General features: G+C 42.5%; 4 protein-coding genes across 14 annotated transcripts in view; 3 read left to right on the forward strand and 1 right to left on the reverse strand.

The window, feature by feature from the left end:
• Positions 1-14,982: 14,982 nt before the first annotated feature.
• Positions 14,983-47,297, forward strand: mns1 (meiosis-specific nuclear structural 1). The gene is made up of 10 exons (XM_078241025.1): positions 14,983-15,104; positions 20,827-21,048; positions 27,359-27,486; positions 33,434-33,536; positions 35,108-35,337; positions 36,418-36,634; positions 36,739-36,846; positions 39,286-39,543; positions 40,960-41,085; positions 47,026-47,297. Exons 1-10 carry the CDS (start codon positions 15,102-15,104, stop codon positions 47,131-47,133), a joined length of 1,503 nt encoding a protein of 500 aa, XP_078097151.1. The 5' UTR covers positions 14,983-15,101; the 3' UTR covers positions 47,134-47,297.
• A 2,626-nt stretch (positions 47,298-49,923) lies between these two features.
• tex9 (testis expressed 9) lies at positions 49,924-158,629 on the reverse strand. Of its 9 annotated transcripts, none has more exons than XM_078241451.1 (13): positions 158,410-158,629; positions 154,956-155,002; positions 113,175-113,275; positions 112,222-112,285; positions 105,157-105,233; positions 100,097-100,145; positions 90,824-90,900; positions 87,062-87,237; positions 74,063-74,145; positions 64,529-64,702; positions 53,603-53,737; positions 50,359-50,493; positions 49,924-50,165 (listed from the first exon to the last, which is right to left on the reverse strand). In XM_078241451.1, exons 3-13 carry the CDS (start codon positions 113,261-113,263, stop codon positions 50,091-50,093), a joined length of 1,134 nt encoding a protein of 377 aa, XP_078097577.1. In that variant the 5' UTR covers positions 113,264-113,275; positions 154,956-155,002; positions 158,410-158,629; the 3' UTR covers positions 49,924-50,090. The 9 variants fall into 9 exon arrangements, with proteins under 9 accessions (XP_078097577.1, XP_078097576.1, XP_078097579.1 ...); XM_078241450.1 differs by having other exon boundaries at positions 154,910-155,002; positions 158,410-158,536; XM_078241453.1 differs by lacking the exon at positions 154,956-155,002 and adding an exon at positions 125,960-126,118 and having other exon boundaries at positions 158,410-158,504.
• Positions 158,225-235,567, forward strand: LOC144511278 (DNA-binding protein RFX7-like). Of its 2 annotated transcripts, none has more exons than XM_078241446.1 (9): positions 158,225-158,942; positions 186,202-186,235; positions 197,615-197,697; positions 203,415-203,537; positions 209,950-210,066; positions 216,536-216,620; positions 219,564-219,771; positions 224,916-225,229; positions 230,840-235,567. In XM_078241446.1, exons 1-9 carry the CDS (start codon positions 158,809-158,811, stop codon positions 234,191-234,193), a joined length of 4,452 nt encoding a protein of 1,483 aa, XP_078097572.1. In that variant the 5' UTR covers positions 158,225-158,808; the 3' UTR covers positions 234,194-235,567. The 2 variants fall into 2 exon arrangements, with proteins under 2 accessions (XP_078097572.1, XP_078097571.1); XM_078241445.1 differs by having other exon boundaries at positions 158,676-158,942; positions 209,950-210,078; positions 216,548-216,620.
• Positions 235,568-262,509: 26,942 nt separating this feature from the next.
• Positions 262,510-263,178, forward strand: part of nedd4a (NEDD4 E3 ubiquitin protein ligase a) — a 144,438-nt gene continuing 143,769 nt past the window's right edge. The window contains exons 1-2 of one of the 2 annotated variants that reach the window (XM_078241458.1): positions 262,510-262,624; positions 263,032-263,105. In XM_078241458.1, coding sequence (XP_078097584.1) covers positions 262,583-262,624; positions 263,032-263,105 — 116 coding nt within the window. In that variant the 5' untranslated portion in view covers positions 262,510-262,582. The remainder of the gene's footprint in view (positions 262,625-263,031; positions 263,106-263,178) is intronic. The other variant, XM_078241459.1, reaches the window with a different exon arrangement.

The following is a 263,178-nucleotide window of genomic DNA, read 5'->3' on the forward strand; positions in this document are numbered from 1 at the left end:
TCTCTCCTTACAGATGCTGCCAGACCTGCTGAGATTTTCCAGCATTTTCTCTTTTGGAGGCAGGAACAGCCCAGGTTTCTGGCACTCGGAGGGCTGCTGGACATCAGTCACCTCCTCCGTCCCAGGCAGATGATGAGCCTCAGAAGCAGGTGCCAGCTCACTGCAGGAGATGCAAAGAGAGGCAACGGAACATCGTACAGAACAGTCAGTCGTCAGAGTAGAGCGATGTTGGAGGAGTCCCTCCATGTTCTGTCTGATGTTGTGGATCGGAGCGGCTTGAAGCCACCATGGAAAAGTTGGCCATTACCATGGAAACCTTGGTCAAGCGCAGTGATGGGCAACCTAGGCTAGTGAGTGGGCCGCATGAGTGGCCCTCCTTCATTCATCTTAGTGGGCCACAAGATTGAAATCAGGCATGTTCACTAACCATGGCCCCATGAAGATTAGATCCGTTTAACACATGCTAAAAATTTCATAATGTGTTCTAGAAAATGTTTAATCCTTTGTATATTAATGGAACTGTCATCAACTTCAAATGGGAAAACATTAAGATTAAAGCTTTGATTGGACACAGGAGGGAGCAGAAGGCTCTCACAGTTAATGTTGTGTACAATCAGCACGCACCGCACTTAATTTGCCTTTGTGTTGCAGCGTATCACTTTGGTCATGACGGTAGGGAAAAAAAATGTGGGTGAAAACCAGTGGGATATGGCAATGCTACGTCTGGTCAAAGGTCAACAAAACGCTGCACTCAGTACTCTGATGGGCCGCAAGTGGCCCACGGGTCACACGTTGCCCACCACTGGTCTAACAGGTCCTTCTTGGTCATTCACTCCATTGCCACACACTCTGATAGGCAGCATCAGGATGTAGATCACATGGGGACCAGACACTCTGACCTCCCTTCAGGTGTCCCATCACTTCCAGGAGTCATGCTGGGGCCCACTGGCACCCACAGAGAAGGTGAACGTCAGCTGGACACCCTGGGGGCTTCCACTCAAGCCCTCTGCTTGTGCCCGCATCCACTTCAGCAGCACAAGCTGTAAAGTCTGTTTCTGCCCCCTAAGCAGCAGACCCTTATGAGGCCGGGTCCTTCAGGGCTCAGGCCACCAGAGCACATCCTCCAAAGTCATCACAGGCATCAGGTTGTAGCAGTCAGAAGGATGTCTCTGCCCCGCTGCAGCTGTCTGGGCTGCACAATGGCGTAGTGGTAGAGTTAGGAAAGTTCTGATGTCACCTGAGGATTCCAGGTGATCGATCACTGTGAATAAAATGGACTCTTGGAAAACTCTTCTATGGGTAAATTGGATAGTCTTCTCCACAGTCTGGATTTTTAATCCCCAGCCTTCTGTTGATGCTCACGCTCCCTTGGCCTTGTCCCACATGAAGTGCCTGCTGTTGGAGCTGCGCAGAGACGCCTTCCCCTCCATCGCCTACTGCTTTGTCTGAGGATTCACAGAAAAGTTCCCTGGACCACTGAATCCATTCTCACTTTTGGCTCCTCTCTGAGAAGAGATATTGAAGATCAGAATGGGTAAAGGGTGCTGAGTACAATGGTATGAACAATAGAGCTATGGGAGAAATTGGGCAGCTAAGCCTTGACACCTTAGATCGCATATTTCTTCATGCTACCTTGTCCCTGGGGTTCCAGTACACATATATAGGAGTGCATTCCATTCCATAGATGTTACAGGTAAAGCCCTGTAGTGGGGTAGGGTGGGGTGGAATTACCTCATTGAACTAATGTGACTCTGAAATCCACTCATTGACTTGGATAACTATGAGCATTCGATTGCTCATGGTGAATGAATGAAATCCATTTGGCCACTGATGAATAGCATTAATTGTCAACCCGTGACTCCCCTTCACTGATGGGATGGCAGAATTGATGCAGATGTGCCCCCTTCAGGGCTGAATTACTGTCTTCCACTCTGTAACTTTTCAAAAGTTGACATGAACTCATTGAGTTGTGTCAATGCCTTTCAAAGTGCAAAATTAGATATCTGGCTTTCTCTTGCTTCCTGGGCAACGGGCTCAGAGTCCTGTGTAATTGACCTGGACGCTGTCCGCTGTTGCAGCACGAACAAGTGAGTATGCATTGCAAGAAGGAGCCCCATAGGCCAGTTTTGATTTCCCCCCACACTTCATCATACCCCTCCCAGAACTGATCTTACTTTTGATTTTGGAAGACTCCATTTTACGTGAGCATTGAGATGGTGGTGCTGCACCTTCAATACAGGATGGAGTTCATTCCTTCCGCCCTCATACCGAGTGCAGGGAGGTCCTGTACACCGAGCTGTGCATTTCTCCTTTGAAGCACACAGCACTTGCCCCTTCCTGCAGCTGGGTACACTGTGCTTCCAATGATTGCTCCTTTTGCATAGCTGCTGCTCTTCTGCACTGTCCTTTCTCTGACTTCAGACTGAGGTCCATGCCTATCATCTATAACTCCTTTCCATTTCGTAGCAGGGATGTCTGCACTCTGTGAGTCCAGTCTGCCAGCCCCTGAACTTAAACAGGAGCCTTGACCGAGTTCTCATTTTCAAAGAGGACTATGGACAACAATAACCTTCACAAAGCACTGCAGCACCGACATGTTTAGTGTTCATGCGAACCATCCCTAATGTGTCACACTAGAATGCACTCCCCTATAATCTGCTGTCTGTGTACATCCTTTCCAGTAATACATGTGCTCGCCCTTAGATTCCCTTGTCCGTCTGCATCTCATGCAACCTTGTCCGGGTCCAGATTCCCTCCCCTTGTCCCCTTGTTCTTCCCTCTGATTTCCATTATTCATCCTCTTCATCCATCTCCTTGCCCCTCTGTCTGCCATTGTGAACCCTTAGCCTTCCCCCACACTATTCCTTGCACACTCCTCTTTCCACATAGCCCCATGGTGTTTGCCCTTCTCCCTCCCCAGTTCTTGCACAGCCCCCTTTCCACATAACTCCTGTATATGACCTTCCTCACCCCACTCCTTACACAGCCTTCCTTCCACATTGCCCCTTTTGTCTTCATCTGCCCACCCCCACCTTCACCTCGCAACCTTCCCCCGGTTGAGTCTCAGACCTTTGTTGCGGTGGCTGTATGAGTCCCTCAGTAAGAGTTTTAACAACACCAGGTTAAAGTCCAACAGGTTTATTTGGTAGCAAATACCATTAGCTTTCGGAGCGCTGCTCCTTCATCAGATGGAGTGGAAATCTGCTCTCAAACAGGGCATACAAAGACACAAAATCAAGTTACAGAATACTGATTAGAATGCGAATCCCTACAACCAACCAGATCTTAAAGATACAGACAATGTGGGTGGAGGGAACATTAAGCACAGGTTAAAGAGATGTGTATTGTCTCCAGACAGGACAGCCCGCAAGTCCAGGAGGCAAGCTGTGGGGGTTACTGATAATGTGACATAAATCCAACATCCCGGTTTAGGCCGTCCTCATGAGTGCGGAACTTGGCTATCAGTTTCTGCTCAGCGACTCTGCGCTGTCGTGTGTCGTGAAGGCCGCCTTGGAGAACGCTTACCTGAAGGTCAGAGGCTGAATGCCCGTGACTGCTGAAGTGCTCCCCCACAGGAGTCCCTCAGCACAGTCCTGTCCAGATAGACACTGGTGTATGGCACTGGGACAGAAAGAGACCCCTATCCTCCCCTAACCCAGGCACTGTACTGATCTGACTCAGTGACACAGGAGGGTCCATGGCTCCAGCAGCATGGTGCTGTCCGTGAAGACCAGCTTGTCATAGAGATGGAGGCAGGAACCAGTCTACCCAGCAGAGTGATGAAGGAAGCATTAGGAGCAGTGCAGCACTATGGGCAGGTAGGCTTTGCATGCTGCACTCACCTCAAAGTCTCTGGCGAACTGAGGGTTGTCTTGTGCACACCAGCCTTAATCAATCTGGTTTGATGCTGATGTGATTTCTCACTGGTATGATGCAAGATTGAAAGGCTTGATGGGGTGCCACAGGCAGCTGTTTTAATGAGCATTCATGAGATGCAAATACATGCAAATATGTTTGCATCACCTGCCAGCGGAAAGAGCAACCAGCCATTTCCCTGCCATTGGGAGAATTGCAATGGGATTTTATACCAGGTAGGTTTCCGACTTTGTGGTTCCTGCCAGATTCACTGCACCCGTCCTGTCACCAAAACCGCCATGGGCAGGTTGGGAGAATTCTGCCCAAAATTTGTCACGTGACAAATGATTGTACTGTTGTTCCCACTTTCTGTGATAACATATTACAAGAATGAGCCTTTCTTTGTATAAACACACCAGTTTAGTACATGAAATATTGTGAATAAAATCAAATAAGACCAGGATGAATGGCACAGGCACAATGAGCTAAATGGCCACTTCCTGTGCTGTAACCATTCTGTGATTCTAAGAAACGGAGAAACTACACAAACCGCAAAACTCCATTATATGTAAACAGTTTTGGTCTTCTTATCTAAGGAGAGATATACTGGCATCGGAGGCAGTCCATAGAAGGTTCACTCAGTTGATCCCGGGTATAGAGGGATTTTCTTATGAGAGGTTGAGTAGGTTGGGAGTTTAGAAGAATGAGAGGCAACTTTATTGCGATATATAAGATTCTCAGAGGGCTTGACAAGGTGTATGCTGAGAGATTGTTTCCCCTTGTGTAAGAGCCTAGGACCAGAGGGCATAATCTCAGAGTAAGGGGTTGTCCATTTAAGACAGAGATGAGGAGGAATTTCTTCTCAGAGGGTAGTGAATCTGTGGAATTCTTTACCACAATGGATGTGGAGGCTGGATCATCTTCAAGGCTGAGATAGACAGATTTTTAATCAACAAATGAATTGTGGGTTATGGAGATAAGGCGAGAAAGTGGAGTTAAGGATTATCATTTCAGATCAGTCATGAGCTTGTTGAATGGCAGATTCAATGGGCCGAATAGCTTACTTCTGCTCCTATGTCTTATGGTCTTTTGTTGCTCCAAGATTTTATCCTAGAAAAATATACTGGCTCAGATTTTGTGGTAATGGCTTGGTGTGACTGTCAGTTCTCCCAAATATTATGGAGTGAATTGCCCAATAACTTCTGACATCTGCACATGTGCAGCAAAAAGCAGAAATCTGGAAGCTACTATCCAATTTATCCTGCTCCACTACAAGCTTTGCTACACAGGTACTTCGCTGATATAGTGGACATTGAAATACATAGAAATCATAGAAATCATAGAAACCCTACAGTGCAGAGGAGGCCATTCGGCCCATCGAGTCTGCACCGACCACAACTCCATGGGTTGCATGGAGTTGCTGTATGTACACTCTAGTTACTCATTAAACATGCTAGAAAGGTTTAAGGCATGTAGATTCAAGTGAATATTTAATGGCACGCTAAGTCTTAAGTACTGCCAAACAACCTCACTGGCACTGAAAATTAACATTTACAACTGTGGAGTCTCATTTTATATCAGTGGCCTAAACTGTGGTGTTCAGAGAATGATTTCAAAATTTGCAGATGTTATGAAGATTGCAAACGTTGTCAATTGTGATGAAGATAGTCTTGAAACTCAAAAGGACATAGACATGTTGTTGGATTGAGTAGACAAGTGGCAGATGAGGTTCAATGCAGAGAAGTGTGAGATGATTCATTTTGGCAGGAAGAATATGGAGAAACAGTATAAAATAAAGGAAGAAATTCTTAAGGAGGTGCTGGAACAGAGGGACCTTAATATATTCACACAAGTCATTGAAGGTGGGAGGGCATGTTGAGAGCAGTTAATAAAGCATATAGTATCTTAGGCTTTATTAATAGGGGCATTGAGTACAAGAATAAGGAGGTCATGTTGAACTTGCAAAAAGACCCAAGTTAGGCCTCATCTGGAGTACTGTGTCCAGTTCTGGGTGTCATACTCAAGGAAGGATGTGCAGGCATTGGAGAGAGTGCAGAGCAGATTCACAAGAATGATTCCAGGGATAAACAACTGTAGCTTTGAGGATAGATTGGAAAGGCTGGGACTGTTTTCTTTGGAGAGAAAGGAGAGGAGACTTGATAGAGGTTTTCAAGATCCTGAGGGGTATGGACAGTGTAAATAGTGAGAAACGGTTCCCTTTCAAGAGTACATCAAGAACTAGAGGGCACAGATTCAAAATAATTGGCTAAAGCTAAAAAAGTGATGTGAGGAAAAATGTTTTCACCCAGAGGGTGGTTGGGGTCTGGAACAAACTTCCTGAGAGGGTGGTGGAGACATGTTACATCGAGGTATTCAAGACTATTGGATTGCTATCTGAAAAGAAAGAATGTGCAAAGTTACAGGGGAGTGGGATGAGGTGGAATGCTCTTTCAGAGAGCCAGTACAGTCTTGATGGGCCAAATGGCCTCCTTTTGCATTGTAAAGATTCTATGATTCTTCAAATTTTAATTATTGTTGGAGATTTTAAAAAATAATTAATCTCTTTCTATCCATATTCCCCTTTCTTTGTTTCATTTTCTGTACATGATTTTATATTGAACTAAATATTCAAACTTATATTTCCTGATTTAGATTCTGACTTTGTAAGGGTTACTCAATCCGATTGGTTGAGGAGACACACTGTTACTTGCCCTAAATCCCCTGGAGAGGGCACTATGCTGTAATGGAAACCCAATGACTGTAGGTTGCCACTCAAAAGCCCATGATAGTTTGCTGGCAGCTGTAAGCATAATTAATGTTAAGCATCATTTATTTGCTGCTGAACAGAAAATTGGGACTTTGGTTCCTTCCTGGCAAAATGATATAATTATCATTATATCATTGGCATCCAGCCAACACTGATGGGATGTAGAGACAGTAAGCGTTTTAACAACACCAGGCTAAAGTCCAACAGGTTTATTTGGTAGCAAATACCATTAACTTTCGGAGCGCTGCTCCTTCGTCAGATGGAGTGGAAATCTGCTCTCAAACAGGGCACAGAGACACTGTCTCTGTCCCCTATCATTGGCTGGATGCCAATGATATAATGAGAGACAGAGAGACAGACACACCTAGGTGTCTCTGTGCCCTGTTTGAGAGCAGATTTCCACTCCATCTGACGAAGGAGCAGCGCTCCGAAAGCTAATGGTATTTGCTACCAAATAAACCTGTTGGACTTTAACCTGGTGTTGTTAAAACTCTTACTGTGTTTACCCCTGTCCAACGCCGGCATCTCCACATCGGGATGTAGAGAGACAGTTCTGTGGTGAAGATCAAGCCCAAGATCATTGCAATGCCTTTTCTTGTCAGCTTGGATCGTGTATGTCTCTCTTGTGGAGACTATGGGGTTTTAGTGCAAACAAGGTGATGGATTAAGGGTTTGCCCCATCCACTCTGCGCATTAGCTTTGTAACTCTAAGAATGGAGTAATTTTTAAAAAAATGACCATTCAAATTTGGTCAAGGTGTACTTAGCACCTCCCTACATGGATGCGGTTAGGAAGTTAGTGGCTGAAGGGATCAAAAATGCATCACACCGCATCATTACTGCACCTTGGAACTCTAATATGCTTTGCAATTATGCAAGAAGAATGTGCATTTTTATGCTGATAATGCAACTGTTGGATCCCATGTAGTGTAGTTCCAAGGGATTATAATGATGGCTTGAAGCCTGAAACTGTCGAGATTCATTTCATTTTTGTTTACATAGAATTAACCTTATATCGCAAAATAGATTAAAGAAAAACTATGGTATGATACTATTCGGTTAAAAAATATAATTTGATGATCCAGCCTTGTTACTGTAAGCAAAAGGTCACTTTTAAATGGTAGAAGATTATGAATCTTAGAGTATTTTATTGCACAAAGTGTTTTATGAAAATCTAATGTAAGCCACTGTCCATTTCACAAGTTACAATTCAGCACTATGGGCATAAACTAATAAGATTAATTGACTTTACTTTAATTTGTTGAGTGTTGTTTTGTGATAATAATGCTCCTTTAAGCATCAATTAGTTTAAATCAAAAGAATGATGTAGTGTGATCATTCATTCGCGAGAAACATTAAGACATATTAGCATAACTGTGCCCCTTGGGATTCAATGTAACAGAAGTGAAAAATTGCCATTATTAATGTTAAAAAAGAGAAGTTCATTCTAATAACCCAACTTATTCTGTAAGCTTCATTGTACACTGGCCTGTTTTACTATCTAGAAAACAATGTGACTAACTGTAATTGCTTTGTGAGCAGTACATGTTCTCTACATTGCACACAGCTATTTAAACAATACAGAAGAGAGGTCTGCCCACAGTGCTTATCACTTTGTATATACTTAAACCATTATTGTGTGACTGAGTAAAAGTCTCTTGGAGACTCGAAAGCAAATCGCTTTCAGATTATTACATGGAGATAATTCATCACTTCAGTAGAATATATATTTAGTTCCCAAAATACATAATATTATAAAAGATTAAGTAAATAAAATTAATGAATTATTAGCTGTTATACATGCATTAATGATGATTAATTTCCCAAATCCTCAAAGCATCAACTGAACTTCAAAAGCAGAAGTTTACACTGACTTTTTAAAGGAATTACTTTTCACTCTCTTTTAAGTGAATTTCTCCTCCTTTATCCTCCATGTATTATGCAGTGTACTCCATCTGAGGCAGCAACCACTAAACCGGCTCCTGACTATTTTTAGAAAGTGATTAAGACTGATTGGAGAGGGCTTACTTGCAATTTTATTTTCTCCACTAGTCCTGACTATTTGGGCAACTTAGGCAACTTGGCATGGGGAGAATTGTGGACAAGGATCAGCCTCCTGAGCTTTGTACGCTTGTCCAGCTGGGAAATGGAAATTCTAAATGCTGCTTTACACTTCTATTTAAATTGAGAAACAAAGAAGAAGGTCAATGCCCACAGTGCAGGATACCACCAAGATAAAAAGAAAAGTACAGTGGTAATGGGGTGATGGCAAGTTTGATTGTAGAAACAATAGACAGCAGGAAAAATGAAGGGAACAATAAGCACAACAGTTCACTTTGTTGGTAATGAGTTGGAGTAGTGGACTAGCAAAGAATTCACAGGCTAATTACAATGCAGAAGGAGGACATTTGGCCCTTTGTATCTGTGCCAGCTCTTCATGGGAACAATTTGCTTAATTGTCGCTCCTTCATCTTCTTCCCGCAGCCCTGCACATTCTTCCTTGCCAGATAAAAAGTCAGTTCTGGCCTCGCTCGCTCCAAAACCAGAAAATCCCACTGGAAGTCAACGGATCTTTCCATGGTCCGCCCCTTGCCTGCTCTGATTCCCGTGGTGGGCGGGACAGTAAAATTCGCCCCAGTGCCTTCATTTGAGAACGATGTTGGACTGAGAAGCACAGGCTGCAGGCAACAGATTGGAAAAAGAAACAGAAAAAGTTAAGGGTTGTTTGAAAGCGAAACAAAAGTTTGACACAAAAGATAAAATCAAGATTATTGGAAACAGTTTTAGGAACGGAAGAGTTGCACTGAGGCCAGAGGACACAGTATTGGCAGAAATGTTGATAGATGAAGAAAGACTAAAGATGAAGTCAGCTAGGGTAAAAATAAGAGAGGTGGTTGTAAGCACTGAGGGTGTGGAATCTGAAGGAACTAGTAGAAATTAATATTGAAATTGAGTTGAAAATATTACAGCTCAAAAACAGTGTGAACAACTGATGCCAGGAAGTTTTATTAGATTATGATTAAGATCAGAGCAAAGCAACTGTTGAGTCAGTAAATTTAAATACTAATTTAGCATTCTTCTGTGGTGTTACTATACTATGAATTGGATGATATGGTAGAATTAATTTTGTACTTCTATACTTCCAACAAGGAAGCTTCATTCAGAGTATTCCATTTCCCCCAAAAACATTCTGCAATCTGCACTCACGGTGATCATGTCATGTAATCATAGAATCCTACAGTGCAGAAGAAGGCCATTCAGCCCATCGAGTCTGCACCAACCACAATCCCAACCAGGCCCTATCCCAATAACCCTAGGCATTTACTCTAGCTGGTCTCCCTGACACTAAAGAGCAGTTTAGCATGGCCAATCCACCTAACCCACACATCTTTGGACTGTGGGAGGAAACCCACGCAGACACAGGGAGAATATGCAAACTCTGCACAGACAGTGACCCGAGGCCGGGAATCGAACCCAGGTCCCTAGCACTGTAAGGCAGCAGTGCTAACCACTGTGCCACCATGCCACCCCAAAGAATAAACTTTCAAAATGATTGTAATCCATCATCCCAATGTCTTCAACTTCCACAAAATAACTCAAAATTAATGCATAAAGCTTTAAAGATGAAATTATCTTCCTTTAAGGCCACAAAGTCTAACTGGTATCAAGTGAATATGGATGAGATTAACATTTAAGGGGATTTTCACAGTACCTTCATTGCAGTGTGAATGTAAGCCTACTTGTGACTAATAAATAAACTTTAAAAATACAGGTTGGAATGTGAAAGTTTTAGTGTGACACTTTAAAAAAACTGTGATAATGGTGTCCAAGATCTTGGGGGTGTAATTAATCACCAGTAGTAGCAGATAACATACTGGTAGCAAATTGGCAAACTGTTTTATACCATGCCAAATTTCACATCCTTCACCGAAACAGAAAACCAGGCACATTGTAAAATGTCTTGCCAATTCGCTACCAGTCCACTTTGTGCTATTGGTAGTGAGCAATTTCAACCCTAAAAGTGTGATGTCTGGAGTATGATGGCTGAATATTAAGCACAAGATTTTTACATATATTTACCAGCAGATCTCTGGTTTTACATAAGAAAATTATAGTGTTGATGAGATATGGAAGTGGGCAAGGGGTACATAATTATACACAAAGAATTTCAAATTAATATTATAAGAGATCCAGAAAATGCAGTCCATCACCTTCGGAAGAGGGAAGAAAAGAGACAAGTAGAAAACATGGAAAGATCCAAAAAAAATTAAACCCCACAAACATTCAATTTTACAGGACGTTTGTTGGCACGGTGGCACAGTGGTTAGCACTACTGCCTCACAGCACCAGGGACCCAGGCTCGATTCCCGGCTTGGGTCACTGTCTGTGTGGAGTTTGCACATTCTCCCTGTGTGATTTTCCTCCAGGTGCTCTGGTTTCCTGTCACAATCCAAAGATATGCAGGTTAGGTGGATTGGCCATGCTAAAATTGCCCCTTAATGTCAGGGAGACTAGCTAGGGTAAATGCATGGGGTTATGGGGATAGGGCCTGCGTAGGATTGTGATTGGTGCAGACTCGATGGGCCGAATGGTCTACTTCTGCACTGTAGGATTCTATGGATTCTATGAACCTTATCTCAATGACATGGTTTTGTCCTCTAAGTCAATAAGTCATGGATTGAATCTGCATTCCTGGGCTTGAACACATATTCTAGGCTGATTTGTCAATACAAACTAATGTTGCATTATTGCAGATGTGGTAGTTTTCCCCAGGTATGGCTCAGTTGGTAGCCTTCTTATCTTTGAATCACATGACACTAAGTTCAAGTCTGACTCCAGGGCTTGAACACAAAATTAAAGGTTGACACTCCAGAACAGTACTGAGGAAGTTCTGGACTGTCAGAGGTGCTGTCTTTCAGATGAGACATTAAGCTGAGGCCCCATCTGCCTCCTGGGTTGGTTGTAAAATATCCCATGGCACTATTTTGAAGGAGAGTTATCCCTAGTTCTGGCTAATATTTATCTCTCAGTTAACATCACATAAATAGATGATCTGGTCATTATCACACTGCTTTTTTTTAGCAGTTTATTGTGTATTGGCTGTTACGTTTCCTACAATAGTGATATGTCAAAAATACTTAATATGTTTGACAATCCTACTGAGGCTTTGGCCTTTCTAAACGCTGCAGAAGGCAGTGATTTGGTAACATAATCTGTAATTCATCATTAATCCTTGACTGTACCCCTTGTCATTACATTTCCTTACTGATCCTGTGTTGTTACTTATCATATTGATAGGGGTGATCTAATAAATGAGCACTGAGGCAAATTTCATCTTTTATCCTTTTGAAACCAGGGACGTCCACTTATCTTTAATGGAATGTATCCCTCAGTGTACTCCTTTTGTTTGAGGAGTGTGCTGTGCAGGTTGTATGGCACTAAGGCTGTGCAATACTTATCCATCTTCTCTTATAATCTTTGCCTTTATAATGGTGGAATATATTATATAGTATTCTTACTCTAATTGTGGTTAATATGAGTAGCGCCGCTGCAGGGAGGTCGGCAAGTGGCTTAGTATAGAGGTTGTGGGTATGGCCCTACGAGTTCTCACATTTGGTGCACTAAGCCCCTTTAGAACTAATCTTGTGCTATATTTTTTGTATTTCTGTTATTTTGGTACAGGCATATCACATATCCTGGGAAAAGACATTGTTTTGTATCAATGAAGCCTCTGGTGCAGTTGGAGATGGAGAAAGTATGTTCTGGTGCACACTCAAACGTGGTGCGAGAATCTCTGGTTGACCAGCCTTTCTTATGCCTGTGTCAATATCCTGTATTCTCTTTGGCTGAATTAGCAATGCCAGTATCTACTTTAAAAGTGTAGCTCTGTCTCTGTTATCCTGTAAGCGAGGGTGTGTATCGCGATGACATATGCTCATGGCTTTTTCCTGTTATCTTCCATTCTCTGAAATATCCTTTCATTGTTTATATAGTGGGAAGCACTGGCTACAATAAATAATCCAAACTATGTTGGGGTTTTCCTGTCTTTTTCTGCGTATATATGTGTAAAAATGATTTGTGCTGTACTGTTCCAATTTTTGAAGATTTGTTGTGTTATTTTTTTAAAATGGGAAAAATCTTCAATAAAAATGCATCTAAAAACAAAAGTACTTCATTAGCTATAAGATGTTCTGAGATGTCCTGTGGTCGTAAAAAGTGATCTGTAAATGCAATGGAGGCAGTGGCATAGTGGTATTGTCACTGGACTAAAAATGCAGAGACCCAGGATAATGCTCTGAGGACCTGGGTTCAAATCCCACCATGGCAGATGGTGAAATTTGAATTCAATAAAAATCTGGAATTAAAAGTCTAATGATGACTATGAAACCATTGTTGACTGTCATAAAAACCCATCTGGTTCACTAATGCCCTTTAGGGAAGGAAATCTACTGTCTTCACCTGCTGTGACCTACACATGACTCCAGATCCACATCCCATGAACAAATATAAAAAATCTTCCACTTTTTGTGAAACTAGAGACCTATAACTCTGATGTTTTTGTTGCAATACCAAAGATATGGGCAGCACAGTGATTAGCACTGCTGCCTCACAGTGCCAGGGACCCGTGTTCGATTAACAGCTCAGGTCACTCTCTGTGCAGAGTCTGCACATTCTCCCCCCCGTCTCTGCATGGATTTCCTTCAGGTGGTCCGGTTTCCTCCCATGGTCCGAAAGACGTGCTGGTTAGATGCATTGGCTATGCTAAAAATTCTCCCTCAGTAAGCCCAAACAGGCGCCGGAGTGTGGTGACTAGGGGATTTTCATAGTACCTTCCTTGCAGTGTTAATGTAAGTCTGCTTGCGACACTAATAAATAAACAAACTTAAACTATGCTGGAAGACTCATATCACAGGAAAATGCCCTTGTGAGTATATCTCCTCGAGCCTCCCCTATTTTCTTGTAAGCCTATTTGTGACACTAATAAATAAACTTCAAACTTTCAGGAGTCTGTCTGGATGTTATCTGCTTATTGTGGAATCCCCCAATGAAGACTGTTTTTAAAGATGAATGGTTCATGTCACACGATCTGTAACCCCCACGGTTTGTCCTGGGCTTGCAAAATCTCACTAACTGTCCTGTCTGGAGACAATACACATCTTTTTAACCTGTGCTTAACGCTCTCTCCACTCACATTGTCTGTACCTTTAAGACTTGATTACCTGTAAAGACTCGCATTCCAACCATTATTTTTGTATATTGAGTTTGTGTCTTTATATGCCCTGTTTGTGAACAGAACTCCCACTTACCAGACAAAGAAGCAGCAAGCGCTCCAAAGGCTAGTGGCTTTTGCTACCAAATAAACCTGTTGGACTTTAACCTGGTGTTGTGAGACTTCTTACTGTGTTTCAAGATGAAACAGCAACCGCTGCAAGACGTGCCGGATCATCGACACGGATGTCATCATCTCACGTGAGAACATCATCCACCAGGTACACGGTACATAGTCTTGCAACTCAGCCAACATTGTCTACCTGATACGCTGCAGGAAAGGATGTCCCGAGGCATGGTACATTGGGGAAACCATGCAGACGCTACGACAACGGATGAATGAACACTGCTCGACAATCACCAGGCAAGACTGTTCTCTTCCTGTTGGGGAGCACTTCAGCGGTCACGGGCATTCGGCCTCTGATCTTCGGGTAAGCGTTCTCCAAGGCGGCCTTCACAACACACGACAGCGCAGAGTCGCTGAGCAGAGACTGATAGCCAAGTTCCGCACACATGAGGACGGCCTCAACCGGGATCTTGGGTTCATGTCACACTATCTGTAACCCCCACAACTTGCCTGGACTTGCAAAATCTCACTGGCTGTCCTGTCTGGAGACAATACGCATCTCTTTAACCTGTGCTTAACTCTCTCTCCACTCACATTGTCTGTACCTTTAAGACTTGATTACCTGTAAAGACTCGCATTCCAACCATTATTTTGTAAATTGAGTTTGTGTCGTTATATGCCCTGTTTGTGAACAGAAATCCCACTGACCTGATGAAGGGGCAGCGCTCCGAAAGCTTATGGTATTTGCTACCAAATAAACCTGTTGGACTTTAACCTGGTGTTGTGAGACTACTTACTGTGTTTAAAGATGAAACCCCAGGTAAAAAGGTGGTGTATTTGTATCAGTAACGGGAAAGTGTGTTTAATACTGAAATGTACACATTTAGATGGTGCGATTTGGCTTCAGATGGTTTAAGTTTCCGCCACTGAGCTGTTTATTAAGACTTACCACAGAGGCGTTGCAGAGGAGCCTTAACAACAAGAATGTGGGTCTCAGCCAATCAGAGCGGCTGTTGTTGAGGTGTGGGCAAGGCGCCGGGCGGCGTTTCCAGGGCAACGGCCGTTGCTTAAGGCGGGCTGGCCGCTCGGGCTGTGGAAATTATCATTTATTTTAAACACACGGTTCATAATATCGCTGTAAAAGATGGTAAGTGTGGCGGGGTATTTCCCGAGTGTGTGTGTGCGCGCTTTCCCAGTTCATGGATCCGCCTTCGCTGAGTGTTGGCTGGGGTGACTTTAATTTTCACCAGAGACCCAAATCTGCCTGATTAACGTCAGTGCCTTCAGCCTTGGTGAATATACTTTAAATATCTGCCCCACTCGGCAGCCAGTGCAGAGTGAGAAGACTCGGGCTGTTGCTCCACAAGCCTGGCCCCGACATCTTTAATTGAAGCACCTGTCCCAACTCTCCAGCCTTGCCAAACAAGGGATTGTACCAGGGTTCTGTAAAACTCATTGGGTAAGCCTTTCCCTTGAGGGAGCTAGTGTTGAGGAGCACTAAAAGCATGGAGGAGGTACACGATTAGACTGCTGCCTCACAGGGACCCGGGATCGATTCCCGGCTTACATCAGAGTCTGCACGTTCTCCCCGTGTCTGCGTGGGTTTCCTCCCAGAACTCCAGTTTCCCCCCGCAGTCTGAAAGCATTGGCTATGCTAAATTCTCCCTCGATGTACTCAAACAGGCACCAGAGTGTGGCGACTAGGGCATTTTCACAGCAACTTGATTGCAATGTTAATGCAAGCCTACTTGTGACACTAATAAATCAACTTAAATTTAACTTGCGTTGCATTGCAGTTAAATCCTACTCTCAAAGTCATTTTTGTGTTTGCCATGGCATTTAATTTTTAAAAAGGGGATGCTGTAAAGGAAAGAGATATTTTAGGAAGGGAGTGACCAACAGGTCGGTCACAAAGGTGGGTTTTAAGGAGGAGGAGGAGGAGATGTGAGGATTTCGCGAGGAAATTCCAGAATGTAGCCTCAAGATGTATGAAAGGTCAAATTCAAGGAACAAAGTTTGGAGGCAAGGGATAGGTGTGAGAGTGGGAGGGATTTCAACCTGAGGGTGAAATATTAAATTTGAGATATTTGTGGTCTGGAAGCCAGTGTCGATCAGTGATGTCTTGGTGACACTGTGCTATCCAGTACCACCCTTTTCAGTTCAAATACAATATCCTCAATTCGGATACTTTAGCATTTCACAACCCCAGTGTTTCGTTATCAAGTGATTCCAGTCTGGGGCCTATCATAGGCACCAATAATTAATTTTGAATTTATCAGTTTAACAAGAGATTCAACTGTTGTTGATGTATTAACATAACTTAATTACTTTAAAATTAGATTTTCTTTAAACAACAGGTTGTGGGCAAGTGAGAATTGATGTATGATAGGGGAAAGGCAACAGAATTGTGGATGAATCACAAGTCTTTACAGTGCAGAAGGAGGCCCATCGAGTCTGCAATGACTGTCTGAAAGAGCATTCTGCCCAATCCCACTCTCCTGCCTTATCCCTGTAACCATGCGCATTCTTTCTTTTCAGGTAGCAGTCCAATTCCATTTTGAAATTAAGGTTGGGAGACCAGTTTACAATGTGTTGGAATAGATCTGAAGTTGATAAAGACACAGATGAAGATTTCAGCAGCAATGGGGACACATGCATCAAATCACAATTTACACAAAGATCCCTCTTTAAGCAATCCAAATTTCTCAATCACCCCTCCGTGTGAGGCATTCTATTTTTCAGCAGCTATGTAAGGCGATTTCTCTTCACTCACCTCACTTTTTTTCTTGCCAACATCAGGAGGTTTAATACGTGCAGACACAGGAAGACACTTGAGCTGTGTTGGTCTTGATGTTCCATAAGTAATCCTCATGGGTTTTGCAGAGGTAGATATTTACCACATTTGTGTGATGGCTCCTGAGCTGGGTTGAGCAGCAGTACGCTGGTGTTGAGTAGACCAGGGTCAATGAAGCTGTGTCTAGGCCAGTGGTTCCCAAACTTTTTTCACTGGGCCCCACTTTCGGAATAAAAATTTGCTCGCGCCACACTGAATTTTTTTATTGATAAGAAATACATTCAAAAACAAAAAAAAACAACTTCTAGCAGTGCTTGATTCATAACATAGAACACAACTACTTTATAATATGATCATGGGACATCCAGAAAGTATAAAACAATACAGCTGCATAAAAACATGATTCATTCCCAAAATATACTTATAGACGAGCCTCTTACATATGTATCCTTAAGTAAGTATACAAACTCAATGAGAGGTGTGAGCTTGTTTTTGTCGGGTAATCTCATTTATATTAGGTCTAATTTGAGACAAACAAACTCTCATCTCCTCATCAACACAAAGAAGCCTTTCTCTTTTCGGGTCTTTGACATTTGTCAGAGCTGAAAATCCCTGTTCACAACAATATGTCATGGAGAACTGTAGAAGAATAGCTAATGCTCTTGAAGAGATGCGTGGATACTGTTTCTGGTTCTATATCCAAAAAGAGTCCAGTGGCATACTCCCGTGTTTCATTTTCAAGGTGCGATCACTGGAAATGCAGGCCATTTCCTCCTCCTCATCCAATGTCAGACCTGAACAGCTGGAATTCGCAAAGGGGTCTCTAACCCAGTCAAATTTTTCTGTAGACAACAATGGGAAGTAATGATCAATCTTTTCTACCAGTGTTGCAAGATGTTCCTGTATGAGGCCGTACAATTCATTGCTCGGTTTAAAACTTTTTACCAGTGGGAACATTTCGAGGTTATGTTGCATCGCTCTTCCGAGCCAGAGCTGAAGCTTTTTTTTAATTCAGTTCGTTCGTCTGTAGTTGTGAGGATATTGTCATCGCGGCCTTGCATACTGGCATTGAGCACATTCAACCGGGAAAAGATATTGACCAAATATGCCAGCTTTGCACACCAGTCATTGTCATCCAGTTGGTGGTACAATGGGTTCCCTTCTTGTTCCAAAAATTCTCTTAATTTGTTCTTCAGTTCCAACACCCGATTCACAACTTTTCCGCAGGACATCCAGCGAACCTCCGAGTGCAGAATTAGGCATTGATGTTTTGATTCCATGTCTTTGCAGAGTTGAGCAAATAACCACGCCTTTAGTGGTTTTGCTTTGATGAAGTTCACAATGTGCACAGTCTGATCTAGAACCAACTTCAAATCAGCGACAAGGGTCTTGGTGATTAATTCCTCTCAGTGTAAAAAAACAGAGTTAATATTACATCTGGATTTTTCTGTTTGATGAGTGCCGCCAAGCCTCTAACATTCCCTATCATACATGGCGCTCCATCCGTACAAATTCCAATACAAGAATCCCATGAAATCTCAACTTTTTCCAAATACTCAGACAAGGTTTGGAAAATATCTTGTCCTCTGGTATGTTTTTCAAGTTCCTTGCAAACTAGAAACTGTGTGATTATTTTGTCATTGTGAATGAATCTGATATAGACAAGCAACTGTGCTTTTCCACTAATGTCGGTCGATTCATCAATTTGAATGGCAAATTTAGAATTCTTCATACTTTCGGAAACATGCTTCTCAATATTAGCTGACATATCAACTATTCTTCTGCGAATTGCATTATCAGACAAAGGAATTTCCATAACTTCTCGCTCAGCATCATCACCAAACAAAGTTTTCACAGTCAAGCTGCAGGCAGGCTGAATCAATTTTTCAGCTATTGTATGTGGTTTTGTTTGTTGAGCAATCAATTCAGCCACTTGGTAAGATACAATCTGCATCTTATCTGAGACTGTCATTCGTTTTTCGAAATATGATCGTTGGCATTTCTGCTGTTCCAAAAGCCTTTCAAAATATTGAACATCCTTGTTTGCCAGATTTCCATGTTTTGACAACAGATGTCTTTTCATCTTGCTTGGGACCATATTGGAATTGGAAAGCTTCTCACCACAGATCAAACACATAGGCCAAGGTACGTTTTCATCTCCAGTCCATGTGAAACCGAGACTCAGATAGCTATCCATATATTGTCGACAAACATTCTTTTTTGGAGGTTTGCTTGGGCCTGCTACTGGTGTAGAATTAAACGACTCTTCAGCACTCTGTTCAAACAGCGATTCTGGATCACAACGTGGACTCGGATCGTCCTCAGCATCACTTGTTGCTCTTGCTCTCACTTTGGAAAAATATCTATCCATGTTTAAATGTTTCTTTGATTGTCCTTGAATCTTCCCGCCACACTTGCCATCCTCTCTCGCTGCACCAGTGTGGTGCGCCACACCCTTTGGGAACCACTGGTCTAGGCTGTGCTGCTCCAGGTGGTATCTGCCAGTTTTGTATGAGAATCACTCATGTCTTGACCTTGGTTCCAGTTTTCTGGAGTTGTTACTGATAAGTTAATGTATGGTCAAGAGTGATGCCAAGGTTTTTTGGCATTGGATCATTGGTCACAGAACTGGGCATTAAATCTTTCCGTGTTCCTTGATGGGAAGTTCCCTTCCTCCTCAAAGAAAACCATCGGCTGACAGCTAAGGAAGCACTCCCATTGACACAGAATCTCAAAAAGAACCCCATGCACTTGTCGGAAATCCCATAGTCTCTAGTGGAACTCACTACACACCCAACAAACTGACAACAGCACCACCTCTTACTGGGGCTGGTTAACCTCCTGGTTAACCGCAGACACCACCAACCACAACCTAGGAACTGACCTGAGTGGCGATGCTCCAGATTTCAACCTTCCACAGAAAATCTGTACAACCCTCAACCACTTGAGGTCCGGCCACAAGTGGAACATGAGGAACAGCTCAAATTGTGACTATGGCCATCCATGTCAGACCATTGCCCACATACTGAACTTCTGTCCTGGGAAACCTATTCCTGGTGGCATCATGACTGTACCTGCATCAGCGGAAACTGTTGAATGGATTCTTAACCTCAACATCAAACTGTAATTATGCCCAGCCACACAAATTAAAAAGAACTCTTATTCTTGGCGACAGTTTCACAGTGATGACTTCTCATCACTGATTTCCCTAACCAAGGCAGGGTTTTTGAGTCAGGATCCTGAAGTTGGGGTTATGCTTGCATTGAATGGGAAACAGTAGCACCAGGGGCATTCCTTGCAAACACCTGGCGTAGCAACGTCCTTTACTTCAGCTATCAAACTACTCGCCTGTAGACTAACCTTGCTTCAAAGATTTCCTTTCCTTTAATTTTAATTGCTTTTTAATCTGCTTCAGCCTTGGAAAAACCTGCAAATAGACTAGATGGTTTTTGAGACTATTTGTATTCGTCCCCTAATTTTGAAACTCTTCTTTATTGATTTTTGAAACTTTCAAGAATTTACATTCTTGAGTAACCCACACTTCCCTAATATGCGTATTTGGTCCATTTAAATTTCACTTCATGTGATTTTCCACTACCAGCACTGATGTGCTTTGTGAATTCCTGCAAGTCAGTTCTTGTGGACTTGTGATTATGAAAATGGCCGAATGCCAGAAAATTATGTGCTTTTAGCACTTTCCCATTCTAGTGGGAATTGCACCAGTTCTTGGCTATTATGAATCAGCCTGTAGACAAAGTAACAAAATGACTTGTAGACTATTTTAGCTTGTGTGCAATGTTTACTTTGGGGATGCAGAATCATTTATTTCTTATTTCTGTATGCAGCTAGGTTGATGTACGTACAAATCATCTTTATGTCAAGAACTTTATACCCTCTTGTAAACAATTCAATTCTCATTCGCCTCGCGAACTGTTGGAATTGCAGATACCAGTTAAATTAATTTTGAAATCTGAAGTTTATATGTCGCTCAGGCTGAATTTTGGAAGAGGGAATTATTTTTGCTAAACACGTGCCAATGTTTTAAAATGCCCATTTTCTTCTTTATAATTAACAGGCTACTTACTGCCCAACTACATTTGAGAAAAAACAACAGAGTTCACTGGTGGACGATGAAATGGACGATGAGACAGTGTTTGCACAGTTTCTTAAAAAATTGGACAAAGAAAAGTCTGTACTTGCCAGAGTAAGATCTGATGAATTGGCAGCAGGGAAACGCTTTCAAAGGATTGTATGGGATATAGAACATGAAAAAATGATGGAAGAAGCAATTATAAAGGTAAATAAATTACTAGAGTTCTTACTGAAGTATTTCATTATATATTGGTTATTCTTTAATTGCTTTTGATTTGTAGGCATCACATGTATCATCTCAAGTAGGATCTCCTCGTGTTTCCTAAGTTCTATAAATGTGGAATATTTGACTTTTTAAGTATTTGGATACTTACCATTATTGTTTTGGCTTTAACATAGCAGAAATTGGACTGGTACATTTAAACTCATTTACCTTCTTGAATAACTTGCACTTCCCAAATACACGTAAGCAAAAGGAATACTAAGGCTGAGGAGGTCCACTTTAGGAGAGTGATTGAGATGGCTCTTGCTGTTTTGAGAGTTGGTTGAGCGAAGAGATTTTGGAAAGGAATTTCAGACAGTGGGACCAAATAATCTAAGCTTTGCCACCAAAACGGCAAAAGGAAGAATGAAAGGAACAGGATATTCTGGAGGGCAAATTGTCTTGGAGGCAATTGCAAAAATAGATGGGTCAATGCTGCGAAGGGATTTATGAAGGTGACGCAGATTCTAAATGTAAAGTGTCGGGGACGGAGCCTTGTAAGTCAGCAAAAATGGGGCTAACAGATGAATGAGACTTGGTGCAGGGCATGATACATGCAGCCATCTTTTGTGCAATCTTAGATGGCAGTGGATGGGTGGCAGAAATAAGTGGTCTTTGTCATGGACCAGTTTGTGGTCAAGCATGGCACAAATATTGCATATATTTGCTCACTCTAGGTCAATCAGTCTGATGCTTGAACTTCTGCATCTGTCAATAATGAGCAGCTTGATGGCTGAACTATTAAAATCTAGGACTTAGGGTAAATGCTTCTTGTTATTCGCAAGAAATTGAAAAACTTTTGTCTCCATGTCTTAAAGCTATCCTGCTGTCATTAGCCTACCCATTTTCAGCTGCTTCATCAATGACCTTCTTCCATTATAAGATCAGAAGCAAGGATGTTCACTGATGATTGCAGAGTGCTCCATATCATTCATGACTCCACGGATATTGAAGCAGTCTATGCAACAAGACTTGGACAGGCCCTGGCTGATAAGTGATAAAGTAACATATGTGCCATTCAAGTGCCAGGAAATGACCATCTCCAACAAGACTGAATTTAACCATCTCCCAATTTTGCCTCTGGAACTCCAGCAACTGAGGCATGCCCGACTCCAGAGGCACATCATCCGACTGGGTCTCAGCAGATTCCAGCAATTCTCAGAGTACTGGAACAGTGGGGCATCCCTGCCTCCACCTGCTGTGGGTCGGAAAGAATGAGGTGTTCATCAATTTGTGACCACGAGGCCTCTCCAAAACTAAGTCCCACCGAGGTATGTGTCTCTGCCCTGGTGGAGGGTTGGGTGAAGGCTGACAGTACTTCAATCTCAACATCTGAGAAACCATCCGCCCTGGTGATGGTTGACATTTGATGGTATTACAATCACTGAATCCCCACCACCAATATCCTGGGGGGTTACCATTGACCAGAAACTTAACTGCACTCGTCATATAAATACTGTGGCTATAAGAGCAGATCAAAGACTGGGAATTCTGAGGCAAGTAACTCACCTCCTGACTCTCCAAAGCCTGTCCACAATCTACAAGTCGAGAGTGTAATTGAGTAGACTCCACTTTCCTGAAAAAAAGGCTCAAGAAGGTCAACACTATCTATCTAGGAAAAAGCAGTTTACCTAATAGGCACTCCATCATCACTGATGCACAATGGCAGCATTGTGTACCATCTACAAGATGTATAGTAGCAACTCACCAAGGTCCCTTCAATAGCACCTTTTAAATCCATAACTGCTATCTTGTTTTTATTCTTTCACAGGATGTGGGCATCGCTGGCTGGGCCAGCATTTATTGCCCATCCCTAACGGCCCTCCATTTCCGAGGGCATTTGAGAGTCAACCACATTTCTGTGGGTCTGGAGTCACATATAGGCCAGACGGAGTTAGGATGGCAGATTTCCTTCCCTAAAGGACATTACTGAAGCAGATGGGTTTTTACGACAACAATGGTTTCATGGTCATGATTTGACTTTTAATTCCAGATTTTTATTGGATTCAAATTTCACCATCTGCCATGGTGGGATTTGAACCCAGGGCCCCAGAGCATTACCATGGGTCTCTGGATTATTAGTCCAGTGACAATACCAGTAGGCCACTGCTTCCCCTATTACCCGCAGGACAAGGACAGCAGATGCATGGAAACACCATCATCTTCAAATTCCCCTCCAAGCCCCATACACCATCCTGACTTGAAACTATGGGTGGAATTTTCCCAAAAAATTTCCAAATCTCAAAACGCCGGTCTCTCAGGCACGCTCGGCATCACAATCTTTCGACACCTAGTGCACTGAAAGAACCTCTGTGTGGAACATGTCGTCATGGAGGCCCCAGACATGTGACTCACCTCAAGTGGCCGCAGCTGTGTGCCGTTAAGTAGGCGGAGCTGCATTTAAACACTAACGATGCGCTTACAATCAGTTATGCCAGAAAGATGGCACCGTGCAGAGCAGCTGCATGGTTTAGGGTGGGTGAGTTAGGACGACTAGTGGATACAGTGGAGGTGAGGTGGGCCATCTTGTTCCCCCAAGAGGAGATGACCCAGGAGTTGGGACAGCAATGCAGCCTGGGATGCAGTGGCAGCGGAAGTCAGTGCCTGTGCCTTGACATGGAGGACTAGCGGCCAGTGCTGCAAGAAAATGAATGACCTCGTTCGGCATCTTGTCCTGTTTCCTCCCCTGAACCCTGTGATCATCCAGCTCTCCCCCTGCCCCCCCCCCCCCCCAACAAACCTCCTCAAACCCCGCTACCACAATCCCGCCATACCCTATCTCTTGTAGTCATCACCCCAATTGGTCTCTGCAGGAGAAGATGGCACATAATCAAAGGGAGAGGTAGGAAACCAGCGATCGAGTCCTCGAGCTGCATCTCCTGACTCCCTTCAAAGCGCGAGCGATGCAGCTCTCAGCGGATGCAGCTGAGAGAGCCGTGACTGACAGTCATGGTCGTGGTGCGCCACAGAAGTGAGGGACCACAAAACCTTCATCTCTATGATCTTTCTCAAGTAAGTTGCAAGCTGCCCAGATTCTTGTCCCTCCCTTTCACTGAATCATTGCAGGAACAGAACGTGATGAGGCTGGGCCCTCAGAAGTCAGTGCCCCCATTGCAACCACCCTCAACACCTTGGAGGAAAACTCTGAGGAAAGCACCGATCAGTTGGCACAGTCAACACCTGCACCATCCACCAGCACTGATACAGTCACCTCGGTGGGACATGTTAGCGGTCAGGCATCTGGTGATTTTCTGTTGGGCACCACACAGTTGTTGATGGAGGTGGGAAAGTCCGAGGGATCAGACAATCAGAGGTCTGCTGGAGCCAAGGAGACATCTGACCCCCCAGCTAGGTGCTGGGCAGCTGGAAACGGATCTCCAGAAGCTCCTGGAGATGTAGAAACAGAGCCGGGGATTGAAGGAGGGGTCAGCAACATTCCAATAACTGCTGTTTGGTGGAGTTGCACAGTCTTCAGTCACAGGAGATGGTGTCAGCATTGCGTGGCACCCAGGCCAACACCACTATGGCTGAGAACCTCAGGAGGATGCTGAAGATACCAAGGGTCATGGTTGAGGGCTTTGAGAGCATAGCCCAGCCAGAGCAGGCAATGTAGAGGGGCTTCAGAGCTTGGTGCAGACTCAGAAGGTTATCGTTGAGAGCTCGCATACCCTGGTGCAGACAATGTTGGGCCTCCAGGACTGGCAGAGGCTTCTGGTGTGCAGACTAGCTGCCCCTCTGTCCCAAGGAATATCCAAGGGGCCCAGGGGCACCTTGAAGGAGGAGGTACTGGAGCGCTTGCTGGGGCCTTCCATCCAGGATACTCTGGCAGTCTCCAGCCTTTCTGATTTCCCCCCTTTCTGACACTGGTACATCTTGCAGGCAGCGAGCTGAACAGGGTGCCACGGTTGCATCTGTGACATTCTAAAGTTGGTCAGGGCCCCCCAGAGGATACCTGCCAGGGCATCACAGGCCACAGGGCGTGGAACACAGCTGACCATCTCCACGTCAGATGTGCATTCTGGGGGGGGGGGTTACCTCGACATAGCAGTAGGCTATGTCTAAGATTAAAAGGTTATAGGGTCACCAAGAGAGCACAAGTGAAGGCAGGCACTCTAGTTAGTGAGAGGTCTATTGACTCTGCAGATGATCACTCTTAAATGTTTTTAATCGCACAGCTGTGACTCATCAGAGTGTCTGTGACCTGCCTCCCACAGGGAATTCCACACCCCGACCGTACCCAGAGTGTCGTTCTGTGTGATAGAGGCCCTTCGACTCACCAAGTATGCATTAACGATACCTATCAACAAGGTCAAGCGATCCCTAGTCCCAGCACCTGGGATCCCTGACTGCTTGTGGTATTCCAAGCACTCATCGAAAATGCCATTAGGGTCGCGAGGTCATCAGCCCGACCGCTGATGTGTGACTCACTGACTTGAGCTCCTGAGGGCCATCCACCTAGTGGTTCTGCTCCTTCTCCAGGATGTCGTCCCGCTGCTGCTGTGCGAGATTGTGGCGTGCACAGCAGACCACCAAGATGCAGAGATCCTTTGGGGGCTGTATTGGAGGGCACTGCCAGAGCGGTCCAGGCAGTGGAACTGCATCTTCAGCAGGCTGATGCACCGCTCGATGACGGGTCAGGTGGCAATGTGGACCTCATTATAGTGGACCCACCTTGATCTCGGGCCTACACACAGGTGTCATCAGCCATGACCTCAGAGGGTAGGCCTTGTCCCCCAGAAACCAGCCCGACAGCCTGGGGTGGTCCTCAAAGACCCCGGAGATATCCAAGCTATGCAAGTTGTAGCTGTCGTGCAGGCTTCCTGGGTGGTGTGCAGGCTTCCTGGGTGGTGTGCACGCACCTGCATGATGTTAAGCCAGTGGTTGCACACAATCTGAGACGTTAAGGGAGTGGAACCCCTTGTGATTAATAAAGGGCACTCCCTGATTCCGTGGGGCCTGCAGGGCGACGTGCGTGCTGTCTAGGGTAGTGATTAGCCTAGGGGGTGATCGGGGAGTGGGGGCGATATCCAGGGGGTGCGATCGGGGGTGGGGTGGGTGGTTGAGAGTGACAGATATACTTGTACAGAGTGCGCTGGGAGATCAGGGTGCCTGTGCGATGGCACCACTACAGCTCCGCAGCTGGCATCCTGGCAAGTATAGACTCCGCCCATTCTACCTATTGGTAAGAATCACATTTGAGATCATGTTTTTTCTATATGCCATGTGATAGTGTCTGGGAGCTCAGCCAAAAATTGAGCATGATTCTCTCTCATTTTCATGCTTGTTCAGCACTTAGAATTTTATTGGTAAGATCGCCCCCCCCATGACTGTATCTCTCAAGTGGCTGTCATTAACCTTTTACAGTGTAGTTGCTGGAAAGAATTCTTAAGATGGAGGAGCTGATGTAGCTACAGCATTAGTTACCTTTGCAAAAAGGGAAAAACTGATTTGTTTCATTTGCCACTTTTAAATTTATTGGTTAAGTATTGAATTATTGCACTTCCACAATAATTGAATTATTAAGGCTGCTGTGAAAACTTTCCAGCATCTTGTGAAGAGGTAGGAAACAACCTTTTTGACTGTGTATTCATTGTACATCAAATATACTGCTTCTTCCTCATACCCTGACAGTGATTTGCTAAATTCTACCCACCCTTTGGTTTAGCATAAGATGAGAGAGGCTCATGTGGATTTATTGGGTGAACAGTCTGATTTTGTGCTGTAAACGCTTTATAATACTTCAAGGCAAGGTTACATAAACTTGACTTTTTTAAGCCACTTTTTTAAAACAAAAGATAAGCGCTTCAATATCCTCACAATGGTGGACTTTAGAAATGGGCAGATAATTGAAAGCACCCAAATGTTGGTCATGCCTGTATGGTACAGCAATTCCTAGACATGGGGAGGAAGATAATTACAATAGAAATAATAAAAATAAAAATTTAGTTTTGAAGTTGCTTTAGTTCTGATAGGAGGAGATTGGTGCTATGCAATATGATGTTACCTTGCTGTGTACTGGGAAAATTCTGGCTGATAATTAGGAAGATGAATAATGGGAAGGCTGATAAAAAGCTCCACCATAAAACATGTTTCAATTTAACTTCAATAAAACGAAATGTAGTTTAAGTGCATACATGTATAAAATGAAATTGCTTAGGTCATTGGGAACGTACTTCTGAAGAGCCTATTTACATTGGTTAACATCCGTGATTCCCAGGCTTTATTATGCCTGACTGTTTGTCTGTAATAATAGGCAGAAAAAAGAAAATTACTGAAGGCAAAACAACTGGAACAAGAGGAGAGAATTGCCAAGGAACTGGAAAGAATAAAGTATGAAAAATTAAAAGATGAAAAAATGAGACAGCAAGTCAGAGAAAACAGGTAAAGTAAATAAACATGTCAAACTTATAAGAACATAAGAAATAGGAGCAGGAGTAGGCCATCTGGCCCTTCGAGCCTGCCCCGCCATTCAACAAGATCATGGCTGATCTGAAGCGAATCAGTTCTACTTACCCGCCTGCTCCCCATATCCCCTAATTCCCTTATCGATCAGAAAACTATCTACCCGTGATTTAAACATATTCAACGAGGAAGCCTCCACCACTTCAGTGGGCAGAGAATTCCAGAGATTCACTACCCTCTGAGAGAAGAAGTTCCCCCTCAACTCTGTTCTGAACCGGCCCCCCCTTATTTTGAGGCTGTGCCCTCTAGTTCTGGTTTCCCTTCTAAGTGGAAAGAATCTCTCCACCTCTACCCTATCCAGCCCCTTCATTATCTTATATGTCTCTATAAGATCACCCCTCATCCTTCAAAACTCCAACGAGTACAGACCCATTCTGTTCAATCTCTCTTCATAAGCCACACCCCTCATCTCCGGTATCAACCTGGTGAACCTTCTCTGCACTCCCTCCAAGGCCAATATATCCTTTCGCAAATAAGGGGACCAAAACTGCACACAGTACTCCAGTTGCAGCCTCACCAGTGCCCTGTACAGTTGCAGCAAGACCTCCCTGCTTTTATATTCTAACCCCCTCGCGATAAAGGCCAACATTCCATTCGCCTTCTTGATCACCTGCTGCACCTGCAGACTGAGTTTTTGCGATTCGTGCACAAGGACCCCCAGGTCCCTCTGCGCAGTCGCACGATGTAATTTTTCTCCATTTAAATAATATTCCAATTTACTATTATTTCTTCCAAAGTGGATAACCTCACATTTGCTAACGTTATATTCCATCTGCCAGATCCTCGCCCACTCGCTCAGCCTATCCAAATCTCTCTGCAGACTTTCCGCGTCCTCCACGCAATTCACTTTCCCACTCACCTTCGTGTCATCAGCAAACTTGAATACCCTAGATTCAGTCCCCTCCTCCAGATCATCTATGTAAATGGTAAACAATTGAGGCCCCAGCACCGATCCCTGCGGCATGCCACTGGTCACCAACTGCCAACCAGAAAAGCACCCATTTATCCCAACTCTCTGCTTCCTGTTAGATAGCCAATCCCCAATCCACGCCAACACCTTACCCCTAACTCCGTGTACCCCAATCTTCTGCAGCAACCTTTTGTGAGGCACCTTATCGAACGCCTTCTGGAAATCTAAAAACATCACATCCACCGGTTCCCCTCTGTCAACCGCACTAGTGACATCTTCATAAAAGTCCAGTAGATTCGTCAAACACGACTTTCCCTTCATGAATCCATGCTGCGTCTGCTTGATCGAACCATTCTTATTCAGGTGCTCTGTTATTTCCTCTTTAATAATGGACTCTAGCATCTTCCCAACTACGGACGTTAAGCTAACCGGCCTGTAGTTACCCGCCTTTTGTCTACTTCCTTTTTTAAACAGCGGCGTAAGAGTAGCTGTTTTCCAGTCAGCCGGCACTACCCCAGAGTCCAGCGAATTTTGATAAATTACTACTAACGTATCTGCTATTACCTCAGCCATTTCTTTCAGTACCCTGGGATGCATTCCATCCGGGCCCGGGGACTTGTCTACCTTCAGTCCTATTTGTCTACCAAGCACCATCTCCTTAGTAACAGTAATTGTATTAAGGACCTCCCCTCCCACCAACTCTCGATCTCTAATATTCGGCAAACTATTTGTGTCTTCCACCGTGAAGACCGACACAAAGAACTTATTTAAAGTCTCAGCCATTTCCTCGTTTTCCACTATTAAATCCCCCCTCTCATCTTCCAAGGGTCCAACATTCACTCTAGCCACTCTATTCCTTTTTATATACTTGTAAAAACTTTTACTATCATTTTTTATATTTTGAGCTAGTTTAGTTTCGTAATCTATCTTTCCTTTCTTAATCGCTTTCTTAGTCGTTCTTTGTTTTTCTTTAAAGCTCTCCCAATCCACTAATTCTCCACTATTTTTGGCCACTCTGTACGCATCTGATTTTATTTAATACTCTCCTTTATTTCCTTCGTTATCCACGTCCGGTTATCCTTTTTCTTACAGTCCTTCTTTATCACTGGAATATATTTTTGCTGAGTACTTAAAAAAATCTCCTTAAAAATCCTCCACTGTTCCTCAGCTGTCCTACCTACCAGTCTGCTCGCCCAGTCTACATTAGCCAATTCCACCCTCATCCTATCGTACTCCCCTCTGTTCAAGCAGAGGACACTGGTTTGGGACCCTACTTTCTCACCCTCCATCTGTATCAGAAATTCCACCATATTATGATCACTCATCCCAAGAGGATCCTTCACAAGAAGATCCTTAATCCTACCTGTCTCATTGCACAGAACCAGATCCAAGATGGCTCGCTCTCTCGTAGGTTCTGTAACATACTGTTCAATGAAACAATCCCGACAGCATTCCAAGAACTCTTCCTCAAGCCCTCCACATCCAATTTGAGTCGACCAATCAATATGTAGGTTAAAATCCCCCATGATTATTGCCGTTCCACTTTTGCACGCATCCATTATTTGCTTGTTTATAGCCCTCCCTACCTCCAAGTTATTATTTGGGGGCCTATAGACCACGCCTACCAGTGTCTTTCTCCCCCTACTATTCCTTATCTCCACCCACAACGATTCCACGTTTTGCTCCTTAGAGCCTATGTCGTCTCTCACTACCGTCCTGATATTATCCTTTATTAACAAAGCTACCCCACCTCCTTTTTCTACCTGTCTATCCTTCCTAAATGCCTGATAACCCTGTATATTCAGTTCCCAGTCCTGGTCACCCTGCAACCACGTTTCTGTGATGGACACTAGATCATATTCATTTGTATGGATTTGTGCCATCAACTCATTTACTTTGTTTCGAATGCTTCGTGCATTCAGGCAAAGTGTCTTTATGCCAGCCTTTATCTGGACCCGGTTTGTTGAAGCGCTACTAACATCTCCCAAGCCCTCTCCTCCTTTAGCTAGTTGTTTATTCACTATACTCCTGGCATTAGAGTAGACACCTCTCAATCCTATGGTCTGACCTCTCTCCTTCTCTGTACCCAGTCCACCTGCCCTCTTGCACTGCCTATAACCCTTCTCTGTTTGCGAGCTACCTTCCTCACTCTGTCACGTTGCTTTGATCCCCTCCCCCCAACCTATCTAGTTTAAACTGTCCCCAGTAGCCTTAGCCAACCTTCCTGCCAGGATATTGGTCCCCCTGGGATTCAAGTGCCACCCGTTTTTAGTATACAGGTCACACCTGCCCCTAAAGAGGTCCCAATGGTCCAGGAACCTGAATCCCTGCCCCCTGCACCATTCCCTCAGCCACACATTCATCCTCCACCTCACTCCATTCCTTTCCTCACCTTCCCGTGGCACAGGCAGCAATCCCGAGATTACTACCTTTGCTTTCCTCCTTCTCAGCTGTCTCCCTAATTCCCTATACTCTTTTTTCATGTTCCCTTCCCCCTTCTTACCCACATCAGCGGTACCAATATGTACCGCTACCTCCGGCTCCTCTCCCTCCCACCTCAGGATTTCTGGGACTCGCCCAGCGACATCCTGGATCCCAGCCCCAGGGAGGCAGACCACCATGCGAGACTCCTGCCTGCCTCCGCAAAATCGCCTGTCCGTCCCCCTGACTGTCGAGTCCCCGATTAATACCGCTTTCCTCCTCCTTTCCTTAGCCCTCTGAGTTACAGGGCCGGACTCCACCCCGGAGACACGGCCACTGCTGCTTCCCCCAGATGGGCTGTCCCCCCCAACAGTACTCAGACAGGAGTACTTGTTATGTAGGGGCACTTCCACCGGGGTGCTCTCAATCACCTGTGTTTTACCCTTCCTGGCTGTCACCCACTTGGCCTCCTCCCGTGGCCCTGGTGTGACCACCTGATGATAGCTTTTGTCTATCACCTCCTCATTCTCCCTCACCTGCCTAAGATCGTCAAGCTGCAGTTCCAGCTCCCTAACACGGGCCCTCAGGAACCGCAGCTCGACACACCCCTCACAGATGTGGATGTCCGGGAGGCCAGGTGCCTCCAGGACCTCCCACATACTGCACTGCGAGCACCACACTGGCTTTACACTCATATTTCACCCTTTCTTCCAAGGTACACAGAGAAAAGTAAATTATAAATAAATAAAAAAAATAAGAAACTCACCCCTGCTCGCCCTTTCTGCCTAAGCCCTAAGCTGTCTCATCTAATTCTAGAAATAGTTCACAGCGAATTAATTATCTTTGAAGGGTCCTTCACCGCTACAAAGACTGAGGTAATCCTGAAGGAGGGAATGGATGTTTTTTCAGAAAATGACAGACCAGAAACATTTTACAATTAATGATATTGAAAAGAGATTGAAGCTTCAGTTTTTTTTCTTTTCCCAGATGAGCCATGATCACATATTGGGCAAACTAGGTTGTAGATTGATTCATGAATAAATATTTAATGTCAATTTTCGGACAGCAGTGGTTTCTCTCCCTGCAGAGGCTGATTGCATTTCAGATTCCAGCACCTGTAGTATTTTACTGTTGACTAATGTAAAGCTGGTAATGGAACTGCTGTTGGCATTTACAGCTCAGTTTTACATCCATTATCACCTGTTTTGTGTTGCACTATCATCCCTTTTGTCATTTAATCAACCCTATTATATGTCTGTGTGGGTTTCCTCCGGGTGCTCAGGTTTCCTACCACATTCCAAATATGTGCGGGTTAGGTTGATTGGCCATGCTTAATTGCCCCTTAGTGTCAGGAAGATGAGCTGGGTAAATACGTGGGTAATGGAGTAACGGGATCGGGCCTGAGTGAGATTGTTGTTGGTGCAGACTCGATAGGCCAAATGGCCTCTTTCTGCACTGTAGGAATTCTATGATTACCCAGGTTCCTACTATCCAACCTAGTTCAGACCTTTTCTTTCCTCCCCACGTCTTTCTTTCTCCCTTCTCCTTGTGTCTGTATTTAAAAACTGTTCCCTAGTATTTAAGTAGTATTTACAAATATGTTACATATACAATAAGGTTAGTTTATATCTTTCTATCTTTTTTTGGTGTTTACCATGTTAATTTTCTAGTTGAGTTTGTTATGTGTACCCTTTATTAGTCCCATCCCAATTCTGATTTTTTTTTCTTTTGTTATGTATGTTTGTAGAATATTTATTTTTTTATACTCCTGGGTAATTTAGTTTGTATTTTCTTTTTGACGTTTTTATATTTCCTTTTGTCAGGTGTTCTCATGAAAGGTTGTTGACTCTATAGATGTTGCTAGACCTGAGTATTTCCATCATTTTCTGTTTTTATTTCAGATTTCTAACATCTGCGGCAGTTTATTTTTCATGAAATGCACAGATGTAGTTTAATCATTTGGCAGTATAATTTTATTGTACCAAAATCCTGTGAAGTTGCTTCATCCTCTATATGCATACATATGTTGCTGTATTCCATCCACCTCAACCCCACTCGCCAAAGAAGCGACAAAGTTATTTTACAACATCTAGCTTATTGAATCAAATAACTACAATTACACCCAATTTCAAGGTATTTTTGCTGCTGGTATTTTGTTTTTCTTGAATAGCATGTGGTCGTGGTATGCACACCTCCTTGAAATTCTAGTCTTTAACTTCCCTCCCTTTTCCAGAGCATTCACTGTGAAGACTTGTTGGCCATGACTATATTGGTTTATGTTGTGGTTTGGGACCAAAGCATTTTCGGTGAAAGACGAGCAAAATTCAGCTCAAAGTTTATTTATTAGTGTCACAAGTTGGCTTACACTAACACTGCAATGAAGTTACTGTGAAAATCCCATAGTCGCCACACTCCGGCGCCTGTTCGGTATACCATTTCAATCTGATACAGATAGTGTTACAATGCTACTTGGTCTACTTTTCATGTGCTTATTTATTATGTTGTTATTTTTGTGTTTCTGCATATGTAAATTAGTATTGAGCTTCGCGAGTTGGAAGCCAAGTTGAAGGCTGCTTATGTGAACCAAGAAAGAGCTGCCCAGATAGCCGAAAAAGAAGCAAATCGTTTAGAGAAGATTGTAAGTACTGTGTATAAAAGATGTGATTCTCAAAAGTTGAGTACTAAAAATAGTTGAGAAATAGGGTACCGCATGCCAAAAGGTTTTGTGTTACAAGGTCAGAAATCACGTATTTGGTTCCCTTCTTGACTGACTCCAGTTTATGCATATATAGAGTCATAGAGGTTTACAGTATGGAAACAGGCCTTTTGGCCCAACTTCCATGCTGTCCTTTTTTTACCACTAAGCTGGTCCAAATTGCCCGAGTTTGGCCCATCTCCCTCTATACTATCTTACCCATGTAATTGTCTAAATGCTTTTTAAAAGACAAAATTGTACCTGCCTCTTCTATTACCTCTGGCAGCTCGTTCTGGACACTCACCACCCTCTGTGTGAAAAAATGCCCCTTCTGTATCTCTCCCCTCTCACCTTAAACCTATGCCTTCTAGTTTTAGAATCCCCTATCTTTGGGAAAAGATGCCCCTCATTATTTTATGGACCTCTGTAAGATCATCCCTAAGCCTCCTACGCTCCAGGGAAAAAAGTCCCAGTCTATCCAGCCTCTCCTTATAACTCAAACCATCAAGTCCCGGTAGCATCCTAGTAAATCCTTTCTGCACTCTTTCTAGTTTAATAATATCCTTTCTATAATAGGGTGACCAGAGCTATACACAGTATTCCAAGTGTGGCCTTATCAATGTCTTGTACAACTTCAACAAGACGTCCTAATTCCTGTATTCAGTGTTCTGACCAATGAAACCAAGTATGCCGAATGCCTTCTTCACCGCCCTGTCCACCTGTGACTCCAGTTTCAAGGAGTTATGAACCTGTACCCCTAGATCCTTTTGTTCTATAACTCTCCCCAACACCCTACCGTTATGTTGCTTGCTTTTAATTAACCTTTCATGCTGCTGGTAGCTCCAGGGAATTATTTATAATTAGCCAGTGAATTATTTTAAAAGGTTTTGGATCATTGTGGAACATATTAATCTTATACATTGCTAAAATAAATGCTAATTCTTAAATAATTCTAATCATCCTTCACTTCTTTTTTCCATCTTAATATTTTTTTTACTTCAATCTTACTTGGAATTTATTTCTAACCAAAGCTTTCCACTTCTAAACTTTTTAAAATACAAAAATATTTACCGACTGGCGAACAGAACCCACTGGGGTCAGTGCTGGGGGCACTGCCAGGGGTCAATCCCTGGGAGGGGGAGGGCCCCATCTCCATTGGGGGCTTCCCTGGAGTGTTTCTGCTTTCATTTTATTTTTATTTCTGCTTTTACGTTTTTCTTTTCAGATTGGGGTGCCCTTCAGAGGCTGCTGTCAATGAGCCCACCCCGCCAGCATGATGTCGTGCCCCTTCCACTTTTCTTTCCAAAGTCTCTGAAAATATGGCGGCAAATGTTATGTTCTTAAAAGCTGGCAAGGCAGTTGGCGGGGCTGCCCTCTGCCCGAGACAACACTTAGAAAAGAAATTGTAAAATTCAGCCCTTAATGTTTCTCAAGAACTAAAGTGTGCTCTGGATGAGGAGGTGGGAAAATCTATAGCCTCTGGAGTAACAAGCATGGTTATCTTTTTAAACTAGAAACGAGAGGCTGAGGTTGCTAGATTGATTAAGAAAGAGCATGAAAAAGCCACAGCAGAGGAGATTAAGGAAGAACAAAAACGCCATGAACAAGCCATAAAATATCAGAGGCAGTTGGAGCAGCAACTTGATCAAAATGAACAAAGGAGACAAGAAGCATATGATGAATTCCTAAAAGATAAATTAAGGATTGATGAAATTGTGAGAAAGATCTATGATGAAGATCAGAGGTAAACTTTCTTCAAACTAGTATTTCTTGAATTTTATCCAGAGGACTGTTTTACCAAAATGAGGGTGTATTTTTATGTTGGACTAATCTTTTTCCCATTTGAATGTAATTGCCTGTAAGCCTTTATTCTTGTAAAGCCTGTGGCACGGTTAGATTGCCTCTGGATGTCACGTTATGTTTAAAGAGTGCAATCAGTGCATTGTGTGGGAGCAACTGGATATGATCACCCTTGGAAAGAGCCATGAATTCAGGTCAACATTTAGACATTTCTTTCCAATATCATCTCTCAAATATATTTATTGTAAGCTTCTCATTGGAGGGCCGAAGGGCCTGTTTCCTGTGCTGTACTGACCAATGCATCATCCTAGCTAAGTAACTGATATCAGTTTGGGCAGCATTTGAAGTGCCCCAGGTAAACTCAGCAATTATTAGCTAAGAAGGTGGGAAAAAAGATCCAAAATCGTTACTCCTGATTGCCATTGACGTTTTGAAATGTGTGTGTGATCATAGGGTGAGAACGAGTTCAGGGTTGGCACATGAAGAATAGCTGAGTGGTCAGATTGGCTCGTATCTTCAATGATTTGGTGAAAAAAGTGAATTACATTCTCATAATGTGTAATGAAAAGGGGAGATTGCACGACCTCTCCCATTCTCTTTATTGAACTTAGATTTAGACTCTGGGAAAAGCATTTTTAATTAAGGTTCCTAAACTCTCATTGTCAGCAAGTGAGCAGTCACTTGGAATGCCATGGTATAGTGGTCAGTCCAACAGAAAGCAAAGTTACAGTTGTTTTCCCCCTGACCCAGCCCCACTCCCAACTCCTGCACTATCTTAAAAGTAATGCATTAAAAGATCAAAACAACTCCACAGAAAGGTATCTAGCAAGATAGCTGATCATGTTATCTCTTTATAAACAAAGCTCTACATTTCTCAAATTTGTGCCACAGTAGTGACAGTATTCTAAACTTTTAATAAATTAACATCTCTACTCCTTAATTTTTGCTTGTGATATTGGAAATATGCCTCTTGATAAGACTATTCACCATCACCACTGTGTTTTAATTCATTTTTGCTGCATAGGGACAGAGAACTGAAGGTGGAGAAGATGAAGGAAACTCAGAGGTACATTGAGGAGTTCCAGAAGCAACGGGCTGAATGGAAGAGAATGGAACGTGAAAGAATGGAAGCAGAGAACAGACAATTAATGGCATTTGCTAATGCGCAACAAACCAGAGAAGATGACCGGATGGCCAAAATTCGAGAACGAGATACACAGAAAAATGTGTTGTACAAAAAAGTAACATAAATATATTTCCTTAATCTATCATGACATGTACATTATGACACTCTAACTGTTAAAATCCAATTTCTATCAAATAACTGACTTGTTTTTCGTTATAGCTTGCTGAGGAAATTGAAAAGGAACGGCATGATCGTGAAGAATTGGAGAATATCCGACAAGAACTGTACCTTGAAAAAGCAGAAGAGGCTCGCAGACAGCAAGAAATGGTTAGTATCGAAAAGACTTCTAAGCCCCGCTTGTTTTTAAATGAAAAGTTAATTTGTTTCTGACAGTACATATATTGAGACACAGCACATTGAAAACATGCAATAATTATCTTGTATTAAAATATAGATGTTAAATTGAGCCTGATATATTTGTAGCTAAGTTTGGCTATCCTTGATATTGTCATCTCTGGGCAAGCAATTGATTTGTTGAACTCATTTCAATTTCATCAAGCTAAGAGTTTGAAAATATATCCATGTGTCTTCATTGATTTTTTTATTTCCATGCCCGGGACGTGGGTCTAAATACCATATGTAATTTAGAAAACTTCAATTCAGAAAATAATTGTCATAAACATTATTAGCAAGCAAGATTTTGGTGAATGTCACAAATGGAGTGAAGAGATTTCCCATTTTTTAAGAAATCTTCATTCTATAATAAAATAAGAATACTAATTGTAGTGTGAAGACTGTAGGATAGGACTGTAGAGGCGGCTAGATATAGCATTTGGGGCGGACGGGATCAAAGTTTATGGGGAGAAAGCAGGATTAGATTATTGAGTTAGATAATCAGTCATGATCGTGATGAATGGCGGAACAGGTTCGAAGGGCCGAATGGCCTCCTCCTGCTTCTATCTTCTATGTTTAGAATAGAATAGAATCCCTACAGTGCAGAAAGAGGCCATTCGGCCCATCGAGTCTGCACCGACCACAATTCATGCTAAATTGCCCCTTTGTGTCAGGGGGACTAGCTAGAGTAAATGCATGGGGTTATGGGAATAGGGCCTGAGTGGGTTCCATGTAAATAACCTGGGTTTTGCTGCCAGAAGAAATGGCACTTGCCATTCACCTCACTGACAGCTGTCCATAGATTCCACAGGTTTCTCAGCATAGAATTCTTCAAATCTGGTGTCACTTCAAATGCAGGGTCCTCTGTAGGGGATATGTGGTGGCCCATGATCAAGGGATGAAATCATTTGACTCTTCAATCAGTTGGATTGAAGAATTCTCTCGCTGTCTAAAGCAGAAAATAAAATTTTAATTTAAATGATGTACACAAAGTAAAATACAGATAGGATTAAGAGAAAGAGATAATAATCAGATAGAAAAAAAATCTCCAGCATTAAATTTTCTTATGAGGGAATGGGGTTTTGATTTGATTTGATTTATTATTGTCACATGTATTAACATACAGTGAAAAGTATTGTTTCTTGCGTGCTATACAGACAGAGCATACCGTTCATAGAGAAGGAAACGAGAGAGTGCAGAATGTAGTGTTACAGTCATAGCTAGGGTGTAGAGAAAGATCAACTTAATGCAAGGTAAGTCCATTCAAAAGTCTGACAGCAGCAGGGAAGAAGCTGTTCTTGAGTCGGTTGGTATGTGACCTCAGACTTTTAGAAACATAGAAAACTACAGCACAAAACGGGCCCTTCGGCCCCACAAGTTGTGCCGAACATATCCCTACCTTTTAGGCCTACCTATAACCCTCCATTCTATTAAGTCCCATGTACTCACCCAGGAGTCTCTTAAAAGACCCTATTGAGTTTGCCTCCACCACCACTGACAGCAGCCAGTGTATCTTTTTCCTGAAGGAAGAAGGTGAAAGAGAGAATGTCCGGGGTGCGTGGGGTCTGTAATTATGCTGGCTGCTCTGCCGAGGCAGCGGGAAGTGTAGACAGAGTCAATGGGTGGGAGGCTGGTCTCAACAATTGTAAAAATTTCTTTTCAGAGGCAGAGAGGTTATCAAGCAGATATAAACTTATGACTGTGTAAATTACTCCTCAGTGTGTCAGCCCTATTTTTAAAGCCATTTTAGTGTGGAACTGGCGAGCAGGAGCAGCAAATTCATGCTGTTGCAGCCATTTTAATACCGGGTCTATTCGTGAGGGCACTGTACACACCTTGTGGAGTAGGGTATCTCTGACCATAACTTCTCCTGGATTGCTAATTTCAGTGTTAATGGTTTTATCACTTTAATTCCTGCAAAATATGGGCCAATGTTTCCTTCAGTTACTACACTCCTGTTATAATAACTAATCTAAATGTGAATTTTGCAGATGTATTAAATCTAAATATTGCTTCTTACAAAGGCAGGGCTGCAAAACAACCAATAATGCAGTAATTTGAATGGGCATCAGCAAGTTTGTGCCTAAAGTTAAAAGGTTGAGTATTTGTGTGTGTGCATGATGTTTTTCTTAATTGTACCACAGTAGTAGGTATCATGGTTGTATTCTGGTTTTTCATCTGAAGCAAAGGTTTATGAAAACAACTGACAAAATGACAAGCAATTCTCTCCACCATGGAAAGGTTGACATCTGATTGGAAGCCGTATTCCCAACTGTATTGGTACCACATATTATTGCTTCACCTTATTGTGCAGTTAAACTATATTCCAAGATAATGTTAAGAAGCGTTGCATTTTAACATTTACTTTTACAGGCAGACATGGAAAAGCAAATGCATCAGCGTCTCGAATTGCAACAGACCTACCAAGAGCAAATGGCTTTCAAACAGAAGCGAATGCAGGCGGAGAAGGAGGAGGAGGATGAGTTACGGAGGAAAATGATGGCTAAACTCGCAGAGGATGACCGTATTGAACAGATGAATGAACAGAAAAGACGCATGAAACAGCTTGAGCATAAGAAGGCTGTGGAGAAAATCATCAAAGATCGACGGCAACAATTTGAAGCAAACCAGGTACGTAACTTGCATTCTGTAAAATGCCTTTTGCCCATGTTTAAGTTTAAGTTTATTTATTAGTGTCACAAGTACACTTACATAAACAATGCAATGAAGTTACTGTGAAAATCTCCCAGTCGCCACACTCCGGCGCCTGTTCAGGTACACTGAGGGAAAATTTAGCACGGCCAATGCACCTAACCAGCACGTTTTTTGGACTGTGGGAGGAAACAGGAGCACCCGGAGGAAACCCACACGGACACGGGGAGAATGTGCAAACTCCGCACAGACAGTGACCCAAGCCAGGAATCGAACCTGGGTCCGTGGCGCTGCGAGGCAGCAGTGCTAACCACTGTGCCATCGTACCACCCCCTTAATGTCCTTCATATATTATAGAATCATATATTGGTTACAACACAGAAGGAGGCCATACAACCCAGCTCCCCCATAAGAGCCACTTGGTTAGTCTGACTCCTTTTCCAAACAGTCTGCAATTTCTTCTCCTGACTGTCTAATTCCTTTTTGAAGGCTCAGTTTGAATCTACTTGCACCACACTCTCTGGCAGTGCATTGCTGATCCTAAGCACTGCATTTAAAAAAAACTATTCCTCTTGTCATCTTTGGTTCATTTGCCATTCACCTTAATTTGGTGTCTCCTGATTCTTGAGCCTTTTGCCACCAAAGGAACAGTTTCTCCATTTCTACTCTGTCCAAACCCATCATGATTTTAACACCAGCATCCATTCTCCTCTCAACCTTCTCTTCTCTAAAGAGAACCACACTGTTTTTCCAGTCTATCTGCACAATTGAAGTCTCTCATCCTCAGAATCTTCTTCAATGCCTTCACATCTTTTCTAAAGTGTGGTGCACAGAATTGGACACAATACTCCAGTGAGGCTGAACCAGTGTTTTATACAGGTTCACCATAAATATCTTGGTTTTGTATTCTATGCCTCTAATTATAAAGCCTTGAATGCCTTGGTTATCGACTTTCTCAATCTGCCTTTCCACCTTCAACAATTTTCACACATGTACACTCTTTGCAGCCGCATCCCCTTTATTTTATATTGCCTCTCCTCATTCTTTCCAACAAAAGGAATCACTTATTTAACAATTTGTTACTTAATAGCTCCTTGTTTTGGCATTCTATTTTATTTCTTATCGCAAATTTACAATTTCATTTTTAGCAATAGTCCGCACGTTTTTGGCATGTAAATGAACATATTGATGTGTACAAAAGTACATGTTTTTGTATCTTCCTTTATACTTGAGCCAACATCTCAGTACTTTTTTCCATTTAAAAAAATGTAATTTGTGACTTAAGTTCAGTCAAGGCCCCAGTGCATCCTGCTTCATGCACAGAGGCTAAGAATCTTTATATTCTTCATATGTCGCTGCCAATGCATTTTGATTAATAAGTTTAATATTATATAGCAACGGGAACGTGAAAGACAACATGAAGAAGAGAGGAAGAAGGCAGCTCTTCAAAACATAATTGAAGAAGAAAGGAAGAAACTTCTCAAAGAACATGCCAGCAAACTGCTAGGCTACCTTCCAAAGGTATGGATAGTGAGAAATCTTGTGAGTTTATAAGCTGAATTATAGAATTTTAGCCATGATATGGAGATGCAGGCACACCAAGAAGTCTCACAACACCAGGTTAAGGTCCAACAGGTTTATTTGGAATCACGAGCTTTTGGAGCACTGCTCCTTCCTCAGGTGACTCATCTGATGAAGGAGCAGCACTCTGAAAGTTTGTAATTCCAAATAAACCTATTGGACTTTAACCTGGTGTTGTGAGACATCTTACTATAGAATTTTAGAGTTTTAGTATTTAGATTATATTCCGTTGGGGAGGGATTAGTAGAAGAGCAGCTCTGAAGCTTCATGTATCACTTCACTTGACTGTGAAACACTCTCCCAGACATTGAATACCTGGAACTCCAGTCACTATGGATGGGATGAAGTACGACTCTCAAAACCAGCATTGCTGGAACATGTGCAAGCTCTGGAAAGTCTGAGTGTTACTATTCCCAAACTAGCAGGGTTAATTTTGTTACAGGTATCTCCAACTACACCCTGGTGTTGTGTTGCCTTGTTATCATTTTTCCACTAATTGTGCAGTCAATAACAACAACTTGTACTTGCGTGGTGCCTTTTAAAACAATTGAACCTTCCAAAATGCTCCATAGAAACATCATTAAACGGCATATGACACTAAGCTACATATGGAGATATTAAGGCCGATGTTCAAAAATCTGGTCAAAGAGGTAGGTTTTAAGGAGTATCTTGAAGGAGGAAGGTCGCGTAAAGAGAGATGGTGGGAGGGAAGAATATTACAGAGCTTAGGGCTCAGGCAGGCAAAGCACAGCTACCAATGGTGGAGTGATTGAAATTGGGAATGCGCAAAAGGCCTGAATTACAGAAGAGCAGATATCTCTGAGGTTGTGGGGCTGAAGGAGATTATAGAGATAGGGATGAGGAAGATCATGGAACAATTTGAAAACAAGGTTGAGAAGTTTTAAAATTGAGACATTGCTTAAATGGGAACCACTATAGGTCTGTGGTCATTGGTGAATGGACTTGGTGCAAATGTGGACTGAAGCAGCAGTGTTTGGATGATCTCATGTTTATGGGAGGTAGAACAAGAGAGACAGGTCAATGTAAGTTGGAATAAGGTGTAGATGAAGGTTTCAGCAGTAAATGAGTTGAGGTAAGGCAGAGTTGGACAAGGTTATGCAGATGGAAATAGAAAATCTTGACAATAGCAAGAATATGTTGTCAGGGACACGAGGTGGTCAAATACAACATCAATGTTGCAAATTCAGAAGAATGAGGGGAGATCTAATGGAAACATATACGATTATGAAGGGAATAGATAAGATAGAAGCAGGGAAGTTGTTTCCACTGGCGGGTGGAACTAGAACAAGGGGGCATAGCCTCAAAATAAGGGGGAGCAGATTTAGGACTGAGTTGAGGAGGAACTTCTTCACACAAAGGGTTGTGAATCTGTGGAATTCCCTGCCCAGTGAAGCAGTTGAGGCTACCTCATTGAATGTTTTTAGGGCAAGGAAAGATACATTTTTGAACAGTAAAGGAATTAAGGGTTATGGTGAGCGGGCGGGTAAGTGGAGCTGAGTCCACGAAAAAATCAGCCATAATCTTATTGAATGGCAGAGCAGGCTCGAGGGGCCAGATGCCTACTCCTGCTCCTAGTTCTTATGTTCTTAAATATTCTGGTTTAACCTCCAGGGAGAAGGATGAAGTAGGCAGGCAGTTAGAGTTTTCCGCGGAGACTGAAGACAATGACTTTGGTCTTTCCTGTATTTGGAGGTAATTTCTGCTCATCCAATACTGGTAGTTGGTCAAAAAATCTGACCATTAGAGACAGTAGAGGGTTGAGAGAGGTGATGGTGAGATAGAGTTGGGTGTTGTCAGCATACATATGGAAACTGATGTGTTTTTGGATATCTTTATGAAGCAGTATGTAGATGAGAATACGAGGGCATCAAGGATTGATCCTTGGGAGGTATTTGAGGTAATGATATGCAAGTGGGATAGATTCAATAGATGAGAATGGAATCAGATGAATGCAGTCCCACCCAGTTAGATGACAGTGGAGAAGCATTGGAGAAAGATGGAATGGGCAACAGTGTCAAAGGCATGTGAAACATTAGGCAGGTAATTTATATCAAGTCAATAGATTTATTTTTTATTGAAATTGATCTGTTTGTAAAATAATGAATTATTTCTTGCCCCTTTTTTGCATATTGATTTTAAATAATTTTTAGATTTCCCCTTTTTTGAAGAACTCAACTCAGACAAAAGAATTGAAGGAAATTAATATATTTATTGATACTTGTGCACAATTAACTCAAAATCAATATTGGCTCCAAAATACTTTTATTTGTTCATGAGATATGATCATTGCTGGCCACGCCAACATCTATTGCCTATCCCTAATTGGTCTCAAGATGGTGCTGGTGAACTGCCTTCTCGAACCCATGCAGTGATTTGTGAGGGAGTTCCCAGATTTTGACTTTGCAACGGTGAAGGAATGATGATATATTTGCAAGTCAGGATGGATAGGCGTTTGATAAGTTCCCCATGGTCAGCTTATGATGAAAGTGAGGAGGTGTGGGATAGAGGGAAAGTTGGCCGATTGGATAGGTAACTGGCTGTCTGATCGAAGACAGAGGGTGGTGGTGGATGGAAAATTTTTGGATTGGAGGCAGGTTGCTAGCGGAGTGCCGCAGGGATCAGTGCCTGGTCCTCTGCTCTTTGTGATTTTTATTAATGACTTAGAGGAGGGGGCTGAAGGGTGGATCAGTAAATTTGCTGATGACACCAAGATTGGTGGAGTAGTGGATGAGGTCGAGGGCTGTTGTAGGCTGCAAAGAGACATAGATAGGATGCAAAGCTGGGCTGAAGAATGGCAAATGGAGTTTAACCCTGATAAATGTGAGGTGATTCATTTTGGTAGGACTAATTTAAATGTGGATTACAGGGTCAAAGGTAGGGTTCTGAAGACTGTGGAGGAACAGAGAGATCTTGGGGTCCATGTCCACAGATCTCTAAAGGTTGCCACTCAAGTGGATAGAGCTGTGAAGAAGGCCTATAGTGTGTTAGCTTTTATTAACAGGGGGTTGGAGTTTAAGAGCCGTGGGGTTATGCTGCAACTGTACAGGACCTTGGTGAGACCACATTTGGAATATTGTGTGCAGTTCTGGTCACCTCACTATAAGAAGGATGTGGAAGCGCTGGAAAGAGTGCAGAGGAGATTTACCAGGATGCTGCCTGGTTTGGAGGGTAGGTCTTATGAGGAAAGGTTGAGGGAGCTAGGGCTGTTCTCTCTGGAGCGGAGGAGGCTGAGGGGAGACTTAATAGAGGTTTATAAAATGATGAAGGGGATAGATAGAGTGAACGTTCAAAGACTATTTCCTCGGGTGGATGGAGCTATTACAAGGGGGCATAACTATAGGGTTCGTGGTGGGAGATACAGGAAGGATATCAGAGGTAGGTTCTTTACGCAGAGAGTGGTTGGGGTGTGGAATGGTCTACCTACAGTGATAGTGGAGTCAGACACTTTAGGAACATTTAAGCGGTTATTGGATAGGCACATGGAGCACACCAGGATGATAGGGAGTGGGATAGCTTGATCTTGGTTTCAGATAAAGCTCGGCACAACATCGTGGGCCAAGGGGCCTGTTCTGTGCTGTACTATGTTCTATGATAGTGACTTGGGGAATCCTCAGGTGATGATGTTCTTGTGTGCCTGCTGGGCAGCAGGTGTTGTGGGTTTGGAAGTTATTTTGAAGGAGCCTTGGCTAGTTGCTGTAGTGCCTCTTGTAGATGGTACACATTGTTGCTATGGTATGTCAATGGTGAAAAGAGTGAATGTTTTAAGGCAGTGGATGATCTGTCGATCAAGCCGGCTGATTTGTCCTGGATTGTGTCGAGCTTCTTGAGTGTTGTTGGAGCTCCACCCATCCAGGCAATTGCAGAGTATTTCATCACACTCCTGACATACCCTGAAGATGGTATACAGACTTTGCAGAAATGGGAGGTGAGGTTACCAGCAAGTGGCCTGGTCCTTTAGTCAGAGGATGTTGATAGTTGGAGAGGGAGATGGAAAGACGTAGGTGCTGAGTGTGGGAGTTCCAAAGGTCAGGACCACCGATTCTGTAGTGAGGAAGCAAGGAAGAAGTAGTATTTTAGTTGAACTTGAGTGTGTGCACAGTGGTATGACGAGGACGGGTCTGTCAAGGAGTTTGAAGGGCAAGAATCTTAGTTGGGTTGTAACCTACTAGATAATATTTATTTTATTAATGGTAAAAGTGGGAGTCTAGAAAGAAAAGGGTTGGCAAAATCCAGTTACAAGAGGTTAAAATTGTAGATTATGGTTTTGGCAACAGAACAATGGCTGGATGCAGCAAGTGTTGTAGATGTGAAAAATAGAAAAAAAATGAGAAAGTTAAACTTAGTTGAACAATATATCACAGTGTGTGATAACAGGTTAACATGGAAATAGTCTGGAGACATAAAAACAATCACAGGAATTTAAATACTTTGGATTTAACTACTTTGAACTGAAGAAAACCGGCGGGAAGACAAGATAAGTGATTTAAATCTATCACAAGATAAGTGATTTAAATCTATTTTAAATGTGATTATCGGGCCCAAGACTGAATTATCCGGACCCGATAGCACCTCTCATCCCGCCAGGAATATTTCACTTCGGCGGGGTTTAGAGTAGCTCCCCACTTTCGGGGAACTAGCGGTAAACCCCGCTGGAGTGAAGGGGGGGCAATCGGGGACCCCCCCAGGGGGTCAGGTGGCAGGGGGTTGGTGCCCCCTGGGCATGGGCACCCTGGCAGTGCCAGCCTATGCCCCTTGTCACTGCCCAAGGGGCAAAGTGTCCATGCCGAGGGGGCACCTTGGCACTGCCCATCAGGAGGAAGGCCAGCGATCGGGGCAGGCCATGGGTGGGGGGGGGTCTGCCTTCCGGGCGGGAAGGGGTTAGCGGGCTGGGCTGGTGATTGCAGTGCACCAGGACAAGAGGTGTCGGGGCTGGCCAGGGAATGCTTGTGTGGGGTGCGGGGATGTCGTGAGGAGCAGCAGTGCAGGGGTCCCGGGCTGGCCAGCGAGCGAGCTAGCCAGCAAAGTGCAGGCTGACAGCTCAGGGCCGCTGCGCATGCGCAGAGTTCCAGAACTGTCAGGCTCCGGCGTGAATAGGCCCCGCCCCTGAGCTTTTAATGACATTCACGATTGTGACCTCTGCATTGCACAGAGTGTGGGAGATTCGAGTCTAAACTCCCGCTGAAAAATCAATCATGATTTACACCAGTTTTCCCGCCAATTCAGCACATAGAATTTTGGGGGGAGAATCGGGCCCATTGATCGTGACTTTGTGCTGTGGAGCGTGCCTGATTTTGACAGCTTTGTACAAGGAGAAATGAGAAAGATGGGAGTGTAGTTTTTAGACCTGTGGAGTGCAGCAGACTCATAAACAAGCCTCAGTGAGAATTATGCCTTGATGTGCAGTAGGCCTGTAATTAAATTTGAGAGTTTAAATAACAATTTGTTTCAGTTCATTGTAAGCATTTTGTAGATATGACATGGTTGCCTTGTTTAATATCGAGGTACAGCTTAAGTCAGTGATGTTTCTTTTCTTCATGATATGGGAGGTCCTGCATGTTTGTGCGTGCATCATGTCCATGTGTGAGGAGTGCCTCTGACTGGCTGTGCTCAAACTTAAAGGTTCCTCAACTTAAGAATCAGCTGGGGAGTGTTGCATATGAAAGACACAAGGGCTCCTTCACACTACAGGGATAGGGAGTTAACAAAAAATACCAAAGGTCCAAAAACTGATGATGTTGAATGATTGACACTGATTGTACTTTTATTTAAATATTAGTTTATTGTATGAACTATAAATAAAGTTATGATTGTATTTTTCGCTGGTTAAGCTAATTACTTTCTCCTATGTATCTTTGAAAGGGGGTGTTTCGAGATGAGCAAGAGCTTGAACTGTTTGATGAGAGCTTCAGAGAAAATTTCAAGAAAGGAAGCGCCAATCTGTCTTCAGACGAAGGCTGGGATTGCTAGACCTGTACCCATCACCATGTTTGGCATCGAAAACATGGCCCCAGCAGACAGCACAGTTACTTCAAGTCATAAATTTATATTGTTCCCTATTTTGAATTATAGAATTGAAAATGTAACGGATGTGAATTTTGATGACGTAATATAAATAAATAATATAAATCACAATGAAATTGTTCCTCTCTATAGAGAAAATCCATTATAAAGACCAGTGGAATGTAGATTAGTGAATTTTGCTCAGATCAGGAATTTCCAAACTCTAAGTTTTTCCATTTAACAAATGTTCTGCAATTCTGTTTAGCGTTATATTAATACTTACCTTTGTTTCTCTGGAAAATTGGTAGTTTACCGCGTACCATGGGGAAAAAAATGAATGAGTAGCTCAACAAAGGAATAATAAATGGAGGGTCATTAAATGGGGTTTCCTACCATGTGGACCCTCCTATTTCAATGTTTGCATATTTTGGGAGTAAAGCTTTGCATAATTGGCTTCATATGTAGAAATGTTGAGGTAACAGAAGAACACTGCCTTCTGTGGTCTCCTAGTCCTATATCACACACAGACCAAGAAATCATAGAATCCCTACAGTACAGGAGGAGGCAATTCGGCCCATCGAGCCTGCACCGACAACAATCCCAGCCAATCTCTGTAGCCCCACATGATTACCCTGCTAATCCCCCCGAAACCAGGATCAATTTACCATGGCCAAACAACCTAACCTGCTCATCTTTGGACTGTGGCAGCAAACCGGAGCACCCGGAGGAAACCCACGCAGACACGGGGAAAATGTGCAAACTCCACACAGACAAAAACCCAAGCCAGGAATCGAACAAGGGTACCAGGCGCTGTGAGACAACAGTGCTAACCACTGTGCCACCATTCGATCACAACAGTTCATTTTGATCTGAAGGAAACAAACTAATTTTTACCCACAAAACCCTATTCACCCCCAAGGCCTGTGGATGGAGAGGTATGTGACAGACCCATATTATCATTTTAAGGAATAACAGAAACTGCATAAGACAGTTGATCTATATTAAACATCCTCCAGCCACTTTAACAAAGCAGTGCAACATAGAAACAGGGTCAGTTCTACAAGCTGCATGAATAGTTCTTCCCAAAAATTACTCTATAATTACTGATGGGTCTGATCATATAGACTCAGTGTGTGATTTGGAACTGTTGTCCAGCCAGTGTTGAGTGTACCTGTGCATGAACATGCTAAATTTGCCTCAGTAACTCAGGTTCCTGGTGCTTCGAGTGCTATGCTCATGATTGGCTTACCTCAGAGCAATCTTCTCCTTGCATTGCTGTGCCAGAAATAGACTTTATATTTTTCTCATGCTATTTAAAGTATTTATGTTTTTTTTTAGCTTTACAATTAGCATTTTGTAGAAAGGTGTCCGAAAATCTGACGGGAAGATTATTCACAATGTGTTTATGAACTAGCTGTTCTAGTAAATCAATTCAGCTCCTATGTCAGAAGCATCAATGTGCTCTGCAATATCAGATGTAAAACTGGGTCTATTACATGCAAGTGAAATGAGTTCTAGTACGAATATGTCTTTCCCTCTTACTTAACTTAAATGTTTGCCTCCAAATGGTTTTCCAGGATGGGAGTGTAAGAAACTAGGATTGTTAGTTTGAAACAGGCTTCCTAAATGTCATCTGTACTTTAAAATTACTAACCAGCATCTTCAACATGGACAATGAATGGCACTTAATAATTGTTGCCTCTGAAAATTAAGGGGCAAAGACCCAGTCCTTTCTCAAGTTTGCTGTAATAGTCACCATTGTGGAAAGGAGTAAATCCAGGCAGATTTCCAAAGAAGGCATCTGACTGAGTTGACCCTTTCATCAGGGTTTTCTTGCAGATTAACGTTCAGAAGTATAATTTCCCAAGCAAATTGCAAAGTTAAACTTGAGGTTTTGCAGTAACCAGATAATTGGTTCAGAGCATATCAACTAATACTGACCAATTCCCTTCTAATTTCAGATAGATTGGTTGAGGGCAACACAGCTAATACCGGTATGACAAACCTAGAGTAGATTCAAATAGCTAAATTTATGAAAATAAGTCCCTCCAGCAGTGGCAATTACTTCACGTCAGTCCACAAAATCTATGTTAATTCTATTAGCTAATGCCAGGTTCTTTCCTCTTAAGAATGAGAGTGCAAGTATATATACCAACACTATTTAGGGGAGAGAGGGAGTTGTACACAATAATTAAGTATTAGTCATACTGAAGTCCTGGACATAATAGTTAAACTGAAAAAAATGGAATGGAGATAATCTCACTATGTTTCACAGACCTATTTTCAAGTGTTCATTGTGCTTGTTTGTAAAGCGAAGCTGAATGGGACCAGGCTGATGTTTCTTATTGCTGGATACTCAAGTTTTCTTTATTAATTTGTGGCTGACTCTATTTGGGCTTGCTGCTTACACACACTTTAAAACCATTGCTTCGAAACCAGATTGAACTGAGCATGGAGAAATACCAACACTGTTATGTTCTGAAGGAAAATATATTGAATAAAAATTAAAACTAATCAAACAGAAGCAACCTTACATAGCAGAAATTCACATAACAGAATTCTTTGTGTAGCAGTATTTCTGCTAAGTAGCTTCAGGATGTGGGCCATACAAGAAGCTGGTAATGAAAACAAATGTAGCATCTCAGCTGGGGTCTGTAGCTTAAATAGGAAGGAGAAAACGCAATCATTGGGTAAAAACTAACAAACACCCCTCAATTAATTGACTACCAGTAGAATGAATTAAATAACAAAAAAGGGTGTAAATAATTTTATATTTATTCCTTTAAAATAGTTTTTGTAAAATTGGCAAGAGTAGGATGGATGTAAATACTGAACTCCATAAGAAAAAAATTCATACACAAGTGCAACAAAAGCTTATGTTTTACAACATTGAGTTGAATGTAACTCCCAAATTTCTATTCTGATCAGTTTCCCCATTCCAATGCTTTAATAAATTCCTCTTCAGTGAAGGAGAGCATTTTAGCAGCTTCCATGTGCATCTGAAAAGAAAACGGACAAGTTTGTAAACTTCTACTGCAATTATACATATTATTTCAATTCCTGGATTATTTGGGTGCCATTTAAAAAGAAAACATTATTCCTCTTAGTTTTTAAACTTGGTGTTAGTAATAGCTGCCATAATTTTAAAAATACTTTTACTGATAGTAAATTTGCATTTTTGTCCCATCTTACCTTTTGCCTTTTAAGGATGTCGATCAGCTTCATCTGCTTCTTAAAGCCAGCCATGAGCTCCATTTTCTGCTTTTCTAACTTTTTGTTTTCACTCCTCAGCTGTTCAATCGTTAGTTTTTCTTGATTAGTTGTGTCCTAATGATAAATAATTAGCATATTTACAAAAGTACTTGTTTGTATCGCACCAGATTTTGATTTTGGCCATCCTCTGTCAAGTACCATTTTGATGGGCCGGCACAGGGTGCCTTTAGGCAGCCATAAAACCCACGGCGGCTGGGGAAACCTGACTGCAGGACTACTCAAGTCAATGCCATGTGAGATATTAGAAAGAGTAGTTTAATGAAAGATTGATATCAAAACACAGCAGCTCTCAAAGCTTACAAGTAGAAATGACAGGTAATGATCAAGATGTACGAGAGCAAAATGAACATGAGTTACTAAAATGTGAGGATATGGGATGAAGCACAACCAAAAGGACAGCAAATAAATAGAAAAAATAATGGAAGCTGCAATGACTTAACATAAGTGTTTTTTTCTGGTTAACTTATTAACTCCTTTCTGCATGGGGGTTTGAGAGGGTTTCTCACTGACTGGATCTGATTTTCCCCTTATGTCAAGTCACAAGTGTAATCATAGGTTCCTGATTTGAGATTATCAATAAAACACTCGGCTGATGCACATGATTGATCAATTTTAATGTACAAATGAGTACAGTGCACATTTAAATGGTGTTGTATCAAGTTCTGATCGCAGGATAGATGATGTCACCCCCACATCACTGCAAATCCAAAACCAGATTCTAACTCTTCACAAAAAACAGTTGCTAGGTGTGTAAAATTTATACAGATTATTAATCGGAATCAAACTTTTAAAGGAAAACTATTTTGTGGAATTAACTGTTAAGGAAGAGGTTTATGTTCAGCAATGCTAACCTTTAAAGGATTTTGGAACAGGGAAGTCAGAGCTTGTTGTAATTCAAATAAACAATCCTAAAACAATGGTAATGATGACTGTCCATCTTTGATTCTTGTGATTTAAGGAGGAACGATCAGGCTTCAGGATCATTGCTTCTGATTGTCCAGAGCCAGAGCAGTGGTTCTTAAACTGTTTTGGTTAAGGAATTTCTTTCAGATGGATTAGTAATCACAGATCGCCATCTAAATTACAATGCTATATAATAATAACATGAAGGTCCTGCATGTAAAATGCAACATTTACTAATATCAGTAAGATGGGTGTGCCTGCATTTTGCTGCAGCAACCGTCTGCTTGATAAGGATAGTGCCCAGTGAGACTATGACACAGAGAAACACTAGGAGGGCAGGAAAATGCATGAACACTGGGGAAGTGCGCCGAGAAAGCAGGAGCCTAGAAAAAGGAGGAGGAACCTGCAGACAGCAGGAGCCCTGTGGACTAGGAACATGGAGAGTGCACTACAGGAGCAGGGGGAGAACAGAACATGTCTCCCCCATCTCATTTAGTCATTGGTGTCCTGGCCAGTTAACAATGTTGCCCATCTGTCGGCCAGCCCTGCATTGTCGACTCTGGAAAGACCTTGGTTTGGGAACCACTTGTTTAGATGGGTAAAGTGAAATGATGTTGGCAGAGTAAAAAAGTAGCAGGTTTGGTAAGTAACCCGCCAAAAAAGATGGGTAACCAGATGCTAACCTGTCTATAGCAATCTGAAACTGGCTGTTGATGAAACCAAAGAACATTCTTAGGAGATTGTGCTGTCTTTCTTATATTTTTATCCAAAATTAGAGACTGAAGTTAAGAAAAGTATGTAGAAGAGAGTATTTGTGTAACTCAGATGCTCAGAGTTGTGAAATAACAATAACCTGGTTTATACGAGCACCAAACATAACCTAATTTTCTCACTAATCTTCCCTCTCCTGTTGAGCCTTGCTATTTTATTATTGTCCATGGAGATGTGCCTGTCATTGACTAGATCAGATTTTATTGCCCATCCCTAAATATCTTTGAGAAGGCGGTGGTGAGTTTCTTGAACCACTGCAGTCCATTTATTGTAGGAATACCCATAGTACTGTTCTGCGAAGCAACATTAATATGACTTGGGGGGGGGGGGGGGGGGGAGAAATGCAGGTGATGATGTTTCCATGCATTTGCTGCTTTTGTCCTTCTCGATGGTAAAGGTCACAGGTTTGGAAGTTGCTGTTGAAGGAGCCTTGGTGAGTTGCTGCAGTGCATCTTGTAAATGGTTCATACTGCCGCCACTCTGTTGGTGGTGGAGGGAGTGGATGTTTATTGGGTGCCAATCAAGCAGGCTGGTTTATCCTAGATGGTTTTGAGCTGCTTGGATGTTGTTGGATTCCACTCACCCAGGCAAGTGGAGAGGCACACTCCTGACACGTGCCTTGTAGATGATGGACAGGCTTTGGGCTGAGTTACTCTCCACCAAATTCCCAGCCTCTGACCTACTCTTGTTGCCACAGTATTTATAAGGCTTGTCCAGTTCAGTTCTGGTCAATGGTTAGCCCCAGGATGTTGATAGCGGGGGTTCAGTAATGTAATGCCATTGAATGTCAGGAAGAGTCGGTTAGATTCCCTGTTAGTTGTTTAATTGACCACCACGATTCACACTGGATGTGGTATGACTGCAGAACTTAGATCTGATCCATTGTTTGTGGGATTGCTTAGCATTGCCCATCCTGTGCTGCTTCTGCTGTTTAGCATGCAGGTAGTCCTGGTGTGGCTTCACCAGGTTGACACCTCATTGTTAGGTAATGCATGCTACTGCTGTCATGCCCTCCTGTGCACTCTTTGTTGAACTGGGTTGATCCCCTGGCTTGATAATTGTTGAGTGGGAGAGATGCCAGGCTTTGAAATTACAGGTTGGGGGCTTCAATATTGGCAGCATCATTACTGACCGAGCCCTAAAGGACTCTAGCTGTTAGACTGGATCTTTGGCAGGCGGTGAGGGAACAAAAAAGAGGGGACAAACCAACGTGATTCGTCCTCACCAACCACATTGTTGTGGGTCTGGAGTCACATGTAGGTCAAACCAGGTAAGGGCTTCTTTCCCTAAACGACATTAGTGAACCAAATTGGTTTTTGCGACAATCAACAATGGTTTCGTAGTCACCATTAGACCAGCTTTTAATTGCAGCTTTGTTAATTGAATTTAAATTGGCATGGTGGGATTTGAATCTATGTCCCCAGAGCATTAATCTGGGCTTCTTGATTATTAGTCCATTAACCTTAATTATCTTATGTTTGTAATTCACCTTATTACTCTGCTTGACTTTATTCAGTTCTGTCTTGTATTTTTCGACCTCTTCTAGTGCCCTGTTCAGACGAACCTCTATGGCACTGTAGTTTGTGGCAGCTTGTTTCTGGGCCCTTTTCTGGCTGTCCAGTTCCTAAGATAACAATTATGTGGCAAGGAAAGGTCACTGAATATGCACTTGTAAGATGTTAAAACATATGAAAATACAGTCAATTACACAAACAGGCCTCATATTCTGCACATTAACGTTCCTCAAAAGATATCACTGATCCTATTTGCTGTCTTTCTTTTACGTTAAACAATTGCAGGTGGAAAAGTGGACATGGTGGAAATATTAATTTTAGCAATTTACTGTCAAATTGCGCTTTTTGATATGGATTTAACAGTGCTGTACACATATTAAGAGATTGAAAATATCAATTAAGCAAGTTATTAAGGGGTGGATCAAAGTCCAAAGATGTGCAAGTTAGGTGGATTGGCCATACTAAATTGCCCCTTAGTGTCCAAAGATGTGCTGGTTAGGGGGATTCGTGGGATAAATGCATGGGGTTACGGGTATAGAAACTGATAGCCAAGTTCCGCACACATGAGGACGGCCTAAACTGGGATCTTGGATTTATGTCGCACTATCAGTAACCCCCACAGCTTGCCTCCTGGACTTGCAGAATCTCACTGGCTGTCCTGTCTGGAGACAATACACATTTCTTTAACCTGTGCTTAATGCTCCCTCCACTCACATTGTCTGTATCTTTAAGACCTGGTTGGTTGTAGAGATTCGCATTCTAATCAGTATTCTGTAACTTGATTTTGTGTCTCTGTATGCCCTGTTTGAGAGCAGATATCCACTCCATCTGACGAAGGAGCAGCGCTCCGAAAGCTAATGGCATTTGCGACCAAATAAACCTGCTGGACTTTAACCTGGTGTTGTTAAAACTCTGACTGTGGTTACGGGTATAGAGCAGGAAGTGGGCCTGGGTAAAGATGCTCTGTCAGATAGTTGGTACAGACTCCATGGGCTGAATGGTCTCCTTCTGCAATGTAGGGATTCTATGAAGGCATTGTCAACATTATAAACCCATTACCCCACTTCTACAAGAGCCGGGCTTTACTTACTACTGACATTCTTACTGTTCATTTTTTTAAAAGGAACATATTATATGTATACCATGTTGGCTGTGAAATATGTTTAATAAAATGTACTTTCATTCTTTCCTTACTGCGTATACAAAAAAAAATTGAATATCAAATTTCTCAAGCCTTCTCAATTAAATCCAAATAACTTATACATCTGCAACACTTTTATTTGAAAATATGATATGCATGAAAACCAGCTCCTTAACAAACTCATGGAAAAGACAAATAATTTTCCATACAAGTGAATACCATCTCCATTTGTCTTCAGTAGTCATCACTTAAAAAGTATTAAATGCACAAACAACCCCAAATACTGTATCTTATTATTTATAATCACATTTATTTAATAATGAATCTGCTACGGTATGTTTACTCCATGTTGGACCATGTATGATATCAACCATCTTGGTTTAGTTACTCAGTCCTCTATGTTTGTCTTTGTTTCTTTCCTTCTGGTTGTCTTTTACTCCCTTTTGCCCTATCGCTCTCTCCTGCCTTACTCTTTTATTTCCTCCTGGGTGGGTGTGGTGTGATTGCATCTTGTGATGAAATATGTAGAGAAAACATCTGCTGTATCCATCCATGAGGATGGCACGGTGGCACAGTGGTTAGCACTGCTGCCTCATAGCGCCAGGGACCCGGGTTCGATTCCTGACTTGGGTCACTGTTTGTGCGGAGTCTGCACATTCTCTGTGTCTGTATGGGTTTTCTCTGGGTGCTCCGGTTTCCTTCCACAAGTCCAAAAGACATGCTGGTTAGGTGCATTGGCTATGCTAAATTCTCCCTCAGTGTACCCGAACAGGTGCCAGAGTGTGGTGGCGACGAGGGGATTTTTACAGTAACTTCATTGCAGTGTTAATGTAGTTGACACTCAGTAGTTACGGTTTTCATCCCCTGTCCTTGTCACTCTCGTTTCTTGCACACTATCCTACTGCTATTACATTCCCATCCCATTTTTCCCCTCTACATTTCTTTAGCAGCAGCTAGCTTTCCTGTACTGGTGTGCTGCATGCTTAAAGATGGGTTATTTAATACGATATTCAACCACATTAGCTGTCTACTCCTTAAACCTTTGTTTATTTCTTTCCGGTAATGTTTCATGCTTCCAAAAGTGCTGTTATTGGTAACCCTGGTCGATGTCCAGTCTGCTCCTTGCTGTTTTTTATAACACTGTATATTTCTGAAAATTTATTTTCACTGATGTGTGGTCATTTGTATTTGTTCACCCCTCATTTTCCATTCTACCGCCACTAATATAATTTGGCATATTTGCGCAAGTCAATGGCCTCTTTCCTTCAGTATTCTGAAAAAGGTTGAATAATTTCAACGAGTATCTGATTCGCTGGCTGAATTTAGTACTGGTGCTAAGTTAAGACAGCAAATCTGAAATTTAGGTTATCGGTAATTATTTGCAGAAGTGCCTTACATCTAACCGTCTGAAGAGATGAAATGAAGGTTAATACACACAAATAATACAATTACATATTAATTTATAGCAATGCGCTGGTTAGGTGCATTGACTATGCTAAATTCTCCCTCAGTGTACCCGGACAGGCGCCGGAGTGTGGTGACTAGGGGATTTTCATAGTAACTTCACTGCAGTGAAGTTGATGTAAGCCTAGTTGTGACACTAATAAACTTTATCTTTACCTTAATTTAGAAATCGCTAAATGTATTTTCTTAATTAATTTTCTAATTTTGTGACCAAGGTGATTACAGACATTTTTACTAAAAGCAATATAGCTGCATATTTAATATAACTCTTTTCCCCCAAGTGTTAACTGTTCATCTTTATTTAAAAGCACACTGCTGACCTCACAATCGCTTCAGTAAAATAATGCAGTGGGTTATTTATAAGAAGAATTCTTACAATTTAATCATTAATATTCAGTTTAATGTTTTATACTTAAATGGACATTGATTAAAATCATTGAATTTGGAATGACTAGATTTTGATGGTTTACTTGTACAAATGTAAATATACATCAACTAATGTGCAGGTATGGTGGTTATGTTGCTAGATTAGTTATCCAAAATCCTGAGTTTAATACAGAAAATGTGAGTTCATGTCCAAGATGGACACTTTGTGAATCTGAATTCAGTTTAATAATCAGATATCAATAAAAGTCCAAAAGTGTGCGGGTTAGGTGAATTGGCCATGCTAAATTGCCTCTTGGTTGGACTGTGGGCAAAGAAGTGGCAGATGGAATACAATGTGGAAAAGTGTGAGGTTATGCATTTTGGAAGGAGGAATGGAGGCATAGACTATTTTCTAAATGGGAAAATGCTTAGGAAATCAGAAACATAAAGGGAGTCCTTGTTCAAGATTCTCTTATGGCTAACGTGCAGGTTCAGTCGGCAGTTAGGAAGGCAAATGCAATGTCAGCATTCATGTCGAGAGGGCTAGAATACAAGAGCTGGGATGTATTTCTGAGGCTGCATTAGGCTCTGGTCAGACCCCATTTGGAGCATTGTGAGCACTTTTGGGCCCCATATCCAAGGAAGGATGTGCTGGCCTTGGAAAGGGTCCAGAGGAGATTCACAAGAATGACCCCTGGAATGAAGAGCTTGTCGTATGAGGAACGGTTGAGGACTCTGGGTCTGTACTCATTGGGGTTTAGAAGGGTGAGGGGGGGGATCTTATTGAAACTTACAGGATACTGCAAGGCCTGGATAGAGTGGACGTGGAGAGGATGTTTTCACTCGTAGGAAAAACTAGAACCAGAGGGTACAACCTTAGGCTAAAGGGACAATCCTTTAAAAGAGAGATGAGGAGGAATTTCTTCAGCCAGAGAGTGGTGAATCTGTGGAACTCTTTGCCACAGAAGGCTGTGGAGGCCAGGTCATTAAGTGTATTTAAGACAGAGATAGGTAGGTTCTTGATTAATAAGGGGATCGGGGTTATGGGGAAAAGGCAGGAGAATGGGGATGGGAAAAATATCAGCCATGATTGAATGGTGGAGCAGACTCGATGGGCCAAATGGCCTAATTCTGCTCCCATGTCTTATGGCCTTAGTTTCAGGGGGACTAGCTAGGGTAAATATATAGGGTCATGGGGAGAGGGCCTAGGTGGGAATGTGGACTCGATGGGCCGGATGGCCTTGTTCTGCACTGAGGGATTCTATGATTGGAAAGCAACATTAAGCTGTTGCTTTCCAACTAGTTCACTCATGTCTTTTAGGAAAGGAAATCTGCCATCCGAGACAGTAAGGCAACATCAGTCTCACATTGACATGGGTGAATTTTAATTGCCCTCTGAAGTGAAGCAGCAAGCCATTCAGTACAAACTGTGACTGAAGAAGGCAGTCAACCATCATCCTCTTGGGGCAATAATGGCAGCCTTGCCAGTGATGTTCACCTCCCAAGAATAAATTTTAAAGATCTGGTGAGGTGTGACTATTGTTTCAAATGTGAACGAAATGAAGTATTTCCAGTGATTATGTATGAGTAGTATCTGCAGTGCCACCTTTTCCTGAAATCTGGTTAAGACAGAGGAAAACATAAATAGATAGTGAACTTTACCTTTCTAACCATCAGATGGCAGCAACAAGTAATTCCTGATTTGGTGACTTTTACGCATGACTGTTGAATTGTTGAATTAGTAACTTTGTGTACCATGATTTGTCATAAATAAATTCTGTTATCCTTTTTGAACATTTATTTTTCTTTTAGATAAAGTCGTTGACTGTAATGTCTCTAAAATGACTGAAGCCCAATGGCTTTGAGAGTGAAGGCACTGTGTCATGCCATACTCTCCTCCCCCGAGTAGTTGACCAGATTTGATTCCGGGTTCGTGCTTTGTTAGCTGATCTCTGCACAGATAAGGGAACCCTAATTAGCCTCTGGGTCTGAAATTGAGAAATCTGCCAGGGGTTCTGTGCTTGACTCTTGCTGAGTGACATCATAGAAAATGGAAGGGTAGGGGGTTTTAGTTCAGTCAGGCAGTACGTTCGGTGCAGGCTTGGGGGCCGAAGGGCCTGTTCCTTTGCTGTAATTTTCTTTGTTCAGTGTTCACACTGGTTAAGAACAATAAGAAGTCTCACAACACCAGGTTAAAGTCCAACAAATTTATTTGGAATCATGAGCTTTCGGAGAATTGTGAGACTTCTTACTGTGTCCACCCCAATCCAAAGCCAGTATCTCCACCTCATGGCCAAGAACAAGCTCAGGATCAACCATGGTGCCCTTCATGGTCAAACAACCTGGGTTTATAAATGAAGAATAGTCAAACCTGTTGACACTTGAGCTTCTAAGGATTACAAACCAGCTCCGATAGACTCCTTCAAGAGAGAAATTGAGAAAAAACTGGGAAAATTCTATGAGAAAGGTGATGCTGAATTTTCTATATGTATATAAATAACATCACAGTTGGAAATATTTTTCCTTGCAAATTTGAAACACCAATAATACAGAATTGAAGCTTATAATGAATATAAATCCATCATGAAAGCACTTAATTAATTATCTATCTTGGCCCCAACCATTCTCACAGAAAACTGCTCTCAAAAGATACAATTTTGTTCAGTTTTTCAAACAGAAACAAATGGCAGAATTCCCCCATTTTGAGATTGTTTGGTGGCTGTCGGCTCTGGCAGCTCTGGCAGCATCTGTCCTCTCCAACCAGAATGGTGGCATCCCCCACCAGAGTCGCTGCTTGGAACTTCATTAATTATGCACAAGCACATTACCCTCCCAGTCACCTTGGGGGCCGGCAGCTGGTTCGTCCAACCGCTGTCAGCTGCTGGGTTCGAAGATCCTGGTGCTGTGTTTAAACACCAGTCCAGCACACTCACATCACTGTGTCCAGCCCACAGACTGTGCAGGATGTCAACAACCCAGAGGAAAAAAAGCTAGCAGCCTCAAGAAGAGGTTTGTTCCTTGATTCAATCACCCTCCCCTGAGCCCATCACATACGAGGTACCCATGGCCCATTTAGACTTCTACCCACCATATCAGGAGTGTTCATGCCTCCCCTTCCAGTAAACGACATGGTATTTCTGAGCTATTCATGCAGCCTCATCAGAGTCCAACACCCCTACCCTTGGTCTTGCCTCTGCCTTCCATTGTTTGTCACCCTCATCCATCTCCTTGCCCCTCTGTGCGCCATCATGAGCTCTCACCCTTACCCCTCCTTACATATTGCCCCCCCTCGTCTTCATGAGGCTCGGCAACCCCTCCCCACCCTCATCCATTGTTATGGTGGCTGTGTGAATCCTGCAGCACAGTGCTGTCCAGACAATGGTGTGGGGGGTGGGGGGAAGGAGCCTCCTGAACTCCCAACCCCAGGCGTCATACTGAACTGACTCGGTGACACAGGAGGGTCCATGGGTCCAGCAGCACAGTGCTGCCCAGATAGACAATGGTGTGTGGCACGGGGAATGCGGAGGAGAGGGATGGGAGGCAGGAGAGGAGCAGAGCGGAGGGGAGGAGGAAGGGGAGGAGCAGAGGGGAGGGGGGAGGAGCAGAGGGGAGGGGGGGAGGAGCAGAGGGGAGGGGGGGAGGAGCAGAGGGGAGGGGGGAGGAGCAGAGGGGAGGGGGGAGGAGCAGAGGGGAGGGGGGAGGAGCAGAGGGGAGGGGGGAGGAGCAGAGGGGAGGGGGGAGGAGCAGAGGGGAGGGGGAGGAGCAGAGGGGAGGGGGGAGGAGCAGAGGGGAGGGGGGAGGAGCAGAGGGGAGGGGGGAGGAGCAGAGGGGAGGGGGGAGGAGCAGAGGGGAGGGGGGAGGAGCAGAGGGGAGGGGGAGGAGCAGAGGGGAGGGGGGAGGAGCAGAGGGGAGGGGGGAGGAGCAGAGGGGAGGGGGGAGGAGCAGAGGGGAGGGGGGAGGAGCAGAGGGGAGGGGGAGGAGCAGAGGGGAGGGGGAGGAGCAGAGGAGAGGGGGGGAGGAGCAGAGCGGAGGGGGTGGAGGAGCAGAGCGGAGGGGGTGGAGGAGCAGAGCGGAGGGGGTGGAGGAGCAGAGCGGAGGGGGTGGAGGAGCAGAGCGGAGGGGGTGGAGGAGCAGAGCGGAGGGGGTGGAGGAGCAGAGCGGAGGGGGTGGAGGAGCAGAGCGGAGGGGGTGGAGGAGCAGAGCGGAGGGGGTGGAGGAGCAGAGCGGAGGGGGTGGAGGAGCAGAGCGGAGGGGGTGGAGGAGCAGAGCGGAGGGGGTGGAGGAGCAGAGCGGAGGGGGTGGAGGAGCAGAGCGGAGGGGGTGGAGGAGCAGAGCGGAGGGGGTGGAGGAGCAGAGCGGAGGGGGTGGAGGAGCAGAGCGGAGGGGGTGGAGGAGCAGAGCGGAGGGGGTGGAGGAGCAGAGCGGAGGGGGTGGAGGAGCAGAGCGGAGGGGGTGGAGGAGCAGAGCGGAGGGGGTGGAGGAGCAGAGCGGAGGGGGGGAGGAGCAGAGCGGAGGGGGGGAGGAGCAGAGCGGAGGGGGGGGAGGAGCAGAGCGGAGGGGGGGGAGGAGCAGAGCGGAGGGGGGGGAGGAGCAGAGCGGAGGGGGGGGAGGAGCAGAGCGGAGGGGGGGGAGGAGCAGAGCGGAGGGGGGAGGAGCAGAGCGGAGGGGGGGGAGGAGCAGAGCGGAGGGGGTGGAGGAGCAGAGCGGGGGGGTGGAGGAGCAGAGCGGGGGGGGGGTGGAGGAGCAGAGCGGGGGGGGGGGAGGAGCAGAGCGGAGGGGGGGGAGGAGCAGAGCGGAGGGGGGGAGGAACAGAGCGGAGGGGGGGGAGGAGCAGAGCGGAGGGGGGGGAGGAGCAGAGCGGAGGGGGGGGAGGAGCAGAGCGGAGGGGGGGGAGGAGCAGAGCGGAGGGGGGGGAGGAGCAGAGCGGAGGGGGGGGAGGAGCAGAGCGGAGGGGGGGGAGGAGCAGAGCGGAGGGGGGGAGGAGCGGAGGGGGGGGAGGAGCAGAACGGAGGGGGGGAGGAGCAGAGCGGAGGGGGGGGAGGAGAGCGGAGGGGGGGGGAGGAGAGCGGAGGGGGGGAGGAGAGCGGAGGGGGGGGCGGGAGGGAGGAGAGCGGAGGGGGAGTTGTGGGGGGGAGGAGAGGGGAAGGGGTGAGTTGAGTTTGGGGGGTGTGGGCAGAGTGGTTCTTCATGGACAGTGCTATCCACAAGGACCAGTTCGCACAGAGATGGAAGCTGGGACTCGTCTGCCCTGGGTGGCAGAGCAATGTTCAGCATAACATTATGGCAGAAAGCAGTGACATCACCCCAAAGTCTCTGGCGAACTGAGGTCTGCTTTGTGCACACCACTCATTAACAATTGGGTTTGACACCAATGTACTTTTCCACTGGCTTGAAGCAAGACTGGAAAGCCTGACAGGGTGCCCACAGGCAGCTGTTATAATGAGCATTCATGAGATGTCAATGGTGTTTGCACCACCTGCCAGTAGGAAGAGCAACCTCCAATTAACCCACCACGGAGAGAACTGCAACGTGATTTTGCATTGGCGGCTTTCTGCCTTTTGACAGCTTCGCCGCACCCGCCCACCATCAAACCAGCCACAGGTGGGCTGGGAGAATTCAGCCCTCTCATTCTACTTTAATGCAGCATCTACGGGTCTTGAGGCTCCAGTTTTGAAATGTTTGATCGTCTCATCGGTTCATGGAAGAGACACTCCACATTCCACAGTGGAATGATCACTTTTGCACAATCATTTTATCTTCCCACACCTAAACATATGCCCATACTGAACCATCTCAAAAATATTAATACCGTCAGAGCACACCTTGTGTGTGTAACAAACAGCATTATATCATTATATGAAAATTTGTCTTTGTCTCAAGTTGAGTGACTGTTTGAAAATTTTATACTTGGTGAGCTTAACAGCCATCCGAGGCAGAATCTTGTACCCAGTTTTCTCCCTATACAATGTTGAGCTTATAATTATATACCAGTTTTCTACTTCTACGCTCAACAGACCAATTCTTCCCATTAACTTTAATGATGGAAAATCATGAGCAAGGAAGCGCTGAAATGGAAAATTCCTGCCACTGTGTCCTAATAACATTATTTTCAAATACTCGAGATTTCATGGTTGGTTCAGTATGCATTTAACTGACAGCTCCTTTCTGAAGCAAAGGTTACAGTAACCCAATTCCGAAATATTCTGCTAACCTTTCTCTGCGATATAAAATGGATAATTCCTATCGAGTAATTAATTAGCTGGCAGTTAGAAAATTTCACGAGAAGCAGACCAGGAATCTAAAAAAAAAACCAACCAGGAAACTGAGCAACAAAACATTTGAAAGACAGGAAAAGCACTGCACTGTATGTGATTTGAATTTCCCCAATCACAGAATCTCTACAGTGCAGAAGGAGGCCATTCGGCCCATTGGGTCTGCACCGACCACAATCCTACCCAGGCCCTATTTCCATAACCCCACATATTTACCCTGCTAATCCCCTGACATCAGAGGCAATTCAGCATGGCCAATCAACCTAACCCGCCGCACATCTTTGGGCTGTGGGTGGAAACCGGAGCACCCGGAGGAAACCCATGCAGACACGGGGAGAATGTGCAAACTCCACACAGACAGTGACCCGAGGCCGGAATCGAACCCGGGTCCCTGATGCTGTGAGACAGCAGTGCTGACCACTGTGCCACCGTGCCACCCGTTAAATCAACCATGTTCTTAATGCATCAGTTATGGAAAGCAAGTGACCAGGCACTTGCAAACAATCTTGCTCCCGAGCAGATATGAGCAATGTGGAGGTCTGAAAGCATTCCACCTGCTTGCTCTTTCAAGTTATAGTTGGTATTGACCGAATGATATTCAAGAGCGTTGAAATTATCCTCCATTTAACAAAATATTTAACAAACAAAGATAACAAAGAACAATACAGCACAGGAACAGGCCCTTCGGCCCTCCAAGCCCGCGCCGCTCCCCGGTCCAGGATTGAATCCTGAATCCAGGATCCCCGCCCAATTTTCCAGCCTATCTACATACCAATATCCTATCCACCGAGCTGTCCCTCACAGCTACGATGCTTTGTTCATTACAACCTATTAACTTACCCCCACCCCCCCATTCCAGACCATGTGATCTCCAGGGAGAGGCGAAAACCCAGAGTGAAAAACCCCAGGGCCAATATGGGGAAAAAAAAAAATCTGGGAAATTCCTCTCCGACCCCCTGAGGCGATCGAAACGAGTCCAGGAGATCACAATGGCCCCGATCGGAAAATGCTTCCCAACCCTAGTCATTTCCACTTCCACGAACACCATATGAATTCCCTGCCCCCGAGACAGGTTCCCAACTATCCGCAGTCTCACTCTGTACTGGCACCAGCAAGATGATCGTAGAATGAAGCCTTGAAACGAGAAACCAGGAACAATTAGCCCGCGCCGCTCCCTGGTCCAAACTAGACCACTCTTTTGTATCCCTCCATTCCCACTCCGTTCATATAGCTGTCTAGATAAGTCTTAAACGTTCCCAGTGTGTCCGCCTCCACCACCTTGCCCGGCAACACATTCCAGGCCCCCACGACCCTCTGTGTGAAATATGTCCTTCTGATATCTGTGTTAAACCTCCCCCCCTTCACCTTGAACCTATGACCCCTCGTGAACGTCACCACCGACCCGGGGAAAAGCTTCCCACCGTTCACCCTATCTATGCCTTTCATAATTTTATACACCTCTATTAAGTCTCCCCTCATCCTCCGTCTTTCCAAGGAGAACAACCCCAGTTTCCCCAATCTCTCCTCATAACCAAGCCCCTCCATACCAGGCAACATCCTGGTAAACCTCCTCTGTACTTAGTCGGATTAAGTCGGAATGCAGCAACTGAATTGAATCAGGTATGATTTTATTCAGATCATTATAAGATAATATATACCTTTTGCAAAGAGGTCACTTGTTGTTGCAGTCCATCGCTTCTCCTGTGCGCCTCATCTGCTAGGTTCTTATACTTTTCAATGTGTGTCTGCTGGATGCTGGCTGTTTTCTGTAACTTGTTACGTTCTTCCTCTATCTCTTTTACTCGACTGTTCAAAGAATCATTTTCATCGTCCTATTATTTAATCAAACAATCAGAGATTACGCAAAATAACCATACAAATAGGTTTTGGATAAAATTAAAACCTTTTCAATTGAAATGGTCACTTCAACATTAATGCAAAGTGAACTGAAAATTATTACCAATTCAATAATTTCAAATTAGGAGAAGGTAAAGATAATGTAGCGGACTTTCAGAAGGCATCTCATAAATAAAAAACGTGAGGCAGCAGTTGAGGCAGAATATTAAAATGAATCCAGTTCCATAGGTAAAGAAGTGGCTCAGGAACAAAAAGCAAAGAGTAGGGAAAATTAATTAATCATATCTAGATAGTATAGAATCATAGAATCCCTACAATGCAGAAGGAGGCCATTCAGCCCATCGAGCCTACACCAACAACATTCTCACCCAAGTCCTCTGCTCATAACCCCACATATTTACCGTGCTAATCCCCCTGACAATAAGGGGCATTTTATCACGGCCAATTAACCTAACCCGCACATCTTTGGACTGTGGGAGGAAACCAAAGCACCCGGAGGAAAATCATGCCGACATAGGGAGAACCAGCAAGCTCCACACTGTCACACGAGGCCAGAATTGAACCCGTGTCCCTGGCACTGTGAGGCAGCAGTGCTAACCACTATACCAACCACCGTGCCACCCCAGATAGTGATCAAACTCTTTCACTTGCCAATATACAAATGATTTGGTCTACGCACAAGAGGAATGATGTTGAAGTTTGCTAGTGATATCAAAGTGAGAGTATAGTGAATAGTGGGGAAGAACATAAGAACTAGGAGCAGGAGTAGGCCATCTGGCCCCTCGATCCTGCTCCGCCATTCAATAAGATCATGGCTGATCTTTTTGTTGACTCAGCTCCACTTACCCGCCCTCTCACCATCACCCTTAATTCCTTTACTGTTCGAAAATTTATCTATCCTTGCCTTAAAAACATTCAATGAGGTAGCCTCAACTGCTTCACTGGGCAGGGAATTCCACAGATTCACAACCCTTTGTGTGAAGAAGTTCCTCCTCAACACAGCCTCAAAATAAGGGGAAGCAGATTTAGGATTATGCCCCCTAGTTCTAGTTTCACCAGCCGGTGGAAACAACTTCCCTGCTTCTATCTTATCTATTCCCTTCATAATCTTATATGTTTCTATAAGATCTCCCCTCATTCTTCTGAATTCCAATGAGTATAGCCCCAGTCTACTCAGTCTCTCCTCATAAGCCAACCCTCTCAACTCCGGAGTCAACCTCGTGAATCTCCTCTGCACCTCCTCCTGTGCCAGTATATCCTTTCTCAAGTAAGGAGACCAAAACCAAAACACCAAAACTGTCCAGGTATGGCCTCACCAGCACCTTATACAGCTGCAACATAAAGGACAAAATTCCATTTGCCTTCTTAATTACCTGCTGCACCTGCAAACCAACTCCTTGAGATTCCTGCACAAGGACACCCAGGTCCCTCTGCACAGCAGCATGCTGCAATTTTTTACCATTTAAATAATAGTCCACCTTGTTGTTATTCCTACCAAAATGGATGACTTCACATTTACCAACATTGTACTCCATCTGCCAGACCCTCGGCCATTCATTTAGACTATCTATATCCCTTTGCAGACTTTCAGCGTCCTCTGCATACTTTGCTCTGCCACCTATCTTAGTGTCATCTGCGAATTTTGACACACTACACTTGGTCCCCAGCTCCAAATCATCTATGTAAATCATAAACAATTGCGGTCCCAACACTGATCACTGAGGCACACCACTAGTCACTGATCGCCAACCAGAAAAACACCCATTTACCCCTACTCTTTGCTTTCCGTTAGTTAACCAATCCTCTATCCATGCTAATACATTACCAGTAACACCATGCACGTTTTATCTTATGTAGCAGTCTTTGGTGTGGCATCTTGTCAAATGCCTTCTGGAAATCCAGATACACCACATCCACAGGTTCCCCATTGTCCACTGCACATGTAATGTTCTCAAAGAATTCCACCAAATTAGTCAAACATGACCTGCCCTTCATGAACCCATGCTGCATCTTACCAATGGGACAATTTATATCCAGAGGTCTCGCTATTTCTTCCTTGATGATAGATTCAAGCATTTTCCCGATTACAGAAATTAAGCTAACCGGCTTATAGTTACCTGCCTTTTGTCTATCTCCTTTTTTAAACAGTGGCGTCACATTTGCTGTTTTCCAATCTGCGGGAACCACCCCAGAGTCCAGCGAATTTTGGTACATTACACTAGTGCATTTGCTATTTCTCCCACCATCTCTTTTAGTACCCTGGGATGCATTCCATCAGGACCAGAAGACTTGTCTACCTTTAGCCCCATTAACTTGCCCAACACTACCTCTTTCATGATAATGATAGTTTCTAGGTCCTCACCTGCCATAACCTTCCTGTCATCAATTTTTGGCATGTTATTTGTGTCTTCCACTGTGAAGACCGACACAAAATACCTGTTCAATGCCTCAGCCATTTTCTCATTTCCAGTTATTACAACCCCCTTCTCATCCTCTAAAGGACCAATGTTTACTTTAGCCACTCTTTTTCGTTTTATATATTTGTAGAAACCTTTGCTCTCTGTTTTTATATTCTGAGCTAGTTTACTCTCATAATCCATCTTATTTTTCTTTATAGCTTTTTTCGTGACTTTCTGTTGACCTTTAAAGATTTCCCAATCCTCTAGGTTCCCACTAATCTTTGCCACTTTGTATGCATTTTCTTTTAATTTGATACCCTCCTTTACTTCCTTAGGTATCCATGGCTGATTATCTCTTTTTCTACAGTCCTTCCTTATCACTGGTATATACTTTTGCTGAGCACTGTGGAAGATCGCTTTGAACATGGGAGGTCACTGCAAGGCTTGGATCAGTTTGTAGAGTAAACAGCTAAGTTGTCAGGTGCAATCTAACGCAGAGAAACAAAAAAAGGAAGAGGATTTGAGAAATGTAAAGTTCTTAAAATGGGGAAACATATCTGAAGTACAGGTACATACTTAAAAGCAGTGCAGATAGAATAGGCCATTTAAAAAAAAGGACAAGAAACTGATTCAATTTATACAACACATTAGCACACAGTTGGACATGTAATTCTCAGCATCCTGTTAAAGGTGGATATTACGGCAGTGGTAAGCATATAGAGAAAATTCATTGAAATTACTTAACGAAAGAGAGGTTATATTTATGAAGGAAATGCTGGAAAAATTTGAACTTTCAACTAATGTTTCAGTTGAAAGTTTCAACTAATGAAAGGTTTTGAGAGTGAAAATCATAGAATCCCTACAGTGCAGAAGGAGGCCATTTGGCCCGTTGAGTCTGCACCGACCACAATCCCACCCGGGCCCTATTCCCCTAACCTCACATATTTACCCTCCGAGTCCACCTGACACTAGGGTCAATTTAGCATCGCCAATCAACCTAACCCGCACATCTTTGGACTGTGGGAGGAAACCGGAGCACCCGGAGGAAACCCACGCAGACACAGGGAGAATGTGAAAACTCCACACAGACAGTGACCCGAGGCCGGAATTGAACCCGGGTCCCTGGTGCTGTGAGGCAGCAGTGCTAACCACTGTGCCACCGTGCCGCCCACAGTAAAGTAAAAAGTGAGAACAGTGTGTTTAAACTGGAAGAACAAAGGCAGACATGAGAAAATATATTCACAGCCACTGTGACGTTCAATGCTGTGCAATAAGTAACTATTGAGGACAACATTGTATCGTCATTTAGAAGAGAACCGCATACATATTTGAAAAAGAAAAATATAAAAGGGCAAAGGCATAATGTTACAGTCATGTCCCAGGTGTATTAAGTCAAAAGACTCCCTTCTACGGTACACTTTCTATCATGCTTCAACACCAAAATATAGGAATCTGTTATGATTCAAAGAGTTGCACTTTTTTACCATTGGCTGAAGTGGCCTAATTAAAGTTTGTAATCTTTGCTGTTAGGTTCATCTGCAAGACAAATTGTCCACATTGATAGAAGGAAGTTGATGGGCTTCAAAAGTCAGAGGGGATAAGTGAGCAGAAAAAATAAGAATTTAGGCATGACTATTCCACACAAAGACCTGTGAAATAAGTGAACACGGAAAATCACCAAAGTCAGGTTGATTTAAGATAATAACTCAATGCACTTCTGCAGAACGTGAGGTTACACTAATATGGAGATGGTAATATTGTTGGAAAAAGTTACATAATATTGAGAACCTCTATTTTCAAACATTAATACTATCTCACAGAATCACAGAACTGTTACAGCGCAGAATGAGGCCATTCAGCCCCTTGTGTCGGCACCAGCTCTCCGACATTTCATTTAGTGTCATTCTCCTGTCTTCTCCCTGTAACCCTGCAAGATTGTTTCTTTTTAAATTATAATTAATTCCCTCTTGAATGCCTCAAGTGAATTGCCTTCACCACATTCTCAGGCAGTGCATTCTAGACTCCCAACTACTTGCTGTGTGAAAAAACTTTTTCTCATATTACTTTTGCTTTTTGCATATTATTTTCAATCTTTGCCCTCTCGTTCTCAATTCTTTCCTGACTGGGAACAGTTTCTCCTTGTCCATTCTGTCCAAGCCACTCATGATTTTGAATACTTCTTTCAAATCTCCTCTCAGCCCTCTCCCATCTAAGGAAAAAAGTCCCAACTTCACCAACCTATCTTCATGTCTGAAGTTCTTCATCCCTGGAATCATTATCGCAAACCTCTTCTGCATTCTCTCCAATGCCTTCACAATCTGAAATGCAGCATCTTGAACTCTGCGTAACACTCCATTGAGAGTCAATTAGTGTCTATAAGTTTAACATAACCTCCGTGCTCTTGTACTCTATGCCTCTATTAATAAAACCTAGGATACTGTATGCTTTAACTGCTTTCTCAACCTAACCTGCCATCTTTAATGACTTATGCACACATACACCCAGGTCCCTCTGCTCCTGCACTCTCTATAGAGTAAACCCTTTAGTTTATACTGCTGCGCTATGTTCTTCCTACCATAATGTATCACCTCACATTTCTCTGCACTGAACTTCATCTGCCACCTATCCATCCATTCCATTTGCCTATGTTCTTTAGAAGTTCTACAATGTCCTCTTCACAGTTGCTACCAAGTTTCATATCAGCCACAAGTTTTGAAATTGTTCCCGGCACACCAAGGTCTAGATCATTAATATATATGTCAGGAAAAGCAAGGGTCCCAATACCGATCCCTGGGGAACTCATTCTTCCAGCCCGAGAAACTTCCATTAAACATTACTCTCTGCTTCCTGTCACTCAGCAAATTTTGTATCCATGTTGCTATCTGAACCCAGAGTCTCATTAGCTGCTTTACTATGCTTTCCACTTGCTTACGGGGGTACATTGAACTTGGAATATATCCAGCTGTCAATGCCATGTATCATTTAAGAAACAACTACAACCACAGACTGTTGAATTTTCCTCTTCATGTCTAACATTTATCCATCTCCAAATGATTGAAAGGTTATATACTGCTCTTACCCATCCTGGCACAGACCCTCACCAGTCCATCATATTTCTTCTTCCCTCCTTTCCACACCAACACCTCCATTTTGCAGCATTATCCTTATCTTTTCATGTCCAGGCTAAGGTTTGGGTTTAACTCAAGTAAAATTGGTGTACACAAAAAAGACTGGAGAAATATTGCTGTATATCTGATACGTTCGATGTACCTAATTCTTGCAAGACTCAGAAGACACATCCTACATTCAAAATGCTTTTTTCAAAAGTATGGGTAAATGACTGGGTCCACTTGAGAATGTTGATAGCATGATGATCAAATATTGTGGGGGGCACAGCAATGATATAGGTATAGGAGAAAGAGAGAGAGATAGATAGAATCTTTAGTTGTTGATATTTTTAACCAGAGTTTGCAACTTTTCTGAGGGTTCGAAGAAAGAACTTCAAGCATTGTGTGGGGGAAGGATGTCTTGGGCAAGAGAAACTGGCCCATGGAAACAAACTGACTGTTAAAAATAAAAAAGTCAGTTGGGGCAAATGTGTAAAGAATTAGCCCTGATCCAGATAATATCTAACATATGTGGAATATTTTCCATTTTCACAGATGTTTTATATCAATGTATTTACAGTGACCTGTGTTGCGGAGATCAAAATGCCACCCTCAGAAAGAATTTAATTTCAGATTTTTGTCATTTAAAGATAATTTTTATAAGGGATTGTTTGAAATCTATTAATAAAGTTAGATGTAACATTATAAAACTGTTTCTATTTACAACCATCTTCAGCATACGTCTCACTCTGGCGTTTACCCACTGCAATCCATTTTATGTGTATTGTACATTCAAAGATAAGAAATAACAACATAAGAACTAGCAGCAGGAGTAGGCCATTTGGCCCCTCGAGCCTGATCCGCAATTTAATAAGATCATGGTTGATCTTTTCGTGGACTCAGCTGCACTTACCCGCCCGCTCACCATAACCCTTAATTTGTTTACTGTTCAAAAATCTATCTCTCTTTGCATTAAAAACATTCAATGAGGTAGCCTCAACTGCTTCACTGCAGGGAATTCCACAGATTCACAACCCTTTGTGTGAAGAAGTTTCTCCTCAACTCAGTCCTAAATCTGCTCCCCCTTATTTTGAGGCCATGCCCCCTAGTTCTAGTTTCACCCGCCAGTAGAAACAACTTCCCTGCTTCTATCTTATCTATTCCCTTCATAATTTTATATGTTGCTATAAGATCCCCCTCTCATTATTCTAAATTCCCAGTATAGTCCCAGTCTACTTAATCTTTCTTCATAAGCCAACCCTCTCAGATCCGGAATCAACCTGGTGAATCTCCTCTGCATCCCCTCCAGTGCCAGTGTATCCTTTCTCAAGTAAGGAGACCAAAACTGTAGACAGTACTCCAGGTGTGGCCTCACCAGCACCTTATACAGCTGCAACATAACCTCAGCTTTGACAAGGGGTCACCTGGACTCAAAACGTCAGCTCTTTTCTCTCCTTACAGATTCTGCCAGACCTGCTGAGATTTTCCAGCATGTTCGTTTTTGGGTGCAACATAACCTCTCTGTTTTTAAACTCCATTCCTCTGGAATGAAGAACAAAATTCCATTTGCCTTCCAAATATCTGCTGCACCTGCAAACCAACTTTCTGTGATTCGTAAATGTTCTTGCTTTATTATTAACCCATTCTGGAACTTCCCAAGCTTATTTTTACGAGCAGAGATTGTGTCTAAAGGGATTTTAAAGTAAATATATACCAGTATGCACTGTCACAGGCACTTTCACAAAGTGAGAAATTATTCTCCGTATTTGTAAACCTGTTGAATGATTTGTGGAATAATAATGCTGATCACAAATTAAGGTAATAATATCATTTTATTTTATATTGTTAATAATTAAATGTTCATTTTCTAAAGAATGAAAAAAGGGCTGAGGATAAGTCAAGAAAGGTTATTTTTTTTAAATCATAGAATCCAGACAGTGCAGAAGGAGGCCATTCGGCCCATCGAGTCTGCACCAACAACAATCCCACCCAGGTCCTATCCCCGTAATCCCACTTATTTACCCCGCTAATCCCTCTAACCCTACACATCCCGGGACACTAAGGGGCAATTTAGCAGGGCGAATGCACGTACCCTGCACATCTTTGGACTGTGGGAGGAAACCGGAGCACCCGGGGGAAACCCACACAGATATGGAAAGAACATGCAAACTCCACACAGACAGTGACCCAAGCGAAGAATCGAACTCAGGTCCCTGGAGCTGTGAGACAGCAATGTTAACCACTGTGTCACCATGCCGCCTTTTCAGTTAACTGGGTGCCACTACTTATAGGTAATCATTTCACTGGCTCAGTAACCACTGATGTGGAGATGCCGGCGTTGGACTGGGATAAGCACAGTAAGAAGTCTCACAACACCAGGTTAAAGTCCAACAGCTACCAAATAAACCTGTTGGACTTTAACCTGGTGTTGTCAGTAATCTCTAGCCAAGATTGTGTCCAGCTACTCAAATATTTTAATATCTTGGACAAAATAACCTAAATTACTATCTATAAATGAAATGGAAAGTTATACATACTGCAGTTTTAAAAGAACACCACCACACAAAAACCATAACATATTTTACACTATTAAGAACTTATATAAAAGTACTGCAAGTCTCTGACATCAGTCTCAAGAGACTCTTTACATTAGATTTCTCACTGAGGTAAAACATACTTAGATTACAGATCACCAGCTGCCTTCCAGTTATGTAAGTGGGGAGCAGAATTTTTTCTGCTCCTGGCCCTGAGTACTGCAACTCAAAGACTCACAACCATCAGTTGGTTTTCAATCTATCTACTCTTCAGAATTTTCAAAGGCTGAACACCTTCTCAGAGTGGCGCTATTGGGCTGATGTTGCAAGCAGCCTAGCATCTGGCGAAGGAGCAATATTCTTCCATCTTGTGAACAGAACAAAATCCCATAGCATTATTCAAAGCAGAGCTCGGGGTTTTTCTTCCTACACTGTCCCATATTTATTCTTCAATCACCATAACTAAAAAACTAATTATTTGGTCATTAATCTTGCTGTTTGTTCAATCTATCTGTGTGCAAATTGACTGCTGCAATATTCCCCCACATGCCACCAATGTCTAGACTTCAAAAGTACTTTATTGGATGTGAAACACTTGGGGCACCTCAAGGTCATGATAGACACTGTATAAATGCAGCATGTCCATAGATCTGGAAGCAGATTATGGGTTTGTGTTCCATATTTTAACTAAAATATAAAAAGGTACAGCAGTAACGGATCCTTTCAAACAAAATAAACTACCTCTGTTGTGTCCGTCATAATTTATGCTCACCATTCTCTGATACTCAATGTTTTTATTTTCTGTTCAATCCAAATTCTGTTTATCATGAATATTTTCAGCTTTTAGTTGAAAATGATTTTTAGTTGAAAACTTTTAGCTTTGATAGCAGGAATCATTTTTGAAAGGCATTGCTATAGACAAGGCTATGATATCAAGGTGTCATTTCTACAACCTGCTTACCTCATTGGCAAGGCTTCAAGCCAGAGCCTCACTGCACAAAATAACTAATAGTTCTCCTAAATTTTTTAATGTGGTTCTTGTGACTCTTTTGCCCTCTATTTCCTGAATTGTGGGGAAAGTTTCCTATTTCGCCCCTTCTCCCAAGTTGTTTATTCTTAAATAACATCTCACAATTACTTAATAATCACCTATTCATCGTATACTTAACACTCGACAGTGATAGTATTCGTATTTGATCACGACAGTTAGAAAACATTTTCAATTTAGGTAACATCCAAACCTCTGATGGTAACTACTTCTGATACCATGTGTAATTACGTGTTTGAAGCCTCACCTTCTTGTTGTATTCATGAACTAATCTATCCAGTTCCTCCTGCATTACTCGTAGTTTTGCTTTCAGAAATCGTATCTGGGCCTCTGTGAATTGAAATAAGGAAGACATTTTCATAATTCTTCCTGTAACTAATGTAATTCAACAGAATTTTAAAAAGAGCTTTCAGAAAGGGGTTTCCTGCACGGTACGTATAGCATTAAAGGGTTATCTTTCAAAAGAATAATCAGATAATCACCATTCATTTCACACAAGTGCCAGGCAATGACCATCTCAAACAAGAGAGAATCTAACCATCGCCCCTTGACATTCAATAGCATTACCACCACTGAACCCCCACTATCAACATCCAGCAGGGATTACCATTGACCAGAAACTGACTGGACTAGCCATATAAATACTGTGGCTACAAGAGCAAGTCAGAGGCTGGGAATCCTATGGCGAGTAACTCATCTCCTGACTCCCCAAAGCCTGTCCAACACCTACAAGACACAAGTCAGGAGTGTAATGGAATACTCTCCAATTACCTGGATGAGTGCAACGTAAAAGCACACAAGAAGCTCAACCCCTTCCAGGATAAAGCAGCCTGCTTGATTCGTACGCCTTCCACAAACACTGCACAAAATTGCCAATAGTTCTCCTAAATTTTTAAATGTAGTTTTCAAATGTAGCCTCTTGGAGAGGCAATGGCCTAATGGTATTATCGCTGGATTATTAATCCAGAAACTCCAGCTAATGTTCTGGGGATCAGAGTTCGAATCCCACCATGGCAGATGGTGGAAATGGAATTTAATAAAAAATATCTGGAATTAAGAATCTACTGATCACTATGAAATCATTGTCGATTGTCAGAAAAACCCATCTGGTTCACTCATGTCCTTTAGGGAAGGAAATCTGTTGTCCTTCCCTGCTCTGGCCTACATCTGACTCCAGATCCACAGCAATGTGGTTGACTCTCAATTGCCCTCCAAGGGCAACTAGGGATGGCCAGCCAGTGACACCCATTTTCCACGAATTAATTTTTAAAAAGTGGCAGCCATGTGTACCATCTACAAGATGCACTTTAGGAACTCAGCAAGGCTCCTTGTGCAACACCCTTCAAACCGATGACTGCTATCTAGAACAACAAAGGCAGCAGATAACTGGCAACACCACCACTGGAAGTTCCCCTCCAAGTCACTCACCATCCTGACTTGGAAATATAAAGCCGTTTCTTCACTGTTGCTGGGTCAAAATCCTTGAAATCCCTCCCTAATAGCACTGTGGGTCTACCTACACCTCAGGGACTGCAGCGGTTCAAGAAGACAGCTCACCACCACCTTCTCAAGGGCAACTAGGGCTGGGCAATAAATGCTGGCCTAGCCAGCGATGGCCAAATCCAATAAATAAATTTTTAAAAACTATGAAATCCACAATATTAGAACAGCAAATGGATTTTTCCTTCATTCAGTTAAATGGGTATGAGCTTTGCAACTAGAAAAATAAAATATAACCACATATATATTGACTTCCCCTTTTACACCCTTAATACAGAAATCGTGCCATTTTCTCACCATCAGCTGTCCATCGTACATGCAAAAATATTTCAACATATTTTGAGAAACAAACACATTCACACTAGAGAAGGTGAAAACGATGCCAGAATTGGAAGGTCATGAACAATTGAACAGCTGAGGTTCTATTTTCTTGAAAACCTAAGACTGAGGAGCGACCAATTAAGAACTTCAAGATTATCAAAAGGGTTTGACAGAGTAGATGTAGAAATGACTTTTCCACTTCTGGGTGAGACTGGAAGCCATAAATATAAAATAATCATCAAAAATCCAAAAGGAAATTCAGGATAAACGTCTTTATCCAGCGAGTGGTTAGAATGTGCAACTAGTTACTGTGGGAGTTGGAACCAGCCGTCAGCAGGTAGAGGGTCTGAGTCTGTTCTGCGGCATGAGTGGGTCCTTGAGAAAACACAATGTTGCAAGTGCTGATTGTGGTTAAAGGAAATAAGGATGCTTATTGAACATTGTCTGCTAAAAATGTCAAGGATTCTGCACAACTGCGTGTATAAGTGATAATGATGCAAATGAAGGATTGAAATGACACTGAATTCTATTGATTGAAAGTACACACCAAACTGCAAGGCTATTGGTGCTTTAACTGGCATGTTCTCTCTCATTAACTAAAACGTGCTATAACTGACACTGTTTTGTGGAACTCTGTTAGAACATCATAGTGAGATTCACTGTGTTTGTTTTCCTTACGCGCATGTAATAAAGCTTAGAAGATTGTGTACTCACCGTGCCTTGTCTGGTTAATCCTCAACATTACCACAGGGCATAGTTGAGGTAAATATGTAGATGCATTCAATGGAAGCTAGGTAAGCACAAGGGGGGAGGGAATAGAAGGATATGTTGATGGTATTAAATGAAGAGGGGTCTATGAAGCAAACACCACATTAGACCTTTTGGGCTGAATGGCCTTTTTCTGTGCTGTAAATACTTTGTAATAAATTAAGGAAACAACCAGGGAGAGCTACATTGAATTATACTTACATTGGCTATCCCTACATTGACAGTGAAATGCTGGAATATAAATAAGACTGCCTGAACCCTGGGATGTACATTGAATATGTGGTTTTATTACATACTACCTCAGAAATAACTTACTAAAAGTCTAATGTCCAGAGAGTCAGCTACCGGATGTTCAACTGGGACATGATCAGAAATGCACAGAAAGAGGGGAAACCAAACAGGGCAAAGCCTAAAAAGATCACATTAAGTAAGAATATTATCGACTTAGTCCCTGCCACAACAGTGGGATCATTGTTGAGTCGGGACGGTCTGTGCTTGCCTTCTCAGAGCAAATGGGCTGCCTCCAGTTCCCCAACCAAAAAGGGAGTGGTTGGAGTGGAATAATACACCAACTAAGTAATGAAGGATCTCCGTCTATTTAAAGGGACTCTGGCAGAGGGTCCAAATACAGTAAGAAGTTTAACATCACCAGGGTAAAGTCCAACAGGTTTATTTGGTAGCAAATGCCACTAGCTTTCGGAGCGCTGCCCCTTCGTCAGGTGGAGTGGAGAAATGCTCACAAACAGGGCATACAGAGACACAAACTCAATTTACAGAATAATGATTGGAATGCAGTCTTTACAGCTAATCAAGTCTTAAAGGTACAAACAAACAATGTGAGTGGAGAGAGCATTAAGCACAGGTTAAAGAGATGTGTATTGTCTCCAGACTGGACAGCCAGTGAGAGTCTGCAAGTCCAGTCAAGCTGTGGGGGTTACAGATAGTGTGACCTGAACCCAAGATCCTGGTTGAGGCCGTCCTCATGTGTGTGGAACTTGGCTATCAGTTTCTGCTCAGCGATTCTGCGCTGTTGTGTGTCGTGAAGGCTGCCTCGGAGAACGCTTACGCGAAGATCAGAGGCCAAATGCCCGTGACCGCTGAAATGTTCCCCAACAGGAAGAGAACAGTCTTGCCTGGTGATTGTCGAGCGGTGTTCATTCATCAGTTGTCGTAGCGTCTGCATGGTTTCCCCAATGTACCATGCCTCGGGACATCCTTTCCTGCAGCGTATCAGGTAGACAACGTTAGCCGAGTTGCAAGAGTATGTACCGTGTACCTGGTGGATGGTGTTCTCACGTGAGATGATGGCATCTGTGTTGATGATCCGGCATGTCTTGCAGAGGTTGCTGTGGCAGGGTTGTATGGTGTCGTGGTCACTGTACTCCTGAAGGCTGGGTAGTTTGCTGCGGACAATGGTCTGTTTGAGGTTGTGCGGTTGTTTGAAGGCAAGAAGTGGGGGTGTGGGGATGGCCTTGGCGAGATGTTCGTCTTCATCAATGACATGTTGAAGGCTCCGGAGGAGATGCCATAGCTTCTCTGCTCCGGGGAAGTACTGGATGACGAAGGGTACTCTGTCCACCGTGTCTGTCTTCTGAGGAGGTCGGTGTGGTTTTTCGCTGTGGCGGGTCGGAACTGTCGATCGATGAGTCGAGCGCCATATCCTGTTCTTATGAGGGCATCTTTCAGTGTCTGGAGGTGTCTGTTGCGATCCTCCTCATCTGAGCAGATCCTGCGTATACGGAGGGCTTGTCCGTAGGGGATGGCTTCTTTAACGTGTTTAGGGTGGAAGCTGGAGAAGTGAAGCATCGTGAGGTTATCTGTGAGCTTGCGGTATAGTGAGGTGCTGAGGTGACCGTCCTTAATGGAGATCCGTGAGTCCAAGAATGCAACCGATTCCGGAGAGTAGTCCTTGGTGGGTCTGATGGTGGGATGGAACTTGTTGATGTCATCATGTAGTTGTTTCAGTGATTGTTCACCATGAGTCCAAAGGAAGAAAATGTCATCGATGTATCTAGTGTATAGGGTCAAAATGGCAGCCTGTTCCACAACTTTCCTAGCTAGTTTGCCCCAGCACTCGCCTTCAATGGGCTGGAAATCTCTGATTTGCCATATAGCAAGTACTTCATTTCAGCCTTGACAGAAGAGGGATAAGGGTGAGTGGTTGGGGTCCAAAGTCTAACAGGTGGTCCAACTACAAGCCGTTACTAATAGCTGCCCTAGAAGCAGGATGTGAAAACCGGCCTAAAATCTACATCTCATTTAAATCAAAGGAAGGAATATCTTAATTCCCCTCAAGCAGAACCACCCACTTTACAAAATAAGACTGCGGATACTTCAGAACACTTGCCAACATTGAAATTTCAAAGTAACCGAGGCATTCCAGAGGTGATGGGATTTTATATGCGGCAAAGGATGTAACAAACGTTGCAGCAAGAAATGCAGACCTACAAGCACAAGTTGATCAAAAAAAGGAAGCATTTCCAACTCAACTCAGATATCAGCCAGCAGAGTTCCTCTGAACAAAGAAGAACTCAAAATTCCATAGTCAAATTAAACATACAAGAAAACAGGGGAGGCTATAAGAGACATACTCAAGGGTATTTTCCTCTGATATGAGTCTTCCAGCATAGTTTGCTAGGTAACTGCAGCCAGTGGTGCATCAATGAACCAACAAAAATCGTATGGGCAGAGTTTCTCCTTTAGGCTGATTTTGGCCCTTTTGAAAAGCGATATTCCTCGTCCTGATTTTCCACTCAAACTCCGGATAAGTAGGGATACAATAGTGTTTTTTTTTAAAAAACTTTCAAAATGTGCCTAATGGTGTACTTGCACCCAAGTTTATTCCAGCTTAATTGCTGCAGTCTCGTTGAAGGTCTGGGAACCAGAGCAATTGGCAGAAATTCTCAATGTTGATTACCATTCTTCTGGCCTGCTTTCTCAAACTTGTGCAAAAGATTGGAGAAATCCAAGATGTGCTAAGTGTAATTTGCACTTAAACTTGCATTGGTTACATCAATAAAGCAAAATTATACCACAGAAACCAGTGCAATTGAGCAGGAACTCCAGACCTATCTCTTCTCTTGAACGCACTGGCTTTCACTCCTGCATGATTTCTTTTTTTATTCGTTTATGGGATGTGAGCACCACAGACAAGGCCAGCATTTACTGCCTGCCCCAATTTGAGAAAGTACTGATGATCCTTCTTCTTGATCTACTGAGTCCATGTGGTGTAGGTACACCCATAGTTCTGTTAGGAAGAAGCTCCAGGATTTTAGCTCAGTGACTGAATTAACAGTGATGCTGTTCCAGGATGGTGTGTGACTTGGAGGCGAACTTCCCAGTCAAAGAACAAAGAACAGTAGAGCACAGGAATAGGCCCTTCAGTCCATCAACCCTGCACAGATCATGTTGTCCTATCTAGACCAACCGCCTGTATCCCTCTATTCCCCACCTGTTCATGTGTCTATCCAGGTAAGTCTTAAATGTCGCTAACCACCTCACTTGGCAGTGCATTCCAGGCCCCCATCACCCTCTGTGTAAAAAAACTTTCCCCGCACATCTTTACTGAACCTTTCCCCCCTTACCCTGAACTTGTACCCCCTTGTAATCGTTATTTCTGCCCTGGGAAAAAGCTTCCAACTGTTCACCTTATCTATACCTCTCATAATTTTATAAACTTCTATCAGGTCGCCCCTCAGCCTCCTCCTTTCCAGGGAGAACAATCCCAGTTTATTCAATCTCTCCTCATAGCTAATACCCTCCATACCAGGCAACATCCTGGTAAACCCTTTCTGTCCTCCCTCCAAAGCCTCCACATCCTTCTGGTAGTGTGGCGACCAGAATTGGACACAGTATTCCAAATGTGGTCTAACCAACGTTTTATATAACTGTAACATAATTTGCCAACTTTTATACTCGATGCATCCATCTATTGCTCTTTTCTTTTCGGTCGCAGTTTTGGAAGGTGCTGTCAAAAGAGCTTTGGTGAGTAACTGCATTAATATACTTATATTTTTTAACTCATTCATGGGATGTGGGTGTTACCTATTCTTCTTAATTGCCCTTGAACGAGGCGAGAATTCTCACAACACCAGGTTCAAGTCCAACAGGTTTATTTGAAATCACGAGCTTTCGGACCGCTGCAAAATGTGGTAAAAATCCCCTAGTCGCCATACTCCGGCGCCTGTTCGGGTACACGGAGGGAGAATTCAGCATGGCCAATACACCTAACCAGTACTTCTTTTGGATTGTGGGAGGAAACAGGAGCACCCGGAGAAAACCCATGCAGACACGGGGAGAACGTGCAGACTCCACACAGACAGTCACCCAAGACAGGAATCGAACCTGGGTCTCTGGCGCTGAGACAGCAGTGCTAACCACTGTGCCACCGTGCACGTTTACCTGGATATTCCACCCTTGACTTACTACTTCTTCCCCCTTTACTACTTTCCCCCTCCACTCCTTCTTCCCCCAAAATCTCTCCGGACTCCTTCCTCTCCGGTACACCTACCTCCCCACTTGCACCATTCTTTCTGTTGCTTCTTTCTCCACCTTTACTCATTCCCCCCTCCGAGCTCCCTCCTCCACCTAGCTTCACCCCCAATTGACACCTTCATCTCCCCACCTTCCCAGCTTCACCCCCACCTTCCTGAAGATCTTCCTCGCCCATGCGCATCTAAATATTCCTCCAGTACCACCCTACCCCCTCACCCTCTGCCACATCCTTACTAGCCCTTGGCAAAGACACTGAAGTCATACTCATGAAATCATATCTTACAAACAACATCCCAGGACAGACCCAGCAGAAGTGGTGACACAGTCAGGAGGGAGTTGCACTGAGGATGGCAAGGCTGCAGAATGTACTCTGGGTGGGGGACTTCAAAGTTCATGACCAAGAATGGCTCAATAACACTATTACTGACCAAACTGGTCAAGTCCTAAAAGACGTACCTGCTAGACTGGGTCTGTGGCAGGTGGTGAGGGAAGCAACAAGAGGGGAAAAACTTACTTGACCCCCCTTTATGTAAACGAAGACCTGTACTCACATTGAGGATACCCTCGATCCTGTTGTGTGTCACTACCACCATGCTAAAATGGGGTAGATTTCAAATTGATCTTGAACTCAGGACTAGGCAGCCATAAGGCGCTGTGGGCCAAGTACAGCAACAGAATCGTACTCAACCACAATCTGTAACCTCACGGCATAGCATATCCGCCACTCCATCATTACCACCAAACCATGGTTCAATGAAGAGTGCGGGAAGGCATGCCAGGAACAACAGCAGGCATACCTAAAAATGAAGGGTCAACCTGGTGAAGCTACAACACAGGGCTACTTGCATACCAAACAGTGTAAGCAACAAGGGACACAGCTTTCACAACCAATGGATCAGATCTAAGCTCAACAGTCCTACCACATCCAACTGTGATGGTGGTGGACAATTAAACAACTCACTGGAGGCAGAGGCTCCACAAATATCCCATCCTCAATGATGGAGATGCCCAGCACATCAGTGCAAAAGATAATGCTGAAACATTTGCAATTGTCCTGAACCAGAAGTGCTGAGTGGATGATCCATCTCGGCCTCCTTCGGAGGTCCCCAGCAGCAAAAATGCTATCTTCAGCCAATTCGATTCACTCCATGTGATATCTGTAAATTGCAAAAGCTTTGAGTCCTAAGAATATTCTGGCAATAGTACGGAAGACGTGCTCCAGAACTTGCCACATCTCTAGCCAAGCTGTTCCAGTAAAGCTACAACACTGGCATCTACTCCGCAACGTGGAAAATTGCCCAGGAATGTCCTGTGGACAAGAACCAGGACAAATCCAACCTGGCCAACTACTGCTCCATCAGTCTATTCTTGATCATCAGTAAAAGTTATGGAGAGGTCATTAACAGTCCTATCAAGCGGCATTTGCTTAGCAATAATCTGTTCTCTAAAGCTCAGTTTGGTCAGAAGCTTGGAATCCTGACTTCCCAAAGCCTGTCTACAATCTACAAGGCACAGGTCAAGAGTGTGATGGAATACTCTCTCCTTGCCTGGGGCGAGTGCAGCTCTAACAGTATTCAAGAAGTTCGACGCCATCCAATACAAAGCAGCCCACTTCATTGGCACTCCTTTCACAAATATTCACTCCCTCTACCATCGACGCACAGTAGCAGTAGTGTGTACCATCTACAAGGTGCACTGCAGGAACTCACCAAGGCTCCTTAGACAGTTCCTTCCAAACCCACTACCAGTACCATTTAGAAGGACAAGAGCAGTAGGTAATGGGAACACCACTACCTGGAAGTTCTCCTCTAAACCACTCACCATCCTAACCTGGAATTAAATCAGCATTCCTTCATTGTCACTGGGTCAAAATCCTGGAACTCCCTCCCTAACAGCTCTGTGGACTGCAGCAATTCAAGAAGACAGCTCACCACCACCTTCTCAATGGCAATTGGGGTGGGCAATAAATGTTGGCCTAGCCAGTGAAGCCTGCATTCATTGAATGAATAAAAAATGGACTTATCTCCTTTGTTTATTTGAAAGTTGCACTATAGGAATTTGTTGGGCATTATTTTAATTTTAGAACTGTCAGCAGATAGATTTCAGTCAATTCACAAGTGCAAGTTGGTTGTCCAGATATGTTAATTCTGTCTCACTGTCAAGAGACTACATGTGAATCCATTCCCATTCAAACAGAGTACTCACAATTTTGAATCTGAATTTCATTACCCACAAATGTTCAAACTGCCCCCTCACTAACATTTGGAGTGGTAGCAAAAGTCTGGTTTTCACATGCATATGTTTGGAACCAGAATTGATCTTTCTATACAAACAAATGCCTTGATGTAACATGAACCCCAGATTATGCACAGATTGCAGCTTTCGTTCAAGTATTGTGTGCAGCCTGCAAGGATATACCAGCTGGCAGAACATCAAACAAAGAGCAGTAAATCTGGACCTGATGCTACGGATAGGAGATGACACTAATAATCCACTAGTCTTATCCAAAGCTATTTAGTTCCACAACTGCGCACATTGCACCTCCTGCAAGACAGCCAAGGTTTTGATCTCCTTCTAATCTTGCAGGACTAGCCATCGCCCACACGAATTGTTAAGATAAATCAGAAAGCAAATTAACAAGTGAGCACGTGGTGGAATGCAAAACCTTTCTACCTCTGCACTTTTGGCTACAGGTTATTTTTCCACAACACTGGTCTGGAACAAAGATTCCTGCTTTGTACCGGTCTCTTTTTCCACAATTTACAGATTTATTATAACCTTTATCATAATCAAAAGAGATTCATAAAGAAATAATTTTCATAATATTCTCACAATCAAGTTTTGTGTGATTTTGAAAAATAGTTTAAAATAAATTGAGCAGCTTGGGTACATCTATCACTACAAATGTGCCGTTTTAGGCGATGGCGTATCGGTATTATCGCTAGACTATTAATCCAGAAACTGAGCTAATGTTCTGGGGACCCGAACCCGGGTCCCACCATGGCAGATGGTAGAAATTGAATTCAATTTTTAAAAAAATCAGGAATTAAGAATCTACTGATAACCATGACACTATTGTCGATTGTTGGAAAAACCCATCTGGTTCACTAATGTCCTTTAGGGAAGGAAATCTGCCCTCCTTACCTGGTCTGGCCCACATGTGAATCCAGAGCAATGTGGTTGACTCTCAACTGCCCTCAGGCAACTAGGGATGGGTAATAATAAATGCTGGCCAGCTAGTGATGCCCATGCCCCACGAATGAATAAAAAAAAACTGGTTTGAGTTTACATTTCTTTATCATGTTAACCATGAGAGTTCAACCTTTTGTTAACTAGATAACTGAAGTAATATAAGAAATTTAATGATAATGGATGGTAGCTTCAATTTTAATTATGAACCAGCTATTTCCGATATCTCACCTGGCAAAGGCCTAGCAATTTGGTCACATCGGGCTTCATAACTCCATCATCCCCTTCTTCACTTGCACTTTGTTAGATTTGATTTGCTTTATTATTTATTGTTTCTTGTGCGCTATACAGACAAAGCATACCATTCATAAAGAAGGAAAGGAGACAGTGCAGAATGTAGTGTTACAGTCATAGCTAGGGTGTAGAGAAAGATCAACTTAATATATGGTAGGTCCATTCAAAATTCTGATGGCAGCAGGGAAGAAGCTGTTCTTGAGTCAGTTGGTACGTGTTCTCCGACTTTTGTATCTTTTTCCCACTGGAAGAAGGTGGAAGAGAGTATGTTCGGGTGCATGGGGTCCTTGATTATGCTGGCTGCTTTTCCGAAGTAGCGGGAAGTGTAGACAGTGTCAATGGATGGGAGGCTGGTTTGCGTGGTGGACTGGGCTTTGTTCATGACCCTTTGTGGTTTTGGACAGAACAGGAGCCATACCAAGCTGCGACACAACTAGAAAGAATGCTTTCTATGGTGCATCTGTAAAAGTTGATGAGAGTTGTGGCGGATATGCCAAATTTCCTTTGTCTTCTAAGTGGAGGTGTTGGTGGGCTTTCTTAGCTATAGTGTCGGCATGGGGGGACCAGGACAGGTTGTTGGTGATCTGGACACCTAAAAACTTGAAGCTCTCGACCATTTCTACTTCATCCCCATTGATGTAGACAGGGGCATATCCTCCACTGCACTTCCTGAAGTTGATGACTATCTCCTTTGTCATGTTGACATTGAAGGAGATCATTGTTGTTGCACCAGTTCACCAGATTCTCTATCTCTTTCCTGTACTCCATCTCATCATTGTTTGAGATCCGACCCACTATGGTGATGTTGTCAGCAAACTTGAAAATCGAGTTGGAGGGAAATTTGGCCACACAATCATAGGTTTATAAGGTGTATACCAAGGGGCTGAGAACACAGCCCTGTGGGGCACTGGTGTTGTTGCCTATCCTTTCTGATTGCCATCTGTAGATTAGGAAGTTCAGGATCCAGTCACAGAGGGAGGAGCCAAACCCCAGGCCACGGAGTTTGGAGATGAGTTTCGTGGGAATAATGGTGTTGAAGGTTGAACTGTAGTCGATAAATAGGAGTCTGACATGGGTGTCCTTGTTATCTAGGTGTTCTAGGGTTGAGTGCAGGGCCAGGGAGATGGCGCCTGCTGTGGACCTGTTGCGACGGTAGGCAAACCATAGTGGATCCAGACAATCTGGGAGGCTGGAATTGATTCGTGCCATGACTAACCTTCTGAAGCACTTCATAATGATGGACGTCAGAGCCACCGGACAATAGCCATTAAGGCACACTGCTTGGCTTCTCTTTGGCCAGGATGATGGTCGTCTTCTTGAAGCAGATAGGGACCTCAGATTGTTGTAAAGAGAGGGAGCAGACCATTACTCTGTGGCCGACAAGCTCAACGGTAATGAAGCCCGAGGACCAATAATGCACACACCATAGGACACACTGTTAAGGCACAGTGATCCCTCTCAGATTTGGGTGCACCAGAATTTCTAGGCCTGAGTGTCTAAGCTATTGACACTCAAAACATTCCTGGCCTGTGTTGAGTTGGCTGGTCTCAACAAGGCAACAGTGGGGAACTGGCGACAGAACTCAGTATTCCTGAGTTTAGTTGGGGAAAAATGGACAAATTGCATGGGCAGGATCAAGCTTCGCTTTGGTGGTCACACAGCACATCATCACTCAGGTAAAGTATCAGAGGGGTAGGCATTGCTTGTGGAATCATACCCCAGCAAATAAGTCAATGCCATTATGACAGGAGGAAGAAGAGGCAAAAAAATAAAAGGAAGTTGGTAGAAAAGGTTCTCCACTTTAGATGTTCCAATTATCAACACATGCTTGCTTTAAGAAAAAAACTCTTCTTACTGATTTTCAGTGACTTCCTGCAGAGAATAAGCAGCCTAATTCCTACTATCTGCATTTGCTCCAGTGCTTGTAAGAGAATGGTCATTGTAATGACTTTCTATTGCTTCACATGTTCCTCTTCTCGTTACATATGTAAACAGTTGCAAGGATGCTAGACCCTATAGTACCTTTCCGAAATAACGCACTAGTAATGCACATTATAACAATGGGTTGAGTTTTGTTTGGACACGCTTGCATAAGAGAGACTTCTGCACTGGCTGGTGTTCTGAAACTTTTTTTTAATAACAATTTTGGTAAACTGTCTGCTTTCATACTAAGGTTACGGAAGTGAAGGTTAGAATAAAATGAAGTTTTAGAACTTACAACATTGAACAACAAAATGGACTCATAACAGCTGTTAAACTCGTACGAAACTTAGTTCATGCTGTACATTACTCAGCTATTTAATTGACAATATTTGTTTTCAAACACTGTCCAAAATCTGTCGCTTCAGATTAACATTGGTGATGTCCAATTATAAAATGAATTAGCCCAGATCCCCAATCATCTAACTGAACCCGAGTGAATGCAGGAGAAAAGCTTCCGTGGTTTCTTAAATCCCTGAAATGTGACCCAATTTCTACAACATTCTGCGAAACCCGAAACTTAGAATGCAAATCTCGTGGTGTAATTTTATCATACTTCTTCCATTCAGTTTCAGTAACTACTTGAAATGCTTTTAATAGGTTTATTCTACTGTAAGTTTTTTCTTCACAGAATGATGCAGCTTTTAACAAGTAAATTGTTTAATCCAGAGAAATATTAATGCAATGCGTTCAGACCCACCTGTGCCCATTTCATTGCCAGTGCTGGGCATGATCTCGTTTTCCACATCAGCAGGACAGCCATCCTCCAGTTGATCTTCAATTTTGCTAATTGTCTTTTCAAGGGAGAAATTGGAAAAGTCCTCTGGAACTGCAACATCATCAGCTACATGCACTTCAATAGTTCTATGCTTAGCACTAAAATTTTAAAAAAATCAAATGTTTTAGTGTCAAATTTTCTACCCCCAGTTCAAATTTTGTTCTTCTGGAACTAACACGTTCAAACCTGGAGAGGAGAGAACTTTTACTTCTCGACATGCTGGGAGTGGTGGGCTGTAGGGAACATAAGAAACCCTTTGGATCCTCGAACCTGCTCCATCGTTCAATAAGGTCATAGCTAATCTGATTGTGGCCTTGACTTTATTTTCCTGCCTCTCTCATAACCCTCGACTCCCTTGTTTGACAAAAGTCTGTCTAACTCAGCCTTGAGGAATGACCAGTAGCACATAGGAAACCGGAAAGTCTGGAACTTCACAGCTTGCAACTTCTGGCCTCCACAAGCTCCCTGCTGAAAGTCAGCTTGATTGACTTGGCTTCCAGTCTGGCTGGGAGCACTCCAGTGAAGACCATACCAGATAAATCCAATCCCCAACCCTTCAAGGTCCAATCCCCGATCTTGGGAGGGAGGGGGTTGACCACCTCATGGTAGGGGCTGGAAGAAACAACCCTGCTTCTCCTGGCCCAAACTGAAGGCTGTGAAGGCACTTGCTTTCTCCCCAAATCTGTTCTCGGCTTGTCGCAGCTGCAAAATCCAGCTAACCAATTAAAGTTAAACTGCAAAGCAGGATAAATCTGAGGCTTTCAATCTCATTAGCGCATTTAAAATGCCACCCCATGTCCTGGGAGCCTGCTCAGCTCCCCACCCTTTTTCCTGCATCAGTAACACCTAGACGTCAGTGGGTTTCAGCCATTTTCCTGAAGTACTCTGAGTTTTCCCTACTTAATCCTAACCCACGCTCCCATATTAAAATTCCTGCTAGGACACTCCAAGATGTAAACGGTTAAGGAAAAATCAGGGACAAAAGCAATGAATAAATGTTCACCCAGCTATAATGTTAAATGTTTAGCAAATATTGCACCATAGGTCTTAATGGTTTAACTATTATAATTATATATAATAAAGTATAAAACATATATAAACCTCTCAGTCTAAGACTATAGGGCAGGATTTTCTGCCGCCCCCACCCTACCGCTGCATTTGTCGATGGTGAGAAGGGGCCGTCAATGGGATTTCTCACTGAATCCACCCCCCTGTCGCTGGGAAACCCACGGTGGGGGTGCATTGGCGGTGGGACCGGAAGATCCCGCTGGCGTGACCGGCCAGAAGAACTCACCCATAATTTGCAATCCATTGTACGTAGTGTTTCAACAGCAAATTGTAATATCCGGTTAGAATTCGTGGAGTAAAAACAAATGGAAATCAGAAATATTTTCACTTATTTCAAAAATTCATAATTTCTGTAAAACAGCTGGCTTCGCAGACATATGGATGTGTTTTGACAGATTAACCTAAATGCCAAGTAGGCATCTCAAGTTGGATACATCCTTTTGCAAGAAGGGCTGACTTTACAAGATGCCTGTTAAGGGCAGTGGGACAAATAATATTTGACATAGAGGCCAGCTACAAATTGCTACAAGTGAAAAATGCATTCAGCAATCCAGAGTTTAATGTAATGACTGTGTTGTTACAGTATACATTAAACTGTTAGTCCTGCCTTCGTATAGGTCAGTGGTATTTAACCTGTGGCCCATGGATCATTAGTATTTCACAAATCTTTTCTATTAGCCTGCAAGTCATGGTAGTATTCCTGGTTTTGCAATCTCTTGCAACCCTCTGTCCGTTCCTTTCCCTGTTTTAGTCCAGTTTTTCCTCCTATTAAATACTTCACAGCCTGAAAAGGTTGTCTGCAATGGCACTAAGTAAATTTAAAGCAAGCTCTGCTGTCTACATATGCATTGAATTATTTTTATGCCACGAGCATCACGTGCTTGCATTTAGCAGGATCGAACTGGCTCTCTTTGCTGTTTTCTCACTGATGGATTTAAGATCTATCCACCAATATAGGAGCAGGAGTGCAAGCAGACCTTTCCAAATTACCAGCTGCATTAAAGTAAAATAAGCAAAGCCAGGGACATATATTTTTTAAACCGTACAGCGTATAGGCAGCAGGCCCTAAGGCTTTCCCAGTTGCCATCTAAAAAGTAAGAGATGCTAAGTTAATCTTTAACCGTTGTTTGGCAAAATCTTGTCTTGGACTTGTGATTCTTAGCAATTCCACAAATTATTTTACCTACCACATAGCCGTGCTCACCTGACCAGAGCTGTATAAGAGTGTCCTGATGAAAGTCACATATATAATTTCATTCCTCCCTGATCGACATTGCTTAGCATCTCCCCCAGCAACCAGATGAGACTGGGAATTCACAGGAATTGGTGATCAAGCCCGTGCCCCATTACTGTGGCAGTTTGCTAAGTGATCCAATATGTCACAGTACTCTTAGCGCAACTTTTTAAAAAAAGCTATTGTGTGATCATTTCCTAAGTTAAAGTGTTTAAATGAGTGTGCTACTTGTATCCAAATTGTTATAAAAGTTAAGACATTTTTAACTTTTATCTCATGATTAGAATTGTCACAAAATTCCTCACGAAAAAGTTTTACATTTTATCGCATGCCTCCTTACTCACTGAAACTTTAATCTTATAAAATGCTGAATTTTAACTCAAAGCAGTCATAATTTAAGAACAAATCCAAAATTACTGGATAATTGGAATGCACAGGAGGGCATACAAGTGAATAAATATCACATTTAATTTTGGCCTTTACCCTGACAATATATTTCTAACTTAACCTATTGCATTTCCTTCAAAGCAAAACATTTCATATAAAGTATTAAGCTCCAAGCCCAGTGCATTAATTTACTAGCATACTCCATCACAGAGTGGCGCGATGTAGATTTATACTAAATTTCATTCTTGGTGAATTCCTGGTCTCAGTCAGGTAGCCAGCAGGGAAAAGGGTAAAGTCAGATAGAAAATGAGTCTATGCTGCTTTTGCATATTTCTTAGTGAATGGTTATCTGTATAATTGTTTGAACGGCTTCGGCACAAGTCTGTTCGCGGTTGGGCCCAAAGAAGGGAAGAAGTATAACAAGCTGAGCAATAAATAGCACAAAAGCAAAGGGTCTCTATGGGGAAAACACATCCATGCATGCTAGTCAAGATTAGCCATTGCGAGATAATGTTATTGGCATGATAATCCATATCAACAGAACAATCAGTATTGTATCAAAATAATTCAAAAAATAAGAAACGGTCAACAAAATACCCAAGACAAGACATTACTATCACTTATTTTATGGCTCCTATGATGTCAATCCCTGTATTAAAAAAACTACAGTAATGTGAGTTATATAACACATGTATAATGTGTTATATAATTCTGATTAACGTTTTTTTAAAGAAATGAAAAATTGCCTTTGGATCATAACCTTTAACCTCCACAACTTTCAGCCACTTTTTCCCTGTCCATCTTGCACTTCTGTTCAAAGCAGGTGCCACAAAACAACCCGTAAGTGAAATTTTAAAAAATTAAAGCATCATTGCATAATAAAATGTGCTCAACACACGTTAGCATTAATATGCAGCGCATAAATTATATTTTGTTTGTAGGGTTTTACTCAATAACAAATTAGATTTATGGTACAGGGATAGTGAAACTTTTACCTTGTCAATTTCTTTCCCTTATTTGCTGAACTCGGCCTGCTTCGCTGTGTGTTTTTCAATCCAACCTTATTTTTGTTCTGAAATACACAAAGAAAAAAACTACAATTAGCCTTACCAAATGGTTGTTACTTCAACGTAGATCTCACCTTGTACAAGCTAAGTTTTTTCATTTTTTTGGTTAAGTTGTTTGTACGTGGGATGTGAGAGTCTCTCAGCGTTTGTTGCCTATCGCTATTAACTGATGGTGAATCAACTTTTTGAACCACTGCCATCCATGTGTTGCAGATATACCCACATTGGTGTAAGGAAGGGAGTTCCATGATTGTATGGTGGCAGTTAAAGTGAAAATTAAAATACATTCAAAAAGTCTCAAAGGGAAGTCTCACTAGATAGAAACAGCGCAAAATAGGAAGTATAAAGGCACCTTAACCCTCACGAGACTTAGTTGACTACTTATTGACAATTGCTCTCTTTGATTACCTATAGTAAGAGGTCTGAACACCAGGTTAAAGTCCAACAGGTTTATTTGGTAGCACGAGCTTTCGGAGTGCTGCCCCTTCATCAGGTGAGTTTTGATTATCCATAGCTTTGCTTAATCATTTAAATTCAAATACGTAATTTAATCAAGGCATTCTAGAAACATTCATTGCATGAAATTGTATAGCATATCATATACTTGTTTAATACAATGAAGCCACTTTTAAACTGATCATTAGGACCTTCTTTTTCTGAGGACAAAAACTCCCTAATGAGGTGCCTGCTTCAATTCACAATAAAATTTGACTGTGTGGTGAAACCATGATCAGGCAGGTGATGAGTCTAGCCCATTGCACTTGGGGTGTGCTGACGCCTGCAACGATGGTTTGCCCATGCTAGGGTAGAGTAAAGGATCAGGGTAGCCATCTCAGCCTTTTGGCTCAGATGAAGCGTTAGATCAAGCCCAGGATGGGATGCAATGGCTCATGCTGTCAGCTTGGATCATGTTTGATCGAGCCCAAGGTGGGGTGCACTGTCTCATCTTGTCAGCTTGGATCTTGTTTGTCCCTTATGTGGGGACTATAAATTGGAATCAATTTGAATTGGGTTTTTTGGTTAGAATGAAAGTACCGAAAGGTACCCAAAAAAAAGTGATTGCGGCAATAGATTGAACCCATTAAAAATGGACAATTAAAAAAAAAATAATGGGATGTGACATCGTTAGAAAAGCAGCATTTATTGCCTATCCTTAACTGTCCTTGAGAAAGTGATGGTGAGCAGTCTGCTTGAACCACTGCAGTCTGTGGTGAAGGTCCTCCCACAGTTGTTGGAAGGTTCCAGGGTTTTGACCCAGCAACAGTAAAGGAACAGTGATATAGTTCCAAGACAGGATGGTGTGTAAATTTGGAGGGAAGCTTGGAAATGGCAGTGTTCCTATGTGCCTACTGCCTTTATCTAAGGTGATAGTGGTTGGGGGCTTGGGAGATGCTCTTGAAGAAGCTTTGGCAATGTGCTGCAGTGCATCCTGCAGGTGGCACACACTACAACTACATTGCACTGATGCTGGAGTGAATGAACATTTAAGGTTGTGGTGTGCTGATCAAGTGAACGGTTTTGATTTGCCATGGGTGAGTTCAAGCTTCTTGAGTGTTGTTGAGTATCACTGCCATCTTTTGATAAGTCTCACATACTCAGCTGTTAGAAGCAAATGTTTTCCAAAGTATATTTTATCCAGTGCGAATAAATGTTTCACAAAGCAAAGGTATTTTGATAGAGTTACAAACATGGCAAGACAAGATTGTACTGATTTTGTGTAAAAGATATTTTAAAGTCACTCTCCCTCCTCTCCCTTCAAAACACAACCTCGATCATAGCAAAACCATGCATGCTACATGGCCTCTCCCATGGCTACAAAACTCTGAAACGGGCTGATAGGAAGTGCACAAAAGTAGTTAGAATCAGTATTTCCCAACAATTCCATTCTGTGTTAAATATTTGCCTTGATGGCTCAAATTGAAAATTCAGCATGGAGAGAATTTCTAAGCAAACTGCGTTTTTAAAAAAAATATCCATAACCCTGAAAAGGGGCAGCATAGTGGCACAGTGGTTAGCGCTGCTGCCTCACAGCACCAAGGACCTGGGTTCAATTCTGGCCTCGGGTGACTGTTTGTGTGGAGTTTGCACATTCTCCCCATGTCTGCGTGGGTTTCCTCTGGGTGCCCTGGTTTCCTCCCACAGTCCAAAAATGTGCGGATTAGGTTGATTGGCCATGATAAATTGCCCCTTAATGTCAGGGGGATTAGGAGGGTAAATATGTGGGGTTACGGGGATGGGACGTGGGTGGGACTGTTGTCGGTGCAGGCTCGATGGGCCAAACAGTCTCCTTCTGCCCTACAGATTCTATGATTCTATGAAAAGGGGCGAGTCCTATTCTGACCATCTGGAAGGGTTGCTGCAGCTGTCAACTCGTAACTTGGGGGGAATCATGTAACTCATGCTTCTGTTATTTCCCCAGTGGTCTGATTACATGCAAGACTGAAGGATAACTTATTTTAACTTGCAACATACAAATTAGGAGAAGTCAAGCACGTGGCCACTCGAGTCTGCTCTGTTATGCAATAAGATTGTGGCTGATTTGACTGTAACCTCGACCCCACATTCCTGCCTATCCCAATAACCTTTCACCCCTTCCTTATCAAGAAATCATCTGACCTGCCTTTCAAAGACTCTGCTTCCACCAACTTTTGAGGAAGAAAATGCCAAAGACTCACGACTCTCTGAGAAAAGATTTCTCCAAATCTCTCTTAAATGCTATGCCTTATTTTTAAAAAGTGACTCCCTTGTTCTCGATTCTCCCACAAGAGGAAATATCTTTTCCACATCTACCCTGTCAAGACCCCTCAGGATCTTAAAGGTTTCAATTAAATTGGCCAAAGCTAAAAAACATGTTTTTCAGTAAAAAATAAAATGCCATGTTAGTTTATAAAATGGCAGTAATTCTTGGCAAAAAGATGCAAAAATGTTCTTGTTACCTTGAAAGCAGGCTATGCACACACAGCAAGATTAGAAAGTATGTCAGTTCAGTCGCCTTGGAAATCAATTTGATATTTTTTTTTAAAAATTAAGAAATCCTTGAGAGAGGGCCAGGATAACACTGTCACATAGGTGTGGAAATCCAAAAAAAATCAGGAATTTTAACCCAATTTTAACCTTCCCAAAGTAATAGGCAATTTTGAGAAAGGTGCAAGTCCTTACAGGGAAATCATATATTAGCGAATGCAGTCCTTCGCAGTGGGAAGCATAACGGCTGGGCCCACTTAATCGCAGGAGAGTTTCCCACTGGTGGCAAAACATTTCTCAATTAAGTCGGAGGGCATAAGGGGGTGACATGGGATTCCCAGCCTTTGGTGTCATTATGTCAATTAGACTCATTAATGCACCAATTGACACCCATAATCCCTGACCCCACCATAATTTATTGGTGGGGCAGGGATTAAATGGGAAACCTGGGTTTGCCAGCAGCCAACCAGCAGGAGTGGGAGGTCTCCCTTGTAGTCAGGTACTCTGTATTATTTGCTGAAATTTTATTTTAACAGTTTGTACCGGTTAGATCAGAACCAGTGTGGCCTTTTAAAAGACTGGAAAAAAGACTTGATTTGATTTTTTTTCAGGTGGTTAGCTTTACTTATAGAATCATAGAATCCTACAGTGCAGAAAGAGGCTATTCGGCCCCATCGAGTCTGCACCAACCACAATCCCACCCAGGCCCTATCCACATATCCCTACATATTTACCCACTCACCCCTCTAACCTATGCATCCTGGGACACTAAGGGGCAATTTAGAATGGTCTAACCCGCACATCTTTGGACTGTGGGAGGAAACCGGAGCACCCGGAGGAAACCCACGCAGACACAGGGAGAATGTGCAAACTCCACACAGACAGCGACCCGAGCCGGGATTTGAACCCAGGTCCCTGGAGCTGTGAAGCAGCAGTGTTAACCACTGTGCTACGGTGCCGCCCTATGTATTGTGCTTTAGCGAATGTAAAAAATAGTGAGAAAAAAAATCTTGAACCTCAATCAGCCGCAACATATCCCCCTTCTCACAGCATCTTTCCACGTAAATGCAAGAGGCGTAACATCTCACCATCCAAGGCCCCGAACACTCCTTCCAGGTGAAGCAATGATTTACTTGTGCTTCTTTAAATTTAGTCTCCTAAACTTGATGCTCACGATGCGGTCTCCTCTGCATGGGGAGGACTAAATGCAGATTGCTTTGCAGAACACTTCCGTTCAATCCGCAAGCATGACACTGAGCTTCTTGGGGGCCTGTCATTTTAATCCTCCACCTCGCTCTCAAGCTGACATCTCTATCCTTGGCCTGCTGCAGTGAAGCTCAACATAAAACTGAGGATCAGCACCTCACTTTTTGATTAGGCACTTTTACAGCCGTCTGGACTCAACTATTTGAGTTCAATAATTACAGACTGCAAATTCTGCACCAACATTTGTTTCCTTTCTTTGCATGTTTCGGTATTCTGTTAACACTGTTTTCATACAGGGGCACACCTGCTCTAGACACATTTTTGTTTCTTCATGTCTTTTCCCGCCCCATCACCATTCCCTTTGGTTCTGTCGGACTAACTCTTCTGTCATTAAATTTCAACTGCCTTCCAAACCATTACAGGCCTTCCGGTTGTCTTTGTCCCACCCACCCTTTGCTCAAAACCTTTTACATCTCTAACTTTTCCTAGCTCTGAACAAAGATCATTGACAAAAACGTTAGCTCGGTTTCTCTCGCCACAGATGCTGATTGACCAACTGAGTATTTCCTGTATTTTCTATTTTTATTTCAGAGTTAAAACAATCTGTCTGCCTTGCTACTGGAGAAATTTATTTTAAAAACTCATTCTCTGGTTGAAAGCCAGGTACAAAAATGCTAATTAAATACTTACAATTCCACATTTAATTGCAATTGTAGTTGGTGATATATATTTGCAATTGAATAAATTTAAATTTATAATTGGATATATATTTACAATAAATATATATATTTTAATGTATTAGATATATTTATATCCAAACTATATTTTATGTAATTTGAAATACTTCGGTCTTATATATAACTGCATTGCCAGGATTTTACAGCCTGCCAGGTGTGTCTTCCACTCCACCAGGTGGACATGGCAGGCCATTTAAATTGCCACTGACTTTGGGGGATTGTAATATCTTGCCAGGCGGGAGGGGTCATAAAATCCTGGCCCAGATTTTTCTATAACACATATTTAATGTATCTTTTGTTATGTGTTTCTTTACATCACCTACTGTATTCCTCTTGCAGAATGCCATACCAGAGAAAAGCTGCCTTTATTTATGTAACAGCAATGCACAAATACCCAATCTTTATTTTATCACAGGATTAGTATTTTAACAGCCATTGACAGCAGGTTGGAGTAGGAGTTTTAAATGCGTGTCTGTGTAGTCTATTCATGGAGAAACTTGAGCATCATAGGCATTGAGACAGGATTACCTGCTGATTTTGGAGCCTCAAGAATGATTGCCTATTGTCACTACAAATATTATTCTCAGATATTCATGACCACCGTTCAATCATTGAATACATTATGGAGTTGTTTTCTTACACAGTTACAAGAAGATACTGAAATGTTTAAATTATAGCAGAGTGAGTACGAAACAATACTGATTCTCTCACATTATTAATAGTACTTTTACATGGAATTTGTTTTATTTGTTCTTGTGATGTGCATGTCACTGGCAAGGCCAGCGTTTATTGCCCATCCGTAAGTGCCCTTGAGAAGTTGTTGTGAGCTGCCTTCTCGAACCACTATGGTCCATATAGCATTGGTACATCCACAATGCTTTCTGCAGCGGTTTGATGCATCTGAGGCCATTTCAGACAGCAATTAAGAGTGAAATACATGGCTGTTAGTCTGGAGTCACATGGAGGCCAGACCTGATAAGGATGACAGATTTCCTTTCCTAGGACATTAGTGAACCAGATGGGCTTTTACAACAATCGTCATCATTAGACTTTTACTTCCAATTTTTTTTTGTTTCAAATTCCACCACCTGCCATGGTGGGATTCGAACCCAGGTCCCCAGAGTATTACACTGGTCTCTGGAATACCAGTCCAGCAACAATTACCACTGGAGGGAGCTGAGCAAGGACTTACTCTGGCAGAGCAACAGGATCATTCATCCACTTCCTGCACTGCGTGGTGCCTCTGGCGCGGTTGCCAGTTGCGCTGACCTCCTAGGTAACAACCTTCCAGGCTGGAGAGGTGAGGCTTGTGCGCGTCCTGCAGCCCTCCCTTGGATAGAGGATATGCCTCTGTGTGTGGACTCCCTGAATCAAGGCCTTGGGGTCACGGTGGTCGAATAGGAGGGTGCAGACTTCTTGAGGTTGCGAGCCTTTTGCCTCTGGGTTCCAGATTTCTTACACAGTCTTGTGGGGTTAGGTGGGCTCTGGAAAGAGTGATAGGAGTGTTCTGGACTGACGTTTACATGTGATGCACAGACCTTTGAACCTGCTAGTTGATGGTGGGCAGGTGAATCAGCTCCTGACTGCCAGGTAATTTGGAGAAAGGCCTGCCTGTGCATAATTAACGAGGCTCCAAGCATGGAATCGGGCGCGAGTTCACACCATTCCAGCCAGTAGGAATATTGCCACCGGAACTGCCTGCCACCGAACTTAGAAAAAACATGGAGAATTCCACCCATTGTGTCAGAAGACAGGTTGTGTACTAGTGGTTAACATTCACCTTATCTCACTATAGGAATTTTACTATTACATTCATAGCAGTCCACATACCTTATCTTTGCTTTCAATGTTTTAACAGCTCAAAATACTGATTTGCATCAAGAAATGATTAATGATAAGATATCAACTACCATGATTTTCCCCAGTAACGCAGTATTGGACCACACAAATGAGGAAGGCACCAGGTTATAACCTCAGTCTGTATTGAATGAGTCACTCTCAGGAAGGATAACAGCGCGAGTCTTCACAATTAGTAGCACTCTGAGTCAGAAGTTTGTAGGTTGAAGTCCCACTCCAGAAACTCAAGCACAAAATCTAGGCCAGCACTGACGTAGGTGCTGTCTTTCAAATGAGATGCTAAACCTGTCTGCCCTCCCAGGTGTACCAGAAAGATTGCTTGGTGCTATTTTGAAGAATAGCAGGTGAGTCCTTGTCAGTATTTATCCATCAACCAACATCAATTAAAATGAGTTACCTGATTATTATTGCATTGGTGTTCGTGGGACTTTGCGTGATTCCAACATTACAACAATGACTTCACTTCAAAAGTACTGCATTGGCTGTAAAAATGTCCCGAGGTCATGAAAGGTGCTATATAAATACAAATCTTTCTTTGTTAATATATTTGGTCTAGAAAAGGCTAAGAAAGCAACTGAAGTTCTTTGTTGGATAATAAATCCTGCTGGGAGGTATAGAGCTACATTAGGTTAAAAACAGGACTGGATTCAGAGGAACACACCAAGTACCAGAAGGTCACTTCTTCTGTCTTAAGTGACATCTTCAGGAAAGCAATGAATAAATGCATTTGTATTTATTTAAGACCTTATCACATCACTCAGGACCTGGCAAGGTGATTTGCATACAATGAACCTATTTTGAATTGGGGGAAAAGGTGAGCAAAGTTTTAAAAAAACTTAAATCGATAAAGTCACAATATTGCAAATGTATTCAATTTAATGGCATTACCATTTTAGGCTCTTTTCAGTAAGCCTCAATGATTGTTGTATGCAATCAACTTTATTCACAAGCCAGCATAAACACAAATATGAATTTCAACATTGGGATTCTGATATTTTGTAAAATTTGGGGCAATTCAGGCCAAGCAAAATACTTAAATCTCAGATTTGAATTTTCTGTATATTTGCACTGGTTTTTCAAAATGGAAAATAGGATAATCAAATGAGTGGAGCAGTTTGCATACTGTGCTCTAAATGTATTCACATTTCTGCTATAAATACAGCAACAGAAACAGGCGCCCACTAGCAATGCTAGCACAGCTTTTTTTTACTTCCTATTTTTGTAAATTATTTTTCTCCTGCTTTGGTCAGTCAACTTTTTTTCCCCCCTTATCAGTTGTCTCCCTGGACAACCTGGTTCAAATTAAAAACTATCCATTTCGGAAACTTGAATTTATATCATCCCTTTAAGGTCAAAGCCCTTTGCCTAGGCAGGGAGAAAACGCATGCCAACCCAAAGGAGGAGAGATAGGAAAGGTGACCAAAAACTTAATCAAGGTGATATACGTTGAGGAAAGTCTTAAAGGAAGTAATGGAACTGGGCAGGTGGAAAAAGTTTAGGGAAGGAATCTGAAAGAGCACGGTCAAGATAACGGAAAAGCCAGCAATGGAACAAAAGGAGTCAGGGTAGGGGGAATAGAGGTTGTAGAACAGAAGGAGTTATGGTGGTACAGAGGGGCAAGGCCATGAAGGAATGTAAAAATAAATACAAAAATTAAAACTTGAGATATTGTTACCAGTTTATAACTTCAAACGCGCAGTACCAATGATTTCCACACCATATTATGTTACCCAACCAGAATCCTTTGGAAAGACATTTTTGGGGAACCAAATTCTTTCACTCAAATTGATGATTAATTGAGCGGTAGAAGATTCCAGTTCTGACCAGTGGCTTTATGTTCCCAGAGTCTAGTACGTTGGTAAGCAGTTTAGATGGGCAGACTACCAAACCATACCGTGGTTATGGAATTGTTGTAGCCCATTGAAAAGGGAACTTGATATGAGCGAACAGGACATCTCCAGCTGTGGAAGGTTAAGTTGTTATTTAGCTGGGATGGTGATTAGCAATAGGCTACTAAGGTCTCCTTAAGCCTTGCTTAATTGTCTTGGGAGGTTAGAAAGCATTTTGGAGTTTATTTGTGCCCCTTTCAGAAGGTTAAAGAGGGGTTAAAGAGTGGCTAACTGGTGTATATGGTTATACCGTACCTGAATGGGCTGGGTTTATTGGACTTGGATGGTGTTTCCTTTCCTTTTCTTATATCAGTATGTAAAAGAAAGGCAGAAGTAAAGGAAAATCTATTTAAAAAGTTTGTGTCTCATTTCAACACACACTTTAAGTTTTTCCAAATCTTTAACAACTCATCACATTTACTATTGAGAAGAATCATATTTACTTTAAAATACCATGCCAGCTCTCAGATTAAATTACATTTATTTCCAGACCTAATGCGTTTGATTTACAATCTCTGAAAAAGCTCAGCAAACATCTATGTCATTACCTTTGTTACTTTATTTTCAAAAGGTGCTCCATCAGAAGAAACAACTTCTCTGGAAAGTAAAAGAGTTGTGCATTAATACATATTGTTCAACTGGGTTAATGTTCTCTATTATTGTTAAATATATCAGTAAAATCTGATTCAAATACCAAGCAACCATATGTTGTGACTCATTCCTGTAGATGTCATCCTGCACAGGACGGATGATACTAAATGCAAGTCGGCATGCTAGTTGTAGTCAGTGAATCTTACTGTATTCAATTACACATCAATCTGATATCTCAAGCACTTCACTCTCAACTTTAAAATCACTGTTTATTTTTGAGTTCACGCTTCTGCGTCACTCAAATTCATTTTCCTTGGGTTGGATAACTTTAGTTAGGTCAGAATTGGACTCATGGGTTGCACATCATGTGAAAGTTAAGGTCTATATCTCAGGAGATAGAAAAGTAAACTTACCACCATCTGGTTTCTGCATTCAAATGTCACCTCTTATTAGCTGAACATAAAACAGCACCTTAACAGTGAACTCAAGTCACACAATCGAATCTAAAGGCTGGTCTATGGTGATGAGCAGTGTTCAAATACAGAAAACAGGAGAAAGCATATATTAGAAGAGGGATTGATAGCAATGCAGTGGAACGTAACTTTATAAGCGGGCTAGGATGCTGACTTTTTCAAGTTTTCTTCCTTTTTCCGGGTGCACTTGCGTATCAAATCAGTATCCACATCTGTGCCATGGAAGAAGGGTGATGGCACGCTCCAATGTTTCCAACAGTACTGTTTTGAAATCAGCCACTATAAAGTGTGCAACAGCAGATGTGATAAGTCTCTCAATATGAATAAGCACTGAGCCATTATCAGATGAGATACACTGAAGGGCACTGCTGAGATCAGTAATGCAATGTGTGGAGAATTATAAACACGCAAGTCTTTACGCCATAAACTATGTAATTTATGGCATCTGATGTATTAGCTGATGATTTTTCCAAGCACAAGATGGCACTATGACTTCCTATGGTAAATTGTTCAGAGGTTCATGGAAGCTAGACTAAACTTTAATTGTTGTTTTATTAGTTCCTCCTACGCAAGCAACTAAAAAGGTAACATATCATTGTTGTTAGACAATATTAAAACTCAAGCAGCTAACATAAATCGGCAATAAAAACTGAAAATGTCCAGCAGTTCTGACGACATGGTTGAATTTAATGCAGCCCATCACGGAAGAAGTCCTATTTCAATCTTTCTGAGGTGGCAAAACCCCTTCCAGTTAAGTCGGAGAGCGGAACGGGCTGACATGGGATTCCTGGCTGCCAATGGCATGATAGCAACCAGGACCTCTGATTGGCCAGCAGCTGTCTGCGGGCAGGACATTCGTCGCCGGGGACCTGAGTCGCAAGGAAGGCCCAATGGTGGCTACTTCAGTGCTTGAAGGGCACTTGATTCGTGGGGACCTCCTCTACACGACTGCTGGAGGTTCCCTGCTGGTTCTCCGAACGGTTGGTGAGACCCCCGGCAGCCCAACAAAATCCTGGCCCATGTGTGGAGAGAGAAACAGAGTTAACGCTTCAGGCCAATGGCCTTTCACCAGATTGCCTTTTGCTTTTGTAACATAAACCATTTCCTGGTGGAAAAAGAAATGCAAGTCTTTTTATAAGCTGAAAAAATGCAAATTCATCACCTGCCAACACTTGACAAAATCCCTGTTATTCCAAATTAAAAATAAAGCTGGTTTGTGTCTATATAATTAGTGACATGCAGTTGGAGAAATTTGGTGCAAGAAATTTGCATGTAAAAATGTATGTTGATGTAAGATAAGAAAGTGTAACCCAGACAAAGTAACAAAACCGCAAGTGAGACCATTGTTTTTATAACACTTGGTGAGTCAGAGATGAAGGAGGAAAGCTTGTGAAGGAGGGTAAGGAAATGGCAGAAATACTACACAAGTTTTTTGCCTCATTTATCAGAGTGGAAATTGAGACTATTGCTATACATGAGGTGGGTGTGGAACAGTTAGTGGGGACTATTGTTCAGAGATAGCTTGTGAGAAATGACTCAAGTCTAAGGTAGACAAATCACCAACATTTAAATGTGTACAACCTGGATCGCGAAAGAAACTGGGGAATAAACAGTTCCTAAGAACAGTCATATTTGATTCGAAACAGTGGGTGGAATTTTCCCAAAAAATAAGTGTCATAAGGGTGCAAAAATCAGAACGATCGCTACACTTAGTCATTTTTTGGGAGAGTGTGGTGAGTTGCGTGCCAGTTCTGGGAGGACACAGTAAGAGTTTTAACAACACCAGGTTAAAGTCCAACAGGTTTATTTGGTAGCAAATGCCATTAGCTTTCGGAGCGCTGCTCCTTCATCCTGGTTCTGGGAAGGACAGAGCCTTAACATGCTGGTGAGCCTGGCTGCAAAGCAATTGGGTACTGTTTTGAAAGGGCACCCTGATCTCTCAGTACGCTGAAAGACCCTCTCTCTCCCCCCTCAGAGATGGGGATCCTGCATATTTCCCCACCCCCTCCCCAATACTGTTGCCCTCCCAATGGGTTCCCCTTCATGACCCCCGAAATGCCCCACTTTATGCCCCACCCCTTCATGACCCCACTTCATAGTCCCCTATGCACGGCCCACCTTTTCATGACCTCTCCTTCATAGCATCCCCTTCCTGCCCCCCCCCCCCCCCCCGCCCCACATAATTACCACTCAGGCCCCATCCCCTTGGCACAACCCCTGGCACTGCCAAGATGGGCACAACCCAGCCATAACCACAACCACCCGGGGGTTTCAATAACCTCCGAGCCCCCCGGCGTGGCCATCACACCTGGTCCCCGCTAGTGGAGACTAGTGGCGATTCTCGCAGGCTCTCACCACGTCCGAGGTCGGAGGATCCCAGGAGCTGGGAGAATCTGGCATCAACGGGGTAAGCACATTTAAATGCTAGTTTAAATATGCTAATCAACCTTGCACCCTTTCTGGGCGCAATCCAGTTTGCGCCCGTAAAAAGGGACCGGGATGATCGCTAAGTGTTTGGTGCCGGGCACAAAACGTCTTTAGGCCTGCACACAATTTTCCAGGATTGGCACAAGCTGCGCCAAATGTGGCAAGGTCATAAAATGTGGGAGGGTCCCTTGCCACAAGCGTCAAGTAAAACCGGGTGCCCTGGAATTATCGAATCCCGACAGTGCAGAAGTAGGCCATTCGGCCCATCGAGCCTGCATCAACAACAATCCCACCCAGGCCATATCCCCATAACCCCATGTATTTGCTCTGCTAATGGCCCTGGCACTAAAGCCAATCAACCTAACCCGCAAATCTTTGGAGTGTGGGAGGAAACTGGAGCACCCAGAGGAAACCCACACAGACACAGGGTGAACGTGCAAACTCCACACAGACAGTCACCCAAGGCTGGAAGTGAACTCAGGTCCCTGGCAGCAGTTGCTAACCACTCTGCCGCCCCGTGCGCTCCTCTTTGGGCACTCTGACCCACAAAGACACCTCAGTCAGCAATGAATGTCGCTGTGGCATCAGCGCCACCTGTACCTAACGATCCCCATCTCAACCAATACCAGGGTCTGGCTGATTAGGTCTGACAATTCCCACTTCCTTGGTTTGACGGTCTAAGTCTATCTATGTGTATTCTTCCTCCAGGATGCCGCACAAAAGGCTGCTCCATAAGATAAAGGTGCACGGCATTACAGATATGGAAAGAGGATTGTTTAACAAACAGAAAGCGAAGAGTGGGGGTAAATGAGTGTTTTTCTGGCGATCAGTGGTGTGCCTCAGGGATCAGTGTTGGGACTGCAATGGTTTACAAACTACATGGATGATTTGGAGTTGGGGATTTGCTGATGATACCAAATGGGGAGCACATCTCCCTGTGACCAGGGGTGTGAAACATTCCAGAAGGACATCAATAGATAAGACGGATGGGCAATCAAGTGGCAGATGCAGTTCAATATAGAAAATGTGAAGCGCTACATAAAAAACAATATGTTCAAATGGTATGGTTTTGAATGGAGTTGAATAGCAAAGGGATCTTGCTGTGCAGATACATAGATCATTGAAGATAGTAAATTGAATCCTTGGTTTTGTACTTAGAGGCAACAAAAGCAAGAAGACAATGCTGAACATGTGAACACCCAAGTTAAGTTGCAAGTGGATATTATGTATGGTTTTTAGCAACACATTAAAGAGGAGATTTAGAAGTAATAGAAAAGACGGAGTATTATCTCATTAGAATGGTGCTGGGGCTAAAGGGCTAGATTTATGAAGAAAGATTTGAGATACCAGAATGTTCCAGATTTGATCCCTGGTTTATGACGAGTTAGCTGATCTCAGCTGGATTGGGGGTGGATAGTTTATTTAGCTTCAATATCCCTGGTTAAGGAAGGGAAAAGCTTTGTCACAGTATCTATATTACCCAGGAACCCGTGCCCGTAAGGATGTTGGAAAAGGCTTAGCTCTGCTGTAATGGATGCCTCATGGCCATAGAATCTGGTGAGATTCAGTGTTCAGTGACAGAACAATAAAGGCTGTTTTTCAAGATATCGGATTGTTGCTAACATTTGTGGAATAGTCACACCCATAGGGGTGAAGGAAGAAAACTAAAAGGGACTAGGGTGTGCTTTTTAAATGTTTAATTCAAGTGATACAGATCCATATAGAACAGAAAAGTCACACGTCAGAGTTAGATGATCTTAGCCAGGGTGCTATGGAGACTCTAAAATATGGTCCTAACAGCACTAAAAAGCATAAGCTGTGAAAACTTGTCCATCTTATTCAGAACAAGTAGGATTACTGGTATAATAAATGTGTGTGTGTGTGTGGGGGTGGATATAATAATTTGACTGGGTGTTGGGTACACTTGAGGTTAGGGTTAATGTACATTTATAGGCTTTTGCACGATAGCCTGCTGGGATATCCGTTGATCTGGATGTTAAGAGTCTGATACTATCACTTGGAGTGACAGTTGTTCACACGAAGATAACAAAATATTTAAAGTACATTATTTCTGCGTAGGAAACCCTTGAACTTTATTCAATGGGAAATTACCTTACCTTATTTTCTCATCATCCACTATGGCAATTGTTCCAATGTGTGATATTGACTGAGACAGCATTTCCTCTTGCCCCTTCTAAACACACAACCAAATAACTCTTAATAGTTAATATGCAAGAGAACATGAAGATAGTAAAATAGATAACCATGAAAATCTTATTTTAAACTTGGATGACAAAACAGCTAGAAAAAATGGGGAAAAATAATTCAAACAATATGAACCCAGTATAAATACACTTTTAAATAAAGTGGAAGGAAAACATTTGCTCAAAATACAAATTAATAGCAAAAAAAGTATCTTTTGTTTTCAAAGTACATATATTGCCAACATGGGGGCCATTGAACAGAGAGGTTTTTAAGATAGCGTACTCCTCCTTAGCTTCACTTCCCTTTTAAATGCAGCTAATCAAAACCGTAAAAAAGCTCCAATAAAGTTAAAGGGTTGCAGAATTTTCTCCTGAGGATTACAGTCATTCGAATGTGTCTGGAACGAGCTGTCAGAGGCAGTAATAGAGGCGGGTACAATTTTGTCTTTTAAAAACCATTTAGACAGTTACATGGGTAAGATGGGTATAGAGGGATATGGGCTAAATGCGGGCAATTGGGACTAGCTTAGCGGTTAAAAACTGGTTGATATGGACAAGTTAGACCGAAGGGCCTGTTTCCATGCTGTAAACCTCTATAATTCTGTTATTCAGATATTCAGGTTTTTGTAACTGACATGAATTTCAGAAACAGGGTCATTTAAGACTCTAGTTTTCCATTTGCAGCTGTGGTTTTCTGATTGCCAGAAGCAGAGTAGGACAGCGGTCAGCAATATGAAAAATAAAACACACCACAGCTGAAATAACACTGCCGTAAAAATTGGAATCGTTTCTTCACGAAAAACCTCCAGTATTTTGTCAATCCTTTTGCAAAGCCAATCAATAGGCAGCTCATAACTGCATGTGTGATTACTTGCTTTCATTTCCGAAGACCAAAGGCCTGATATTTAGAGGAGCTGGGCAGGGAAAGGTTTAAGGGGCTAGACAGGCAAAAAAGGGGAGAGACAGTCAACTGATCACAACAGAAGTTTTGCTTGGGAGCCAAGGAGCTCTGCTGCTCCTGGCGCACAAGGAATGCTGTAGAAAATACTTAAGTACTTACCTGCTTGGATTGATTGTTGCATCTGAATTTAACTGCTCGGTATCTAGAGCCGTGGGAAATCCAACGAGCTAGAACGAAATTTGGGGGTGGCACAGTGACTAGCACTGCTGCCTCACAGCATCAGGGATCTGGGTTCAATTCTAACCTTGGGTGACCGTTGGAGTTTGCACGTTCTCTCCATGCCTGTGTGGGTTTCCTCCTGGTGCTCCGGTTTCCTCCCACAGTCCAAAGATAAGTTTATTTATTTGTCACAAGTATTCTTATATTAACACTGCAATGAAGTTAATGTGAAAATCCCCTAGTTGCCACACTCCGGTGCCTGTTTGGGTACACCAAGGGAGAATTTAGCATGGCCAACCCACCTAACCAGCACGTCTTTCAGACTGTGGGAGAAAACCAGAGCACCCGGAGGAAACCCATGCAGACACAGGGAGAACGTACAAACTCCATCGACACAGACAATGACCCAAGTCGGGAATCGAACCCAGGGTCCCTGGCACTGTGAAGCAGCAGTGCTAACCACTGTGCTATCTTGCCACCCGTCAGGTTAGATTGATTGGCCATGCTAAATTGCCCCTTGGGGATTAGCAGGGTAAATATGTGGGGTCATGGGGATAGGGCCTGGGTGGGCTGAGGAAATTTGGCATGTCAGCTACAACTCTCACCAACTTTTACAGATGCACCATAGAAAGCATTTTCTCTGGTTGTATCACAGCTTGGTATGGCTCCTGCTCTGCCCAAGACCGCAAGAAACTACAAAAGGTCGTGAATGCAGCCCAATCCATCGCGCAAACCAGCCTTCCATCCATCGACTCTGTCTACAGTTCCCGCTGCCTTGGAAAAGCAGCCAGCATAATTAAGGGCCCCTCGCACCCCAGACACACTCTCTTCCACCTTCTTCCATCGGGAAAAAGATACAAAAGTCTGATGACATGTACCAACCGACTCGAGAACAGTTTCTTCCGTGCTGCCATCAGACTTTTGAATGGACCTACCTCTTACTAAGTTGATCTTTCTCTGCACCCTAGATATGACTGTAACACTATATTCTGCACTCTCTCCTTTCCTTCTCTATGTACGGTATGCTTGTCTGCACAGCACGCAAGAAACAATACTTTTCATTGTACATGAATACATGTGACAATAATAAATCAAATCAAATCAAATCAAAACATTTGGTGTAAGCTCAATGGATTGAATGGCCTCCTTCTGCACTGCAGGGATGTTATGATTCTAAATTTAAATCAGCATCCCATCTGCAATGTGGCACCTAATTGAAATATAATGAGTAGTCCTGGCTCTAAAAATGGTGTGGAGATGCCGGCGTTGGGACTGGGGTAAGCACAGTAAGAAGTCTCACAACACCAGGTTAAAGTCCAACAGGTTTATTTGGTAGCAAATACCATAAGCTTTCGGAGCGCTGCCCCTTCGTCAGATGGAGTGGTTATCTGTTTTGCACTGTTTGAGAACAGATAACCACTCCATCTGACGAAGGGGCAGCGCTCCGAAAGCTTATGGTATTTGCTACCAAATAAACCTGTTGGACTTTAACCTGGTGTTGTGAGACTTCTTACTCTAAAAATGGTGGCAGACTGGAACTGTCATGCAATTTTACACTCTTTTATTCTCCTCCAATCATAGGTGCAAGGGTCGAAATTCCACCTCCGCTCAACTCTTTTGCTTACCTTGGCTTCAACCAACGAAAGAGTGAAAATCAGTAATTCAGTGCATAGTGTTATGATACTGTGCCTTTGAGAAACATATTTTAATTCCGTTTCTCAGCAGTTCTTTTAAGAGGGCCTTTTGTGCTTGTTGCTGACCTGTCCGAGTAGTTGTCCTTTTATTGCTGCTTAAATGACTGAAGGGGTTATTGTTTATTTTTAATCTGGGCCTAATGCACTCTCTTGGAGTTCACGACCTTTGTGTAATTGTTGGGGGGGTGGTGGGGGAGAGAATGATTGACAGGTCAAGAGGGACAGTTTTTTCCTCCCAAGAATTCCTTTACTTTCAGCTTTGGTTGCTGGCTAGTTAGAAGGTGTTTGGACTCCAGGCTGGCTGCAGTGTTTTGCCTCTCGCCCTGGTATTAGAAATTCTGCTGGCTAGTTGGAAGCAGTCTTTCTTACTTTTCTGGAGTGAAAACTTTGCTGTTGGTGGTTTGCCAACGAGGGGCAAACAGTGGCACTATGTCTACCTCGGGGTGCTGGGAATTCCAGAATGGAGAAGCTAGAGTTTCAATTCTGGTGGCACAGCAGTTAACATTGCTGCCTCACAGCGCCAGGGACCCAGGTTCAATTCCGGCCTGGGTCATTGTCTGTGTGGAGTTTGCACTTTCTCCCCGTAGCTGCGTGGGTTTCTGCCGGGTGCTCCGATTTCCTCCCACAGTCCAAAGATGTGCAGGCTAGGTTGATTGGCCATGCTAAATTGACCCTAGTGTCAGGAGGATTAGCAGGGCAAATGTGCGGGGTTACGGAATAGGGCCTGGGTGGGATTGTGGTTGGTGCAGACTCGATGGGCCAAATAGCCTCCTTTTGTACTGTAGGGATTCAATGAATTTTATGATTATCCATCCAAAGGACTAATTCACAGCAGGTGTTGCAGAGCTAAAAAATCACGTGTAGTTTTGGATGTGATGTGTATAGATTGAACCCAGTAGGATCAGGTCTGAACTCTGTCGATTTGTTTGGATAGATAAGTTTTCGGTGCTAAACCGGGTATGGGTGTATGTTTGTAGGAAGGTTTGTTTGGTTGGAGCAGTACATTGAGCTTTTAAGGTTTATACAATGTCATCATTGTTGTTTTCTTTTGTTTGTAATTGGTAAAAGTTCTTGCTAATTTTCTTTCTATGTGTTAACTACATTCTTAAATAAACTTTGTTTGATAAAAGCTCCCTAGTGGGTCATTTGATTCATACCTGAAGTGAAACATCTTATTCTTACCCGTGCTGACTTCATAAAAAACCTTGGAGTTTCTGACCTGGATTATAACTATAGGGACTAAATTGATTAAATTCATTTCCTGTTACTCTATGGAACAATGTTTTGGAGTAACATGTCACTTCAAACATGTCGTAACATCGGGCATATTTGGAAGCTATTGTTGGGAAAAGTCACAGGGCGATTCTCCCATTCCAACCTGCTAATTTTTTGGCGGGTCCGACCAGGAGATTCGCGTGTGCGCCTATTCGCGGGAGTAGTGTATGCATTCCTGACGCACGGTTGGGACCACGCAGTAAACCAGCGGGACCAGCAGGTAAGTACTTTAAATCTTATTTTGTCATTTAAATGTCATTATCGGGCCCAGGACTGAATTCTCCGGGCCTAATAGCATCTCCCACCCCGCTAGTACAAATTCACTCCGGCGAGGTTTCGGGGAACTAGCGGGGGATCCCGCTGGAGTGAAGCGGGGCAATTCGGGGCCTCCAGGGGCCCAGGTGGCAGTGCCCCCTGGTCATGGGTACCTTGGCAGTGCCAGCCTGTGCCCTTTGGCACTGCCTACCCGAGTCTAGGGGGCGGGGGGTCCCATTTCCATTCTGCAGACAAGATCAGTCGTGGCTGGAAGGAGGCCAGCCTATCGAGATGGGCTGTGGAGGAGTGGGGGAGGGGGGTCTGCCGTGGGGACGGGATTGTCAATGCTGGGGTGGGGGGATCTGGAGATCGAGCCACTCCGGGATAGTACGAGGTCAGGGTGGCCGCGATCAGGCCGTGGGGCGGGGGTGCTGGAGAGGCAGTTTTGCGAGGGTCCCGGGCTGGCCAGAGATCGAGCTGGCCACCAAACTGCAGGCTGACAGCTCGGGGCCGACCATCAGACTGTCACGTGAATAGGCCCTGCCCCCTTAGCTTTTAATGATATTCACGATTGTGACCTCTGTAGTGCCGAGAGTGGGAGATTTGAATCTGAACTCCCACTGAAAAAACAATCGTGAGTTCCACCAGTTTTCCCGTGAATTCAGCACTTAAGAGCTTTTTTGAGAGAATCGCCCCTCACATCTTTCAAAATCATATTTTTATTTTAAAATATGAAATGGCATTGCATTATCTGGACACTTTGGTGCTGACCTGGAGTTTTTTTTAAAGGAAGTGTCACAAATTCACCTTTTTCCTGCCTTTTTCGAAGAAATATTCGGATCAGCATGGTACTCAAGCAGGAAGAGCTGTTGGTATGTTTTGATCTGCAATCACTTTTACTGGTGGGCAGAAATCTGGCAAAGACTTACTGAAAATCATGTGCCAGAGATGGGCTTTGGCTGTTGTTTTTGAAATCAGCGTGTTTGGGTGCATTAGCTGCGAAGAAAGGCTGCTCTAACTCACTCGTTCCTTGCCATGCCTGAAATTCCATGTGTGGTCTCAACCTGCTGCCAGAGAATCCTCATCTGAGTATGACTTGCCTGCATTTGGAAACCTGGAAAGCTGAGACAAGAAGAATTTATGCAGCTCTCTAATCTCCTTTATATGGAAGCTCCATTGGTGAGAACCTCCAGACAGCTACCGGGTCCAGCAGCCCAATCTTCACATGAGGAAGCTCCAGATCGACATCAGTGAAACCCTGTGAATTTTATCCTTCATGTTATAAAGCCTACACTCCGTCTCTGCAGGGACCCTATCTGTTTGTCCTTTGTTTAACTTTGTGTGTCTGTGGCGGGCAGAATCCTCCAATCCTGCTTGCGCCGGATTGGCTGGTGGGCGCGAGTGGAGAATCTAGCGCAAGTCAAGAAGTCAGAAATCTGCTGGCGTAAAATAACATTGCAATTCTTCCAATGGCGGGTCTGTCTTCCAGCTGGCTGATGGTATGAGGTTTATTTGCATCTCATGAACGTTCATTGAAACAGTTGCCAACCAGCATCCCGTCAGGCCTTCCAATCTTGCGTCACGCCTGTGTGAAATTATCTCAGTCTGAAACCCAATTGATAAAGAGTGACGTGCACAAGGTGCTCCTCAGCTTGCGAGAGACTCTGAGGTGAGTGCAACAAAGCCTTCTGCTAGAGTGCTGCACTGCTCCTGATGTGTTTGTACACCACACTTAAAGGGCAGACATTTTGTTTGATAATAAATCGATCATTCTGAGTTTATCAAAAGAAGCCTGATTAAAGTCTCTTTTATTCCAGGTCTAACAGCAGCAAAGGTTGTTTTGTTGAGTGAATTAAACTTTTAAACTGTGGAGTAGTGGGGCTAAAGCAACTGCCCACTCCTCCCATCCCGGTTGTAACACTAAATATAATGCAGTCGTGAAAATATTAATTCATTATTTAGCAATTCCTCTATAATGGACAGTTCAATGCTAAAAGTTCACCTTTGACAAAGGATCGTCTGGACTTGAAACGTCAGCTCTTTTCTCTCCTTACAGATGCTGCCAGACCTGCTGAGATTTTCCAGCATTTTCTCTTTTGAATTCAATGCTAAAGATTCCTAAGGCTAGGGAGTTATCCCAGTATCCAAGCCAATATTTATCTCTCAATTAGCATCATAAAAGACAGATTACCTGTCCATTATCAAATTGCTGTTTGTGGGAGTTTGATGTGCACATTTTAGCTGCCACTTTTCCCACATGTTCCTACATGTCAAAAATAATTTAGAGTTTATAAAGATGCCATATAAATGCAAGTTTTTTATTCAGTTAATTGGAGATATGAGTTTTAAACTCAATTTAATTTGTGCTTGGATTCCTGTTAGAATTCCGCATCAAACATATCATGTATTGAGTATTGGATTAGTCAAAGCTGGTCATGTTTGCATATGGTACATCATGCTTGCTTTTGAGTTGACTGAGAAGGTAGCATTGTGGCAATATCTACATAATGTAACCTCCTCTCCCAACACTCCAGAAAAGAAGACTTTTAGGGAAGAAAATAAAAAGCAAGGAATATTTCCCACAAAGATAGCATTACAATTCAAAATAGTCTCCTGCTCATTAGCCAAACTTACCATAACTTCTTCAGCTTGGCGGACCAGTTCAGCTGTTTTTGCTTCCAGTTCTGCATTTAATCTCCTAATTAAATAAGAATTTTTTTTTAAGAAATGGTGTTCAATTCTTACACAATATCTATATTGGCCGCTCATCCACAACGACAAAATATCAGATTATAAATGAATCCTTTATTGTAAGGGGATTGGAATTTAAGAATAAAGAAGTCTTGCTACAATTGAATAGAACTTTGATGAGACCACACCTGAAGCACTGCATGCAATTTTGGTCTCCATATTTAAGGAAGGATATACTTGCGTTGGGGGCAATATAGCGAAGGTCCACTAAGTTGTGGTGCCTGAGGTGAGAGGGTGAATAAATTGGATCGATACTCTCTGGAGTTTAGAAGAATGAGGGGCGATCAAATTGAAACATATTAGAATGGAATCCCTACAGTGCAGGCAGAGGCCATTCGGCCCATCGAGCCTGCACTGACAACAATCCCACCCAGGCCCTATCCCCGTAACCCCTGTATTTATCCTGCTGGTTCTGCTGATACTAAGGGACAAATTAGTATGGCCAATCCACCTGCACATCTTCGGACTGTGGGGGGAAACCCACGTAGACACAGGGAGAACGTGCAAACTCCACACAGACAGTCACCCAAGGCCGGAATCGAACCTGGGTCCCTGGAGCTGTGAGGCAGCAGTGCTAACCTCGGTGCCACCGTGCCGTCCATCTTCATATTATGAAGGGATAAACACTTTTCCATGGCTGAATATGCTTAAGGCTGAGATAGACAGGTTTTTTGTGTCCGAGGGAATGGAGATTTCTGGGGAGCAGCTGGAAAGAGGATTGAAGTTGAAGATCAGCCATGATCATACTGAAAGGTAGAGCAGGATTGATGGGCTGCATGGCATACTCTTGCTCCTATTAGTAACAATATATAGATTAATGTGGAAACATTTCATACTTGTATTCTTCTTCTTTAGCCAGTAAATCTCCTGCAGAAGCTTTTTTTGTTAAAGCTGATGATGGAAGAGAGGCAGATCTACCAGGCATAGCTTTCTTTGCCTAGATTTAAAAGGAATCCAAAATTATTGTAAGGGAATCATTTTTAAGGATATAATTTTCATTTGTATGAATAGCAAAAGAGTCATTTGATTAAACATAGAAATGTGTTTAGTTATTTCTTCTGAACTTGAAATTTTAGAATTAAAATATAATTCTATTTGGAAAGAAATTATTAGATGGCACAAAGCAAGACTTAATTTATGGCCTGTAAATAACAAATTATTGTAAGGATTTATGAAATCCATCCTGCCTACACCCATGTCATCTTTATGTCAAACATGCTTTTTCTTCTATTTTCTATATTCATTTGCATGGGGTCAATTATTAAGGATGTAATTACTGAGCATTTGGAAAGTGGGGACAGGATCTGTCCAAGTCAGCATGGATTCACTGAAGGGAAATTGTGCTCTGGAATATTTTGGGGATGTGACTAGCAGAGTGGACAAGGGTGAACCTGTGGGTGTTGTGTATCTGGACTTCCAAAAGGCTTTTGACAAGGTCCCACACAAGAGATTAATTAAATTAAAGCTTATGGTATTGCGGGTAATGTATTGACGTGGATAGAGAACTGGTTGGCAGACAGGAAGCAGAGAGTGGGAATCAACGGGTCCTTTTCAGAGTGGCAGGCAGTGACTCGTGGGGTATGGCAGGGTTCAATGCTGGGACTCCAGCTGTTCACACTTTACATTAATGATTTGGACGAAGGAATTGAATGCAATATCTCCAAATTTGCTGATGACACTAAGTTGGGTGGCAATGTGTGCTGTGAGGAGGATGCTAAAGAGGCTGCAGGGTGACTTGGACAGGCTGACTGAGTGGGCAAATGCAATACAATATGGATAAATGTGAGGTTATCCACTTTGGTGGCAAAAACAGGAAGGGAGATTATTATCTAAATGGTGACAGTTTAGGAAAAGGGGAAGTGCAACATGACCTGGGTGTCATGGTGGAACAGTTACTGAAAGTTGCCATGCAGGTACAGCAGGCTGTGAGGAAAGCTAATGGCATGCTGGCCTTCATAACAAGAGGATTTGCCTTTAGAATAAGGATGTCTTGCTGCAGTTATATAGGGCCATGGTGAGGCCCTGGAAAACTTGAGTATTCGCATGCAGTTTTGGTCTCCTAGTCTGAGGAAGAACATTCTTGCTATTGAGGGAGTCCAGCGAAGGTTCGTCAGACTGATTCCCAGAATGGCAGGACTGACATATGAAGAGAGACTGGATCGACTGGACCTGTACTCACTGAAATTTCGAAGAATGAGAGGGGATCTCATAGAAATACATAAAATCCTGATTGAACTGAACATGATAGATGCGGGAAGAATGTTCGTGATGTTGGGAAGTCCAGAACTCGAGGTCACAGTCTAGGAATAAGGGGTAAACCATTGAGGACTGAGATGAGGAAGAACTTCTTCACTCAGAGAGTTGTGAACCTGTGGAATTCTCTACCACAGAAAGCTGTTGGTGCAAGTTCGTTAGATATGTTCAAGAGGGAGCTGGATGTGGCCCTTGCAGTTAAAAGATCAAGGGGTATGGAGAGAAAGCAGGAGTGGGATACAGAAAGTGCATGATTAGCCATGATCATATTGAATGGTGGTGCAGACTTGAAGGGCTGACTGGCCTACTCCTGCACCTATTTTCCATGTTTCTATGACGTATATGAATTCATATTTTTAGGCCACTGCACATTGAGTACTTTTGATACTTGAACACACACTTCAATGGAGATTTGAGGATGTGTTGCACTTTTGTCTTCCTCCTGAAACATAAAAACAAAGGCCCCCTCTCAAGTAAAAGCAAAAGATCATCACAGAATCCCTACAGTACAGAAAGAGCCCATCAAGCCTGCACTGACAACAATCCCACCCAGGTCCTTTCCCCGCAACCCCCCGCATGTACCCTGCTAATCCCCCTGACGCTAAGGGGCAACTGAGCATGGCCAATCAACCTAACTCGAACATCTTTGGAGCATGAGAGGAAACTGGAGCACCCGGAGGAAACCCACGTAGACACCAGGAGAGAAGGTGCAAATTCCGCACAGTGATCGGAGGCCGGAATTGAATCCAGGTCCCTGGCGCTGTGAGCCGGAACTGCTAACCACTGTGCCACCATGCCACCCTCATGGTACTATTTCAAAGAAGAAAGTTCTCTCTGGTGCCAATACTTATCATAAAACCAACATCACAAAAACAGATTATCATTAGAACCATAGAAAATTACAGCTCAGAAACAAGCCTTTTGGCCCTTCTTGTCTGTGCCGAACCATTTTTTGCCCAGTCCCACTGACCTGCACTTGGACCATATCCCTCCACACCCCTCTCATCCATGAACCCATCCAAGTTTTTCTTAAATGTTAAAAGCATTTACCACTTTATCCGGCAGCTCATTCCACACTCCCACCACTCTCTGCGTGAAGGAGCCCCCCCTAATATTCCCTTTAAACTTTTCTCCTTTCACCCTTAACCCATGCCCTCTGGTTTTTTTCTCCCCGAGCCTCAGCGGAAAAAGCCTGCTTGCATTCACTCTATCTATACCCATCAAAATCTTATACACCTCTATCAAATCTCCCCTCAATCTTCTACGCTCCAGGGAATAAAGTCCCAACCTATTCAATCTCTCTCTGTAACTCAGCTTCTCAAGTCCCGGCAACATCCTTGTGAACCTTCTCTTATCACCTTGCTGTGTGTAAATTACCTGCTGCATTTTCAACATCACAACAATGACTGCAATCCAACAATACTCCATTGATTTTAAACCGTTGAGACTTCCGGAGGAGAAAGGCACGATATAAAAATGCCAATATCCCTCTCTCGTCCTTCTATTAAGTTAAGGTTCAATAATTGAAATATTTTAGATATATTTATATAGGCACTTCGTGATCCAACAATTATTGCATTATTATCAGGAAGAAAATCCATAGAATGTCAGATAGTTCTGAATGTTTTCTGGTGACTGACAGCCTGGGCCCCAAGTCCCCATATTCCTGGACTGAATGTTGCTGCTTGTTTTTACTGATTTCTGCCAACAGGCCCCCCTCTCTGGCCCGTGGTCACACACAGCTCACTGCAGGCCCCGGAAAACAGGCTGACACCCCGGGCTGGGAGCTCAGGCTGGGCTGAAGAGGCTGCCCGGTGTCTGCGGCCTCCCTCAACCCCACATTCCCCCCAACCCCGGCCTCCCTCTCACCGAGCTCTGCCGCCGCTTCTCCATCGCGTCCCGCTCGCCCGGTTTCCAGGACAACGGGCATCCGGGGAACTCTCGCGAGGAATGGAGAACATGGGAAGGGGCGGGGCTTGAGTCTGGGGAAGGGGCGGGGCTAGAGGCTGGGGAAGGGGAGGGGCTTGAGTCTGGGGGAAGGGGCGGGGCTAGAGGCTGGGGAAGGGGCGGGGCTTGAGGCTGAGCTCAGTCTGTCCACAAACTCATCATGTGTCTCTATACCCAACAGCCCATAAAGTCACAGTCTGTCCACAAGCTCTCAAACTGTCCATCTATTCAATAAGAAGTCTCACAACACCAGGTTAAAGCCCAACAGGTTTATTTGGTAGCAAAGGCCACTCGCTTTCGGAACGCTGCTCCTTCGACAGGTGAGTGGGAGTTCCGTTCACAAACAGGGCATATAACGACACAAACTCAATTTGCAAAATAATGGTTGGAATGCGAGTCTTTCAGGTAATCAAGTCTTGAAGGTACAGACAATGTGAGTGGAGAGAGCGTTAAGCACAGGTTAAAGAGATGTGTATTGTCTCCAGCCAGGACAGTTAGTGAGATTTTGCAAGCCCAGGCAAGTCGTGGGGGTTACAGATAGTGTGACATGAACCCAAGATCCTGGTTGAGGCCGTCCTCATGTGTGCGGAACTTGGCTATCAGTCTCTGCTCAGCGACTCTCCGTTGTCGTGTGTAGTGAAGGCCACCTTGGAGAACGCTTACCCGAAGATCAGAGGCCGAATGCTCGTGACCGCTGAAGTGTTCCCCAACAGGAAGAGAACACTCTTGCCTGGTGATTGTCGAGCGGTGTTCATTCATCCGTTGTTGTAGCGTCTGCATGGTCTCCCCAATGTACCATGCCTCGGGACATCCTTTCCTGCAGCATATCAGGTAGACAACGTTGGCCGGGTTGCAAGAGTATGTACCATGTACCTGGTGGATGGTGTTCTCACGTGAGATGATGGCATCCGTGTCGATGATCCGGCACGTCTTGCAGAGGTTGCTGTGGCAGGGTTGTGTGGTGTCGTGGTCACTGTTCTCCTGAGGGCTGGTAGTTTGTTGCGGACAATGGTCTGTTTGAGGTTGTGCGGTTGTTTGAAGGCAAGAAGTGGGGGTGTGGGGATGGCCTTGGCGAGATGTTCGTCTTCATCAATGACATGTTGAAGGCTCCGGAGAAAATGTTGTAACTTCTCCGCTCCAGGGAAGTACTGGACGACGAAGGGTACTCTGTCCGCCGTGTCCTGTGTTTGTCTTCTGAGGAGGTCGGTGCGGTTTTTCGCTGTGGCGCGTCGGAACTGTCGATCAATGAGTCGAGCGCCATATCCTGTTCTTATGAGGGCATCTTTCAGCGTCTGGAGGTGTCTGTTGTGATCCTCCTCATCTGAGCAGATCCTGTGTATACGGAGGGCTTGTCCGTAGGGAATGGCTTCTTTAAAGTGTTTAGGGTGGAAGCTGGAGAAGTGGAGCATCGTGAGGTTATCTGTGGGCTTGCAGTACAGTGAAGTGCTGAGGTGACTGTCCTTGATGGAGATGCATGTGTCCAAGAATGCAACCAATTCCGAAGAGTAGTCCATGGTGAGTCTAATGGTGGGGTTGAACTTGTTGATGTCATTGTATCGTTGTTTCAGTGATTGTTCACCATGAGTCCAAAGGAAGAAAATGTCATCGATATATCTAATGTATAACTTCGGTTGAAGGTCCTGTGCAGTGAAGAGGTCTTGTTCGAACCTGTGCATGAAGATGTTGGCATATTGAGGTGCGCATTGAGGATCCCATGGCTGTTCTGTGTGTCTGGATGAAGAACTGATTGTTGAAGGTGAAGACACTGTGGTCCAAGATGAAGCGGATGAGTTGTAAAATTGCATCTGGAGACTGGCAGTTGTCAGCGTTGAGTACTGAGGCAGTTGCAGCAATGCCATTGTTATGGGGGATGCTGGTGTAGAGTGCCGAGACATCCATTGTGACAAGGAGTGCTCCTGGTTCAACTGCTCCATGTGTGCTCAGTTTCTGTAGGAAGTCCGTAGTGTCACGACAAAAGCTGGGGGTTCTTTGTACAATGGGTTTCAGGATGCCCTTGACGTAACCGGAGAGGTTCTCGTACAGGGTCCCATTGCCCGATACGATGGGACAGCCAGGTGTGTTTGCCTTGTGTATCTTCGGGAGGCAGTAGAGATCTCCAACGCGGGGAGTACGTGGGATGAGAGCACGGAGGGTGCTCTGAAGGTCTGGATCAAAGGTCTTGATCAGTCTGTTGAGTTGACGGGTGTGTTCTTTGGTCGGATCTGCGGGTAACTGTCTGTAGTGTTTCTTGTTGTTCAGTTGTCAGTACACTTCTTTGCAGTAATCCGTTCTGTTCAGTATGATGATGGCTCCGCCTTTGTCTGCTGGTTTGATGACAATGTTGCGGTTGGTCTTGAGAGCGCGGATGGCGTTGCGTTTTGCTTGGGTGATGTTCGGGGCTGTCTTGTGAGTGCGGCTGATGAATCTGATGTTGACGCACCTCCTGACGGCTTGGGCATACATGTCAAGTCGAGGGCAGCGGCCTTCCGGAGGAGTCCAATTCGACTCTTTCCTCTTCGGTTGCTGCTCTGCGGATTTCTCTGTCGGCTGTTCCGGTTCATTGGCTGTCTCATTGTGTTCGCTGTTGGCCTCTTGGAGTTTGTGGAAGAACTCCCGCAGCCTCATTCGCTTGATGAATTCCTCTGTGTCTGCTGCGAGACTGATGGGGTCTATTTTGGTGGTGGGGCAGACATTGAGCCCTCGGCTGAGAACTTCGATTTCATCTGGCTGAAGTGTGTAGTCTGACAAGTTGACAATGGACTTCCCTGCAATGGTACTGTTTTCTACTGTGGTACCGGGGGAGGCTTGGTTGCTGCTGGTGGTGATGCCGAGTTTCTCAAGTTTCCTGTTCTTGGTGTGCATGTAGATGGCGTAGTTCCTTTGTCTCATCTGCTTGGCAGAGTTTCGCAGCTGGTCTGCGTCCTGAGCGCAAGTTGAGAATATGGACTCTATCTTGGTTTCCAGGTTGCAGCGTTTGCTGTAGAGCTGGTGTATGAGGTGGTTGAGGAGTGTGAGAGAGGTGCAACGGCAAAGTCTCTCAGCGTAGTCTGTGTTATAGGTTGACCTGAGTGGGTTTGTGATCTGTAGTCCTTTTGGTATCTTGTCTGTTTTCTTGCATCTTTGAGGAAACTTGATGTCTGTGTCGATATGCACAATCTTCTTGGAGATCCTCTCCACTTGGAGCCAGCAGTTTGCGGTGTCAATGGTAGTCATGATGTGGAGATGCCGGCGTTAGACTGGGGTAAACACAGTAAGAAGTCTCACAACACCAGGTTAAAGTCCAACAGGTTTATTTGGTAGCAAAAGCCACTAGCTTTCGGAGTGCTGCTCCTTCGTCAGGTAAGTGCTGCAACTGCCTCAGTACTCAACACCGACAACTGCCAGTCTCCAGATGCAATTTTACAACTCATCCGCTTCATCTTGGACCACAATGTCTTCACCTTCATCAACCAGTTCTTCATCCAGACACATGGAACAGCCATGGGGACCAAATTCGCTTCTTCAGGACTTGCCCATCAGATATGTTGAGTTTTCTGCAAGTCGCACTAGATCAGAAAGGACAGGGTGATGGTGAATTGGGCTTTATGAGGGGCCGGATGTAGAATTTTGGATGGCCCAATTTTTATGAAGGCTGTAGGCAGCCAGGGGGATGTGGAGAAGTCAAGGCTAGAATTTATTTTTTAAATTAATTCCTGGGATATGTGCTTCACTGGCAAACCTATTATTTATTGCCTGTGAAATAACTGAGTAGCTGGTTAGGCTAATTCAGCAGTCAGTTAAGAATTAACCAAATTTACGTTGGTCTGGAGCCACATATAGTCCAGACTAGGTTGGGATGAGAGATTTTCTTCCCTAAGGTGAACCAGATGGATATCAACAACAGTAGTTTCAATCTAACAATGACTGAAATTAGCTTTTTCTCCCAAATTTATAAGAACTTAAATCCCAGGATCATTAGTCCAGTAACATAACCAAAATGTTACCGTGGGATAGGGGAGGGTAGAGAGGGTAATGTTACAATAGTAGAAACAAGCAGTCTCAGTGATAGATAAAATGCAGGATTGAAGGTCAACTCTAGGTCGAACCCAAAAACCTTGGCTTAGATCTTCCCTGCTCTGCATAAATTAGCTGATGTTCTGGTCAACATGACAAAAAATTCTTACATTTTAAAAAGTAATTAATTGGCTGTGAAATATTTTGGGACACTATGAGGTTGTGAAAGGTTTTATATAAATACAAATTCTTTCTTTCTCTGTGAGCCTTTGTTACTAAAGAAAGCACAGTCGATCCTGATTGTGTTCTCACTTTGCATACATACACATAGTTTCCCACTGGACAGTAATATGGAGAAGGAACTCAAATTATTGATTTCCTCTCTGGGATCTTGAGGCTAATCGGTGTGTCATAATCACTGTATGACTTAAAATAAGTTACCTCAGCAGACCCGATTGGATTATCGTCAGTATGACGCAGGATTTTCCCAACAATTTTGTCATATTTGTTCACAACGAGAGGACATTTCTAATAGCGAAAAATCTCCCATGATCTGAAACCTTCGCTTTTATTTTTGCTAACAATGGGTTATTGTTCCCCAGTTCAATAATTAATCCCTAATCACACTATGTTTTTCATTGGAGCTCATGTGGGATGATCACCATGTTCTGTTTCTTTTGAATTGCAGAGTAAAACATCCCCTAAGGCCAATGCAAAAAGGCTAAGCTACTGGTCAGATTTATTTATGGATTAAATAATACATTGTCCAAATGAAACATCAAAATACCAAACTGTAAAATTTATGAAATTTGAATCAGCCTGTTGCAAGCTCAAAGGCTAGTGTTGCTAGTGTGGTGTCTTTATTGAACTCAAGGTAACATGGCTACCCCCAGACATTCCCTGATAACAGAGGTCACATAACTATGGAAAACCAGGTAGGGCAGCTAGTAACAATTGCATTTCAAAACCCAAACAAAGCTCACCACAAATAAAAACACACGTTTTAGAAAGTATTTCTTAAAGTTTGCCAAGCTACAGGTTTAATTGTCTCTTGGTAGACTTTGCAAATGTGATGTGGGAACTTATGACCACAAGGTAGTTGAGGTAACCATTCAGGTGGAAGTTAGATAAGTACATGAGGTAGAAACAAATTAAAGGATAGCTTGATAGCGTTAGATGAAGAAGGATGAGAGGAGGTTGATGAGGTTCATAACTTCTGAACTGGCCTATTTCCCTGCTGTAAATACTTTGTAATGCTTTGTAATATTTTGTACCTGTATTTGAAAATTGCAGATCTCAGTTTATCCCTCTTTGAACAAATGACGATATGAGAATTTCTAAGTACAGTTCCTACTGCCTATCGAGCCAGAATTCCTTATTATTTTTCAGCTCGATCATACTTAATTCCAGTTTTCCCATTGAGGGAAAAAGACCTTTGCAAACCACTTTCCAAAGATTAAAATGCTGCCAGAGTGTGTTCAACTTGGTAAACTGGACTCATAGCAGAGGCCAGGGTTCGAGAGGCCACTGATAGAGTTGGGAATGGATATTGGGAATGGGAGTTCGAACTTAAAGATAGGTAATTGTATCTTAACTGCCCAAAATAGCCAGTTCGCTGAATATTGTTTAAACAGCACTTTTGTAATCAATGCCTCTGGTAATAGGTAAATGGTATATGTTGTAAGGTGTTCAATACCATTCTGTAGGTCTTAATGTGCTCTTTAAGTAGATTAACTGTATGTATTTACTAACTACAAGAACAATGTATTTATATAATAGTAAAGGGTTCGAGCAAGAAGCTGTCTCCAGACAGCTAGGAGCGAGTAATGTGCTCTCTTACATCACTGTGTGGACGTTACTATACTCAGTCTCACATTAGCCATATATGTGCCCGACCCTCATACCACATCTCCCTCAAGTGGCATGGAGGCACAGTGGTTAGCACTGCTGCCTCACAGCTCCAGGGGCCTGGGTTCGATTCCCAGCTTGGGTCAATGTCTGTGTGGAGTTTGCACATTCTCCCCGTGTCTGCATGGGTTTCCTCCGGGTGCTCCGGTTTCCTCCCACAGTCCAAAGATGTGCGGGTTAGGTGCATTGGCCATGCTAAATTGCCCCTTAGTGTCCCAGGATGTGTAGGTTAGAGGGATTAGCGGGGTACATGTGTGGGGTTGGGGTGGGGGGGTGGGATTATTGTCAGTGCAGACTCGATGGGCTGAATGGTCTCCTTCTGTACTGTAAGGTTTCTATGATTCTAAGTCTTTATTCTATGGGCGGGAGTTTACGGCCTTGCTCGTCCCGAAACCATAAAATCCCACCCGAGGTCAACGGACATTTCCATTGTCCACCTGTTGCCCCCTCCGATTCCATGGCGGGCAGGGAGGTAAGATTCCAGCCAATGTAATACAAATTATTCCATTTACCCTTTGTATTTGCACCATTATTACTACTCATCTTCCCCTTCAAGTGTCTGCGTTCATAGTTTTGCACAGCCTGGTGGCCTTATAACTCTTCTATATCTTATTTGCATTACTGTTGGAGGAGTGGTAGGCTCTGCCGTTGCAGGTAAACTCTGTTGATTTGGAGGTTATTTAGGCATCTGGGTTTTTTAATCCTCTTTTTCCATTTCTTAGTAGTGGAGAGGGTGGTGAAGAAGGCATATGGCATGCTTGCCTTCATTGGATGGGGCATAGAATATAAAAGTTGGCATATGATGTTGCAGCTGTATAGAACGATGGTTAGGCCACATTTGGAATACTGCGTCCAGTTCTGGTCGCCACACTACCAGAAGGACGTGGAGGCTTTGGAGAGAGTACAGAGAAAGTTTACCAGGATGTTGCCTGGTATGGAGGGTCTTAGCTATGAGGAGAGATTGGGTAAACTGGGGTTGTTCTCCCTGGAAAGATGGAGGATGAGGGGTGACCTAATAGAGGTGTACAAAATTATGAAGGGCATAGATAGAGTGAACAGTGGGAAGCTTTTTCCCAGGTCAGAGGTGACGAACACAAGGGGTCACGGGTTCAAGGTGAGGGGGGCAAGGTTCAACACAGATGTCAGGGGGACGTATTTTACACAGAGGGTGGTGGGGGCCTGGAATGCACTGCCAAGCAAGGTGATTGAGGCGGACACGCTGGGATCGTTTAAGACTTATCTAGATAACCACATGAACAGACTGGGAATAGAGGGATACAAAAGAATGGTCTAGTGGGCACATGAGCGGCACAGGCTTGGAGGGCCGAAGGGCCTGTTCCTGTGCTGTATTGTTCTTTGTTCTTTGAATTGCTCTTTGCCTATTTGGCAGTTATGGCGATAGATAGTTGTTATTCCATCCCATTTCTTACAATGTGGATGTACGTTGTGCTCATCTCTCTGTCATCTTTCTCCTCCTTTCTTTGTCATATAGGTCATTGTGATATCCTCTGCTATGCAAGATGGCCATTCATGTTATGAGGATGCATTTTTTTAGCAGCTTACCCTTACCCTTAGCTGTGTGGCGTGCTGTCAGCTATGGACGGCTGCTACTTGGTTCCAGCATTGTCTGTGACGCCATCACGCTGTCTTGGAATTGTAGCATTATCTCTGTGGTCAGTGTTGACCTTATCAAAGTTATCAGAGCCGAAGGTTGAAGCTCTTCTGGTTTTTGCTTGCTCTCTTATCTATCTTCCACTGGAGGATAACCATCTGAGTGGTTGCTAGCTGAATGGTCGTGATAACCATCTGAGTGGTTGGCTGGTTGGACCAATGAGGGCTTTCTGGCACCTGTAACTAAATTGAACAAACCTGCTCTTCAAAGAGAAAAGACAGTTCAGAGCTGAAGTCCCAATCAGCTTACTCTTTCTTGTTGGAGCTCTCAGGAACTGCAGTTCCACATAATGTTTGACAGTAGTTAGCTTGATATCTTCTGCTGTTTTGAGGAGATTCAGGGTTACACGGGCATATCTGCTCCAGAGAGAAAGAGGCTGGTTACAGATGACATACATCAGCTGGAAGATTTGCTTGCCACCATATCTTAGTGGTTCCAGAATCCTACCTATGAAGCTGGATTCCTCTGGGCCTATAGGTCTGTGGATTGAAGCCAGAGGTCTTTCAGCACAGTTCTTGTCTGGCAGGTCTGCAACGCTGGCCCCCATATCCAATTTATAGTTTGTGAGACGGCCGTTAACTGCGATGTCCGCATTCCAATATGAAAATTCAGAATCTTTAACCACACTCAAGAAGCATGACTTTGTGTTCTCTTATTGGGCAGTCTCAACCTCATGAATCATCTTTGGCTCTGCTGCACATTTAGATGTTTTGGTCTTGCACAGTTTGCTGAAGCGTTCAATTCTGTTGATGAGCAGTTGTCAATGGCTAAGGCTCTGTGCAGCTGTTCAGACCTTGGTTAAGCAAAGTTTAGTCTACATTCAGAAGAAAATCCTGTAAAGTAACTTCCAGATCAATCAGTCAGCTCTGGTTTATATAGACAGCTTACAGCCTACTCTTCCCTTTGAAATGTGTATGTTTGCAGCATAGTCGAAAAGATGTGAATGCATGCAAACCGGCACAAAGGCATTATTAATAAACAATAATTTTCAGTAGCCTCATACCTTATTTTACTTATTTTATTTAAATGTACTGCTGTTGATATGAGGCCATGGAAAACAGCTGGCTTTCTTATAGTCTGCAAGCATTTTAATCTTTAAATGTGTTAGCTGACTGACAGGCAATAGAGGGGCGGCTCGGCGGCACAGTGGTTAGCACTGCTGCCTCACAACGCCAGGGACCTGGGTTTGATTCCTGGCTTGGGTCACTGTCTGTGCGGAGTCTGCACATTCTCCCCGTGTCTGCGTGGGTTTGCTCCAGTTTCCTCCCACAGTCCAAAATATGCGCTGGTTGGGTGCATCGGCCATTGCTAAATTCACCCTCCGTGTACCCGAAATAGGCGCCGGAGTGTGGCAACTAGGGGATTTTCACAGTAACTTCATTGCAGTGTTAATGTAAGTCTACTTGTGAAACTAATAAATAAACTTTAGCAGCGGGTGGCTGTTCTTTGGCCCTGGGAAATATAATGAGAATCTGGGGAGTTGGTATCGGGAATGCTACTTTTCTCGATCTAGAATAATGACCTAGACTTGGGTGAGCAGGGCACAATTTCAAAAATCTGTTGATAACAGTCGTCTCAGAAGTATTGTGAACTGTGCAGATTGAGAATAGCGACAGAATTCAAGAGAAATCGACAGGTTGGTGGATTGGGCGGACACGCAGCAGATGAAATTTAATGCAGAAAAGTGCAAGGAAGAACTAGGAAAAGAAATACAAAAGCAAGGATATCATTCTAAGGGGAGAGCAAGAGCAGAAGTATATGCACCCAAATCATTGAAAGAGGCTGGGCAGGTTGGGAATGTGGCTAAAAAGGCAGACAGGATCTTCAGCTTTATAAATGAAGACATACAGATCACTCAATGCCAAAGTTCTTTCTGTCCTCCTGGAATTCTAGTTTCTCTTCCCCTGCCCCGCCAAGTTTGGGAATAATAGGCCCAATCTGGTATGGCGCTGTCATCCCATCAACAGCTCTGCTGGAGCAACAACTGTTGTGATGTGCGTTGTGGTCCTGTAATTGAACAAAAATCGTGTCAATTTAGTCTCCATGGATGCCTTCGGTTGTTTTTTCTTAGCGTTCTTAAAGTTTGAACCCACCCATTCTGCCAGTCCATTTGACGATGGGCGACGGGGTGCATTTTGGACATGTGACATTGGAGAGCACCAAGTTCTGGAAATCACTGCGAGTAAAGGCCGTGCCATTATCGGAAACCAGGACTTCCGGTGTTCCGTGTATGCTGAAACTTTGCCGCAATTTCTCGATCGTAGCCTGAGTAGTTGTGGAGATCATACGGTGCACCTCCATCCACTCAGAGGCCAGGATTTTACAGCCTCACTCGAGTGAGACCGGAAATTCCACCCAAGGTCAACGGACATTTCCATTGCCGGCCCCTGGCCCACTCTGATTCCATGGCAGGCGAAGCGGTAGAGTTCTGGCAAGAGTGTGCATCCAGCATGATTAGAAACATAGAACCCATAAAGGGACCTGCAAAGTCCCCATGGTCTGCCAGGCCAATCTTATGGGTTTGGGGAGTTTGTAATTTTCCTGGCACATTGCTTTACCAAGTCTGTGATGTCAGAGTCAAGGCTGGGCCACCAAACATAACTCCTGGCCAACATCTTCATTCTTGATACTCCTGGGTAGCCATTATGTAGTTCCACTAATATTGGTCATCGTCCTGGGATTGGTACAATTACTCGGGACCCCCAAAGAATGGGGGAGGCAATGGCCTAGTGGTATTATTGCTAGACTATTAATCCAGAAACTCAGCTAATGTTCTGGGGACACATGTTCAAATCCTGCCACAGCAGATGGTGAAATTTGAATTCAATAAAAAATATCTGAAATTAAGAACCTACTAATAACCATGAAACCATTGTCGATTGTCGGAAAAACCCATCTGGTTTGCTCTGTCCTTTAGGGAAGGAAATCTGCCGTCCTTACTTGGTCTGGCCTATATGTGACTCCACAGCCATAGCAATGTGGTTGACGCTCAACTGCCCTTCAAGGGCAACTAGGGATGAGTGATAATGCTGGCCAGCTAATGACACCCGTGTCCCACGAATGAATGAAAAGAAAGATCCCAGCCTCAGCACTAAGTTTTAATTTCTTAATGACTCACCTGAGTAGTGCTCCGAAAGCTCGTGATTTCAAATAAACCTGTTGGACTTTAACCTGGTGTTGTGAGACTTCTTACTGAACTAATTTGAACCGATGATGATATGGTGTCACTATTGATATCAATGTACCTCGAAATGGGAAGAAATATCTGCCCATATCCCATTTAATTACCCACCACAAATTCCTGCTGCAAACTGCTCTTGGATACTAAATTAGGATTAATTGGGACTGGGAGTCCCTGGGAGTCCCAGTCGAATAATTTACCAACTATCGTTATCAGGGCTTGTATAAAGATGGGCAGCTATTGGGTGAGGTAAAAGTGGGCTACCTTCACCGATGGAGCCAGAATGAGGCACCCTCTTCTAGAGAGGAGGGACAAAAATGGGTGAAAATGAAAACATAATGTTAATACCTCAGGTGGCTCAGTGGCACAGTGGTTAGCACTGCTGCCTCACAGCGCTAGGAACCCAGGTTCGATTCCGACCTTGGGTGACTGTGTGGAGTCTGCACATTCTCCCCGTGCTTGTGTGGGTTTCCTCCGGGTGCTCTGGTTTCCTCCCACAATCAGATGTGCGGGTTAGGTGGATTGGCCATGCTAAATTGCCCCTTTGTGTCAAGGGGATTAGCAGGGTAAATGCGTGGGTTTATGGGGATAGGGCCTGGGTGGGATTGTTGTTGGTGCAGGCGCGATGGGCCAAATGGCCTCCTTCTGCACTCTAGGGATTCAACTAAGATAAAAGATCCGTGACTCTTCTTTCATTGCCCACTGAAAATAAAATGCCTGTGACTGATGAGATTTGCATTACGTCATAACATGTCTGTCTCATGAAATGTAAAGCAGATGCCTATTTGTTCTAAAACATGTTGAGTGCATATTGATAAGTACTTTTTACATTCATCCATGATAATAAAATATAATTGCATTTTCCTTCAAAATTGTACTGATTTAAAACTGAACTAAATTTCAGTGAAATTTTGAGGAGAATCTTATTTTAATGGGTATTGTTAAAATAGGAAATAAATAAATATAAAATTACTTATTAATGCTAGAATGTGCATGATATAAATTATTCCATGCTGTAGCTTAAAAGCGATTATTGTTTCTGTAATTCTATCAGTCCCTCTAGTGCTGAGACACAAACATGTCATTGCAGGGAATAAAAAGGCAGCCATTGTCTTGCTTAAGGCCTAGAACTGGTCTGAAACTCAAGAAGCGGCGCGGAGGTTGGGCAAGCTGACATTTGTGAAGAAACATAATGCAGCAGTAGCTCACAGCCTTTTATTTTCGCTCAAATAAATTAAAGCACCAAACAACATGTTTTGCCTGAATTCTGCTCAGTCTCTCTGTGGCTCTCAGAATGTGGGCGTTTTCTGAATGCTAATAGGCCATGAACTCAATTGGGGGGCCTGGGACTTCTTGGAAAGGTCATTAAAAGTGTGAAAACATTACTTCAATGTTTAAACATCGTTTTGGGGAACAATTTTTTTTGAATGTAGAGACTTAAAAGGGGAAATATAGGTAAAGTAAGTGTACACTAGAGGGATAGCTTCAGCTTCTCATTAATCCTCAATTTGTGGTCTACCCTTAAGAGGGTTCCCAATGACAGCAGTGCTTCTAAATGCCCTGACAATAATAGCAATCAAATTACAGGATGGGGCACAAAAAACATGTGCTGAATTTCCTTGCCACGTATTGGCAGATTATTTCTTTAACACCAGTGGACAACTGCTCTAAAAGCCACAAGGTGCACAGGGCACTGGGATATGCTGTATCCTAGATTTGTGTCAATATTTCCAGCATCGCCTTGTAGGGATGGAGCTTCGACCAGCGCTAAAAATGGTGGCACAGTGGTTAGTACTGCTGCCTCACAGCACCAGGGACCCGGATTCAATTCTGGCCTTGGGTGACTGTCTGTGTGGAGTCTGCCCATTCTCTTCGTGTCTGCGTGGGTTTCCTCCGGGTGCTCCGGTTTCCTCCCACAGTCCAAAGGTGTGCAGGTCACGTGGATTGGCCATGCTGAATTGCCCCTTAGTGTCAGGGGGATTAGCAGGGTAAATATGTGGGGTTATGCGGATAGGGCCGGGGTGAGATTGTTGTCGGTGCAGGCTCAATGGGCTGAATGGCCTCTTTCTGCACTATAGGGATTCTATGATTCTAAAAGTCCATCTACATAAACAGATTAAAGCTGAGGGAATGGAGGTCAGGGGATTCAGTGACCTGTCCTGCAGTCAGGGTACAAGATAGTAGCTGGGGTTTGCTGCCTCACACCAGATGTACATTCCTGCCACCTGGCTGAAGTTGCTGCCTGGACTCTTGATTGTGAGAGGGAATTTAGAAGGTACATTGCAAGCTGCCCCCTGACAAAATAGGTTGTGTTACCCTCTCTGAGGGGACCCAGCAAACACCCCTTACCACCACATGCTATACTTTTATTAGCATTTTGGGTAGATTCAGCAGGACATGTGTAAACATTAGGGTCATATCCTGGAAGAATTCCTTTAGCCTATTGTTCTATTAAATGAAGTGACCCTAAATGAGTTTCATATGCAAATTTTCTGAATGGTTTAAGAAACATTCTTTTCATATGAACTCAAATTATAGAGAACTGGAGGGTGAACTCATGGCCACCATTGTACGTGCAGCGTGTTAGTGCTGTGAGATTATGCCATTCTGTGAATAAATACCACTAAATTATAGAAAAGAAATGCTACTGTTCGTTAGTGTTGGGACCCTTACTCTTCCTGATATATATTAATCACCTAGATTGTGGTGTGCAGGGCATGATTTGCAGATAATAAGAAGATTGTCAACTGTGATGAGAATAGTCTTGAACTTCATTTGAAAGTTGGATACAGATATATTGGTGGATTGGTGGGGCAAGTGGCAGATGAAGTTCAATGCAGAGAAGTGTGAAGTGATTCATTTTGGCAAAAGGAATTTGGAGAGACCATATAAAACAAAGGTACTTAGGTACAGGAACTAAGGGAACTGAGTGTATGTACACATACATTATTGAAGGTGACAGGGCATGTGCGGTGTCTGGCCCTTTTAATGGGTCGATTTGCTGAAATGGTCACATGACCCGGGCTGACAAATCAGGAACCGAGTTGGGCTTCACTCCAACTTGTCTGGGCTTGACCCAGCAGTTAGATCCTGTAGGCATTAAATCTGCATTGCTCTGTAAATAGTTAAAGTTTATTTATTAGTCACAAGTAGACTTATATTCACACTGCAATGAAATTACTGTGAAAATCCCCTTGTTACTGTTAATAAATGTTCTTTGTTTGTTAATAAAAGGTGGAGCCATTCGAGAGAGCAGTTAATAAAGCGTTTGATATCCCAGGTTTTATTAACAGGGGCATTGAGTACAAGAGTAAGGAAGTCATGTTGAACTTGTAGAAGATACTACTTAGGTTTCATCTGGAGTACCTCATCCAGTTCTGGGCGTCATGCTTGAGAAAGGATATGAAGGCACTGGAGACTGTACAGAAGAGATTCACAAGAATGATTCCAGGAATAAAGAACTTTAGCTATGAGGATAGATTGGAGAGATTGGGACTGTTTTGCTTGGAGAAAAGAAGGCTGATAGGAGACTTGATAGAGGTTTTCAAGATCCTGAGGAGTATGGACAAGGTAAATAGTGAGAAACTGTTTCCTCTCAAGCGAACATCAAGAACTAGAGGGCACAGATTCAAAATAATTGATAAAAGGAGTAGAGTGATATGAGGAAAAGTCTTTTCACCCAGAGGATGGTTGGAGTCTGGAACAACTTCCTGAGAGAGTGGTGGAGATAGGTTTCGATCGAGATATTCAAAAGGAAATTGGATTTTTATCTGAAAAGAAAGTATGTGCAAAGTTACGGGGATAAGGCAGGGGACTGGGATTAGGTAGAATACTCTTTCTGAGGGCCAGTGCAGACTTGATGGGAAATAGCCTCCTTCTGCACGGTAAAGATTCCCTGGAAGTATTTGCATTTATGTAGGCCAGTACGCCTTTAGCAATGTTACTACCAGCCACAATCAGTTAATCAGCTGAGGTTAATTAATAAACAATCAACTGCTTTCATGAAATTTGCTTGTGTCTCACATGTTTTCAGTTTGTTCAGAGTGCCAGTTCAGAGTGTCCACACTGAAGAAAGCCAGATCAGATAACTGACCAGACTATAAAATCTGGACCGATGGAAAATTTGTTGGCCCTTTCTTTCTTTTGAAGATTATCTTGATATGTAGAACAACACTGCAGCACAGATATGAGAAGCCTTTCACATCCTTCCAACTCATGCAAAAAAGAATCACCTGCGTGAGTCTATTTCTGCAAGTAGTTCTTTTTCTCTGAAACCACAAAGCCTCGTGGAATAGCAGGTTTGAAAATAAACAGAGAGAGAGAGACGACGAGGATTTAATGATTCATAATTAACATTCACTTGAGCATCTCTGTTGCCCTTCCAACAAGAGAATCTTTAGGAGAAGTGGGTTTAGAGAGCGGGGAATAATTGAACCACTGTCGATAGATGAAATTTTCTCCCCATTTTAAAGTAATCTATTCTGTCTTTATTTTTAATATGATACTTTTATACAATTTTGTATTGTTAAGTAGCAATTTGAGAAGGAGTTAAGTAGTTAGTTGTGTCCTCAGAATGTCTTTGTACCACCAGCAGAGGATTCAGGAGGGTTCATTGCTGATGACAGGTAGTGTCTCTTATAAATGTAAGCAGAGAAATTCATAGCAGAAAACGTTGACGGGAAACTGGGTCCTCACATTGCGATTCAATGTTGACAGCCTTTCAGTTTTGGTGAAACTGCAATCCGGTCTCTGAGCTCAAGCGCGTGTTCCACCTTAGAGAGAGAGTCACGCAATTTGGACAGATTGATGTAGCAAATCATAGAATCCCTACAGTGCAGAAAGTGGCCACTCGGCCCATCGGGCCTCAACCGACAATAAGCCCACCCAGCCCTATCCCCGTCACCCTACGTTTTTACCCAGATAATCTCCCTGAACTAAGGGGCAATTGAGCATGGGCAATCAATCTAACCCGCACATCTTTGGACTGTGGGAGGAAACTGGAGCACCCGGAGGAAGCCCACGCAGACACGGGGAGAATGTGCAAACTCCACACAAACAATCATCCAAGGCTGGAATTGAATCCGGGTCCCTGGTGCTGTGAGGCAGCAGTGCTAACCGCTATACCACCGTGCTGCCACAAATGGATGAGAGGTTTGAAGGCTGCACTTTCACAAGATGATAGATGTGCTGAGCCCAATTCCATGGGATAGGCAGCGGGGCTGTGGGAAAGCCACATGTTCTCTCTGGCTGCCAACTCCTAAGGGGACTGGCACCCCCTTAACGAGTGCCAGTCAAACCAATCCCATTATTTCCTGGCAGATGGATTGGGTTAGAATTGCTCCCAGGTGCAGCCAACAAGTGAGGTGTATGAGAGCAATGAAGAGAAAAAGAAACAGGAGCAGAATACAAGCACATCGATAGAAAGAGAGACAAAGAAAGAATCGTAGAAGGGGAAAATGGAAAGATAATTACAGAATGACTTGGATTTATAAAGCACCCAGGAATGTCTCAAAGAGCTTCATACAATATAAATTACTTTTGAGGCACAATGTTATTATTTGGGAAAATGCCATGATGCATTAACAATGTTCCACAAACAGCTGTATGACGAATTACCAGTTATTTATTTTTGATTGCACTGCCCAAGGGAGGAAGGTTCATCAGAGTAATGGCAGACATCCCTTCTCTTATTCAAGTATCCCCTCAGGATCTTAGGCATCCATTTCAACAACTGAAGCAGATTCTCAGAACCTCAATTTAATATCTCATCTGAAGGGCAATGCAGCCTTATCCTCATCCTGGTGAAATTTACCAGTGCAAAGGTGCGGTAGTGGAAAACTGGCCATGTCAACCACTGTCGATATTTTCACCACTATCCACTGCCACTCCCAACCCCAGCAGGACTTACAATTCTGCCCTACAGTGCAATACTGAGGGAATGTTGCATTATTGCAAAATTTGACTAGGACACATAGGCTGCGCACTGTGTCTGGGGTAGACAAGGTGCACAGATGCGGATACACAGCAGAGGGTCAGTCATGGCTGGCCCATGGAATTAGGTGGGCTCCAGGAAGAGGAGAACGTGCAAAGGGGACTTGGCCATTGACACAATTGGATGCCATCAGACTTTTTTGTATTCATTTGTGGGACATGGGTGTCGCTAGCTGGCTAGCATTTGTTGCCCATTCCTAGTTGGCCTTGAAACTGAGTGGCTTGCTAGGTCATTTCAGAGGGCAGTTGAGAGTCAATCACATTGCTGTGGCTCTGGAGTCACATATAGGCCAGGGAAGTACAGCAGATTTCCTTCCCTAAAGGACATTAGTGAACCAGATGGGTTTTTCTGACAATCAACAATGGTTTCATGGTCATCAGTAGATTCTTAATTCCAGATTTTTTTTATTGAATTCAAATTCAACCACCTGTTGTGGTGGGATTTGAATCCGGATCCCCAAGCCATTAGCTGAGTTTCTGGATTAACTGACTAGTGATAATACCATCAGGCCATTGCCTCGCCACTTACAGGGTGATTGGTCAGTAAATGCATTGCCCGAAGTGTGTTGTCACCCTGTTGGCATTAGGGGGGCATAAGAGGAGGGGGGGGGCATCAAGGTTTCCAAACACAGTTGGGAGACTGTGTGAGCAGGAGGAAGGCAGCAGCTGGTGCTGGGAGTACAACTCTCAGATTTCAGGTGTGGTGATGGTGAACAGCAACATCTTCCACTGGAAGGAGAGAGACCGAGGCATCAGGAATGCAGAGGAGAGGAAGAAAGGGCTGGAAGGCAATGGAGGCCGTATCCTAAGCACAGGATCTACTGCTTGAAGACAGAGCTACCTTGAGATGCCCAAGGTGCTGAAGGAGACTGTTACTTTCCAAGCACATAGCCACCAAGATTTGTGCTCTTGTGAAAGATCTCACACCTCATAGCACTGATTGCCATGCCCTGCCAGTCGGCATCAAAGTACCCTGGCTTGGAATTTACTTTCCTCTGGCTCCTCCCCAAGAATCAGCTTGGTGGAATCTCGCAAACAGTTGCACAATACTGAATCTCAAAGTTCACAGATGCTGTCAAATCACAAAACATTTGCTTTATTCTCACTCCACAGATGCTGTCAGACCTGCTGAGTTTTTCCAACATTTTCTGTTTTTGATTCAGATTCCAGCATCCGCAGTATTTTGCCTTTATCCTAGCAACTAACTGTTTAGTTGTGTGGTAGGGGTCTCGACATGGGTTTTGGGGATTGTCTATTCTCCCAAGGTATGCTGTTTGAGTCTGTAATTTCTTAAAAGTATTACTCTTTGTTGTTAGAAAGTATTTACACATTTGGACCTCGACACAAAGTTGGAGTTTCTCCTCCTTCCAGATCTCTCCTCCTCTCAATCATATGACCTGACATCATTATTATATCAGCATTATGTATGCTTCTGAAATTAACCCCTTACCCTACACTGACACCCCCACTGCCCTCCCACGCCCCTCCCCGGCCCGCCCTTCCCCCCAGTCAGGGAGTGGGATAAGAACCTGGAAACAATACCAACATCCACTTCCTGCCTCTGGAAGGAAACTCCTGCCCATCGTGTCACCCCAGATTAAACATTTACGGAAGAGAGACATCATTATTTCCAGCTTTAAACAATGCTACGGGAGTAGTGTTGAAAAAATAATTTTCTTACCATTTTTCGTATCAGCAATATAATTTGACAATGAACCAATTTAATCAAATGTGAAAACATTTTAAATTATATTAAACAATTTAAGAGAGTGTTGCCACTCAACTTTAAGTGCATTAGTGAATTTATTCATTAACTTAATGGAGGAGTAAACAAACATCTGCTATTGTGCTGCAGGGCATCCAGAGGGTTTTGAGTGAATCACAACTGCAATAGTCTTGAACACTCCAATATATTCATTCAGGGATTATTCACAATTTTGGTGCTTACCATGTCCTAAGGATGTGCTGCCTGAATTCAGAGAGTCCAGGATGTGAAATTACTTCTGAGTGAGTGTTATAAACTGAGAAAGATCAGCACTGCCTTGCAGTAAGGCTCCTCTATGGCATGATAACTTGCCACTTCTCGCCTCTGAGATCAGGGTTTGGCCCACGCTTCAAGGAACAAATGTTCTCCCTCCTGTACAACTAACAAAAGACCCATTGCTCTGGTGCTCTCCATTTTGCTTTGGGAGCACACAGGAGGAACTTGGAGGGGTACACAATCTGAATTGAAACCCAAGTGGCACAGGATTTTACTTTGTTGGCTGGTCATTGCTTTTATAGACCGTAATCTGTTTTTATAAGGTTTCATAGTAAGCAAGTCATTTTCATAGTTCCTAAAATAAACGGCTTACTACTGATTTGTTCAGTACAGACAGCTGGTTAAAGGAACAGTAATAAGGGGAGACAATTGTCTAGTCATAAGACAGAGTAATTATGCTTTGTTGGATATATTTTTGCTGATTTAACAATGTGTGAAAGTCATTGGCCCATAGTTTGTTGGTTTGTGGCATCTCACCAGACTAGGCAACCTTTTCCTCACCCTTTAGCTCGAAGCATTTTGCCCAACATGTTGCTGAAAGTGCTAACTGGTACAATGTGGTGAGGACAATGGGGCATCTGGGATCTCGGCGAACAATGGAACCAGCAATCTATCTCCTACATCAATAAGGTTCAAAGATTGAGAAAGCGACAGAGGAACAATGGGGGCCAAAATATGTTGACTAGAGTCAAATCAGGTACAAAGTGAGAAGGAAAGAAAGATCCAAGAGAACGAGAAAAAAGAGACAGAAAGGAAAAACAATTTTAAAAATTAAAACATTTAGGCTGGAATTTTACCGGCACGCCCCCCCTCGATTCCGAAGGCGGGCGAGGCTCGGAGAATGGCATTCTCCATTGGCCTCGGGCGGGATCATACGAACCTCGGGCAGACATACCGGTAAAATTCCGCCCTTTAAGTTTAAATATCGAAAATCTCGGAATAATTTACTCCCTGCGGAAATGAGACACACCACCAGTCTCAGTCTCTCCCTTTCTGAGTAAGAGAGGTTGAGGAGCATTGCAGCAACATAAATCTCATATTTAAAAAGGTACTTACGCTCTTAGGAACTAGCCTTAATTTTACGCAGTGAGTCTATTTGGCCATCAACGTGCAAATGCATCAATTTCTTGAAAATCACAAGATTGAATGTGAGCCGGCATTTCTGCGAAGCGATTGGTGGAGCAGTGCAAATTGTTCCGTAACTTGAGGCGATTTGCAATTCACAAGGTATCTCTTCCTTGCCATAAGGTGCTGGGTAATTTACACATTAATAATGGCAGGTACTATTAATCTCGCCATTACTTTGTTAGCAAAATTTGGGCCAATGTATTTATATCATCCAGTATCATTTTTACTTAGAAGTGGATATATGCGATAACTTAATCTATCTTACTTCAGTAAAATGGAAATGTTTTTACACATTAGTGAAACTTTATCACAAGTCTTACCTCATTCTGATTAAAATCTTGTCAAAGAGTAAATTGAATCATATCCTAATCTGATACTCAGTGTTGCTTTTATCTACCCAAAAACCTAAATGCAATGTCATAGAAACCCTACAGTGCAGAAAGAGGCCATTCGGCCCATCGAGTCTGCACCGACCACAATCCCACCCAGGCCCTACCCCCTTATCCCTACATATTTACCCGCTAATCCCTCTAACCTACGCATCTCAGGACACTAAGGGGCAATTTTAGCATGGCCAATCAACCTAACCTGCACATCTTTGGAATGTGGGAGGAAACCGGAGCACCCGGAGGAAATCCACACAGGCACGAGGAGAATGTGCAAACTCCACACAGACAGTGACCCAAGCCGGGAATCGAACCCAGGTCCCTGGAGCTGTGAAGCAGCAGTGCTAACCACTGTGCTACCGTGCCGCCCTGATGTCATATCAACCCCATTATCAATAGTGTACACAATAACCAACGCTCAACATTTAACCGTTAAAGTTTATTTATTTATTTGTCACAAGTAAGGCTTACATTAACACTGCAATGAAATTACTGTGAAATTCCCCTACTTGCCACATTCCGGCGCCTGTCCGGGCACACTGACGGAGAATTTAGCACGGCCAATGCACCTAACCAGCACGTCTTTCAGACTGTGGGAGGAAACCGGAGCAACAGGAGGAAACCCACGCGGACACGGGGAGAACGTGCAGACTCCGCACAGACAGTGACACAGTCAGGAATCGAACCCGAGTCCCTGGTGCTGTGAGGCAGCAGTGCTAACCACTGCACCACCATGCCACCCCTAACCACTGTGCCGCCGTGCCGTCCCGACACTGTTTGACAACAGTAAAATTTCTGACATTTGCTGATAAACTTTGTCCTCATTTGCAGCTGAGATTCTCTGGTGCTGCTGAAGTGAATGGAGTTTTGACCGGAATGCCAAATTGTCTGTTCTCACTTAGAATCATAGAATCCCTACAGTGCAGAAGGCGGCCATTCGGCCCATCAAGCCTGCAGCGGCAACAACCCCACCCAGTCCCTGTCCCCATAACCCCATGTATTTACCCTGCTAGCCCTCCTGACACTAAGGGCAGGATTTTCTGACTGTGTTCGCCTCAAGGCTGGAAATTCTGACCCGAGATCTATGGACCTTTGCATGGTCCGCCCTCGCCCGCTACGATTCCCATGGTCAGCAGGATGGGAAAATTCCACCCTAAGAGTCAATTTAACATGGCCAATCAACCTAACCTGCACATCTTTGGAATGTGTGAAGAAACTGGAGCACCCGGAAGAAATCCATGCAGACACGGGGAGAACGTGCAAACTCCCCACAGTCACCCAACGCCGGAATTGAACCCAGGTCCCTAGCGCTGTGAGGTAGCAGTGTTAATCATTGTGCCAGAATGGGGGGCACAGACGAGATAGGAGAACCCCGCCCATAATTTCTATTAGTACCATGTAGCTATATGAAGATAATTAGTAAGTTAATTTCACTACCTTTCAAAATAGGCTGCATTATTTATATCAGTTCTGCTTATTTTAATGGATACCTTCTTTCTTTATGGTAATTTTCACATCATGAACTACTTCTCTGAGCCTCAGGATGAAAGACATCTTTATGTTTTCAGATGAGACATTGAACTAAGGAATCATCTGTCTTCACAGGTGAACATAAAAGATTCCATGACACTACTTCAAAGAACAAGGGTGCTCTCCTGGCGTCTTGGCCAATATTTAATCCCTCAACCAATATCACTAAGAACAGATTATCTGTCATCATCATGTTGCTGTAATTAGGACCTTGCTTTGTGCAGATTAGATGCCATTTTCATACGTGCAAACAGTGATTATACTTGAAATGTACTTTAATGGTTGTAAAGTGGTTTGGGATGTCCTGAGGTCCTGAAAGTTGTTACAGAAATGCAAGTCTTTCTTTATTCCTTCTTACAGCCCATGATGTGCATGAGATCATTCCAAAGTGACTTGACCATTACAGTTCAAGTTGTCTCTCAATTTTCTTTATTCACGTTCATTGTGAATTGCAAATTCTTTTAGTTTAGCTGAATCCCTGATTAACTGAATCTTATAACTTCAGGCATGTTGTTAACATACGTCAGGCTAACCATACTCCTCATTTGAAATATATTAGGTCTGCCCATCATAGGCCTGATTTTACCATCGCGGTGAGCCCATTTTCGAGCGCGAAAACTTGGTAAAGTCGGGCATAGGCGAGTAGCACGATCCATGCCTGCCTCTGTGCTGGTTCCCCCTTTGCCAAGGCCCAAAAATGGCTGCAATTGGGACCACCACCGCCATAAAGAAAGAAGGTCTCCACCCGAAATGGGTGCAACGGCCATTTAAATGCATTTGCATGCATTTAAATTGACTTAATGGGCTGCACGCCCAACTTTACCAGCACTTCCCCCTTTACCACCGCATTCACCCATCCGGAATCAGCGCGAAACAGACATGCTCCATATAAGTCTGATTCGGGCGCTCCATCAGTGAGAGTTAGTGAGGAGATAGGTGCTAAGCGCCTGACGGGTCTCTCCTTAAGATCGGTGGGAGGGGTGGGGGGGGGGGGGGGTGACAACAGCTCTCTGCTTGAGATCGGTGGGGGATGGGGCCGCTGCCACTCTGCCTGAGATCGGTGGGGGTGAAAGGGGGTCCGCTGCCACTCTTCCTGTGATCAGTGGGGAGGAAGGGGGGGAGGGGCCCCTGATCGGTCTGGGTGGCAGGGGTGTGGGGGGGATAAGGGGGTCAGTAATGTTGTGGGGGTGAGGCAATGTCTGTGGGGGGGCCAGGGAGAGGCATTATCCGGCCCGGGAGGGACGAGGCAGGGGAGCGGCATTCTATCATTTTTGTTTCTGCACATGCGCAGTTGGAGGCGCCGATCAGAGCTGTAGGATTTCGAGCGATTTAAACTCTGCCCACAGGCTTGTGCTGCACGATTTGGACTCGCTGATATTTTTGCAGGCAGAGTGCGTATGGGAGCGCCGCAGAACAGGTCTAAAAGTCGGATCTGAAACACTCCCAGTTTCAAGTCTGCCCAGCACTTAGCATCAAAATGATAAAATAGGGCCCCATATGTTCCCGATAGTGGAGGAGTCCAGAACTAGGGGCCATAGTTTGAGGGTAGGGGGTAAACCTTTTAGGACTGAGGTGAGGAGACATTTCTTCACCCAGAGAGTGATGAGTCTATGCAATTCACTACCACAGAAAGGAGCTGAGGCCAAAACGTTGTGTGATTTCAAGAAATAATTAAATATAGCCCTTGGGGCTAAAGGGATCAAGAGATATGAGGGGAAGGTGGGACCAGGGTATTGAATTTGGTGATCAGCCATGATCATAATGAGTGGCAGAGCAGGCTCGATGGGCTGAATGGCCTACTCCTGCTTCTATTTTCGATGTATGTTTCTATGTAAGCACAATGAGGAGAAAAGCTTCACATTCTCAGGAAATTATCTCTGAACAAAACTATAAAATAAATATCTTAACAGCCATTAAATCCATATAGAAGCAAAGTGAATATAGCAGGACAAAATAATCATTAAAGTTACAGTAATAACAGTGTTCCAAAGTCTTAGAGTCCTTTAAGAATCCGTCAGCTTAGTCTTTGAATTCATACATGTTGTGCAGCTCTACCTGAGCTGTTTCATTGCTGTTATGTGGAGTGAACTTTAGATTATGGGGGTGGGACAAAGCCTTACATTTTCACTCAGACAAGCTTTCAACACTAAAGATGAAAGGATGCCATATTCATTTGAAGAGTTCCTTTGAATAAACCCCCAATTCTTTGTCAATAAGCCACCTAGAAGGTTACATGTAGCAGCCCCATCAATGCCTGGAAAGATGTTTTCCAGGCTACATATCAGACAACATCTTTTGGAAATGTTGTCGGGCAAAACAGCCCTTAATGGAGTTGACGGTCACAAACAACAACCTCTGCTTTGTTTTACTCCACTCCATCTGACGAAGGAGCAGCGCTCCGAAAGCTTATGGTATTTGCTACCAAATAAACCTGTTGGACTTTAACCTGGTGTTGTTTGACTTCTTACTTGTTTTACACCAGCAAACCTGCGCACACAGCACAGGATGTCACAGACAGCAGTGGAGCAGCGGGGCTGGCTGTGGATCTCAAAGAAGGCTGCCCATAAAGATCTTGCAATCTCTGTATGGTGAATTTCCCTTATCCTGACATCAGATTCAATCCAGCAGCGAGTCAAGGGTGTCCAGCCACAGTGATGCCATCAAGGATAGTAAGCAGACAATCACATTGAAATGTTCTCAGAGAGCGCAAACCAGGATTTGAAACTCACTGAACTCACCTTCAATTTTAATTAATTTTACAGATAGCGAAATAAATGATTGGGTCATACACATGGGATTAATGTAGAAGCTAAAATCAAACTTTTAACTTTCTCCATCTCCATCGCATCTGTTCTGATGATGCTACTCTCCTTAACAGTGATTCCAAACATCTCTTCCTTTTTCCTCATCCAAGGATTGTCCCCCCATACTGTGGCTGACAGGGTCCTCAACTGTGACCCACTCATTTTGTGAAGTTCTGCCATCGATCCTTGCCCCCAGAACCGCTAAAGTGTTCCTCTTGTCTTCATTTTCCATCCCGCCAGCCTCCGTATTTAAAGGATTATCTGCTCCCGTTTCCACCATTTCCAGCATGATGCCACCACCAAACACATTGTCCTGTCTCTTGTCACCATTCCGACGGCACGGTTCGCTCTGTGGCACCCTGGTCCACTCCACTCACTTGATGAAGGAGCAGCGCTCCGAAAGGTCGTGAAACCAGATAAACCTGTCGGACTTTAACCTGGTGTTGTGAGACTTCTTACTGTGCCCACACCAGTCCAATACCGGCATCTCCACATAATCTATCCACACAGTTGCCATGTACATGCCCCTTTATTTCTGCATTCCTCACTGTCCAAAGCCCCAAACACTCCTTCCAGGTAAAACAGTGATTTATTTGTAGTTCTTTCAATTTAGTCTACTCGTATTCGCTGCTCAGAGTGCAGTCTCCTCTACAATGGGGAGACCAAGCACGGACTGAGTGACCGCTTTGCGGAACACCTCTGTTCAGTTTACAAGCATGATCCTGACCTTCCGATTGTTTGCCATTTTAGTTCACTATCTCACTCTCATGCTCACATTTCTGTCCTTGGCTTGCTACAATGTTTCAATGAAGCCCAATGCAAGCTGGAGGAACTGTACCTCATCTCCTGATTCAACACTTTATAGTCTTCAGGACTCAATATTGAGTTTAACATCTTTGGACATGAACTCTGTCCTCCATTTTGATTTTTTTTTGCCAGTCAGTCTGTATCTTGTTTTTGTTCTCAGGTTGAGCTGACCTTTATTCCCACCTACACTGGATATTTGCTTAGTTTCTTTACCGTAACCATTACCACTCCTTTTGCCTTTTGTTCCATGGCATCTTTGATATTTAATCTCCCCCCCCCCCACGCTCTAACCCATCACCAACCTCTCCTTTGTTTCCACCCCACCCTCCGCCCTTTCCTAATAGCATAAAACCCATCAACTTTCTAGCTTTCTTCTATTCTGAAGAAGAGTCACATTGGACTCAAAACAATAACTCTCCACAGATGCTGTCTGACGTGCCGGCTGGAATTTTACAACCTTACCCGCCCAGGAATCGGGAAGGGCGAGACTTGCAGAATGGAAACCTCCGTTGGCCTCGGGCGGGATTTTACGATCTTGCCTGAGCGAGGTCATAAAGTCCCACCCCCTGAGTTGTTTGAGCACTAACTATTTTTGTTTTGAAACTCCGCAGTTTTTGCTTTTAATTTAATTTTCTTTACTATTTCAGAAAATGTGTCTGTTTTCATGAAGGGCCAATTTGCAATTCAACAAGTATAAAGTGACTCTTTCAAACCAATGAGTTTATTTGGCAGTAATTATGAATTTAGCATGACGTTAAAAACCCAGTTACATCGCATTCAACAAGACGTAACTTTTTCAAGGGGTTTTACAGTGAAGCTAATAGATTAACTAATAGAAGTTCTCATCAGTTCAGAGCTTTCTACCTAATTGCATTCTGGTGGACCTGAAAAAATGTAAAATTACCGACAGCAATTTTTGCAATTCCACTGTCAAACTTTCTTGGACAGTTTTATCACCTTTACTGCTGCAAAACTCAGGGCCAAAGTCATTCCACAAAACTGAGGTACCAGCCAGGGAATTTATTCTGATTAGATTGTGTTTACAGACAAAGCGTTAACAGCTAACATATTGTAGAGACTAATCACTGCCTCTAGCAAATATTGTGCATTGCTTAAACTCAAATTCCAGGACAAAATGGTTCCTTTCAGACTGCGGCAGCAGAGTTCCATTTTAAAAACGTACCGCTTGTTCTTTCTTGAAATTGCAACATAATGGGGATGCTAAAAGGAAAAAGACCACTTAGGACAACATGTCTGGACATATTCAGCTCTGAAGAAGAGTCATACGGACTCAAAACGTTAACTCTGTTTCTCTCTCCACAGATGCCGCCAGACCTGCTGAGTTTATTCCAGCATTTCCTGTTTTTACAACATATTTGGAGCCTTGAAGGAAGAAAAGGAAAATTCAGAGAAGCACCAAAAATGAAATGGAAAGCGTTACGAAATGTTGGGATGGAGGGTGATTGGAGGCTAGAACCGAAGAGAGATCAGCTATCAAATCACAATTTGTTTCCTTGTGTTCTGTTTAAGAGTGTGAGGGAGTTGCTAAAAGAAACTGGCCATTAAATGGAAACTGTATTCACGGCCAGAATTCTCAGGGAGCCCCCACCATCTGAAGAGTCAGCGAGGAACACATCCCTGCCAACTCCAGCAGGTCCAATGTCATTTCATGCTGTAACGGGTGCTCTGGTTTCCTCTCACAGTCTGAAGGACGTGCTGGTTAGGTGCATTGGCCACACTAATGGGCAGATGGGCGGCACGGTAGCACAGTGGTTAGCGCTGCTGCTTCAGTGCCAGGGACCCGAGTTCGATTCCCGGCTTGGGTCACTCTGTGTGGAGTTTGCACATTCTCCCCGTGCCTGCATGGGTTTCCTTCGGGTGATCTGGCTTCCTCCCACATTCTGAAAAACGTGTTGGTTAGGTGCATTGACCCGAACAGGTGCCAGGCTGTGGCGACTAGGGGAATTTCACAGTAACTTCATTGCAGTGTTAATGTAAGCCTTACTTGTGACTAATAAATAAACTTTAAATTCTTGCTCAATGTACCCGAACAGGCGCCGGAGTGTGGCGACTCGGGGGTTTTCACAGTAACTTCATTGCAGTGTTAATGTAAGCCTACTTGTGACATGAATACATAAATAAATAAATAATGATAGGGGCTGGTGATGGCTTACTAATTACATAGACATCCTTTGAACATTTCTCTCTGCTATTGGTTAATAATTAGGGCAGATTCTTGAATCTTTGCAAGATGTATGATCCATCCATGATCATCAGGAGAATTGGAGAAACCAATTTGAAAGATAAGTTTTACTCCTATCTCTGGTCAGCTGATCATAAATTGACCACGAATCAAATCAAACCAATGACCCTGTCATTTCTTGTATCATCTTCCCTCAACCTAGTGCCATCACCTTATTTCTGAGGATGATCAAACAGATCATCTGAATGATTTCAAACCTACAAAAAGCAATTAGAACTATTGAATTCTGCAACACAAAATCATGCCATTCATCCCATTGTGCTTCTGCCAGCCCTTTCAAACATTTTTTTCATTTGGTCCCATTTCTCTTGTTCATAGAATTGAATCATAATAGTATCATAGAATCCCTACAGTGCAGAAGGAGGCCATTTGGCCTATCAAGCCTGCATCGACAACAATCCCACCCAGGCCCTATCCCCGTAACCCCATGTATTTACCCTGTTAGTGCCCCTGACACCAAGTGGCAATTTAACATGGTCAATCAACTTAACCTACACATCTTTGAACTGCGGGAGGAAACAGGAGCACCCGGAGAAATCCCACGCAGACAAGGGGAGAATGTGCAAACTCCACACAGTCACACAAGGCTAGAATTGAACCCAGGTCCCTGGCATTGTGAGGCAGCAGAGCTACCACCACTCTGCCACCATGCCGTGTTCTTTTAAAATGTTTCTTTTTAAAATAATGATGCACTTCCTTTATAAAAGCAAGTGTGGAATCTGCTTCCACCACTGTTTTGGGAAGCACATCCCACACCCTCATTATAAGAAGATTCCTCTGAAAGTCTCCATTCATCGTGATTTTGGATTTCTAGTCTCTAGTTCTAGAAAGACCTTTCAGTAATTACAATAAAACAGTTCTGCAATACAAATCAAAGAATAAGTTGGCTTTGCCTCAAATGCCAATGATTATAGGATGGGCCATATGACTTAATCAGATGGTTAAGCAATATGATCCATATGATGCAGAACAAATGATTAACCTTAAGTTTGTTCTCATAACCTATCTCAAACCATAACAGGATAAGGATATTCCCAGCTGTTTGTCTATCAAGGGATATTCCAATGTGGGGCCAAGAAAACAAGGACCTGAAGAATGTGATTCTGAAATCCCTTCTGGGGATATTAGGCTTCCTTTTTGAGGCTATTGATTCATGGAAGGAGGGTCAAACTCCAAGGACAGACAGTGTCAGTATTACAGTCAAACACGGCAACATTTTCCCCAGTGATATCAACCAGACTAAGATTAATAACTAAAAATAGCACAGTCTGATGTTTTGCTACTAAATTATTTAATCCCTTTTATGTTTCAATATGTTACAATATGTTTCACAGCCTGGCTCACATAAAGATTAATATGAGGCCAAAAACCATTTACTGGAAAGGGCGAGGAATACCATATCAATCCTGTATATTGTGGAGTACTAATAATACGGTTGGAAGAAATCTTACCAGTAGTTCTGTTAAAACTGATTAATTAATTTCTTTGGTGATAGAAGGTCGGAGTTAATAAAAGCCCAAATTTCTGATATTCCAGGTAAATAATGACTGCCATCTCGAGTTTGTGTTGCACTGAAATGTTAGTCTGTGTGATGTGTCTAATTCTAGAAAGCTCCCACTTCAATGTATATGGTTGAGTACTGAAAATTCTGCACACTACACAATATAAAACCATGCTACATTCTCACTCCTCATTGCTTAGAAAAATTGTCCAACATTCTACATGTACTTTGATGCTTTTGGGCACCTTGCCTTTGGGAACCTTCAGCCCACCAGAGTGGCTGAAGACCATAAGAAATAGGAACAGGCCCCTTGAACCTGCTCCACCATTCAATAGGATCATGGCAACGGAATGATTGCTTCACCCTCTTGATAGCATGTCCAATTTCATGTGGTTGCAAGTGTTAAGACCCAGGCCAGAAACCCCAGGTGTTTTATGAAGTTAGCCTAGACTCTAAGATTTACATTTGGTTTTGGCACTGATGAGCATAAGGTGTTTCACTCTGCGTATGATTCAATTGACCCACCAGGAAGCTTTTATCAAACAAAGTTTACTTAAGAACACAGTTGAAATAATAACAAAAAAAACATAACTTTTTACCAATTACAATACTTAAACATAACACAGGATATTCCTAACAGCTAGCTATCTCTGTTGTTCCAAGTTAAACACCATCCCCAGACATACACCCTTCTCCAGACTTGGCACAGAAAAAAGTATGCTCATGTGATGCTGGATTTGCAGCTTTTAACAGCTATGTGAACTGGTCCTTTGAATGTTGGATCAAATCTCTGAGGCTTCCCAGTCTTGGAACTTTCCAAAAAGCCCCTGGAGAGAGAGAGAGAGAGAGAGACTGCCTTCTTCCACTAGCTTCTGGCAGCAACTGAGAATTGAAACTAAAAACTTCAGAGAGAGAGAAAAAGCATTGTTGCTTCTTTCCACTCCAAGCTACTACAGAAAAGTGAAACTGAAAACTTGGAATACTCTATAAAAAATAGCTGTCCCCAGGCATATCACCTGACCTGTCAATCATCCTTGATCAAGCTCCGCTCAGCAATCCCCAAAGGACCATTAAAATCCCAGAATACTGCAATAGTCTTGATTAAAATCAACATAATATCAATTAAACTGCCTCAATAACAATACAGGACACCGGTTACAGACAACATGGCACCAATAAAATGACACAGAGAAACTTGATTAAAATACATTTCTTAAAGGCACAGTACTGTCACACAAGGCCCTCATATTTGTGCTTTATTGTTGTATAGTGTCATCAGCTATTGCTGCAATTTGACCCATCAGCCATTATGTCTCAAAGTCATCTATTTATTAACATGACATCTTCAAATAATATAAGTAAGATGAACTGCTGCACAGTAAAGCGTCAAGAACACTTCATAAATAATGGACATAACATCCGAAATTAAGTTTCTATAGATGGAAACCAGTTGAACATTTATAGAATTGTTTCTTTTCTCCTCATGTAGGCACCACTGTTGGTATGTATTCTCAATGATCATATGATTTCTTAGAAAGCCTGCTAGCTTTGCGTGATTCTCCTGTTGTATTTTTTCTTTATATGTTGTCAAGGCATTTTCTCTGGGAAAGGAGATTCACTCATTTTCTTTATCATAGAATCATAGAATCCTACAGTGCAGAAGGAGGCCATTTGGCCCATCGAGTTTGCACCGACCACAACCCCACCAAGACCCTATCCCTATAATCCCATGTATTTACCCTGGCTAGTGCACTAAGGGGCAATTTTAGCACAGCCAATCCACCTAACCCGCACATCTTTGGATTGTGGGAGGAAACCGGAGCACCTGGAGGAAACCCACGCAGATACGGAGAGAATCTGCAAACTCCCAAGCCGGGAATCGAACCTGGGTCCTTGGCACTGTGAGGCAGCAGTGCTAACCACTGTGCCACTGTGGGTAAACAGGTATATAAGCTAAAAAATAATGGGCAGGATTTTAGGGCCTTGCTCATTCCGAAACTGTAAAATCCTGCCCGAGGTCAATGGACCTTTCCATTGTCCGCCCCTCACTCGCTTTGATTCTGTGTTAGGCGGGACAGTAAAATTCCGGTCAATGTATTTGGCAATAGTGTGGCCAAGGAGTATCCTATAGGATAGAAGCTTCATGCTATTGTGACCTTCACACCCACAGGAAGAGCAAACGGCTCAAATCCATCATGGCACCTGCAGTGAGGCAGAGGTGACAAAGACATAGAGTCATAGAGGTTTACAGCATGGAAACAGGCCCTTCGGCCCAACGTGTCCATGCCGCCCTTTTATTTTTAAAACCCCTAAGCTAATCCCAATTGCCCGCATTTGGCCCATATCCCTCTGTACCCATCGTACCCATGTAAAGATTTATTTCATTCATTCATGGGACATTGGCGTTGCTGGCTGGCCAGCATTTATCGCCCATCCCTATTTGCCCGAGGGCAATTGCTGTGGCTCTGGAGTCATATGTAGGCCAGACCAGGTAAGGACAGCAGATTTCCTTCCCTAAAGGACATTAGTGAACCAGATGGATTTTTCTGACAATCGACAATGGCCATGGTCATCAGTCGATTCTTAATTCGAGATTTTTAAAATTGAATTCAAATTCCACCATCTGCCATGGCGGGATTTGAACCCGGTTCCCCAGAACATTAGCTGAGTTTCTGGATTAATAGTCTAGCGATAATACTACTAGGTCATTGTCTCCCCATGTGATATTACCTGAGGTATTTAACTTAAAGATTTTGAAGCTTGATAATGCCAGCCTTATTTAATTCTTGCAGAGCAGTGAAAGGGTATCCATCATCACAGCTATTTTATTGCAAAATAATAAGACCACAAAAAGCCTTGCCTCACAGAAAATTGGTGGAAATGTATAGAAATAACTGATACGCAGTAAGTTTAATTCATAAGGCTGAGTGTCAAAATCTTACAACTATTACAAACTCCAGTAACAGTAATCTTGCTTTGAGATAATACTGAAGTATGGAGCTGCCATGCGCCCATTATAAATGACATTGTGCAGCTGGGGTGAAGTTTGTAATATGCAACTGATGGCGTTATTGATATCAGGAGATTTACAATCGAAATGAGATTTCTGTTTTATCCTACCAGCCAATTACTCCTCATTAAATTTACCGGTGCTGTGAATTAAGTATCTGAGTTTGTGCCCAATTTCAAACCTGTATCAACCAGGTTTCACGGCCCCACAACTACCGTGGAGTGGTGATCACTGTCATATTGCCTCTCCACTCCTTTTTGCTTATCCAGGTCAGGGGTTGCACATTTCCTGCCTGACCTTCTGACCCCGGTCTGGTGAAAAATGTGCAGCGCGACAGACCTGGAGACCTTCCAGTGTAGGGCAGCAGTGTCAGGGGAAGTGAAGCCACGTCCCCTTTTTACAGCACTGGCTGCCATAAGGCGGATAGGTTTAGGGGGTCCCAGCCACTTTGAGAAATCAGAGTGCATAAGCAAATGTATAAGCTAAGTGGGTGAGAGGGTAGGGTGGTCAGGGGATCAGGTGGTCGGGATGGGTTGGCTGGACAATGGGATTGGATGGTTGGGAGTGGGTCAGGTGGCGTGGTTAGTGGTTGGGTGAGGGGTATCTTTTGGGGCATCTCCTGGATATGACGCCTTGTAGAATGAAAGTTCTGGGCCCAGTGTTAGCAGAGCCTGATAAACTCAGCAAGTTTACTGAGTTACTGACTCAGTTAAACAAGTTACTGACAGTGTTTCCTTTACTACAGTATTTTCTGTGGTGAATTGCGGTTCTCTGCAGTTTCCAATTAAATGTTTTATTTAAAAGATTGTTTTGGAAGAAAATTACTGCAGGAAACTCAATTGGAAAAAAAAATTGCTTTAAAGTTAAGTTGGGCACAGTAAAAGATGCTGAAAATGCACAGGCATGTCCCAGTTTATTACGTTGCTGACATGTTTCTCAGTAAGTTGAATCATTGTTGTGTAAGAATGGAATTGATGTACCATGAAATGCAGAATTTATTAATCCACTACAAAGGTGATTTATAAATTTATTAAAATGTGTTTTTTCCCATAACATATTTTTCCCTTATTCAAATATAAAATTACATGTCCACTCTGCCAACGTGCAGTGATCCTCAAAGGAGAGCCCTGAGTAGTGATGCAACAGACTTTCTAGATGTTTCAGCTTGACCCAAGATAAAACAATGATTTTGTGGTCAGCAGCCAAGCAAGGGCACTCCCACTGACCTTGAATAAAGCTGCCCGCAGTGGTTAGCACTGCTGCCTCACAGCTCCAGGGACCTGGGTTCGATTCCCGGCTTGGGTCACTGTCTGTGTGGAGTTTGCACATTCTCCCCGTGTCTGCACGGGTTTCCTCCGGGTGCTCTGGTTTCCTCCCACAGTCCAAAGATGAGCAGGTTAGGTTGATTGGCCGTGCTAAATTGCCCCTTAGTGTCCCAGGATGCATAGGCTAGAGGGATTAGCAGGGTAAATATGGGGGTTACAGGGATAGGGTCTGGGTGGGATTGTTGTCGGTGCAGATTCGATGGGCCGAAAGGCCTCCTTCTGCGCTGTAGGGATTCTATGGAAAGATCTAGTGATCTCTGTGGCGGAAATCTCCCCGTTCTCAAAGGCGATTTAAATCCAGCGACAAGTCAAGGGGATGGTGTGAAGCAGCTATGACACCAGCAGGCAAGCAAGGAGCCAATCATGTTGATGTACACACACACACACACACACAGCAAACCAGGAAGTTAAAAGCACTTAATATCCTTCATTTTTAATTTAAATTTTCAAATGGGTAAGTAAATGACAATGATTGAATAAGCATTAAAATCAAGATAAACCTCAAAAAAAGTAAAATGTACTTTTTTTTAAAAGGTGTGGAACTTAATCATTGTGAAGAAAATTGGCATTCCACAAATGTGAAATTCATGTCCCAGAGTCAGTTAAAAACCCAGTTACATCTCACTCACCATGGTTAGGTGGATTGGCCATGCTAAATTCTCCTTCAATGTACCCGAGCAGGTGCCGGAGTGTGGGGACCAAGGGATTTTCACAGCAACTTCATTGCAGTGTATATGTAAGCCTACTTCTGACACTAATAAAGAAAGTTTAAACTTTAAAGGTGTAACACTTTTAAGGTGCACAGCTTAAGAGTGAAAGTTTTTGTCAATTTAATGATTTCTAATTGATTAACTTCTGAGGGGGACACTAACAGTACAGCCACTGACGAAGTGTAGAATCTCTGATAGCAACCTCAGGATTTCTGCCGTTCTGCACACACATGGACACCAGAAATTACTATTAGTTTTAGTGGAGTAACGACAGTGACTACTGACAGTTTCAACATCATTAGCACCACAAAATGTGGGCTAAAGATATGTGAGGAATCAAGTTTCTTCCAGCAACAGAACCTGTTGGGTACCACTCTGACCCTGGACTCTGGAAGTCTCACAATGCTGTGGCCCACTGTTTAACTCATTCATGTCGACTAGGAAGAAGTTGCACAGTTAATAATTTAACATCTACACATCACTGAACTGCCACACTTACTGAGGATGTAATAATCCTATATGAGATCGGTGGACACATTTCACCCAGCAAGAGCATCTGAGGTGGTTCCCTGTTATCTCACCTCAAGTTTATAAGTTTGGAACACCTTCCCCTTGGTGGGCTGTAAAGAAGACTAAAGAGCCCTATCTGTCCTACACAATGGACCTAATTTTACCATCAAGTTGCGCCCGTTTTCGGGAGTGAAAACTTGGTAAAGTCGGGCGTTGAGGCAAGTAGCGCGATCTGTGCCCGCCTCTGCACCCGCCTCTGCACATTTAATGCGTTAATGCATTAAACGCATTAAATGCATGCATTTAAATTGACTTAATGGGCTGCACACCCAAACTTATGGGCACTTCCCCCTTTACCACCGTGTTCGCCCGTCCAGATTCGGCAGACATAAAACAGACATGGTCCGCAAAGGTCCGATTTGGGCGCTCCAGTTTCTGAGGAGATAAGTTCCGAGTTTCCGGTGGCTCTCTGACTCAGATTGATGGTGTGGGGAGGAGGGAAGTGGGTCAGGTGGCTTGCTGGTGGGTAGGGGAGGCGTGGGGGGACAGGGGCGGGGGGGACAGGAGGGTCCGCTGCCACTCTGTGTGTGATCGGTGGGGGCGAAGGGGGGGTCTGCTGCCACTCTGCGTGTGATCGGTGGGGGGTGGAAGGGGGGCAGGGGCTGTGATCGGTGGGGGTGGGGGATAAGGGGGTCAGTTATGTTGTGGGGGTGGGGCAATATCTGTGGGGGCCAGGGGGAGGCATTATCCGGTCTAGGAGTGACGTGGCAAGGCAGCATTTTTCTACTTTTTTTTACCACGTCTGCGCAGTTGGAGGCTCCGATCGGGGCTGCAGTGTTTTGGGCGTGATAAGCCCCGCCCACAGGCTTGTGCAGTGCGATTCAGAATCGCTGCTATTTTTTCAGGCAGAGTGCGTATGGGGGCGCCTGAGAACGGGTCTAAAAGTTGGATTTGAATCATGCACAGATTCAAGTCCGCCCAGCACTTAGAATCAAAATGGTAAAATAGGGCCTAATGAGTTTGTAACTTGTACCCATCAGGTGCAAGGATATCTGTCCAGTATTCAGAGCCAACACTTTGGTCTCAACTTGCTTGGATTGGCTTCAATGGGGCCTACGCTCAACACCTAAGACACAGTGGCAGAATTCTACTAAACCACAGCCAAACCACTGAGCCAGTGGTCACTCCATCCAGACATGAATACCTCACTGGAGGACACCCAATATTTTAAGAGTCAAAATTTAGTCTCTCCTCACTGATGCTGACTGGAGTGGGGCCTGACTCCTTGACATTGTGATTCAAATGCAGGAACCGCTATAACTAAACCAAAGGCTCAATCCAACAGGAAAATATGAACATTTTAACTCGGAGAATTCCCAAAGGAAATGTTGACATAATTTTTAATGGAGTACACACTGTATATATAATACACACACACACATATACACACACATATATACAACTATACGTGTGTGTGTGTGTGTGTGTGTTTTTTTTGGTTGATCTGTCATGGCAGATGCTGCAGCATTTCCAATGTGGGGAGGGGAAGTTCTAATTACAGCATGAGAAGTTAACATAAGCAGTTTCTATTATAAATGTGTGACATAGATAATGGCAAATGTTGGCAGGAACAGATATATGTTTTTTAATGTAGAAAAAAACCTACTTATAAAAACACTGGGGCATGCCTATTGCCTGCTGAAAAATTGTGGTTTGTCACATCTAAGAAGTGAATATCTATTCATGCCATCAAGAATTAACATGTAGTTATGTTCTGAAGGATACATCTGTGTCAATGAAGCAAAAACTCACAACCTGCCTTTTATCACAACCCACTTCTGCCACATGAAATATCAGGTTCTGAAAAGGTTACTGGTTATTGGGGCAGCACGGTGGCACAGCGGTTAGTGCTGCTGCCTCACAGTGCTAGGGACCTAGGTTCAAAACTGATTTCAGGTGACTGTTGGTGTGGAGTTTGCATGTTCTCCCTGTGTCTGTGTGGGCTTCCTTCAGATGCTCCAGTTTCCTCCCACACTCTAAAGATGTGCAGGTTCAGTGGGTTGACCATGCTAAATTGACCATTAGTGTCAGGAGGATTAGCCGGGTAAATACATGGGATTATGGGAATAGGGCCTGGGTGGGATTGTTGTCAGTGCAGGCTCGATTGGCTGAATGGCCTCCTTCTGCAGGGATTCTGTAGGGATTCTATTCTATTATCTGACTTCTCCTGTGCTTTATTTGTGCTGTGTTGTCCTGCACAAAGCCTCTCACTATCATACATCCTTTGGTATCTTGGGGTATAAATCCCTACAGGCACCAAGTGTTTCCATAGAAGTCTGCTGCAGTTACAGTTGTCTTCAATTATTTTGAAATGGAATATATTATTTGTTCAAGGCCTTACAAACAAATTAAAACTACTGAGTCACGTTGGTACACATGGATGGTGGATTGAGATGTCAAAAATCCTGGAACTCAATCATCCGGCTGTGAAAGGAATGTTGACACTTATGCCGCCAACTACACTTGTTTCGTAAAATGCTCCAGACAGTACAAATATTAACCAGATTCAGTGGAATGCAAACCTTCCTATCTCTGTGCAGTTTTAAACAGTTTGTTTAAGTAGTTTCTGCATGAGCTTATTGAAATCATGAGATGATGGCAAAAGAAAATAAAGATTTGCATTTATATTGCATCTTATCACATCTCTCAGAAAAATCTCAAAAGTTTTGTGCTCAGCATACATTAAATTAATTTGAAGTAGGATGCCTTTTATTATATAGGTGAATACCACAGCTACTTTTGCGCACTGCATGTTTCCAGAAGGAGCAAAAGAATGAGTATTTAATCCTCATTTGTTAGTGTTGGATGAGAGAAGAATGTTGGCCAGGACACCAGGAGAATATCCTGCTTTTTTTCAAATTGTGCTTTTTGCATCCTCCCAAAATAAGAGCTCGTTCCTCGAACAGGTTCCTCGAACAGGTCCCTCTGCTATAGCGGATTGTTAGCCTAGTTTAAATGTTCAGGCCTTGGAGTGGGATTAATCCTGTAACCTCCAACTCAGACGTAAGCCTACTACCCAATGTTAGATCAAACCTTCAAAAAATTGTGTTAATTCTCTTGCAGTCTTGGATACCCTTGAGTTGTGCTGGCATCCTCGTTACCTAAGCCTTAATGCCATCCGTGGTGAACATGACTTCAAAAAGCCTAAGAGCCATGGAAATCATAGAACCATGGAAGCCCTACAGTGCAGAAGGAGGCTATTTGGCCCATTGAGACTGCATCGACAACAATCCCACCTAGGCCCTCTCCCCTTAACCCCATGTGTTTAGCCTGCTAATCCCCTGACACTAAGGGGCAATTTAGCATAGCCAATACACATCCTTTGGAATGTGGGAGGAACCTGGAGTACCCTGGAGGAAACCCACACAGACACAGGGAGAACGTGCAAACTCCACACAGTCACCCAAGGCTGGAATTGAACCCGGGTCCCTGGTGCTGTGAGGCAAAATATCTCTTGCAATCTTGCATAGAAGACTCTGCGGGAAGTGTTCATTGTCAAGGACAAGATGCAGTGACAATGTGATGCCGCTGCAGTTGAGTAGTGCACTTACATTCATTAATGAGGATCCCACATGAATAAAGTCCTCTTAATTTTACCTGTGAAACTATCCCCCAGCAAAGAGAGGAGAACCATCAATCTTGACCTAAAGTAATATCAAAGTATTTATTGCATGTCACAGAATCAACATTATACTTTGCATAAAAGATAAAACAGCCAAAACCAAGATCTGACTTCAAATGCTCAAAGGACTTTCCCCATGCTAGGTATGGGGAAAGAGCATGGGGGATTGGAATGAATTGGACTGCTACTTTAAAGAGCTAGGGTTGATACGATAGGGTGGCACAGTGGTTAGCACTGCTGCCTCACAGCTCCAGGGACCTGGGTTCGATTCCCGGCTTGGGTCACTGTCTGTGTGGAGTTTGCACGTTCTCCCCGTGTCTGCGTGGGTTTCCTCCGGGTGCTCCGGTTTCCTCCCACAATCCAAAGATGTGCAGGTCAGGTTGATTGGCCATGCTAAATTGACCCTAGTGTCAGGGGATTGGCACGGTAAATATGTGGGGATAGGACCTGGGTGGGATTGTGGTCGGTGCAGACTTGATTGGCCAAATGGCCCCCTTCTGCACTGTAGGGATTCTACGAAATGGCTCCTCCTGTGATGTATGATTTTGTAACTGGAACATATGAATCCAGTGGAATACTAATCACATCAAATACGTGCAATCATCATGACTTTAATAATTAAAAAGATACACATATCAATAAAAGCTTGTGCTTTTGCACAACAACTCATACAATTTTACATCTCATCCCATTTCTTTGCAATCCGGATCTGCTACATATCCGGGGAAGGGCGGACATTGGAATTCAAGTGGTCGAGGAGGCAAATGGGAAGTGAGGGGGTCTTAGGAACTATGGTAGAAGGGGCATTAAGAGGGGTTGGGTAGGAGGGGAATTAGGACCTAGGAGGATGGGGGGTGGAGACTTTAGGACCCTGAGCGGGGGAGGGGTGAACAGACACGGACGCCAAGGAGGAGAACATTAGGACCCAGGAGTGGGGAGGACATTGGGACCCGGGAGATAAGAGGACATAAGGACCCTGGGGGAGGGATGCATTAGGACTTGGAGGGTGTCATTAGAACTCTGGGGATGGGTGCATTATGACCATAGAGAGAGGGAGCTATTTGGAGCCCTGGGAATGATACATTAAAACACTGGGGGAAAGAGGAACCATAAGGAGCTGGGGGGGGGGGGGGGCGGATTAGGGTCCGTAGGGATGGAGGAGGGCCAAATCGGGGGCACAGGGACCTGGGGGTGGGGGGGGGATCAGGGACCCAGCAGTGGGGGGGGGGGGGTGCACAGGGACCACGGAGTAGAGGGGCACAGGGACCTGGGAGTAGTGGAGGGGGCCACAGGGACCCGGGAGTGGGGAGGGGGGGGGTTGACACAGGGACCCAGGAGTGGGGGGGGAGGGGGGGGGCACAGGGAGCCAGAAGTGGGGAGGGTGTACAGGGAACTCAGAGTAGGGGGTCACAGGGACCCGGGAGTAGTGGAGGGGGCCACAGGGACCCGGGAGTGGGGGGGTGGCACAGGGACCCAGGAGTGGGGGTGGGGCACAGGGACCCGGGAGTGAGGGGGCACAGGGACCCAGGAGTGGGGGGGGGGGGGAGGCACAGGGACCTGGGGGTGGGGCACAGGGACCCGGGAGTGGGGTGGAGGAGGCACAGGGACCCAGGCAGCTCACTGGCACTGTAGTTAGCATTGCTGCATCACAGCACGAGGGACTTGGGTTCAATTACGGCCTTGGGTGACTGTCTGTATGGGTTTCCTCCGGGTGCTCTGGTTTCCTCACACAGCCCGAAGATGTGCCGATTAGGTGGATTGGCCATGCTAAATGGTTCCTTAGTGTCCAAAGATGTGCTGGGGGAATTGGGACCTGGGAATGGGGGTGTGGGGACACGGGACTGGGACCTTGGTGGGGGGGAGGGGGGCGGCGTGCAGAGACCCGGGAGTTAATTATTTAACTGACTAGAGGACAGACTATTGATATAGTATTATGTAATGAGAAAGGAATACTTAATAAGCTTGTTGCAAAATAACCTTTAGGGATGAGTGACCATAAAATGATATAATTTTACATAATGGGTGGCAAGGTCAAGTTTGCATGACTCCCAAAACCTGGCCACTATCTACAAGGCAAAAGTCTGGAGTACCATGGAATTGGGTGGCATGTGGCTAGCACTGCTCCAGGGTTCCGGGTTTGATTCCCGCTTGGGCCACTGTCTGTGCAGAGTCTGCATGTTCTCCCCGTGACTGTGTGGGTTTCCTCCGGTTGCTCTGGTTTCCTCCCACAGTTTGAATGACGTACTGGTTAGGTTCATTGATCATGCGAAAAAAAATTGTGGGCTGAATGGCCTCCTTCTGCACTGGAGGGATTTACTTTTTTATTCATTTACAGGATGTGGGCAACACTGCTTGGGGCCAGCATTTTGTTGCCCATCCCTAAACACCCTCCATTTTTTTAGTTTATTTATTAGTGTCACAAGTAGACTTACATTAACACTGCAATGAAGTTACTGAGAAAATCCCCTGATTGCCACACTCCGGGAGAATTTAGCATGGCCAATGCACCTAACCAGCATATCTTTCAGAGGGCCATGGTGCGGAGATCCCAGCGTTGGACTGGGGTGGGCACAGTAAAAAGTCTCACAACACCAAGTTGAAGTCCAACAGGTTTATTTGGTAGCATGAGCTTTTGGAGCGCTGCCCCCACATCAGGTGAGTGTGGCTCAACCACATTGCTGTGGCTCTGGAGTCACACGCAGAGTAAGAAGTCTCACAACACCAGGTTAAAGTCCAACGGGTTTATTTGGTAGCACAAGTGTTCAGAGTGTCGCTTCTTACACTCACCTGAAGAAGGAGCGACACTCCGAAAGCTTGTGCTACCAAATAAACCTGTTGGACCTTAACCTGGTGTTGTGAGATTTCTTACTGTGCTTACCCCAGTCCAATGCCGGCATCTCCACATCATCGTCACATGTAGGCCAGAGCAGGTTAGGGCAGCAGATTTCCTTTGCTGAAAGACATTAGTGAACCAGATGGGTTTTTTCTGACAATCCACAATGATTTCATGGTCATCAGACTTTTCAAATCCAGATTTTTAAAAAATTGAATTTAAATTTCAGCATCTGCCATGGTGGGATGTGAACCGAGAGCCTCCCCCCCAGATCTTGCGCTGGGGGCAAGGTATAGGTTTTGGATTACAAGTCCAGTGACAATACCACTACGCCACTGCCTGCCCCAGAGGAGTGCAATAGCAGCGGAGGGGCATTAGGACCCTGGTTTCCCCTCCTCGCGGTGTGCGGGCACGCCTGCGCGGTGCAGCAGGGTGAAGAGCCGCGGTGATGGGCGGCGAGTCCGGAATTTAACCCCCCTCCACCCGGGCCCTCACCCCCTGCCCGGCCCGCTCCCCTCACAACAACAACCACCCGGAAAACCTCCCGCTCGCCTCTCCAGCCCAAATCCCCGGTCATTCCGACACATTTCACTCACTGACTGACTGACGGAGCTGCCTTCCGGCCCGGAGCGATGCGCCAGAGGCGGGGAGAGCGGGCTGCCCGAGCCGCGGCTCTGTGCTGAATAAACCCACCCCCTCCCCACCACCGTCCTCGTCCCACCCCCGGGCCAGGGGCAGCTGGCAGCGGCCTGTGAGGCGGGGAGGGTGAGGGTGGTGGTGGCGGTGGGGGAGGCGCTGCTGGCTGGCTGACTGACTGACTGCTGGGGGGGGGGGGGGGAGCCGACAGGAGTTTGCGGCCTAGTCCGCTGTGCGTGAACCCCCCCAACAACACCCCCCCTTTACCTCCTCCCTCCTGTCGTTCTCTCCTCCCTCCCACTTGCTGAGAGCTTCACTCCCTCCCCCCTTCCTCCTCTCTCTGTCTCCGCACCATCACCATGGCAGAGGAGCAGCCGGAGCCCGAGCAACAGCTCCACAAACAAGAGGGCAGCGGGGCTCTGCCGTCCCTGGTGCCCGGCATGGCAGAGTCGGAGGCGAGTGCACTGCAGCAGAAACTGAAAAACTCGATCTGGTAAGCCAGCAGTAATCGGGGCCTGCTTCATAAACAAGTCTGTGCCTGTCTCTGAGAGCCGGATATTTTATATATATATATATATATATGTATGTGTGTGTTGGCATTGCATATTTCCTGGGCATGTTACACTTTATGCCTACTAGACTATGGTTTATTTGGAGCAAGACCTATACCTTAGTTCTTTTTTGGTTCGCTTTATATTTAGATCTGCACGTTTTTGAATCTATTTGTTGTCCATTTGGGTTGGAGGAGTGGGGGGATGGGATTATTTTTGTCTATTTTTCAAAATGTGCCATCTAAGAATGTATTAATGCCATAATAAATATGTTTGTTGTCCATTGGGTTGGAGGAGGAGGGGGATTGGGATTATTTTTGTCTATTTTTCAAGACGTGCCGTCCAAGAATTTATTAATGCCACAATGAATATGTTTGTTGTCCATTGGGTTGGAGGAAGAGGGGGATTGGGATTATTTTTGTCCATTTTTCAAGATGTGCTATCCAATAATTTATTAATGCCACCGTGAATATGTTTGTTGTCCACTGGGTTGGAGGAGGAGGGGGATTGGGATTATTTTTTGCCTATTTTTCAAGACGTGCCATCCAAGAATTTATTCATGCCACAATGGAGATCACTGACGTTTTATTTTGTTGCATTTTTTTTGTGTGAGAAAATGTCAAGACGTTACCGCTGCGGTGTCTCATCTCTTACTCCCCCCCTCGCCGTTTCGACTAGTTGAGGAGCGTGTGAACGAAAATATTGTTGCTGAATCCGTCCCGCGAACATTTATTTTGAGTAGAATTTAGTGAGGTCCAACTTGTTAACTTTTGATTTATAAAGATGTTCCAACATAGAAAAACAGGATTAAGGTGGAACTACTGCCAGATGTCTGGATTTCAAATCATAACAGATTAGTTATGTACTGACGAACTATGTTTATAGGTTTTGTACTTCATATGTTTGACATTCATACGTTTTAAAAATTCAAATATTTAATCTGCATGCTTCATATTTGTTGAAAGTATGGAGATGAATCAATATAACACTTTTCTTCATCATTGTTGTTTTAATCGCACCAAGTTCCTTGACCCTCTGCTCACTCAGTGGACTACATTGGCTCGCAGTCCAACAATGCACTGACTTAGAAATTGTCAGCCTTGTGCTCAAATACCTTCATTGCCATATCCCTCCCAATCTCTGTAACATCCAGTCATGAAACCCATTGAAAGCACTGTTATTCCAATGCGAATGTCTTCTGAGTCCTTTCTCTTACCCCCCCCTTGATGGCTGTGCCACCAGTTGTCTAAACCCTAAACTCTGAAATCCATTCCCTCAGTGTGCTTTTCTTTTAAGATGCTGTTTAAAACCTACCTCTTTGACCATGGTTTTGGTCACCTGTCCTAATATCTCCATTTGAGACTTGCTGCTCACATTGTGTCTGAATGCTCCTGTGCTGTGCTTTGGGCAATGCAGTATTTTAAAAATGTAATGTAAATGCAAGTTGTAGTGAGATTTATCAGTGTGCAGCATTTGTTTTTTAATCATATTTTATTTTAGTCAGCCATTCTAACAGCATCAAATGATGCAAGTAATTTTACAACTTTAAATGTTATGTGGTACAGTATAGTGTTTGTTGGGAGAACATATGTTGATCTTGCACATTTTGTCATATGTAAATTCCATTTAATCTCCTTGAGCAAAAAATCTGCTGTATGTTGACTTCAGCCTTTGGGCTTGATCCCAAATTCCATGTAGTTGTCTCAACCAAAACATGCTTTATAACTGATCTAATGTACTAGAATTCTTCACGTTTTTTTGAGGGAAGAAGAATCTTTTCCACTTGGCTTGTGTTGCAATTTGTTTGTAAAGGTGGCCCGTAATCAGACAGTTGACTAGTTTCTCACAGGTTAGTGTTTTAGAGCTTTCTCATTTGAACTTGAACATAAGTTTTGTCAGCTCTTGGTTGGGCTGCCAGATGGAACAGCTTGCTGAAATGAAATGGATGGTTCTTGGTCTAATCGACTCATCTTACTTTGCTGAAAATACACCTAGTGGCTGATAACAGTAGAGCATCAATAACAGTTTTTGTAGTCTTTTCCCGGTGACAGTAGCTCCTGCTTCTGAAGTGAACTGCTTTAGAAAATTACAAATTTTCCTGTTGTCGTCATTTCTTGGAGCTCCTTTTGCTCAATGAATGAAAAGAATAATTTAACATAATATTCAGGTGCATGGGATAACTGATGACGTATATTAGTCTTGATTAGCAACTGGATGGTTGGATAGACAACAGCATGCAGTGGTGCACGAGGAATTTGGGTGGCAGCTGTTTTATAGTGGCATGGATTGAGCAGCTATTGTTTATCTTTTTAGATATAGAGGATAGGATTATGTAGTGTCTGAATTTCAAGATAAGTGTGTGAAAATCCAAAGAGCTCAAAAAAAACTAGAGCCATTGGCAGAAAAGCGGTAGATGCAATTTGATATGTTTAAACTTGGGATGCAACCACTACGTAGTGAGGTAATTCTAAAATTTTATTTTGACCTTGATTAAACAAAATCTTTCTCTACACCCTAGCTATGACTGTAACACTACATTCTGCACTCTCTCGTTTCCTTCTCTATGAACGGTATGTTTTGTCTGTATAGAGCGCAAGAAACAATACTTTTCACTATACTAATACATATGACAATAATAAATCAAATCAGGAGTTCTGTGCAGAATTTGGGTCTCATGCTGGCATTGGAAAGAATGCGAAGGAAGATTGTTAATGATTCCAGAATTAAGCCGTAAGAGTTATGAGGAGAGATTAGCAGCCCTGGGACTTCTCTGTCTTATGGGAAGAAGTATGTAGGGCAGACGGTGGTGTAGTGGTAATGCCATGGGACTGATAATCCAGAGGCCCAGGCTAATGCACAGTGGGCATGGGTTTAAATCCCACCAGGCAGCTGGTGGAATTTACCTGCAATTATTACATAACTCTGTAATTGGAAGATAATCTCTGTAATGGTGACTGTGAAACTATAATTGTTGTTACAAACCCAACTGGTTCACTAATGTGAAATCTGCCATCCCTGCTTGGTCTGGTGACTTCAGATTCCACAGCAATGTGGTTGATTCTTAACTGCCCTCTGAAATGGCCTGGCAAGCCATTTGATAAGTTTGATTATCAGAAATGGACAACAAGTGCTGGCCTTAGTAGCGCTGCCCCCATAAAAAACCTTAAGGTTTGTGGAATTTAGATCCAAACACTTTTTTTAGTGTAGCAACGTCAAGTATAAAGGGGTTGTTGTTTCAAAGTGAGGGATATTAAAACAATTAGGAAGTTTGAGCAAAACACCGGTAGAAGAGTAGTGATGTATGCAATGGATACTGGCTAGAGGAGTTGAAGCAAAATTATAATATTTTAAGGATTAAGATGGGAACTAGGCAAATTCGTGTCAGCTAACCTGATCCAGGGTTATTAAACATGAAAGTTCATCAAATCTTTTGGGAGTTGATTGGGCAGAGTAGGTGGAACATGGGTAGAAAAGTCCATGATACTAGCGGCTCCATTGTGACATTGCCTATGGAAAATGAAGAAAAGAAAATATCTCTGCTGTAGGAATGGGATCAGCAGAGTTTGGAACTTGTGAAGCAAATTATATAGCTGATCTGTCAGGTTGCATATAGGGAGTCAGGATTAAGTGTCATCTTAAGGGAAGTTAGAGGTAGGGGTATAATTGGAACAGGGCATCAAGATGTAACTAATCTCTGTTTTAAAGTTATATGTTGTGTCCTTATCTTGCATTGCAATTCTAAATTCCCGTATTCACACATAGCAACTACTTTTGAAAACTTGTCATGTTGTAATTACGTACTTTAGCCATGGATACTTCAACACCTCTACTGGGGGAGAGTATAATACTGTAACAAGTTTACATGGGCAGTTCGTATTAATAATGCTGACTTAGGAAGTTACAATGCAGGAATTTGCAATGCATTACAAAGAACAAAGAACAGTACAGCACAGGAAACAGGCCCTTCGGCCCTCCAAGCCTGTGCCGCTCATTGGTCCAACTAGACCATTCGTTTGTATCCCTCCATTCCCAGACTGCTCATGTGACTATCCAGGTAAGTCTTAAACGATGTCAGCGTGTCTGCCTCCACCACCCTACTTAGAAACATAGAAAAACTACAGCCCAAACAGGCCCTTCGGCCCCACAAGTTGTGCCGAACATATCCCTACCTTTTAGGCCTACCTATAACCCTCCATCTTGGCAGCGCATTCCAGGCCCCCACCACTCTCTGTGTAAAAAACGTCCCTTAAGTTGACAAGTGTGACAATGTACATTTTAAAATATACACAGTTCACCAAAGTCCTTAGAAAATTAGTTTATGATTGTGTTTTTCCCTGCAGTCATATTTCCTGACCATTTGGATTGACAGCACCAGGGAGAAATGTTGGGTGCAAGCATTTGTTCTGCTTTCATAATTCCTTATTCGCACCTGTTTGCTGCGTAGTCATGTTTCATCCACAAAGGTATTGTAACACCTGTGCTGTGGAGCTTCAGTAGACTAATGCCTTGTGTATAAGATATTGGAATAGATAGGAGAAGTTTAACATACAATATTTAGAGTAATGCTCTCTGTTTTTATGATTGAACATGGTGAAAATTTACATTCAGAAACTTGGAGGAAAGTCTAGAAGGGAAGATTGAATGAGAGGCCAAGAAGATGGTAGGATAGAATTGTCATCTTTGTTCCTTAAGCGGAGGTTCTATCGGCACTTTCCCCATTTGAACCATAGAAGCAGTTGTACCCAAAAACACGTTTTGGTTGCAATTTGCATGCTTGTTCCATCTTGGAAGACAGCTTTTTTTAAACGCAAAACAAATAATCATTACACTTGGCTATATAAACATTTTTGCATGTATTGTATCCTGTGATGAGTGACAAAAATTCCCCCTTTGCCCATGACATCTGCCCTTGTGTCAGGTGCAAATTTTGAGTTGGCTGTTTTATTGGTGGCCTAGGTGTGATCTTTTGAGTTGGATTTTGTAGCTGCTGTGTGGATATATGATTATTCAACCCATGCCTGTCCTGTTTTCACCCAACAGTTTCCATTTTGTTGTACACCTCAAAACTCTCCTGACAGCGGTATTCCCAAAACGTTGTTCCTGTATTAGCACATGACGCAAGTTCTATTCTTTGCCACATGCAATCTCTGCAACATAACACATCTCTGTTTAAAGGGAGAAACTGAACCAATTTGCAAACAGCATGTTTGGGTCTAACACTGAAGTAGAATGCTGTGGATGTTAAAAATCTGAAATAACAGCAGAAAATGCTGGAAATATTCAGAGCTGGCAGCATCTGTGAAAGGAGAAATAGTGTTAACTTTTCAGGTTGGCGATCTTTGATCAGAACACCAATTCAGAACCTCATTCTGATGAAAAACCACCTACCTGAAATGTTAACTGTTTTTCTTGATGCTGTAAGAGTTTTAACAACACCAGGTTAAAGTGATGTCTGTGTCGATATGCGCGATCTTCTTGGAGTGATGTCTGTGTCGATGCTGCCAGACCTACTGAGTATTTTTCAGCATTTTGTGTCATTACATGTTTGGGTCTGGTAAGATAGACTTTATCTCTCATGAGTTGGCTTAAAATTTTATCCATCATAAAAAAAAACTCTGACCTGTATTATCACCATAAATACAAAACAAATGATTGCCTTGAAATGCATCCAGTGATTTTTTTTTCCTATTCTTTCTTAACCCTCATATAAAGTTTGAAAAACTTTTCATGAAAGCTCGGCAGTTCTTAACATATCTCGAAGAATGGTAAGTGGGTAATCTTGATCTGCTTCCTCCAGTCTAAGAGGATAGAATTGAAAATGCAAGAGGAGAAAATGGGGTACACAAACTTTTTGCTTGTAGGGATTAATATTGATCTGTAATGTCAGGAAAGGGATGAATAAATGTGGTGTTGCATTCAACTCAAGTGCTTTTTAATTTTGCCGGTGTTCTACAAATTGTGATTAGCATACTCTAAACAGTGTTATTTTGATTTAGCGTGTAAAGTTTTCATATGATCACTTGAACTAAATGACTTTTCAAATGTGGCCCAGAGAAAACATTTGAACTGTGACAGGCGTTTGAGGTGTTGGTGGTTTTAGACTCGATAGTGGTGAAAGCAATTTTGACATAAGCATCACACGTTAGAACAATATTAAACCTATTGGCTGGGCTATGATAAATTATTATACTCGAGGCTGCTTTTGGAGTTTTTATGCAGAGACCTGGTGCTCTGTATTGGGCTCAGTATCTGGCCCTGTTTCTGTTGGAGGTGGGAAGTTCCACTTCTTCAGATGCTTATATTTCAAAGAAAAATATTTTCATTCTCGGGTTTAAGAGAAAGCAGTGCATGCTCGTTATAGATTTTTAAAATATAAATGTGTGCAAAAGTACTTAAATGGGATCTTGGAGAGGAGAGGGAGCTACGGTTTTCATTGTGGTTTATATTGGCAAAATAAAGTCACACAAGTTATTAGCTTGGAGGAGGTTTTATGGCCTAGCATGCACACGTTAGCTTTTCAGTTGGAGCCTTCTACCTTAACCCAATTTTCATGTAACATCTCTAGAGCTGTTTATAATCTTTCTTTTCAAATAATTACCATTTTTATCAAAAATTATAATTTCTACCTCAGTAACCACTTTTGGATATCATTCCATGCAAGAGCCTTCTGTGAAAACGTTTTTTCTAAATTTCCCTATCTTATGTCAAGGATCTGTCCGCTGATGTGCAACAGCATTCCCATGTTAAAAGATGCCCTGCACATGGCATCTACCCAGAGGAAACCAACACACCCCACACACACTCAATCACTGCCCTGATTGACGGGAGGTGATGGCGGCAGGACCATGAGAACTGGAAGTCCCTAGCTTCAAACCAGCACGTAGGCAGTGGAGTTTGATTCAGTCGTTTTGCTCTTGGAATAGAAGAGGGGAGCGTTTCGGTAGTTTTCTTTACGACTGAGCAACTCTCTTCAGGATCCACTCTGCTCACCTCGCATAGCAAAGGGGTTAGAAAAGGTTCCCTAAAAATAGTCTGTCCTGTTTACAACTTTGCTGGAAACCACATCCAGCGGGCTCATCTATTTGCAGTCAGAAAACCAAGTTAAACTCAACCTTGGAACCTGAAATGCACGAATCCTCATGAATAACCTGCAGAACAATCGACTGGAATGTTGAACCATAGAAAATTACACCACAGAAGTTGCAGCCATTTGGCCCATCTTGCCTATGCCAACCCGAGGATACTCAGATGCTTTTTCTAATCCCACCTTCCTGCACCCAACCCATAGCCCTGTAGCTTACAGTACATAAGGTGTAGATCCAGGTACTTTTAAAAAGCGTTTAGGGTCTCTCCCTCCACCACCAACTTGGGCAATGAATTTCAGACACCCAACACCCTCAGCATAAAAAAGTTATTCCTCGTGTCCTCTCTACACCTACTACCAATTGTTCTAGAATTCTCCACCAAGGGAAACAATGTTATCCTGTTCGCTCTATCTCTTTCCCGCATTATTTTGTATACCTCAATCAAGTTCCAAGGAAAATAACTCCAACCGATCTAATCTCACCGCATAGCTACACTTTTCTAGCCATGGCAACATTCTTGTAAACCCCCTCTGAGCTCCAGAGCAATTACATCCTTCCTGTAACATGGTGACCAGAACTGGACACAATACTCCAGTTGTGGCCTCACCAGTGTTTTATATAATTCCAACATTGTATCCTAAATATTATATTCTGTAACTTTGCCAATGAAGGAGAACATTCTATATGCCTTCTTTACAACATTGTCTACTTGAACTTAGGGACCTGTGTACTTGTACGCCAAGATGTTTCACTTCATCTACCCCCTCTTAGTATATTCCCATTTATTTCCTATAACTGTTTGACCTCCCTAAATGCATTAGCTCACACTTATCTATGTTAAAATCCCTCCACCAACCCATCAATATCGTTTTGTAGATTATAGCTATCCTCTGCACTATCCACTACTTGGCCAGTCTTTGTGTTGTCTGCAAATTTTCCAATCGTGCCTCCATGTTCGCACCCAAATCGTTAATATATAACACGAACAGCAAGGGTCCCAACATCGAGCCCTATGGAACACCACTTGAAACAACTTTTCATTTGCAAGGGCATCCCTCGACCATTATCCTTTGTTTCCTGTTACTAAATCACCTTTTGATCCCGTTTGCTAGATTGCCCTGTATCCCGTGGGTTTTACTTTTGTGACTTATCTGCTATTTGGGACCCTGTCAAATTCCTTGCTAATATCCATGTAAACAACATCCACTACACTACTTTCATCAACCTTTCTTGTCACTTCCTCAAATATTTCAATCAGGTTTGTGAGGCAAGACCTTCTTTAAACAAATGCATGCTGACCATCCCTGACAAGTCAATGCCTTTCTACTGCCCTTGCTATTTAAAAAAAAATTATAGTTTTTAAAACTGCCCATGGTGCCCGTGAACTCCGGCACTTCAACATTGGCGTTGCTGCCCTGCAAGAGACTTGAAGTGGAGATGCCGGCGTTGGACTGGGGTGAACACGGTAAGAAGTCTCACAACACCAGGTTAAAGTCCAACAGGTTTATTTGGTAGCAAATACCATAAGCTTTCGGAGCACTGCTCCTTCGTCAGATGGAGTGGAAATGTGCTCTCAAACAGTGCAAACAGACAAAATCAAGTTACAGAATGCTGATTAGAATGCGAATCCTACAGCCAGCCAGGTCTTTTGGGACTTGAAGAGCAGGCGAAGGGCAGCTGAGGGAAGAAGTTGGGGGTTACATCATTTTCTGGAGCGAAAAACCTGAGGATCAGCCCAGGATGCATGGAATTGAATTTGTCATCAAGAACAAACTTGTCAACAGATTCTCGGATGCCTCATGACTCTCCGTTTACAATTTGCAGCCAGCTGGCAATGGTCGTGAGTGCCTCTGCCCCAACCTTTGATGCTGATGATGAGTCCAACAAAGGCTTCCGCTCCACCCTGGATGCCATACTCCAACATTACGAACAAACATAAGATCATATTCCTTGAGGACTTGAATGCCAGGGTTGGGAAGGACTTCCAACCCTGGAAAGGAAGGAGTTGGGAACTGCAACTCCAATGGGGTTCTTCTGCTCACCAAATATGCGGAACAGAAGCTTGTCATCACTAACTCATTGTTCCACCCAAAAAAAAGGCAAGTTCAAGACTTCCTAGAGACTTTCACGATTAAAGCCCTGGCATATGATGGACTAAATCATTGTTCAGTCCCGAGACCAAAAGCATGCTCTCATCACCAAAGCGATGACCTGGACAGACTGCCAGCTCATCACTCCTCTGTCCATCAACTTCCACCAGCAGCAGTGGAAGATGAAGAAACAGCTCAGAAAAAATATTAAAGTTGAATGGCGTCAGGAGTGAAGCATGCAAGCCAACGTCCATCAATGTTTTCACCAAAATCTCTAAAGCGTTCATTGTAATAGAATGGAGGAAAACTGAAAATTGGACGGCCATCATCTCAAGCTGCAAATAAATCATTGAGGTACAAGACCAGGAAACGCTAAAACTGGTTTGATGAGAATGACCACACCATGCAAGACCTCATTGACAAGGAGCGAAAAGCTTTCTGTGCCTGGCAAAGCGACAGCACCAGTAAGATAAAGAGAACTCAACAAACAGCAAATGTGGAGGTACAAAGAAGAACTAGGGAAAACAAGAACCAATGGTAGACTGAGAAAGCAAAGGAGCTGCAACTCCTTGCTGACAAGCACAACATATGGGGCTTTTTCAGTGCCACCAAGGCAATATATGGACCCAACACCCTAGTCCTCAAACTGGTATGGATGATGGCTGGAACCCTTCAGAGAGACATAGTAAGCATTATTCTTTAAGAGAGAACACTTCAAAGAACTCCTGAACTGTGATGCAATCGTAGATGAGGTAGTGTTCGAGGAGATCCCCAAAAATTCCCCATCAAAGATGAGCTCGGACACCCAGCAAGCATGTATGAAGTAGAAGCTGCCATTAAACACATGAAGAATGGAAAAGCTGCAAGAGTGGATGAGATTCCAGCGGAGATTTCCATACTTGAAGATGAGATCACCCTTCATCAGCTGTTCCTGAAAATCTGGCACAGAGAAGAAATCATTGGTGACCTCAGCTGCCATCATCGCCACCATTTTCAAGAAAGGAGACAAAGCAGACTGTGGGAACTACCAAGGAATTTCCAAACTCTCTATTGTTAGGAAGCTCATTACCTGAATCCTCGCGAGCCACCTTCTCTCAGTCTCTGAAGAAATCTTTCCGGAAAGCCAGTGTGGCTTTCTTCCAAAGCGTGGAACAAAGGACATAATTTTCACTGCTCGACATTTTGAAGGGAAATGGCATGAGCAACATCAACCACGCTACATGGCCTTCATCAATCTGACCAAGACTTTTGACTCAGTCAATCAGGAAGTGCTATGGAAGACCCTGTCGTAGGCTGGTTGTCCAGAGAAATTATCAACGTCCTCCAACTCCTCCACAATAAGATGTCAGTGAACGTCCTCACCACCAGAAATATGACAGAAACCAGGTCAACCTGAAGTCAAGCAGGGATGTGTCATCACCCTTTTCGCCATCTTCATTGCCACCATCCTACACTGTATCAAGAGCAAGCTTCCCAGTGGAATGGACATTGTCTACTGCAGTGGTTCCCAAACTTTTTTCACTGGGCCTCGCTTTCGGAATAAAAATTTGCTCACGCCACACCAAATTTTTTATTGATAAGAAACACATTCAAAAACAAAAAAAAAACAACTCCTCGCAGTGCTTGATTCATAACATAGAACACAACTACTTTTATAATATGATCATGGGACATCCAGAAAGTATAAAATGATGCTTGTTTAAACAGTGTTTAAATGTTTCTTTGATTGTCCTTGAATCTTCCCGCCACACTTGCCATCCTCTCTCGCCGCACCAGTGTGGCGCGTCACACCCTTTGGGAACCACTGGTCTACTGGATGGATGGGAAACTTTTCAACCTCAACAGGTTGCAATCCAAGAAGAAAACAACACTGACATCGCTTGTGGAACTTCAATATGTGAATGGCAATGCCACCTTTCCTCTCTTGGAAGAGAATCTCCAAGCCAGACTTGACACGTTCGCGGAAGCATACTAAAGAACCAGCCGCAGGCTCCACCTTGAAGAATCTAATCTTTTACCAACCTGCCCCAGGGCAAGATCCAGTTTCTCCCTCCACTAAGATCAATAAAGAAACCCTTCTAACTGTGGAACGTTTCCAGTACCTGGGGAACCACCTCTCATCTATACATCAACGCTGAGATCCAACATCATATTCAATATGCAAGCACTGCCTTCGGACATTTAACAATAAGAGTCTTCGGCTGTGACATCTATGCTGGTACTAAGATCCTTGTGCATAAGGCAGTCGTCCTCACAACTCTTCTATACGGCTCAGAAATCTGGGCTACGTACAGTTGCCACCACAAGCCCTGGAGAGGTACCATCAGCAGTGTCTGATATGGATTCTCAGCATCATGTCTCCGTGTCCTTAATGGATACAAGAGCACCAGCATCCGAAACCAACTCTGCTGGGCTGACCACATGCTTAGGAGGCCAGAGTCCTGACTACCAAAGCAAATCATCTTCATCCAGCTCCAGGAAGGCACCCGAACAAATCGAGGACAAAGGGAGTACTCAAAAACGCCCTAAAGGCTTACCTCAAGAAATGCAACATAGATGTCAACACCTGGGAGGCCCCTGGTCAAAAGAAACCCATCTGGAGGAACGTCCTGATTGAAGGGATACAATTTTTTTGGCAAGTGGAGGTCTGAAAAGGAACCTGAGAAAGGAATGCCAGCGATCTCGAGTCCAAGGACCAATTCCAAACTACGAAGTTTGCAGTCGGCAGTGCGGCTCTAGGATCGGGCTCATCAGCCACGCAAGGGCTCACAGAACCGATGACCAGTCACATGAAGTTTCTTAGGAGGGCAATAATACTCGTTAGTGAGTGTTCACCAAAAAAGAAGAAATCCTGAGTCCATTGCATTGACCACAAATTCACAGCAGGCCGAAATAATCTTTTGCTGCTTTTGCATTCAAAACCCTTAGTAATTTTAAAAACCTGTCTGATCCCACTTAACCACTATGGGTCCACTGAAATGGTTTGAAATCTTTCAAACCCTTTAAAGCCAGAATTTGTCATGTCTAGTATGTAAATTGTTTAATACCCTTTCTAACCCTTTAATATCCTTTCTGATTGAGCTCTCAAACTCTTGTAGACATTCAACAGCATCTCTCTATTTTTGTTTTTAGTCTCTATTAAACCCAGAATCCCATTTACTTTTTAAACAATCTGCCCTTGTTTTTTTAAAGGTCAGTATGTGTAGATCCTTCTTATTTACTTCATTTCAAGTTCATTTTTCCAAAATATAATTGACATTTTTCTGTATTGAACCTCATTTGCCAACTCTTCTAACCTGTCTTGTACCTCCTGTAGGTTTATTGTAGTTTGTCATAGTTTGCCATGTCCTGTGAATCAATTTCATCAGCAACCTTTAGTATAATTCCTCATGCCTTTGAGACATAAGGATAGATCCTTAGAGAACACTGTCATCACATTCCACAAAGCTGAAATACATCCGTTTGGCCCTACACTTTCATTACTTTCAATTTTCACTTGGGTTTCTGATATTGGTTACTTGTTGCTGATTGGATGTTTTGAGTATGAATCTGACTGTTTAGAAAATGTGCTTTTTTTAACAAAACCCAATTCTGGATTTCTCTCCACATGTTTGGCTGGTAAGATCATATACCTTACACAATTCTGTACATGATGGATTAAATCCAGATTTGTGCCCCATGTTTTTCGTGGAAACCTTCACATGAGGTTTCACTTGTTCACAGGAAGCAGATAATGCTTTCAAGGTCACATTTCTTGCCCATCCTTCATGCCTTTGAGAAAGGCGTGGTGGACCACCTTGAACTGTTGCAGTCCTTGTGGTGGAGATGCGTCAATGATGTTGTTGGATAGGGAATTCCAAGGTTTGGACCCTGTAACCATGAATGATGCACGCCCAAGTTAGTAGCATGGCTTCTTCATAGAAGTTTATTGAAAAAAAATAGCTTTTTTCGTGCTTGACAGTTGCTGGACGTGTCTGTAATTACAAAGCTAAGCACAGATTCATGAAGCTATTTGACCCATTTAGCTTGGACTTTCATAGAAACCTATAGTCCCATAAATCCAATCATCATGTGTTGTGTTATTGAACTCTTGCCTCTTGCTTTTGTTTCTGTGGTGAAGATAAAAATTCACCAACTAATGATCAATGATGTAAAGGCCCGATTTCAAGTATAAGGTAGTTTAAGTTGTGCTGGTGTTTCAGTGCTAATAGGTCATTGCAGTTGTGCAAACCGTGCAATATCTGGTTTGCTATGTAATGTACTGAAAGGTAGAAAAATTTAGTCTTTTTTCTAAATAGATTTGCTCTGCCATTTTGTTTCAATAAAAGTAAAACTTGATGCTTAAAAGAGGAGTTAATTTTTTTTGGATTAAACAATTTTGCTGTGCATCATAGTGCAATTTTAACCAATTAAGACATACTGATACATTTCATGTGGAAGAGAGAGAGAGAAACTCGAAACAAAATGAAAGTGTAGATCACACGTCTAACATAAATCACATCCAAATGAACGACAGCATAGGTTAATGTCATTTATAAACAATACATCCTCGTGCTAACTATGCATCCTGAAGAACATCACCTCATAATGGGCTTTGTGTTGAAATTTCATCCAGATGACTTGTCACTTTTGGCATTGAAACTTCTGAGTTGAGCCAGAGTTTGACTAGGGGTGAGTAGTGAGAGACTCCCACAAGAGCAGGTAATATTCTACTCCTTTGATTTATTGCCCACATGATGTATAATTTTAGTTTACAAGTGCTCAGTGGCTCATTTGGGCCTCATGGATGTTTTGTAAGCTGAAACAATTATCTGAGAACAGGGCAGTCTCTGCAGCAGTGTTAATGCCTGTAAAGTTTACTGACCAAGAACGGAGTTCTGTCTATGTGTAAGCGTGCATCTGCAAAACTGTTTCCTGGACCCAAGAGTCTGATTTGCAGCGTGGTGGCGTAAACAAGTTGCTGCTGGCTGCAAGTCAATACTGTAGATGCCATTATCATCTCCAATCAGCTGTCACTCTTGTTTCACATGAGAAAACAAAGAATTAAAATGTTTACTCATTCGCTCCTAATTGATAACCTTGTCACGTTAAGTGTTTTTTTTTGCAGTTTCTTCATTTCTATGTTTCCGTTGCTTAGTGTTGATGCTCAATTTTTAGATCGTGTTGCTTATTGAGATGAGTCAATTTAGTACCACGACTTTGACTAAAGCTTGATTCCATCCTACTTCTAATTTGTAACAGTTGCTTAAGATGCGCTTTCTGGATTTAAGTATTTTGCATCCTTTCTTTGGCATCCCATATGTATCTACCCTGTTTCAGAATTTGAGTCTGCAAGAGGGCTGGAAGGCACAAATTAATCAGAAGAGGGTTGCAAAATAATGCTATCAGCTAAACATTCAAACTAAACTGAACACTTGGAGTCTAGCTTGCATTTGAAACACAGTCAGATTTTTAAAAAACCATGTTGAAGAAATAATAATCAGTCTGAGGACTGTGTTACCTAAGAAAAATGTAATAGCCATATTCAACTCGCGAGCTGAAGGCAATGACATTAAACCATTTTATAGCCTTAATCCAGTTCTTGGATGAAGTATTTTTGCACCAATATTAGTAACCTTCTGTTGGGTGAGGACCTTGTTGTTCTGGATATCCATGTATTTTGTTGCCCTTCAATAGGTGGTTTTGGCTTGTCCTTGAGCAAGAGGAGTGCTGGTCAGCGTACTTTGCAATACTGTGCACAGACTGGCTCTTTGATACTTTCACTGATCCAGACATATGATGAAGGCTGAGCAGTCTTAGTTTGTATTCACAAAGAATTTGAGGTTTCATGTCTTGCTGTGAATGTGTATGTGCACAAACATTTTACAATTGAAGAACACTGTTTATGAAGCTCATTTGTGGGGGGACGGCCCCAATCCAGGTTATACTGTTCACGTTTTCCTACTTTAGGTAGAGCCTTTGCATTGATGAGCAAGTCAAGATGATATTGGGAGAAAATTGCAGTTGGTCTTACTCTTATCTATATAGAATCATTCTGTGGGAATGTTTCAGTGAACTGAAATTTAAAACATTACTCTTACTGAGATTAAAATTAATTGAATATAAATTTGATTACTGTTACCCAAACAGGAGGGAGGACAGAGGACAAAGTCAGCCTTTGAGAACATGAGCAGTGAGCAGCCTTCTTGAACAGCTGTTGTCTATGTGATGAAGATACTTCTCCCACAGTGGTGTTTGATTGGAATATCCAGGCTTTTAACCCGTGACAGATATGCCGATATATTTCCAAGTCTGGATATTGTGTGACTTTGAGGGAATTTTTTAAAGTTAATTTATGAGATTAGCTAGCAAGGCCAGCATTTATTCCTCACCCCTAATTGCATTTGAGAAGGTGATTAATATTCCCATTCATCTCAAGCTCTTGTCCCTCTAGATGGTAGAGGCCATAGATTGGGGAGATGTTATCAAAGAAGCCTTGGCTAGTTGTTGGAGTGCATCTTGTAGATGGTACGTACTGCTACTACGGTATGCCAAAGGTGAAGGAACTGAAAGTTGAAAAGTGGAGGGTGAGGTGGCAACAAAGTGAGCTGCTTTGACCTGGATGGTATCAAGCTTCTTTTGTGTTTTTGGCAACTACACTCATCTAGACAAATGGAGAATATCCACTTATACTGGGCTTGTGCCTTGCAGATGGTGGCATGGTTTGAGGGAACCAGGAGATGAGTTACTCACTGCAAAGTACACAACCTCTGACCTGCTGTTGTAGGCACAGCATTTGTATGCCTGGTCCAGTTAAATTTCTGGTTGGTTGTGATCTCCAGGATGCTGATGGTGGAGGATTCAGCAATGTCATTTGCTGTTGAACATCAAATGAAATGGTTTTAAAAACTATTTTCTCGGTGCTGGTCATTGCTTGGCACTGGTATGACACAAATGTTATCAGTCTAAAGTTGAATGGTTATGCATGCGGACACAGACTGCTTCATTATTTGAGGAATCATGAAGGCGCTGAATGCCCTGTAATCATCTGCAAACATCCCCCACTTCTGACCTTATGATAGAGGGATGACCATTGATAAACAACTGAATGTAAGGCTTTCCAATCATTTTCCTTTGTGCTGTGATTGCAGCCATGAGGGAGCTTCCCTCCTGATTCCCATTGGTTATAATTTTAACAGAGCTCGTTGATGATGGCTTGGTTAAATGCTGCTTTGATGTCAAGGGCAGTCGCTCTCATCTCACCTCTGTTATTCAGTCTCTTTTATATTTGGACCAAGGCTGTTATGAGGTCTGGCATTGCATGGGCTGGCAAAACCCAAACTGAGCAATGTTGAGCAGGTTACTGGTAAGTGTTACCATAAAGCACTGTTGCAACATCTTACTTTACTGATTGAAAGTAGATTGATGGGATGGTAATTGACAAGATATGGTTTGTTCTATTTTACAATTGTTACAGCACAGAAGGAGGCCATTTGGCCCATTGTGTCTGTGCCGACTTTGAGAAATTCATATTGTGCCTTGCTAATGTTGTACCTGTACTGGAACAGTTTAACTGGAAGCATGGCTAGTTATGCAGCAGAAATCATACATATATGTATGTTATAGCTGGTATATGCTATACCAGCTATAGCATACACACTATAGCTGGTATGTTTCAGCTGTTGCTGTATCCATTGTGTTCAAGCCTTTCTTGTCATCACATGGAGTGAATTGCATTGGCTGAACACTGTTTTCTCAGATGGTAGATCGTATCTGCAGTTTCAGCTGAAGATGGTTGCAATACTTCAGTCTTCTCTTTTGTATTTGGTACTGGGCTCCACCATTATTAAGACTGTGGATGTTCACAGAACCTGCTCTGCTTGTTGTTTAACTGCCTACCACCATTCAGGAAAGAATGAGAAAGGACTACAGAGCTTTGGTCAGTTGGTTGAGCAATTATTTAGATCTGTCTGCTGCACACTGCTGTTTAGCATGTATGTAGCCATGTGTTGTAGCTGCACCAGGGTTGTTCCTCATTTTTACATGCGCCTGATGTTGCTCCTGGCATGCTCTTCTAGACACTTATGGAATCAGGTTTATCTGCTGGCTTGATAATGTCAGAGTGAGGGAAATGTTGGGCCAAGAGTTTACCGATTTGTGGTGGAATATAATTCTGTTGATGGCTTTGTCTTATGGATGCACAGTATGATCTATCCTCCTTCTACCCCATTTGGCTTGATCAAGTACCCTAGTCTGGAATTACCTGTTTCTTGTAATTTTATATTGCAATTAACTTCATTTTCCATTACATTATCATTCTCTACACCAAGAAGAATGTTTCTCAAGTTGGGACTAAAGGAAGCAGTGTTGTGGTTTTGGTCTTTGCAATTTGCAAATTATGTTTAAAATAAAAATGACGTTGGTATGTCTCAGATGATCTGCAGCCGATTGCACACAATAAGCTCCCACAAACACCACTGAAATAAATACCTGATCATCTGGTTTAGGCATTGGTTGAGAGCTAAATGTTTGACAGAGAACTGGAAAAACTTTCCTGCCATTTGAATAATCTTACAGGCCCTTTAGTCCGCCTAGAGAACATTGCTTTAATGTATTGCCCAAAAAAATCACCTCTGATGTTGCAGATCATATATTCACCAAATATATTGGATTCAAGTGTCTGGAATGGGGCTTGAACCCAAACCATCTGATTCAGAGGTGAGCGCTGCCACTGAGCCAAGGCTAATTTTGTTTTGGGCAGTGTGCGCTTGGCTCAGTTGACAGCACTGTCATCTCTACGTTCAAAGACTGTAGGTTGAAATCTCATTCCAGACTGGAACATGATGCAAGACAAATGGAGTGCTACATTATTGGAGGCTCATTAGAAGCAAGGCACTGTCCTTGGCTAGACGTGGAAGATTCTGCAGCACTATTCAAAGAGGAGTTGCCAATTCTCATGGCTTTCTGAACAACATACCAGAACAACTTATTTGATCATTACTTTTGTCACCAAGGGTGGGAAGAGGTATAATGTTTTCGACCCTGTTAGCCTGTTTGTCTGTAAACAATGTATCCCAAAAGCTAATGGATGGATTTCAATGAAACTTGGTACGCAGATAGGGTCCAAGGAAGAAATGATTAGTTTTTGGTGAAAATGCAGATCTGGATCTTGGAATATTTTAAAGGATCCATTAACATTGGGACATAAGGCAAATTGACTTTTTTTAAAAAAGAATGTTGTGGGTAGTTTTATTTCGATTGGTTTGATTTAGAATGTTGTGGATTGTCTTAGTTGCTGTAGTGGAATTTGTCACAGCTGTCAAAATGTGAGCAAAGTTTTCAGAGCAGGCTATTGGATATGGTTTTGACTTGAAGCCTCTAGTGCGATGGAAGCTAGAAATTAAAAGATTTCTTTTTTCAGCTTTGTAGTTATGGAATATCAACAAGGCAGGGAAAAAAGCCTTTGAGAAAGGGTTATGTATTTGTAGCAATGCTGAGTTAACACTACAGCGGTGTATGCACTCTACTCAGTCTCTACATGCCCTCTTCAGTAGTCCATTCATTTACAGGTTTTTTTTGTGGAATCTTATCACCCATGAGTTAAATGCCATGCTTGCCTAAATAGCAACACTTGCAGAACTGCAGATGCAATCTATTAGTTGTAATGATCTGTTGAATATCTTGAGGATGTAAAAGGCACTGTATAAATGAAAACCGGTGTGTTCTTTGAAGGCCTTTATTCCATTATTAAAACAGTGCAATTCTCATTTGTGTAGCTGTTTGGTATCTTGCACAATAAGAGTTATCATCCTGCAGTAGACATTTGCATATTCGGGCTACATTTCTCATTTGGTGCATTGATTAGATTGAATATTATGTGCGACTGGAGTATGGTTCAAATCTATACTGACTGATGTGATGTGGAAGTGAAGAATTTTGTTGTCAGTAAGCCATCTTGATTATCAGCTTCAGCCTCCCCCTCCCCTCCTTTTGTCCTACTCTGCTTTACAGCCATCAATCTCTCTCCATCCTGGTCCTTTCCCTGGTATGGCCCTCATCTCTGCTCCTTTAACTCCATGAGACACAGACTTGAATGAATATGGTGGCAAGGCCAGCATTTGTTGCTCATTCCCTAATTGCTCTTGAGAAGGTAGTGGCGAGCTAACTTCATGAAATTTGGCAGTCCATCTGGTGTTGATATATTGATGATGCTGTTGAGGAGGAAGTTTGACTCGGCAGTAGTGAAGAAACAATGATGCAATTCTATGTCCAGATGGTGTGTGGCTTGGAGGGTAGCTTTCAGGTGGTGGTGTTCCATGTGTTTGCTGCCCTTGTCCTTCTAGATTCTAGAGATTGCAAGTTTGGAAGGTGCTATAGAGGGACCTTGATGCATTATTGCACTGCATCTTGCCTAAGATGATGCATCCTCCTGCGATGTGCATTTGTGGAGGAAGGAGTGAATATTGAAGATGGTGGATGAATGCCAATCAAATGAGCTACTTTGTCCTGGATAGTGTCAAGCTTCTTGAGTGTTTTTACCATCCAGGTAAGTGGAGAGTATTTCATCACACTCCTGACTTGTAACTTGTTGATGCTGGGCAGGCTTTGGGGAGCCTGGAGTGAGTTACTTGCCACAAAATTTCCAGTCTCTGACCTCCTTGTAGCATCAGCATTTGTATAGTTGATCTAGAATGTTGATGGTGGGGATTCATGAATAGTAATGCTAATGAATGTCAAGGGAGATGGTTAGATTCTTTCTTGTTGGAGATGTTGGTCATTGCCTGACACTTGGGTTGGGTAGATGCTATACGCCACTTAGCATCCCAAACCTGAATGTTGTCCAGGATTTGCTGAATATGGACTTGGACTGCTTCAGTATCTGAGGAATTGCAAATGGTATTGAATACGGTGTATAATCATTGAACATCCCCACTTCTGACCTTGTGGTAAAGGGGAGATCATTGATGCAGCAACTGAAATTGGTTGGGCCTAGCTAGGACACTATGCTGAGGAATTCCTGCACTGATGTGCTGGAGCTGAAATGATTGCCCTCCAATAATCGCAACCATCTTCCTTTGCGCCAGGTATGACACTAACCAATGGAGAGTTTTCTCCCTGATTCCCATTGACTTCAGTTTTGTTAGGGCCACTGATGCCACAACTGGTCAAATGCTGACTCGATGTCAAGGGCAGTTGCTGTCACCTCCCCTCTTGAGTTCAGCTCTGTCAGGCCCTGCTGCCATCTGGTGAACTGCTTCATATTCTGCGTTCGTTGTGGAACATAAAGATAATTCTGGCTTCTTTTCTGTACTGCAGACACTTAAATCTATTTCTTCTGCCTCCTCCGCCCTTAGCTCAACAGGTATGAGGAGCTCATGGACTGTTTTGTAATGAAGATTGAAATTATCTGTTCAGCTGCTTCCCTCGCTTTTCTTTGCCAGCTGGTTCGAACTTCCTCTAAGAGTCCCTCCCTCCCTATCCAGTCTTTGAACTTGCATCTTTCTGTAGTTTCTCTCCCATAAATTGTCAGTCAGTGTCAATTGGTCGTACACTCATTGCAGAATGGGTTCAAGTTCCATTCCAGGACATGAGCACAAGTCAAGACAGATGATACTCCAGTGTAGCACTGAGGGAGCTTTTGCATGGGATGTTAAACGTGAGGCCCTGACTGCCTGCTCAGGTGGCTGTAAAAGATCACATGGATTTAAGTGTCTGCAGTACAGAAAAGAAGCCAGAATTATCTTTATGTTCCACAAGCAGGGGGGCTATCTATTGTAAAAGAAAAAATCTGTTCATTATTGCATGGCTGCTTGTGGAAGTTTGCTATGTGCAGTTTGGCTGCTGCATTTCTGACATTACAACAGTGACTACACCTCAAAAATACTTTATTGGCTGTAAAACACTTTGGAATGTCTTCTGGTCATGAAAAGCACAATATAATTGCAAGTCTTTCTTCCTTTCTGGTTGATGCTTTCTCAGAGCTGTCTTGTCTAATAGACCCACTATCTTCTCCCTTGACTCCATTCTCACTAAAATGCTGCCCATCCAACCACCTATTCTGAATCTCAGTTTCATACTCTCTCTCTCTCTCTCTCTCTGTCTTACCCCCTCTCCACCTTTCTACAAATCTGCTGTCATTACTACATTCTCAAAACCCAGCCCTTGGCCCTTCCTTCCTTGCAAACTGTTGCCCATCTCCAGCCTGCCTTTCCTCTTCAAAAGCCTTGAACCTGAAATCATCTCTCAAATTTGTACCTGTCATTCCTGGAACTCCATGATTGAATCCCTCCAGTTGGTTTTCTGCCGCAGCCATGGTACCAAAGGCACAAATGGCATCTTGTATGACTGGATGAGCAGAAATTTCCTCCAATTAAATATTGGGATGACTAAGCCATTGTTTTCAGTGCCTGTTCCAAGTTCACCAAGCTGCTGACTCTATCCCTCTCCGTGATGAATTTTTATGACTAAACCATTCTGTTCACAATTTTGGTGTCATATTTGATCCCAAGGTGAGCTTTCATCCCCATATTTGTGCTCTCACTATGACCACTTACTTTCACCTCTTTACCATCATCCAACTTTGTCCTGTCTCTTGTCTGCTGCTGAAATGCTCATTTGTACCTTCATTACCTCTTGTCTTGACTATTCCAATGTAATCCTAGTGACCGCCCACATTTGAACTTCCTTAACTTGAGGTCACCCTAAACTCTGCTGTCTTTGTCTTAATTCGCACCAGGTCTGTCAGGTGATGCCCCAGGGCTTGCTGACCTACATTGCCTCTTGGTCAAGCAATGTCTTGATTTTAAAATTGTTATTGATGTGACAAGGGTAAACTGTCTCTCCATGTCCTTCCTGCCCTTTCTGTAGTCTTTGACGCAGTTGATCACACCATCCTCCTCCAGCTCTCTCCAATGTTTTCCAGCTAAGTGGATTATACTCCCTGGTTCCATTCTTATCTGTCCATTCGTAACCAGAAACTTACCTGCAATGGCTTCTTTCACAGTCCCACACCTTTACCTGTAGTGGCCCCCAATGATGTATCCTTGGTCCTCTCCTATTTCTCATCTGTATGCTGTCTCTCAGCAGCAACAACATCTGAAAACGCAGAGTTAGTTTTGCTGATCGGATCGCGAGTACTGGGTGAGCAGAAATTTTCTCCAACTAAACGTTGGGAGAGCCAAAGCCAATGTTTTCAGTCTTCATAACAAATTCTATTTCCCAGTCTTCAACTCAATCCCTCCCCCAGGCAACTGTCTGATGCTGAGCTAGATTGTTCTCAATCTTGGTGCCATATTTGATCTTGAGCTGAATTTTAACCACATAGCTGTGGCATTATCAACTCTGTCTATTTCCACCTCCCCAACATTGCCCCAATCTGCCCCCTGCTTTGGCTCATTTATGTTACCGTTATTACCTGTAAACGTGACCATTCCACTGGGCTCCTGATCAGCCTCCCACTTTCTACTTTGTGGAAAATTGACATTGTCCAAAACTTAGCTGCTCAATGTGTCCTGACACGCACTCAGTCCTGTTAACTCAATGCTTCAATCTGTGTTGACCTATATTGGCTCAAAGTTAAGCAGCGCATTGGCTTATATTCCTTATCTTTGTTTTCAAATCTCTCCATGGCCTTGCCCTTTCCTCTCTCTCTAATCTCTGCCAACCCAAACCCTCAGATATTTGTGCTCCTCCAAATTTAGACCCTTGAACATCACTGATTTTAATTGCTTCATTATTGACAGCCATTCCTTCAGCTGTCAAAGAGCTGACCTCTGGAATTCCCTCCCTAAACGGCTACTTCCTTCTACCTCACTTTTCTCCTTTAAGCCACTCCTTTGAACCTACCTCAGGCCAAACTTTTGGTTAGTAACCTGGAGATTGTGGGGGAGACCACTTCAAAATGGCACCAGTGCGATCATGCGGGAAGCGACAATTGTTGCAATGCTCAAAGACATTACGGGCCCCATTGACTTAGTGATGTTAAAGCAAAAGTTGTCGAAGCTTTCAGCACAGTAGGCCATTGAGCCTTACTGTGTCTCTGCCGGCTTCCCTCAAGATGTAATAGTTTTCACCAGTCATTTCCTGTGGCAAACCATTTTGTATTGCAACAATCCTTTGAGTGAAGAATTTCTTTCTTGCTCTCTGGTCAGTTTTGAACTGACAATTCCTCATCATTGACTCTGTTTCTGTTTAGTTTGTTTGTGGAGTGATAGTGACCCTGGAGAGGCTATATTTATTGTCCATCGCTACTTGTGCTGAGAAGGGGATAGTGTCCGCAGGTGAATTGAACCCATGAACTACTTGCATGATGGTGCACCCAAAGTACCCTTGTGTCAGGAGTTCCATGCCATTGGAACCTGATAAATGGCCCCATTCAGATCAAGTAGTTCATATTGGTTTGTAAATTGTTCTATAAAATGTTTATACTCTGATGCAGGGTTAGGGTTAAACTTTGACAACAGTTTGTAGCCCGGAAGCTACGCATATGATTTGTAAGTATAATTACAAAAGAGTTTTTTGTAAGTTAGAAAGGTCAACTTGAATTAGAGATTTTTCCGCCAAAAAACATTGAACATTGTCTGATGATGCAGAACGTTAATTTGCTGATCAGTTAGCTACTCCATATAGGTAAGGAGAAAAACAAGTTGTGGGGGTGTGTGGGGGGGAAATAAGGGAGTCAACTAGAAATGCTATCACCCATAGCCTGCTGGTCTGTCAGTGCTCCAGTGAAGCAGCTGAGGACTAGGTCTCACTAGTACGTGAAAATTTACCTTTAATTTAAAGAAATCGCTCATGAGATGGGTATTTCACTGGTGATGCCAGTGTTTATTGGCCATCCCTAATTCCCTTGATATTTTGTCACTGTTCATTTGTCTTGAAATTGTGATAATTCTCATGTCCTGTCAGACTGATACGTGCATCTTCTTATAATCACCTGCTTTCATTATAAACATTAGCCAGCGATGAAAACCAGACAATTTGATATCACCACCTGTAGTGTTTCAGTGTAACGTGTTTTTACCATGTCTGACTCCTTATCTTAACACCCTTATGATAACCTTCTCTAATTGTAACATTGCCACTGTTAATCAATTTGGACCTTGACTTCCAACTTTTTCATGCTATGTCAAGGGATATTTACAAGAACAGACCTCCTGTTCCAATATGTAAAAATACTTGGTATCCAGGCACTAAGCTGTAATAGTAAAATGCCCTGTACAAGTTTTGCAGCTGTTCCAGGGAACAGTATCTCCCCAGTCCATTTTCTTTGCTCATCCCTTCTTTCTGACACAATGATTATCATTGGGTTATAGTCCCACTAAAAATGATAAGTCCTGTTCCAAATGGCCATTCTTCAATTGTGAATTTTGCTATTGAGTGTCAGCAGACTACTCATTGGTCAGTTATAGGTAGGATGTGGTAAGTGCTGTTTCTTGGTTGTACAGAGGTATCAGATTTACATCATGTAAATTATTTGGATGAAGAAATAGGCAGTTGTACATTCAGATTTGCAGATGACACTAATTAGGTTTTATAATAGGTTGCTTGGTTGGAAGCAGGAAGTTTAAAAACTGATATAGACTAAGTGGGCCAATCTATGGCAGATGGAATTCAATATGGGAAATGTTGAGGTTATCCATTTGGATATGAGACACAAATATTAATAATGCAAGACAAGGATACACAAGTCACTAAAAACTAGTGCACAGGTACAAAAAGTAATAATGTTTGATGGAATTTAGCCTTTATCTTGGGGGTTAGAATACAAAAGTGAGAAAATGATGTTTCAGTTGTATGGAACCCTTGCAAACACCACCTGTTGTATAGCTTACTGTTTTTGTACACCAAATGTCAGGAAATGCATGTTGCCCTTGAAGATATAGTACAGATTTCATAGATTGCTACTGAGACTTGAAGGGGTAAATTGAGCCCAGTTATATTAACTTATTTTTGTACTCTCAAGTTTAGAAAGTTGAATGGCAATCTAATTAATGTCTTAACTGTACATGAAACCAATATGCAGGGTAACAGGGAAAAGGCAGGAAAATGGCACCAAGTCATAATGCTCATTTGGAGAGCCAGTACAGACCTGATGAGATAACTTACCACCACCTACATTTCTGTGATTTCCTCAAATTTTGTCCTGAATCCAGAACAAAGTATTATCAATTTATGCATGCACTTTTTCCCCATGGGAGTTACTGGAAAGCAATGAAGTGGATTTTTTGTCCCTTCTCGATCAATGTTTTCATTGCTTTCCAACTAAGATAAGTTAACTTGAAAATTGAGCCAGAAACATTCTTATCCAATGGATCTGTAGCGTTTATTTACTGATGCACTGAGGTAGTTAATTTTGGGGCTTATTGTGATGTTTGTGTCTATTGCTAGATTAGGTGTATTTAGGATGGAGATATAGGGACGGCACAGTGGTTAGTACTAATGCCTCACAATGCCAGGGACCTGGGTTCGGTTCCCGGCTTGGGTCACTGTCTGTGTGGAGTTTGCACATTCTCCCCGTGTCTGCGTGGGTTTCCTCCGGGTGCTCCAGTTTCCCCCCTCAGTCTGAAAGACGTGTTGGTTAGATGCATTGACCTGAACAGGTGCCGGAGTGTGGTGACTAGGGGATTTTCACAGTAACTTCATTGATGTGTTAATGTCAGCCTTACTTGTGACTAATAAATAAACTTTGCTTTAGCTGTGCCTCACTTTTTACAAATGACATTGCAGAGGGTTTAGATTCTGAATGATTTTGAAGGTCTGTGAAACTTTCTCTGTGTTATGGCAGCCAAGGACATTGATGGACTTGTGGAGGGATTTCAGAGGATGGTCTTAAGTTTTACCAGGATTTGGTTAGAGAAATTTATTGGCTCATCCAGATCACTGATTGGGGTGCAAGCCAGGCTGTAGTCCAAAGTACCCAGCCAATACTGAGTAATGCACCGTTGCAGTATAAATTTATTGCATGTCCAAAGATTGGGAACTAGTTATATTGTGACCTTGTGTGTTTTTGTTGGAGAAGAGGTGTTAAGGTGAGATTGAAGAGCTGGAATTTCATCCCTGAGAACATGACTATTTACTTTTTCTTTTGTGAGCAATGCCACAGAGCATAAAATATATAGTAACGTACTTTCTATGATTCATAATGTTCTACTACTTTGACTTTGCGTGAGCACCTGTCAGCTGTTTATAAGAAAATTATTAATATGACTTTGACCAATGTAATCTCAGCCAAATTGTAATGTGGGTTGAAAGTACTCATAAGGAGAGTTGGAAGCATATTTGCAAAGCTATAACTCACTTTCCTCTCAGAAGTTCTGGAGTAAGATCTGAGATATAATTGCATTGGCTGTGGGCTGAATAACTTCCCGCCTCTGTTATTTGCCTTTGTGAACAACATTTGATCTCTCTCTGCCTCTGTAATGTTGACTGCTATTCTCGTTTTAATAATATTGCATGATGGCACATTGTGGAGTACAGAATTTATTTTGGGAATGGTGAGATCTGAGTAGCTCAAATTTTTAAGCCTGACCACAAGAATAAATATATTTTCCACCTCTAATTTCTGCTAACTTGCATTAAAAAGTATAGAATTAATTTAATCATAAAAATGTTATTGACCTCTTTCCAGAGCAGTATTTCAAAAAGATGTACTTGGATATCAGACTAGAATTTTACATATGCTTTTTATAACAGACAAACTGCTTAAAACTTCAACACAATTGTACATTGTATTTAAAAATTGAACACAAAACTGATAAAACCTCAGATCTCTAAAGCATTATCTTCAAATGCACGCTCATCATGAAACCATTCTGGTAACGTTCCTCCCAAGAGCAGTATCATGAACTGATACTACAAAAACTGGCACCACATTAGTCAAAATGTTTCAGCTCTTCAGAGGAGCGAGGATGTAAATTTGTACTGTAAATTTATATTTTTCTGTAAAGGTCACTAATTCAACATTGCAACTTATTTTGATCATTTGCCAAGCAAGGTTAGCTGTAATTGCAGTATGTGTTTCTGATGAATTTTCTTTCTCTCCACAGCAAAACTGTACAATCAAAAGTGGACTGCATTTTGGTGAGTGAATGAAGCCTTTTTCAATTGTTGCCAAGTTATTTTGAACTGGCATTTTACCGTAAATGTAAATACTGACCTTTTTGAACACAACATTCAACACAGAAGTGCACAGCTATAATAACCTGCAAGAAGGAACTTTGCATGTTGTTGATGCAAGCTGTTTCTATGATGAAAAGGTGAGAAAAAATATAGTGCATTTACATTTCTCAATCAAATCCAAGAAGTGCCTCTTATGCATTTAATTATTTTGTTGCTCATTTGATGGCAAACACTATTAATTTTGCACACACAATCATGTAAACAGCATTGAGATATTTGATCATTTATTTGTGGTGATTCAAGGAGGATTACTGATCAGGGCATTAGGAAAGCTTCCTACTCTTTAGATAATGCACTTGGAATCTTTAATATCAATATAAGCCCTTGGAACAGATAGATAAGACTACAATTTATTATCTCCAACCATACACATTGCCTGAGTGCTGCATTGGATTGTCTGCCTAGATTAAGGTCTGTCTTGAGTAAGACTCGAGATGAAAAATGTAATATTGAGTGCCAGTTAAATTCAGCCTTAACTTTTCATCTCTTCATTCTAAATATCCACGTACAAAGTGAAAATACCTGTCTTCTCATCCCATCCCATCCTGTCCCACATCCCCAAAAAATCCAAAAATAAATATAATTTCCTTTGGCCACCAATCAGTTTTGACTTGGAAGCACCTTATTCGGTAAAGTCTTGGTGTTTTCTTGTTTTTAGGTCTATTCATAGTTCTGCTAACGGAACTCAGCATGCTGGTGAAGTGTTATCTTTTTCTACTTCTGACTCTTTAGAACCATGCTGAACCACTTTTGTTTTTCTACTGCCTACCGGTTTACCCACCCCACCCCCCCACCTTGATTTTTGGGTTCCAGTTTCATGGCCGCTGATTACCCTCTGGTATTTTGTCAAAGTAGCTACAATACATATCTGGGACTTGATGGTGAATGTTGGAAAATCATTTGACTACAGTGAGCATCATAGCCAAATCTGATCCTGCGTTCTCATAGTTCTTTGTAGCAGGAGAGCTATTGACCGGAAGATGATGCATTTTAGAAGAAGGCCATTTGACCCACCATGCCTTTACTGGCTCTGCAAAAGAGTTATTCAGTTACTCATGTTCCCCTGCTCTTTCCTGTTATGATGTGGAGATGCCGTGGGTTCGTGATCCGTTTCCTGTTAGCCCTGGAGTTTTCTTTCCTTTCAAATATTTATCTAGTTCACTTCTGGAAGTCACTATTAAAACTGCTTCATTCACCGTTTCAAATAGTGCATTCCAGATCATCGCAACCTGTTGAGAAGTGACCCTGAAAAATGTTTAAGTACCTGTTTCTTTTTCCGTCCCCCATCCACTTCCAGGCCCCTATTGTGAAGACCCACTAATTTCACAGAGATTGAAAATCAAACATGGAATTTTGCTGTTCGGTATGAATTAGCTATACATGTTTAAGTTGTGAATCATTTTTCAAAGAAAAGTCACTGGTTCAGCCTGGGAAGAGATGCGTATCACCTGCTTTCCAATTTCTCCCAGAGAAGCACTATTTAGTTCTTCCATATGGCCTGACTTTTGGAATTTTGGAATCATAGTAGCTGCATAGTTCTCTTTTTGACTGGAGTATTGTGTGGAACTTGAAAGAGAAACATTATTGAAGTGATGCCAGCGGAGGAATTTGGTTTGACTGGTTGAACTATATTATCACCCTGAATCAACAATAATTTTGTATATTCTCCGGTCATCCATCATGGTTTGTAATTCATTTTTAAAATGTTTATCTGTCTACCCTTTTTATTAAACTGCTAGTGGTTTGCCCAAGGCATTATTTCTGTAGAATGGGAGGATATGTTCTGTTATTTTGTGGAACCACTGACTTTTGTGATCTTAGCGAAGCCAGAGATAACTTTGATCCATGCTTCGTAACTGGAATTGCTGCCTGTTCCTGATGACATACTCCCCTGAGGAGCATCTGATTGTCTCCTTCTGCAAACAGTATTGTTCTTTGTGAACCCACTCCTACCCATTGGTCTGCTGTGCTATGTTTTCAAGGCTGGAGTTGGAACTTGTTTAACCATTCTTCATCGAAATTTAATTTGGCAATGATGAGTTCAAAAATTAAGTCGGAACGACTGCACTCCTGCCTTCACGTTTTGATGATGGTGTCTGCTGAAGAGTGGAGCTATAAAAGTTTGAGGTGTAGATGGTGCCTGGATGCATAGTATATGTATGGGTGGGCATACTTTTCTCTAAGGGCAGGAAGAGATACAGCACATTATGGTAATATCTACTAAAAAAACACACACTATTTTGTGATGGCTCTTGTGTTCACTGTAGTTGGTTTAGATTGTTCCCCATTTTAGTTGATTTATAATTAGGTATTTTCATCTTTGCACATTGTTTGACAGCCCTGTCAATAACAGCTGTTGGATCAACAAAATCTTAAAAGAAAAAGGTAATGTATTAATAGATATGGATTAAAAATAGACAGCATATTTTGGGACGACTTAGAAAAATAAAAGTAAATTATATAAAATATGGTGAATATTAATAGGTTGCTTATACCTAGTAGAACTCTTGTGATTGACTCATTGAGATTCAAATACAAACTAATTTCTTAACGATGGGAGCATTGTGCAGTGCAGCACACTGTAATATATAATGAAATTTACACCATATGACATTGGTAAAAGTTGAAAGAAACTTGGCTGAAATTATTTTTCCAAAATTTCTCTTGTGATCACCAGCATCTTGCACAATGTCCAGGTTAAGCTGCTTATCTTTGGGTCTTAATTTATGTCTCTCTGTAAAACAGCTTGGAATATTAATGATGGTTAAGGATATGTTGTTTTGAGACACCAATGTATATAATGCATGAGCATATAAGAACATAAGAGATAGGAGCAGGAGTAGGCCATCTAGCCCCTCAAGCCTGCTCCGCCATTCAATAAGATCATGGCTGATCTGATAGTGGGTTCAGTTCCACTTACCCACCCGCTCCCCATAACCCTTAATTCCCTTAATGGTTAAAAATCTATCTATCTGTGACTTAAACACATTTAACGAGGTAGCCTCTACTGCTTCATTGGGCAGAGAATTCCAAAGATTCACTACCCTCTGGGAAAAGAAGTTCCTCCTCAACTCTGTTCTAAATTGACTCTCCCGTATTTTGAGGCTATGCCCCCTAGTTCTTGTTTCCATTGTAAGTGGAAATAACCTCGCTGCTTCTATCCTGTCTAGCCCCTTCATTATCTTATATGTCTCTATAAGATCTCCCCTCAACCTTCTAAATTCCAATGAGTACAGGCCCAGTCTACTCAATCTCTCCTCATAAGCTAACCCCCTCATCTCCGGAATCAACCTGGTGAACTTTCTCTGTACCCCCTCCAAAGCTAATATGTCCTTTCTTAAATAAGGGGACCAAAATTGTACACAGTACTCTAGGTGCGGCCTCACCAGTACCCTGTACAGTTGCAGCATGACCTCCCTGCTTTTATACTCCATCCCTTTCGCGATAGAGGCCAACATTCCATTTGCTTTCTTGATTACCTGCTGCACCTGCAAACTGAGTTTTTGCGATTCATGCACAAGGACACCCAGGTCCCTCTGCACAGTAGCATGTTGTAATTTTTCACCGTTTAAATAATAGTCCATTTTACTATTATTCCTTCCAAAGTGGATAACCTCACACTTACCAACGTTATACTCCATCTGCCAGATCCTTGCCCACTCACTTAGCCTATCCAAATCTCTCTGCAGACTCTGTGTCCTCCACACAATTTGCTTTCCCACTCATCTTTGTGTCATCTGCAAACTTTGTTACCCTACACTCGGTCCCCTCCTCCAGATCGTCTATGTATATGGTAAATAGTTGAGGCCCCAGCACCGATCCCTGCGGCACGCCACTAGTCACTGATTGCCAACTGGAAAAGCACCCATTTATTCCGACTCTCTGCTTTCTGTTAGATAGCCAATCCTCAATCCACACTAACACTTTACCCCCGACTCCGTGTACCTTAATCTTGTGCAGCAACCTTTTGTGAGGCACCTTATCGATAGTCTTCTGGAAATCTAAATACACCACATCCACCGGTTCCCCTCTGTCAACCGCACTCGTTATATCCTCAAAGAATTCCAGTAAACTAGTCAAATATGACTTTCCCTTCATGAATCCATGCTGCGTCTGCTTGATTGAACCATTCTTTTCCAGGTTTCCTGCTATTTCTTCCTTAATGATAGATTCCAGCATTTTCCCAACTACGGATGTTAAGCTAACCGGCCTGTAGTTACCTGCCTTTTGTCTACCTCCTTTTTTAAACAGTGGCGTTGCATTAGCTGTTTTCCAATCAGCTGGCACCTCTCCAGAGTCCAGTGAATTTTGATAAATTACAACTAATGCATTTGCTGTTACTTCTGCCGTTTCTTTTGGTACCCTGGGATGCATTCCATCCGGACCAGGGGACTTGTCTACCTTTAGTCCCATGAGCCTACCCAGCACTACCTCTTTAGTAATAGTGATCGTTTTAAGGTCCTCACACCCTACAGTCCCATGACTGTCAATTATTGGTATGCTATTTGTGTCCTCCACTGTGAAGACCGACACAAAAAACTTGTTTAAGGCCTCGGCCATTTCCTCGTTTCCTATTATTAAATCCCCCTTCTCATCTTCTAAGGGACCAACATTTACTTTAGCCACTCTTTTCCATTTTATATATTTGTAAAAACTTTTACTATCAGTTTTTATATTTTGTGCTAGTTTACTTTCATAATCTATCTTTCCTTTCTTTATTGCTTTCTTAGTAGTTCTTTGTTGTTTTTTAAAGCCTTCCCAATCTTTTAGTTCTTGATGCCCATTATTGTGATCTTGGTTTTCCCTGGCCAGACACCAATCAGTTCATGGCTGAAGCATGATCAAGTGAAGGAATGGTGGAGATTCTGTAATCTTGTGTACTTTGCACGTAAATTACAATTGGCATCATGCAACCCTTTTTTGTCAACATTTGTGTTTTATCCTTTTCTGTCTTCTCTTAACCTTTGGCACGTTGTATTTCTCAGTACCTTTATCTATCTTCCTATGCTTCCTCATGTTTTACTTTTGTATTTTATCTTCTCCTGCTTTCCGCCCTTTCCTCTCCATTCCTAGCATTTAAACTCCAGCATCTTGTCCTTTGGTAGCTGGTGTCATTATATTTGAAGTCTTGGACATCCATGGAGTTTCTTGGTGGGCTCTTTTCACTTGTGTATTGAACGCCACAGGCATTCCAAATCAGCACCAAAGATGAGATGGTGGATGTGGTGTAGGAGATGGGATTATTGGTCAGTGGCATTGCTGGTGAAGGCGGAGGTAAGTCAGGCCATGAAAATCTGAGGCCTAACTTTCTTATTCCATCACAGAATATTGTCATCGCTGGCGAGGCAGCAGTTTTGTTGCCCATCCCTAATTGCCCTTGCAATGGTGGTGGTGAGCTGTCTTAAGCTGCTGCAGTCCATGTCCTACATGGGTAAGATGGATATAGAGGGATATGGGCCAAATGCGGGCAATTGGGACTAGCATAGGGGTTTTTAAAAAAACAAGGGTGGCATGGACAAGTTGGGCTGAAGGGCCTGTTTCCATGCTGTAAACCTCTATGACTCTGTATGGGTACACCCACAGTGCTGTCAGTGAGGGGGAGTTCCAGGATTTTTTGACTCGGTGACAATGAAGGAATGGTGATATAGTTCCAAATCAGTGTAGCTTGGAGGGGAGCATTTACTACCCTTGTCGTTCTAGCTGGTAGAGGTCATGGGTTTGGAAGGTTCTGTTGAAGGAGTTTTGATGATTTGCTGCAGTCATCTTCAAGATGGTACACACTGCGGCCAGTGTGTGTTGATGATAGAGGGATTGGATGTTGAAGGTGGTGGATGAGGTACCAATCAAGTGGCCTGCGTTGTTCTTGATGTTGTTCAGCTTCACGAGTGCTGTGTGAGCTGCAATGAACATGGCAAGTGGACAGTATTCCATCACACCCCTGACTTGTGCCTTTCGTATGGTGGACAGGCTTTGGAGAATTGGGAGGTGAATTAATCTCCACAGAATTCCCAGCTTCTGACCTGCTTTTGAAGGCCCAGTAAGTATAAAGATACTCCAGTTCAATTTCTGTTCAATGGTAACCATCCTTGATGCCGCACTCTGCCAAATACTACTGAGATGTCAAGGGCAGTCACTCTCCCCTCTCCTCTTGAGGTTATTGCTTTTGTCCATGTTTAAACTAAGGCTGTAATGAAGTCAGAGCTGAGTGACCCCCAGCAGAACCAAACTAAGCATCATAAGCAGGTTATTGCTGGGCAAGTGCTGCTTGATAACACTGTTGATGACCACTTGCATCACCTTACTCATGATTGAGAGTAAACTGATGGGGCAGTGATTGGGTGGGTTGGATTTGTCCTGCTTTCTGTTCACAGGATATATGTGGGCAGTTTTCCACATTGCTGGTTTGATGCCAGTGTTATTGCTATACTGGAATAGCTCGGCAAAGGGCGCAGCTGATTCTGGAGCACAAGTCTTCAATACTATTGTCGGAATATTGTCAGGGCCTATGGCCTTTGTTCTATGCAGTGCTTTCAGCTGTATCTTGATATCAAGTGGAGTGAATCAAATTGGTTGAAGACTGGCATCTGTGATGTGGGGTCATCAGGAGGGGTCTGAAATGAATCATCCACTTGACACTTACAGCTGAAGATTGTTGCAAATTCTTCAGCCTTTTCTTTATTGCACTGACGTGCTGGGGTTCTCCATCATTGGAAATGAGGATATTTGTGGAGCCTCCTCCCCCAGTTAGTTTAATTTGCCATCGCCATTCACAGCTTGAATAAAAACAACATGCAGGGATACAAGGAAACAAAAGGGGAATGGCACCAAGCCATAATGCTCGTTTGGAGAGCTGGTGCAGATGCTATGGGTCAAATGGCCTCATTCTGCACCATGACAATTTTGTATTCTGTGAGCTGGATGTGGCAGGACTGCAGAGCTTAGATCTCATCCGGTGCTTGTGGAATCACTTAGCTCAGTATGTCGCATGTTGCAACCTGAGAGTAATCCTGTGTTGTAGAGTCATCAGGTTGTCATCTTTTAGGAATGTCTGGTTTTGCTCCGGGCATGACCTCCTACACTCTTCAGTGAACTACGCTTGATTCCCTGGCTTGATGGTAATGATAGAATGGGGGATATGTCAGATCATGAGATTGCATTTCTGCTGCTTGCCCACAACTCCTCATGTATGCCCAGTTTTCAGTTGCTAGATCTACCCCATTTAGCACAGTGGTAGCGCCATACAACATGTTGGAGGATATTCTCAATGTGAAGATAGGACTGGTGTCCATAAAGACTCAGCGGTGGTAACTCCTAATATTGTCATGATGCACCTGTGACCGGTAGATTGGTAAGGATGAGGTCAAAGTATGTTTTACCCTCCTATTGGTTCCCTCACCACCTGTCGCAGATTTCATCTAGCAGCTATGTTCTTTAGGTCTTGCTTAGAAGTGGTGCTATCAAGCCATTCTTGGTGGTGGACATTGAAGTCTCCCACCTGGAGTATATTATGTGCCCATACCACCTTACAAGTAGTGTTTATCGACTGAGGTGTGGGCTGGGGTGTGATAGATGGCAATCAGCAGGAAGTTTCCTTGCCCATGTTTGACCTGATGCTTATGTGGGGGTCCAGGGTTGATGTTGAGAACACCCAGGGCATCTCTGTTCCGACTGTATATCACTGTGCCACCACCTCTTGTGGGTATGTTCTGTCCCACCAACAGGACAGGGATGGTGATGGTGGTGTCTGAGACATTGCATGTGAGGTATATTCTGTGAGTGTGACTATGTCATGCTGTTGACTTGTCTGTGAGACACCTCTACCAATATTCATTAAGAGTTCTTTGCAGGGTCAACAGGGCTGCGTTTGCTGCTGTCATTTCCTGGTGCTTGGGTCAGTGCTGGGTGACCTGTCTGTTTTCATTTTTTTATTTGTAAACCTTGTCGTGGTTTGATACAACTGAGTGGCTTGCTAAGCCATTTCAGAGACATAAGATAGCTAGAGCTCTGGAGTCACATTTGGCCAGATCAGATAAGGATGGCAGCTTTTAATGAACCAAGTGGATTTTTACAGCATTCGTCAATGGTTTACCGAGATTAGCTTTTTAATTCCAGAATTTTCAACTGAATTTTAAATTCACCAGCTGCCATGGTGGGATTTGAACCCATGTCCCCAGAGCGTGAACCTGGGTCCCTGGATTACTAGTCCAGTGACATTACCACTATGCCACTGCATCCCCATAACTCACAAATGTGAAGAGCAGCAGTTACAGGGTGTGGACAATATGTACAAAATTGCAGGGCCCTGGGGAAAAAGGTGGGGAGACGAACAAAGCAGCTTGCTCTTTCAAAGAGTTAGCACAGATTTAATGGGCAAAATGGCCTCCTATCTTTTTGATGTGGAGATGCCGGCATTGGACTGGGGTAAACACAGTAAGAAGTCTCATAACACCAGGTTAAAGTCCAACAGGTTTATTTGGTAGCACAAGCCACCAGCTTTCGGAGCGCTCGCTGCCCCTTCATCATGTGAGTAGAAGTTCTGTTCTCAAATAGGGCACATAAAGACACAAACTCAATTTACAAAATGATGGTTGGAATGCGAGTCTTTACAGGTAATCAAGTCTCAAAGGTACAGACAGTGTGAGTGGAGAGAGGGTTAAGCACAGGTTAAAGAGATGTGTATTGTCTCCAGCCAGGACAGTTAGTGAGATTTTGCAAGCCCAAGCAAGTCGTGGGGGTTACAGATAGTGTGACATGAACCCAAGATCCCTGGTTGAGGCCATCCTCGTGTGTGCACTAGAAAATGACAGCAGCAAACGCAGACCATGCAAAGAACTAATGAATGTTGGTAGAGGTGTCCCACAGACAAGTCAACTTGGCTATCAGTCTCTGCTCAGCGACTCTGCGTTGTCACACTATCTGTAACTCCCATGACTTGCCTGGGCTTGCAAAATCTCACTAACTGTCCTGGCTGGAGACAATACACATCTCTTTAACCTGTGCTTAACCCTCTCTCCACTCACATTGTCTGTATCTTTAAGACTTGATTACCTGTAAAGACTCGCATTCCAACCATTATTTTGTAAATTGAGTTTGTGTCTTTATATGCCCTGTTTGAGAACAGAACTCCCACTCACCTGATGAAGGGGCAGCGCTCCGAAAGCTAGTGGCTTGTGCTACCAAATAAACCTGTTGGACTTTAACCTGGTGTTGTGAGACTTCTTACTCCTATTTTTTAAACATGGCTTGGACATGGAACATCACTGTGGCAGAAGATCCAAGGAAACTAACTGCATTGATTTGGATATGTTTCAAGAGTGGAAGCAGCTAGAATCTCTTTCATGACTCTGAATGCGTTGAACAAGCAGCTGATAAGGGTGAAAGAAGTGCTGGACAGGCAAAGTTTTGAGTGACTTGTCACAAAAAGGGATATCGAAGGCTGAAGTAGCCAGATGAATTCAGAAAGGAGTGGATTAATTCAGGCCCATCATTGCTGCTGACCTGCCTGATGGGAATGTTGTAGTAACAGCTATTTCAGATTTGTATGTGTGAAGATGTTTTGAATAACTTGATTAGTTTCATATTCTATTCATTATACATTGAGTAATACTGGTTTTTCTTACCTGGCAGAATTTAAACAAATCAACATGTTTAATTAAGCAGGAAATTACTTGAGCCAAAAGTGTAACATGGTCTTCCATGCTTGCACATCAGGTGTGAGGTGATCTATTTGCAATATCATAATTATATAACTGGTAGAGATTCTGAAACCTGGGTGGGGGCAGAATCAGAGAGGCCAGAATCAGAGGAGCCAGAATCGGAGAGGCCAGAATCGGCACACCTAGCGGGCCAGATCGGCGCCGGTCTGTCAGTGGGGTGATCGGTACATACGCAATCGCCCTCCTCCCAACCCCACTGCTCCCAAATGCAAAGTGCGCAGCAGGTCCACTGCCAAGGTGCCAGGCTGGCACTGCCCAAGGAGCACCCCCCTGTTCCCACCAGTGCGGTGATTACGCCTGGTCCCCTTTGATGTTGACTAGCTTTAATCCCTGCTGGTGGGAACCACTCCCGGTGGGGGGGTGGGGAGAGACATTAGCAAACCCGGAGAATACCGTCTTGGTCTTGCTAGTGATATGGTAATGTGAATTTCCATATTGTCATCAGCCTCGCGCTGATTACTGACGCAGGGCTGATTACATCAAAACACATGACCTGGGAGACTTGCAATTGGCCGGGCGCCAGTCATTAGTCTGACTACAGGCCCCCCCCCCCCCCCCCCCCCCCCAATTGATGTCTCCCGAATCCCCCCCCCCCCCCATTGCTGTCTCCCGAATCGCTGCGCTGCGCTACTCGAGCAGCGCAGAGGCCAAGAGAATTGTCCTCTTGATGTTCTACTAAGATAAATTTACAAAACTGTGGTGTTTTCATTATTTTCTAAGTCGTTTGTTCGCAACATCATTGATGAAGCTGGATGCCTGCGGCTTTGCCCAAACATTTGTTTGCTAAATTGCAACATAGTTGTGTATGATTTTAAGCAATATTGCTAATTCATATTTGAGTCTTTTTGTGCCGATAATGAAACTTGGGGAATGTTAAATATGTTCAATGCATTTTCTGACATTTTTGTGTTTTTAAATTATCTGACTTAGATATTTTGAATTTTTCCCCAGCTCCTTGAATAATTTCCTAATTCTAATAACATACATGTTGTTGGGGAAAACATTCCTCTTTCTGTCAGAGTGCAGAACTGAATGAAGGTCCAATTTGAAAATTCTTGAGCGATGTGATGGAGATTTTTAATCTTGGGTAGATTTTGAATGTACTTTAACTCTATTGTGATGTATGCCATATTTATGTATCTGACAGAATATGATAAATAAGGCTTGTACTACTTCCAACAATATTAACTCATGATCATGGTCGGAAGATTGTTTTCATAAACAGCTAGTCTTATGAACAAGAATCTGTACTGCGTATAGTTTGAGTAAGAATGTGTATAGTAGGACTAAGAATGACTCCTTAACTAATGTATCTTGCACCAGAGGTCCTTTCAAATGCCAGCCATGTTTTGTTCGCTTGATAGTAAAAAACACACTATCAGACTTTCTTATAAGGATGTAGCTGATGAGATGTGTCTCCAATTTGGTATCACATTTAGTTTGGAAGTATCATTTTAACAGTAGAATTTTCCCTGTTTTTATTTTGGTTCTCTTGTCTAATGTGCCTTTAATTTACTTCCCAAAAATGTTTGTAGTTTTAATTAAGGTTTCTTTTTGCTTTCAGCAAGAAGTGATGAAGTTTACGGATCTAGAAAAACTCTACCTCTACCTTCAGTTGCCTTCTGGTCCTAGCAATGGAATCAAAAGGTAAAGCCAACATTCATATTCTGTTGCTCTTTATTTAGCTTTTCAAGGAACTCTGTTTATAAATAGCAACTAGTTGTAGAAAATGTACAGCAACAAATGCTCTGACACTTATGCAATCAAATGAATTAAACTTGTTATGGAGGAGAAATCATTATTTTAAGTATTATAAAATGGTATCCATGTGAATTGTAGGAACCATAACCTAATGAAAAATTGATGCAATATTTTACTTATTTATTTTGACAAGGAAAATTTAAAGGGTTCCAAGCATGTTGGAAGAATACCACAGACTGTTAATTTTAGCTACCTATATTTATCATATCATATACATTCTTATGATCCATTAGTAAATATATTTAATTTTTGAGGGTTGTAATAACTCTTCATTACAAAAGAAACTATGTTTCTTGTTCATTCCAGATAAAGCTAGATTATGAAAATATTTAACATTGTGTTGAATGGCCAACTTGCAGAACAAAAAAGGATTTCAGAACAGCACCATTAGTGTCATAGAATACTGGGACAGGGGGCTCACTCCACTGTGTTTCTAATTTCAACCTTGCTGCTGCAGGAAAGGGAGGGAAGTTAAATCACATGAGAAGTCTTCATGGTCATTTGCAGCACTTCAGAGTGATATTGATAAGCTGGGAACTGGCCATCTATCATAACTTCCTCTTTGTAACGGCACACTGATCCAGGAACACCAATAATGGAAGAAAATGTACATTTTTTTTCACTTGTTCACTCTCCACTAATAGATGAATATATTGTCATTCAAAATGGGGGTAGGTAGGAAAAGAAGGGAAGACGGAAATATTTCCCTTGCAAAACCCTGATATAGCTGTAATATTGATCGCAAGGTTCATTTATATCTGATAATTTAGTGTAAGCACACTGGGATTTATTTTTACCTTGCTGATCAAAGTTATCTTAATATAGCAGGAACATTCAGTATATTTTCCCACGCATTAATTTGTGTTAAGCTATACCATTCTCATTCTAGTTTAATTACTCTCTCATTCTTTTTATTAATTTGGCAAGGGCGAGGCCAGCCTTCTAGTATAACCTTACCTTATGATTGGTTGATGGTCACCACTTTTGTTAATGTCCACTGGTCATGTGTCCTGAATTGACTAGCATGGTATTTTGGTTCACTATATTCTGGAACATAGAATCCAGAAATCTTTCAACCTTTCTGCTGTATGATATGGTCTAATGTGCAGAGAAATTTATTTTCTACTAACATTGAATGATTGTGATGGCTCAATGCCTCACCCTGCTCTGCCACGCAAAACGCTACAAAACTCAAAAACACTATAAAACACATCACACGTGCCACAAAACACACACATAGGCACCGCAAACCTCTACCATCATCAAATTCTTGCAAGAATCAAAGTGGAAAAGTGACAAAAATGAGCAAATGTGTCTTGTTACTAAAGCATCAGATTGCAGAATCATTGGCTGGAATTTTTGGGCCATTCACACAAGTGGATCTTCTGGTCCCGCGAAGGTGCCCTGGCTTTTCTGGCAGCGAGGGGTGCATTCAGCAGGAAACTCCATTGACAATAGCTGGACCTGAAGTTCCCTCCACTGGCCAATGGCAGGCTGGGGTTGTGTGGAAAATTCTGCCCATGATCTTATCATCTTGACCATCATCTATCAACTGAGTTAGTTGCCACAGTCATTCAGCTATTATCTTTGCACTTCTAAAATTGAGGTTGTTTGTATTTTCCCCTCATTGTTCTTCTGTCACGTTCCTTTGCCCACCAATTCCTTTAACTTAAGTGTTGGCATAATTAGACTGCCAGAAGGTGATTGAAAGGCTTCAGGATTTTATGATACGAAGGCGAAGACCAAAGGGTTGCATGTTGCATCATTGGTTTCTTTGTTAGCTGATCTGAGCTGGGTAATAGTTGGAATGGGCCTATTGGTGTGACTATTGCTGGGCTGGGAAGATGGAAAGAATCAACCCATGTTGAATGCTGGGAAGTCTACAAATGGATGATTGTTGTGATGCCCCCTGTGCTACATGGTGACAAAAGAAATAATTTATGTACCACCTTTCCATGTCTCAAAATAATCCATATAGAATGGGCTACTTCAAAGAAGACACCACTGTCCCAATCTTTCACCATTGAAAATGATTATCCACAACTCTTGAACAAGTTTCACACACTCCACTTCCACTTGGATGTTATCACACCTCTTTAAATCACCACGGCAATTTCTTTGCAACTGCATTCAATGTCCTTTGACATGCAAGTGGAGACAGTAGCTGATGGTGCATTCTTTCTGGGGCATTTTTGTACTCCTTGGCTAACTGCTTTGGTTTTGAGTATGAAGAATGTCACTTCCTAACAGGTGGACAATCTAAATGGGTGTATTGGTGATTGCTTTGAGGCTGATAACATTGTGACTGTTTTTCTTTGATTTTGGGAATTTACTGTGCCGAAATGTTAGTTGCCACACAATTCTCTATTCAAAAGAGAAGTACAATATTAATATTTTGACCTTATTGCCCTTTTTAGCAGAACTAAGCACATTCGAGAACCTGTTCTGGGCAACAAAACCTTGTGCAGGGTTATGACTAATTAGCATTTAACTCACTGCGTGGCAGAATGTATTGTTTGTGAGTCGGTCATGAGCCACCTGAAAAGCCCAGTTCATTGTGCTTGTGTTATGTTCATATTGGGAGTCAGTGTGCAAAAGGTTTTTATTGATGCTATCTATATGACAGGCTGATGATGTAACTGAGCTTGAAGCAGTATGATAAATGTTTGACATCCCTGATCAACAAGTTGTTAGCACTGCAGTTCTCACATGCAGACTTCAATGTCGCCGCCTTTCAACCCTAAATCAAAGACCTTCCCTTTTCCGTTATTACTCTGGATTAATTTTGAGTTATTTTGTGAAAGTTGAAGACATTGGGATGATGGATTACAATCATCTTGAAAGTTTATTCTTTGTACACTTGTAAACTGCATTCTTCTTTATGTTTTATCTTGTGAGGAGGCAGTGGTATATTGGTATTGTCACAGGACTAGTAATCTAGAGGCTCAGGGTAATGATCTGGGTTCGAATCCCACCACTGCAGATGGTGAAATTTGAATGCAATAAAAGTCTGGAATTGAAAGTCGGCACAGTGGTTAGGACTGCTGCCTCACAGCGCCAGGAACCCGGGTTCAATTTAGGGCGGCACAGTGGTTAGCACTGCTGCCTCATGGCGCCAGGGACCTGAATTCAATTCTAGCCTCAGGTCATTGTCTATGTGGAATTTACGCGTTCTCCCCGTGTCTGCATGGGTTTCCTCCGGGTGCTCCGGTTTCCTCCCACTTTCCAAAGATATGCTGGTTAGGTTGTTTGGCCATGCTAAATTGACCTTAGTGTAAGGGGGATTAGCAGGGTAAACATGTGGGGTTACAGGAATGGGACCTGGGTGGGATTGTGGTCGGTGCAGACTTGATGGGCTGAATGGCAGCCTCCTGCACTGTAGGGATTCTATTTGGATGAGTGTTTATTCATTTATATATTAAGGTTGAGCTACATTTGAAGAATAATCCTATCTCTGCTAGATAAAAGCCAAAGAAGACTGCAAATTTTCAATTTTATCTTTGATATTCTCTAAATTTTAAAGTAGTTGGATTATTTTGTTCTTGTTTGAGAAAAGGTGATTATGAAATTCTTTGCACCCAGCCTATATATCTGAACAGCCCCACAAGTGAATGTAATATTACACCAATTATTCATGAAAGGAGAGAGAGAGAAAATAGAGAACTACAGGCCAGTTCACCTGACATGAGTTTCAGGAAAATGGTGAAATCTATTATTAACGAAGGCTTGACAATACACTTAGAAAAGCTTAGTGTCATCAGACAAAATCAACATGGTCTCACAGAAGGGAAATCATGTTTGACAAATTTATTAGAGTTTTTTGAGAGTATGTAACTAGTCAGATTGAACTGTATTATTCTTCAATTTCCAAAACAAGGTGCCACACAAGGGCTGATGAGTCGTGGATAATATACTAGCACGGATGGGGGATTGGTTAATGGACAGAGAATAGGGATAAACATGGCATTTTCAGGTTGACAAGCTATAACTAGTGCCGCAAGGATCAGTACTAGGGACACAATTATTTGCAGTCTATATTAATGGCTTATATGAAGAGACTAAGAATAATGGACCGAAGTTCACTGCTAATAAAAAGCCAGAACCACGAGGAGGATGCAAAGAGGCTGAGAGATTAAAATAGTGGAAAGGTGGCAGATGGCTCATTTTGGCCTCTGAGCAGATTGCCTAAAGTAGAAGTTAAATCATGTAAACCACAACTGTGATTTGTTTGTGTGTATGTAAAACAGGAAGCTCACCCATAACCATGGCACAGTGGTTAGCACTGCTGCCTCACAGCACCAGGGACCTGGGTTCGATTCCTGGCTTGGTCACTGTCTGTGCGGAGTCTGCACATTCTTCCCGTGTCTGCATGGGTTTCCTCTGGATGCTCCGGTTTCCCCTTTCAGTCCAAAAGATGTGTTGGTTAGGTGCATTGGCCATGCTAAATTCTCCGACCTGAACAGGCGCCGGAGTGTGGCAACTCAGGGATTTGCTCATTAACTTCATAGCAGTGTTAATGTAAGCCTACCTGTGACACTGATAAAAGATAGTCCAATATGGAAGCTTATAATAATCCATATGCATGTTATTCTAAATAGTTCCATAAATTGATTTTAATATACATATGCTACATTGATGCAGTTCAAATGTTTTAGAAATATAAGAGTGACAAATGAGCAACATTTTATTTTGTGCAGTGATCCAAATGCAGTTTGTTAACTGATCAACTCAAGAGTTGCGCATTTCCATTGTGAACTCTAAAGCAATGCTGAATTCACATAACATTGGCTGTGTTACAGAGCCCTGTGTTTAGGGCTCTGTTCTTAATTGTTTCGTACTTAGTTAAGTTCCTTCGCGTATGTATATTGGGTCACAGTATTGATATTTCCTACAGCTGTTAAACAATTCAGAGGTTTCAAGACCCCTTTTGAGAAAGTTGATGTATTAAGGATATACTAATAGATTTGATGGGGAACTTGCAGTTGATGCTGTTTCCGTGTGTCAACCTGCCCATGCCATTCTAGGTGGCAGAAGCTGTAGATTTGGAAAGTACTGTCAAAGGAAGCTTGGTAAGTACTGCAGTGCATTTTGTATATCGTATACACTGCTGCCACTATGTGTCAGTGGTGGATGGGGTGCCAATCAAGTGGACTACTTTATTCTGGATGATATTGATCTTCCTGAGTGTTGTCGGTGCCGTACACATCCAGGCAATTGGAGAGTATTGAACCTTATAGGGGGAGACAGGCTTCAGGGAGTTGGGAGATGAGTTACTGACTATGGAATACCCCACCTCTAACTTGTAGCTCAGTATTTACATGGCTAAATTCCTGATTTATTCACAACTGAAGAGAGGGAACCAAAGAGGAAGTTTATAAAAAGAATTAACGATTTTCAGAAACTTTTCAAGTATATGATTGCAATTATATGATGGAAATGGCCAAAACCATTTGCTAGTGACTTCCAATCATTTGTCATGGAAGCAAAGAAGGATGCTTTGGCATTTATATCTTCTTAGTAAATATTTGTTTAAAGTTGAGGAACAAATATAACACAGTTTGCCTGACTTTCACCAAATGGATATTTCTTCATTTTTTTTGCAGTAGTCCAAGTTCTTTGTCATCCAGTCGTACCCAGCAAATGCATGCTTTTAACTGGATCCGAAATCATTTGGAGGACCACCCAGATACTTCACTGCCCAAGCAAGAAGTCTACGATGAATACAAGTAAGTCTTGCAATAGGAGATCTGAATAACCGTACATTATGTTGTTTTTCATCTGAAATATATATATATATATGCACAAGCACACTTTAAGCAGGGTTTTTGTGTAATGCATTGGCGAATCGTTTTTCAGTGATAGTGAATATTGCTGTCTGTATGTGTTCCACAGTTTTAATAGTTATAATTGTCATTAAACTTATTACTTAAATATAATTTCAAATTAGTTTGGAGGTTTTGTTCTCATTAAGGTAGTTTTTGGGTTATGCGATCCTAGAAAATGTTTTTCTCCTTTCGACTGTTTCTATAATACTACAAGATATGATATCACTGGTCTGAACCATAACAGTAGCTCCCTCTAATTTTTCCCCTTCTGCAGTCCTTTGCTAAATAGTGTCTGTCCGCTTATCTCACCATTATTATTTAAATAAAAATGGCTATGGTAACATCAAACAACAGTCATCTGACATCAAAAATATCTGATATCTTAAAATTCTCAAAGTATTGCACTTGGCTTGATATGTAGCAATATTTCTGCATGTTTTTTTAAAAACTGCAACATATTTCAGGATTTTTGAGTCGTCTGATGATGGAGCATTTACGTAAAGGTGTAAGGAGTTCAGAAAACATTTTCGTTCCAGTGTAGAATGAGCAAAACAAATGCACAAATTTTATGAATTGAATTTTGATTCTATTAGAACAATTATAATGCTAATGCATGTAAACACATTTCACCTGGCACGGTGGCACATCGGTTAGCATTGCTGCCTCACAGTGCCAGGGACCTGGGTTCAATTCCCGGCTTGGGTCACTGTCTGTGCAGAGTCTGCATGTTCTCCCTGTGTCTGTGTGGGTTTCCTCCGGGTGCTCTGGTTTCCTCCCACAGTCTGAAAGACGTGCTGGTTAGGTGCATTGGCCATGCTAAATTCTCCTTCAGCGTACCTGAACAGGCGCCGCAGTGTGGGGACTAGGGGATTTTCACAGTATCTTCATGCAGTGTTAATGTAAGCCTACTTGTGACAGTTTTTTTTTTAACTGGTCGGTGCAACATCGTGGGCCGAAGGGCCTGTTCTGCGCTGTAATGTTCTATGTTCTATGTTCTATGTACTAATAAAAAAAACTTTAAACTGATGTCTTTGTTAAATAAATGAAATAATTCTGAAGCCAAGTTGAATATTAGAATGCTTAGTATATTTATAAAATGTAATTGTTTCTGAAGTAAGTGACAATAGGTGAAAGATTGCTATCTGCCCACGCAACATCCTTATAGTTTTCAGTTTTTTTCCTGGGAAAATAGTTGGTAGTGTGTTGTGTCCTTTGGGATAATTGAACAAGTAACATCAGTAATATATGACAATTTGATGTCGAAGTATTGAAAATTTCATGAGATAATTTCATTATCACCTTTTCCGGGGTAAAGAACATCGCACTGTATGTTTTCAGTAAGAACTTTGTTTACTCTCTCAAGTGGTGATGTCCTGGCATCCTTTTTATAGGCAACTTTTGTGATGGAAACATTTTTGGCAAATAAATTTACAGTTTTAAAGCCAAATGGGAAAGGTTTTCTCCACTGATGACAGCAATCCACTGGAATGAAACTTTTTCATGTCTGTAATGTACGTCATAGTTGTTTGTCTGTAAATGTTCACTAAGCTTATCAAGATTCTTTGTGGTAAATACAAACATGTTTTCCTTGTCATTGTTAGAAAATTTTATTCTGGATCACCCATATGTGTCCAGTTACATAAGGAGGCTGGGATGTCAAGCTATTCAATAAAAGCAAATTATTGCAGATGCTGGAATCTGAAACCAAAAAAGTAAATGCTGGAAAATCTCATTTGACAAAGGGTCATCTGGACTCTCAACGTCAGCTCTTTTCTCTCCTCCTGCTTTGACAAAGGGTCATCTGGATTCAAAGCGTCAGCTCTTTTCTCTCCTTACAGATACCTTCAGAGCTGCTGTGATTTTCCAGCATTTTCTCTTTTGATGTCAAGCTACTCATTTGTTTAGTTAATTTCTGTTTCGGATTGTAATTTACTTTTGAGAAAAAATGTCAGAATCATGAGCCTATGGTCCCCATATTGTACTTGAAGCTCTTCACCTTGTTGCTCCTGATTTCAGTGGGAAGGATTAATGATGTGCACTTTTAAAGATATGCAAGATCTTGCTTGGCACATGGTTGAATTGTAACAACATATCTTTAATTTTGATGAAAATTTCATTGAGTTTCACTTTTGTTAGAGACCATTTTCACCAAGAGGGTGGTGGGAGAATGGAGCTTGCTGCCTGAAAGGGTGGTTGAGTCAAAAACTGTCGTAATGTTCAAAAGTATTCAGGTATTCACTTGCCCTACTGTAACCTCCCCAGGCTATGGCCAAAGTGCTGGAAAATGGAATTAGTGTAGTCAGATGTTTGTTGACTGGTGTGGACACGCTGAGCCAAAAGGCTTCGTTCTGTTTTGTAAACATCAATAAATCTATGAACTGTAGAAGTTAAATTTTATTTGTCATGTCGCATTTCTTCAACGAAAGGACAAAGGCTCAGATAAATTCATCAGTATACTAAACTAAGAGAATTCAACTGTACTATTCCCTGGCAATTTGGGAATCATGATGTGGAGATGCCGGCGTTAGAATGGGGTAAACACAGTAAGAAGTCTCTCAACACCAGGTTAAAGTCCCAACAGGTTTATTTGGTAGCAAAAGCCACTAGCTTTCGGAGCACTCGCTGCTCCTTCGTCAGGTGAGTGGGAGTTCTGTTCACAAACAGGGCATATAAAGACACAAACTCAAGTTACAAAATAATGGTTGGAATGCGAGTCTTTACAGATAATCAAGTCTCAAAGGTGCAGACAATGTGAGTGGAGAGGGCGTTAAGCACAAGTTAAAGAGATGTCTATTGTCTCCAGACAGGACAGTTAATGAGATTTTGCAAGGCCAGGCAAGTCGTGGGGGTTACAGATAGTGTGACATGAACCCAAGATCCCAGTTGAGGCTGTCCTCATGTGTGCGGAACTTGGCTATCAGTCTCTGCTCAGCGACTCTGCGTTGTCCTGTGTCGTGAAGGCAGCCTTGGAGAACGCTTACCCGGAGATCAGAGGCCGAATATCCGTGACCGCTGAAGTGTTCCCCAACAGGAAGAGAACACTCTTGCCTGGTGATTGTCGAGCGGTGTTCATTCATCCGTCATCGTAGCGTTTGCATGGTCTCTCCAATGTACCATGCCTCGGGACATCCTTTCCTACAGCGTATCAGGTAGACAACATTGGCCGAGTTGCAAGAGTATGTGCCGTGTACCTGGTGAATCAGTTTCACTGCATTGTGTTTCCAGCATACCTTTTTATTTACGCAGCAAGTGGAATACTAAAATATAGTACTGTAAATTGATGTTTATTGCAACATCCCTGCTGTGTTCTTTGAGCTAGTATGATAGTTTAGCCTACAAGCGTCTTGAATTCTGCAGCTTCATTAGGATGTTCACTTAAGTAGCACTAAAAAATGTTTGATTCACTGAAGGTTGCAAAGTGAGTTGAAGAGCTTGACCTCCAGTTTTTATTTTCCACAAAAACATAGTAAGTTTTTACTGGTCTGTTCAGACAAGAGTGGGAGATTACTGTGCATGGGATTGTGAGTGTGAACCATTTGTTCACTTATGTCAATTCCAGTTTTTTTTTCACCTTGTATAATATCCTGAATAGAAAATTGTTTTTGACTTTTATTTGCTTCAGAGATTTCTACCTTCCAAATCTATTGTTGATTTTGCAACAGTTTTTTTTTTGAAGTACTGCTATCCATAGATATTTTTAGGCATATTTGCAACAAAAGATACTTCAGTGAAAGGCAACTCAAAAATCCTACATTTTGTACCAGTTTGATCAGACAATGATGATTGAGGGCGTTGCATTTTGGCACGCTGATCTGGACACACTCAAAGGCATAAAGATATTAGGATGATAATTCTGCAAACTGCTGTTTTATCTGGACCTCTGTTATTGCCTGGGTTGTTCACCAGTCACAATTTGGTGCATTTGAGTTGTTTTCGGCCAATAAGTGTATTCCTGACGCGCATTGGCACAAAAAGCTTCTAACCTTTTAAGCCTAGTAAAGAAACCTTTGGAAGGAATTTAGTTGGTAAGAATTATGCACACTTGCTGCTTCAGGAAAGTTTCACCATACATTGATTCTTTCTTGGAGTATTGTTGGACTTGGATGTTGGACTGATATCAATATATAAAATCTTCAATTGTTCATTGGTTGGTTTGCGATTCATAACAAATCATAATTTGTGTTGTGGAATCTCCAATTGTAGCTAATTTGATGGAATGATCCAGTCTGTTTCAAATGAATGGTGGAAAATGGGAACCAATTAAATATGCATTTCTTTGTATATTGGTCCTTTCTGTTATCAGTTAAGTATAGGATACTTGAGTCCATGAGCTTTGTTTATGTGTGACTGGATGTATTTTGTGTGCATTGAGTTAAATACTGTGCATATACTTAAGTAAAAGGCAATCTCATGTAAAAGTAGACACACGACTCTTGGCTTAAAAAATTGCAATTTTTCATAGACCTCATATAAAAGTTGACTGTAGTATTTCAGGGATCAAAGCTCATTAATTGTCCCACTCCTCTCCCATGCTCCACCCAGAAGTCTTAACTCACTCATGAGAAATGGTGGCAGGTAGGAGATGCTGTCCAGGAAAGACATGGGATTCATCTGCTTGTCCATCGCGAGCAGCTTGAACTGATGCTGCACTTGCATTGTAATTGTGAGCATCCCAAATCATAGCTCCCCAAGGAAACACTTCGATGACCAGATGATCTGCCTATCTTTCCGGGCTGCACCTGGACTTGGAGCTAAACAGCATAACCTAACCAACTGCAGCAAACCAAACCTTGGTAGGGCACACCTATCTGTATCTTGCCAACAGACCAGGGGCAACTGAGCATTTAGTGGACTCGACAAGAGAGACCAGTCAATTGACGCACAGGGTGCTGCATGGGCCCAAATTAAGCAAGCATGTCAACTTCTCAAATATTATTACACGTAAATGTCAACCCTTAAAATTTTTATCTTAAAGAATTCATCTCAAAATTCAAGTTATACAGGCATATATGGTATTTGATTTTTTTTTTCTGTAAATTGGTGAATTAACACCTTTAAACTATTTTTAAGCGTATGTTTAAATTAATGTTTTAAGTTGCTAGACCACAACTAACCTGGATCACATTTGGGAAAAGAAAATGGCTGGCAAGTCACTGACTCTTATAATGGGGTGGGAATTCGGCATTTTTACTTGCTGGTATGAATCTGGCCAAACTTGATGAATTTTCTACATGATCTCTTCAGCATTCATTAGCTCCTCTCTTTTGCTCCCATCCGAACAGGAATCAGCTAAGTGTAATCTTAAGAACAATCATTGCTGAAATAACTTGAATCAAAATTCATAGTATTCTCAGCAAACTGAAAGTGACAGATATTAATGTGCTTTAATATTATTCCCCTATGTTTAAAAGTGCAATATATAATCTAAAAAAACTACAAATAATACATTCCAGAAATAGAATGATGAATCTTAGCCTTAAATAACTTTACAATAGCTAATTATTGTAAATATCTAATTACTTAGCTATTGGTGGTCCAGGTAGGTGAGCGTTACACTAAAATTCAATGGACCAAAAATTAAGGAAACATGAAATCAAGGACACTTAATAATTGAGCATTTTTACCCTGTCTTCAGGCTTCCAGTTTCTAGATGCAAGATCTTCCTTTATATTGAGTGATGGTGCCAGAGTTTGCTTTTTAAGCTAATGTTGTCTACTGTTCATATTTTTGTGTTGTGTCTGATTCAACAATTAATGGAAAAGATTCAACTGTCCTGTCTCTGATATGCTAGCAAATAAAAATAGAAAAGTAACATTTCTTGGCACAATCGGAGTTGAAGTCAGTGATTGAAATTTGGTAGCCAGTTCAGTACACACTACTTTTTGATTGCTAACAATGAACTATATTCAAAATTAATGCATCATACAATCTATAAAAGCAATTGCTTGCTCCTTCAGTGCAGGAAGACCATTTTTATTTTAAAGTTAGCCTGTCAGACTGTGAGTTAATGGACAGTCTGGTGGTGTTTCAATGTGCTAAGCTTTTAGATGGACGGATGTGAATTTCTGTGCATTGTTTATCGCAAGCTGAGTTGTCATTTTGACTGCACCATCAAGAAAGGTGAAGAGCTTCCCTATAGGGAAAAACATTGGGAAAGAAGACACCTTGGCACTGTGGATCATCTCCTGATGGCTAATAACTGAGGGGTATTGGTAGAATGGTCGGATGGGGTTATTTATTTTAATGCGAGAGGATGTAGATCATGGTTAAAGTTGTGGTGTGACCAAATAGAATTTCACATTTTGTTTTTCAGAGGCTATTGTGACAATCTTGGTTATAACTCTTTAAGTGCAGCTGACTTTGGGAAGATTATGAAGAATGTCTTCCCAAACATGAAAGCTCGACGCCTAGGCACAAGAGGCAAATCAAAATATCCTTTCAAGTTGCTGTGAAATTATTGGGTTAATAGCTTGTTGATTCTAACTTGAGTAAGAGCATTTTCCCCTAGCCACCTCACATACTGTTACGATCCTTTTAGGGGGCCGTTCATGTTTAAAGATATAATCTGAAAAGCAGCAATTGACTGACAGGATCACACCACAAGATTTCACACTTTTTAACAGAAACAAACTTTATTCTACATTAGAAAGGTTAAACAAAGTTAACATCACTATCTTAACACTGGAGCTTATAAAGACTCATGCTATGAACTCAATTCTACTTTCTCTTTCTCTCCTCCAAAGGTTCTCTTTTAAGATTCATTTACTTTTCTTTGAACCAGCTCAAAAGTTTACCAGCATTCTCCAGAATTCACTCTGATTTCTCTTCAGTGTTCCAGCTATTCACCAAGGTACATGATTTCATGGTCCTTCCATTAGCCTTTGACTAAGCGATCCTCCAATTTCTTTACTGCCCTCCCGACTCTGGATTCCACAGCTCCAGCACATCCTTCGTGACTCCTGTGCAGTCTGTCTCAAAACCGTGGAACTCCTTCCTTAACAGCACTGTGGAGTGTACCTACACCTTAGACTGCAGCAGTTCAAGGAAGCTGCTCACCACCAGCTTCTCTAGGGCAGGGCAATAAATGCAGCCGAGCCAATGACACCCACATCCTGTAAATGAATATTTTTAAAAAGGGTGGGTCAGAATAATCAGAAAACACCCTAGACTTCTAATAGCTGGCAGCTATTGTTGAAGTTGCAATCAAGCTGATTACTTCCAGATCTCCAACTGCAACAAGGTTAACTTTTATTGAGAATGATTGTAGATTCTATCCTTAACTTCCAGCTAAACAAATCTTCCAGTTTTTTTTCCCCTTTCCAACTTGTCTTATAGTGAATACCAGCTTCCACTCAGAGGCTGTGTCAGGGATTACAGGTCTAACGCTTACTTTACTTCAGGTGTACGTCTGGCTTTATCTCTTGACTTCCAAGAAGCTGCAAGTTACATAAGACCCAAAGCTGATGATCTCTTATCTGTTTTTCCAGACATTAACTAGTCTAGCTTGCTGGCTGTGCCCTAACTGAATTCACAAAGTTGAATTCAAAAACAAAGATTTCCCTAAGCTCTGTCTATCTCCATGGCAGTGTGACACACACTGCCTGTCCCCAGGTAGAAATGCGAATGAACTACCTTTTAATTCCAAAGCTTTCATTAATTAGAAATCATAGAATCACATTAATTCTGGGAAATCACGCAAATAACATATCTTTCATTGAATAACTGCAGATGTCATGTCTCCAGTTATTTTAGCTGAGACAACCTGCCATTTTATGACGTTCACCCTTTTAGCTCTGACTTTAGTAAATACAAGTTATTTTTTCATAGAATCATAGAATCCCTACAGTGCAGAAGGAGGCCATTCGGCCCATCGAGTCTGCACCGACCACAATCCCACCCAGGCCCTACCCCCACATATTTTACCCGCTAATCCCTCTAACCTACGCATCCCAGGACTCTAAGGGGCAATTTTTTTTTTTTAACCTGGCCAATCAACCTAACCCGCACATCTTTGGACTGTGGGAGGAAACCGGAGCACCCGGAGGAAACCCACGCAGACACGAGGAGAATGTGCAAACTCCACACAGACAGTGACAGAATTTGCCCCATTTTGTGTCACACAATAAGAAAAATAAACACGCCCCAAGAAAGAACTTCAGTAAAACAAAGCAAAAATTCAAAATAAACTTGAATTGTAATTATCTGAAGCCCGTGTGATTTGCCAGCCTCTAGATGTCTTTTCCTAATGAACCCATATTTAAAATTAAATTTCTAAAACTAAAAAGTTATATGCTGAAATATAAATATTGATATATTGACATGACATTTGGCATGCCAATATACCAATATTTTTACAGGAAAACCCTTTTTGAATAGATCACCACAGTCTCGTATGTAAAGAGCATCTTCTGTGGTTAACTTGGTCTCGGAAAATATTACAATTCCCCTTTCTATTTTTTCAGTTTGTTAAAGACAGATTATGCAATTGAAGGTTATGTTGAAAGTAGCAAGTCCTGTGAATTAAAATGTTTTCTGTTTTGCATTTGTTTTATTGTACTAATTACTTATTAATTATAAACTATTTTGCTTCTTGACACTGTTTCTGTTCCAGCCTACTGTAATGATCTAAAATATTGTGTTCACCAATTTTTCAATTGAAGGTGACACCTACCTTGGACTTCGGAATTGACCTGGGCTGTTTACTGCAAAAAAAAAGTTATTCATGAAGCAGATAAATTTGAGCAATGGTATGCAACCTTGTAACAGTGAAGGAATACATATTATCAAAGCAAAATACTGCGGATTTTGGAATCTGAAACAAAACCAGAAAATGCTGGAAAATCTCAGCAGGTCTGACAGCATCTGTGGAGAGAGAATAGAGCCAACGTTTTGAGTCTGACCCTACGTCAGAGCCTGGAATACGTATTGTTGCTCAAATTTTGTTACCAGTTCTCTCAGGGTGCTGATAAATTTGATCATGCATTGTCAAATAGGTTTTGGTTCATATCTCTGTGAGATAGATTTGAGACCTTGCAACAGACCCTTTGGTCTTGGAACTCTAGAAGGTTTAAGAAGGTCACTTGTGACCAGCATGTGAGAAGATGGACACGAGGAGAAAAGAAGTGATTAAATGCTCGCAAAATAAAACGCATGATGTAGGAGAGGGGTCTCCAAACTACGGCCCGCGGGCCACATCCGGCCCGCAACGGGCTACATCTGGCCCGCAGCCAGTGGGGCGGGATGGGATTCCCACTGCCGAAAACACTCCCGCGTTCCGAACCCCGCCGCTGACTCAGGATCCGGACACTGGGACGGAAGCCACAGGCCGGACATTTGCTGTCGCTCCGCGCGGTGTCTGATGGACCCATGGGAATCCCCGCCCTCTTTACCGGCCTATTGTCCAATCAGAGCTGCCGTCCTGTGACTGACAGTTCATTAAATTAATCAGCAATTGAGACATCTGTTATCCAATTGCCACTCTGCATTGACTGAGTGACAGCTGCTTTATCCAATCCGTAAGCTCCATCTGTCTGAAATGAGCGAGAACAATGACAATGATGGCGGCAATTCAGACCAATTCAGTAATGGAAGGAAAAAAGAATAGAAAAGTGGACAGTGAGTGCCACCTGTTTAATGAAGAATGGGGTGTTAAGTACTTCTTTGTACAAGCAGGTAATAAAGCCTTGTGTGTCATATGCAACGAAACTGTTGCAGTTTTGAAGGAGTACAGTGTACATCGGCACTATGAGACCAAACATGAACCAAGTTATTCCCAATTCACAGGAACACAGCGTTCGGAAAAATTTGAATCAACGCAACGCAGGTTGCTTTCCCAACAAGCTTTTTTTACGCAGAAGATAACTGAAAATGAAGCTTTAACCAGGGCCAGTTACAAACTCGCTTATGTGTTGGCTAAAAGAGGAAAGCCATTCACCGATGGAGATCTCATCAAAGAGTGTATAATGGAAGCAGTGGAAGAGTTATGCCCAGAAAAAGCAAATCTGTTCAAAATCATCAGTCTTGCGCCAAATACTGTTGCTCGTAGAATTGAGGATTTCGGAAGCAATATATTTAATCAAATTGCAGACAAAGCAAGAAATTTTCAGTTGTATTCTCTCGCACTTGATGAATCGACTGATGTGTGAGGCACATCACAACTCCTAGTATTCATCCATGGCGTCGACAGTGAATTTAATGTGACATAAGAATTAGCATCAGTGCATAGCATGCACAGCACATTAACTGGAGAAGACATCTTCAAAGAATTGCAAAAAACTGTGTTAGAATATAACCTGGAGTGGAATAAACTGCAATGCGTGACAATTGATGGAGGAAAGAACATGTCTGGGGTGAAAGGTTTGGTTGGACAAATCACAAAAGCTTGAGGTTGGTGGATTCTCAAAGCCCATGTTTCTGTATTGCATTATCTATCAACAAGCATTGTGCGGAAAATATGTGGATATGTCTTGCGTTCTGAAACCTGTTGTTTCAACAGTGAATTTCATTCGATCTCACTGGCTTAATCATCGCCAGTTTCGTGATTTTCTGAAAGAAACTGATTCTGAGTTTGGTGACTTGCCTTATTATGCAGCAGTTCGATGGCTTAGTTGTGGAAAGGTTCTATTACGGTTCTTTCAGCTCAGAGAGGAAATTGATTCCTTTCTCACAGAAGAATCGACCCGAACCACTTTTATCAAACACTGACTGGCTTTGGAAATTGGCATTTTTTGCAGATGTGACAGGCCATATGAATCAATTGAATCTGAAGTTGCAAGGTGAAACAAATTTGATTTGTGATCTATTCGCGCATGTCAAGGCATTCAAGGCAAAACTGATGCTATTTCAAGGACAGCTGAAAGTTCATAACTTGGTTCATTTTCCATGTTGTGAAAAATTTCATGAAAGTGAAGCAGAATTTCCTCCTTCATTTGCAACAGAAATTATTAAGGACTTGCAAAAACAACTTCAGGAATGATTTTCTGATCTTGATGGAAACCCAGATGAAATAAAGCTGTTTCAAAATCCATTTGGCTGCAATGTTGAAACACTCCCAAGTCAGTTTCAAATGGAAATTATTGATCTCCAATCAGATGACCTGCTGAAAGACAAGTATAATGAAGGAAATCTGATCCAATGTTATAAATCTTTGCAGCCTGAGCAGCTTCTGAATTTGAAGCGATTTGCTTGTGGATTTGTATCAGTTTTTGGTACAACGCATCTGTGTGAACAAACATTTTCAAGAATGAAGTATGTCAAGTCGAAATATCGAGCAAATTTATCTGATGAGCATTTGAAGTCCATTCTAATAATTGGCTCCTCAAGCTTGAAACCTCAGTTCAGCAATATTTTGAAATTAAAAAAGCAGTTCCATCATTCCCATTAATCTTGTGCAAAACTTCATGATTTGTTGGTTACGATTGAAAACTCCAATTGCCAGAATTGTGTAGAAAGGTGCAGACTGAATTTGTTTTTGTTCGACCTTTATTAATGGTTCAAGTTTATTTTGAATTTCTTTGCTTTGTTTTACTGAAGTTCTTTCTTGGGGCGTGTTTATTTTTCTTATTGTGTGACACAAAATGGGGCAAATTCTCATTTCAAGTAAACATTTGTAAAATTTTAGTAAATAAAATTAATTAAAAAATGAATAGCCTGCTTTTCTCATCTGCAGTTAAGTAATTGATTATTTTGTCAGCGCATTTGCTAATGTTTGACATTTTTACTCATTATAAGCACGACATTGTTTCTTTCTAATTGTCACATTTCTCTTTTGTTCTGAATCATATCATGCTGATTACAAAGATGATCCAAATAAAACTTATTCTTTCATTTAAATTTTATTCATTCATTTATAAAACTAATTTGTTTTCCTTTGGCCCCCGAAAATGTGTAAAATATACAATGTGGCCCTCGTACTGAAAAGTTTGGAGACCCCTGATGTAGGATAAGAGAGAAACTCCAATTTTACAATACCACTGTGCTGTTGGAATTCCACTTAGTTCATATGTTCATAAATGCACCATGTTCATTTGGCTGATCTATTTGTGTTTCTAATTACACTACTGCCATCAATTATCAAGCTTCTGCATCTATATCAATGAGGTATAACCACTGACTACTTGCATGTGTTGCCATGTAAAGCAGTTTGTGCCGTGAGCACATCATTTCTGAGCCCTTTAAACCGGCTCAAATCTAGTCCGAACTGAGGTGTGATGAGTCTCCTGCCAAGTTCGATGAAGTATCAGTTCTTATCAGTCCGTAGCATGAACAGCACATGAGTTTGCAGTTCCATGCAAAGACTAGAGAGGCAGTTAATGCAAAGTCAGTGGAATACCGCTTTTCATATATTCAGGTTCGGCATCGGCAATCTACTTCAAGCTTTTATACCTGACCTTGGGCATGCTTGCCACTGAAACCATCCACCCAGAGTAGTTTGTGAATTTAGAGTAGTCTGGACCGGTCACTGATTTACTTTTGCGTGCAGCCGAGAGCCACTGAAAAGAAAATAGGATATCATGCAGGCAAAATAAAACATAGTGTTTAACGCACTGTTGCAATTCTGACAGCTTTGATATTCAGTAAAATGTTGTTTTTTCTTGGTTTAAGAGATTGGAGAACCTTGGTTTACAGTATAGCCTTGCAATGCACTCCCAGCCACCGTTATTAAAGGAAATAATTTGTACATTTTGAAAAGCTTACACATGCAATTTGTTTACTTTCATTCTTTAATGATCAACTTTGTCTCATTTTGCATTTAACTTTTCATATATGGTATACTTGAAAAGTTTCATGATTAAGTGCTCATTTTTTTGTGATTCTGTTTCTGTCTCTGCATTCTAAAGTCATCATACCTTTATTTAAAATGAAGTTCAATATATCATTTGACCTTAACGCCTTGAAACATATTGCTATAGTGGTCTGAGGAAAAAAGCTTTTGTTCACATGCCATCGCTACCAAGTCTGGATTTTCACAAGGCCGGAGAAGGGGTAATAATTTTCTGTAATCATAACCATTAAAATGTGAAGATAAACTACTGTATGATACTGATTAGTGTAATGGGAAAGAATGGTGGAATTGCACAGAGATCTAAAGTTTCTCCAATATTGAATGAAAGTTGCAATAAATATTCTCCGTTTGTTTTGACTACAATTTGCCATTAGGATTCCGTCATCCATCTAGTGAATTATTTGGGTAATATGTGATTATCTTGGTTTAGTGGACTCTTATTGCAGCCCCCCTCCATAACTTTCATTTTTAGCAACAGCCATGACAACTGCCAACTTCCACTTTTCAAATGTAGTCTATCTACACCCCTGTCTTCAGCTACACCACCACTAAAAGTCTCATTCATATTTTCAAATTTGATTCTACCGTTGTATGTTCCACGTCATTCAGCAATCTGTCAACATTCAGGCTACTTTTCTAACCAACCTTCATTAATGCTATGGAAATTCATATTCTCAAATAATGGAGCAATCTATTCCTATTCGTTTTCCAGTACATTTTATCTTTCAACAAAATGCCACTTCTGATATAATGGATACTTCAATTCTAGTAGTTGCATGTATCTTGCCTTCAATTTTAATAGTTACGCTTATCTTGCATTCAGTTCAACTCAAATCTTTGATCAGGTTTCTGTTTCAGGGGAAGTACTCAACCTTGCCCAGATTTCAAGATCTGCATCATACTTGCAGGTCCTTCCAACATGTTAATTTTATTGCCCATTGAGATAACCCACTTCCTAGAAATATGTAATCTGCTGCAAATTCAGCTTTAAAAGATTGATTGTTTAGTTTCCACGGAGCCTTCCTCAATCGTCAGTCTAGCAATCTGAATTCCAGTGTTTAAAAAACATGTTTCCCATTTAGCGGAAGGAATGCATGTATTTTGGGGTTTCATGCAGTAACTTACCAAAGGTAGTGGTGCTCTGACTTGCTGGGTCTGAATAGGAGACCAGTAAGGATGAATGTGGATGAATTCAAGCTTTTTAAGTTTGAGGGTTTTGAAAGTCTTCATTTTGAAGAAAAGGTTCAAATTAGCATTACCATAGTTAGTTTAGTGGCAGCATTCAGGGACAAACCACTCACTATAAATTGCAAGGACAAGCACTTGCACATTGGGATTCAAGACCCTACAGAAAGTATTTGTAGTATAACCCCTGAAGAGTCCATTGTTTAATTTCTTGTGAAGCCAGTTTGGAAAGTGTATATTGGTCTTCTCAAAGCGACATTACTGTCACAAAGGTAAAGAATAATACAGCATGCTAGGAGGCTTTTTGGCCTGGTCAGCATGTTTTGAGATTGAGCTTCCATTATGAATTCATCCCAGCCACAGCTAGTGCAGGAACTGTCTTTCAGTGAAACCAGTTTGATTGTAGTTGCAGTACCACCAGAACTGTTTCAGTCCTGTGAAGATCAGATGTTCCTGTCATAGAAGAACCGGAGCTAAGGCTTGCTACTGTTTAGAAAATCTGGAACAATGGTTTATAATCAATTTCATGGTACAGAAGACCGCTGTTAATAAAACTTGTCTCACAATGATGCATGATGGACAATGAGCCCAATGCAATGAGGTGAGCCGCGATGTGTCCAGTTTCCCAAGAGAGAAACCTTTGATAGACTCCTTTGCTTATGAAATGGGTTGGGCATCTTCATTTGGGAGTGTTGACCTTGGCATATAGGTTGAAACTGTACGCTGGTCACTTATGACTAGTGGTGGCCCTTTTTTCTCCTGCTGCTGAGATTTTCCATTCTGTTGGTGAATTTGTTCTGCAGTATGCACAAGGCTGTTTTACAAATAGACCCAGACTCTAAACTTAAATTGAGCTTTCACTACTCTGGAATTTTTAAAGCTTTGGTGTCAAAGGATTTTTAAACCATAAATTGACTGTCCAGGGAATAGCTCCATATTTAATTTGTCCGTATATATCATTTTGACTGTGTCGTCTTAACTTACCTCAAAATCTAGTTTGATATATTCCCTCTTTGGTTTATTAGTTCAGGGAAAAGGGTGGTAATTTAAATTTTACAATATTGGTTTTGCATGAAATATTACATAATCTAAAGAAAATACAGTGGAGCCCCAAGTAACTATGTAGTTATTTTTAAATCCCTGACTTAATTACACATTTGTAATATAAATGTTGATTAGTATCTTACATTTCTTAAAAAGGTGATGCAAAAATAAGCTACTGAATAATTTTTAGCGATGGGCTATCTCTTTCTCTTCTTCCGTCAACCCATGTCCTCCAAAAGAACTTCTAAGCCATTATCATCTTGAAGCCAAAGCTGATGGTGCGCTCTCCTCTTAATTGTCCTGTTCAACCCCCACCCCCTACTTAAATTTGAAGCAGAAAAAAAATCAAATGGTTGAACTTGTTTGCAAATGTATTTGGGAAGAGTTATGAAATGTTTGATTGTGCTATTTTTGTTGCAAGTCTTCTCTCTTTGATGGGAAACTTTAATGAATTCAAACTTTGTGCTATGTGGAATACTTATTGATGTTTATCAACATTCCATGCCATTATTAAATAACTGTCATGGTCTATGTTGGTAATTTGCCTTCCAAGCAGCTGGGGTTGGGGTATGATTGTCCAGGGTCGGGTACAAGGTGTGTGTAATGCGTTTTTTTTTTTCAGAAATGGACGTTGGACTTGTTTGCATTACAATTGATTATGATGCTGCTCCCATTTTACTGATTGAAAGATGGTCTTAATTTCATTTTTACTTTTTTAAAATTGCGTATGCAAATCGAATTCCTGTCGCTGAACTGGGCCAATTTCTAGTCTTTTGTGGTATTTAGCAACAATATGTTGTCTGTTGAATTGCTAATTTTGCTCAATTAAAGACAGATAGTAGCTAAAATTCTAAAGTGTTTTTTTAAATTATAGCAACAATTATAATTGATTATTTGGTTATATTGCTTTCTAGTCTGAAGGGTCGTACTCTGCTGGCCACCTGCAGAGTATTGATGAAGAGGTCAGAACTGCAGCTTGCAGTCTGGTTTGTGAGTGGGCCCAGAAAGTATTAATCCGAAAATTTGATTCAGTGGTCGATCTAGCTCGCTTCCTTGTGACTAGTCACTATATTGGCACCAAGTCTGTTGCTGCATTGTCGGTGATGGCAGGTGCACCTACAGGTGAGCAACTGTATTCATTAAAGTGTTCCCAAGCTTAATTCCACATAACTGCCTTAAAGGCTATGCTTGTGCTTTTATTAAGTTATTCAGTTTGTTAAGTAGATGCACACCAAATCGTATAAGAAGTATTGTCTATAAAATGCAAGTCTGTAATCTATATCAGTTTGAGATCATCGTGGCACAGTGGTTAGCCCTGCTACCTCACAGTTCCACGGACCTATGTTCATTTCCAGCTTTGGTGACTGTGGAGTTTGCACGTTTTCCCCACTTCTGCGTGAGTTTCCTCCGGGTGCTCCGGTTTTCTCCCACTGTCCAAAGATGTGCAGGTTAGGTTGCTTGGCCATGCTAAATTGCCCCTTAGTGTCCCAAGATATGTAGGTGAGGGGGATTAGCTGGGTAAATAAGTGGGGCTATGGGGATAGAGCCTGAGTAAGATGCTCTGTCGAAGAGTCGGTGCCGATCTGATGAGCCGAATGGTTTCCTAATGCACTGTAGGGATTCTATGAAATATCATACTCCTTCTTCTCTTCCTGACATGTACTCATTGTAAAATTGGAATGGAATCTGCCATTCATGTCTAGGATTTTAAAAAAAAAATGTTTTACTCCATTCTTAGGTTACAAAGCCAATATGAAGAGTGGAGTGAACATACCCAAATTCATCTTGCCTACTCCAAAAACCAAGTTCAAATTGAGTCGAATTCATGGCCCCCACTCGTGAGACAAGCTGACAAGGAAAGGCATTGCACCCCAACTTAGGCTTGATCTGACATTGATCTTAGCCAAATTAGTTAATTAGTTCCTTGACCCTGCCCATCCTGTTTTCCCCCCCCCTTCTCCCTCTTCATTCACACACACACACATGCACTCCCAATGTTCGATTTCCTACTTTACAACAGTGACTGCACTTCAAAGGTCCTTCAATGGCCGTAAAGTGCTTTGAGGCATCCAGTGGTTATTAATAGCACATATAAATGCGCATCTTTTCTTTTTCACATTGGGCCTCAAGCCTCCATTGTTGAAAAAATGCTTAGGAAATCCCTTCCCTTCCCCAACATCTAATCACAAGGTTATCCTGAGGGCTGGTTGAGGTGAAGAAGGTGGATTGGCTAGTTACAGCTGCAGGAAGAACATTTGTGGATCGGGAAATGTATTGTGTAAAACTTCAGCTGTAATTTAAATACCCTGAGTTTCTTGTGTTCAATGCCCAGGAATATCTCTGCAAAACCTATCAAGTGAGGTTCCAGTGATTTGATTTATTATTGTCACGTGTATTATCATACAGTGGAAAATATTGTTTCTTGCGCACTATACAGACAAAACATACCGTTCATAGTGAAGGAAGCGAGAGAGTGCAGAATGTAGTGTTACAGTCATAGCTAGGGTGTAAAGAAAGATCAACTTAATGCAAGGTAAGTCCATTCAAAAATCTGACAGCAGCAGGGAAGAAGCTGTTCTTGAATCGGTTGGTACGTGACCTCAGACTTTTGTATCTTTTTCCCGAAGGAAGAAGGTGGAAGAGAGAATGTCCGGGTTGCGTGAGGTCCTTAATTATGCTGGCTGCTTTGCCGAGGCAGTGGGAAGTGTAGACTGAGTCAATGGATGGGAGGCTGGTTCGCGTGATGGATTGGGCTACATTCACGCCCTTTCGTAGATCCTTTGCAGTCTTGGGCAGAGCAGGACCCATCACAAGCTGTGATACAACCAGAAAGAATGCTTTCTATGGTGCATCTGTAAAAGTTGGTGAGAGTCGTAGCTGACGTGCCAAATTTCTTTATTTTTCTGAGAAAGTAGAGGCATTGGCGGGTTTTCTTAACTATAGTGTCGGCATGGGGGGACCACGACAGGTTGTTGGTGATTTGGATACCTAAAAACTTGAAGCTCTCAACCCTTTCTACTTCGTCCCCATTGATGTAGAAAGGGGCATGTTCTTCATTACGCTTCCTGAAGTCAAAGGCAATCTCCTTCATTTTGTTGACATTGAGAGAGAGATTATTGTTGCCACGCCAGTTCACCAGATTCTCTATCTCATTCCTGTACTCTGTCGTCATATTCCTTTCCTCCAAGGCACAGCTTCTATCTTTCTCATAAGATTAAACCCTGACCACCCATGCTTTCACTGCCCTACTCCATACTATAATCTTTTGCGCCCTGCTGCTGTATGCCGATATTTGTCCCACAGTGACTGCCCACCCTGAGAAAGTTGCTATGATCATAAAACTTTGGGCAGTGGTCCCCCAGAACTCCCACATTTCACATCTTGTCCCTGTGCTGACATACCATCCCACATCCGAGCAGATCTTGGAACAACTGTCTGAATGTTCCCAAAACAAAAAACATCTCTATATTTCAATTACTTGCAATGCCAATCCCTTTCTTATAGTTCCCACCGGTTACTTTGGAGTTAGGAAATCCTGCAATGCATTGGTGCATCAGGCTGCAAGTCTGAAAAATGTCATGTATTTAAACATTGATCTTTCATCTCTAAACAGTGTGTCATCTGATTTTCGAAGAGTGACTCCACAAGAAATACACAGCTATATGCACAACTACAATGGTAGTCATGCGCCTTGAACTCTCACAGTCACAATTAAATAATCTCAAAAGGTTCTACAGAGAAAAGAAAACAGTCCAGGCGTATCTGCTTGTTTCTTCTGACCTTGATAATGTGACCTCTCCCAGTTACAGATTTACAAGCTGATGTCAATCTACAAATTTCTCTCAGCAACAGCAATTATCCTTTTGCCTATTTATAAAGCACCTCCAACAGGGAGAACTGAGCAGGTCGAACTGGTTTCTGCTCTAGTTACTGTTTGTAATCTTAGAGACATTTCAGGTACACAGATCCTTTCACAACTATAAGGAAATTATTATGAAGATACAAAATGTCCGCTCATGATATAAATTGTATACTGAATGGCATATCATATATATACCATTATAAAATAGTGTGCTGTGATTTATGAACATTTATTCATGTAAATTGAGTCTGTGTCTTTATAAGTTCTGTTTGTGAACAGAATTCCCACTCACCTGAAGAAGGGGCTCAGAGCCTCGAAAGCTTGTGTGGCTTTTGCTACCAAATAAACCTGTTGGACTTTAACCTGGTGTTGTTAAACTTCTTACTGTGTTTACCCCAGTCCAACGCCGGCATCTCCACATCATTTATGAACAATGCCATGGGAAATTCACTGTAGTAAGATTATTAAAACTTATGCCAATTTTTAATCTTGTTAGGGTACCAGAGCAGTAACCCCAAAGTATGTTATGAAGCCGGACTAGACTCCTACAGTTTTTCTATTTTGGCATTAGTGTGAGGTGTTTCACTCCAGGTGTGATTCCGTTGACAAATAAGAAGCTTTTATCAAAAAAAACTTCATTTAACGACACAGTTTAACTATAACAAATGAATTAGCTTAACTTTCACCAATTGAAATACTTAAACATGACCAGATGCGCAGGTTAGTGGACTGGTCGTGCTAAATTGTCCCTTAGTGTCCCAAGATGTGAGCTTAGATGGTTAGCCATGGTAATTGTGTAGGGATAGGGTGGGGGAGAAGGCCTGGGTAAAATAATCTGAGTCAGTGCAGATTCGCTAGGCCAAATAGCCTCTTCTGCACTGTAGAGATTCTATGATTCTTCTTTTGATTCTAAGATACAATTCTTAACTGCTACCCTATCCCTATCAGTTCCAATTTAAGCAATATTCCTCTTATAGACTTGAGCTCCTCTTCAAAACCAGTTAGCAAACAACAGGCTTGCGAGTTTTTACTTATTACCAGTCCCAGAACCTTTGAACACATCTTGAAAGAGAGACAGAGACACCTCATGCTTTTTTCAGGACTATGCAGAAACTGCTTGCTTTTTCCTGTAAGCTTAGCTCCTCCCATTAGCACATGGCTTTCTCTTATCGATCAACCTAATCAAAACTCTACTCTGAAACCTCAGGGGTAAAACCAAAATAAACAAAAATGCATTAACTCGGATTAAAACAAACATACCCCTAGCTAAAATCAATCATTAGTCTGCATTCTCAAAGTGAGAGCTGTCTGGTGCAGACAAATCGACACTGTGTAAACAGAGCTGAATCTTAAACATACCCTTCACAAGAAATATGATTGATATATACATTCCTTAAAGGCAAAGTATCATCACAAGCTGCAAAAAAGAGATTTGTCAGGTGTCCCTTGGCTGCTCTATGTTATCATCAACAAGTTGATGTTTTAGGAAGTTTAAATGAGGGACTAATAAAATTGTTGCTCTCCTGCACTTGGTCACTCTTTTAAAAATCAAAATTATTAGTTTGTCATCAACTGCTTTAGTTTACTGAAATATAAGTCATTGTCCATTTATACTTTGTCTTTCTGTAAATATTCCATATTGTCAACGTTCTATTTTCAAAAGAAAGAAAGCTATCCTGCTGTGCAGATGGGCTGTTGAGATTCTATTGTTTATCCGCTTTTTGGCACCATTTAGGCAAGAACTCTCCATCTGGGTTGTAATGCACCCGGACGCACTGATGCTGACGCTAGATGCAGAAGGTGGAAATACTCCATTGCTAACATTGACATCCTTATTAAGCATTTTTTTTAAATGAAAGAGACTGGCTGTTTCTTAAGGCGGATAAAAATAATTTGAAGAACCAAAATGCAGGCTAACACTTTGTCACTAAAACAGCACACATGCAAGAAACGAGCAGTAACTGAGACAGGCTCCAGACAAGGAGAGTGAACATTCTGAGTAAAGGGTAGATGGTGATTATGAAAATGAATATTTAGAGATCAGTACTGCTCTTCTGTATTTTCTGAGGAATGGCTTTGCAAGATACTCGAGTTGAATTCCTTCTGGTTCTGTAGGACTCCATGGACCAGTTTTTCTACAGTGAGTTGCAGAAAAAGATGGAAACGTGTATGGCTCTATTTGCTCAAAGGAATGTATGGATTGGTGGAAGCAGGATCATTACTTTCCACAATCATTATTACATTGGGTTTCCACTAGTGTTGAAGGTGAAACAGGCAAAAGGCACAGAATGGATGAAGTTGCTCTTTAAGAAAAGCATTGTTAACAACCTGCAGAATGACTTGGGAAGCATCGATGTGTGATCTTTTTTTTTTTCAGAAGTTGACATCATTTTCTTTCGTGCAGGTGCAAAACAGCCTTCAGCTTTTATGCCCATGACCGAAAGCAATTCCTTTCAGCCTCAAGTGAAGACTTTGCTTTCCCCATCAGTAGATGCGAAGCAACAGTTGCAACGTAAAATTCAACAGAACACACTGAAGAAACAACAAGAGCAGAAACTCCAATCTCCACTACCAGGGGAACAACAAGTAAAGAAAGTGGAAGGTGCCACGGGTACCACTCTTGGGGGAGTGGCCAGTATCCCCAATGGAAGCCCTGCCCTGCTTTCTCCTCAACCTACCATTGGCATTGTGGTGGCAACTGTTCCCAGCCCTATTCAAGTAAGTTACTCATGGTTCAGACATTAAGACTGATCAAGCAGAGCAAGGGCTGTGATCAAAGGTAAAACATCTGGAATAAAAATGCATTACGTGGACTGTGCATTACTTATTAGTTTTCAACAACAAACTTACATTGTTTAGGTATATAGAGTCATAGAGGTTTACAGCATGGAAACAGGCCCTTTGGCCCAGCTTGTCCATGCCGTCCCTTTTTTTAAACATCTAAGCTAATCCCAATTGCACGCATTTGGTCCATATCCCGCTATACCCATCTTACTCATGTAATTGTCTAAATACTTTTTGAAAGACAAAATTGTACCCGCCTCTACTACTACCTCTGGCAGCTGCTTCCAGACACTCACCACCCTGTGTGTGGAAAATATTGCCCCTCTTGACCCATTTGTATCTCTCCCCTCTCACCTTAAACCTATGCCATCTAGTTTTATACTCCCCTATCTTTGGGAAAAGATATTGACTGTCTTGCTGATCTATGCCCCTCACTATTTTCTAAACCTCTATAAGATCACCCCTAAGCCTCCTATGCTCCAGGGAAAAAAGTCCCAGTCTATCCAGTCTCTCCTTATAACTCAAACCATCAAGCCCCGGTAGCATCCTAGTAAATCCTTTCTGCACTCTTTCTAGTTTATTAAATCCTTTCTATAATAGGGTGACCAGAACTGTACACAATATTCCAAGTGTGGCCTTCGTAATTTCTTGTATAACTTCAACAAGACATCCCAACTCCTGTATTTAATGTTCTGACCAATGAAACCAAACATGATGAATGCCTTCTTCACCACTCTGTCTACCTGTGACTGCACTTTCAAGGAGCTATGAACCTGTACCCCTAGATCTCTTTATTCTATAAATCTCCCTAACGCCCTACCATTAACTGACTAAGTCCTGCCCTGGTTTGATTGACCAAAATACATCACCATGCATTTATCTAAATTAAACTCCATCTGCTATTCGTCGGCCCAATTGATCAAGATCCCGTTGCATTCCTAGATAACCTTCTTCACTGTCCACTGTGCCACCAATCTTGGTGTCACCTGCAAACTTACCTCCTAAATTCTCATCCAAATCATTAATATAAAAGACAAATAACAGTGGACCCAGTACCGATCCCTGAGGCACACCGCTGGTCATAGGTCTCCAGTTTGAAAAACAACCCTCTACAACCACCCTCTGTCTTCTGTCATCAAGCCAATTTTGTATCCATTTGACTACCTCACCCTGGATCCCATGAGGTTTAATCTTATGCAACAACCTACCATGTGGTACCTTGTCAAAGGCCTTGCTACAGTCCATGTAAACAACAACAACTGCACTGCCCTCATCTACCTTCTTGGTTACCCCTTCAAAAAACTCAATCAAATTTGTGAGACATGATTTTCCACTCACAAAGTCATGCTGACTCTTCCTAATCAGTCCTTGCGTCTCTAAATGCCTGTAGTCTCTCAAAATACCTTCTAACAACTTACCCACTACATATGTGAGGCTCACCGGCCTGTAATTCCCAGGCTTTTCCCTGCAGCCCTTCTTAAACAAAGGCACAAGATTTGCCACCCTCCAATTTTCGGGCGCATCACCTGTGACTATCGATGATTCAAATATCTCTGCTAGGAGACCTGCAATTTTCTCCTTAGCCTCCCATAATGTCCTGGGATACACTTCATCAAGTCCTGGAGATTTATCTACGTTGATGCACTTTAAGACTTCCAACACCTCTTTCTCTGTAATATGTACACTCCTCAAGACATCACTATTTATTTCCCCAAGTTCCCTAACATTCATGCTTTTCTCAACAGTGAATAGAGAAATATTCATTTAGGATCTCACCCATCTCTTGTGGATCTGCGCATAGATGACCTTGTTGATCCTTAAGAAGCCCTACTCTCTTCCTAGTTACTCTTTTGCCCTTTATGTATTTGTAGAAGCTTTTTGAATTCTCCTTTGCCTTATCTGCCAAAACAATCTCGTGTCTCCTTTTTGTCCTCCTGATTTCTCTCTCAACTCTAATCTTACACCCTCTATACTCTTCAAGGGATCCACTTGATCCCAGCTGCCTGTGCATGTCATGTGCCTCCTCCTTTTTGACTAGGGCCTCAATATCCTGAGTCATCCAGGGTTCCCTACTTCTACCAGCCTTGTCCTTCACTCTTAAGAGGAATGTGCTTATCCTGATCCCTGGTTAACACACTTTTGAAAGCCTCCCACTTACCCGATGTCCCTTCTCCTTCCCACAGACTCCCCCAATTAACTTTTGAAAGTTCCTGCCTGATACCATCAAAATTGGCCTTGCCCCAATTTAGAATTTTAACTTTTGGGCCAGACCTATCATTCTCCATAGCTATCTTAAAACCAATAGAACTATGATCCCTGGTCCCAAAGTGATCCCTCACGAATACTTCTGTCATCTGCCCTTCCTTATTCCCCAAGAGGAGGTCAAGTTTTGCCCCCCCCTCTAGTCGGGCCATCCACATACTGAATGAGAAATTCCTCCTGAATACACAACAAATTTCTCTCCATCCAACCCTCAAATACTATGGCTGTCCCAGTCAATGTTGGGAAAGTTAAAATCCTGTTCTATTACCGCCCTATTTTTCTTGGAGCTATCTGTAATCTCCTTACATATTTGCTCCTCAATTTCCTGCCGACTATTTGGGGGCCTATGGTACAACCCTATCAAAGTGATTAACCCTCGGATATATCCCCTCTCCACTACTGCCCTGATGTTTTCATTAATCAAAAGTGCAACTTCCCTTCCTCTCTTACCTCCTGTTCTATCTTTCCTTTAGCATCTGTACCCTGGAACTGAGCTGCCAGTCCTGTCCTTCCCTTAGCCACATTTCAGTAATTGCTATAATATCCCAGTCCCACGTACCCATCCATGCCCTGAGTTCATCTGCCTTGCCTGTCGGGCCACTTGCATTGAAATAATTGCAGTTTAATCTGGACTTCCCTTGCTCTCTGCCCTGCTCTTGCCTGATCTGTCTAGTAATAGGATTACTGACACTGCCTTTACTATTTAATGTGCTCTCTTTAACGGTAAAGTTAAATATAAAGGTAAAGTTGCTGTAGTCCCAGATGACCATAGGCTGCTCTTCCTTTTGAGCATCATCATAGCTCAGGCGAAGGACAAGGTTGAGAGGTGGGGCCTTCATGAATAACCTCAGCCGGTATGGGAATTGAACCCGCGCTGTTGGTGTCACTCTGCATCACTAACCAGCTATCCAACCAACTGAACTAATCCAACCTCTAAGTTTAGACATAGATACTGATGGCATTTGATATTAGAAATTAGATGCTAAAACACTGCACTTCCAGTTGTATGCCAGAAGTTGCCTTCAAACTGTCTTAATTTTCCTTCTTAACTGGCTGAATCATATGATGACTAATAAAAAACAACAGAGCCTTTTACTTGGGAGTAACACCAGCCATATTTTGGCCTATCCCATAAAGTACACCTTGTAGTGTTTTCCTAATGGAATGGTGTTGATTGTGATGGCACTTTGTTCCCCCTTCTTTCTCTCCCCCGAAGGTAGTTAGTATAATGATGTATTAAACCATTGGTGTGTCAAAAAAATGGAGAAATGGCGATTACTCTGCTAATTTATCTTCTGCATGTGATATCAGGTCGCACAAAAGCTAGAATCTTCCTCACTTGTGGATTAAGCCTGGTATTTCTTTGTCTTTATGTATTGTTTAAGTCTTTAAGGGTATTTCTCTCCAATGACACCAAATTGCATTTATATTGCTCCTTTAACAGAGTGGAATGTCTCAAGGTCCTTATTGAACAAAATGTGACCCCAAACGTAAACATCAGAAACGAGCTGTGTGTAAAGCCACAGAGAGGATGCATTGAAATGAATTATTTTAGAATGCCTTTAAATATTTAAATGTATAAAGATATACATTGAACGCCTGTTGGCACTGGGGATAAATGTGTTATATAATGATCTTCTCTGAGTTGTATATCAAACCTGATTCCTAGCTTATGAAGAGTTAGCTGATTTCGGCATGGGCGACAGTGACGCGCTAAAATTACTTTGACTTCTTCAGATTTCCGAGTAGACTCAGTTAGGGTTTCAGTTTCTGATTGCAGTCCAGCCGGAAAATGCATATCTGAGTGCTGGATGATGGCTGCGTTGGGCTCAGCTATGATGTTTCTTTTGTGGTCCTGTCATCACTGACTGGATCTGATCATGGCACCTGCTGATGTGCATGAACTGTGATCACAGCACAAATCATCAGCTTCAGGGAGAAGAGAAGCAAACTGATTAAAAGTTTATCATATGAGAAATAGTGATATATCAGAAAAAGATGGAAAAGTAAGGCTTTATTGAGATTTTTACAAATGAAGAGTTACCTCCATTTTCTCTGATAAACTTGCACATAATCTAGGCTGATATTTCAGTCTGAAGTGCTGGCATTTGGATGAAACATTAAACCAGTGGCCTTTGGTTGGATATTAAAAATTCCATGGCACTATTTGAAAATGAGCTGGGAATTCCTTCTTCCCGGTGTGCAGGCCAAGGGGCTTTCCATCAGTTAACCATGAAAATAGATTGTCTGGTATTACCATATTATTCTGTACAATCATTTCCAAAATGTATCATGGCTGAAAAATACTTTGGGATGGTCTTGATAGTGCTTTATAAATGCAAGGGCTTAAAAAACTGATACTACCGGTGCCAGCAGCAAATATGAATATTTAGCATTGTATTTTGATTTGGGGGAAAATCCACTGTTTTATATTTTCCTTTTTATTAAATTTCCTTGTTGCTCTGTATCTTGTTGCTAGGCTTCTTATCCTAATATAGCTGATTTCCCCACAGGAAGAGGAGAGGGAAGATGGTGCCCTTTGTGTTAATAAATGCCTTTATTATGTACACAACCTGTTGCTCCAGTATTATTACAAATTCTGCAGGAAATTCATGACTAACAGAATTACATTTGTATCATCATATGCTGCAGCGCATTGTGCTTTTGCTCCCCAAATTTGCCACTACACAATTCATATCAATAGCTTCCAAGTTGTATATTATCCCGACCTGGGAATAAATCATCATTCTTTCGTTGCCTCCAGATCAAAATTCTGGAACTTCCTACTTAACAGTGCTGTGGGTGTACCTTCACCACGTGGACTGCACTTTCTCAAGGGCAGTTAGGGATAGGCGATGATGCTGGAATTTCCAACAACAGGCCCACATCCTGTGAATATTTTAAAAGTAGTTGAGTATTGATACACACACACACTTGTGTGTGATTATGAAGAAAATTAAAATAGGAGAAAAGTTGCTAGTGACATTTAAAAAATGTAATTAACTTGGAGATATTTTCAATAACTGAGGGTACAATGATTTTAACTTTAAAATTAGCTCTGGAAATAAAAATAGAAGATTTTACCTTCACTTGGAGATGTTTACCCTATTCAATGTAATATATTTTACTACTTTCCTTTAATGTACATGTGGCAAAACCGTTTGTAGTTCAGTCTGTTCATACTTAGTGAAGCACAAGAAAAATCACTTGTTTCATGCTGAGGTGTTTGTATATATTTGTTTAAATATAATTTTTACAGGGCTGCAATATTCAATTTTTCAGATGCAGAGAAGCAGACAGATGATGACATCACCAAGTCCGTTAGGATCATCGGATAGCAAGGTCCTTCCTTTGAACGTTCAGGTTGTTGCGCAACACATGCAGTCTGTCAAACAGCAACCGAAGACTGTCCAGAATGTCCCTGCCAGTCCACATAATGATCGCTCAAGACCTCGCTATCATCAAATCTTACCTAAACCAGCCTCAACCAGCACACTTACCCTCAGTTCCCCAACTACAGTACTTTTGGCCAGTAGTCCAATTAAAACTGTTGTTCCTGGAACATCCCATGCAAGCCCCCTGAATATGGTGAAGATGACAACAATATCTCTCCCTCCTAACACTGGTGCATCTCCCAAACCTACATCATCAGCAAACAACAACACTGGGATAGCAGACAAATTGAAAACTGGTCCAACATTGAGAGTTGGCTCAACTTCATGCCTTTCTGCCGCAGGATCCAAAATAAGTAGTGCCGCAACTACACCTACTGCTGAGATTGTTAAATGTGAACCTGAGGCAATATCAAGTGATGAAAAGCAGATTCAGTGCCAAGAGAATTCAAGTCACTTGAAGGATCCAAGAAGAACAGTTGGTTCCTCTCCCTGTGGCCTGAAAAGTAATAGTGAAGTTAACCTGAAAGTGAAGACATCAAATGGAAAAGCAGCTAATGAGAAGACAGCAAAGGTTTGTAATGGTCAGAAAACTGAAGGGAAAAAGATCAAAAATGAAGGCAAGTTTGTGCGTAATGAAAACCTGGCCATTTCGATAGTGGGAAATAATCAAAATGCTTTTTCTGTTTCCTCCACTTCAAATTTCACTTGTACCAGCATTAATTCAAAATCCATTACTGATACTGCCAGGTCTCATAAAGACAATGGGATGTGCCCAAAAAGTCCAAGAAAACGCTCTCCCTCTAATTCTGCATTTGAGCCACAGGTGACTCCTGTGAAGAGAGCTATGCTTTTAGAACATACAGTAGGTAGTGCAGAACATCAGAAGACCTGCCATGGCACTGCAGTAATGACATCTCCAAAACTATCTGCAGCTTTACCAGTCAAAAGTGAAAACGCACCAGCAGTGACTCGGGCACCCTGTAAAATTACCGTTAAACTGAATACAACGGGAATAACCCGTATATTAGCAAACCCTTCATCCGATATTCAAATAGTAACCTTGGATTACCCTTCCACTGTTGCAGAACAAACATCTGCCTTTCAGGAAAACAAAACTACAGATTTGGAAATGAGTTCGTTCAATTTGCAAGAAGACACAAGTACAAAGCTGACCACCAGTCATACTGACATGCTGCATATCAAAAAGAATCACCAGTGTTTTGCAACTACAGAAAGACAGCAGGTTCTAAATGCTAATGTGATTGAGAATTCGGGGACCATTGATTTTCAAGTGTCTGATTGGGAGCCAGTACAATGTAATGGGTTGGATCAGCAGTCTTATGATCAGCAAATGCAGGCTCAGAACCAGCTACAAGGTTCTACTTCAGTTCAGCTGCAAGGTCTAAATCAAGCACAGTCATCAAACCAGTTACCTCTGCAGGATAGTTTGATGGAGCTTGCACCTTCAGGTTCGCAAAGCAATGAAAACTACTTTCAGTTTGATGAAGATCTGACGCAGGACAGTATTGTTGAAGAATTAGTATTATTTGAAGAGCAAATGTCTATGAATGTTGGCTATGGAACTGGCTTGGGAATACCTGCTCATACACTAGGTCAAAGTACAGTGCTGTCATCTCATCAAGCTGGACAATTCTATCATCCAGTCCATAGCAGTGGCACTCCAACCCCAACTCCTACACCAACACCAACTCCTACGCCCAATCCAACACCGACATCAGAGATGATCGGCTCTCAAACTTGTTCAAGTCCAAGTTCCAGAATGGCTCAGACAACGCCAGTAGACAGTGCGCTTGGCAGCAGCAGACATACACCAGTTGGCACACCTCATTCGAACTGTAGTAGTAGTGTGCCTCCAAGCCCTGTTGAATGCAGAAACCCATTTGCTTTTACTCCAATAAGCTCCAGCATGGCATACCAAGATGCTAGTGTCATTTCCAGCAGTCCTGTTAAACCAATGCAGAGACCTATGGCCACTCACCCAGACAAAATAAAAATTGAATGGATGAATAATGGATATAACACTGGAGTAGGCAACTCTGCAGTTTCTAGCAGTGGTGTTGGTATTCTTCCCAGTTATCAGGAACTGGCTGAGGACCACTTTAGAAAACCACATGCCTTTGCTGTTCCTGGACAAATGATGCAGTCATATCACCATAATGCCATGCAGTTACAGTCTAGACATCATGATGCTCAGTTGGGGCGTTTAACTCCAGTTTCACCTGTACAACACCAGGTAGCTTCTATGGCTAATGGCAGTAAGCAGGAGGGCTTTGCAGTTCCAGCACCTCTTGACAACAAAGGAACACATACGTTGATCAATAATTTTAGGTGTCGTAGTGTCAGTCCTGCTGTTCATCGTCAACGTAATCTTAGTGGAAGTACTCTAACTCCTGTGATTAACTTGCCAAGAACAAGTTTGGCGTCTTTTGGAAATCTAGTAACACCTGAAGTTCACAACACCTTTGCGAACAATATTTCAAATAACAGTGCCAACAGTATGGCTCAGCGAAGCCAATCTGTCCCTTTGTCTGTTATGATGCAGACTCCTTTCCCATCTTACCAGAAGCAAACCAACACTAAGAAAATTACAAATGTGTTGTTGAGTAAACTTGATTCAGACAGTGATGATGCAGTCAGAGGTCTAGGAATAAACAACTTGCCCTCCAATTATACAGCAAGGATGAACCTTACTCAGATATTGGAGACAACATCTAGTTGTGCTAGTGCCAACCAGCAACCAATGATTAATTCAAGCTCTTCTGTCTTTGAATTCCAGAAGCCTAGTTACCTCCTAAAACACACCAACAATGATCAGTTAGGTTATGTTTCTGAGGATAATCAAGCACAAACCGAAGCCAGCGAGCAGTCATTGGATTTCAACAATACAGTCAAAGACTTTCTGGCTGAAGACAGCCTACAACCAAACCAGCAAATGGTTGGTCAAGTATCATCAGATCTAAATGTTGCCTCTGATTTTTCCAGTGATCTCAGGTTGTCCGCTGAGCTTTCAGGCAGCATAAATGATTTGAGCACTTTAGATACAAATCTGCTGTTTGACCCAAGTAAACAACAGGGACAAGATGTTGATACTACACTGGAGGAATTTAATGATGATGCAGTGTTCCAGCAAATCTGTAATGAGTCCATGAACTCCATGCAGTCTTCAGGTTTTGACTGGATGGAAAGTAAAGATCATCCTACAGTTGAAATGTTAGGTTAAATCAAAGAGTACTGTTAAATATATAGCACACACGTAACTTTTTGACACATCATATTTGGCCTAACAGATGTGCCTGCCTTAAGAGAAACATTTCTTCCTTTTTAAAAAAAAGGTGTTACAGGAGAAAACTTAACGACTGTGCACATGGGTTTCAATAATGTGTCCATAATGCTTTCATTTTAGATGCCAGTATTTGCCATCTTCCTGTATGGTTTACTGCGAACATGTGTTATCCATTTATGGAACTGGGTTAATTCATAAGCTAGGCTGTCTCAGGTAGGTCGCTGTAGTGAAAAGTAAATGCAGGTCGAGCCTTTTTAAGATCAACAGTGGTGAGATAAAATCCTGCTCCCATTAGATCAATTTATCTTGTATAGAATCACTTTCATTCATTGCCTTTTCAACTGTAATATCCAAGATATGATTTAGTTGACTGTATTTTTCAGCCTAGGATCTCTTGAGATAAAATCCCAGGCCACTACCCTGTGTCACACTGACTTCTTTTTAAAATCACAGTATGAAATGCATTGGTTTGCAATGTGTTTTCTACTGAATTTTCCATAACTCTGTTGTAGGAGACATCCTGGTATCGCAGTCACCCTTTGTTATTTTGTTCTCTGCATAATGTTATTCATTGGAGGCGCTTGGAAGTCAACATTATGCACGATACTCTTGGGGTGCGTTCCTCGTTCATGATGTCATTCAAACACCTGATGTGGATTGCAAAATTCCAGGTTGACTGTAACTGGTTTTAATGGATAAATAATGGAGAAGTATTTGAGGAACTGCAGTAAGAGTGCCGATATCTACCTGCCTTTTGGCACTTGAGTTATGTGATGGTTAAGTCAGATATATTTGTTCAGTTATCAGCAATGGAATGTTTGTCTTTTAACATAGAGCATTCAGCGCCTCATTAATATGGTAATTTTTGCAAGATAGTACATTGATTAGGTGCTTTATCCCTTTGTGTGCTTTTTTTATTGCTCTAGTTAACTTGTTCTTGCTAAATTTCTCCGCAATATTTTAACAGGTGTTTTAACCCATTTATTTTAAGCAGGTAAGCAACTGTGTTCTAGTATAGTAAGAAGTCTCACAACACCAGGTTAAAGTCCAACAGGTTTATTTGGTAGCAAAAGCCACACAAGCTTTCGGAGCTCCAAGCCCCTTCTTCAGGTGAGTCACGGAGCTCCGAAAGCTTGTGTGGCTTTTGCTACCAAATAAACCTGTTGGACTTTAACCTGGTGTTGTTAAACTTCTAGTATAGACAGGAATTGAACATGAACCCTTTAACAAGCGCACTAAAATAGTGGATTAAACTCCTTGTACACTTACTCAAAGACTGTACATGATATAGGAAAACCAATGGGTACCTCTAATTGCAAAAAAAAACAATACTACTGCCATTTTTCTTTGTTGTATAAAAGTTTACTGGAATATAGATTTGAAATAGAAATTCCTTCACTCAAAGTTGATTTTGATGCAGTTTCACTTTCCCTTTGGGGAAAGTGTTCAAAATGCCTGACAATGTATTTCTTGATAAAGGTTTGGATTTTTTGTTACGGCATTCAAAAGAGAAGAAATTGCATTTTTTTTAAATCCCCGAGTATGCCACTAAAGGATGGAATGACACTTGCCATATGACAGATGGTGAAAAGAACTCAAAGAAATTTACTACTTCCTAAAAGGAATTGATTTTAATTAGGCCTTGGTATAATTTGCATACCTATCTCTTCCCCCTCCCTTCCCATGAGTGTATATCTTTAATTAAATCTATAACAGCGTTCCAGATTGTTCAGCGAGTAAATACAACATATAGTTTGATCCTGAAACGTACAATTTAGGAGCTCCCTAAAATGTGTCCTCTTTTAGCTGCTGCCCTGGCCAAGCTCAACAAAGATAGGATTGATAAGTCTGTAACTATAAAGGGTAGAAATATAAGATTATCGACAAATAATGTTAGCAGAGTTTTGGAAGAATTTTGATTTGACCGAAAGCTGCTCATGTTGAGGAATAAACATCAGGACGATTGTTGGGATGAAGTGGCCTATTTCTATATTGTCATTTATGTCTCATTCTGTGTTGGGCTTGGAGTGCTCCATCAGAAACTGTGGTGCAAAGAGAATCCATGATACTTTTAAAAAGTGAAGTGGGTAAACATTTGAGCAAGAAAGAATTACTGAGGAGTAAAGAAAGGTAGGAAAATAGTGCTTATGGATAACGCTTAGCGAGCTGACACAGGCATGAGGGGCAAAATGCCGTCTGCTGACGTATGGCTTTATAGGGTAGGTATTGAAGTTTGCTACATCTCCTGAACCAGGTAGTGGAAAGTTTACCAGGGGTCTGACAATGGATTGCTATCACTGTCCTCTGCTGAAAGTACCTACGTACCATTTAAGATACATAGAAGAGATAGGAAAATATTATCTTAGATTGACTGATTCGGCACATACAACTAATTTAAAGCTAAAACCTTTTGATTTGGAAAGTTCTATACATATCTTGTAGTGCATTAATCCACTGAGCAGTCACTGGAATTTGTACATTTAAAAGAGAGGATTGAATTTGACTGATGTGCCCTGCAGTTGAACAGTCCACATGACTCCAAGCTCCGATCTGAAGCATGTTTTAGACAACCTGAGACCTTCAGTGCATAATGGAACTGTAACCAAGTACAAGTCACCTTAAACAGAAGTGGATAAGGGGAGGGGAGAAATCAGAAAGATGAAAAAAAATGCTCTAACTTAGTGTATATTAAATGTCTGTAATTTAATCCCACTATTTAATTTGTGCCTACAATTTGTTTAATGGTGCAAGTCTCCTAATGTATAGTTTATTGATCATCCAAATCAATTGTTAAGTAATTTTAACAATGGTCAACAAACTGTAAAGGTAAATTTTAAAATAAAATAATTTTATTTCCAAATACTAAACCTAGTTCAGGAAAAGATGTGAATTTTGAAAAAGTACCTGTAAAAATATAATTTTATCAGAACTCCAGCTTTACTGAAATAAAATATTCAAGGAGGGGACCTTTGAGTGATTTGTAACAAATACCTGTACAAATTTTAATTTGCAGTAATTATTTTCACATTGTTACCAAGTTTTGCTGTCAAGCTAGGACTTCCTGAACCGCCTGGGGTTGTAATGTTTCCCATTCCTTTCTGTAGCAAATTGGGGGAAAATGCTTATATTTGAGTTTTATTGATTCTACCTAACCTGTTTGTACTGTGATGAAGTACTTATTCCATACCCCTGTGATGAAGTAGGTTATAGGAAACCCTTTGACTGTCTGTTGTGTATGTCCAACGTGTATAACTAAAGATATGAAGAAATTTATTTTCCATGTTAATTGTTCTGACTAAATTGTAAGCATAATGATGAAAGTAAGAATTGGGGAAATAAATAAATTGGATATTACTTGATCATAGATCATAGAATCCTGTGGTCCCTAATCACAATTGAACTGTGTGCATAAAATGTCTTTTACTCTGACATTTACGTCCAAGCTAAAATTTTGTTTACAGAATGACACCGTTTTTTCCCCTAATATTTAAATAACATTTTAAATCATTTTATAGATGTTTTAACCTTGCATCTTTTGAAGCACATGGAATTCAAAACATCTCTACAATAAGCGATGAGCTGTAAAACTAATGCCTGTCAACCTTTTGATAGAAAATTTTATCCATCCAAAATTTATGCCAGTGGGTATAAAGAAATTCAAATATTAAAAATCGACTTCAAAGCTCGAGCTTGTGCTGAATATCTCTATTTGAGTTGTAATTACATTGGATTTATGCACATGTGGCCACAAGATGGTGCTCTGCTTTAATCTATGTTATATTTTTTAATATATAATTTCTGTTCCAAGGGAAGCTCTCTGAGCTGTTGTTCACCCCCTTCTGATTTACAACAAATCTTAAAAATACAGTCAGTAATTTCAAAATTCTTAGGTCAGAGCTTAAACTGAATTTTGTCTACTTGCATAATGACTGGAAAATTTTAAATACTTAATGAAGATGATCATCAGTAACACTAGAAAATACCTAGGTTTGCCATGAAATTTACCAGTTTACTTTAAAGTCCAATGCAGTTATAGTTAGTACTATCATGAAATTAGATTTCATTTGGCCATTCATTTTCTTTCCCCCCCCCAATGTCGTTTGAAAAGCCTGCATCGTGTTTGATGGTAAAATGAAAGGTGTTCCTCCTTTTTTTAAAAAAAAAAAGTAGTAGTTTTCAAACCGTAATTTAAAAACAATTGGCTCCTGTTCTAATTCAGTTAATATGATTACGCTGTGTTTGGTTGTCAATCATGAAAATTGTGACCATAAGAGATCAAACATAATGACAGTGGAGAAATGTGTCAACCTTGTAGTGCATTTCAAAATTAAATTGTACAAACTGGGAAACAACTTTTGCAGGAATAGATGTATAGTTCAGGAGTCTTAACCCCTTCGATTTTTTCATAGTCTTTGGTGCGGCTTAATAAATTGAATTTCTAATACTCGAACAAATATTTCTGTACAGATGACCTGTTCACTTCTGTAGCTAGACTTTCAACTCTGTACTTGCAATCATGATTCAACAAAATATATATTTAAACAATTGAAGTTAAAACTAAATAATTGAATTTTATAAATGATGACTATAATTTTTTTATCTTGCCTATCATTGAGTACATCTTTGCCATCTCCTCCCTTCCCAGACATTCTTCCGGAACCAAAGAAGAAGGCAGCAAAGGTAGCATCATGTATTTGCTTTTTTATTCAATAACAACAAGGTTAAGAACAAAGGACTTTAGAATTTGGGTACAAATCTGCTGCTTCAAGAATATAATTTAAAATGTTTTTATATTTTAACCAGCACATTATTTTTCACTTTATTTCTGAAAGGAAACAGTCTTATCAATGTTGCTTAATCTTTACAATGATGGATTTGAACAAAAAAAAGGGCAAAGCTTTAAAGGGTTGACTTTCTTTCTCTCACCGGATCAGCATTTTTTCCTAATGTTATTTTCTGTTTCCTGTTTGTGAATTCTGTCGTCAGCCTCTAGATTTCTTATCTTTCAACTGGTGTTCTAGGCTGTGGACTTCATAATTATTATTCATTACATTTATGTCTCAACAATAGCAGTTTTAGTTCTGCTATTTGTTTCATTTTAAGAGTTGAAGAATTGAGAGAAAAATATCCTATGAATGCATTAAACATTTGCACACGCATCACAATAATTTCAAGGATTAAATTTCACGAATGTATACTCAAAACCGATCATTTATTATTGATGACGTATATGACATTTCTTTGACATGTTCACCATTATTTACTTGTTTATTTTGAACAAGTTAATACTTTGACAAAACAGTTAACCAGAACAGCATAAAAATATATTCATATATTTGTAAGCTAGCGCCGCGCGCGACCATTTCTCAGCTCAAATTTCACCAATGGGCATTAGCAAATTTATTGATAAATACATTTCTGATAAAATAATATGATTGGTAACCAGTTAACCAAGTTAATGATAGAAATATTCAAAAGAAGGTGGTTTCCATAATTGTTCACATCTGAAGATGAGAATATTTTCTCCACATATAGTGTTGCATAAAAATAAATTCAAGGATCTCATTAATTTGAACATAACCTAAAAAATGTTGGCTCAGGGACTGAAGAGTTAATGGAATAGTGGCTTGCTGCTCGCTCTGTCAGATTTCTTTCTACCTAGTTGATGCATCAATCATTTCTATTTAATAATAGAAAAGAGCCTTCTATATATCTTTTGACATTATCACGAGCAAATTGGAAGAGAGATGTCATCCCAGTGCAGCTCTGGTCAAGACCTCATGATTGATAGTTCAGCACAGCTGATACAAATTTGGGAAAACTTTTGTTTGTTTTTATCTTGGAGTAATGTGGTAATTTGATACTGAAAGATCAATACCATTTTTGCTATGTCAAAGTTTTAAAAAAATAAATATTTTGGAGGAAACACAGTTTTATCCTAGCACATGCAGTATGCGTTTCTGAAATTGATATTTTGAAATAATGGGCCAAACAGCCAGGAGCTGCTGGGTCGAGTGATCAAAGTGCTTGAAATGGCCAGTGCATTCTATTAGAATTCAAGTTGAGCTGTATTGTTACTAATACGATAAAGGGAAAAATCCTTTATTTTGATTGAAGTGTTAATCCAGTTGTTCGTTGGGTTTTAAAGATAATGTGTTGTCCAGGTAGTTGAATGGAGGGATTGCATGCAATACCAGACTCTCTACCACACCACAATGCTTCATTTTTAGTTTTGCTCAGTTTTTAAAAAAGATATTTTAAACGTTTTTCTAGGAATGTGTAACTGTGTGTGTGTGTTTAGCTAATGGATCAATTGGATAAACTCAATCTTTTGAAATCTTAATTTCTAAATGTTTTGTATCTGTTTTGCATTTGTAAATTTAGGACGAACCTTTTCTTTGCACGAGTACACTAGGCAGCACAGTAAAAAAAAAAAATCATTTTGGTAACCTGCCATAAATTGGATCCTTTCAGGTTAACTTGTGGTTAAACTATTTCTACTGTGATTCATTGTTTCAGTAGCACCGTGAATATTTTAACACTTCACGGATGACTGATTCAGTGTATTTGACAATTGTTGCCCAGTGGACCACAGCTGGCCAATAGAGTACAGCTGAATCAGTGTTGGAATTTAACACAATAAGAGTGCAGCAAAAGTTTCAGACATCTATTTGCACCTTAAGTATAATTGGAGATGTATTTTAAAATGTTCGTGTTCAATGCTGAATTCAGTGGACATTTTGATTATCTTTTGCACTAGATGCTTAAAGGGAGTTTCTGGCTTGGCACATCTCTTAGGACAAATGATAATTGTCACAGGCAACAAAGCTTTCATTTGATAAGGTTTTAGGAAATGAGTCAATATACGAAAAATGAAATGTCATCTACAAAATGACAGATCTTGATTGTTTTATATAGCAATGTACATTGATCTCAATGAGATAATTGTTTTACTTGATTCTCTTGTATGAGAATATTAAAACAGGATGAAAATTTAAAGTTCAATTTGCTTCACCATGTTAATAAATGATCACAGGTGTGCATGTGTGTTGTTGGATTATATTGTACAGTGCTAGGTATATTCCTGTAACCACTTTTTGCTGAAATGGATCTGGTTCTTTAACGGCCAGGAATGCGCAGTTATACACATTACACGTTATGTACCTTTTTAAAGTTTACTAATTCACCATAGATGCATTGTTGAATATGTTCAGTTTTCAGTTTTGTTCAGTTGATTTTTGACAATTAGTATTTGGTAAAATATTGTGGAAGAAGTTCCTACAGTAATTTGCGATACATATATTTTTGCAAAGTAATTGCCGTTATGAATATGATGAGAAGGAACTGGTTTCAGCAGTCAGTGCACATCAAGTGAAGCTACAAGAAACAGCAAACCCCTCCCAACTCCTTACTACGTCACAAGGTAATGCTTGCCTGTACCACAATTTTATTTAGAGTAGAATGTTTTTTTTTTAAAACGATGTTTGTCTATTGTACTGCTGGAAAAAATCAGTAGTGCAATAATGTTGGAATAGTATTTCAGCTTAGTTTTTTTTTTCTTATTGAAAGTGCTCACAGATATTGTTGAAGTTTTGTAAATGGTTTCAAAACCAATAAAAAAAAATTTTGTACTACATTCTGGTCTGGAAAGTATGTCCCCACATGTTGAGCTGTTCTTCCTATAAGGTAATCAGATGTCACAATTCAAATCTATCTCCAGTTCCAGACATCATTCACTCTCACATGGACAAATTCAGTGGAAGTATTGTTTGTGTAAGGATTTAGTTATGGATCCGAGGGCTCCAACTTCTAATGAAATATTGCCTCAAACTCTGGTTGACTGACGCCATGGACAAAGACTCTCAAACACTCGAATTATTGAAAAGCAATAAGTGCTGTACCAAGTTACCACAAAATTACACCAGGCATCAAACTTCATTGTGCACAAAGCATTTAACCATTGAATTACTTCATTATGCACAAAGTAACTAACCTCTGACTGACCTACTCTGTTACACGCACAAGTATTGAGAAGGTATCGAGACTTCACAAAATAACCAAACCCATGACATAAACTTAGAGATATTACCCATAGCGAGGCAAACTGATCAGATTCCCTGCTGATGGGTTTTGTTCCAATATCTCCCAGACTCTGGGTTGATCCTGGGTTATTGCTGCTGATGTCTCTTCTCCTTGAAGAGATCCTGCTGGTCATGCTTCCAGTCACATACTCCAAGAACGGGCACGAATCAATCACTGTCTTTTTGGTCACGAATACTGAGAGTCGTGCCTCTGTCAGGAGGTTGTAATTCTCTCAGGAGCATGACACACTGAGACCTGTGTTCAATCATTGCCTGTTCAAGGCATAGCAACAGCCACTATCCAATTCCCTGTTTGTTCCATAGCTGCACATTCTGTTCTTTGCTATGCCCACGGTCCTTACTCTGATATAGCCCTTTTAACCATCAGGCGTTGCTGGTGTCTTCACTTTGTTAGTGTCTTTATGAGAACCCATCAGGCTACAGAAATAATATGTTTGCTTTTAAAACCAGTGAAATCAATTTCTTAATCATTTAAATGAAATGAAAATCAAAGCAGAATAATTAGACAGTTTCAAAGGTTTGGAAGAATTACGTTAACATACTGCATTTTAAGCCAGCAGAGTTGGTATCCTGCAACTGAGTCCCATGTGAAATGTGTTTGTCAGTCTTAATGTAGTGGTGCTGCATCACAAACCCACCGCTGGCTTTGCTACCTTACTTCATGCCCACAAAAGTGAAATGCTTGAAAAAAAAATATCATTCAGGATCCATAACTTGCAGACCTAGGTCTTGGTCAAAACCTCCAATTATTTTTTTCAAGGACTGCCAAAAGATTCAATAGTCTGAAACAAAGAATTGTACTTTGTAATAAATGAACCACAGCTTGTCCGTGAGGGAATCGAGTACCACCACTTTAAAACGGCTTTTGAAAAGTATGTGCATGGTTAATTTTACTACTGTGACATTTTAAAATGAAGAAGGGTTGACGCACTTCAAAGCTGATTATTTCCTAAGAGCTGATAAATTTTAAACTATGCCCATACACACCCTCAGCAAATAGAACTTTTGTTTATTTCCAGCTAAGGTGCTCAGAGTACATTATGCCTCTTTCCCCAGACTGTCAACACTTTTCAAAATAGTCGGGAAAAGAAAATTCTGCCATATACGCCACAAAGCGTTTTATGCATAAATGTGCTTTTTAAGGATAGATAATCATTTTGTAAAATACAGAAATGGAACATTCTGCAAAACCATGAGGAAGTGGTTGAAATGCAGCTGATCAAGTTGTTTGTATTAGTAAGATAGAGGGTTATAGGTAAACCTAGTAATTGCTAAGGTAAGGACATGTTCGGCACAACTTTGTGGGCTGAAGGGCCTGTATTGTGCTGTAGTTTTTCTATGTTTCCATGTATCTGGTGCAATTGTCAACCCTCCAGCTTCAAGCTCAATGTTTACAATCTAGGGAATAAATTATAGAAGTACTGAAAGCACTGCTTTCTAAAATTGTACTTCACTTTTAATTATTAAAATATTGGAGATGGGGGAGTGGAAGCAGGACAGTGAAGATGAAACCTCTCAGGTAAAGTTGACAACTTATGAAATATGACAAATTGTCACTTTCCAGATTATGTAAAGTAGAATTCACCAATCTCCATATTGATCTGGATCAGAGCCTAGGTTACCTTTCGGTGTCGGAATACAATTGATCATTTAATGTTCCAATGTTTGTCACTGCAAATGGTGTATACATGCTGGTTCTCCCTGCAAGTTCTACTTGCCCTATATCATTTTTTTCTGTTTCTACACTCCAACTTGGGAAATGAAACAATTAAATGTACACTTGCAGTGACCAGCTCCAAGTTGAACCAGAAATATCATTTAAAAGTAATCTCATTGCCCAATCTCTAACTTGTAACAGGAGTGGTCACACTAAATACCACATCTCTGGCTCAGAGAAAATTTAATGTGGGCATCACTAAAACGTGACAATAATTGCAAGAGTATTTATAGAATCCCTACAGTGCAGAAGCAGGCCATTTGGCCCATTGAGCCTGCACTGACAACAATCCTGCCCAGGCCCTATCCCTGTCACCCCATGTATTCACCCTGCGAATTCCCCTGACACTAAGGGGTAATTTAGCATGGCCAATCAACCTATCCCGCACATCTTTGGAGTGTGGGAGGAAACCGGAGAACCCAGAGGAAACCCATGCGGACATGGGGAGAGCGTGCAAACTCCACACAGACAGTCACCCAAGGCTGGAATTGAACCCGGGTCCCTGGTGCTGTGAGGCAGCAGTACTAACCACTGTGCCGCCCAAAGCAGTGCCAATAAAATGGCTTCAAACGCAATGCAGCTCCATGACTCGCTTTTTTAAATGTACTATTCTCCCGTGTTGCTTAGTCACTTCCATTCCTCAGTAAGCTGAAGAGAAATGTGCTCTGCTTATATTGGCTGCAAAAAAAAGTATTGAGAATGGACCAATAAACTCCTTTTCCCAGTTTTCCTCATCCTCTGATGCTGCAAACTATTAAGCTCTGTTTAGTTATTTTGTTCCCACTGACTAGCAATCATTTCACAACAAAACATGGACATCGTTCCATGACAGTTTTGTTAGCACCCAAAATATAATGCTGTTGGATTATGATGCAAATGTACAGTTGCAGATGCATTGAAATAGTAACCAAATGAGAACTAATTTTAGAAAATCAAAATTAAAGCCCAACTAACATTGATATTTGTATGCTGATTCCTTACAAATAACAATTATTTCCTCCAGAAGTATTCTATCCTAAATCTATTATGAGCAGAAATAGCATATTAGCTAAATATAAAATCATAGGTAAAAGGCATTGAATGTAATCCCAAAATAATCTTTGGGTCCCACTTGTGCACCTCCAAGTTGAATACCAAAAAGATATTCATTAATAATTAATTACACAATCATGCTATGTTTTTTAATATACTCAAAATATTCTTGCTTGCCTCTGGTTTGAGAAAAGATTGGTGCAACAAAGCACTGATGTGCCCTGTGACTGGTAAATAGAGATCACAGAATTGTTATGGCGCAGGAGATCATTTGGCCCTTCACATCTGCACCGACTCTGCAAGGGAGCATTGTGACTGTCCTCATGGCTATGCCAAGTTCTGCACATATGAGGACGGCCTCAACCGGGATCTTGGGTTCATGTCACACAACCTGTAACCCCCACGACTTGCCTGGGCTTGCAAAATCTTACTAACTGACCTGGCTTGAGACAATTCACACCTCTTTAACCTGTGCTTAACCCTCTCTCCACTCACATTGTCTGCACCTGTAAAGACTTGATTACCTGTTAAGACTCGCATTCCAACCATTATCTTGCAATTGAGTCTGTGTCTATATATGCCCTGTTTGTGAACCCAACTCGCCACTCAGCTGATGAAGGAGCAGCACTCTGAAAGCTCGTGATACCAAATAAACCTGTTGGACTTCAACCTGGTGTTGTGAGACTTCTTACTTTTTATGAGGGGGAACAGTTTCTCCCTATCTGAACTGTCCGGCCCCTTCATGATTTTGAACATCTCTATCATATCTCTTTTTGGTCGTCTTCTCTCCAAGGAGAACAATCCCTATCTCTCCAATCAATTCTTATAACTGAAATTTCTCATCCCTGGAATCATTTTTAGTCAAGACCTTCTGCACGCTATCTAATGGGTTCACATTTCTATAGTGTGAAGACCGGAAGAGCACACAATATTCCAACTTAAGTTAAACTAGTGTCTTGTATAGGTTTAGCTTGACTTCCTTGCTCTTGTACTCTATGGCAGAAGAATATATACTCTATTAAATTGCTCTCACCACCTTCAATAATCTGTGCATATACACCCAGGTCCCTCTGCTGCTGCACCCTTTTGAGAATTTTACCCCTTATTTTATATTGTCTCATCATGTTCTTCTTCCCAAAATGCATCACCTCACACTTCACCACATTGAACTTCATCTGCCACCTATCTGCCCACTCCACTAACTTGTCCGTGTCCTTTCTACACTCTTCACAGTTTACGATACTTCCAGGTTTTGTATCATCTGCAAACCTTGAAATTATCTCTTGCAAACCAAGATCTAGTTTTATAATATATATCAGGAAAAGCAAGAGTCCCAATAGCAACTCTTGGGGGACACCAGGTACTGAACAGTGCCAAGGGGGCAGGGGCATGTGAGAGGCAGTCCCCTAAGGGGAGGAGCATGGCCTAAGGGAAGGTGGGTGTTGGGGGAGCTGCACACTCTGCAACCGGCAATCGACCGAGCCAGAGATTGGGTGGGGGAGGGATTCCGACTGTGATTGGGGTGGGGGGTGCCTTTCATCTCAACAGAACAGCGCGAGATTTGTGCATGCACAACTGCACCCTCTAGTGTGACTTTTTTTGTGAGCTTCGGCCTTGCCCCCTCCCCCTATTGGCAAGAATCGGATTGTGCATCAGTTTTTGCACCGTGGCGTAAGATTGCATTTTCAAACTTGCCCAAAAAATGGATCTAAAACTCTCCTGTCTTCGTGCTCGTTTGGTACTTCGAATTTTTTTGGTAAGGTGGTCCCCCTGGTGTCTTAACTTTCAGTACCTACAGTCTATTCCTCCTTATCAATTTTGAATCCTTCTAGGGATGGACATTCCTTGACTGTCACAATGTCCTGGGTAGCATCTATCATCTTGGTAAAGACAAGTGAAAAATATTCATTAAGTACCTCAGTCATGCCTCTTGCCTCCATATGTAAATCCCCCAGTGGGTGCTTAATCGACCCTACCCCTTTTTACCACTTTTGCTATTCATATGCCTATAGAAAACTTTGGGATTCACTTTTATGTTGGCTGCCAAACCTATCTCATAATCCCTCTTCACTTCTCTAATGTGCTTTTTCACCTCCCCTCTGTACCCTCTGTATTCCTCTTGGTTTTGAACAGTGTTTTCTACCTGATACCTGTCATAAGCATACCTTTTCTTCCTTATCATAGTTGCTATTCCTTTTTTCATCCAGGGAGCTCTGTATTTGTTTGTCCTACCTTTCCCTTTTAAGGTGTGGCCAAACGGGCCACCTAAGATGGTGGTTTGCAAGAGCATGCTGGGACAATTGGACAAGCGCTGGAACAGACAGGCTGCAGCCTCAAAAGAAATTGGTCAAAGAAAGATAGACTGCAGTTGCAGGAGCTGGAATGCACAAGATATGGGCCATCTCCAGGACGAAGGAAACTTTCTGGTCAAACTAGCTTGTTTACCAGACATGGGGCGCCTTAACCCCTTATTTGCGAGGGAGGTATGTGATCTACGTGCCCCCAGTACCTACAGACATGGCCGTTGGGGACACACCCAGAGATTGGTGTGGCAGCGCTCGATTGGACTTTATCGATCAGGGTGATCAAGTCCCGATCGATTGATTGGCAGTGGCCAAAAAGGGCGCGAAAACCAAAAGAACTCCACAATAAAAAAGAACTCCACAATAAAAAAGAACTCCACAATAATGTGCATGTGGTGCAATTACTTGGAACATCTACAACAGCCAATAACCAGCCATGTCCATCACTATGTCATTAAACCTCACTATATAGCAAAATGAACTACAATAGTAAAAAAAAAGTAAGGTCCACAATATGTCAATACGTAACCAAGGGGTATAAAGGGTGCTGCGCAATAGAAGAATCTCTCTCTGAACTCACAAACGATCAGCAACGGTGACCATTGCCAGCAACAACCAGCACGAGGAGAGACACCACACCCAAGAAGGAAGGAAGACCAAAGGACCAGACTACACAGGACTATGGAGACCAACACACGGATAAAGGCCAATATCTGCCTGGGTATTTGCCAGTCACGCAAAAGTTAAGTCAAGGTCTAGTATTGGACTGGAACTTTAGTATTTCTGTAAGATAACTTATTGTTGATTGGATGGGTGATTATTAATTGCGTGTGTAAATAAATATTGTACTAATAAGAAGACTACTCGCAATTCTTCATCCACTGTATAAGGGTTAAAACACGATCTACTAACTGTTTCCCCACTGATACTTGATCTACTTGTCCCACAACATTTTCAAGAACCAGGTCTAACAGTGCATTCTTTCTTCAGAACTGGACACATAACTGCTCTAGAAAAATTTCCTGGACACAAGCTAGGAACTTTAGACCCTCTCCGCTCTTTAAACTCGCACTGCCCCATTCTAAATTTGGCTAATTAAAATCCCCCATTAAAACTATTCTATAATGTTTGAATCCCTTTGTAATTTCCCTGCAGATTTGTTCTACATTCTTCTCACTAGTTGATGGTCTATAGGTTGCACCAAGCAAAGTAATTGCACCTTTTTTTGTTCCTTAGCTCTAGCCAAATTGATTCTGTCCTTGAATCCTCTGGGACATCCTCTTTGTCCAGCACTACAATAGTCTCCCTAACCAATATCGCCAGCCCTCCACCTTTCCTTCCTTTCCTATCTTTTCTGAACATCTTGTACTACTCTTGCACTTCCTTGAGCCAGGTCTCTCTCATCCCTATTTCCATAATACAATCTGCGCCTGTAACTCCCTATCTTATTTACTATACTTTGTGCATTCACATACATGCACAGTCAACCTGATTTGGACATCATTACTTTCTCCCTTATTCTGACTTCACTTATTAACTTTCTATTTTCTCTGCTAGTGCTCTCTGTCCCACCCAGTATTTTGTGCACCTGAGCATTGCTCTTTAATATTTCCTTTTGGCTCCACCACTCTTGCTGGGTTAGTTTAAAGCCCCCTGACAGCAGTAGAAAAATGCCCCGCAAGGGTCTCAGTCCCAGCTCTGTTCAGAAGCAACTCGTACAGGTGCCATCTCCCCCAGAGACAGTCCCAGTGTCTATAGAATCATAGAATCCTACAGTGCAGAAGGAGGCCATTGGGCTCATCGAGTCTGCACCAACCACAATCCCACCCAGGCTCTATCCCCATAACCCCATGCATTTACCCGAGCAAGTCCCCATGACACTAAAGGCAATTTAACATGGCCAATTCACCTAACCCACACATCTTTGGACTGTGGGAGGAAACCCATGCAGACACGGGGAGAATGTGCAAACTGCACACAGACAGTGACCCGAGGCCGAGAATCGAACCTGGGTCCCTGGTGCTGTGAGGCAGCAGTGCTAACCACTGTGCCACCCCAGGAATCTAAGGCTCTCATGCAGCATCTTTTCAGCCATGCATTCATTTGCCTTATCCTTCCATTTCTGTGCTCACCTTCATGTGGCACTGGGAATAATCCAGAGGTTACTACATTTGAGGTCCTGCTTGCTAATATTCTGCCTAGCTCTCTAAATTCTGTTCCCCTAACCAGCAAGTCCCATATAATTATTGCTCTTCCTTTCCTCCTCCTCCTGTACAGCCGAGCTGCTCATGGTGCCACAAACTTGGGCCTGACTGCACTCCTCTGAGGACCAGCACACTCACTGGCTTCCAAGATGGAAAACCGATTTCTGAGCAGGACCACAGAGGTCTCCTGTTCTCTTGGACTGTCTGGTAGTCACCCATTCCCTTTCTGCCTCCAGGCCCTTAAGCTGCAGTTTGGCTTTCCCTCTGAACATGCTATCTATGTCGCTCTCAGCCTTATGGTTGAGCCATAATGACTGCAGCCGCTACTCGAGTTCTGAAACTCAGAGCTCGAGTTTGTGCAGCTGGCAGAATTTCCTGCACATATAGTCATCTAGGACACCGGGAGAGTCCATGACTTTGCACATTGTATGGGACATGCATTCCACTTGTCTGAGCTGCGCTGTCATGTCTTAATTTTACTTCTCGTGCCTTAACTCTCTTTCATTTTGGATTGCTTGTCTTACCTTACAATGTGGAGATGCTGGCATTGGACTGGGGTAAACACAGTAAGAAGTTTAACAACACCAGGTTAAAGTCCAACAGGTTTATTTGGTAGCAAAAGCCACACAAGCTTTCGAAGCCCCAAGCCCCTTCGGGCAATGTCAGCCTTATCTTTCCCTTATTCCAGACATTAGTTTTTCACACACTGTCCCTTACACTGAGCACTAAATGGCTAATCCATTTACCAGTTTCCTGTCTTCTTTTTCCCCACTGCTTCCTCCTAGCTACTGAAATACTCAGCATGTAACTAGCTTCTACCCTTGTAGCAGGGCAGGACCACTGAGGATGCAAAACAGCACTTCTTTCCCCATATTTCGAATTCCCACTTTGCTCCAGACCCCCAAATATACTCTCTCAGACTATGTCTCAATCAGTTGATGTCTCCCAGTGCTCCTGCACCCACTTATTGATCCATGATGAGTCTGCAAGAAAAGGATGAATGTTATCTGAGTACGTAACATGACACTGGAAGAAGAGATTAAACTGAGTCTGATACTGGGAAAGAGTAAATTAGATCCCTAGCCTATGCGAGGCAGCGAATACTATGCAGCTATGGGCGCATACAATTGTAAAAATTATTTCAAAAATGAATAACCTCTTATTAAACAGCAATAATTTGCTCACTGGTGCTCAGTTTGGGTTGGCCTCATTACATCCTCAATCCAAATATGGACAAAATTGAGGGGAGGGTAGTGAGAGTGACTGCTCTTGACATCAAAGTAGTATTTGATCGAGTGTGACATCAAGGAGCCCTGGCAAAATTGTAGTCAATGGGTATCAGGAGAATTCTCCAATGGTTGGAGTCACGCCGTGCACAAAGGAAGGTGGCTGTGGTTGTTGGAGGCTAATTATCTCTATCCCAGGATGTCACTGCAGGAGTTCCTCTGAGTAGTGTCTTACTCCCAACCATCTTCAGCTGCTTTATCAATGAGCTTGCTTCTGTCATAAAGACAGAAGTGGGAATGTTCCCTAATAATTGCACTGTGTTCAATACCATTCAGAATTTCTAAGCTACTGAAACAATCCGTGCCAATACCCAGGAAGACCTGGATAATACCCAAGCTTGAGCTGATAAGTGGCAAGTAACATCCGCACCACATGAGTGCCAGACAATTACCATCTCCAACACAAGAATCCAACCATCTACCCTTGACATGCAATGGCATTACCATCGCTGAATTGCTACTGTCAACATCCTGGGAACTGGACCAATCATATAAATACTGTGGCTACAACAGCAGGTCAGAGACTGGGAATTGTGAAGTGACGAATTCATTCCCGATTCCCCAAAGCCTGTCCACCATCTCCAAGTCTGTGCAGAGTTTGCACGTTCTCTGTGTCTGCGTGGGTTTCCTCCAGGTGCTCCAGTTTCCTCCCACAGTCCGAAAGACGTGCTGGTTAGGTGCATTGGCCATGCTAAATTCTCCCTCGGTGTACCAGAACAAGCATCAGAGTGTAGTGACCAGGGGATTTTCACACACAAAATCCATTGCGGTGTTAATGTAAGCCTACATTTGTGACATCAATAAATAAACTTTAAACTTTTAAAAAACATACATCCTTATTTTAAACATTTTTATTTTTGTTTCCCTGTTTTCTAAACACCTAACTTCTCCAAAAAGGCTGAAGGCAGCAGTCTTCAGATCACAGCTACCAAAGTTCTGCCCATTTTTAGTTTCCTTCAGTCCTTCTGCAAAGAGACATTTAAATGCAACTCAGTGCTTCCCAAAAAAAAAGCACAGCTGAGACTATTCTACCTTTCTGCATCCCTGCCAGTCACCCTATTATAGAAAGGATATTATTAAACTAGAAAAAGTGCAGAAAAGATTTAGTAGGATGCTACCGGGACTTGATGGTTTGAGTTATAAGGAGAGGCTGGATAGACTGGGACTTTTTTCCCTGGAGCGAAGAAGGCTTAGGCGTGATCTTATAGAGGTCTCTAAAATAATGAGGGACAGAGAGAAGATAAATAGTCAACATCTTTTCCCAAAGATAGGGGGGAGTCTAAAACTAGAGGGCATAGGCTTAAGGCAAAGGGGAGAGATACAAAAGGGTCCAGAGGGGCAATTTTTCACACACACGGTGGTGAATGTCTGGAACGAGCTGCCAGAGGTGGTGGTAGAGGCGGGTACAATTTTGTCTTTTAAAAAGCATTTAGACAGTTACGTGGGTAAGATGGGTATAGAGGGATATGGGCCAAATGCGGGCAACTGGGACTAGCTTAGTGGTTAAAAACTAGGCAGCATAGACAAGTTGGGCCGAAGGGCCTGTTTCCATGCTGTAAACCTCAATGATTCTATGCCAGTCACACTTCCTTTTAGTGATATTTTGAGTGGTGCATTTCCTTAACTGACTCAGGTTTCACATTCAATGTTGGCAATTGACGCAGATCAGAATGTAACAAATCTGCTCGATACCTGCCAAACAGAAATTACTAAACGTGTCCAAAAGTAATGCAACATTCATCAAACAAAAGGAAGGAGAATCTGAACCAAACAATCATTCCAAATACGGTGTGACCAATTTTAATTAACTTGCTTTTTTTTTACCCCAACTGAAATTTATAGATAGAAATAATAAATAACAACTCTGAATTAAATGAGAATTGAGTCCAAAAGTAAGAAAGAATGAAACATGAATCAATCTTTGACTTGTCTGTGAGGAGTAGATGGTGGAATGTTGCAATTTGTGATTCCAATAGCACTGACTTCAGCAAATTAATAGTCGGTGAACAGTGTTTTGCAGTTTGGCTAAGATGTTACCCTGTTTCCTTTTAATCTGTGACTTTGCTGACTTGGCTTGCTTGAACAATCTGAGATAGAGAGTTACCTGCAAAAAAGAAACCTTTGCAAGGGTCTGCTGCTGTCTTTCCTCTTTATGTCACACCCTTAAACACCCAGCACTAGATGACACGGACCAGATTTTCCAGCTGGCTTTATCCCAGTCTTTGTATATTCCTGGAAGGCGAAAATCCACAAGCCAGTCTGGGACATTGCTCACAACATATCAATCCTGCTGCAATGATTATCAGCTCCCATTATCTCCACATGAGATGGCAGTTAGTTTCTGTATGGCTTTTGTGCTTTTGATGGAATTTGTCTCAAAATGGGTTATGGTTCCATTGTCTCTCTTTTTCCCTTAGTATCACCCACCAGCAACTCAGCCAGTGCCTGAATTTACATCCTCAGCCATCTTTTGCTTGGATGTCCATTTTCTAAACCCACAGGTCTTATTTAAAGTCCAATATCTCCATACGTAATTCAAGGTTTTTCCTCCATCGTCGTGACATCTGAGACAAGACCTGCATTGTGGGCTAGACACTGAATCTTCAATGAAGTTGAATTTACTGGAATGGCCTTGAGTTATTTATAAATGTTACGGTTCTCCCTGATTTAGAATGTGCTTGAATTCATTAAATAAGATCAAATAAAATGCTGCTGACGGTAAAAGTTGTATCGCTGTGAAAGCCTAACTTGATTATTGAATATCCTCCAGTGAAGGAAATCTGCCTTGCTAGCTGATAAGTGACTCCCCTGCTAATGCAATTGATTTTTAACTGATCTTCAAAGCCACTAGGGTGCACCCAACCACTCGAAAGAATATAATGGACTGCAGCAATTCTGGAAGAAGGCCACCATTATTTTATCAGATGACAAGGTGTGGGCAATAAATGTCAGCCACACCACCAATTCTCACTCTCGCACCCTGGAAGGACTCAAAAGCCTGTGTGGTAATTCTTTCATGAGTGCTTTTATTCTATTTGTTTGTGCAGTCAAGTCCTCAAATTCTGTTTCCGGCACATTCAATCCATTCAACAGGAAATTTTGCCTTTTCAGAAATCTAGTTTGTTTTTAGTTTATTTTTAGTTTATTATCTATGGGCCTGAATCTGTTGCGGTGGGTTTTTCTGCATTCCTGAGATTCTTTATGATTTGACAGCAAGGTGGGCTATTCATGAGGCAACCAGAATTCACTGTCGGCTTACTTCCTCACTTTGCACGATCTTTTGAAAAGGGCAATAATTTTTGGAGTCTAATGGAAAAACTATGTTTTTGGTAAAGGAAAGGAATACAATGTGCTTTTAGTACAATTGAATGGGCAAAAACTTGGCAGGTGGAATGTAACGTAGGAAAATGTGAAGTTATGCACTTTGGTAGGAAGGTTAAAGGAGCTGAATAGTACTTAAATCATAGAATCATAGAAACCCTACAGTGCAGAAGGAGGCCATTCGGCCCATCGAGTCTGCACCGACCACAACCCCACCCAAGCCCTACCCCCACATATTTACCCACTAATCTACACATCTCAGAACTCTAAGGGGCAATTTTTAACCTGGCCAATCAACCTAACCCGCACATCTTTGGACTATGGGAGGAAACCGGAGCACCCGGAGGAAACCCACGCAGACACGAGGAGAATGTGCAAACTCCACACAGACAGTGACCCGAGCCGGGAATCGAACCCAGGACCCTGGAGCTGTGAAGCAGCAGTGCTAACCACTGTGCTACCGTGCCGCCCAGAGAAAGACTGCAGAAAGCTGCAGCACAGAGGGATTTGGGAGTCCTCATTTGTTAATCACAAAAAGCTAGCATGCAAGTTCAATAGGTAACAGGGAAGGCAAATGAAATGTTGGCCTTTATTTCAAAGGGAATGGAATATAAAAATAAGGAAGTCTCTCTAAGGCACTAGTTAGACCACACCTGGAACACCACAAACAGTTTTGATCCCCATATCTATGGAAAGATATGCTGACATTGGAGGCAGTCCAGACAATGTTCGTTAAGTTGATCCTGGGAATAGAGGGATTTTCTTAGGGGAGAGGCTGAGTATGTTGGACCTGTACCCATTGGAGTTTAGAAGACTGAGAGACAACCTCATATATAGTATTCTCTGGGTGCTTGAGAGGGTAGATGCTGAGAAGTTGTTTTCCCTTGTGGGAGAACCTCAGACCACAGGGCATAATCACAGGGTAAAGGGTCGCCCATTTAAGACAGAGATGAAGAGAAATTTCTTCTCTTAGAGGGCTATGAATCTGATGCTGGAGAGACTGGGTCATTAAATATGTTCAAAGCTGAGATAGACAGATTTTTAATCAGTAAGGGGATCCAGGGTTATGGGGATCAGGCAGGAAAGTGGAGCTGAGGATTATCATATCAGATCATTCATGATTTCATTAAATGGCGGAGAAGACTTGATGGGCTGAATGGCCTGCTTCTGCTCTTGTGTCTTATGGTCATATGGTCTTAATGTGAAGAATGACTGTTACCAAGTAACATGACAGAAAAACATGCTAGATATTAGAAGAAACAATAATTTGCATATGTGAAACACCTTTCAGGGCATCCCATTATCAACATAGAAGCAGAATTTCAGCTCTTCAGCCAGGCTGAGCAGAACACCACTGCTCCAAAGAGGTATCTCTGCCCCGTCAGCCTGCAGCATGGAGTCACTAAACTTTGGAAGCCTTCTTGGATCTGCAGGGCTTCTTCTGAGCCCTCTTCAATAACCAGGCCTTCTCCTGGGACCACTGCACTTAGTCTGCTCCCTGCAGTCCATTTTCTAGTTGAAGCATGTTTCCCTACTTTTTAAACTTAACTGGGACCTGTTTCTGTCCCCTGTCTCTATTCCTTACCTGGGATTTCATTTTAGAATTGCTCCCTGTCCCCCTCCCTTGTTCCTCTTGACTCTGGCGCTCCACACCCATTCAGCTGCAATGCATTTTTGCACTTTTTTTAATCTTCCAGATGCAAGAACATAGCACCTGTACTGAGTCTGAAGAATGTGACGATGCCAAACTGCTCCTAGCCTGTACATGTGCAGGAGGTCTGAAAACAGTCAGAACTTGGGAGTTCCCGACCTCTGTCTCCCCTGTCTACATCAATGGGGACGAAGTAGAAAGGATCGAGAGCTTCAGGTTTTTAGGTGTCCAGATCACCAACAACCTGTCCTGGTTCCCCGATGCCAACACTATAGTTAAGAAAGCCCACCAACGCCTCTACTTTCTCAGAAGACTAAGGAAATTTGGCAAGTCAAACTTTTATAGATGCACCATAGAAAGCATTCTTTCTGGTTGTATCACAGCTTGGTGTGGCTCCTGCTCTGCCCAAGACTGCAAGGAACTACAAAACGTCGTGAATATAGCCCAATCCATCACGCAAACCAGCCTCCCATCCATTGACTCTGTCTACACTTTCCGCTCCCTCAGCAAAGCAACCAGCATAATTAAGGACCCCACGCACCCCGGACATTCTCTCTTCCACCTTCTTCCTTCGGGGGAAAAAGATACAAAAGTCTGAGGTCATGTACCAACCGACTCAGGAACAGCTTCTTCCCTGCTGCTGTCAGACTTTTGAATGGACTTACCTTGCATTAAGCTGATCTTTCTCTACACCCTACACTGTAACACTACATCCTGCACTCTCTCCTTTCCTTCTCTATGAACGGTAGGCTTTGTCTGTACAGCATGCAAGAAACAATACCTTTCACTGTATGTTAATACATGTGACAATAATAAATCAAATCAAATCTCCTTTCCTGACGAGCAGGTAAACATGAGATTCATAACAGAATGAAGAGGAGTAGGTCTGCTTACTAAATTGAAAGTCTATAGAGCCATACTCCTGCCTATTCTGCTTGTCACATGCAAGAAGCCTGACCATTTTCACTTGTGCTGCCTTCAGAAGATCAGGGGCAGGACAAAATAGCAGACATTGAGGTGCACAACCAGGCAGGTATGCCAAGCATCCACACTGTATTGAGACAATCACAATGGAACTGGGTTCATCATGTAGCCAGAATGCCTAACACTCGCTTACCAAAGTAAATCTTCTATGGGGAGCTTGAGTATAAGGTGCGCTTTCATGGCGGTCAAAGGAAGCATTCCAGAGAAACATTGCAGGCTTCACTTCGGCAGATTGGTGTCAACTTTGAGTCGTGGGAGAAACTGACCCAGGACCATTGCACCTGCCGCAACCAAATAAAAATGCTTCTGCATTCTTTGCCTCTTGAATGTGCTTCCTTTCAGAGAAAACAGAGAGTCAGTATCTTGTCTAAAACTCAGTCATTTACAGTATCATGTCCTGTTTGCTGTAGAACTTTGCAAATGCAAATCAGCTTTGTCAGCCTGTGTATGCATTGGAACCCTACCAAGCACTGCCAATGCTGAACATAGTCACCTTTTGCCTCAAAGGACAAATAAGAAGGAAAAAAGGCATCTTCACTGAATGCTTTCTAAAAATCCAAATATACTGCGTCACTGGTCCCCCTTTTTATATCCTCAACAAACTCTTAACAGATTTGTCAAACATAATATCCAGTTCCAAATACAGTTATTTTGGAGTGCTCATAGAAGAGGCAACACAAACCATACCTGACCTTGCCGTTCCAGAGGGCTCAGTCCAATGTCTCTTGGCATCTTTGGAGAATGAATGCTCCACAATAAGCATGCAAATATAGTTTTTTCCGACTAGCTGCTAGTTAATGAATTGCATTTCCCCAATGTCATGGAACACAGCATTCCCCACAACAATTTGCTGAAGCATAGGTAGATTAGAATGAATGTTTAACCTCCATCAGGAATGAGAGAAATACCGAGTAGCTGCTATTTGAGACTCGTACTTAAACCTTCATTCTTCCAACCACATCCAAGTAAAAAGCCCCAACCATGGATGGACTATGACTTCAACCACTGTGACTGTATTACTGCAGGCTAAACACGTACATCCCTGCTTCCCCATCTACAGATTTACTTAATTCCCAGGGGCCAGGAATATGCAAACTTCCTTGATCCCCCAACCCACAAGGCACAGCCTTGCTAAGAAAGCTAAATGCATGCATGTACTTGATGTTCCCGATGGTGGGGGAGTCCAGAACCAGGGGTCACAGTCTGAGGATTCAGGGTAGACTACTTAGGACGGAGATGAGGAGACATTTCTTCACCCAAAGAGTGGTAAACATGTGGAATTCATTACCACAGGAAGTAGTTGATGCCAAAACATTGAATGTATTCAAGAGTGGCTAGAAATAGCACCTGGGGTGAACCGGATCCAAGGTTATGGGGAGAAAGCAGGGTGAGGCTATTGAGTTGGACGATCAGCCATGATTGTGATGAATGGCAGAGCAGGCTCGAAGGGCCAAATGGCCTCCTCCTGCTCCTATCTTCCATGTTTTAATGTTACTCTCGCTCCATAAGCACATAGTTTCAAAATGTACATTTGGCTTCAGATATCATTAAACAATTTTTAAATATAAGCAGAATACTCATTCAGTAAAGAGATATTACGTGCGATTGTGCTAACTGTTTAAAAAGTAATACTTATGATAAACTCTCAGATAGTGCTTGGCACTCATGTAAGCACTCCTGACACACCTCTTTTCACCTCTGTGGATTTAATGGTTACGAAGTATATAAATGTTTGGATATTCTTGTGTTTTGAAGATTCTTAGAGGATGGTATTGCACATAAAACTCTTAAATTGAGCACCAGAGCAACAATAGTGTTTTTTCCCACAACAACCTCAATGTTGAATTGTAATTTCTAGTGAATTCTTGCTTGATCAGCTTGTTTGAGAACAAATTGGTGTTATGTTTCCAGCAACTCTTTTTGAGTGATTAGTGCCCAATGCTGGGCAAGTTGGTTTAAGAGAGGATGCTGCTGTTGGATTACCTTTCTTGCCATTGGATTTGGAGGACCCGATGAAGATACCGTGTCTCCAAAACTTGAAGATACCTCCTGTAGATTGTCCAAGTCTCCAAAGTATATACTGCATTGATCACTGCTGCTGGGTAAGCCATGACTGGGTTTGAGATCCTGGTCCTTAAATAATTTGTATTTAAGGACCATTAGCCTGAGAACAAGTTTATTTATTTATGAGTCATAAGTAGACTTACATTACCACTGCAATGTAGTTACTGTGAAAGTCCCCTAGTCGTCACACTCCGGTGCCTGTTTGGGTACACTAAGGTGTTAGGAATGGGTGAACTGCAACCTTCCACTTTAGACCTAATTTGTATGTTAATTGTTTAATAGTACTCACCGGGATATATAAAGGGGTTCCAGGCGGCACTGGGTGTTGTGGTGTGTGTGGGTGTGGAGAGAATAAAGTGAGTTTGTGAAGAAGCTGGACTTGCATCATCTTTTATTATTGGACTCCAACTGAGAGGCTTACCTTAAGGGAAAATTTAGCATGGCCAATGCAGCTAACCAGCACGTCTTTTGGACTGTGGGAGGAAACCGGGACACCCGGAGGAAACCCATGCAGACACGGGGAAGACGTGCAGACTGCACAGACAATGACCCAAGCCGGAAATCGAACCCGGATCCCTGGCATTATGCCACTGTGCTGCCCCACAAAGTGACGAAAAAGTTTAGAAAGAGCCCTTGTTTGTGAGTAATGTCAGAGGAGCCAATCTAGTTCAAATTTAAAAATAAAAATAGAAAGTACTGGGATACACAGTCAAATATATTTAAAATGTAAATCATTTGACAGAATCCAAGCTTAATGTTTCAGATGCAGACCCTTCATCGCAATCCAGAATTTATATCCAGATTTGTCAATCTTTACAAATGCTGACTGATGATTACTGTCTGGATGAGACATGAAACCAAGGCCCCATGTCCTGCCTGAGTGAAAAGGAAAAATCCTATGCTATTTTGAAGAAGAACAGGGGAGTTATTCCTGGTGTCCTTGCTAATATTTATCCCTCAACATAACAAAAGCAGTTGGTCCGGTTGTTAACATGTTGCTGTTTATAGGAGTTTGCTGTGTTGTGCTATGTGGCCACCGCATTTCCTCCAGTACAGCTGTGACAACACTTCAGAAAGTACTTCATTGGCTGTAAAATGCTTTGTTACGTCCGGTGACTGTGAAAATTTCTATATAAATGCAAGTCTTTCTTTCAATTATCCAGGCCCCATGTTCCAGAATTCCTTCCTACAACCCTCTGCCTCACTTTCCTCCTCTATGACAACCTACATCTTTGACCTTTGAACTAGATTGGCTCCTCTGATATTACTCACAAACAAGGGCTCCTTCTAAACTTTTTCGTCCCTTTGTGTCTTTTGTGGGGCAGCTCAGTGGCACAATGCCAGGGACCCAGGTTCGATTTCTGGCTTGAGTCATCTGATCTTGTATCATATTTATGGCTGGGTGACATTCTTTGTTTCATAATATCCATGTGGGGCATTTCGCCAATGTTAAAGGCACTATATAAGTATAATATAGGGGTGGCACAGTGGTTAGACTGCTGCCTCACAGCACCAGGGACCTGGGTTCGATTCCCAGCTTGGGTCACTATCTGTGTGGAGTTCGCACATTTTCCCCGTGTCTGCGTGGGTTTACTCCGGGTGCTCTGGTTTCCTCCCACAGTCCAAAGATGTGCGAGTTAGGTGGATGGCCATTCTAAATTGCCCCTTAGTATCAGGGGGACTAGCTAGGATAAATGCATGGTGTCATGGGGATTGGGCCTGGGTGGGTTTGTGGTCGGTGCAGGCTTGATGGGCTGAATGGCCTTCTTCTGCACTGTAGGATTCTATAAGTTGCTGGTGTCTCTGTTGAGATTGGCACAAGTTCTCTCCAGTGTTAAAAATTGAATGGTTAAATGAGTTATAGAGGTCTACAGCATGGAAAGGGCCCTTCGGCCCATCACATCTGCGCTGGTCAAAAACAACTCCCTAACTATTCTAAAATGGTAACATTCAACAGGCATATATTTTTTTAAAATCTTTCCTTAAAGTTACAAAGCCAATGCGCAGAGTGGACTGAGCGAGCCCTTAATCCATCTCCTTGCTTGCTCCAAAAACCAATTCAAATTGAATCCAATTCATGGTCCCCACAAGAGAGACAAACAAGATCCAAGCTAGACTAGACAGGGTAGATGCAGGGAGGATGTTCCCAATGGTGGGTGTGTGCAGAACCAGGGGTCACAGTCTTGAGGATTCGGGAGATGAGGAGGCATTTCTTCAGCCAAAGAGTGCTGAGCCTGTGGAATTCATTACCACAGGAAGTAGTTGATGTCAAAACATTGAATGTATTCAAGAGGCAGCTGGATGTAGCACTTGGGGCAAACGGGATCAAAAATTATGGGGAGAAAGCAGGATTAGACTATTGAGTTGGACGATCAGCCATGATCGTGATGAATGGCGGAGCAGGCTCGAAGGGCCAAATGGTCTCCTCCTGCTCCTATCTTCCATGTTTCTAAGCTGACATAGAAACAAGATAAGGCATTGCACCGCATCTTTGGGCTTGATCTAACACTTGATCTCAGCCAAAAGGTTGAGAAGTGACGGGCATCAGCTACAATCGCAAACCAGCCTCCCACCCATTGTCCCTGTCTACACTTCCCGTTGGCTTCGGAAAATCAGTCAGCATAATCAAGGACCCCATGCACCCCGGATGTACTCTCTTCCACCTTCTTCCATCGAGTAAAAGATACAAAAGTCTGAGTTCACGTACCAATTGACTCGAACAACTTCTTCCCTGTTGCCATCAGGCTTTTGAATGGACCTACCTTATATTAAGTTGATCTTTCTCTACACCCTAGCTATGACGGTAACACTACATTCTGCACTCCTTTCCTTCTCTATGAATGGAATGCTTTGTCTGTATAGCATGCAGGAAACAATACTTTTCACTGTATGCTAATACATGTGACAATAATAAAATCAAAGTGTCCAAATGGGGCAGGGGATTACAATGAGTGGGGTGGGGCGGAGCGGGGGGGGGGGGGAGGGATGAGTTACAATGTGTCCAGACTGGGCAGAGGGTCACAATGTGTCTGGGGGGGAGACGGGGTCACAATGTGTTGGGGGGGGACGGGGGGACGGGGTCACAATGTGTCTGGGGGGGGGAGACGGGGTCACAATGTGTCTGGGGGGGGAGACGGGGTCACAATGTGTCTGGGTGAGAGATGGGGTCACAATGTGTCTGGGGGAGGGGAGGGGGTACAATGTGTGTGGTTATTTTGTTATTGTGAAGCTTTAGTGATCAGTGTGAGCGCCATGTGATGGGTGGGGTGGGTGATATTTTTGGGGGGGAGTGTGTGTGGTGAGGGGTGGGGGGGGGGCTCTGGGCTAATGGGGGGGGGGGGTGTGGGAGAGAGGAGAAGTGGGGGAGGGGAGATGATGTCACCCGGTTTCCTCCCAGTCTGTGCGGCGGGACTCGGGAAGTTTCCTCGGGGCGGAGGCCCGGGGATGCGGGGGGAAGGAGGGGCCTGAGGGGGGGCTGGGGGAGGGAGGGGCCTGAGGGGGGGCTGGGGGAGGGAGGGGCCTGAGGGGGGGGCCTGGGGCGGGGCCCCGAAGGGGGGCGGGGCCCGGAGGGGGAGGGGCCCGAGGGGGGCGGGGGAGGATTTCAGAGTGAATTCCCAGATTGTCCCGGAGCGGGAATCAGAGCGACACGGAGCGATCCCGGGATGGCGGCTTTCCCTGAAGTGCGCGGACTCTCCGCCGAAGAGGTGCCGCCGTTTGATTCCCCTTTTCATTCTGATTCCTGCTGAAAGAGCGGAGAACGGGCTCCAACTTTCCGGGGCCGAGCCTCCCGCTGCCCCCCCTCCTCACTCTCCCGGGGGTGGGGGAGCCGAGCCCGGAGCCCGGAGCCCGGGGCTGAGCCCGGTGCGGGGGGCGCGGAGCGCGGGCTGGGAAAACCCCGCCGCTGCTCCGGAAGCCGGGCCTAAGACAGGGAGCTGCGGCTTCCCTCATTCCCCCCCCCGCCGCTGGCGAGGGGCTGCCGGCGGCCCGGGGCCTCCCTCACTCCGCCCTCAGGCCGCTTATTGTGTTGAAACATTGACATCTTCTGTCAGCTCGGATCGCGGGCGCAGCTTTTCCGCTCCTTTTGTTTATCCGCTGTGTTTGTGATTTGCAGGAAGGATGTCGAATTCTCCGGGTGAGAATCTTGGCTGGAATTGGCCTCGCCAAGAAGGATATTCTGGGAGCCAGGTAGGTTTTGGCTGTTGGGACCGGGACTGGAGTCTGTCTGGACTTTGGGGGGGGGGGGGGGTGGTGTCTGTGT

The sequence above is a fragment of the Mustelus asterias genome, chromosome 24, assembly GCF_964213995.1.
Source record: "Mustelus asterias chromosome 24, sMusAst1.hap1.1, whole genome shotgun sequence".
Taxonomy (NCBI): Eukaryota; Metazoa; Chordata; class Chondrichthyes; order Carcharhiniformes; family Triakidae; genus Mustelus; species Mustelus asterias.

Bases quoted from the DNA above. Each gene is read 5' to 3' on its own strand.
- mns1 (XM_078241025.1), top strand. The intron at 27,487-33,433 runs GTAAAGTAAATA...TATGTAAATTAG, and splicing joins CAGCAAGTCAGAGAAAACAG to TATTGAGCTTCGCGAGTTGG. The intron at 33,537-35,107 runs GTAAGTACTGTG...TTTTTAAACTAG, and splicing joins CAAATCGTTTAGAGAAGATT to AAACGAGAGGCTGAGGTTGC.
- tex9 (XM_078241447.1), bottom strand. From the start codon at position 115,042: ATGTTTCAGGAGGAAGACAAAAGTGCAACACATCCTCAAATCTCCATT. The intron at 74,146-87,061 runs GTGGGTCTGAAC...TTCAATTCACAG, and splicing joins TGGCAATGAAATGGGCACAG to AGGCCCAGATACGATTTCTG. The intron at 50,494-53,602 runs GTGAATTACAAA...ATTTATCATTAG, and splicing joins AAGTCAAGCAGAGTAATAAG to GACACAACTAATCAAGAAAA.
- LOC144511278 (XM_078241446.1), top strand. From the start codon at position 158,809: ATGGCAGAGGAGCAGCCGGAGCCCGAGCAACAGCTCCACAAACAAGAG. The intron at 158,943-186,201 runs GTAAGCCAGCAG...TTCTCTCCACAG, and splicing joins AAACTGAAAAACTCGATCTG to CAAAACTGTACAATCAAAAG. The intron at 197,698-203,414 runs GTAAAGCCAACA...TTTTTTTTGCAG, and splicing joins CCTAGCAATGGAATCAAAAG to TAGTCCAAGTTCTTTGTCAT.